Source organism: Dipodomys spectabilis, unplaced genomic scaffold (genome assembly GCF_019054845.1).
Source record: "Dipodomys spectabilis isolate Male_0828 unplaced genomic scaffold, ASM1905484v1 ptg000147l, whole genome shotgun sequence".
NCBI lineage: Eukaryota > Metazoa > Chordata > Mammalia > Rodentia > Heteromyidae > Dipodomys > Dipodomys spectabilis.
This window is the reverse complement of record NW_024870824.1, coordinates 16559266-16822312: the sequence shown is the minus strand read 5'-3', so window position 1 is coordinate 16822312 and position 263047 is coordinate 16559266. Positions and strand designations below refer to the sequence as shown.

The following is a 263047-nucleotide window of genomic DNA, read 5'->3' as shown; positions in this document are numbered from 1 at the left end:
GGCGCAATAGCCCGGCCCCGCCCGGGGCGCAGCTCGCCTTTCCGCTGAGCGGGTGCCGCGGCGCCGCCTCCCGCAACCCTTGTCCTGGGAGGCGGTGGGCGCTGTGGCCGGGGCCCGCGGGACCCCTGGCCTCTCGGTCCTCCGGCAGTTCCGTGGTGGCGTTCCGATAACAAGGGCGGGCTGAAGGGCCCCGCGCCAGCTCTCCGAGCCTCGTCGGCGTCCCGGCGCGCTCTTGTCTGCGCAGCCCGTGCCCGGCCCGCTGCCCGTGCCCGCTGCCCGCTCCCGGTCGCGGCCAGCCGCCTCCCACCGCCCCGGGAAGGGAGCGGCACTGAGCTCCTGAGTGTGGAGAGGACTGGATCGGAACGGTCACCGCTGTCACTTATCCCCCCACGACCTCCTTACGAACCTATCTCCAGTCCGCGTGCTTCTTTCCTCCCACCGTGTCGCCAGCCTCCCAGCCACCATAACTCCGGCCCCAACTCCACCCTCTCCACCTCCTTCCGGTCTCTCTGCAGTCTGTTTTCTACACAGCTTCCAGCTTCATCTTTCAGCACTGATGCTGCTTATCAAGTTGTCTGGGACTTCGAACACACCTCGAACTTTGGGCCTGGGCGTGTGGGCTCAGGTGGATCGCCTGCGAAGCCTGCGCGATCTGTCAGCTGTCAGCTCTGCGCCCCCGCACGAATGAACAATATACGTGTTTCAAACGTCTTAGTTTGATCCAGAGCCCTTCTTGGCTCTTCACTTTTCTTCCCAGCTCTCCTCTCTACTGATGGTTCTCAGAACAAGCTATAACATTCAAAGCCTTAGCCTTGTTTTGAGCTTCACAGGGGTTGAATCTTAGGCCTGCCACAAAGAAGAATTAATGCATGTAAAGTGCTTCATAAATTATTACAGAGTAAATTCTCAGGAGGTGCCCATCTTAGGTGGCATCACCATCCACTGCAGAGTTCAGTGCTTCAACCAGAAAAATGCTTTGACTCCTTCACCTCATATCCAACCTGTCAGCAAACTTAGAAAAAATACAGTCCCGACGGAACACTGTTCATCTGTGTGTGTGTGTGTGTGTGTGTGTGTGTGTGTGTGTGTGTTGGTACTCTGCCACTTGAGCTACAGCTCCACTTCTGGTGGTTCATTGGAGATAAAAGTCTCCCGGACTTCTCTGCCTTGCTGGCTTTCAATCTCGATTCTCCGTTCTCAGCCTTCTGAGTAACTAGGATTAGAGGTGTGAGGCACTACCACCCAGCTATCATTTCCTGTATTCTACCAGAATCTAGGCCGCCATGACATCTCATTTTCAGTCTTGTTGGTTTGTTTTTCTTTCTGTATATACACTCCCAACTCCAAAACTCCTGCTTTTTATCAGACACCTATTACACAGCCATCATCTCTTTCTCCTTCAGTAGCTTCCTGTTGCTCTCAAATTAATAAACTGTATAACACCTAGTAGGGTACCCTGCTTTGTTGTTGTTAGTCTGCATTTTATCTCCAGATTTGTGTCACCTTTAAAGAACTGGGCTTTGCCTATTGGTTCTCTACCATGAAACCAAAGGACTTTTGTCTAAAGTGGAAACCCAATCTTCCTCTAAAGCAGAAACCCTCAGAAGATTTATTGCACCTACCTCAAGATAGAATCTTAACTAGGCCTTTGTGATTTTGTCCCACTTTCTTCTCCAAAGTGTCTTTTTTTTTTGCCTGAACATGTCATTTTATTTTCTATAGTACCTCATTACTTTTATATGTATTTCCTTACATCTGATGAATTCCAATATATTTGGGGCCCAGCATAAACATAGCTTCATCTTTGAAATGCTCTACTCATCCATTCCTCATCCCAGATGATTATCCCCATTTGTATATTTCTGTATATTTCTGTCATCCCTTCTATCTGCTGTTAGAGTATTTCACATACTCTCTACCATTTGTCTTCCTGTCTCGCTAAGCTCCTCAGTGATAAGCCTGCACACCCTCTCTGTAAGATTGACATTGGACACAGTGTGTTATGAATAGGTGGATAGATGGGGTGATGGTGGTGATAAAAATTTGCCTTCAGGAAGGGGCAGTCACAGCATATTTTGTCCTTTGAGGACTCATGATAAAATGCCTAAACAGGCAAATTACTCAATTTCTGCTCTTGGATCTTGTTGTGTTTGACCAGCCTTAGCAGGGGAGGTTTTTGTTTTAAATTCTTAAAAGATCTAGGTTCACAGATGACATATTTCTCATACTTTATTCCTCGCTCTAAAAGCATTTGAAGCACCTATCGAGGTTCCAGTACTTCATTTTGAAAGGGAGGGTAGCAATCATCTGGTTCTGTGGTTTGCAAACATACAATGTAGCAGAACCACTTTTCAAAACTATGTATTTCTTTGTGGAGGGTTGCACAATGCATTTCACACCTATACTACCAGATAACTGGGAAATAAAGTCTGAGGTCAGCCTTCAAAAAAAAAAAAAAAGGCAAAAAGGGCAGTTCATATGTACTTGCCTACCAGTCATGAGGCTCTGAGTTCAAACCTCAGTATTGACAAAATATATGTCCTTACAGAGATTCTCATTCAGTATGTCCTAGGTCATGTCTAGATATGAGATTGTAATTTAGCCTCCTGGTTGAGTCTGACCTCTGTATTTTAACATGGGAAACAAGCACATAGGGAGTATATAATCTGCATACCACTTCTGCCATCATCTCTCACCCAAATCAGCAATAGTATCTAAATATCCTACTAGTAACTTTGCTACTTCAATCTATTTCTCATCAGAGTACTTTGTGTGTGTGCGCACTCGCATCACACACACTGGTCCTGGAGCTTGAACTTGGCCTGGGTGCTGTCTCTGAGCATCTTTTGCTCAAGGCTAGCATTCTACCACTTGAGCAACAGCTTTTTCTGAGTAGTTGTTTGGAGATAAGGGTCTCAAGGACTTCTCTGCCCAAGCTGGCAGCTTTCTGAGTAGCTAGGATTACAGACATGAGCCACCATGCAGAGCCACCAATCTGGCACTGGGCCAGAGTACTCGTTTTAAAATGCAAAACAAATTAAGCATGGTGATAAATATCCATAATCCCAGCATTTAAGAGTTGAAGCAGGAGGATCCAGTTCAAGATCAACCTGGTAAAACACATCTCAAAAGCAAAAAGAAAAAAAGAAAACAAATCTCCCTTAAAACCTGCCATGGATTTCTGTTGTACTCAGAATAAAATAGCAGCTCCTTACCACAGCATCTTTTAATAGTCTGGCTTCCACATTTGTTATCTACCTGGAGTTTTGCAAATCCTCCTCTTCCTCAATACCTTCAGCTCTTTCTTGCTTTTACTTTATGGCATTGCCTTACTCTTGCTCTTTATGGAGACATCACTTCAGTGTCATCTTCACAGTGAGCCTCCCCTGATAACCCTTGCTACATAGATTCCCCCTTCTCTTTTGCACTACTAGGGATTGAACACAGGGCCTCACACATAGCAAGCAAATGCTATGTCACTGAGCTATGTCTCCATCCCATTAAAAAATCTGAGACAAAGTCTGTTTCACTGACTTTCCCAGATAGGCCTTAAACTTGTGATCCTCCTGTTTGAGCCTCCTGAGTAGCTAGATTAAAGGCTTGTGCCCCTATGCTGAGCAGATAGTTCCCTTTTATTTCTTACCATAGTAACTTCTTTCCTTCATAGCACTTACCACACTCTGTAATTACCCTACTTGTCTCTTTACTTTCCCATCACATTTTTTTTTTGCGGTGGGGTGGGGGAGGGTCGTGGGGCCTGAACTCTGGGCCTGGGTGCTGTCCCTAAGCTCTTCAGCTCAAGGCTAGTACTCTACCATTTGAGCCACAGCGCCACTTCCGGCTTTTTTTCTTTTTGCTTATGTGGTGCTGGGGAATCGAACCCAGGGCCTCATGCATGCAAGGCAAGCGCTCTACCACTGAGCCACCTTCCCAGCCCCTCCCATCACATTTTATATCGCATAAGGGGAGAGACTGTGAGTTGGTTGTCATTATCCTTACTGTTTAGCACCTGTAAACATTCTTTAAATGAATGTATGGGAATTGAGGTTATGGTTCAAATGGTAGTGTTTGCCTAGAAATCTTGAGTCCCTCAGTCTAATATTGCCAAAAAAAACAAGGAGCTGGAGGCAAGCCTCAAATGGTAGAACACAAGCCATTAGAAAACACAAGCCAGAGAATGAAGCACTGAATCCAAGCCCTAGTACTGGTATAAAAAACAAACAAAAGCTCATTGAGTAATGATATGAGCAACAGCTTCCCATGAGTGAAAATCTTATCAGGCCAGATAATGAGAGTGCTTTGAAGATCTCATTTTGGTGGCCTGGAAGATATAGCATTATTCTGAATCAAAAAATTTAAATGACACAAACCTGAATCAGCCTCTTTATTTCTACAAACTGTATTGCTATTTGTGAAGCTCCTTAACTATTACTATTACTATTATTATAGTAAGCAATGCAGATGTTATTCCCATTTTTACTAACAGTCAAAAAGTTTAAGTAGGAAGTGGATATATGGCTCAAGTGTTAAGAGTGCCCACTGTAAGCAAAAAAATTGAGCAAGGGCATGAGGCCCTGAGTTCAAGACCCATACTGGGGCACACATGTGAGCACACAGGCACACACACATGCACGCACGTGCACACCAGTCCTGGGGCTTGAATGTGGGGTCTGGATGACTTTCTTACCTGAGCTGGCTTTGAACTGCAATCCTCAGATCTCAGCCTCCTGAGTAGAAAGGATTACAAGTATGAGCTACCAATGCTGGCTCCTAATAGGATTTTTAAGGATGTAAACCTATAGAACAAGCACAGTGGCTCATATCTATAATTCCAGCTTCTAGGGACATTGAGATAATAAGGATTACACTTTAAAGCCAGCCTAGGCAAAAACCTAGTAAGGACCCCATCTCTACAAAACTAGCCTGGCATGATGGTAACTAGACTGTAATCTGAGCTATAAAGGAAGCATAGGTAAGAGTAGGATCTCAGTTGGAAGCCAGCCCTTGTTAAAAATATAAGACCCTATCTGAAAAATAAAGCAAAGAAGGGCTGGAGTTATGGCTTAAGTGGTAGAGTATGTTCCTAGAAAAATGTGAGGCCTGGAGTTCAAAACTCAGTATTGCCTCCAAAATCTGAACTTGCATTTTAGTGAGTATTTATTATCTTTTTTTCCTGATAGGTGCTCCATTTTGTGTTCTCAGTTTTCCATACTGTGACAAAAGGTTGCCAGGAGAAACCAAGTCCTGTTAGTTGTTATATCATAGAGATGACAAAGAAGTATCAGCAATTCTCTCAGAAGGAGAAAATGAGAGTTGTAGAAGTAGTAGACTCAGACAGGAGGAAAGGAAATGTGGGAAAAAATAAGTATTAACTCTACCTTGAGTCTTATCAAGGACTATGTCAAACTTGACATAGAAAAAAATTGACATTGGAAAAAAAGGCCTAAAAAAAAAAACAATGGATAAAGATGAGGAGCACAGTCTAGGACAACAGTGATAAGGCTGAAGTTGTGTTATCTCAATAAGTCAATGCCAAAAACATTCTCATGACTAGTTCTGTCATTTGAGAAAAGGTGCTCAACGTGGCTAACATGCTTGGCTATAACAATTTTCAAGCAAAGGTGAGCTGGTTGCACAGATTTAGATAAGGCCACAGAATTGTTTTGAAAGCAATCAGTAGAGAGGATGGTGACAGGTTAATGAATGGTCTAGGGATAGAGAGGGTTAATGAGTAGCATACTGGGGAAATTCTAAACCGACTACTGACTAAAGCCTGAATGATACCTTTAGCGTTGATGAAATAGGCCATGTTTTCCAGTTGCTTCACCAGCACACAGTTGGTACTAAAGGGGACCATTGTAGAAAAGGCAAGAAAGCAAAGCAGTGGTTGACAGTCCTCTTTTGTTGCATTGTTTCAGGGACCGAAGAAAATGACACCATTGATTCTTGGTAAGTCACCCAGCCCATAGTATCCCAAGAATCTCCATTCTCTCCCATGCCAACCAGTGGGCATAAATGACCAGGGATCTGTTAATGAGTGGTTTTTACTAGTGGATGCCAAGATGGAGCAGGCAGATCGCTGATCCTCCTGCTTTGCTCACTTGGAAATCAAGTGTGGTGTCTGCCCTCGTAGTGTACTGATGTCCTGTCCTGCAGCCACTGATTTTTTTTTCTGTCCAGTCCTGGAACTTGAACTCAGGCTTGATCTTCTTTTGCTCAAGGCTGGTACTCTACCACCTGAGCCACAGCTCCACTTCTGGCCTTTTCTGTTTGTATGGTACTGAGGAATCAAAACCAGGGCTTCATGCACGATAAGCAAGCACTCTACCACTAAGCCAATGAATAATCCATGGTATGAAATGCTGTATGGGAGCCATTGCTTAAGGCTGGTCCTGCTCCACCTCAACAGCAGTATAGATCAAGGAAATGTGAGCATCAAAAGGTTCATGGTGGTCAGCCAAGCAGTCGCAGTGTTGGAAGGTTGGCAGAAGGCAGGCATCATCCTCATGGAATTTAATGGATTCTGATGCAGAAACAGCTGTCAAGTGAGCCCAACATTGCCTTTGAAAAGATGTGACACTTGGTGGCTATTACCACGTGTCCCAGATGAACTAAATTTCCAAGACTTGGTCACTGCAGGTGATTATCTCATCATCTCCCCAGAACCAATGGACACAGAGCCAATTAGGTGTGGTTGCTAGCAAAAATCTAGTGAAGCTGGGAATGAAGATGAAGAGAGAGCAGCTGGGGGTTTCTTTACCAAAACAGCTGGAAATCACCATCATAGACACCATCTCAGAAATTTAGTGCAGAAATTTAGTTCCCACTTCTGTAGGAATTCCAGATACTACTTTTGGACAGCGAAATGGCACAGATACATACATAATGACACAAAGTCTTACTGATCCCCAAAGTACAGATTTCCTCCAAACAAAATGTACTGCCTCTTTTATTTCAGAAAATATGGTTTACCTTCATCGAGATGGTGCCAAAAGTGAAGGAAGTTCCTGCTTCTACCAGGGCAAAGCCAAGGCAGAGACTTTAAAATCCAAGAAGCCAATGCTGAAAGGCATCCACAGCCACAAAAAGAAGATACACACATCTTCTACCTACTAGTGGCCCAAGATGCTGCAGTTCCAGAGACAGCACAATATCCTTAGAAAGTGAGCCAAGGAGAAACAAGCTTGACCACTGTGCTATCATCGGGTTTCCTTTGACCACTGAGTCAACCATGAAGAAGATAGAAGACAGCAATACACATATGTTCACTGTGAATGTCAAGGCCAGCAAGTAAGTATGCTATGAAGAAGTTCTCTGACATTGAGGTAGTCAAGGTCAATGCTCTGATCTGACTTGATGGCAAGAAGAAAGCCTATGTTTGAATGGCTCCTGATTATGATGCTTTAAGTTTTTGTTGCCAACATGCTGAGAAGGTGGCTCAGTGCTACAGTGCTTGCCTAGCATGCATGAAGCCCTCGTTTCCATTCCTCAGTACCATATAAACAGAAAAAGCCTGAAGTGAAGCTGTGGCTCAAGTGGTAGAGTACTAACCTTGAGCAAAAGCAGCTCAGAGACAGTGCTCAGGCCCTGAATTCAAGCCCCAGAACTGACAAAATAAAAATAAAAAAGGATATACATATATATGTAGATATATAGAAATATGTTGCCTACAAAACAGGAATTATTTAAACTGAGACCAGCTAGCTTATTCTAAATGTACATGTTTATTTCCACCATAAAAAGACAATATAGCTTATAAGAATAAATATTTCAGCCGGGTGCTGGTAGCTCACGCCTGTAATCCTAGCTACTCAGGAGGCTGAGATCTGAGGATCACGGTTCAAAGCCAGCCCGGGCAGGAGAGACTGTGAGACTCCTATCTCCAATAAACCACCAGAAAACCAGAAGTGGCGCTGAAGCTCAAGTGGTAGAGTGCTCGCCTTGAGCTGAAGAGCTGAGGGACAGCGCCCAGGCCCAGAGTTCAAGCCCCACGACCGACCAAAAAAAAAAAAAGAATAAATATCTCTTTAGATAAGATATTAAACCTATTTAACTAAAGAAGTATCATTATGACAATATTTCAATACATTGGGATTTTTTTTTAATTTCTTGAAAAGAATTTGACCAGTCTGTGTACTCTGATTTAGCCAGTTCTCTAACTGGTTTGCATATCAGGAACACTTAAGGATTTTTTAAATAATTCTAAAGCCCAGGCCACATTATTAGGCCATTTTCAGGTAATGGATCAGAGGCATTAGAAATCTGGAAGCTTACCAGATGATTCCAGTGTGTAGACAAGTTTGAAAACAAATGAATTAACCACAAGAATAATCACACTACGGACTTGGAACCAAATGCTACCTAATAAGTCTAACTAAGTGGTTTCCAAAGTTTAGTTCACATTAGAATCACATGGAAGGTTGTCAAAACCAAAGACTGCTAGGTCTCTCTCCTACCCTCAAGTTTCTGCTTAAGCTGCTTTCAGGGGGGAATCTAAGAATCTGCTTTTTTAAGTTCCCACTTGATGGTCCAGGTTACTTATTTTGAAAACTAGTGGTTGGTCTACATGGAGTCTAGCACTTCCTCTTGAACTGGTCATTTAAATACTATCCTTCACTATTTGTTTAAAAAATTAAAAAGAGCCCAAGTGCCAGTGGCTCACTCCTGTAATCCTAGCTATTCAGAAGGCTGAGATCTGAGGATTGCAGTGCAAAGCCAGCCGGACAGGAACGTCCATGAGACTCATCTCCAATAAACTACTCACAAATGCTGAAAGTGGCACTGTGGCTCAAGTGGTAGAGTACTATCCTTGAGCTGAAGAGTTCAGGGATAGTGCCCAGGCCCTGAGTTCAAGCCCCATGATGGACAAAACTAAACAAATAAATAAAAATAAAAAAGATATGCTCTTTTTACTCCTGAGTTATTGTCTTCTCCTCTCCACTGATTTGGTAACCTGTCTCAGCAATCCTTTTGAGTGCCCCAGCAGTTAGCCAAGTATTGGGCAGAGCTACCTGTGTCAGTGCCCAAGTAACCAATAGTAGCCATCTAGCCTATTAAAATACCTTGGAGTATCAGCGTACCATTTGAGGGACATGAAGTACAAGGAAAAAACACTAACGATGTGTGGATATAGTATGGGAAGGAGGGGATAATAACAGAAAAGTCCTGTTCCTCAGGATCATGGAAAACATACAGTCATGCATGTCTGGTACTTCCCAGCACACCTCTGTTGTGGATGATCCAGTTGTAACATGTGATCAATATGAGAACAAACTATATTTGCCACTCATTGCAATGGCTTCATAAACCATCTTTCCTCTTTGTGTTTGCTCTTTTTTTTTTTTTTTTTTTTGGGCGGGGGGTCCGGTTGTGGGGCCAGAACTCTGGGCCTGGGCGCTGTCCCTCAGCTCTTCAGCTCAAGGCTAGCGCTCTACCACTTGAGCCACAGTGCCACTTCCGGCTTTTTTCTTTTTGCTTATGTGGTGCTGAGGAATCGAACCCAGGGCCTCATGCATGCAAGGCAAGTGCTCTACCACTGAGCCACCTTCCCAGCCCTGTGTTTGCTCTTGACAGAAATTGCCTAGAATTGATTTTATGTTATTTAAAACTATACATTTATCATCAGATTTATATTAAAGTTTTTCTCTACAGAGAAAGTATACTTAATACCTTTAAAAATTCTAGTATCCCTTCTCAGATAAATATCAATTTCATTTTTAGAGGGTTCACACAGTATAACTCAGCATTGTGATGTAGTCTTTTCAACATGAACTCCTTCCCTTTCTGGGTAATTTGTGGAAATTTCAGAAACCCATAGCAATTCGCCTATGCAGTTAATTAGTTGGAACAGGTGTATATATATATATATATATATATATATATATATATATATATATATATATATACACATACACATACACATATATATCAGGTCATAGAAAGTATTGCTTATTCATCAAACAGAACAGTGTCACTGAAAAAGATACTTTGATTTTCTTAAAGCTAATTTTAGATATTGTTCCTTTTAACAAGCTGGTATGAGAATTTGAAATACACAGAGACATAGCTATCTGTATATGTATCTAAATATATAGGCATATATTTATATACCTATATATTTTATTTATATATAATCTATATATCTATCTATATAAAGATATAAATATAGGTATATCAATATATTTATATACTTTAAATCTACATACTTATTTTTATACGTCTCTATATAATTTACATTTAATCTATTTATATATCTGTATTTATTATCTACCTCTATAGATATATATATTTTTTTAATTTAAGATAGGATCTCATTATGTGGCACCACCTGGCTTTGAACATGCAATCTTGCTGCCTTCACTACCTGAGTGAAAAGATGACAAGTGTGAGCCTCCACATTAGAGGGGAGAGCAGGGTCACCTGTGTAAGACTTGTGGCGATATATCATTAGCTTCTCGGTTGCTCTTATTATCTTTTTGTGTCAGTATTACTGAAAATTTCAAATTCTTTCCTTCACCCTTCTCCTGCAGTCCATTGTACACTTTGGTAGGTCTGTTGGCATCATGCCATTTCCCGTACCAGTGCCTGTAGTGGCTCCTAAATACCTTTAAAAAAAAGACCTAGTTATTCAGCTGAGTTTTGGCACCCTCTATGTATTTCCAATTTGGTTGTTTAGAAAAATTTAGAGCAGCCGGGCACCAGTGGCCCACACCTGTAAGCCTAGCTACTCAGGAGGCTGAGATCTGAGGATCAGGGTTCAAAGCCAGCCCGGGCAAGAAAGTCTGTGAGACTCATCTCCAATAAAGCACTAGAAAAAAAAGAAGTGGCGCTGTGGCTCCAGTAGAGCGCTTGCCTTGAGCTGAAGAGCTGAGGGACAGCGCCCAGGCCCAGAGTTCAATCCCCACGACCCACCAAAAGATGGGTGCATGATGCTCCCTGAATAAGCCATCATTTCCTTTGCTCCACAATAATTTCTGCTTGAGTGTCTCTTAAAAAATTTTTTTACACTTAAACTACTGGGAATTTTTTAAGGAAAAGAAGTAGATTTAGATTACTTTCCAAATAAGAAATGCCAAGTACATTTTATTCCTAAAGAAATACTGAGAAATATAACCAATCATTAAATAGCTGCAATTGAATTATTTTATTCTAATATTTGAAAACTGGGTGTGGTGTAATTAACATTTCATAAAGAGAATAAATGAATACTTGGGGGACTGAGCAATTTATATTTGTAATTTACAGATTAAAGATCCCCCCTTGCTATTTGCTACTATGCGTGGTTATACTCATGAACCATTCATTGATAAGATGGAAATTCCCTTTACTGTCCCCATTAGACTAGACCAGTAATGTACATCTTTGCATCTGAATAGATTTCTACTATGATTGAAATGTAAGGTTCTAAGGTGGTTTTTATTTATTTATTTATTTTTAAAGGAGAAACACATGGGGAAAAAAAAACCAGAAGAACAGGAGGATTTGCTCAGGTCTTAGAGAAAGCAAAAGCAGTAAGAAAAACCAAACTAGCTACTCATAATTAACAGTGCTAGACCAGTCAGCTTGTGTGCCTTTGCCTGAATGCTTCACTCTACATCTTTTTTTAAAAAATAAGTTTATTAAGTGATTACATAAATTTCACAGATTTCACAGTATTGTGGGATAGTAATACTTAAAGTCACACATTTTCACCTTTACAAGGCAAATTGTCATTATGGTGGTCTATAAAGTTTGTGAATTCTCTAAACTTTGACAATACGACTACCTCTTCCAAATTGGGTGATATGTACATTTCTTTCTTCTTGCTTAGTGTCAGCTGTTCCCTCTTTCCCTCTCATTCCCTCCCTCCCATCACTGCCCTTGAGTTACTTAGTTCATTTTCATCAACACTCTACACCTTTTGCAAACTGCACTCCTCTTTTTCCAGACTTCCTTGAAGAGTTCTAGCATGTACTTGATCTTTTGAAGTAGTATATACTTTCTCTATATACTATAGCTCTCTAAACTGTAAGCTTCATAAGAGCAGGGACAAGTCATCTTTCCCAATTTACTTATGATACCTAGGTACCAAGCTGGATACAAATTAACATTGCACCTTGTGTATACATTGATACACATCAGAGCCACTTTTTTTTTTTTTTCTGGCACTCGAGTTTGACTTTAGATGCTTGTGCTTTCTCAGCTGGCTTGTTGGTACTCTACCATTTGAGCCATGCCTTTAGGTCTGCTTATTACTAGTTAATTACAGAGGGAGTCTCAGACATTTCTGCCTAGTTGAGTAGCTAGATTTTAGGTGTGAGCCACCTATACCTGGTTACAATCTTTATTTTTAAAGCAACAGCCTTGCTTTAAAAATATTTTCTGATTTTTACCAGAAAATGGTTTGGGGACTGTACTCTCCTTAAAATTCTTTGCGACTTGTTTTCTGTGAATATTATTTCAAATATAATTCCAATCAAGTTAAAGTTAGTCTTTGAAAATGAAGAGTTTTAAACATGGTGTTCAACCTGTGCTATTTTACCAAAAAACATTTTATTTATGCACACAGGACTTGAATCATGCTTTTATCTAAGTGCCTTATAGATAGGTGTCCAGTAAATATATCCTAAACTTTTTTTCTAATAACTGAAAAAAAGCTAACATTCTTGATCTATTTTACATGACTTATCTGGGAGATGAAAATCTTGTCCAAAAAAAGAAAGCTTTTATAGCTTATATTGGCATAGCTAAGCCTTTCATTAGGGTTTTGGATTTGGTACTTTAGTTTTAAATTAAAAGAGGTTGATAATACCTCTTTTCGTGCCTGCTTTCCTCACCAGCCCCTCTGTGGCTTCTACATACATTTCTGGTCATTCTAGCTCCATTTAGGGGCAACCCTATTTCTACTCCAGTTAATCTCCCTATGGCAACAAGCTAGGACTAAGTATCTAACTCGACTGTGCTCTCAAGGGAACTAAAAAATGTATGGATGGGCCAGGCACTGGTGGCTCACACCTGTAATCCTAGCTACTCAGGAGGCTGAGATCTGAGGATGATGGTTCAAAGCCAGCCCAGGCAGGAAAGTCTGTGAGACTCTTATCTCCAATAAACCACCAGAAAACCAGAAGTGGCACTGTGGCTCAAGTGGTAGAGTGCTGGCCGTGACCTGAAGAGCTGAGGGACAGCACCCAGATCCAGAGTTCAAGACCCACGACCAACCAAAAAAAAAAAAAAAGTACCTGGTACAGACCAAGCATTCTTTTTTGATTGTGGGGCTTGAATTCTGGGCCTGGGCGCTGTCCCTCAGCATTTCAGCTCAAGGTGAGCACACTACCACTTAAGCCACAGTGACACTTCTGGCTTTCTAGTGGTTTAGAGTTGGCTTTGAACTGTGATCCTCAGATCTCAGCCTCCTGAGTAGCTAGGATTACAGGCCTGAGCCACTGGCCCCTGGCTAGACCAAGTATTCTTTAAACATTATCTCGTGTCATTACTATCTATCCCTATTTGGAACGCACTCAGGGACCTACCTTACACTTACATTAAAATTCTGGGATTTAGTTCCAGATTGGTAACTCTAGGAGTTTGCTTTGTTCTGTTATTAAAAATGGCCCTTTCAGGGCTGGGAAGGTGGCTCAGTGGTAGAGTGCTTGCCTTGCATGCATGAGGCCCTGGGTTCGATTCCTCAGCACCACATAAGCAGAAAAAGCCAGAAGTGGTGCTGTGGCTCAAGTGGTAGTGTGCTAGTCTTGAGCTGAAGAGCTGAGGGACAGACAGTGCCCAGGCTCAGAGTTCAGGCCCCAGGACCAACCCTCCCCCCATACCCCCAAACGGCCCTTTCATTCAAAAGGATAGTATGATTTATTGATTACCTATTATTATATGCCCAGCACTGTTTGACTTATCATTCCATCTTTCTAAAAATATACAAAGTTCAAAGAACATAATACAAAATATGAAATGAGCTCAGGTAATTTCAAGGTTAGAGAGAGCAATTCATCAGGGCTGTATTATCTTTAAGTGGAATCTGGCAGCATATTTTGGCCACCAGAGGGCTCAGGTGGGCTATATAATGGGGATAGGTTAGCCAATGAAGAAATGTTAGGAGAGCCAATTGTAAATTTCTCTGATGTAGTAATGAGAATACAAGCACTGGGCGGGAAGAGAGAGGAAGGGAAGGAGGGAGGAAGGGAGAAAGGAACAAGGAAGGAAGGAAGGAAGGAAGGAAGGAAGGAAGGAAGGAAGGAAGGAAGGAAGGAAGGAAGGAAGGAAGGAAGGAAGGAGTCCTCGGGGTTGGAGGCATGGCTCAGTTGGTAGAGTACTAGGCCAATGAGAGAAAGAGTCAGATACCTAGTTTGAGTTTCAGTCTCAAACTACACACATACAAAAATACAAAGGCAAAATAGATCTAGGATATGGCACTGCTTCAAACAATTAATCTGGAACTGCATGGAGTAACCTAATAAACATCTTTTTCAAATATAGATGGATACCAAAGTGCCCATGTAATTGAATAAATATTCTCTTGAAATTAGAAAGTGTCAGAGCGATCATTATGCTGATATATCCATACTTGCAGTAGTAATTTATTGGACCCACGTTACAGCCACTGCTAGCAGAGGCTCAAAGGATGAAGTACATGACCCCACCCTCAAGCTCAGTTAGCAGAGATCGGTGAGGGAAGTTGAGCAATGTCACTTTAGTGAATATGTATAGACTGTCTAGGACTTTAGAACAGGAGCCCAAGAGGCTAAATGAGAGGAAAAGTATTCTGTAGATGACAAAACCTAGTCCTTCCTTCTTCAGATGGAAAACTGAGTCACCCAAAGAAAAGAATTGGTTTCTTAATGCTTTCCATCTAAGATGACAGATATTTTTGTTACAGTTGGGAAAAATGAGTAAATCCTTCTCCAAATGTGAAGCGATGCTAATCTATCCATCTATCTACCTTCTTGAGACAGGATCTTGCCATGTAGCCCAGATCGTCCTGCTTCAGCCTCTTGAGTGCTGGGATTACAGGCATGTACCACCACACCCAGCTGAGTTGTTATATTAAAACTCACTGGTGCCTATTTTTTTAAGTCAGAATCTCCTGTAAAAAATAATTCGGACATAATATTTTATTAAGAGTAACAATTTATTAGCAAATAAAATGAATTCAACAATACAGTATCTTACATAACATATTCTTCCAATGAAAAGGATATTAACCAATTTCTTCCCCTCCAATAAATTAGAATCTATCAGTTAACTCATCCATGTTACACAGACTTTAAGGCACTTTAAATAAAAAATACATAGTATAAAACATGTTCCCAAAAGTCATTGGCTTTGATGAAGGAAAAAAAGGCAGTGTATTTTTGGTAATTAGTCAAGAGTTGAGAATTTATTCATCCACCGGTCTCCCTGATGTCTTGATTTGTACACAAAGTTACAAAGAGGGAAAGGTAGGCTCTTTTGGTATGCTCATACTCATTTCTGAGGAAAAAATGATGTCATGGCAACATCATGACTCCAGTCACAATTCTCCAACTTCTTTGCATTCCAACTATTAGATCATTATAGGAATGGTGTATGCAACAGGAAGGAAAACCAGCCAAAATAAGTTTATGAAAGCTTTAAAGAATCATTCTGGCAGTGACTGCTGATGTGGCAAATTATAAACACAGTATCTTTAATAAAGGCATTTGGTATCCTTCACTATCCAGTCTTCCTCTGAGCTTAGTTTACCAAGTTAAAAAATTATATACATGCCAAAAAATTGACTTATTATAATGCTTTCTTTATTCTCTTAACTGTATTTAACACATTTACTTTAAATTTTCAGTTACAAAACATTCTTTTTTTAAAAAATAGTCTTTATCAGGATAAAAATTACCTTACAAAAATAAATCTTTTAAATTCTCTACCCCTAAGTCTGAAAACCTTAAAAATTTACTTTTACCAGAGTACGTAAATAATGTTTTACTTCCATACATAAGTTATAAGCCAACTCTTGTATTATTTTGCTCTGGCCCATTATAATTTTCATATAATAAGTACTCAAATTTATAATTCATGATTTTTTAAAATATAAAATAGTATGTGGAAGAGAAACTAGTCTGAAGCCTAAAGGCCTTCTAGATCTCTTTTCCTCTTTTCTGCAGTGTCATAAGCCTGGGTTTAAATAAGGTATTGCTAGACTAGGATTTGAGAGCAGAGAGCACAGAAAAAGAAAAATTGAAGTCTAAATCCTATTTGGATTTTTACCATTTTGCTGTGGAATCTTTCCTGAATAGACCAAGCAACAAGGTCTCTGGTTCTGGCCTGATCAAGCCTTGGTTGAACTGACATGGGCTCAGCACCCTCCCTAAGTGCTCATTATGTTGTTTACTGAATACTACAGAACCAGCACCTGTTTCCAGGTGATCAGAAGTGTGTGTGTGTGTGTTTCCAGGTGATCAGAAGTGTGTGTGTGTGTGTGTGTGTGTGTGTGTGTGTGTGTGTGTGTGTGTGATGTCTATAGGTGTCAAGATACTTCAGCTCATCTCCAAAAATATATAAAGGAATTTATAATGTTCACTAAGGATATCAATAGGGTACTGGGCACTGGTGACTTACACCTGTAATCCTAGCTACTCAGGAGGCTGAAATAAGGATCTCAGGTTAAAGCCAGCCCAGGCAGCAAAGTCCATGAGACTCTTTACCTCCAATAACTCCCCAAAAAAACAGAAGTGGCACTGTGTCTCAAAGTGAGAGAGCACTCACCTTGAGTGAAAAAAGCTCAGGGACAGCGCCCAAGCCCTACGACCACCACCACTACCAAAAACAGAAATTGAGAGGGGTCACATTGCTCCTGGGACCTCTGGTACTCAATATAAATTCCCAAGCAATGCATCCCCTCCCTTTTCTCTTTTTTACACAAGATCAAGGCAGCCCTGACCACACACTGAAACACCCCTGCAGAGAATCACTGTTCTTTTAAAATGCAGCCGTTAGTACTAGAACAATCTAATGAACTTATTATTTAAATCCTTAAGTCAAGACCACTTTAAGTTATTCACTTATGAAAAACTAGCTAGCCATCTGTCAGATGTCAAGGCACAGGGGGACACTACATCTACAGTCCAGGTTAGAGGGAGACATGGTGCACTCCAGAATAGGGGTTTGCCATAACCTGACCATGTGCTTCTGAGCATTCTGGAGCTTCTGTGAACCTGTGATGCTCCTCTTTTAGAAACAGCACTTTGCTCCCAGGCACGCTTCCAAGTCCTCATCCCTCTGTTACCTGGGGCTTGCCAGGGGCAGGACCCTATTCAGCTGGTTCCCATTCTCTCCCTTCATGGTAAGTGACAGGCATTTTAGTGTAACTTGTTTCCCTTGCACAATATGTCTCCTTGTGCACTGCACACTCTGCCCTTTGCTTGTGACAGTGCTCCAACCTACAAACTCATTTTGACTAAATGATAACCATTTAAAGCCAGTTAGAAATGTGCTAATAAGCAATGAGAAGATATTTTAGATATTCATGTTTGGAGTAGGCAGTACTGGTATTTTTCAATCAGTAAATGAAAACGTGTGTGTGTGTGTGTGTGTGTGTGTGTGTGTGTGTGTGTGTGTGTGTGAATTCCAGGTTTGATTCCTTTCAATGTAATCAAAAAAATTTAACAGTGGTGCACCAGTGGCTCATGCCTGTAATCCTAGTTACTCAGGAAGGCTGAGATCTGAGGATGGTACTTCAAGACTCGCCTGGACAGGAAAAGTCCATGAGACTCTCATCTTCAATTAACTACCAGAAAATTGTAGCTTAAAGGGACAGGGTGCTAGCCCTAAGCAAAAAAAAAAAAGCTCAAGGACAGCTCCCAGGCCCTGAGTTCAAGCCACAATCAACAACAACAACAACAACAACAATAAAATTAACAGTGTACAATATAGCCAGACCCTTCAACCCAAGCAGAGAGGATAAAAGATGAAAGGCAAATTCTGTTGAAATCTTAATGGCCTAATGCTATTAAAAGCAGAATCTTTTGTGTGGCAGCAACAGGTACAAACCAGAACTTAAGTCAAGTATTTGCTAATGGGATGTATAAGCTCCAGGAACTATGTAGACTGAAAAATGCTAGACAAAGTGCAAATTCTGCTCAGCCTTGTAAGGGTTTTACCAAGTGCTAACTGGACTAAGATTCTTGTCGGTGCAGGTGTTAGAGAATTACAGTTGTTTTAACATGTACTCATTACTTTTCACAGAGTATTATACATCTACAAGAGATTCAATTCAAATCTGGCTCAAGGAAAGGGTATGAGAAATTAAAAATAAATACTAAAATGTTCTAATCTTATAATTATAATTATTCACAAGGCTGTCAAGAAAGGGTAAATATTAGCAAAACAAAAACAATTGTAACCCCTCTGTACAGTATTTTCACAATAAAAAAAATCATCACAATCAGTACTGTCTGAAAGTAAATGATCTTACATTTCTAAAATTCTAGGCCTAAGTTCTAAAGGATGTAAAAATTGAGATTAGACCAGGTACATACCTGTAACCCCAGCACTCAGACGCTGAGGCAGAAATATTGAGAGTTCCAGGCCGGCTGGGACTTCACAGTGAAACTGTCTCAAAAGATCAACAACAAAACCCTTCAGGAGACTAAGATCTGAGGACTGCAGTTCAAAGCCAGCCCAGGCAAGGAAAGCTATGAAATGCTTATCTCCAATTAATCACCAAAAAAGCTGGAAGCAGAGCTGTGGCTCAAGTGGTAGAGTACTAGCCTAGGACAGCACCTAGGCCTCTGAGTTCAAGTACCAGTAGTGGCATAAAAAAAAAGAAAAGGAAAAAAGAAAAAAAATCCCTTGGGACAAACATTTAAATATTACATCTAACATATAATGACCTAGAAGACAGAAATCCAGATTTTTCTATCCAGAAACTGCTCTGTTGTGATACTGGAAAGGTATTTTCACTGGGTGTTGTGGTTTACATGTAGTTCCAACACTTGGAAAGATGAGGCAGCAGGACTGTGGGTTCAAGGTAAGACTGGGCTACAAGAGAGACCTTATTTCAAACAGGCAAAAAGTATTCTCCATGTAAACAAATGGGAGAGCTCTATCAAGAGAAAAGAAGCACTGGCTGAACAGTTATGGAGCTAACAAGAAAGCTAAACTTATATGAATATTTGTGTATGATGGGAACCCTACATAAGGGTGCATTTCTCATAAATACCTATAAGAACAGCTAAACTGATTGTGTACTTTGGCAAGACGTGGCTAAATAATATCACATAAAAACCCCCATCCTTAACTTTGGAGAATCTGCTTTTTCTTGCCTGCTAAGGCCCCAAACACTTAAATATCAGCTTTCAACATCAGATAGCTGTGCTTTTCCAAGGAAACTGTTCCTCAATTGGTTATCTGGAGCCAGCTAGCAAAATTAATATACCCTTAGAACTTGAGTTTCATGAATGTGATGCTTCTAAATCTGTCCTTATCATTTATTATACAGCAACAGGGTGAATGGCAAGCATCAGCATTAGAACATCTACAAATTAATTAATCATGTCACTGCACATTTCTGCACACCTTTTTTCCATGAACATCAACTTCTATGTAAGAAAATTGTCTGTCCCCAGCAGACCCTTGCCCTGGGGGGAAAGAGAAGGGAGGACCATAATTCTTTTTTCTTCTTTTTCTTTTTTTTTTTTTTTTGCCAGTCCTGGGGGTTTGACTTTGGGCCTGGGCACTGTCCCTGAGCTTCTTTTGCTCAAGGCTAGCACTCTACCACTTGAGTCACAGTGCCACTTCTGGCTTTTTGTGTTTATGTGGTACTGAGGAATTGAACCCAGGGCTTCATGCATGTAAGTCAAGCGCTCTACCACTAAGCTACATTCCCAGCCCAAGGACTGTAATTCTTAAGGGAACCGTCACTCATTCCTTTCTGAAATCTGTCTGTGACAGTGTATCACAAACTCATTTAAAATGCTGTAAGAAACTGCTGAATTAGTATACTATTTTGTATGGCATGTGGCTGATATAAAACAAACAAACACTAGTTTACAACAGATTCCATGGGAAAGCATACTAAGGTAACTGGAAGCCAAAACAGATCCATTTTTTCTAACCCTGCTTACCTATTTACCCTAGATATAATGGTGTGTCAGTTGTTCACAATGGGTGTTGTGTATGTCAGGGTGGCTGTCAGGATGTGCCAAACCTGCCATCAGATTCCTCATGAGACTTAAGGCAGGAGTTCCCTGCCTTAAGGGAAGGAGGGATAGTGCTTTCTCCTAAAAGCTAGAGATGCTACTTCTGTGTGGAGACAGAGAAACACGGCTAAGAATAAACTTGGCTGGTTGACCGCTGGCATGAAAAGCAGGCACAATTCCCCTGCCTTCTTCCCTCTTTCTCCACAGAGCCAAGCAAAGGTCTCAGCACTTCCAAGGCATACCTCAACTTCTCCCTTTTACCTCTAGAGGAGGAAGAGCCCAAATGTACAGTATTAAAGTAAGGTGGTTCAATTCAGTACACATAGACCACACCCAGAAATACCTCTTACTATATGAGAGCCTGAAACTACAGCATTCTTTTCTTTTTGATTCTGCCCACTTATCAGCTCTGCTTCATTTGAAAATGTAAGAACATTATCTTCAAAGGAAGAATTAATTTCAAGTGTGCAAGGATTTCCAGTTCCATAGTGGAAAATGTTGTGTACTGATACTTTATCTATTGGCTAGGCATTCTTTTTCCTTCCATCTATTTTATCTCCATCAGTCACTTATACCATTGAGAAGACAAACTCCTTTCTGGTTTTGAGATTCTACTGCAAATGCCACTGCTTTGTACACACTATAGAAAAGAAGGTTTTCTTCATCCTCTTTGAAATATTCTCCTCTGACCAGGGAATCTCTCACAGAAGGATTGCATTGAGCCAGCAGCACCTGGATGCCAATGGCTTCATAATCTCTGCGTACTTCTTTCAATGTTTGGATTCCTGCTGTATCTAGAAACTGTATTGCACTGCAGTCGATCACTATCGTGTGCAGCTCCACGGCGTCATGGGAAAGCTGCACTGAAACTTCATCCTGGATTCCACTTAAAGTCACCGTTTCCTCTTTGAGCTTTCTCTTTGCTGCCTTCTTCTGAGCTGCCTTTACTAAGACTGGGTTTAGTGTTTTTTTGTATAAAGCAGATTTAAAGGATTCTTTGTTTATGTAGTAGAGAGGGGCTATGAAGCGGAAAACTTTGATACCTGGTTTCGTCTGAAGGTTCTTGTAATCAGTCATGCATTCAAAGATTTCAGACTCTTCTACTAAGCCAAGCAATGAAATCTTTGGCTTCTGAGTGCGGAGGATGACACAAAACATAGAAAAACAAACCCCAATAAGCAAGCCTATTTCAGTGCTTATCAGAGCAGAGCACAGCATAGTAACAAACCATATAACTGTATCCATTTTGCTAACCCTCCACATCTTGGGCAGATCTCTGAATTTGCAAAGGGCTCCCCGGAGATTTACAATAGTGATCACCCCAAGCACACATTTCTGAAGGGAAAAGAATAAAGGAGCTATTACCAGAAGGACCAACAAAAGAACCAGGGCGGTCACCACAGCTGAAAGCTGGGTTTGGCAGCCTGTCGATTCCTTAACCAATGTTTTTGCAAGAGCAGCACTAGTAGTGATGCAGTGGAAGAAGGAAGGGATAATGTTGCAGAAGCCAATGGCATACATTTCCTGATTGGCTTTGACCGTGTAGCCATGCTTCTTGGCAAACATTTCAGAAAGGGATATAGTGATAGCAAAACCAATGATGGAAATGGCAATTGCATCAACAGCCACATTAGGAATTAGGTCCCAGTCTGGAGCTTTAGGTGGCATAAACCCAGTGGGAATATGTCCAGAGATACTAGAATTATAATTCTCATTTAATTTTCCAAAATGAGATGCTAATGTGGCTGCCACAACAACAATGAGTTCAGTGGGAATTGGTGCCTTGAGCTTGGACTTGAAGTGTTCATTGATTTCTTTGGTAGGCAAAAGGACCAAAAGACATAGAATGCTGGTGATGAGATCACAGAGATTGGTCTTAAGGATGTTTTTGAAGATATGTATCCAGGTGGTGATGAGTGAGCCCACGCCATTACTCCGAGGAAGGCTAAGACCAAGGAGATACTTGGCCTGAGAGGTAAGAATCGTGAAGGAGGCACCTGTGACAAATCCACTCAGCAAGGCATCTGAGAGGTAGACAGAGATAAAGCCCACTTGGAAGAAGCCCATAGCTACCTGCAAAGGAGGATACACAAGCATTAAATTTAAATGGAAAAGAGCTTCTAAATGCTCTATTATTCTGGCACTTCTTACAAGATGACAAACCACCAGATCATCAGAGCTAGAATAATGCAACCATACATCAAATATTTTCATTTTACAAGAACAGGAAACCTGCTCAATGTCACACTGTTATTCACTAGCTTAGCTGAGTCTAGAATTTAGGATTTCTACAATTTTACACAATGCTTCTTAAAATTTGTGGAAGGTTCAGATTTCTTCCAAAATGAAAATACTTAAGGTTCCACAAGAAAACTAAAAACTCAAATTAGAAAATTCTTCCAACTGAGAAACCACGTACAGGGAGGAGTGGCACAAACCTATAATCTCAGCTACTCAGGAGGCCATCAAGAGAATCATGGTTGGAAGCCAGTAAAAAAGTTAGTGAGATCTTCACCTTAACCAACAAGTTAGGTGTGGTACACCTATAATCCCAACTATGCAGGAGGTATGGGTAGGATGATTGTGGTATGAAGCAGCATTGGACAAAAATGCAAGACTCTGTCTGAAAAATAACTAAAGCAAACAGGCCCAGATATGTGGCTTAAGCAGAAGAGCACATGTCTAGCAAGCAGGAAGTCCTGAATTCAAAACCCCAATATGACATAAAGAAAGGAGAGAAAGAGGGGTGAGGGGAAGGAAGGAACAAAGGAAGGCAGCAGGCAGATACTAGTTTTCTCTGAGTTCTAAACCATTACTGTAAAAGTAAGTTGTTTTATTTTGTTGGCAATAATAGGTCTGAATTCAGAGTATTACACTAGATCAGCATGCCTGCTATGCTGGCACTCTACAATTGAAACACACCCCAGCAGCCCTACTTTTGTTGGTTATTTTGGAGATGAGGTCTCACGGATTTTTCTGTCCAGGCTAGTTTTGAACTGTCATCTTCCATATCTCAGCCTCTGAGTAATTAGGATTATAGGCATGAGCCACCAGCACTTGGCTAAAAAAAAGTTTTAATTTTACTTTATCTAATTAAACAAATTAAATTCTGACCAAAATGTAATCATACTTTCAAAGTCATTGCCCTTAAGAGAGTGAATGAGGTGAATATGATCAAAGTTCTTTAAAATTTACCTTAAAAATTACTAATTTCAGGAGGAGGGAAAGTGGGAGGAAAATGAGGGAAGGGATGATAAGTTTGATAAGACATGTACTCACTACCTTATGTACATAACTGTAACCCGTCAGCGCATCACCTTGACAACAAATTTTATAAATCACTAATTTCATGCAGTGCAATTGTTCTTATCAAGGGTATACGTGCCCATCTCATAGTCTTCCATGTTGACAGTAATACTGTAGTAGCCTTACAAATACACCTTTTAAATTTCTCTTTTGCTTTTCCTAGTTCCTCAGAAGTTCATTGCACATTTTTCTTTCTTGCTGAGGAATAAACTCATCTGTACATCCCCTTCCTTCTGATTCCCTGATCAATCACCCCATAATACAACTCTTTCCCTTCCTGGCTAGTTCCAGAAATGCTGTAACAGAGGTTTCATATTGGCCCTGACCACTGGATGCTAACAGGCAGTGCCAAGACAGGCAGATTAGTGAATTCTATGGGAGAACCAAGAAGAACTTCATTCCTAGTCCTCTCTTCTGGATGACAATATGAAGCAGCAGCCCTCAACTTCACCTTCCCTCCCCAACAGTCCCCACTTGTACCTCCCTCACTGGAGCAATCCTAAGGGAAGGTGGGGGGTATATAGAATCTGAAAACCTGTACTCCCTCCCTACCACCTTGCCATCTTGCCAGACTGCTCATGCTGACTCAGCCAATAACCAGACACACATCATCTCAAGCTAAGCCAATGTTTCCTGACATACTAAGTGAAGTTTACTTGGTATCTGAGGAGACTTTCTGGTCTGAAATTTTACAACCTGCCATCTGAAATTCACTGGTTAAGACAGACTAAGACAGGAAAGAAAGCCAGCCTTGCCCTACCTCACCTGTGGAGTCAAGGACTTGAATTTTGTCTCCACCATTCAAATATTCTGAGCACACAGCTATTAAACTGCTTTAATTGTTATGATACCTAAGAATCCCTTACAGATCAGAGATCTAATATAGAGTTTAATTTTTCCAGAAATATCCAATTGTTCCATCATTTCTTACCTGATAAACTCCAGCCAGAAAGGACACAGTGCTGCCAACTTTAATTGCATAGCAGCTCTTGTCACATATCCTGTCTGACATATTTATTAATGTGCTCGCATTGGAAATCACTCCAAAAGAAGGAGCAATACCTGCAGTAGGATAGCCAGCTTTGTGCAGTTCTCGGTCAACTACCTCACCAATCATAAGGCACAGTACTCCAAAAATGCCCACAGAGATGTGACGGGAGGTGCCGAATAGGAAATAAATAATGCTGGCAAAAAAAGAGGTGTATAGCCCAAAGATAGGCTCTTGGCCGGCTAAGAGGGAATAAGCAATGGACTGGGGCACCAGTAAGATGCCCACAATCAGGCCAGACATCACATCTCCTAAAATGTTTCTCTTGAGGTCATATTTTGGGAGCCACCGCAGAACGGGCAGAAAATCATAAATCATATTTTTGGCTTTCATTGGGCTACACTGGCAACTCTTCTGTAGCTTTTTGGTGATAAACTGTTTGATGCTAGTATTTGTTTTCTCTTGAGGCTCCAGATGGATCCCACGGTAAGATCTGCATTGATTGTCCGTCTCAAGTTGTTTGAAGTTAGTGCTTGTTTCTTTTTGGGTCTCCAGGGGGACCCTGGATGAAAAACTGTCCTTTTCTTCATCTGAGGCCCTCAGTGAAAGGTCATGTTGCTCCTCACTTTCTGAAGACATTTCTGGTGATAGATGGTTTAGCTTCCTGCCTCAGAGAAAACACAAAGTGTTAGCTTAAAAGCAATTCTCAGTGCTCACACATATGAACAGTCCTATTTGCAGTTTAAGGGGAATTTAGTTTGGGAATATATACATACATACATACACACATATATATATATATATATATATATATGTATGTATTTATATATCTTGCAGCTACTTTCTTCAATTGAGCCTCCTTTTTCTTAGTCAGGGGAGAAAGAGAACAGTACACAACTCTATACAGCTAAGTCAAAGAAAATCACGGGGTGACTTCCTAAGAGTGTAAACCACTAAGGTATCTTCTCCCGACTCCTGTCATGCTTCCTCCACCAAAGCTATCAGGACAGCTGGTCTCCTACTGTCCAAATATTATCAATGGTCTTCTTCCCATGGCTTTTTTTTTAAACCTCCCAGATCCACTGCCAAATAGGATCTAGTCTTAAACCTGCACCTCTACCTACCAGTCCCTGATAAAAAGGAAGATGACACATGACCTTTTTGAGGCAATTCACTAACTGGTGAAAATAAGTAGACAATAAATACTCGTAGAGCAAAGAAAAATGTTTTTAGCAATGTTTTAGCAGGGCAGAGTGCATTTGCATCTTTCAGCAGTAGTCCCTTGCTAAGCAGCCACGAGGAAAGAAGCTGCTAAGAGGTATTGAAGCTTACCAATTATCAAGAGCATGAGCATGGAAAGGTTGAAGGGGCAATGACTACTCCATGTGATGAAAAGCTTTGGTCCATTCCACTGGGTTTTAACATGGCAAGATCTTCCCTATGTCAGGTCCTACATGCATGCAAAGAGACACCTGACTATGCTAAATACACACTGTGAAACACAGGCTAAAGAGAGGAATAATAATAATAGAGGAATAATGTTCTGAACTTCCCTTTGGAGAATATCAAGGTGATGTTACATGTCTGAATCCTAAAGTACAAAACAAGTGCTGAAACTTACCTTTTGGAGCTATGGGAAAACAAAGACAAAAGTAACCAAAAAGGGAGAAGGAACCACAAAGTCTTACAAAAACAATCAAAGAGGAGGGAAAAAAAGCAGGTTGTTAGAATGTGAATTGTTAAGGAAACACTTCACAAATCAGGGTCTTTGTATAAGCTGTGAGCTTACTTACAATGGCCAGGCATCTCAGCCTATCAGAATTTTAAACACTTTTTTTTATCCTGGTAAAACTGGCACCTTTTCCAAGAAGCACTAAGCAGTCTCTCTAATCTAAATGAATCACTCCACTCTGCATCCCATGACTTTTGCATCTGCAATACCATACTAAATATACACTCTATTTCCTGTAAGAGCTGGAGTCCTTCAGCTTCTGTAGGAAAGGACATCTTGTTCATCAGTGTACTCATCAGCGAGCAGAACACAGTAACTCTGAGACAGCAGGTTTACAAAATATTTAACAAAAAAAATGAAACAAATTAGTGACAGTGTCCAGACAGACACAAAATAGAGAGAGGATTCAGGAAATTGTTTTGAAACTATATAAACATAGACCTTTGTGAGGTTCTAATAACCTAACACTGACATTCCACAATCCAAGATCCTATGTCCTGTTCAACCCCTGCTTTCACTATATTTAATGCTGGTATAATTTGTGGAGGGGAAGGGAAAAAACAAATCATTTAAATAGGGATACAGGTGGATCCATTGCAACAATAAAATGTACAAGTTGTTATGTGGAAAAACAAACTTTACAACTTTGGTGGGGGGGGAGGATCAGGTAGGGGGGTAGGGAGGTATGGGAAGGGATGGGAAGGGGAAACAAAGGAGGAGGCAACAATGCTTGATAAGAAATGTACTCGTTATCTTGCCCATGTAATTGTAGCCCCTCAGTACAGTATTCTCACAATAATAAAATAAATAAATAAGGTGTATTTATGTCAAACAACAACAATACAATTGTTATTTTAATGGTCTTGTGAAGATGAGAAGGAAAATAAAAGACTAGATTTAGATGACCACTGACCCTGAGCAAACAATCAGCCTGGTGGATGCACCAGCAGCTCTCCGTCCCTCAAGTGCAACTGTGGACTTTCTGCTCACTCCTGCTTCCTTGAGCTGGCTTGAGTTTACTTCTTACAGCCTATTTTGGAGCAGCTCTTGGTGATTTCCGGGTCAGGAGGTTTTTTCCAAGACTAAGATAAGAAAAAAAATTTAAAATGCTAATAGTGAAAAAAAATAACAGGCTAATTGTAAATCTGACAAAGGCAAAGAAAAATATCAATGAACTCAAAAGCCCATCAATAGATCTGAACTAAAAAGAAACAATTTAAATAATAAGAGCAAAAACCTCCAAACCAACACATTAAAAAAACCAAAAAACTATTTTTGTGCCAGTCCCGAGGCTTGAACTCAGGGTCTGGGCATTGTCCCTGAGCTTCTTAGGCTCAAGGCTCTATCATTTGAGCCACAGCTCCACTTCTGGTTTTTTGGTTTTGTTTTTTTTGTGTGTGTGATTAATTGGAGATAAAAGTCTCACAGACTTTCCTGCCCAGGCTGGTTGGAACCTAGATCCTCTGATCTTAGCCTCTTGAGTAGCTAGGATTACAGGCGTGAGCCACTGGTACTCAACACATCAAAATTTAACATATGCACACTTAGAATTCCTGAAGGAAGAAGAGCGAATGGGCAAAATGTTTGAATATTACAATCCAAACAAATCTCTGCCCCTGCATATATTCTAGCTGCTACAAACAACAGAGAGAAAATCCCAAAGACAAAGAAAAAAAAAGTCATTATTTATTATGAAACAGTCAAAAGCGATAGCCAATTTCTTGGGTAAAATGAAGGGGAAAAGATGGTAAAATCTTATCTTAAATACAAAAATAGAACTTTTAGTTATGGATGGCAGCCCATGCCTACAATCTTAGGTACTCAGGTGAAGACTGAGAGGATCTCAGTTTGAGGCCAGTCCAAGCAAAAAAGTTAGCAATCAATAAGTTACATATGGTAGTGCCAATCTGTGTGTCAGCTATGCCAAGTGGCTATAGTTTGGAGGCTTATGGTCTGAGGCTGGCTTTGGGCAAAACTGTGAGACTCACTTGGAAAATACTAAAGCAAAAAAAGGTCTGAAGGAATAGCTCAAGGGGTAGAGTGCTTGCCTAGTAAGGTCTAGGTCCCACGTTAAAACTCCAGTACTGCTCAAAGAAAAGAAAGGTAACTTTTAATGCAAAAGTCTAAATCTAGAAATAAAAACACTTTTATTTATGGAGAAATAAACTTTCTCAAGCCAGTTGCCAGCAGCCAATACCTGTAATCCTAGCTACTCAGGAGACTAAGATCTACAGGATCATGGTTTTAAAGTCATTTTTGGAAGAAAAAGTCTGCTAGACTCCATCTCTAATTACCTAGCAAAATGCCAGGCTGGAGATGTGGCTCAAGCAGTAGAATGCCAGCCATAAGGCAAGCAAGTCATCCAAGCACAAGGCTCTGAGTTCAACTCATTTCACCAGCCACTCCCTAAACTTATTTTTCTCAAACAAGAACAGTTTATTAACAGTAGATTAATATCATACTACTATATATCCATACATTTATACACACACACGTACATGCGCACACATACATTATAGGGAGATTTTTGAAAGAGACATTTGTTGCTTTATTAGAATGGTATTAGGTTTTAATTATACCAATATGGGTAAGAAAAGTATTATTTACTTTGTTTTTTAATAAAAAAATAGCACTTAATAATAGGTACCCCCTCAGAGCTGGGGACCAACCTTAGGATATTGCACTTGCCAAGCAAACGCTCTTCCACTGAACTAAATCCCCAACCCCCCATAAGTTTTTTTTTAAATGACACTTTTTTCCCTCAAAGTATAAAAAGTATGAAATATACATAATTGTACATTCAGAAGTATAAAATTCAAGAAGTATAGAACTGCCTACATACCAATAAACCCCATCAAATCTTGGTCTTATACAAACTGTCAGAGCAAAAACAGAACCCAAACCCTTTTCTTTTTGTTACAGAGGTTTTGAACATTCAACCTAAGGACAAAAAAATCTTTTGGTTCTCTTTAAGTCTTTATGTTGAAACTGTTATTAAAATGTTCCTTATAATCATGTTTGACCTTACTATCTCAGGTTAGGTTTAAAACCTCAAAAGCAGGGCTGGGAAGGTGGTTCAGTGGTAGATGCTTGCCTTGCATGCATGAGGCCCTGGGTTCGATTCCTCAGCACCACATAAGCAGAAAAAACCAGAAGTGGCGCTGTGGCTCAAGTGGTAGAGTGCTAGACTTGAGCTGAAGAGCTGAAAGACAGTGCCCAGGCCCAGAGTTCAAACCCGATGACCAAGAAAAAACCCCCAAAAACAAAACTTCAAAAGCAGTTTTCTAGACAAAAGAGGTAATCAGGAAGCTTTTCTTTTGCACCCATAAAACTAGGAAGCCAAATTTACAACATGACTTCAAACACTAGATTATGACAACAACTGCTAGATCCAATTTCTTCATAATCCTTATCACCTGAACACTTTGCAGAGCTCAGCTGTGGAAGCCAACATTGAGCCTCCAAACCAAACTGCTTGTAATAAATTGTATGTCAATCGGCTTTGGCTTTAGGTTACCACCACCCAAATCCTCACTTAATTTCACCCTGGCATCTACAGTTCTTTTCAAATCTCTACAAGTGATGTTAAAACATGGTTGAACCTCCAAGACAATGTAATTCTTGTGTATAAGACACCTGACATCATCTACTACAACTTCTGAAATAAGTTGTGACAAGTGCATATTAACAAACTCTGGATGAAAAGGATTTCAGGTCCAAGAATCTCTCATAACTACATCAAAGGAAAATTCTTCCTTTGAGATAATGTTGATTCAATGCTTTAATTCACTTTGACTCATTTTTGTCATTGCTGAATTTACTCTAGGCAGGCCTTACTGTAGCACTCTTTTACTGCCTTAGCAGTTTTTAGAGATTGTTCTTGAAGTATTTCTACTACTTAGCCTCTCAGTTGTTATTCAATAAACAGCATATCTCATCCTGTAACTGGAATGTGTTTAAAATAGCTACCAATCACCCTTCAACCAAAGGAATGTCATGAGTGGCAATGTCTCCACTTTAACCACCATGCCAGTCAGCAACTGTTTTATTTGTCTTAACATCCAAGATACAGTTAAAGCAAGAAAAGCCTATGTAGTGATATATAAGAGGGATGCAGAAGTACTCAAATATTATTTAAGCTGTCTATTCTGTTATCTGGAATAGTCAGTGGAGATCCAGTTAAGAGAATAATGAAGCTGGGTGTCGATGGCTCATATCTATAATCCTAGCTACTCAGAAGGCTGAGATACAAGGATCATGGTTTTAAGCCAGCTCCAGCAGGAAAGTACTTGAAACTCTTATCTCCAATCAAGCACCAAAAAGCCAGAACTGGAGCTGTGGCTCAAATGGTAGAGGTATCTGCCTTGAGAGAGAAAAAAAAAGCTAAAGTACAGAATCCAGTCTTGGATTTAAGCCCCAGTACTGGCACAAAAGAGGGGGGTTGGAGGGGCACAGAAAGAAAGCACAGAGAGAATATGATCTTCAGATTCTGCCTTTAATATTTAAAGATCATTTGTTTCATAAATCTTTATCAAGTCCAAATCTTGTACTAGACCATAACGGTTTGATTACTTTGCTGCACATGTAGGTTTTTCTATTGCTTCTCCCCCAATGGAGAAGTGTAGGTCATCAACCCTTCCATTGCCTGCCTCTGAGTTTGATTACTACTGTTGCTGACTCCCAAATAGTAATACAGCATGGGATGAACTGTGGTTCTGTGTTCCTAGCTTATCCTAGTTTTGTGTATGATACCAGCTGGCAGGAGTCCTGCCATCTTCCTTCTCACTACTGTGGCTACTGCCACTATCTCCTCCTTGCTGTCTGGGAGTTGGGCAGCAGGGGGCAGGGAGTAAGATGGTCACAGGTTGGGTCAGCAGTTACCATTTCTGCCACCAAGATGATGGCAGGCAAATTCCATATATAATCTGCAACAATATCACAAAGAAAAAGAGAGAGCTATAAAGTCTTACGTTAGATGTAAAACGTATGTTTGAAGGTGGGCTATGATAATAATGTTCATTGTAAGGGCTGGGGATGCAGATTAATGGTACAGCAGTTGTCTGGTATGCTTAATGCCCAGGGTTCCATCCCCAGTACTGAAACAATTACACTGTAAACTTCAGGGTAACCACAAAATTTTGAAGATATAAATAAATCAATAATGGAGATAAATGGCATGATAAAAACTCTCAACTATGGGGGCTGAGAATGTGGCTTAGTAGGAGAGTGCTTGCCTAGCATGCATGAAGCCCTGGGTTCAATTCCTCAGTACCACATAAACAGAAAAGGCCAGAAGTGGCTCTGTGGCTCAAGTGGTAGAGTGTTAACCTTGAGCAAAAAGAAGTTAAGGCCCTGAGTTCAAGTCCCAGGACTGGCCAAAAAAAAACCCCCAAAACAACAACAAAAATTCAACTCAAGAGAAGGCACAAAAACAAAACAAAATGAAATAAACTGAAAAAGCTGGCAAGTTAGCAGAATTTAATCCAATCATATAAATGATCACAATGTAAGCTGTCAAAATATGACAATTAAAAGACTGAAAATAAAGACAGTCTGAAACTATTTTGTTAAATGACAACTCCTCTGTACAGCTAAAGATCAAAAACAAAAAACAGGGTAAAGTTTTAAAAAATAAATAAAAAGACAGATTGGCCAGGTGCTTGTAGCTCACACTTGGAATCCTAGATACTCAGGAGGCTAAAATCTGAGGACTGTAGTTCAAAGCCAGCCCAGTCAGGAAAGTCCCTAAGACTCTTATCTCTAAAAAGCCTCAAGTGGAGCTGTGGCTTAGTCATAGAGCACTAGCCTTAAGCAAAAAGCTCAGGGTCAATGCCCAGCCCTTCAGTTCAAGCCCCTATAAGGGCACAAAAAAAAAAAAAAAAAAAAAGACTGTTCAACTGCTTAAATAAAATAAGACCCACTGAGGGTGGGTTGAGTGGCTCATCCAGTAGAGTTCCTGCTTAGTAAGTATAAGGCCCTGAGTTCAATCCTTAATATCTCAGAAAATAATAAAAGAAGATCCAAGTAAATGTAAATAAAACCCCACAAAACCAGAAAAAATGTACACATCTCACATACAAATACCATTTTTCACAATGACCAATGGTAGAAACAACCCAACAGTCCATCAATAGATAATCCTTTCAGACAAAAATATATTTTTTTATTTTTATGTATTTATTTTTATTTATTTTTTTTTGGGGGGGGGGGTCTGGTCGTAGGGCCTGAACTCTGGGCCTGGGCGCTTTCCCTCAGCTCTTCAGCTAAAGGCTAACACTCTACCACTTGAGCCATAGTGCCACTTCCAGTTTTTTTCTTTTTGCTTACGTGGTGCTGAGGAATCAAACCCAGGGGCTCATGCATGCAAGGCAAGCGCTCTACCACTGAGCCACCTTCCCAGCCCTATTTTTTGTTTTTTGTTTGGTTGGTCATGGGGCCTGAACTCTGGGTCTGGGCGCTATCCCTCAGCTCTTTAGCTCAAGGCTAACAATCTACCATTTGAGCCACAGCACACTTCCTGCTTTTTCTGCTTATGTGGTGCTAAGGAATCGAACCCAGAGCTTCATGCATGCAAGCACTCTACCACTGAACCATCTTCCCAGCCCACAAAATATATTTTCTGACCACAACAGAGTAGAAAATTCTCCAACAGAAAAATATCAGAAAATTTCCCAAATATTTGAGAAGTAATGTAATTCAATATAACTCAAGACTCAAAAACATCAAAAGGGACAGGAGTTTTATCTGCCATAGCCCAAAGAGGGAACAACCTAAAATGTTTTCAAGAGGTGAACAGATAAATAAATGGAACTATATTTACTTATGGATTACTGCTTGGCAACAGAAATGAATACATTATTAGGAATAATATAAATAGATTATTGACACAACATTGATAAACTCAAAATAACTATGTAGAGTGCAAGCTAGACACAAAAAGGAATATGTACTGTATGACTCCAGGTATATGAAATAACAAGAAAGGAAGATCAAAGGTTGCTTCAGAATAGGGAATGGAAAGGGAAGAGGATTAAACATAACAAAAGAGCATGAGAATTCTAGCAACAGTAAAATGGGTATACACACAAGCTTTATATAGACCACATGTAGTTTATTACATGACTACTGTAGATTACATGTACATTATTGTAGAAAACAGAAAGGTTTCTCTTTTCTATTTTAATACTGTTATTCTAAAATAAAACCTTGCTAAAACTTCCAAAAATGTTTTTTTTTTAAAGTATAGTGAAACAAAAATATGACCGCTTCAATGGATACATTTGATAGAATCTCTTTTCCTAAGAAGGTCTAGCCATTTAACACTAAGCTTGAAAGTGGGTGTGGTGGTACACATCTGTAACTCCAGCACTTAAAAGGTTGAAGCAGGAAGATCACAGCTCAAGGTTCAAGGTCAGCCTGAATTACAAAGACATTGTCTCAAAAAAAAAAAAAGGAAAAAAGGAAAAAAGAAAAAAGTTTCATATCCTGCTATATTATGTGTTTTATATATATATATATACACATATATATTTCTACATGCATTCTTAAGTAACCACTTTTAATATATAACAATCTAATACTACTTGCTGTGAGAGTCAAAAGAAAATCAACCTGGTTTTGGATCACAGGACTGTAGAGCTAGAGAAAGATCATGAAACACAACCCTCAATTCTGTTGGGTAAGGAATAAAATAGCAATTGAATCTAGAGCTGCAGCTAAGATCCAAATATCCTGACCCCTAACCTTTTCCCTCTAATAGCTAACTCAATTTCTCTATCAGCGTAATTAGGTATTACAGGATAATCCCAAACAGTCTAGAGGACTAAAGTTTGTGAAAGTGTTCTTCACATCAACTTAATACTAATGTGAAAACTAATACTAAGTCTCTCCTCTAAAATGGAAAAATCTAAACTAAGCTGGAATAGGCATGGACTACATAATTTAGCAATAACTTTCCAAGTACTGAGATTTGAAGCCAGCCTGGACAGGAAACTCTGATACTCTTTTTTTTTTTTTTTTTTTTAAACCAGGGCTGAAAACCGAACCCATGGCCTTGCGCGCGCCAGGCGGGCGCCCTTCCGCTGGGCTAAACCCCCAGCCCCCTACTCTGATACTCTTATCTGCAATGAACTTCCAAAAAGTTGGAAGCCTTGAGCATAAAGAGCTCAAGGACTGTACCTAGGCCCTAAGTTCAAGCTCCCCAAACCACACACACACAAAATCGACAGAATCTCTACAAATGAGCCACAACTGCCTCTTTGGTTTCCTCTCATGATCAGGGGGGTCGCACCACCAGTGGCCTTTGCTTCCATTGTGCTATACTCTTGTATTTCCTGCTACCTCTGGCTATCTTTAGGTACTGAGATAGAACCTGGGCCTTGAGTGTTAAGCACCTGCCCTAACACTGCGCCACACTGCCAATTCCTCTATCTTGGTTCATTTTTAATCCTGTAAGGCTTACTTCAATGTCACAGGGTAATGGGGAATTAAACTTCTTAGGATATACATCCCCAATATATTAAATATAACTATTTAGCAGTCAAGTTAACATGTCTCTACAGCACATTTATAGGCAGTCATCCTTATTTCTACATGACCTATATCACTTGACTCAACACCTCTCACTGGGTGTGTATAGTTCCACTTATTTTTACTGAAGTAACATTTATTTACTTGAAACATCTAAGTTTCAAGTAAATAAAATGAGAAGACACCCCTATTTTCCAATTATCACAATTAACGTTCATTTGTCTGTACTACAAAAGAACCACCATAAGGCTTTTTATCATTACATATTATCATTATATATCATATTATCACATACTGTTTCTAATATTAAATCCAATCTAAGATAAAAAGAATAGTATTATCCAAGAGGAAAATAATTTAATGTACATCTATGAGCACGTTGTTTCTTATACAGTAATTCTTGCAGACATCTTCTACTTTCCTCCTTAACAAATTGAAAATAGAGAATGAATTCCTATTTCCCAGTATGAGACAGAGCAGGTCTTAGCAACTTGCTCAACTGGTAGAACCAGACTTTAAAACCTCACCTTCCAATTTCCAAGTTTATTTTCTTTCTACAAAAACCACATTGCAGAGCTGGGAGTGTGGTTCAGTGGTAGGGTGCCTGGGTACCATGCACGAAGCCCTAGGTTCCATTCCTAAGAACCACATAAACAGAAAAAGGCGGAAATGGCACTGGCTCAAGTGGCAGAGCACTCACCTGAGCAAATAGAAGCTCAGGGACAGTGCCTGGGCACTGACTTCAAGCCCCAGGACTGGTAAAACAAACAAAAACAAACAAACCACATTGCAGCCACACATTGATCCTAGCTATTGAGAAGGCTGAGATCTGAACATTGCAGTTTGAAGCCAGCCTGAAACCAGTCAGGGCAGACAAATCCAAAAGAAACTCTTATCCCCAATTAGCAAAGAAAAGGAAGTAAGGGTGTGGCTCAAGTGGTACAGAACAAGTCAACAGTGGAAAAAGCCTAGCAAGTGCAAGGCCCAGAGTTGATGCACACACAAACAAGAAAAAACAAAGTCACACCGCTTCCAAATTAATTTCTCTGCAGATATGTTTTAGTAGCTAGTTCAAAGTACTAACTTTAAAAAACTACTTTAAAAAAAAAAAAAGCTTTCTAGCCGGGCACCAGTGGATCACTCCTGTAATCCTAGTTACTCAAGAGGCTAAGATCTGAGGATCGCGGTTCAAAGACAGACTGGGAAAGTCCATGAGACTCTTATCTCCAATGAACCACCAGAAAATGAGAAGTGACGCTGTGGCTCAAGTGGTAGATTAGTTGCCTTGAGCTGAAGAGCTCAGTGACAGTGCCCAGGCCCAGAGTTCAAGCCCCACAACTGACCAAAAAAAGCTTTCTTTGTGCAATACTTAGACTTAAGGGTCTTGACCAGCTGAGTAATACTTTCAGCCACTTTTGCTTTTAGGTTATTTTTCAGATAAGGTCTTTGCCTGGGGTAGCCTCAGAAGATGTTCTTCTTCTCTATGCTTCCTGGGTAGGTAGGATTGCAGGTATGAACTATAGTTGTTGAAAGTTTCATTAACTTTTTGGTCCAAGCTGACCTCAAACTAGGATCTTCCCCATCTCCCTTTCTTAAGTAGCTGGGATTACAAGTAAGTATAAGCCACCACACCCGGCCTCTTGGGTCTTTTTAGTCATTTTAATGAGTGAAAGTAACAAATTGCTTACAGTGGATTTGGCAAAAGACAAAGACTAATTTTGTGGGAAGTGTGTGTGTGTGTGGCTTATAGTGGGTTTGGCAAAAGACAAAGACTAATTTTGTGGGAAGTGTGTGTGTGTGTGTGTGTGTGTGTGTGTGTGTGTGTGTGTGTGTGTGTGTGTGTGTGTGTGTGTGTGTGTGTGTGTGTGTGTGTGTATAAAGTGGTAACAGCTTCCTTCTTTTTTCTGTTAGGAAAAATAATGCTTGGTAAGAATAATTAGAAGCTCTGACAAAAGTCAAGCAAAGCACGCAAGCTCTGGCTTCCCCATGCGTTCTTTCTCTAACTGGAATGCCTCCAGAACTATGTTCATGGCTTAAACCTTTCTCTTTTAGTCTTTGCAAATGCCACCTTATCAATCAGTTCCTTCCCAGACACAGTATCTAAAACAGCACCACTGCCATCTCCATGCCCACATCCTGTACCAACTGCTGCCCTGCACTCTTTTTTGCTTTTTTTTTTTGGGTCCGGTCATGGGGCCTGAACTGTGGGCCTGGGCACTGTCCCTCAGCTCTTCAGCTCAAGGCTAGCGCTCTACCACTTGAGCCACAGCGCCACTTCCGGCTTTTTTCTTTTTGCTTATGTGGTACTGAGGAATCAAACCTAGGGCCTCATGCATGCAAGGCAAGCGCTCTACCACTGAACCACCTTCCCAGCCCCTGCTCTGCACTCTTACCCCTTTCGTTTCCTTAATTTTCTCCATGACTCTTCTGCAGTTCACTTTTTAAATTTATTCATTCATTCATTCATTCAGTTGTAGAGCTTGAACTCTTGAACTCTGGGCCTGCGTGCTGTCTCTCTGCTCTTCAGCTGAAGATAAATGCTCTACCACTTGAGTCACAACGCCACTTCTGGTTTTCTGGTGGTTAATTGGAGATCAGCGTCTCACGGACTTTTCATGCCTGGGTTGGCTTTGACCCTCGATCCTCAGATCTCAGCCTCCTCAGTAGCTAGGATTACAGATGTGAGCCACTAGTGCCTGGCTCATTTTTTAAAATTTTATCTTCCTCCTAAGGGCAATGAACTGCTCTTTTGGTAGAAATTGTATCTGGGCTGCCTTGTTGGCTGGTACCTATTAAATGCTTCACAAATATTTGCTTGGTAAATGGATGAAACAGTTTAACAGGTCTGCAGAAAGGAAAAAGGGGTGTTACTTTTTCCATTCTCAATGGACTCACCAATTGTTTCCCTCTATTAACACTCTCCACACCAAAACCAAGCTGTGTCAAGAAATTACAACTTCACAAGCATCTATCTCGGCTTCCTCTCACTAAAAGTGTAATGCTTATTCTCAAAGCTTACCTCCATTAAGCACAATTTGGAGAACGTCAAAGCCCTGAATATGTTCATCTCTAGGTTTTCCTCTAGGAGGCAGCACATTATAATATTGCACAATGATTTTCAAATAAGAGCTATTAAAATGTGGATTCTTAGGCTTGCTCCAGCAAAGCCAAGGTTGAGATCCAAGTCTCTGCAAACAACTGATGTTGAACTAACAAGCTCAGGGCCACACTTACCAAATCACCAGGGTATGTTCTGCCAATCATATCAGATCTCTACTCAGATCCCAGTGAAAGTAGTGAAAACTACTTAGCATCACTGTCTGACCTGTGAAATGGGATCATTGCCAAGTAACTTGTAGGATTTGTTTTAAAGCTAACACAAAGTACCTAGCATAGTGCATGGCGCATAACTACTCAAGAAATGATAGCTATTAGTCTCTGATTCCTGAGTTTCTTGGGCCCTAAAAAGTAAACTGCTTTGACCCTCCATTTTTACTGATCCAATTTCCCTTCCTTCCCTCCCTCCTGATCCTTCCTTCCTTCCACTTTGTTTTTTTGCTTGGGCTGGCTTTGAATCTCAGTCCTCCTGATCTCAGCATCCTGAGTAGTTAGGATTACATGCATAAACCACTGGTACCCAGATCCAATTTCCAAAAATAAGAATTTCGGAACACAATACTAGGTATCATACTTGTTCAAGAGTTCATATAAAGAACCATAAGATTCAGTTGTGGTGACCCATGTCTATAATATTAAATAAGCAGGAAACAGAAGTAGGAGGAGCTCAGTTCAAGACCAATCTGGGTAAAATATGAAGGCACTTACTGAAAAATAAACTAAAGCAAAAAAAAAAATGTGGGGGCATGACTCAAGTTAACAAAGTGAGGTCCTGAGTTCAAAACGCAGTCTCACAAAACATCATCAACAACAAAAACATGGGGCTGGGGGGTGCCACTCAGAAGTGGAGCCCTTGCAGGGGCCTTGGCTTCAATCCCCAGCGTCCGCCCCATCTTCCAAACAGAGCCATAAAGTTGGTCGGTGCAGGTGGCTGATGCCTGTAATCCTAACTTAGGAGACTCAGATCTGAGGATTGTGGTTCAAAGCCAGTCAGGCAGGAAAACTCTCTGAGATTCTTACCTTCAATTAACCACACACACACACACACACACACACACACACACATAAACACACACGAAGAGCAATGGCTCAAGTGGTTGAGTGCTGGGCTTGAAAGAGGAGAAAAAAAAAAAAAAGCTCAGGGACAGTGCCCAGGCCCTGAACCCATATTAAAGTGGAGAGGAGAGAGGAAAGAAGAGGGAGAGAGGAGAAAGGAGAGGGAGGAGAGGGAAGAAGGGAGAGAGGAGAGGAAAGGCAGAGAAGGGGGGGGGGGAGAGGGGAGGGGTAGAGGGGGAAAGAGGAAGAAAAACGTTGGGGGAAGGTACTGGAATGGGTGCCAGAAAGGAGCCCAAGTTCTGAACCGTTAACTCCCTAATGGTCTCGAATCCGTGCAAGCAAGGAACCCAGCCTGATAAGTCAAGGAGTTGGGAAGAACTGGGTGCAAATGACTTGCTGTGTAATTTCAGGCGCGGCCCCGGCCCGTCTTCTGCTCCCTTCCACCCGCAAACAATTCCAACTTTGCTTTCCGCGTCAGGGAGCCATGCGCGCGCCTGACCACAAGGCTGACTTGAATACGCAGCACAGCCAGGCTCACCTCCTCCCCGGCCCAGGCCCAGGCGTGCCTCCCCGCTCCAGCTCCGGGGACCCGCGGGGACCGGGCGGGAACCGCACTGGCCAGGGCGCAAGCTGACATCCACCGGGCTCCGTGCGGGTCACCACCCCGGTCCCCGCCCACCCGGCGGTCGTTGTCCGCGGCTGCCAACCACCCGCCCTGCGCGCGCCAGGCTCCGGACAGCCGGCGCCGCCCGCCCCTGGTCCCCTCACCTCGGGGGTCGGGGCCGCGGAACAGCAGCCCGGGGCGCGTCCTCCACCACGGCGAAGAACCGGGATCAAAACGGCGCCCGCAGAGGTAGCCCGGCCCCTCTCCGGTCTCCCTTTAACTGGGCGGTCCCATTCCCCGCCCATGGCCCAGCCCCCGGAGGAGGCGGGACCCGGCCGGCCGGGTGCGGGACTGCGCCCGGGAGCAAGCCCGCCCAAAGGTGCGGAAGGACCCTCGGGCGCGTAGTGCAAACGCCCCAGCCCGTGGCCGTCACGTGGTCTTGCGGAGTGACATAGACGCCAGCCAATGAGTTGGCCGTACCCAGCGAGGGTGCAGGCTCCGCCCTCTGTCCTCTTTGCGATTGGCTGTCCTGTGCGAAGGAGCCACGCGGCCGGATTCTGCGGGCGGTTTTTCCTCCCGGGCTCTTCCTACCCCGGGACCTGATTCACCGGGTGATGGACCCTCGGATGGACGGTTTACCCGGCCTGGACCGTAGGCTGAGGGCTGAAGTGTCGACAGGGCTTGAGGCGCCGTGTCCGAGCACTGGGGTTTCCTCGGCGGGAAGGCAGGTTTAGGTCCTGCGGGGAAAGGGCTGCTTAGTTCGGACTCCGGCCCGGACCTCCGCGCGGAGCCCAGCGACCGGAAAGACCTTCTAAAAAGTGAACGGAAATGGAAGTGAGATCTGAAGTGGAACCCCAGTTCTGTGTGCAGCGCTCGGGGCCAGCCCGGAGCTGAGCCCCGGCCACCTGGGAAGCCAGCCAGGCCCATTCCACCCTAACACCCTGGGCTAATTGGTTTCCCCAGACCCATCACTAGCATCCTGCAGTCATTTGTTGAGTCTTCACTTTGAAGACTGAGCATGATTAATGACTTCCCTGTCCAGGAAACCTCTTCTTCACCAGAACTTGTATTCTTTTATGCTGATTCAGAGGCTTGAGCCCAACCAAGGCCTGGGCGCTGTCCCTCAGCTTTTGCTCGAGGTTGGCGCTCTACCACTCGAGCCACAGCTCCACTCCGGGCTCTTGGGTGAATCATTGGGGATGTGTCTTTCCTGCCTTGGGCAGGCTCTGCACCTTGATCTGCAGATCACAGCCTCCCGAGTATTTAGGATTACAGGGGAGAGCCACTGGCGTCCAGTTGGAACTCCCTTTCTTAACAAGACACGATTCATCCTCAGATTTCTGCCAGAGTTTCCAAAGACACAAGTCAGGGAAATCCCAACACCTGATTTCTGCTCATGTTGGGGTTCCTCCTCACGAATAGAGACAAATATTCCTCTACAAAGCAAAGCAATGGTCTCACTTTTCACACAGTGCCAGTTACTGGGGCTTGAATTCAGAGGTGGGCATTCTGTCCCTTATCTTGTCTAGCTTTCATTTGAGCCACATCTCCACTTCTGACTTTTTGGTGGTAAATTGTAGATAAGAAGCTCATGAGAGCCAGGTGCCAGTGGCTCACGTCTGTAATCCTAGCTACTCAGGAGGCTGAGATCTGAGGATTGCAGTTCAAAGCCAGCCCGGACAGGAAAGTCCGTGAAACTCCAATAAACACCACTAAACTTCCAATAAACTCCAATAAACCACCACAAAACCGGAAGTGGTGCTGTAGCTCAAGTGGTAGAGCCCTAGCCTTGAGCTGAAGAGCTGAGGAACAGTGCTCAGGCCCAGAGTTCAAACCCACGACCGACAAGAAAAAAGAAAAGAAAAAAAGATACTCATGGGCCTTGTAACTGCAGTCCTCAGATTTCAGCCTCCTGAGTAGTTGGGATCATAGGCATGAGTGGGTGGCTTGTCTTCAAAAGGGAGTTAGTACCTTGGCACCCAGAGTTCCTGCAGAGTTTAGTTCAACAATGGATAGAGCGTATTTTGTAAGTCTTTACAGATTAGCCAAGAAGCAGGATATCATCCACAGTTAACAATTTTTGACTGCTTCTCAAGTTCCTGCACAGAGCCCTTCAATCTGTTATTTAATCCTCATAGCTTTACAGATGATGCTATGTTGCAATTCTCCTTTTCACAGGAGAGAAAATGCGGTTTATAGATGTCTGGTGAGTTTTCAAGGTCCTTCTGTTAATAAATGACAATGTAATTTAAACTCAGTCATATCTGGCTGCAAAGCCCACTTCCTTAATTACTACATTCAAGGTGTTATTCAAATATTAAGAATCTATACCCTGCCCCTGAATAAAACAAACACCAGTAAAGTCTGGTCAGATTTAATGATTAGCATTGTCTTTCTTGTACCTCATACATAGCAATTGGAATTAGAGATGAAGAAATTAAGACTCAGGATATTGTTCCTCTCCAAGGCCCTGCAGCCAACAAGCCCTGGATGTTGAGGAGGGATGGGGATGAACTTCTAACTGGGAACTGTGAGATGCCCAAATGTAAGAACACTCAAGTAGGTCCCAGTGCCAGAGCAGGGTGCTAGAGAAGCCTTAGGTCAGTACCCTTCCAGTTTAGCATCCCCAACTCCTGTTTAGTGTTGCACCCCCCCCCCCCCCAGTCCCCAACACTTCCAGCAGTACCATGATCTGTTCCACGATGTGCAACAATCTAGGGAGGAAACAGATCACCAACTCTCTGCAGATGGAGAGCTGGCTAAAAATCTGCTTTTCTTGGATAATAGATCAGCAGCCTAGCCAGTCAACACCCAGATATGTTTGCTCCAATTGTCTAAGCCTGAGCAGTTTCCCAGGGTTCATAGGGGTTGCCAGCATCCTAAGGCACATATGTTCTAGCCATTATTCTATCCCAAACAGCTTTACCAAAGAGTAATCAATGTTTCTTTGCCGACGTTGTAGACCAGCAAAGACAGAAGCCATTCTGGGTTAGGGATCACATCAGGATTCATTTCAACACTTTATGACTACTCATTCTTCCCAAGTGGGACAAACCACTTTCTCTAGGCCCCAGTGGACTTTAGATTCCCACTATGTAATGGGCTAGTCCCAATTTGTTATTCAGAATTCATAACCACTGTTGTTAATGTTTTACATTTTAAAAAGTCTATTTCATTGATTTTGGAAATAACACAAACTGAAATGAATTAGATTAGAAGGACTGGGGCTAACATGCAAGAGGTCATAGATTCAATCTTCAGCAGACAGCACACACACACACACACACACACACACTGAATTTACAAGAAGTAAGTCTTAGGCATTCCTTTATACCCTATTCTTTCTTGCTGAAGGATGCCTTCCTAAAGGCAAACACAGCAGCTGTTTCCTGTGTTACTAACTGGCTCAACATCTGGGATACTGAACCAGAAAGCAGAGGCACCAATGACTGACCTAAACATCTTAACATCTTCCTCTGGCATCAGTATGTGCGCAGTGTTCTTAAATGTAGACATTTTCTTTATTCTGAATCATCAGTTCTCATTTGTGGCTACATATTAGAATATCTTGGGGAACTTTTAAAAGATACCAATGCTTGGGTCCCACCACTAAATATTATGATTTAATTGGTTTAGAGTGGATTCAGGTATTAATTTTTTTTACAGTGCTAGGAATCTAACCCAAGGCCTAACACATGTTGGCAAGCCTCTACCAGCCTATTCTGCTAATATTATAATGCATTCATGATCATAGGTATTTTCCCTCTATTCCTTGCCCCAATCCCTAGAGGGCCTTCATGATCCCTTTCAGGGATACTATATGGCAAGCAATCTCAAGTTACATGCCCCCATTGGTGTTGGATAAAATTCTTCAAGAGTGGGAGAGCCAAGTATCTAGGAAGAAAGGAGATGTTAGAGACCCTTCCCCAGGACTGCAACAGAAATTGGGCTTTTCTAGACCCTTGTATGAAAAGACTCTGGCCCTCTCCCTTCCTGGAGAGTCAGGAGGGACTTCTACATGGGTGATCTGAGTGGCTATTTGTACCCAGGGGGGTGGGGCCTGGGGATAGGAAGGCCTAAGACCTCCTAGGACCTCTTGAGTTGTGGCTGAGAGTAGAACGGCTGAGGGGAATAACTGAAAAAAGGCTTTTAGGGACTGGATTAAATTAGACCAGCAGGCTTTCCCATGACAACAGGGTAGACCATCAGCCATGAGAATCATTGGCATTGAAGGACTTTGGACCACATAAAATTTGATTTGGAGAAAGAAAAGAAATGTGACTCTTATACCAACAATGAAGAACAAATTGCTCTTATTACAAATATTTAGGTAGGAAAAATGATCTATTATTTGATGATGTGGCCATCACAAGACCCAGATCTGTCCTCTCAGGAATCTGGTCTAAGAATGGTGGGTGATGGCCACTCAAAATGAAACATGATCTTTATATTAAATATTAACTGTCCCATTACTTATTTTCTTTTTAACAATGTTTACTGTTATTATAAAGGTGATTACATAAATCAGGCCCATTATTTCTTTATTTAAACTGAGATTGCTGGAAGCCTCCATATCTTTCAAGATTAATAATAATCTTGTTCTATCTTTGCAGTCAAGTTTTTTGTTAAGAAGATAACAAAACAGTTAGACAAGTACAGTATACAAAGGTTGAACTCTACAAATGTTCATTAAACCAAACCAAAACAAATCAAAACAAAAAGCTGGCCTGGCACTGGTTGTTCACACTTATAATATCAGGACCAGCATGCACACAAGAAAAGCTGATTGTAGCAGCACTTAACTGTAATTCCTGTACTTGGAAACTGGAGGCAGGAGGATCATGAATTAGAGGCCACACTAGGCTACATAGTGATTTCCAAGTCAAGCTGAACTATATAGCAACAATGTGTTTCAAAAAAAGACAAAATAGTAGGTATATTTGTACTACTTTGGCTTTCTACTAAGTATCACTGACATCATTAGCTTACAAGTTATGGTTTAATATGTAAAATAATCACAGTTCTATTAATAAATATCAATGATACCCGTAATTTCCAAATGAGGAAATTGAGTCAGAGATTAAACAAGTAGCTCAAAATCAAGGTTTATAAACTGTAAGAATGGCATTCAAATTAGTCTCTCTCTGTTTTCCAGGACTATGTGTGCTGTCCTGCCTGTTATCTTTCTGCACTGTTGCCAAAAGATCTATATTTAAGTGTTGATTTCACCTGACTTCTTAGGGCTACCCTGTTAGGGTTTGGGTATGGTTTGAATGCGTCCCCTGAAATTTCTTGTCCTAGAAGCTTGGTCTCTAATGTGGTATGATTGAGGTGGCAGAACCTATAAGAGATAGGGCCTAGTGAAAGTGGTTAGGCCACTGGGGCACTGCCCTTAGAAGAGATTAATGAAGTTCTTGAGGTATCCTAAGACAGAAGATTATTACTACAACAGCCAGCCAGGCCCCTGAGTCTTTCTGGCTTCCTGTCTTGCTTTTGTTTTTCTCTCTCTCTTTCTTGTGTAACAGGGTAAGTTCCCACCATGAATGCCATTTATCATGACATCAAAACTAAAAGGGTACTAGTACCATGCTCTTGAATTTCTGGAACTATGAGGTAAATAAACCTCTTTTCATTGTAAGTGTTTCAGTTCAAGTATTTTGTTATAGCAACAGAAAGCAGGCCAAGACATATCCAAAGTTCCAGAGAGTTATGAGGATCATGGTTTGAAGCTAGCCTGGGCAGAAATGTGTAATGACTCTTATCTCCTAAGAACCAGCAAAAGTCCAGAAGTGGAGGTATGGCTTAAGTGGTAGAACACTAGCTTTGAGCAGAAAATCCAAGTGAGAATGCAAGGCCCTGAGTTCAAGCTCCATGATAGGTACCAATAAATAAATAAAGAATGAACACACAAACTAATAAATGCCAGTGTCTGAATCTTCTTCATCATGTTCCCCTTATATACCTTCAGTGGCCTGGAGTTTACAGCTTATAAGACAATTTAATCTTTTGTAGTCAAAATAGCTAGTCAGGCACCAGTGTCCCACAGCTATAATCTTAGCTACTTGGAGCTGGGCAATGGTGGTTCACACCTGTAATCCTAGCTGTTCAGGAGGCTGAGATTTGAGATCATGGTTCAAAGCCAGCCCAGGCAGAAAAGTCTGTGAGACATTTTCAATTAACTACCAGAGAACCCAAAGTGGTGCTGTGGCTCAAACTGGTAGAGTGCTAGCCTTGAGCAAAATTGCTCAGGGACAGGACCTAGCCCCATGACCAGCCACCCTCCCCCCCCCCAAAAAAAACCCAACACACACACACACACACACACACACACACACACACACACACACACACACACACACACAAACTTAGCTAGTTGGGAAGCTAAGAATAGAAGAATCGTGGTTCAAGTCTAGACTGAGCAAGGATTTTCCTCTACTGATACTGGGCATTATAGTATATAGCATTATCTGAAGCTATGTGGCTGAGACTGGATCCCAGTTCTAGGCCAGCCCAAGTTGAAAAGACAGAGAGACTTCATCTCTTTGAAAAGATACTGGATGTGGTTGTGCATACCTGTCATCTAGGTAGGACAGAAGCTGAAACCAAGTGGATCAAAGTTCAAGTGTAAGCCCCAGCAGGAAGTGAGACCCTATTTCAATAATAACTAATGCAAAAATATAAATAAGAGGAAGAAACCTTGAAAAGAAGTAACATGCAAAAATAGAATACCTGCCTAGCAAGTATGAGGCTCTGAATTTAAAAACTCAGTATCACAAAAAAACTCTACTAATAATGATCAAATACTAAAAGTGGACAGTATGAAGTTGCAGTTCATGTGGAATAAGCATTGTCATTGGCAATTTTTTCTTTTCGGTGATGGTACTAGAGATTGAACTCAGGGCCTGGGCATTGTACTTTAGCCTTTTACTCAAGGTTAATGCTTTACCACTTGAGCCACACATATCTATACTTCCAGCTTTTTAGTTGTTAGTTGAAGAAAAGAGTCTCATGTCCTCATTGGCTTTGAAATTCAGTCCTCAGATCTCAACCTCCCAATCAGCTAGGATTACAGGCATGAGCCACCAGTACCCAGCTATCATGGACACTTTTTGTATGATTTCATTTAATGTCCAGTAGGTGCACAGTTCTGCATTGTACACTGCATTACGCTCTTTTTTTTGGTCGGTATTGGGGCCTGAACTATGGTCCTGTGTGCTATCCCTAAGCTCTTCAGCTCAAGGCTAGTGCTCTACCACTTGAGCCACAGTGCCACTTCTTGATTTTTCTGCTTATATGGTGCTGAGGAATTGAACCCAGGGCCTCATGCATGCAAGGCAAACATTCTACCACTGACCCACCTTCCCAGCTCCTCCATTACCCTCTTTAATCACCACAATACAGTAATTTACAAATAAATAAAGTTAGGTCCAGGAAAGATTAAGGTACATATATAGCAGGTAACAACCCAGACTCAGTCCCTTGTCTTAACTATAAGTATACTGGAAAATAAAAGTATTATTATTATTCTCCATTTTTTGCAATGGGGAAACTGAGGCTCATAGGACACAAAGTCACCTGGATGGGAAGTGTGTGTGTGTGTGTGTGTGTGTGTGTGTGTGTGTGTGTGTGTGTGTGTGTGTGTGTGTGTGTGTGTGTGTGTGCTTGTCCTGAGGCATTGAATTTAGGGCCTGGATGCTGTCCCTGAGATTTTGCTCAAGGCAAAAAAAAAAAAAGCCACAGCTCCACTTCTGGCTTTTTGTGGTTAATAGGAGATAAGAGTCTCACAGACTTTCCTCCCTGGATTGGATTTGAATTGTAATCCTCAGACTTTTGCCTCCTAACAAACTAGGATTATGGGTGTGAGCCTCCAGTGCTTGGTTCCAATCTCTACTTTTTAAGTTTTCTAAGTATTCTCTTCCTCCTCCTCCTCTTCCTCCTCTTTTTTCTTTTTCTTGAGACAAAGTCTTTCTATGTAGTCCAGGCTACTCTTGAACTTGAAAATCCCCTTGTGTCCTGAGTGCTAGGATTTCAAATGTTTGTCACTGTGTCCAACATATTCTTTTTATAATAATCTAATCTCTGTCCTGTGAAGTAAGTCAGACCCAAAGAAACATAGGTTGCATGGTTTCTCTCATTTATTGTAACTAGAAAGTGCCTCTAAATCTACATGTAAGCACACTGGATGATAAAAAACAAAAAAGTATACTTAGACATGATAAATTATACAAGACTAGATATTCATACAGTGAGTTCAAAGGAACGTATTCTTAGGAGAGTATCACGAAAGTCCAATAGCTATAGACATATCATCCAATAAAATGGTGTTTATCAAAATGAACTCCAAGAAATGCAAACAAGAAATTTTGTTATTTTGCTTGTTGTTGTTTTGTTTTTCCCTTTGTTGTTATTTTGGATTTCTGTATCTTTTTTATTGTATGCAAGTTTATCTGTTTTGGGGAGGATAAAGGGGCACACAGAAATGGTGGGACAAAAGGTCAACAAATGCAGCAGTGATACTCACTAGATCTATGTTAAAATGATGTGGAGGAGGAGGGCTGGGAGGGAAAAACTGAGAGAAAATGAGGAAAGAGGTGACACTGTTCAAAAGGAAATGTACTCATTACCTGACTTATGTAACTGTAACTCCTCTATACATTACCTTTACCATAATAATAAGATAAAGTAAAACAAAAATGTAGGTGGTTGGGAGCTGGGAAGGTGGCTCAGTGGTAGAGCACTTGTCTTCCATGCCTGAGGCCCTGGGTTCGATTCCTCAGCACTACATAAGCAAAAAGAAAAAAGCCAGAAGTGGCACTGTGGCTCAAGTGGTAGAGCACTAGCCTTGAGCTGAAGAGCTGAGGGACAGTGCCCAGGCCCAGAGTTCAGGCCCCACGACCGGACCCCTCCCCCCCCAAAAATGTAGGTGGTTCACATCAAGAGCTCTAAGAGCCTGCAGCTGGCATCCTTGGCTCTGGCAGGGGCTTCATGTTAGATGGCATCACATGGAGAAAGCATGGGAAAGAGGATTCTGGGATACAGGACCTTCCAGGCTTGCAATCTCACAGAAACTCTTTAGTCCTGGAAGAGCTGTTTTCTCTGGAGGCAGCATTAATCCATTCCAGATGGTGGAGCCTAGGATCTCATTACCCCTTCACAAGACTGCACTTCAACCCCACCACATCAAAGCCTAAGCTTTTCAACAGTCTTGCCTTCCTAATCTTGGCATATTGAAAAGTGAGGCACAAGTAGACCCTTCTTCAAAACAGTTGCTAGTTTTCTTCATCAGAACCAAACTCAGTGGGCAAAATATGAAAAAGGACCTGTAACATTTCTGTTTTCTAGAATGAAATAGGCCTGGTGGCACATGTGAGCAATCTCATTTAATTGAAATGTTAAAGTCAGGAAGGTCACTTGAACTCAGGAGTTAGAGGCCAGCCTGGAAAAAGTGAGGCTCCCATTTTTAAAAAACAGAAAACAAAACAGTAATATAATGGCTATATTTTTACTTCTGTAGCCACAGAACCTGAGAAATTTCATTGAAAGGGAAGAAACCAATATTGTGGACATTCCAAGAAGGAGAGGTATTTAGTTAGAATCTATGATAATTATGTGGATCAGCCAGAGGTGGTAAAGAATATGGGAAGGCCCAATAAGAACAGATGCAAAATCCAAAAATGAAAAATATTGGAGTGGAAATTAGAATATGTATGTATAGGGAAATTGAGGAAAACAAATAATAAAAAGTAAAATAAAGGGGTAAAATTCTGGAGAGCTGTTAATATCAGTGTTTTTTTTTTAAAAAAAAATTCTTAATTTAAGACAGGCGCTGGTGGCTCACGCCTGTAATGCTAGCTACTCAAGAGGCTGAGATCTGAGGATCATAGTTCAAAGCCAATGCAGGCAGAAAAATTTGTGAGACTCTTATCTCCAATTGATCAAAGAAGAAACCAGAAGTGGTGCTGTGGCTCAAGTGGTAGAGTGTTAGCCTTGAGCAAAAGGAGTTTAGGGATACTGCCCAGGCCCAGAGTTTAAGGCCCAAGAATGGCAAAACCAAAACAAAACATAACAAAAAAAATTAATAGGCAACAGACTGGTGTTAAAAGATGGGGACAGGTGTTTTCATGTACTATGGTGTAGCCTTGGAGACAGAATTAGCAATTTATTAAAACCCTTAGGTTTTGAGCTTGGGATTTCATTTGTAGGTATTTTCACTAATAAGAGATATATGACACATATGATATATATCCATATATAAGTATACATCATATATCAATATAGTTATATATAATACATATATAGCTATATATGTATATACTGATATCAGTGATATATATCATAACATAATATATGACATATAATTATATTCTTATGATATATATCATATATCTCAGGGCCTCGCGATTTCAGTTCTCACTTAGCTTTATCATTCAGGGCTGGTGCTCTATCACTTGAGTCACACCTCCACTCCTGGCTTTTTGCTGGTTAATTTGCTGTAGCTCAAGACTATAATTCTAGCTATTCCTGAGGCTGAAATCTGAGGATCATGGTTTGAAGCCAGCATGGACAGAAAAGTCTGTGATACTCTTATTTCTAACAAAAAGCCAAAAGTGGAGCTGTGGCTCAAGTGGAAGTGTACTAGCATTGAGTGAAAAGTGTACTAGCATTGAGTGAAAAGAAATGACCAGGCCCAGAGTGCAAACCTGAGGACCAGAAAAAAAAGAGAGAGAGAGAGAAAAGGATAAATAAATTGTGTTTTATTTCTCCAGTAGAATACCACAGAACACTATACATAATAATATAGATGAATATCACAAAATAATGTTGACTTCAAAACCCTGCAAAACCAATCTGTGGTGTTAGATCATAATGTTCCCCACTGGGTATGTGTGAGGGAGTACCTTTGTACATAGTGCTGAATGGGTTCAGTGCCCCAAGAATTTATTATACTTTACAACAGAGGACAGAGTTGACTTCCTAATTAACTTTCTTTATGAAGTTCATAGTGCCAAGACCTGTTCATAATCAGGCATTCCCATAATGTTTACAAGGCAGAGATGCCAATGCTTACTGCATATAGAAGTCACAGAGGCTAATGGGGACTTCATCCTAATGGAAAAATGCTTATTCTACCTCCCCGGTGTGCAGGAGGGGTATTCAGTGAAGATTCTGATATTTTGGGACTCGGAGTTGATCACTGGTGGACCACTGCATGTATTTCCAATAGACACCCCCTGGAGGATGCAGGCTGGAGCCAGAAAAGTACATTAAAGCTCTAAGGGAAAGATCCAGAGGTTTAAGGTTAATAGATTTTAACAATAAGCAGTGTGAAAAGAATAGTGACTAAAATGTCAACTAGAAGCTATCTCTGAGAAGTCAGATTATGGGTGACTTTAATTGCCTTCACTGTGTTATTTTCTGTGAAGAACATGTGTTACTTTGGTAATAAAAGAACTCTGAAAGGTAGGTTGTTTTTTTATAAGTGTCCTAAGAATGCTAAAATTAGATAGTCCTTGAAAGCTAAAGCTGAGAGACACTTTTGTCTGGAAGTTATGAAATCTGAGCTAAGAGGTGCCAGGCCCATAATAAACACAGGGGGGAAAGGGTGGAGTGGTGGTTGATGGTGGAGCAAAATTGAAGGCTTTGGGGGAGGAGGTCAGTAGTTAGCAGTGGAAAGGAAGCTGGCTGGAATCTCTCAATTCCACCCATTCCTGCAAATACTATGGAAATATAGACAGAGTTGTTAGAGCTTCTGATTCACCAAACAAATCTCCTAATTAGTGTGGAACTTCAGTGCTCAGGTTCATGCAATGACCATAGAGGGCAGAAAGCATGCAGCTACTGGTAGTAGGTTGCTCCTGGGCTGCAGGTTGGACCCTCTGTTAGAGTGGTGTTTAAATCCACCTTCTATTCAGTGCAAAAGTCCCTTCTCAGGTCTCAGAGACCAAGGTGAAGAGGGGAGACTCACATTCTCCCATTGGGGGCCCAACTGCATCTGGCATGCCCTGATCCTCATAATCCTTGTTCTAGGGAAAATATTAATGACTTAATCTCCCTAGTTCACTCCTGCCCTGTACAGCCTTCTCACTGAGATTTACAGACAAGACCCAGAGAAGTCCAGATTGGAGCAGAGCATAAATTTGGACACAACCAGCTACAAACTGCCAAATTGCTCTTAGAAGGCTTCAGTCACAGCCCCTCCACGAAAGCATCCAGAAGGATTCCCAGCCATGGGTGAGGTGACAGCAGAAGAAGTAGAGAAATTCTTGGACTCACATATTGGCTTTGCCAAACAGTATTATAATCTCCGATACCGGGCCAAGGTCATCTCAGACCTTCTGGGGGCCAAGGAAGCAGCTGTGGACTTCAGCAACTACCACTCCCTGAGCAGTGTGGAGGAGAGTGAAATCATCTTTGATCTCCTGAGGGACTTCCAGGAGAATTTGCAGGCTGAGAAGTCCGCCTTCAATGTCATGAAGAAACTCTCCTTTCTCCTGCGGGCAGACCGTATGAGCCTGTTTATGTACAGGGCCCGCAATGGCACCGCAGAGCTAGCCACCCGGCTCTTCAATGTACACAAGGATGCTGTTCTTGAAGACTGTCTGGTGATGCCTGACTCAGAAATTGTCTTCCCTCTGGACATGGGTGTCGTGGGCCATGTCGCACATTCTAAAAAGATCGCCAATGTTCTCAACACTGAAGAGGTACTCTCTTTCCCACATAAGAAAGTGCAGTGAGGTGTTTTTCCCCTAGGTTCTGGGGTAAAAGTGTGCTGGGGAGCTGCTGTTCTTGACTGGTACTCTATCATTTGAGCCATGCATCCACGCTGGCATTTTGTTAGTTAATTGGAGATGACTCTCACACAGACTTTTCTGCCTGGATTGGCTTTCAATCAGGATCCACCAGGTCTTCTGAGTAGCTAACATTGCAGGGACAAGCCACTGGCATCTAGCTTATTTAGCCTACTTCCTTCCTTCCTTCCTTCCTTCCTTCCTTCCTTCCTTCCTTCCTTCCTTCCTTCCTTCCTTCCTTCCTTCCTTTTTCCCTCCCTCCCTCCCTCCCTCTCTCCCTCCCTCCCTCTCTCCCTCCCTCCTTCTCTCTCTCTCTCTCTCTTTCTCTCTTTCTTTCTTTCTTTCTTTCTTTTTGGGTCTGATCGTGGGGCCTGAACTCTGGGCCTGGGCGCTGTCCCTCAGCAATTCAGCTCAAGGCTAGTGCTCTACCACTTGAGCCACAGTGCCACTTCCAGTTTTTTTCTTTTTGCTTATGTGGTGCTGAGGAATCGAACCCAGGGCCTCATGCATGCAAGGCAAGCACCCTACCACTCTACCTTCCCAGCCCCTCTTCCTTCCTTCCTTCCTGCTTTCTTTCTGCCTTTCCTTTTGGTGTTGGTACTGGGTTGAACTCAGGGATGCTCTCCCTTGGCATTTTCACTCAAGACTGCACTCTAGAGCCACAGCTCTACTTCTAGTGTTGTTTTAGTGATTAATTGTAAATAAGCATCTCACAGACTTTTCTGCCCGGGCTGGCTTTAACCTCAGTCCTCAGATTTCAGCCTCCTCAGTAGCACAGATTACAAGCCACTGGCACCTGGCTTATTTATAACTTCGTATTTAGACAGAAAATTAAAACTAATAAGAGCTTAGAATTGTACAACGAACTATGTATTTTCCATCTAAATTCACCAATCCTTAGCATCTTGCCATTTCTATTTTCTTCATTTTTATGACCCCTTGAGATGAAGTTGCCATCACTGTGCCCTTTGGTCGCTAAGCATTTCACTCTATTTCTAGAACCAGACATTTCTTACATAGCCACAGTTTTGTGATCCAATTCAGCAGGTGTCACATTGATACAGCACTATCAATTAACAGCTCATGTTCAATGTTTGCCAGTTAGTTATCTCATCTGTACCTATGCCCTGTCTCTGTAGTCCACTAAAATCGAAAACAATTCCTTAGTGTCTCTGTCTCTCTCTCCCTTTTTTGCTTTTTTGGTGCTGGTCCTAGGGCTTGAACTTCAGGCCTGGAGCTTGTCCCTAAGCTTTTTTGGTCAAGGCAAGTGTTCTACCACTGAGCCACTGCTTTTCTAGTGGAGGTAAAAGTTTCTCAGACTCTCCTGCCCAGGCTGGATTTGAATTGCGGGCCTCAGATCCTGAGATCTCCTGTGTAGCTAGGATTACAGATGTGGGCCACCAGTACCTGGCTCCTCAGTCTGCCTTTGTTTTTATTGTTTCCTGTAAGGCTGACATATTAGAAGGATACTGAACAAATATGTATCAGTATCCCTCCATTTGGGCTTGGTAGGTGGTTCTTCACAGTTAAATTTTTCTTCGTGGTTTGCATTCATGTCTCAGTCCTAGAAATGCTAACATTAAACACTTGATTAAACATTTGTCACCTTACTTCGAAGAATCCAGCAGAGCGTGAGATTCTTTCAGCGGTTCTGGCAAAGATCACTTCCCCTTTCTAGACATTTAAAGACTGTAATACAAACTACAATGTAGTCCTCCATCTAGGCCAATTTCTACTCAACTTTCAAACCTTAGTTTAAAAGTCACTTCCTCATGGGTTGGGAAGGTGGCTCAGTAATAGAGCACTTGCCTTGTATGCATGAGGCCCTGGCTCAGCACCATATAAACAGAAAAAGCCAGAAGTGGTGCTGTGGCTCAACTGGTAGAACGCTAATCTTGAGCTGAAGAGCTGAGGGACAGCGCCCAGGCCCAGAGCTCAAGCCCCATGACCGACAAAAAAAAAAAAAAAGTCACTTCCTCAGAGAGGCAACATGTTATGGCTACCCCGACATTGTCCCCTTCATAAAACCATTGAGCAAAATAAGTCTTGGAGCCAAAGACTATTCTAATTCATCAAGCATTTATCCTAGGATCTAGCACAATGTCTGCCACAATGCAGGTGGTAATTAAACACAGCATAAAAAAGCCCCACAGTCAAGTAATTTTGCAATAGTTTCCTTAAACCTCTCTCTCATTCATAAGAATGTTTGTTTGTAATATCAGGGCCCACACAGATTTATTTTATGGCTGCACTGCCCAGTATAGGAGGCTATGTTCAGCCATTTTCAAGATCTGGCCCCTTGGCATTTTGTGGTTTTCCTCTAACCTTCTAACTTTTCAAATTAAGAATCTTAAGATTAAAAAGAGGTATTAGAGGGGGCTTCAGAGCAATCTTATCCAATTGCCTTATTTAATAGTTCAGGAACTAGATTCAGGAAATCTGGAGAAGGAGATTGCCCAATGCCAATGGATTTTAGGGCCAAGCTAAGACTTCACACCTGTAATTCAAATGAGGATTCAAACAAGACTAGGGCTCCTTGGAAACACACTAGGCAGACTCTTCTGTGGGGTTAGTCCTTCTCTGCTTTTCCCTTTTGACATCCAGGTCTGGAGGCAATGGCTCTCCACTCTAGGCTTTCAGAAGGACTTGTTCAACTAGTTGGGAGTCTCATTTCAATTTCATAGCAGTCATGTCATAACTCTTCTTATCTCTAAGCCATAGACATCTATAAGACATAGATGATGAAACTGAAACTCAGAAAGGTCAAATAACTTACTCAGGGTCACATATATGGAAAGTAGCAGAGAAGAAGTTTGAACCCAGGACTCTGAACTCGGGACCATGATCTTAACCCTCTATTGTCCTTCCTCCTTATCTACAAAGTGAGGGCATGTACTGAGTATCATTTAGTAAAAGTCATTTCTGTTTGAACAGCAGGCCTTAAGAACTTAGGCTTTGAGGTCAGATTTGGGTGGGAATTGTTACTTTCTAAGATTATGGCCTTGGTAAATCATTTAGCTGGTCTGTTTTATTTCCTAAGCTTATTTCCTTATTTCCTAAAAGAGTGATAATAGTAACTTCACAACATTATAAAACATTGAACAAGAGAATAATTTCTGATTTATGTTTTCCTCAACCATTGTAATGGCTCCCATTAGCAATTCCTAACCCTTATTGCTATTTTGTGATTGTTGTTATTGAGTCTTTTCTAAGTGAAAAATGTAGTATCAGATCTGTGTTAAATGTACTTTTGGGTATTTTTTGGTTTAGATTCTGCTTGTGGAAAAACAATGAGCAAAAGCTTTTATAGACTTGACATTATGGGATTGAGGATCTTAGGCAAGTCCTCTATTCTGAAAGATTCAAGCTAACAGTTTGCTGAGCCTCTCTGCTCACAGATGGCATTGATGCTTCCTGTTCAATTTCCACAGTTGGGTGAGGCAGCCACACCTCCTGACTTCCCTGGAAGCTTCAGTTGGGGGGCTGAAGGGGTGTAGGGGAGAGGCTCTTCCTGGCTGTGACTCAGTCAGGGAGGTGAAGTCATTGAAGGTTGTAAGCCCTGTGTATTTGGCATTTGCATGTTGTTTGCTCTGTCTTCCTGAAGAACTCTTAATTCTTGGCTGTAAGCAGGACACTCCCTGCTGATAAGCAGTAACTGGAAATTGCTGTTTGTCAATTATGTTGGACATTACCATAGAAGAAAGAAAGGGAGACTTGGACTGGAGTCTGAATTGTCCCTGAACTCACACTTAGTCATACTTTTAGCCATCAGTGCCTTCAAAACCCTGGGGAATGGTTACAATCACTGTACTGTTGAAATGTGAAATCGTAAACAGAATTTTCAGGGCCCATCTTTATAAATTCCTACCTAACCTTGGGGTCTCCTAAGAAGACTTGCAGTCAGGATTGCCAGATGAAATATGAGATGCCCGGCTAAGTTTAAACTTTAGATAAACAAAGGATAATATTGAACTTTAAAAAAAAGTCCTAGGATTGGAATACACACACACACACACACACACACACACACACACACACACACACACATATATATGTGTATATATATATATATATATATATATATATATATATATATGTTAAAAAATGTCCTGTGCAATATTTAGGGCATAGTTAAAGCTGAAAGAAGCATTTATTATTTACCTGAAATTCAAATTTAATTGTACATCCTATATTTTTCTTTTTGTTTGTTTTTGTTTTGAGACCCTACTTGATTTGTAGCCTAGGCTGGCCTTGAACTCAGGATTCTCCTGCCTCCTCTTGAGTTACAGTTATGAGCTGTGGCGGGACCTGCAACTGCTACTGTGCCTGGCTATATCCTGCATTTTCACTTATTAAATCAGGAACACCTACTTGTCATTTGAAATTTTCATGCATTTTAATCCTTAACCTTTTCTTCTGTACCTATCAGTCCTATTCACTACCTGTTCTTGGCACTAGTATCTGGGGCAGAGTGGGTACTTGTTGCAGGGGACTGAGTGAATGAACTAGTGACAGCCCTTCTCTAGAACCTTCAGTGGCCAACACATTCCCTTCTGCAGACTGAACAGGAGAGGACAGGCATTCTAGAGATTCTCCAGGCCAGTTTGCTCTATCATCCTTCCCTTCCAGAAGATCTGTGTCCCAAAGGGGACCAAAGGGGGAACTGAGACTGGTAAGATTTCACTGATGTACTGCGAAGCTTCTGAAGCCAGTCAGAAGACATGCTCCTCCTTCTCTGGGGCCCTGGTTATTGCCTCTTCCATGGGGATCTGATTCACATAATAGTGTAAATTGAGGGTTCGCATTTTACATGACACTCCACCAATTCTTTGAGAACCCAATAGAACACTTTCATGTTACTGGTCTGGGCATGTCCATTGTCTGATACACAGCCACAGATAAAATATTATAAATTAATGAATCAGTGAATAGACAAATACCTCAATGAATGAATGAATGAAGCTGTTGTACAAGTAAAATTTTCCAGGTTTAATAAAAGAAAATACAGGATGCAGCTGAATACAGGGCACAGTAGATGTGGTATATATAGTTCACGTCTGTAACTCAAGAGGCTGAGGCAGGAAGATTGTGAGTTCAAGACTAGACTAAGGGGCTGGGAAGATGGCTCAGTGGTAGAGCGCTTGCCTTGCATGCATGAGGCCCTGGGTTCGATTCCTCAGCACCACATAAGCAAAAAGAAAAAAGCCGGAAGTGGCGCTGTGGCTCAAGTGGTAGAGTGCTAGCCTTGAGCTGAAGAGCTGAGGGACAGCGCCCAGGCCCAGTGTTCAGGCCTCATGACCGGACCCCCCCCCCCCAAAAAACAAAAACAAAACAAAACAAAAAAAAGACTAGACTAAGTCACCTATGGAGAAGGGTCTCAACAGAAACAGAGACAAACAAAAAAGAAAAATACAGAATATCCAATTAAATTTGCCATTACCAGCAGGAAGTTGTCTACAAATGAGGAAGAAGACAGTTCTGTTCACATCAGCTCTGTTGATATATGTAAGTTGTCTGGCTCAGGGCCCAGTATGTCATTATTGTTCAATAAATAGTAGCTCTCATCTTGGGGTACAGTAGAGCTTGGCACTGTAAATGTTTGAAAAGAGGAACCACGCTATCAGGAATAGCAGGCAGTATTGCATGCACTTTAAATCTAACCTCCCAGACCCTGCTGGATGTGACCCTTGTCCCTCTTTCTCTGTGAGCTTCAGCTACACTGACCTTGCTGTTCTTCACATCTGCTAAATTCATTCCCACCTCCTCACCTTTGCTTCTTTGTGCCCTCTGCTAGGTATGTACTTCCCATTTCTAGCTCCTTTGCTTCCTTCTGCTCTTAGCTCTGCATTGTGGCCCAAGGGCAAAACTTCCTGACCACCATGACCTCCGTACTTTCTATGGCATTACTGTAGTAATTACAGCTACAGGGAGGATGCTTCCAGGTTTGCTTACATTCTTGCTGTCTCCCTCATTTGCATGTGAAGTGACCAGTAAGAAGTCCATGATAGCTCCCAGGTTCAGAACAGTCCCTAACACATAAGAGGCTCGCTAAATGTTACCTGAATGACTGACTTCAGTCTTTCCTTAGGTGGCCCTCTGAGTCTTGGGCTTTAAAGTTAATGGTTTGAGTAAGGAGTTCTATAGCTTCTACATCCCTCCCCCCTTTTTGTACCAGTACCAGGGCTTGAAGGCCGGTCTGTCCCTTAACTGGCACTCTATTATTTGAGCCACAGATTCACTTTTGGTTTTTTGGTGGTTAATTGGAGAGAAATGTCTCACATACTTTTTCTGCCCAGACTGGCTTCAAACCTCAATCATCAGGTCTCAGCCATTTGGTTAGTTCAGATTATAGGTGTGAGCCCCTAGCACCTGGTTTTTCTCTACTTCTGATCCTCTGAGATTCTATGCAGTGTGGTTCATTGCACTGAAAACACAGGGGTGAGAGAGACTCTGGGAGTATCAGGCCATCCTCAGTTGGATTGCTTATCTGGGAGTTCTGGATCTGAAAACTTAGTAAGAAAGAAGGTTCTGGTAGATTTAGAAATATCTGCCTCAGTGGTGGATAAGGCCAATTATTTGCTTGTTCTGATGGAAGTGAGCATTGAAGAAGGGAACTGACTGTATGAAATGAATCTGAGCATGCCCCACCCCAACCTGAGCTCAGGAACAGATCAGTGTCCTTAGAGAATGACACAGAAAACACTTCTTGCTTAATGCTTCTTTAGAGACTTTGCTTAATCCTTACATGTTAATTCCGGTAGAGAACAACAGGCTTCTCTAATTCCTTTACCCTTCACCTGGTTTGAAATAAGTTTCTTGACAACAGTGCTGTTGCCTCTTTACCGAATCCCCTGAACTGCAGAACATTACCTTTGAAATTTCTGAATTGTGGGAAAGACTCTGAAACCTCAGTTCTTTGACACATCCATTTTCAGAACAGTATATACAGTGTGCCTTCAGGCTGGCTTGTGTCCCAGCTGATGTGGGCAGTCAGCATACTTGCTGTGGTCCCCAGAAACAGAAAGGGAGATTCTTTGAATGTAGCATGACAATTGAGACTCTGTCTTCTCACTCAGAGTATCCTGACCTCCCAGGCTCCTTTTGGAGTTGAAAAAGAGAGTATGCTCCTTTGTATTGTCACATCTTTCAGCCAAACCTTTATGTCCTGAATCACTGTGGGTTTTGGTTTTTGTTTTTGCCAGGATGGGGGGGGGGGGGTAGGAAAAGGTTGAACTTAGGTCCTTGGCGCTGTCCCTTAGCATTTTGGCTCAAAGTTAGCACTCTACCATTTGAGCCATACCTCTACTCCTGGCTTTCTTGGTGGTTCATTGAAGGTAGAATCTCATGGACTTTCCTGCTCAGGCAGATCTCAGTCTCTTGAGTAGCCAGAGTATCTGGCATCTATGTTTATTTCTTTTGCATCTCTTCAAGGAAGGAAGGATTTACTTTGGTCCATGGTTTCAGAGGCTTTCCTACATGTTCACTTGGCTCCATGCTTCTGGGCAGTACATGAGGGCAGTAGGGCCTTGTATTCTATCTGGGTGCTCAAAGTATGGGAATGGGACCCACTTTCAGAGTGAATCGGCCCTTTCCAGTTAATCCTTATAGAACTACCTAGAGGTGTACTTTACCAATCTCTCTTCTGCATCTCAATCTAGTCAAGTAGAAAATCAAGATTAACCATCACAATTCCTGTTAATGATTGGTAGTGAATGCCTTTAATCCTAGCACTAGGGAGTCTGAGGCAGAAGGACAGAAAGTTTGAGAGTAGCCTGGACTATATAACAAAAACTAGCTTAAAAACCGGGGAAGAAAGTAAGTAAATAAGAAGGGAAGGAAGGAAGAGAGGAAGGAAAGAAGGAAAAGGAAAGAAGGGAGAGAAAAGAAAGGTAAGAGGAAAATAGCAGATCTTTTTTGCATGTGTGTTGGTCCTGCTCTGTCCCTGAGCTTTTAAGCTCAAGGCTAGCATGCTACCACTTGACCCACAGCTCCACTTCTGGCTTTTTGTGGTTAATTGGAGATAAAGGTCTCATAGACTTTCCTGCTCAAGCTGGCTTTAAATGGAAATTCTCAGATCTCAGCCTCTTGAGTAGCTAGGATTATAAGTGTGAGCCACTGGCACCCCGTTCTAATAGATCATTTTGTTCAATGACCAGGACCCTGGTCTCACTGTAGGCTTTTATGAGAGACAAAAGAGCTGAGAATAGGATTTACAGTCATACATTCCCAGGTGAAGTGGTTCAGACCTCGAGTACTAGTTGCCTATAATCTCAGAGGCACAGATAGGAAGACTGCTGTCTAGGCTGGCTCAAGCAAGAAGTATGAGATTCTATCTGAAAAGTAACTAAAGTCAAAAGGGCTGGAGTTTTAGCTCCAGTGGTAGAACACTTGTCTGGCAGGTGAAAGGCCCTGAGTTCAAACCCCAATATCACCAACTCTTCCTCTTTCTCTCTCTTACACACACACACACACACACACACACACACACACACACACACAATATTGACAATATTAACAATATTAACCTTGAGTTATAGTTCCTCCTTCTGTAAGATAGGCTATTGGTACATATCTCAGAGGTTCCTGGGAGGATTAATATGAAAGGAGGCAGGTAAAATGCCAAGCACAATGCCTGCTAGCAGCGATCATGATCACTCACACCAACTCCCTCTTATCTTTGGACTTCATTGTCACAAGCTCATCAAAGCCTACCAAACCTTCCTCTCCAGTCAATTCCACCCTCACCTCCCTGCTCCCTCTGTGACTCCCACAGCACTTTGCCTATCTCCTCTCTTCCACCGTTAGGGTTCCCTCAAAAGCCTTCTTCTTCCACTGGATTTTGGAGGCTTCCAAGAAAGAAATGATCTGTGGATGCCTTGCCCTTGGTGAAGATGAGAGAGAGAGAGAGAGAGAGAGAGAGAGAGAGAGAGAGAGAGAGAGAGAAAGGGGTCCCCATTTCCTGATGGGCAAGGGACTCTAGGCTAGTTAATTATCCTTGCTCTTCATTTGCCAACCCTTACTTGTTTCCGTCTCCCATCAGGATGACCATTTCTGTGACTTTGTGGACAACCTCACTGACTACCAGACCAAAAACATCTTGGCTTGCCCCATAATGAATGGGAAGGATGTGGTAGCTGTAATCATGGCTGTGAATAAAGTAGATGCGCCCCACTTCACAAAGGCTGATGAAGAGGTAAGATTGACTTAGAACCTGCTGAGGTGGTCTTGCTAACACATTCTCCTAACTTATGGAATCCCTCCAAACTTGCTATTTGGCCCATCTGTAAGGCAAAAGGCTCATCTGGGACTCTCTGAGGGAGGCAAGATAGGATAATTGTCCTGACATTGGGTTTTAGAGCCAGAAATGAAGGTACAACTTTTCAGGCTCTTACAATATCTTGCTGTTCGATTTCTCTGAATCTGTTTTCTTACCTTTATATTAAGGGTGACTTGATAATATCTGCCCAAGAGTTACTTGTGGTACTCACATACTATACATAACTGAATTGCCACAGGAACATTAAGTTCAGTAAATACTAGCTTTATTTTATTTTACTTTTTTCGTGGCAGTATTAGAGCTTGAACTCAGGCTTCAAGTGACACTTTGTTCAACTTTTTCTACTCATAACAGGTCCTCTACAAATTGAGCCACTCCTCTGATTCTGGTTTTTTGCTGGTTAATAGAAGATAAGAGTCTCATGGATTTGTCTGTCCAGGCTGCCTTTAAACTGAGATTCTCAGAACTCAGCCTCCTGGGTAGTCAGGATTATAGGCATGAGCCACTAGCCCCGACCTGCCCTTTTTTTTTTCTTAAAAAACATTAAAACATCCTGTTAATACATCACCATTCTAGATTCTGTGAGTTTCCATTCATAAGGCAACATTTTATGAGTTTATAGTTTCTGATTCCTCTACTCAAGCTGTCTCTGATGAAGCTTATGAAATATTCAGACATCTGCTGAGGGTAGAGTGGCTGGAGAAGAGAATTTTGATCAGCTTTCCCTGTGCGGTTTGATTTGTAGGTTCTTCTCAAGTACCTCAATTTTTTAAATCTAATCATGAAGGTCTTCCATCTGAGTTACCTGCACAACTGTGAAACTCGACGTGGCCAGGTAAGCATCTTAGCCCATGGGATGTCTTATTCTAGCTTGGCTGTGGGCAGGGCTGGCAGGATAGGTAGAAATGAAGGTGCCTGGGGACCACTGTCCAGTCACTGGCTAACATCCTCAGTCTTATAAGGTATTGGGTAAATGTTTATAATGCCATCCCGGGGGTCATATGCATATATTTTCAAATCAAACAGCTTGCATTCAAATTCCTGCTCATTAAGTAAGTCTTAGATCATGGGCACGTCAGGGAGTGTCTTCAGTTTTGGTCTTCCCATTTGACACAGGGGGAGAATTTATGGAACCATCAATAATACCAATAATAAATGAGATGATGTTTGTAGGGCAATTGGGTTCAATTATATTTGTTTTTTATGTTTTTTGTTGTGCTGGGGATCAAACCCAGGACCTTGTGTATGCTAGGCAAGAGGTTCTCTCCCCCCTGTGGAGGTCTCTTCTCCACTGAGCTACATCTCCAGTCCCTTGCTGTTATTGTAGTTATTCACTGTGTATGAGGTAAAAGAAGTGGAAAGAGTTGGACCCAATATAAACTGGCAAATTTTGCTGCCCCTTACTTAACTTCAGTTTCTCCAGCTATAAAATGGGTGTAATGTCAATCTGTTTCTCTGGATTGTGGCAACAATGAAGTGAAGTAAACTAGAGAACTTCATAGACCTATTGTTCTCTAGCTAAGGGAAGCACTCCTTTGTGCCTCAAAAACTCAGAATATGTTTTTGTATATCTTCAGATACTATTGTGGTCTGGGAGCAAAGTCTTTGAAGAGCTCACGGACATTGAGAGACAGTTCCACAAAGCCCTGTACACAGTCCGCGCCTTCCTCAACTGTGACAGATACTCCGTGGGTCTCTTAGACATGACCAAGCAGAAGGTGAGAAGACTTCAGGGCCAGACATTTCCAAGAGAAGGTTGAATAAACACTAACTGGATTGCAGAGTATGGTCACATTTTCATTTGCACAGGGAGGAGGCTGGATGAATTTGGAAAGTGGTGAATAGTTTTATACAGGACTTTAGTGGAAAGAAGCAAAGAAAAAGTCAATATAGGGCCTTGAGTGAGTAGAAACAACCCTAGTCATTTGGAAAAGAAAGCAGAATGAGGAGAAGGCTAGTGGTGAAGGTAGATTGTAAGTTTTTCCAGGCATTGATGGCTCATGCTTAAAATCCTAGTGGCTCAGAGGCTGAAATCCAAGATCATGATTTGAAGCCAGCCCAAGTAGAAAAGCTTGTGAGACTCATATTTCCAATTAACTAGCAAAAATGCAAACAAACAAAAAACTGAGGCAGAGGTATGGCTCATGGAGTAGAGTGCCAGCCTTGAGCAGATAAAGTTAAGGGAGAGTATCCAGGCCCTTAGTTCAAGCTCCATTACCTGCAAACACACAAAAACAAGGAGAAAAGAAAGAGAGAAAAAGAGGGAGAGGAAAGAAGGAAGGAAGGAAGGAAGGAAGGAAGGAAGGAAGGAAGGAAGGAAGGAAGGAAGGAAGGAAGGAAGGAAGGAAGGAAGGAAGGAAGGAAAAAATTTGGCAGTTCATTAGAATATTCTGAGAAGCTTACTAAAAAGTCCTGGGACACACTTTATGATAATCAGCATTTTTAAATTTAATGTTTTAGACACATTGCTCATGTCAGTATACATAGATTATATTTGATAAGCCCTTGTGTTGAAACATAATATAGGTACAGAAAGAAGCATTTCGTTTAGGTGCTTATTATAGTTATGTTACTTGAATTCAGAGAATTAACACAGAATGAATATTCCTGTGTGTCCATCAAAAGTCAGAAGCAGACCATTTCACCCTCTCCAGCAACCCCACAGCCTCTGTATGGAGGACAACCATCATCACACCTTTAGCACTGTGTTAGTTTTGCCTGTTTGGAGATGTATGTAAATAGACTCATACAACACACTCTCTATATCTAGCTTCTTTTACCCAGTATTTTGTTTGTAAGATTCATCTTCATTTCTCTATATGGTATTAGTTCATTTGGGTTTCATTCTTGTGAAGTGATCCACAATGAATTTATTAACTTCTACTGTTGATGGATATTTGAGTTTTCAGATTGGAACTGTTAGGAATATTGCTATTATGAAAAAATTTCAACATGTCTTTTACTATATACTTGTATCAATTTCTTTCTTTTTTCTTTTTCCTCTTTCCTTTCCTTCCTTCTTTCATTCTTTCTTTTCTGTTTATTGAAACAGGGTCTCCCTATGTAGTCCAGGCTGGTCTTGAACTTGTGATCTTCATACCTCCTTCCCAAGCACTGGGACTATGACTACATTACCATGTCCAGCAATTGCTCCTATTTCTGTAGGGTATTTCCTAGAAGTAAAAAATTTTGAACAATAGTTTTAGTAGTCCTTGTCCATCTGATTTGCAAAATTAATGGGCCATTTTACACTCCAACCAGCAATGTATAGGGGTTTCCTTACCAACATTTGGTATTGCTCTTTTCTGTGTGCCAATCCTGGGGCTTGAACTTCGGGCTCCATGCTGTCCCTGAGCTTTTGTGTTCAAGGCTGGTGGACTTTCAGCCACAGCACCATTTTCAGATTTTTGGTAGTTAACTGGAGATGAGACTCACAGATTTCCCTGCCTGGGCTGGCTTTGAACTGCAATCCTTAGATCTCAGCCTCCTAAGTAGCTAAGATAATAAGCATGAACCACCAGTACCCAGCTGGTATTGCTATTTTTATTAGCCTCTCCCATGCTGATAGGTATGTGGTGTTAACCCTTTTGTATTAGCATGACTGTACTTTTTTCGCCTGTTTATTGACCATTTGGATATCTTTTCTTGTGAAGTGATTGTCTAAATCCTCCTCCCTTTTTAAATCATATTATCTTCTTTTCTCTTAGTGATTTGTAGAGTACTTTACAAATTCTGGACCTAAGTCTTCTGTTGAAATTTCAGATATATACACTTCTCTCATTTTGTGTTTTTTTGTCTTAATGAAATAAAAGAACCTAATTTCTGAATTGTAATATAGGTACATTTATCCATTCTTTTTCATGGTGATTGGTTTTGTGCATGTGTGATGGTACTGGGGTTGAAGGACCTTGTGTTCCCACTTCACTTTTTCCATCATGACTGGTTCTCTATCACTTGAGCCGCACCTCCACTTCCAGCTTTTTGCTGGTTAACTGGAAGGAAGAATCTCTCAGATTTGTTTGCTGGGCTAACTTTAAGCCTTGATTCTCAGATCTCAGCTTCCTTACTAGCTAGGATTATAGGTATGAGCTTCTGGTGCCTAGCATTGGTTATTGATTTTTGTGTCCTATTTGAGAATTTTTTCCTAGTTCCAAGATGATAAAACTATTATTTACCTATACAAGTCTTATTGTAACTTGCAGGTATCTCTACAGTCTACCTAATTTTTTGTGTATACTGTGGCTAGGATAAATATTAACTTTTTCATGTAGATATCCAACCTTCCCAAAGCCTTTTGTTAAGAAGTCTATCCCTTCCCATTGTTTTATTGAAAAGACCTCCCTTTCTACCATTCCTTTATCATTAGTCAACTGTCAGTGGGTAGATTTCTAGATTCTCTACCTTACTCCATTGACATTTTTATCTTCTGCAATACCACATTCCCTTAATTTCAGCATGCTTATGATTTTGATATGCAATTGTGAAAAGACATTTAAGTATGTTGTTATATGTTCACATTTTCAGCACATTTTACATCTCTTAACCTCTTTCCCACATTTTCTATCTTTTCATATTTTCATGTTAAAATTTGTGTCTGTCTGCTCTACCTTCTATTAATAATCTGCTCTTCAATTATATCTAATTGGCAGTTAAAATATATACTGAATTCTTAATTTCATAATTTTTAATATAAAATTTATTTTATTTGCATCTATCTGTCTGTCTCTCTGTCTGTCTATCTACCCATCTACTTATTTTTATGGTGCTAGAGATTACATTCAGGTCCTCACACATACTAGGCACTCTGCCACTGAGCTATACCCAGACCCCCTATTTTGTATTAGATCTCTTGGGTATAATATAGTTAATGTAGAGGCTGTGTTCAAGAGCAATAATACCTATAGATGTCTTCTGTGGGCCTATTTCTATTAACTGTCTTCCCCCAAGATTTTTTAGTTAATTCTTTTCTTTCACATGTTTGGCTATATTTGCTTAAATATTACATATGTGGCTGGGCACTGGTGGTTCATACCTGGAATCCTAGCTACTTAGGAGATTGAGATCTGAGGATCACAGTTCAAAACCAGTCTGGGCAGGAAAGTCTATGAGACTCCTCTCTCCAGTTAATCACAGAAAAAGCTGAAAGTGGTGTTGTAGCTTGAGTGGTAGAGTGCTAGCCTTGAGCAAAAATGCTTAAGGATGGTGCCCAGGCCCAGAGTTCAAGGTCCAAGACCAGCATATGTGTATGAAAAATTCCTACAAAATGGATTGATTTTTCATTTACCTTTGGCATGCGGTTGTGATAACAATGAGCACCATAATCCAGTGAGGGATTGAGTTGATATGAACCTGTTCTTCAGTGTGTGTGTGTGTGTTTGTGTATGTATGTGTGTATGAAGGTGAGTCTACCTTTGGCTCACCTTTATTCCTAGGCTATAAATTTTTGCAGGGGGTGTGGATCCCAGTTTAGGGTGTTCAGAAGCTCCTTCTTCATTTACAGACCCTGAATTCCAATTTTGTCTTTCTTGCCAATGAGTCATCTGTGAACTTTGTTCAGCATCTTTGTGACTTAGTAAACTCTGTGGTATCAGAATGTGGGTCAAAAGGAATAGCTGAATCAGATATTAGGCTCACCGCAGGGAGGATCCCAGCTCACTCTATGATTCTAAGTCTTTATATAAGTCATAATATATGTACACACACATATGTACTCAGCTCAGATTTTATTATTATTTTACTGGGAAGATTGATCTGAAGTAATATACTTACCACCCTTTATATGGTAACAATAATTATATAATAATAATAATATATACTAATTATATATAATATAGAATACATATAATTATATATAATAATAATCATCATATAATAATAATAATCTACTTACCACTCTGTGGTTCATATGGATTAATTTGATTTTTGAATAAGTTGAATACATCAAAATTAAGTTATCCTTTCAACTATTGCTAGGCATTAATGTACATTTAAATATTTTCTCACTTAAAGACAACCCTGCACTCGTAATTTTGGAGTTGTTTATGCACTTAAGCAAAAAATATAGAATAGAGTTGCAAGAAGTAGAAACAAAAATATTTATAGAATAGATGTGGAATTATTCATTTGTATTTTGCTTTTTCCATATATACATTTTTTTCAAAATCTCCCTTTACAATTATTGAATTTTATATTCTTATTCATCTGGCATGAGTATTCTTTTCAAAATGCCTACCAATTTATAATATCATATCTATTTTTTCCTATCTGAATGGACAAAAAATAGTATTTTTCTTCCAGCTATTTTTTCACTTATTATTGCAACAATAAATACATTTGGTGAGTTTGTGATATAATTTTCTTCCTTCATGGATTGCAAATACATCACCTGTTGATTCTAAAAATCAAATAGTCAATTTCTTATATATTCATAGGAGTGCTATACTTTTTTTTTTTGTCTTTTGTTTTTTACCACAGTGACAAAATTCCTGAGCAAAACAAATTAAAGGAGGAAATATCTATTGTGGCTCAGTTTCAGAATTTTCAGCTCATCTTAGTCTGAGAGGATGGTGGAGCAGAGCAGCATGCTGCATGACAGCCGGAAACAGAGAAAGAATGACTAAACTAGCTGGCTTTCTCTTTTTCTTTTAGCCCTCCTGGTCTCCAGACTGTAGGCTGGCACTACCCACATTCAAGAGGAACAGGTCTTCCTCCCTTAGTTAATCCTCTTTGGAAACACCCTCAGATATACCCAGGGGTGTGCTCTACTAATCTTCTGGGTGCTTCTCAATCCAATCAAGTTGATAATCAAGATTCACTATGACCAGTGCTTTATGTACAATTTTATATGTAATAGAGATTATATGTCTACAAACACTTCTCCCTATTGTCGATTATATTTTAACTTTGTTTATGATATCTTTCATTATACAGGAAATTTAAAATCTTGCTTTATAGCTTCTGAGTTCTGGGTTTTATTTAGCTAAAACTTCCTTACTGCACATAGTATAAAGGTAATCTGAAAAAATCTCATATGGTCTCTTGATTAATACTATTTAATCTTTTACCCTCAAATGAAGTATATGTGTGATGTAAGAGTAAATCTTTTTCTTGATATTTCTATGAAGAAGTGTTCACTCTTTAGCTGCCATTCAGCAATGTCTTAATTTTGATAAGCCACTTTATAATACACCTCATTTCTGTATAGACAAGTATTTTTTCTAGTTTTTATCTTTACAATAGCTTCACTAGTAATTCTTGGACAGTAATTCTTGAGGACCTCTGATTCTAGTACAGTTATTTATTTGCTTGGTATACTGACTGGAGTCATAAATATCTAGCCAAATATTGCTAATTCCTGCAATATACCTTTGGCATTTCCCTCAGGAAATAGTAATGGATAACATCAGACAAATAACATATTCTTTTTTTATGTGCTTATATGGTAGCTTGAACTCAGGGCCTCAAGCTTGGACCTGGCACTCTACCACTTGGTTGACACTTCCAATTTGGCATTTTGTTAGTAATTTTGGAGATACAGTCTCATGAACTTTTCCTCCTGGCTTTAAATGGCAATCCTATGATCTTAGCCTCTAAGTAGCTAGGACTACAGGCATGAGCCTGGGTCACTCAAATGATTCCTTAATAATTTACTTTCATTTATCTTTTCTTTTCCCTCTCTTCCTCCTTTCCTTTCTTTCATCTTTCCTCTTTCCCCCTCTTTCTTTCATGTTCTATCTCCTGTTCCTTACACCCACCTTTCTAGATGGGTTCTCACTGTGTTGCCCAGACTGGTCTTGAACTCCTGAGCCCAAGTATTCCTCTTGCCTTAGCCTTCTGAATAGGTAGGACTATCAGTGGGCACCACTGCAGTGGATGTTTAATTTTCAGTATTGGAGGCTAAACCAAGGACTTCGTGCATACCAAGCACACACCTACCACTAAGCTGCATCTTGGGCACTATCTAAAGGATTTCCAAGTAAACAAAGACTTCCTTCCCAGGTGCTTAATTTGCAGGACTTACCCAGGCTCAGCTCGTACCACACTATCGTGTTTGACCTCTGCTCTCTCTCTCATAACTCGCTCACAAAAATGAAAACACTATTTTGACTTAGTCATCCCTAAGACTAGTAATTAGACAGTCTGAGCAATTAAAAGTAAGCTAGGCACTTCCAATCCCTAAGAACTAAGTATCTAAGTTTTTACCTAAGCTACTGACATTATGAAAAAAGTCATTTTAGTCCTTGAACTGTACACTTTAAGTGACTTAATTATATGACATTATTAACTATTTCCTGCTTACAAATAAAATACCTTAAGTTGGGAACTTTCCAAGAAAGCTTATTTTTTTATTTAGCTCCCAGTCTTGGAGACAGGAAGACCAAAATTGGGCATATCTACTCTGTTCCTAGTGAGGGCCTGGTGTGCTGCATCACAGCACTGGGGCTATGTGTGTGAACCGTCATACAGTAAGAGAGGAAGCCAGAGGGATTCAGGAAGGCAGAGGGATTCAGGAGCTAGGTTTGATCTCATTATAGCAACCTGCTGTCTCTCAGAACTAATGGGTGTCACCAAAAACCACATTAATCCCTTCCAAGGGCTATATCTTCAATGACCTAAAGACATCTCACTAGGGGCTGGGAAGGTAACTCAGTGGTAGAGCGCTTGCCTTGCATGCATGAGGTCCTGGGTTCGATTCCTCAGCACCACATAAGCAACAAGAAAAAAGCCGGAAGTGGCACTGTGGCTCAAGAGCGCTAGCCTTGAGCTGAAGAGCTGAGGGACAGTGCCCAGGCCCAGAGTTCAGGCCCACGACTGGACCCCCCTCCCAAAAAAAAGACTTCTCACTAGACCTCATCTCTTAAGGTTTCCACTACCTTTGCACTGCCATACTGGAGAGCAAACTTCCAGCACAGGAACTTTTGGGGTTCAGACTCCAACATATCCAAAGCATTGTGTATGATATGATACTTCTAGCTCATTAAAGCTATGAGGGGTGATGCCTAGTTCATTGGTGAAGTTTTTGCCTAGCATGCTTGAGTCTCTGGGTGTCATCCTCAGTATTGGGAACAAAAATAAAGGAAGAAAAAAGAGGGTAGAGAGGAGGGAGAGAACAGAAGTATGCTTCATTTTCTAACAAACCTCTGTGATGATTTCTCTTCTCTTTGGGACCGTCCTCAGATGCGCTCATGTGTTTGGCCACAGGATATACCAGCCAAATATAATTTGTTCTTCTGGACTCTTCTAGCATGTATTCTTTCCTTCCATTACCATTTTGCTTCTCAGTCCATCTACCTTACCACAGAACCTGCTTATCTTCTTCATAAGCCGGTGAAGTCTTCTTAGGGCTGGGGAGTAACAAGGCATACGAGGCTGTATAAGGCCCATGAAATAATTTGATTTGGTCCTGCTCAAGCTATCACTGGCAAGACTCAAAACTTAATACATCTAGGCCATGAATGCTATCATAAATATCTAAATTATCTTGATAGAAAAATGTCTTAGGCATCCACTGTGTCTTCTTTATCTGTGTTGTAGTGGCAAGCAGTTCAGTTTTCCCCAGAACTTCTTGTCAGTAATCAAGAAAAAGACATAACAGGAAAAATGGCCCAAGAGTGTGAATTTCCTGTCACTGCCTTCTGCATATCCTCTGGACGATGTCAGAATAAACAAACCATCATGAGAAAAAAGAAAAACAAGTTGGTGAGGGTTGGCATCCTCCCCACTATAACTCTGTTAGAAGCTGAATGAACAGTGAGGGGCCTGAAGGAAGGAGGTCTTACCAGCCAGGCCCAGACTTGGCCCATACACCTTGTGGCTCTGTTTTCAAAGGAAGCCAACCAATGGAGAAGTAGCCAAGAGCTATGTAGGGCCCCATGGCTTCTCCTCTAAGGCTACATGACAGTACAGATCCTTTTTTAGATCTCTCCTGTTTCTTTCATCTCTGTCTTGAGCCATGTTGAATGAAAACTTAAGACAAAATCAATTTAACAAAGCCTGGCTTGAGCACAGAATGACTCATCAATAAGGCAACATTCAAGACCAGAAAGATGTCTTTTCTAGTCTGAGCTAAGGAGTAAAGTACAGAAACAACTTGAGTGGCATTGAGGGGATCTGCTGTTTGGTTGAAACTCTATTTTGTTACCAAAAAAATATACCAGTAAGCCCACTTTACTTGTGGCTTTAGTACATGTAGTTTTGACTGGTCAAAAAATGAATAAAAGCACCAATAAAATTAATTAAAAATAAGCTGGGCACTGATGGCTCATGCCTGTAATCCTAGCTACTCAGGAGCCTGAGATCTGAGGATCATGGTTCAACACTAGCCTGGGCAAGAAAGTCCATGAGACTGTTATCTTAACTACCAGAAAACTGGAAGTGGTGCTGTGGCTCAAGTGGTAGAGTGTTAGCCTTGAGCTGAAGAGCTCAGGGACAGGGCCTAGGTCCAGAGTTCAAGTCCCATGACCAACAAAAAAAATCAAAATAAAATTCAAAATCAAAAAGATTTCAATTCATTTGTGTGCCTTCACAGCTCAGTCAATGTGAAGGTGCAGTCAGCTTATGTTGTCAGTTGTGCTAAACCCTTATGTGATCTGCTCTTTGTGTGTGTGTGTGTGTGTGTGTGTGAGAGAGAGAGAGAGAGAGAGAAAGAGAGAGAGAGAGAGAGAGAGTCCCGGTTCTCAGACTTGAACTCAGGGCCTGGACTCTATCCCTGAGCTTTTTTTGCTCAAGGCTAGCATTCTACCACTTGAACCACACCTCCACTTCCAGCTTTCTTTTGGTAGTTAATTGGAGGTAAGAGTCTCACAAACTTTCCTGTCTGCTCTAGCTTCCTGGTGATTCTCAGATCTTAGCTTTTAGAGTAGCTAGGATTACAGGCATGAGTCACTATCACCAGGCTACTGCTCTTAATACTGTGAAAATCTTCCTCCACAAAAGCAAATAGTGCCCTTTCAAGCAAGGTAAAAGGTAAGTGCTTAATTTAAATGATGAAAGTTTTAGATTTCTGCTAAAGCAGAAGTTGGACAGCATTAGGGGAAAAATTAATCTTGAGCATACATATTTTTCCCTCGGTGGTGGTCTCTTTGAGACCACATAACCAAGAATACTAAAAGTCTACTGTAACTCTTAAACTTTCTTTCTTTCTTCCTTCCTTCCTTCCTTCCTTCTTCCTTCCTTCCTCTCTTTCTTTCTTTCTGTGATGAACATAGAACCTAGGCCTTACACATGGAAGACAAGTGCTCTATTACTGAGTTACATTCCCAACCCAGGTGTTTGTTTATATACTAAATTAGGTTGCAGTTTGTTCATAAGACCTCAACTTGCTATACAGAAACTCAAATTATAGAGACAGCGTCAGGCTAATGGTCCCATGAGTATTGATTTAGTAGCTGCTTGAATTAGAGAAGTCAGCTTTTCTTATTGGACCTAGGTGACTGTTAGGTTTGAGACTGCTGTATCTTCTTTCATTCTAATTTGGGAAACAAATTTTTCCTGCTATCAAAAGCCATAAAGAATCTGTAATTAAATTACAATTTCATTCCAGTCACCTACAGTAAATGAGTTTTTAATGGTTTCATCATACTTGGTTAAAGAATGGAGTCACATGATTTTTTTACTTTTTTCTGTTTTCACTGATCACTTTATAAAGATAACTTTTCAATTCGTACCCCTATACATCTGTAACATCATTATCAATAAATTTGGCTTACCACATCATGTACTTACCATGTTTCCTTTCATGACCTTTAACACTGAGGGTACCCCAGCTCAACCTCCATGTTTTGGTTACTGGTTCATCAATATTTTACAGGATTGATGTGATTATCCTCTAATTCTAATGAGTCTCTGATCTTATATTCTTAGGTCTCAGTGAGCTTTTCTCACCTTCAAAATTCATTGAGAGGTGACTCATGGTTGAATTTCTTTTCTCAATCTCTTTTACTTTCAAAACATGTAATTCTATTTTTTTTTTTTCACATCTAGGAGTTTTTTGATGTGTGGCCAGTTCTGATGGGTGAGGCTCCTCCCTATTCTGGTCCCAGGACTCCAGATGGAAGGGTAAGTCTCTCTTTGACCTTTTCAATATGAATAAATGTTTAATGAAATTCAAGTGCAAGAAATAATAGGATCTTTCTTTCTTACATATGCATTAATCTTCTCTGTATTAGGTTTTTTTTTGAGATATAATAATTCATCACAATTGCCAAGGCCTATCATTTACAAAATGTTTTCAACATCTTGCTGGAGTTCATAGCAACCTGAAGAATAGACAAAGCAGAGAATATCCTCATTTCACATATGAATAAAGTTTCCAAGAAAGGTCAAAAACTCTGTGTAAGATTTATCCATCAAGAGGTGAAAACAATTTGAACTAAAAAGAACCATTATATTTAATTTAGAGTGCTCAACTAGTAACCAGGAAATCATTTCCAACCAACAGACATGCTTCTTTGACTGCATTAGTTTAATATTTTTGTTTGTACTCTTAAAAATGGAATTGTCAACTAACAATAAGTATTTGGATTCTGTTTATTTCAGAAAGATGGCAGGTCAATCAAAATTATACCTACTATTCAACAGGGCAAGTTGGATTGATGCTAAGGAACAGCTGTCCTTTCAGAACTCAGACAGAGCTCCTATCCACACATTCATGTCTCTATCTGGCTGTCTAGACATTTGAGTTTCTGACATCTGGTCTCATCTGGTGGTCTTATTGCAAAAATGAGGCAATTATTATTATTATTGTTATTATTAATTATTGCCTGTCCTGGGGCTTGAATTCAGGCCCAGGGCACTGTCCCTTAGCCTCTTTGTCCTCAAGGCTAGTGCTCTACCACTTGAGCCACAGTGCCAATAGTGAGTAGTTTATTGGAGATAAGAGTTTCAGACTTGAGCTGGGAAGGTAGCTCAATGGAAGAGCGCTTGCCTAGCATGCCTGAGCCCTGGGTTGGATTCCTCAGCACCACATAAGCAAACAGAAAAAAGCTGGAAGTGGTGCTGTGGCTCAAGTGGTAGAGCGCTAGCCTTGAGCTGAAGAGCTGAGGGACAGCACCCAGGCCCAGAGTTCAGGCCCCGTGACTGGACACCCCCCCCCACCACCAAAAAAAAAAAAAAGAGAGAGTTTCAGACTTTTCTGCCTGGGCTGACCTCAAACCACAATCCTCAGAGTACCTCAGCTTCCTGAGTAGCTAGGAGTATAGGTTGAGACATTAGCATTTATCCCCAATCACTTTTGAGAAGCTGAAATAATAGGTTTTAGATATGAATATGTTATACACAGATCTGGCACTCAAGTGTCCTGTGGAATCTGTCAAATAATGAACTGATCTTAGTTGAGGGAATCTAGCACAAGTAAGCAAGAGGGTCCTGCCCTGAATTTTAGTCTGACTCTTTCCTTGTAAGAATTGTCAGTATAAAATAGTATATCAGTTTCTTCTAGAGGCCTGATCCGACCCAGCCAACGCTAACCATGTTTCAAAGAAAGAGCTGTGTATGTAAGATATTAATTAGTCTTCACCCAAAATCTAGAAATTCAAAGTGAATACCTTGGTGAGTTTCCTCTACACATCAGAATAGTTCACACTTGGAATCTGTTCTGTCTGTTTGGTGTGCTTTATCCAAAATGGCTGTTGTAACTTATTGCCATCCAGTAGAGCCTGTAGAATGCCAAGTACATGCTCTACTACTGCACTCCAACTTCTAGCCTGACACTTTTTTTTTTGCCGGTTGTGGGGCTTGAACTCAGGGCTTGGGTGCTGTCCCTCAGCTCTTCAGCTCAAGGCTAGCGCTCTACCACTTGAGCCACAATGCCACTTCTGGCTTTTTCTGTTTGTGTGGTGCTGAGGAATCAAACTCAGAGACTCATGCATGCAAAGCAAGCACTTTACCACTGAGCCACCTTCCCAGCCCCAACGCATATTCTTTTTAAGGAGAGTTTTTTTTTTTTTTTAAAGTATAGCTTCTTTGTTTTTATGTTGTCTTGGTTGACATGCTCCCAGTGGATGAGACTCTTTTTGTAGTTCACATGTCAGTTGAGCCTGTATCTTCTGGAAAATTAAAAACGAAAGAACTGAAATAGAGTTGCCACTGCTCTCAGACATCACCAGCTCAATTCATTCCCATTTCCTTGACTTCTTTGACAGTCTGAAATCTGAGCTAAGCCCTTAGATCAGATGTCATCTCCAGCTATAGGAAAGCCAAAGAAATATCATACTATAATTACTATGGCTTTTCATCCACAAGTGCCCCAGTCATTGAGACTGAAGTGATTAGGACATTTTCTTATTGAGCATCAGGCCAAGAAGAGATGTCCATCCTTTGACCAGCTCAAGAAGTTTTGAGACTGGGAAGTGGCTTTAGTGTATATAGCTCATGTGGTAGAGTGCTTGAATATCAAAAGGGGGTGGTGAGGATGAGGAGGAAAGGAGGAAGAGGGGAGGAGGGGAAGGAGGAAGAGGAAGAGGGGAGGAGGCAGCAGTGGCGATTGGGTGCTAATGGCTCATCTCTGTAATCCTAGCTACTCAGAAGGCTGAGGTCTGAGGGTCAAGGTTCAAAGCCAGCCCAAGTAGGAAAGTCTGTGTGACTCTGATCTCCAAATAATCATTAAAAAGCCAGAAGTGGAGGTATGGCTCAATGGTAGAGTGCCAGCCTTGAGTAAAACAGCTAAGGAATAGCACCCGGAACATGAGTTCAAGCCCCATTACTGGTAGCAAAAGAGAAAGAAAGGAAAGAAAGAAAGAAAGAAAGAAAGAAAGAAAGAAAGAAAGAAAGAAAGAAAGAAAGAAAGAAGAAAGAAAGAGTGAGAGAAAGAAAGAGCGAAAGAAAGAGAGAAAGAAAGAAAGAGAGAGAGAAAGAAAGAAAGAAAGAAAGAGAGAGAGAAAGAGAGAAAGGAAAGGAAGGAAGGAAGGAAGGAAGGAAGTAGAGTAGGAAGCATAAGCAGTAGTTTGGCCGGCACACTCACAGTTAAGGTTTTCTTTTTGAGGCCTCACGTGATTGGACAGCAACACTTCTGGGAGCCTGGAGAAAGGAAGCTGGCATGGAGCCCTAGGTCAGAGCCTCCCAGGATTGGCAGAAGGGGAGTTGAGGAGAGAGTGGACAATCATAGTGTTCCTGACAGGAATGCAGAAATCTGGAAGATCAAGAACTCCTTGGCTTTTTTTCCTTTCCCCTTTCTCTTTTCTTTTCTTTTCTTTTTTTTCAGTATGGAGTTTGGACTCAGGTAAGCCTTTGTGCTTGCCAGGTTAGGAACTCTATAGCTTGAGCCAGGCAACTAGTCCTAAGAAGCTCCTTAAGAGCTTACAGGAGGCTGCAGCAAAGGCAGCTGCTTATCACTGACTTCCTATCAAAGACCTTTCCTATCTCATTAATGGAAAATGTGAGTCAATGAGCCTGAAACCTCACCTGACATTAAGTTGAGTAAACCACCTTTCCCTTCTGGGAGTCCTTAATTCTCTACACCCAGGACTCAAACTTTACTGGTTGTTTACTGGTGGAGCAACTGTATCAGAAGAAGGAAAGATCAACCTTGACTTTGAACCTTTCAAAGTAGTTAAACAGTCACTGTGCATGTATAACAGGAAGTTCCCTACAACACAACTTACAGCACAACTTTCAGATTCCAGTTTAAAATTGTTGTCAGTCTTAGGATTTTGAACTCAGGCAAGCACATGATAACTTGAGCCGCACCTCCAGCAGTCAGGCAGTGGCTTAGTGTAGCATGTGTGTACTTTTTGGCACATTCACAGGAAACAGGAGAAGTCCTGCACAAATCTAAAGAAACAGAGCAGCAGTAAGTATACCTCATGTTTTGCCCATTTAAGAATGAGAACATTACCTGGGTGCCAGTGGCTCAGTCCTAAGTATGAAGGAGGTAGAGATCAGAAGGACTGTAGATGAAGGCCAGCCCTGGCAAAAAGTTGGAGAGATAACATTTCAATCAATAAAAGCGAGGCATGGTGGTATGCACCTGCTATTTCAGCTATGAGGGAAGTTTAAATAGGATGACAGTTCAGGCCAGACAGGACATAGTAGAAGACCATATTTGAAAAATAACAAATACTAAAGAGACTGGGATGTGACTCAAGTAGTAGAGCACCTGCTCTGCAAGCACAAGTCCACAAATCAAACCTCAGTGTAGAAAAAGACTTTGGAAAGACCATGTAATTACGTTCAGTGAGCAGCAGAAACTACTGTATGGCTGATTTTTCTGGAGACAAAATGAATATGATTGGGTCTGTCTCAGGTAACTCAGCTGACTTTACAACCCAGGTCCTAGAGATCCCAGACATTTCCAAACAAATTTTGAGCTGTTTCTTGGAGATGGCCCTAGTGTTCAGAAGGGATAGAGTTTCAAAAGTTAGTTCCATTTGAATTATAAAGTGGCCTTGATATTTTGGTGGATATCCAGTATTCTACAGACCCCAAGAAATGAAGGGGATCATCTTCCTACTGGAGGAAAGTTCTACAATCTGAAGTTAAGGACCTTGATTTGCTTATTATGATATTTTTAGGTGCAGTAACCATAGGATCTGACAGTACATTGCTTAGAAACAACAAAGTTTTTTTTGTTTTGTTTTTTTGGGTCCAGTCGTGGGGCCTGAACTCTGGGCCTGGGCGCTGTCCCTCAGCTCTTTAGCTCAAGGCTAGTGCTCTTCCACTTGAGCCACAGCGCCACTTCCAGCTTTTTTCTGTTTGCTTATGCGGTGCTGAGGAATTGAACCCATGGCCTCATGCACACAAGGCAAGCGCTCTACCACTGATCCACCTTCCCAGCCTCAGAAACAACAAAGTTTCGTTAGTGTCCTTGGCTACTTTTAGCATCATATTTAATGCTTTCTCTAGAAAATCTAGAATCAAGATTATAATAGTTAAAAGATGAGTAGATGTTAAAGTTATAAAATAAACAAATAAAAACCTAGAATTAGCCATTTTGATATGTTCAAGGTTATAATCAAAAGTTTAAAATTCAGTTGGGCACCTGAAAAATTAAATTGGGCTCATACCTGTAATTTAGCTACTGAGATCTAAGGATCAAGATTTGAAGCCAACAGGTCAGAAAAGTCTGAGAGACTCTTGTTTTCAATAAGCCAGCAAAAATCTAGGCTGTAGCCGGGCGCTGGTGGCATATGCCTGTCATCCTAATTACTCAGGAAACTGAGATCAGAGATTAGAGTTTGAAGCCACCCTGGGCAGGAAAGTCCATGAGACTCTTATCTCCTACTAATTACCAAAAAGCCAGAAGTATTGCTGTGGCCCAAGTAGTAGAGCACTAGTCTTAAGCAAAATAGCTCAGGCTCTGAATTGAAAAATCTAGGCTGGAAGATGCCCCTCACTGGATGTATGGATCAAGAAAATAAGGTATACCTGCCCAATGGAAATTTACTTTCCACTAGAAAGAATGATATTACATCATTTGCAAAGGAATGAATGGTCCTGGAAAAAAAATAATGTTAAGTGAAGTTGGTCAGGTTCAGAGAGAGAAAAGACATATAGTCTCTCATATATGTGGAAGCTAGAACTAATTTATAAACATACAAGCAAACACAATGTGTACACAAATGTTTTAACTGAAATATGGTGTTTGTATGGTTGAATTTGATCGATGTAATTCTTTAGAAAGACTAAAACACAGCCCCCCAAACTGAAAACCAGAAAACTGGTACTTGAAAGGTGGGGGGATGGGTGTAGGGGTAATTAAAGGAAGGAGAGTAGATGAAGAGAGGAGGAAGAAGGAAAGCATGTAGTTATAATAGTCAATGCATATTCTATGAAATATTGAGGGGAGAGGTTAGGTTTGGAGGAAGAATGACATTGATCAAGATGCATTGTATTCATAAACTGATTTGTTGAACTCCGTTGTACAACTATTTAAAGATAATACATAACTGTAACCCCTCTGTACAGTATTTTTACAATAAAATATATACAAAATAAGATAATACAAATATAATTCTAAAAATCTGGGCTGGAAGCATAATCCAAATGGTAGAGCACTACCTTCAAGAGAAAAAGTTAAGAGCTCAAAGTCCTGAGTTCAAGCTCCAGGACCTACCTTTCTCTCTCTCTCTCTCTCTCTCTCTCTCTCTCTCTCTCTCTCTCTCTCTCTCTCTCTCTCTCTTTCTCTCTCTCTCACACACACACACACACACAAATGTAAAATAAATTGATATATCATATGATGGTGGAAACAGATTTAAGCAAGCTGTTGAGCTGATTACTGAAGTCCTTCCCAGCTTAATGTTTATTCAAGAGAAGAAATTAATAGATATTACTTTGATGAAATCAGACAGGACACAGGCAAGTACAGTTTAGGGATTGAAGCTATGCTAAAGGCTTGGCAATGGGAGCTATAGACTCTAATAGTCTAGGAAAATCTGGATATAAGGAGATATATTCTTCATTGCCAAAGGTACAGAAGAAGGAAAATTATCAAACTTCAGAACAAGCGAGGGCTAAATCTCATTTTACAAAGGTGAGAAACATGAGTTCATTGAGAACATGCCTCTGTTGAGATGGTTTGCTAACATCAATTTTTAAAAAAATTGGCGCGATGTCGAAAATTGTCACAGACAAGTCACAAGAAGGATCCTAGTTTATAAAAAAGATTTGGTAATATTGGAGGTATGTTGTGGTACCTTCTCCAAGGAGGAGGTAATCAATATTTTCCCTTGACTACAAGGTAGTCAACATGAGTCTGGCACAATGAGCCTTACCCTTCAACAATCTAGTCCTAGAAACACACCTGTGGTGGAGTCCAAGCAGAACCCTACCTTATAATGGAACATCTCTAGAACTTAACCCATGTGCACTGGACACTAGAAGGAAAAAGGCAAAACAAATTCAGTCCAACACTTTGTTTTGTCACAATGTCAGCCTATAACAGTATGCCTAAAAGTATTCCAGATGACTTGCTAGGCCTTGTGCTTGCTAGGCAGATAGTCTATAACTTTAGCCACACCCTTAGTCTTTTTGCTTTTAGTTATTTCTTAAATAGGATCTCATGTTTATGATCTCACCAGCCGGGACAACATTTAGTGTCCTATTTAAGGTTCATACATGTCCAAGGTGATAGATGTTTTCCACAATGCCCAGCTTTTGTTTTGTTTTGGGATGGGTTTTTTTTGTTTTTGTTTTCTGGTGGTTGTTGTTGAGATGGGGCCCTTTTGTCCAGGCTGACCTGGAATCCTAATCCAAATAAGCAGCTATAATGGTAACCTCTGTGTCTGCCTAATGTCCCAGTTTTTACTTTTACTTGCTGGAGAAATTGGTTCCTTGTAATTTATGAAAAAAAGGGGTGTGTGTGTGTGTGTGTGTGTGTGTGTGTGTGTGTGTGTGTGTGTGTGTGTCCGTGTGTGTGTCCTGTGTCTTGAACTCAGAGACTTGAAGCTGGTCCTGTGGCTTGAACCTAGAGCCTCATACTCTTGGTCTGGCTTTTCATTCAAGCTTGATGCTCTACCACTTATGCCATGCCTGACTTTTAGTTTCTTGCTGGTTATTTGGAGATAAGAATCTCTCAGATTTTTCTGTCTAGGCTGGCTTCAAACTAGGATCCTCAGATCTCAGTCTCCTGAGCAGTTAGGATTACAGGTGTAAGACATTGGTATCTGGCTAAAAAAAAAAAAAAGGACTTTTTAAGTCTTTGCACATAGAAGCCAAAGTGCTTTAACTGTGGTAAGTGCTCAAAAGTTAACAGTGATCACATTGTCTAAATGTGGAATCACATTTCATCTTTTCTTTCTCTAAATGTTTCCCCATATCATGAAGCAAACCCTTTCTTCTTTCAAGAGTAAGAGGCATGAGGAAGTGGCGCTGTGGCTCAAGTAGTAGAATGCTAGCCTTAAGCTGAAGAGCTGAGGGACAGAGCCCAGGCCCAGAGTTCAGGCCCCACGACCATCCATAAAAGAAAAAAAAAAGAGTAAGAGGCATGAGGTTGTGATGGAAAAACCCATGGTTCAGAAACAAAAGAGTTTGCTGTTGGTTGCTTGCTATCTTCAGCGTAAACTTAGTCAAGCCACCTCTTGGGTCTTTGGTTTTTCTCCCTCACTGAGTGTTGTCCATCGACAATGTCAATTCCAGGGCTCAGACACAGCCATGAGAAAAGCATACACAGACTTGAACAGAAGCCCAGACACAAACCCCAGTATTGGCCAGAGGCAGATCATCCAGAAAGAATGAGGGCATACTGGGAAGATGCCTGTGTTCTGTCATCTGCTCCACCAGCTCTTCCAGTGACATTGGGTCACCTCCAGACCCCTTCCCTTCCTTATCCCTTGTGCTGGGGCCAGCATGCTTGCCTCACAGGGCTGAGGCCACTGAAGCTTGTCTCACACCGACACAGAATAGATCCTCTAGCATCCCACCGTAACTTGCTGAATTGAGCCTTTACCTGTTCTATGGCATTTACTCTTCTCAATATGTTTATTAGACAGTTGAAGAAAGATTCTGAGGAGTCAAACCATTTGCATCAATTTAAGCCTAAGATACTTTTCCCTTTGGAGACTGCCTGACATCTTTGCTTCTCATGTGTCTTTTAGCTGTCTGACATGATCCTCACACTTCATCTTCCACATTCATACTAGCAATGCGGTTTTTGTTGGGATTTGACCAGTTCACCATCCCAAAGCTTAGGTCTAAATCTCCCTGGCTGCAACTGTGTCTCGTTTCATCTCCTCTTAAAAATAAGGTGTAGTATGTATGTGTATGTGTGCATGTGTGTGTATATGTTAACTATAAAGCTATATAGGGGAGCTGGGAAGGTGGCTCAGTGGTAGAGTGCTTGCCTTGCATGCCTGAGGCCCTGGGTTTGATTCCTCAGCACCACATAAGCTAAAAGAAAAAGTCGGAAGTGGTGCTGTGGCTCAAGTGGTAGAGCGCTAGCCTTGAGCTGAAGAGCTGAGGGATAGCGCCCAGGCCCAGAGTTCAGGCCCCATGACTGGACCACCCCCCCTAAAGCTATATAGGCTAGTTAGGCTTCATGAATAAAACCCTCTCATTTAAAAACGTCCATATTTCCAGCTAAACTGCTGTTTTTCACATGGGGTTTTTAAAGGCCCATGTGTTTGAGAGTAGCTGTTCACTGGGAGGTAAACAAAAGTGCCCTTGATGGCTCAGCTTTGATTTTGCAGAGTCTGGTGAGTTCATATTTGAATATAGCCTTGAGGATGGTTTAACTGAACTGCAGTGAGTAGAAAAGGCCCTCTTTACCTAAAACACACTGAGTTTTTTGTTGCCTTTTCTGAAAGCAAATTCATTTTCCTGGAAACTTTTCAAAGTCGCCGGTTTGTAACCTTTGTAAAGATTCATGGGTAGGGCAGCTTGCCAGGTGCCAGTGCCTTGGGCTTGCTGGAAGTACAGACTGCAAGCAGGCCAAGTCCCTACAGCCCTCAAGAAAAAGCACAAATGTGGTCAAGAAGATCTGGAACTCTATGTCCTCCTCAACCAGTGAAAATAACTTCAGAGCTACTTACAGGGGACAGCTTCACCATTTTTAAATGGTTTGTGTGAGGGGCGTAGAATGCTTGCCTGGCTTGTGTGAGGCTCTGGATTCCATCTCCAGGCACTATAAAAACAAATAAAAGGGCTGGGAAGGTGGCTCAAGTGGTAGAGCGCTAGCCTTGAGCTGAAGAGCTGAGGGACAGCGCCCAGGCCCAGAGTTCAGGCCCCACGACCGGACCCCCCCCCCCAAAATAAAAAAAACAAATAAAAAGTTGTAGAAAAAATTTTCATACTTATTGAAACTAACTACAAAGAGAAATGAAATATGAGAACTGGGAAAGATTTGCACCATATGATTCAAGTCTAATCAAGGCAGCTGGGTCATCAGCCCATTTTGCTGGGATGCTGGTGGATAATCAGACTCAGGAGACATATTCTACCACTCCTTCCCTCAACAAGCATGTGGTTCTCTTCTGTGCTTTCTTTCACTAACAGCTTACCTTGCCATGTTTTGTTCTCAGCATGCATGACACAGACATGTCATTGGAAAAATGCTAGGTATCCCCAGATTAGGCACACACATTCCCTGACTTGCACTTACATTTTACAACTTAATGATGATGGAAAATGATAGGCATTTGGTAGAAACTAGATACTTGTGAGTTTGGATCTTGTTTTGGGCTAGTGATGATACTATACTATACTCTTTCACAATACTATACTCTTTCACAAGCTTAGTCAGCCAATCACAAGGCTGGTCAGCCAATCACAAGGCTGGTCAGCCAATCACAAGGCTGGTCAACCAATCACAAAGCTGGTCAGCCAGTCACAAAGCTGGTCAGCCAATCACAAGGCTGGTCAGCCACAATGAGCTACAGCTCCCAGTCAGCCATGAGCTCATGATGGGAAACAGCCAACACTCCACAGCACACTGTGTGGCTCAGCTAGGTGCTCTGAGGTTAGATGTATTCAAGGTACTCTGACTCACAGTATTTTCAGCTGACAGTGGGTTTATTGGAATGTCATTCCTTTGAATAGTGAAGCATCCATACTTATTTAATCACCTTCCTAATGAAAGCCTTGGAGTTAATCTTAAGTCATTGTAAAAAAAAAAAAAAAGGTTTCAATCCAACATGTTTTGAGTACAGTGCCTTCATTGTTTGGGAGAGACTTTAGAAATGAGCCAGTCCAGTGTCCAGTTTTGTCCCTCACTAATTATCCTTTTTTGTTTTTTTGGTGCATGTCCTGGGGCTTAAACTCAGTGACCTTTTGTGCTCAAGGCTAGTCTCTACCACTTGAGCTATAGTAGCTCCATTCCTGGCTTTTTGGTGGTTAACTGGAGATAAAAGTCTCATGGACTTTCCTGTCAGGGCTGGCTCTGAACTGCAATCTACATATTTCAGTATCCTGACTAGCCGGAATTATAAGCATGAGCCACCAATGCCCAGCTAATCATATGTTTGAATCCTAGAGTTGGTAGCAGTCGCCTTGCCCATGAATTAATGGGGCAGAGCGGGAAGGAGGTCAAAAAGGGAGTGAGAGAGAACAAGAGAGTGGCAGGGTCTCTGTGCCCAGCTTGACTTCCAAGAGGGCAGTTTCATATGATTGGGCTCTTCTGGGAAAGGATGTTGACAGTACCAGTGACAAGCAAATAAATACACACCACTGATCTGATTTTGCAGCTGAGGAAACTGAGGTCCAGAGAGCAGACATACTATAACTAAGAATACAGGGCAAGTCTTTTTGCCTTATGCTAAGTCTTAGCTGCATTTATTCCATTATGCTATGGGGTCATTTAGCCTCCCATTGTGTGCTTCCGAGCGCTCTGCTCCCTTTGCAGCCCACACCACTGAGCAGTTCTAACTTTTGCCTTTGTTCAGCTGGATTTTGCCACCAGCAGTGTTCAGTCCCCACATGGTTGCTGGTGCTGTGCTTTGAGGAATGTGGCTTCTCCATGCTGAAGTTGGCACCATTGCCAATCACCTATCCACACACCCTTGATTAGACCAGTAATTCTTCTCTGTGGAAGTTGAGTGAGGAAACTTGGGGTGGAGCCCAGGTATCTGCATTTAACTTTCTCAGATAGTACTTCTCACATTGCCTATTATATAGAAAGAGTTTGGTTGGTTTAAAATTCCAATCCATTTTTGGTCTGATGCTTTTCAATATAACTGTATTGTTATGAAAATAAAAAAACTTGGGGCTGGGAAGGTGGCTCCGTGGTAGAGCGCTTGCCTTGCATGCATGAGGCCCTGGGTTCGATTCCTCAGCACCACATAAGCTGTGGCTCAAGTGGTAGAGCGGCTAACCTTGAGCTGAAGAGCTGAGGGACAGCACCCAGGCCCAGAGTTTAGACCCCACAACTGGACAAAAAAAAAACTTTATCAAAACAAGAACAGAAGTGTCCCGACCTGCAGGACTTCAACGAGGGCAATGAACCTAAACGAGAAGGAATGAAGGGACAAGAGACACGAAGAATGACAGCAAGACAGGGATTCTGATCAAGCTGCTGCTGCTAAATTTTATTTTTCACACAGCTGTATTTATATGCTTGGAATCCTTGGCCGTTAAGGAAGCTTCATTGGCCGAAGCAGCTGCAGGGTGTTTACTTAGGGCGTGGTAAAAAGGTGGGATTCTGTAAACTCAGCCTCAAGTTGTTCCAGTGAGATAGTTAAGCCTATTATGTTGAGAGACTCAACTTTTGGCTCCCTTTCTCTGAATTAGATTCCATAGATCTAATCAAACACAGTCAAATTGCTATAAAGGTTTCTAAGAGTGACTCCCAATTTCTGTCTTTACCTCATTATAGAATAGTAACAGCTATCTTGCAGAGCAGCACTGGCCCCTGGAATATACCCAGAATGGGCTTGTCTCAGATGATAACGATGCAGATGGGGTAACATGCTTTGAAGCTATTAACCTCAAGTGTCACAGCAGAGAGACTGAGCTGGGTTGAAGAGCCTGGCCCTGGTGTTGGCTCACTGTCTCACGCTAAATGAGTCTTTGCATTCTCCCTCCCTCCCTCCTTCCTTCTTTCCTTGTCTCCCTCCCTCTCTCCCTCTCTCTTGCTCTGAGGCTCAGTTATCCCTTTTGGAAATAGGTACTAACTTGCCCATCACTTTTGAACATACAACATCTGATAAGTTAATAGAATCTCCCCCAGAGAAGTAGGAAATGGAGTCACCTGCCCAAATCAAAATGCATGCTAGAAATGAATATAATCGCACAGATCTGCTTTTAGAGAATGAAGCAAGTTTCTAAGCAATGACACAGCAAAGAGAAATTTCTAGATGATAAGTTCGAAGGACAAGTGCCTTGACCATGGTCGTGGCCCTGAACTGAGAGCTAGCTGATTTGACCATGAAGCTAAAAAGATAGGAACCTCCTTTCCACTTTCCTCACTTTCTGAAGTCTAGCTGCAGTCTTTATCTCTTTCTTCTTGCATTCTACCTCCAGATCCTCTTAGAAAACATCAGATCTCAGCCCCAGATCTCAGCCCCTGGGTCCAGTGCATACTGAATCCTAAAGGTCCACACAGGATCCAGTACTAGAAGGCAGCACAGACCCAAGAGGGAGCTAGCTGGGCAAACTTGGTGCTTCCTGAAAACCACAGGGCCAGTGACAGTAATGAACATGATCTGAGAGTTAGATACTCCCATGTCTTAGACATATAATACATTTTATGTGCTCTTTTTCATGTAAAGAATAAAAGAAGGTATCTGAGCAACGATGGCTCATCCCTATAATCCTAACTATGTAGAAAATCTGAGAGCACAGGATCGAGGTTCAAAGCCAGGTCAGGAAAGTCCATGAGACTCTTCTCTCCAATTAACCAACAAAAATTCTGGAAGCAGAGCTGTGGCTTAAGTGGTAGAACACTAGTCTTGAGCATAAAAGCTCAGAGATAGAGCCTATGTTTCTTTGGGTCTTACTTCACTTAATGATTTTTTTCCAAGTCTTTCCATTTCCTTATAAAAGGGGCAATGTCATTCTTTCTGATAGAAGCATAACATTTCATTATGTATATGTACCATATTTTCTCGATCCATTCATCTACTGAGGGGCATCTGGGTTGGTTCCGTATCTTAGCTATGGTAAATAATGCTGCAATAAACATAGTTGTGCTGGTAGCTCTAGTGTGGCCTTGCTTGTGATAAATGCCCAGAAGTGGGATTGCTGGGTCATAGGGGAGCTCTATGTTTAGTCTTTTGAAGAACTTCCATACTGCTTTACAGAGTGGTTGAACCAGCTTACATTCCCACCAAGAGTGTAGGAGTGTTCCCTTTTGACCACATCCCCACCAGCAGCTTCAAGACATGGGAACATTAGGTCTCTTTTTGGTTGTTGACCTTGTTGTTGCCAATGTACTGTATCTAGTTCTTTCTTTTTATTTTGTTTCATTTTTCTTTTTCCATTGGTTCATCCCTGGCAATCACTGTCTTTGATTCTGGGACACTGAGTCTTGTATATGCATTTATCTAACTTGGGGAAGGGGAATAACAAAATGGGGAAACAAGGACAAACAAGGATGACTCATTGCAACAATACTCACAAAACTCTATGTTGGAAATGAAATTTACAACTTTGTGGGTGGGGGGAGTGGAGGAGAGAAGGGATAGTGGGAGAGAAACAAAGGAGTGGGTAACAATGTTCAACAAGAAATGTACTCATTACCTTACTCATGAAACTGTAACCCCTCTGTACAGCATTTTTACAATAAAATTTTTTTAAAGATACAAAACAATACAAAAAAAGCTCAGGGATAACATCCAATCTCTGAGTTCAAGTCTCCCCTACCCCCCTCAAATAAAAACAAAAGGAAACAAAAGGACCTGTTTCATGATCACATTCCTGTCTCTCACTCTTTAGAAATAATTTTCCTATCTCTTTTGCCAGGAAATCAACTTTTACAAGGTCATTGACTACATCCTGCATGGCAAAGAAGACATCAAAGTAATTCCGTAAGTTTTGCCTCAAAACATGCAGGATTACAGGCACATTATCTACATCCACTGGCTACTCATTCCAAGACTAATGCTAACCCAACGTGGCCATGCCCTTGGTTAGAGGCAGAGAGAGCCCTGCCTCAAACCAGGAGAGACTCATGCAGGGTGGGAAACAAGGCTCAGGAGGGGAATAGCCTTGACCAAAGCCACGGTACACTACTGAGTTGTGAATCAGGCACTCTGAGTTACACAGCCAGTGTTTACAAGCAGCCTCTCTGGATCTCACTCTCCAATCTATAGAATGAGACTAGGGAGATTAAATCTGGGCTTTTCAACAGTTTTCTGTGGTGCTATTTCTGGGGTCCAAGAAAGGGCAGAATAAAAGCAAGAAAGTGACTCAGACCATAGAGAAAGTTTATCATTTCGTATCCTCTTCACATATATCTGGGGCTCAGAGACCGTTCTAAGGACAGAACAAGCGTGGGCTTGAAATGTGTTGGTCAGCAGAAAAGAAAGCTTCATTACCTGTCTATGTGAATCCCTCCTTGAATCAAGAGACACACCCATGGCTGTCTTTCTTTACGTAATTGTGGACATTAGGAGCTGCTGTCACACTCTGTGGGAGAGCCACACCTTTGGTCTCTTGCCCCTGAGATCTTGCTCCAACCGAAGGCACTTACTGGATCCTGCTCTAATCCACCAACAGTTTATGAGAGAGGAAAGGCTTATTCAGCACAGACCATCAGACCAGATTCGAACACTCCTCTGTCCTTCACATAAACAAGTCTACAGTTATATCTTTTGCTAGTTAAGGATGAGATGGTGCTTCAATTCCCTCCATTCTCTACTCACATACAGATTATTTATTTATTTATGTATGTATTTAATTTGTTCAGTATTAGAATTGAAACCCAGGGTCTTGTGCTTGGTGGACAAGTGCCTCACCACTATAGCTATGTCTCCAACTCTTTTGATTCTTTTCTGAAGTTTATTATTTTATCTTCTCCCTCCTCCTTTCTCCTCTTCTTTTTCTGTTTCCTCTTTTTTTCTTCTTCTTCCCTTGTCAAATCCACATGCTCAACTATTCTGCTTCCTAGCCCCTTCTACAGACCCTCAAATTTGTTAAACCCATGAATTGTCTTCTAAATGATCAGAGTTCAATTTTCCCTGTGACTTTCTCACTGTCAAATATCACACCTTACTAACCTCGGATTACAGTCACCTTGCAACCTTCTACTGAGCCCTTGGCCTACATCATCTCTTTTGAAGTTTTTTTTTTTAAGGGCAGCATCCATTTCTATCACAGATTTTTTTAATCATCTAGGAGAGCCTACGTTGTTTTATTATAACCACTCCTTGAAGCCAAAGTGGTATGAACATCAAAGTTCTGTTGTAATATTCTAGTGTGCATCCTTTGCCAGTTACTGGGTGTGGTTGGGCTATAATTCATGGATTTTAGTCAGGCAGAGACCAAGGCAGATAAAGCAGCAGTCATTTTGAGCCTTATAAGATCGACTAATGCTGCCCAAGGGAAGAGAGCATATGAAAATCCACTCATTAGCTCTTAAAATGTCAGTCTAGGGACAGCACACCACTTCCACTTGCATTTCATTGGCCAACAACAGTCCTAGGGCCATTCTGTACTTTAAGTGGATAGGGAAAGTAACCCAACCATGTTCCAAGGAGGAGAGACAGATGGAATAACAGGAAACATCCCCAATGGTGGTCACAGTACATGCCATCTAAACCAAGAGAAGGGAAAATTGAATAGTAAATTAATGATTAATCAAACCAAAGGAAGACTAAATAAAAATTTAAAAGTGACTTAGAATGGATAAGGAAAACAGAAGAAAGCACACATTAAAATGGTATTTAAATCCAAATATACCAATAATTTCTTTAAATATTAATCAACTAGATATCCCAGGTAAATAACAAAGGTTGCTAAGCTAGATAAGAAATTTATTACATCAAATGGCTGTCAACGTGCAGAGTTTTCTACTTTTTGACATTTCTGGAATGCTACCATGTAATTGCCATCAGCCACACAGAAGTCATGGGCAATTATTGCCTCCCTGAGTGTGAACTAGATAATAACTATTTATATTGTAAATTTAGTTAAGCTAATGTTGAGTAACCATGCTGGCTACTATCCACATTCTTTAATTGAGATGTTCTATGATGTGGCATTAGAAGAAAAAGTTGTCTTGAATGGCACAAAAAGAGGAAAAGAAATGTGATATGGGATTAAAAATCTATATCAGAAAATTAAAAGAACATAGCTGATATGAACAAAGTAAAATTATAAGTGATTTTTTAAAAAAAGTTGCATTGCAGATAAATTGGCAGCATTTTATCTTTCTAGGTGACACACAAAATGGTTTACCAAAAATGATTATAGGCTGAGTGCTAGTGGCTCACACCCATAATCCTAGCTACTCAGAAGACTGAGATCTGAGGATCACAGTTCAAAAGCCAGCCCAGATAGGAAAGTCCATGAGACTCTTATCTGCAATTAACCACCAGAAGACCAAAAGTGGTGCTGTGGCTCAAGTGGTAGAGCACCAGCCTTGAGCTGAAGAGCTGAGGGACAGCACCCAGGCCCACAGTTCAAGCCCCATGACAAAAAAAAAAAGATTATAGGGCTGGGAACATGGCTTAGTGGTAGAGTGTTTGCCCTGGGTCCAAGTCCTTTGTACCACATATACAGAAAAAGCCAGAACTGGAGCTGTGGCTCAAGTGGTACAGTGCTAGCCTTGAGCAAAATCCTCAGGGACAGTACTCAGGCCCCAAATTCAAGTTCCATGACTGACTCATAGTACTACTACTACTACAATAATAATAATAATAATAATGTCAGCAAGTAAAACACACAATATAAAGGATTATAGAACTTTTATTTAGCTGGGTTTATTCCAGGAATGGAAGTTTGGTTTATGATTAGAAAAATTAAGCAAATATAACTTGTCATATTAAAAGGAACATGATCTGGGCATGGCAATACATACCTGTAATCCCAGCACTCTGGAAACAAAAAGTTCAAGGTGAGACTTAGCTACACAAAAAGATCCACTTTCAAAAACGATAAAATAAAATAAAGAGAAAAAGAAAAACAGCATAATTGTTCCCATAAAGGAGAACTTCCTTAATTTTCTAATGAGAACTTTAAAAATAAAAATATACCAAATAACTTTTTTTTGAGAATATATTACCCAGTACTGACAAATTGAAAATTTTGGCTTAAGCAATCCTATTACCTCAGATTCTTCAGTATTTATGCTGCAAGTGCAAACTGCACACCTGGTTTAACAAATAACATATGTAATGGGGAAATAACATATTTAGTGATGAGAGATTTCTCATTAAGATCAGAGACAAGACACTAATAATGACTATTGCCCTTTCTGCCAGCTGTACTGGAAGTCCTAATGAGAACAATAAGGCAAATCAAATTTTTTTTAAAAAAGATTCTAAACTGGCCAGGTGCCAGTGGCTCACACCTGTAATCCTCAACTATTCAGGATGCTGCGATCTGATGATTGAGGTTTGAAGCCAGCCCAGGCAGGACAATCTGTAAGACTCTTACCTCCAATTACCCACCAAAAAGCCAGAAGTGGAGCTGTGCCTCAAGTGATTAGCCTTGAGCAAAGGAGCTCAGGGACAGTGCCCAGGCCCTGAGTTCAAGCCCCAGGACCGGTACCAAAAAAAAAATGTTGCCAGGCATCGGTGACTCATGCCTGTCATCCTAGCTACTCAGAAGGCTGAGATCTGAGGATCTCAGTTCAAAGCAAGCTGGGGCAGGAAAGTCCGTGAGATTCTTTTCTCCAATTAACCACTAAAAAACTGGGAGTGGTGCTGTGGCTCAAGTGGTAGAACACTTGCCTTGAGCTGAAGAGCTCAGGGAATGGCCCAGCTCAGAGTTCAAGCCCCACAACTGACACCCCTTCCCCCCCAAAAAAAAGTCTAAGCTGGTTGTTTGTGGCTCACACCAATAAATCTACCTACTCACAAGGCTGAGCTCTAAGAATCTATATTCAAAGCCAGCCCAGATAGACAAATCCTTGATTATCATTCACTACCCAGAAAAAAGCCAGAAGTGGAGGAGTGTCTCAAATGGTAGAGGAGAAAGTCAAGCAAGAATTTTCAGGATCCAGTACCAATGCCCTCCTCCCCGCAAAGTCTAAAGCTCAGAAGAAATAAAACTCATCATGAATGGTGTTGTAAAAGGCAATACCTTGTGTGAGACAAGGTATTTACAACAAATCGAAAGAATATGAAGAATAGGTCAAACTCAAAAACCATGTAGTTGAAAAAGACATATATATTCATGGACATGGACATACATACATGTATACACGTGTATATCAATATACCTAAATGTACATATGCATATATATAAGCAAACATACTCATATATATTTATATACACATAGAACATGACTGTTTAGAGAAATGAAGGGAAGGAGGGAGGGGGAAAAGAATGGAGGGTAAATATTATTAAAATAATAGCAATGATATATGATATATGAAGATGGCATAAGGAATATCAGTGAAAGCTATAGATCAATATAGGGTTGGGGTTTAGGGAAAAAAAGCAATACAGAGGATTATTCTGATCAAAATGTAATATATTCACATCTAAAATGTCATGGTGAACCCCCTGGGTACAATTAATGCACACTAACAAAATAATGACAAGAAACTAACATAAACTTAGGATAGTGGTGGGTAGTAGTGAGAAGGAGGGCAAATGAGGAAGGTGAATGAGGATGAATGTGAAGTGGTTTATTTGCATGTATGAAAATAGAATGTTGAAGCCTGTTGTTTTAAGAAGGGGAAGGAGGTCAGTGAGAATGAAAGAAGGAGTGAGGTTGATTGGGATGCATTGTAAACACGTGTGGAAGTGTTATCATGAAATCTTTGTATGCTAGTAGAAACAAACTGAAAAGGGAATACATAAAGAAGTCTGAAAATAAAAAATATGAATACAGAAAAGCAGCTAGAAGATATGAGTATGAAGTTCACAAAAAAAGCAATCCAAATGACAAATACATTTATATAAGGCACTTCAATTCATTGACTTGGCAGAGAAATGCAAAAGCATATCACAATGAGGTATCATTAGATCCCATCAGAAGAGCTATAATTTAAGTTTATTGATAGAGATATGAGAAAAGGAAACTGTACCCTCCATCGATGAGAATACAAATTGGTATGATTGCTTTAGAAAGCAATTTAGACTTATCTTAAAGATCCAGCTGTCTTATGAGCCATCTACTCCTAGGAATATCTCATATGGAATTGAAAGTACCTATGTACCAGAGTGTTCACAGCAGCACAGTTGACATTAGCCCCAAACTGGAGGTGAGGATGGCGAATTACCCCAAGCATAAGTGGTACTACCATAAAACATGAGAAAACCAAGCCAATAAAATGAATGCATTGTGAAACATGAAAAAGCCAGACAAAATAAGATACATTGGATAATTTTATCTATTCTTTTTCATGTATGTGTGTCAATAATAAGGTTTGAGTTTGGTTGTTTCATTTTGTTTTTGTGTGTCAGTCCTGGAGCTTTAATTCAGGGCCTGGGCAATGTCCCTGAGCTTTTTCACTCAAAACTAGCTCTCTACCACTTGAGCCTTAGCACACTTCTGGCTTTTTTTTTTGATAGCTAATTGGAGTCTCATAGGCTTTCCTATCTAGACTGACTTCAAACCTCACCTTCCTGAGTAGCTGGGATAATAGGTATGAGCCACCAGGACCCAACTAGTACTGGGTCCAAGTTCTATCCCTTAGTGTTCACTCATGGTTGATGCTCTACCACTTGAATCACAGCTCCACTTCTGGCTTTTTGCTGGTTAACTAGAGATAAGGATCCTACTGACTTTTCTGTCCAGACTTGCTTTAAACCACGATCCTCTGATTTCAGCTTCCTGAGTAGCTAGGATTATAGGCATGAGCCACTGGCCCCTAACAATTCTATCTAAATGACATTACAAACCAGCCAAAATCAAATTAGAGAGTAAAGAAAAACAAGAATGTAATTGCCATGTTATAATAATACTTACCTTTGGGGTTAGGGAGAAGGCATGATTGGGAGGGGCAGGTCAGGGGCTCCCAAGGTACTGATAATGCTGATCTTGACGTGTGTGTGGTTTCATAAATGCTCATTTTCTTATGACTGATGGAGATTTTCATACATTTTGTGTATATCTTTTTTACAATAAACAAGCAAAAGAAAATGATGTGTCATTCAGGGACAGGACATGTTCTGAGACACATATTGTTAGGTAGTTTTGTCATTAGGAACATCATCAAGTGTACTTATACAAGCTAAGAATGTGATGCCATCACTCAGAGATATAATATTCCGGGACTACCTCAACCATAGACCCCCCCCCCGACCAAAACATGTAGCACATGACTATAATACCAAAAATATAATGCTATTGTTATATCATGTAATGAGTATGTGAAGTCCTTAGTGCTTATTACATGGTGGGAGCTTATGAGAGGGGGTTTTCCCATACAGTAAGAGTTCATATTATACTATACTAGAGTTCATTTTATATGGGGAAGCAATGCTGTCAGCTTTTTCTCAGTAGCCAGGAGTTATCAGTGGAATAGATGCTGACTTTTCTTGACTAGCCAGACTTTGTGGACAATCAGTGAAATATGATACCCATTCTTCTAAATTAACATTAAGGTGTGTGGCTGTCATTCTACTCTTGGGCATTTACTCAGATCATTACAAGTCAGGATAAGGTAAAGGCACTTGTACAACCACTGCTGCACTATTCACACTAGCCAAGTTTTGTCTGATATCCTACAGATGAATAAGCCAATAAAATATGGTATATATACATGCATACAACAATACATACATACATACATACATATATACATACATGCATGCATACAATGAAATTTTACTCATTCATTAGAAAGAATAACATTATGTCATTTGCAGGGAAAGGGATGGACCTACAACAAATCATGCTAAGTGTGGTAAGGCAAGCTCAGATAGACAAACAAGGCATGTTTTCTCTCATATATGGAAGCTAGATCAAAAATATAACTAGACACGAAGACCTATACAGGACGGTAGACATTCACACACAATCAGACTATAAAGGAGGACATCCTTAGAGGAGGAACCCAAAAATGTAAGTTCTCTGAACATTTAAAATGCTATTTATTGAGACAACCTCCAGGAAATGGAAATATAGGATTTTTGTTGTTATTATTGGTGGTGGTGGTGATGGTGGTGTTTGTTTTTGATTGAGGTTTTTTTCCCCTTCATCAGAGGGAATGACCCATGTAATTTGTGGGCAGGGATAAGAAGGGGAAAGTAAAAGAAGGAGTGACATTGTCCAAAAAAAAAGAAATGCATTCATTACCTGACTTATGAAATAGTAACCCCTCTGTACAACACCTTAACAATAACAATAAAATTAGATTTTAGGTGGGGGGACTGAGGAGGATGGAAAGAGGGAGAAAAATGAGGGAGGGGGTAACAAGTTAGACAAGAGATGTCTCACTACCTTACTTATGTACATCACCTTGACAATACAATTTAAATTTAAAAATATATTTAAAAACAGATGACTGGCTGGCATTTAGGGTTCACTCAGGTATAGGGAATGTAACTGGGTGCTGGGGACAGCCTAAGGTTGGAGTGGAACAAAGGCTTAGATTCAGCTTTTTAGTCCAACAGTACCTATATTGAAAGCCACACTTTGTCTTTGACTTTTACAGGAATCCACCTCCTGACCACTGGGCTTTAGTAAGCGGCCTCCCCTCTTATGTGGCCCAAAATGGCCTGGTAAGTGATGCAACTTGGAAGTAGGGGAGTGTGAATGGGGAGAATGAGAGCAAGTGTGAATTTCTAAAGACCATTCTCTTGATTTTTCAATTAACTTGACGGTTGGCCTAAAGTGATTAATGACTGACATTTGGGCAAATACGAAATGCAGAGAAATGATCCTCAAATGGAAAGGTACATCATCTCATTGGGGGCTAAAACTACTTACACAGGACTGTCATGACTGGCTGAGCCACCAGGCTTGTCAAAGACTCCATGCCAACCTCTCATTCCAGCTTAATTGCCATTTCCCAGCCAGCCCTCTCCCCTACATTTCCAACCATAGTTATGTAGCAGAGCTCTGATGCTTTACTTCTCATCATGCCACACCCACTTAGAGTCAAAAAATGGAGGGACATTGTTCTTTGTGCCTCAGGGTAGAATCATGTCTGTTAATGGCATGTTGTCTCCATATGTGAGCTTACTCACAGTACATCTTTCCCCAAGCGCACACTACACAGTGCTGGCCCTATAGTAACCTGTCTATTTATTAGGCGCTGTGATAAGCTCTGGAAATGGAATAAATAGATCAAATGTAATTTCTCTTCTGAAGCTTATAATCAAATGAGAAGGCATCTATATTGACAGATACTTACAAAGTGATAAGCCATCACACACACACACACACACACACACACACACACACACACACACACACACACAGTATTCTGACAATAAAGATAGAGTGTATCTAAACTAGCCTTCATTTCCCACAGTGTAATGGTCAGAGTTGAACTTTAAGATCAATAGATCTTAGGAAGGTGGAGGCAGGTCAGGAGATTCAGATGGAGGGAACAACATGGGTATTAGTAACTTTCCCTTCTAGAACAAATACCATAGAAAATCAGCTTACAGGTGAAGGTTTCTTCTTTTTTATTTTTACTCATTTTTAAATAAGTTTTTTATTGTGAAAATACTGTACAGAGGGGTTACAAGCACATGAGCAAGCTAATGAGTACATTTCTTATCAAGCATTGTTGCCTCCTCCTGTTTTTCCCCTACCATCCCTGCCCTCCCATCTCCACAACTACATCCCCCCTCCACCTAAATTGTAAAGTTCATTTTTTGACATAGCATCTTGTACATCTCATTGTTGCAATGGGTCAACCTGTATCCCTATTTAAACAATTTGTTTTTTCCCTTCTGCTCCCCATATATACACAATGGAATTCTATGCCTCCATCAGAAAGAATGACATTGCCCCATCTGTTAGGAATGGAAAGACCTGGGAAAAAATTATATTAAGTGAAGTAAGCCAGGTGCAAAGAAACATAGGTCCCATGGATTCCCTTATTTGCAATAACTAGTATATGTCTGAGTCAAGCAGAAAAGGTCAGATAAGATAATGTTAAGTGAAATGAACCCCAAGATAAGGGCACAAGTAGTTTTTTCTTTCTTGCTATTGTTTCTAATGTATTTATAAGGTACCAAGTGATTTTTGTTGTTGTTGTTGCTTTGTATGTCCCTCCCGCAAGGTGAAGGTTTCTTTTGGCTCAGTTTTGGAGGTTTTTAGGTCACATCATTTGGCCTCATCGCCTTGGGCCTGAAGTGAATATAGTACAATACACACGATAGAGCTAAGCTGCTTACCTCATGGTGGCCAGGAAATGAAAAAAGAGGAAGTTCCGGGGCTGGGAAGGTGGCTCAGTGGTAGAGTGCTTGCCTTGCATGCATGAGGCCCTGGGTTCGATTCCTCAGCACCACATAAGCAAAAAGAAAAAAAAAGCCGGAAGCGGCGCTGTGGCTCAAGTGGTAGAGTGCTAGCCTTGAGCTGAAGAGCTGAGGGACAGCGCCCAGGCCCAGAGTGCAGGCCCCACGACCGGACCCCAAAAAAAAAAAAGAGGAAGTTCCTTCAAGGAACTGTCTCAATGACTGGAAGTCTTACCAGTAGTCTCACCTTTTGAAGATTCTACCACCTCCCAGTGGAGGACCAAGACTGTAACACATGAGCCTTTGGGGATTACTCTATATGCAGCTACACAGCAATAGGCAGATAACACAGGAAGAGATCTGGAGCAGTGCTATGTGTGTATGTACTGTTGCTGGAATATTATGTTTGAGACAGAAGTAGAAGGAGCTTGAGAGGGAGGAAGCCAGATCATAGGAGGCCTTGATATCACATCAAGGGGCAAGGATTTCATCAATTGGTGACTATTTTTTGCTTTTTTTTCTTTCTTCTGGTCCTGGCGCTTGAACTCAGGGTCTGGGCATTGTCCCTGAGCTTTAATGCTCAAGGCTAGCATTCTACCACTTGATCTACAGTTCCACTTCCACTTTGCTTTTTGGTGGTTAATTGGAGATAAGAGTCTCACAGACTTTCCTGCCCTGACTGGCTTCAAACTGTGATCTCAGATCCTAAGTAGCTAGGATTACAGGCATGAGCCATGGGCACCCAGCTTAGGTGACTTTTTTAAGCAAGAGAATGGAATAGTCAATTTTCATTTTAGCAAGAGAATGTTGGCACCTCCATGGAACATATATCCAAAGGACTGGCGCTGGAGGGTGGGCAACAACCTGAAGTAGAAGTTAGAGGTTAAAAATATCAACATAGGGATGTCCTGTAAAGAATATTGTTGTTATTGCCAAGACTCAGTGAGTGCTTAGAGTGAGTCAGGTCCTAAATAAATGAACCCATTTTATACAACAACTCCAGCAGAGATGGGATTAAAAAGAAGAAGAAGAAAGCTATATCTGGTAAGATCTAATATTGAGAAGGGAAAGCTTGTAAGCCTTTGTGGTTGATTGTAAGCAGAATGGAAAGAGAAATCAAAGCTAATTTTCAGACCGGTAGATAATGCTGCCATAAGGTCTAAATATAAGATGATGAGGTCAGTTACAGACAAAGTGCTTTGGAGACACTCTTAGGAACAAATGTTTAGCAGGTAGATGGATGATTTGGATATTATAGAGAGAGTGGAGGGGTGGAGATGAAATGAGGAGGTCCTCAAGACCAGGTGGTACTTAAACCACGTGTGTTGATGTAATTACCCAGGAGCAGTACTCTGTGGTGCAAAATTGGAGGCTGCCAGGATTTCCAAAGCAGGTGGGGAAAGACGAGTGTGAAGAGAAATGGGAGAGTCTAGAATTGTTTGGAAATTTAGGAGAGAGTGGTGTCTTGGCAACCAAAGAAGCAGAGCAAATCAATAGAGAGAGATAAAATGTAGCATGATGATCTGGTTAGGCAGAATCTAAAAACTCCAGGGAATTGGCCATTAAGAGGGCTGGTAGCCCTAATGAAAGCTGATTTGGTAGCAAAGTGGAAACAGGAGCTAGCATGTAGTCCACGGAGAAGTGGCTGTGTAATGAGGAGGTAGAGAATGCAAGAGAGAAAGGAGAATGCCTACCTGGATTGTTACTATGGAGACCATATCAGGGAGAGGAAGAATTTCATTTGTAATGATGGGAGAGATTGGAGCATGCCCATAGGAAACAGCCAAAGGAGAGGCTGATGATCAAGAGGGAGCAATGGAAACTGGTGGACTTTGTTCATGCAGAGACCAGAAGGGCAATAGTGGTTAGTCACCCAATAGGAAGAGGGACAAACCACTCTCTGAGACAAATGTTGTCTGTGTTGACAGACCGGGCTGCTGCAAATGCATGTCCTGGCTTCTGGTGAACTGGAAGAAGGAGTCCTTTTCCAACAGAAGGAGCAAGGTTGCGGCCATGGCTCCGCAAGCAGAGCACACGTTGATTTCGGTTCCCAGCTGTCCCTCAGCCAGATGCTTTTCTGCAATACCTACACAAAGCCCAGCATGACCCTGTTGACAGGGCAATGAAATATCTCCCATGTGATCCTTTGATGATACAATTTTCAGGACAAGACTTCTAAATCTAGCAATAGAGAAACTGAGCTACAATACTTTTCATTTATTATTCTGCTTTGGGTTACATTTCAAGGGAAAACAATAAAAACAATACCCCTTCTCCCCCACTGAACCAAAATGTAATTGAGTCAAAGATGTTTACAGTACCATTATTTATCTCAGCTTTTTAAAACCAGATGATAGCAGGTCATGGTGATCCACACCTGTAATCCCAGGAGGCCAAGGCAGGAGAATCAGGAGTTCAATGCCAGCCTAGACAAAGTTAGCAAGAACCTATCTCAAAAACAAAAAGACTATGGATATGGCTCAAGTGGTAAAGCACTTGCCTAGCAAGAGAAAGGCTCTAGGTTCAATCCCCAGTTTAGTAAAGCTAACAGTGACCTGAACACCACCCAAATACTCCACAAATGAACATAATATTCATCTGTTAATAATGACAACTTGTGCGTTTAGCTTTTTCAAACCTTGGAGATGATTCAAGAGTATAACAAATGGAACCTTATAAGGTGTTTTTCCTATTCAGTAACCTCAGTTAATAGCCCCAAACCATTTCAAGAACATCTATCTGATGACAGGAATGTAAATGTCCTAGGCAAAAAACATGATGTTTCTCCAAATAGTCTGTGTGCTTCACTGGATGTACTATTAGGTCTAATCACAGCTCCATTATTTCTTTTTGTGGCATTCAGATTTGCAATATCATGAATGCGCCTGCGGAGGACTTTTTCGAATTTCAGGTGAGTCATTTTTTAATTTGTTCTCTTAGTCTTCTGACTTGATTCTTTCCCCCCCCAGAAAGAGCCTTAGAATACATGAGAATCCGCCTACTTTTCTGGGAAGCAGCCTAAAATAAAGTGAAAAGATGACTGGAGAAAAGCCATATAGCAGTGGGAATCGGGTGGGAGTGAATTGGGTGATTTCCAAGGCCCCTCTCCTTGCCTCCCGCCTTTGGAATATTGTTCATGCTGGTTCCTCTGCAATTATCATTTGCTGTCCAAATCCTCTGTCCTTCCATACTGACCGTAAATGCTACCCTTCCTATGAATTTTGTGATGATTTTCATGGCTGCCATCATTTTTGCTTGACAGCATTCCTCTGTGTTTATGGAGAGCATCTTGTGGGCCAGGCTTGGGCACAATCTTCAGTGACTTCAGTGACAGACAAGATAGATATGGTCTTGTTTCTACAGAGCTTATGAGACAGACATAAAGTGACGGTCAAGGAAAGAGCTGGGAATAGAGGAGGGGCTTGACTTGATGAAAGGAATCAAGAAATGTGTCTCAGAAAATTATATCTGGGAACCACTACCTCTCTAGGATGTGTCTGTGCATTACTGGACCCCAACATGTAGCACACTGCCTAACATATGCCAGCCCTGACATCTTAGGACTGAAAACCACAAGGCTACTTGTCTTAAAGAATGCCAGTCAGATGCACTGTTTGCTCCAGGGTTTTTTTTTCTTTTTCTTTCTTTCTTTCTTTTAAAAATTGGCCATGGAGCCTGAACTCTGGGCCTGGGCGCTGTCCCTGAGCTCTTCAGCTCAAGGCTACCACTTGAGCCAAGGTGCCACTTCTGGCTTTTCCTGCTTATGTGGTGCTGAGGAATCAAACCCAGGGCTTTATGCATGCAAGGCAAGCACTCTACCACTGAGCCACCTTCCTAGCCTCTACTCATGGTGTTTTTGAGTGGCCACGTCTATGAGCAAAGTCCACCAAATGCTATCCAGTTATTCCCTTCTTAGAGAATCAGGCAGGGTCCCAATCATAGTACAAAGTCTGTCACAGCTGCCTGTGCAGCCTGGAAGCAGAGGAACCCTGAGGTCTGATGCTTCTCTTGTAGAAAGAGCCTCTGGATGAGTCTGGATGGATGATTAAAAATGTCCTTTCCATGCCAATTGTGAACAAGAAGGAAGAAATTGTTGGGGTGGCCACGTTTTACAACCGTAAAGATGGGAAGCCCTTTGATGAAATGGATGAGACTCTCATGGAGGTATGGTATGCTGAGGCTGCTGTGGGGTTCAGAGGTCGCTAGCTTCCAGGCTTGGCTTTCAGAGCTGTGCAGTAGGACCCTGGGGTGCAAGTACCTAACCACCTGGAGGGATTGGAAGTCACTGTGCTGGCACAATCCTACACCAACCTCAACTCTTCTGTACTGTCAACTGTTATCAGAAAAACCCAATTCCATACTAGAATAGTAGAGCAAAGATTAATGTAACTCCTGCACAAAGATAACATGCAAATTTGAGAATTGTTCCATTTTTTAAATAGATAAAGTTGTTTCATGTAAAAAAAAAGTTTTTCTTTTCAGAGAAGTTTTAAGTTCCCAACAGAATTGCGCAGAAAATACAGAGTTCCTATATGCCTTCTTCCCTCAGCTGGGCAGAGGCTAGTTCCCCACGTAGGCTTTATTCAAAGTGTATTTATACCCACTACTCTATGTTCTCATTACCACCCTGCATGTTGGCACATAGCTTCTCAGACCATTTTATAGCTGGGAAAACAGAAGCCTTGAGAATCTTGCCCTAAGCTGGAGTCAGAACCAGACCTGAATGTTTTATCTCTGAATCTTCATTTCTTTCTTTTTTCCCTTTTCCTTTCTTTTCAGTCTTTGACTCAGTTTCTGGGCTGGTCCGTTTTAAATCCTGACACCTATGAGTCCATGAACAAACTTGAAAATAGGAAGGATATTTTCCAGGACATTGTAAAATATCATGTGAAGTGTGACAACGAAGAAATTCAGAAAATCCTGGTGCGTGACATTCTTTCCTGGCTCCTACTCTAGTACAAACTGTGCCTTCGCGATGCATCCAAAGCAAGGCAAGACATGAAGTAGATGAGGGCACAGGCTGGGGTGGGTCTTCTCAGTCACATCCTCCCGCCTAACACAGAGGTGGAGATCTTCACAGTTGAATAGATGGATGCATATGTGCCAGCGAGCAGTTAATAAAGACTGCCCTTTGTGGTCTTAGCACAGGTATCTTTTGCAAAATGACTTTGCTTTAGGGGTCTGGATCTGGCTTGAAAGGTCTTCACTTTTCACTATGCTTAGGGTTGACTTGATACTGAAGATAGTACCAGATAGTTGTACCCCTATTCAGGAAGCTCTATCCGGAAGACCACTGATCCATGATCCATGTCTCGGAGCCATGCTCCTGTGAGTCAAGAAGACCTAAGTAAGACAGAAGAGTTAGATGAGCAAAGGAGATTTCCAAGAGGAGTAGGCACTCTTCACATAGTTTCATCACTTTGCAATTTATATGTCAGGTTCACAGGACCTTGTGTTATGCTGATAAGCATTAGCCCAGGAAAGTAGGAAAGGCAATGAATTCTACCCTCATTATAGAAAGGAAGAAACAGAGGCTACCACAGGGGAAGGAACTTGCCCCCAAACCACCAAACTGGTGAATAGGTCTCAATCTTTATCAGGACAGTGAACCTCCTGCTTCACTAGATGGCAAGCGTGCCATCTTGAGAATCATCCAACAGAAGCTGATGATCCTATTATTAGGGATGCCATTGTAAGAAATCCTAGGTGAGGTGGGAAATTGGATTAAATACTTAAAAAAATATGGTAGAATCAGTGATTGATTGTTTCTGGGATCTTGGTTTTATTTACTTATTTCTGGTTTCAATTCCTTTCATTTCTTTTTCTTGCTTAATTGTTATGGCTAGAATTTCTAGCTCAATGGGATCTTGGTTTTAAAGAGACCAAGATCTTAGAAGCAAATTGAATTGTCCCATGGTTTTGGAAATGATATCCAGTTAAATTCCCAAGACTGCGTAATAGGCCTCACAGGTTGAAACTACACAGGCCCGTGTGCATCCAGAAGCCATTTCTTATGCATGGAAGATGCCACAAGTTTCATCATTTCCTCCCAATATCTACCTGGGTCAAAGAAGAAACTAACCTGTGTTGATGAATTGCCTCATGCTTTACTTGACTCAGTGGATAATTTCAGCCAAATGATGGATATGTGGTTCTTATGGAGGCCTAGCCTTAGTGAACCAGATTTTGCTCTGAATCATGAAATCAGGAACAAGTAACTGGGCCCATATTCTATACTTCTCCAGCACATGAGGAAATAGGCCCAGAGAAAAAAGGAACTTGCCTCAGATCACACAGTAAATGAGAGAAAAATCAGAGCCATAGCCAAAGGCTCATTTTTCCTAGTCAGTTATAATAAAATTATCAACAACAATGTCATCTGATTTTAGTGCTCCCTGTGTGCCAAGTATTGTGGCAATGCTTTACATGCATTATTTTAGTTGTATATATTTTGTTTAAAACAACTATGCAAGCTGTGTGTGATAGCACAGGCCTATGACCCAGCACAGGAGGCTGAGGCTGGAAGATTAATAGTCCAATACAATCTGGGCTACATAGAAATGCTGAGTCTATCCTAGAACTATGTAACCATACCCTGTCTCCAAAATAAAAACAAAAACATGCAGTTCAGTGGTGGAGTGCTTGCCTAGCATGTACAAGGCCCTGTCCACTGTCACACTGCGAAGAAAAAAAAATGTTGCATGATTAAGGTTAAGGACTTTTCTCATCCCTATTTTACAGATGAGAAAACGGAGGTTATAAAGTATTCTGTAAGCCGGGAGCCAGTGGCTCACACCTGTAATCCTAGCTACTCAGGAGGTTGAGATCAGAGGATCACGGTTCAAAGCCAGCTCAGGCAGGAAAGTCCGTGAAACTCTTTTTGTTTTGTTTTATTTTGGGTCCGGTCGTGGGCCTGAACTCTGAGCCTGGGCACTGCCCCTCAGCTCTTCAGCTCAAGTCTAGCGCTCTCCACTTGAGCCACAGCACCACTTCCGGCTTATGGGTGCTGAGGAATTGAACCCAGGGCCTCAAGCATGCAAGGCAAGTGCTTTACCACTGAGCCACCTTCCCAGCCCCAGTCCTTGAAACTCTTATCTCCAATAAACCACCAGAAAACTGGAAGCAGAGCTGTAGCTCAAGTGGTAGAGTGCTAGCCTTGAGCTGAAGAGCTGAGGGACAGCGCTCAGGCCCAGAGTTCAAGCTCCAAGACCAACAACAACAACAAAAAAGTATTCTGTAACCCTACTAGTACATAGGGAGCTCAGATTGGATGCAAGACCCTGGACCTGAAGCTCACTAATGAATGCTGAATGGCAGTATCGCTGATGGGTGGTTCCAATGCATAAATTTTGGAGGAAGCAGAAAAATAGAAATGGAGATGTGGAAATGTATTTAGTCTTCTGATATAATTTCCTGTGTCTTTGTCTCTGCTGTTTTGGCCACTGACAGAAAACCAGAGAGGTGTATGGCAAGGAGCCTTGGGATTGTGAAGAAGAGGAGCTGGCTGAGATTCTGGTGAGCTGAGATGAAGCACATTGGGTATGACGCAACACTTGTCCAAGCACTCCTGAGTGGGCATGTGATCTCTCTACAAAGTATAATCCACCCTCTGCTCTGCTTCTCTTCTCAGACTTGGGACAGGGCAGGGGGTGGGGGACCCAGAAACACTTCATCCCCTGGTTTCTTGTCTCCATCCTCTGTCTAGCAAGAAGAGCTGCCTGATGCAGAGAAATATGAAATTAATAAATTCCACTTCAGTGATTTGCCTCTCACAGAGCTGGAGCTGGTGAAATGTGGTATACAGATGTATTACGAGCTCCGAGTAGTAGAAAAATTCCATATTCCACAGGAGGTGAGATCAAACACCTTTCATTTCTCCTTTTCTTTTTCCTTTGTTTCTAAAAAAAAAGCAAACAAAAACAGCTCAGTCTAGAAAGGACCTTAAGAAGGGAGCACCCTTAGCATTTGGGGTTCAGATCTTGATGGACAGTTAAGTCATCTGTCAGAAGAGACACTTGTGTTTCTGAGCTGAGAGATACAGTGTGTTCTGAGGCTCTGAGTTCTGAGGGCTGTGAATAAATAGATGTATATATGGTGGAACATGTAGGCTAGTCCATTTAAACACAGCTCTTCCTCTTCAGAACTGCAAAAGAAGGTGCTGGTAGTGGGGGTGAAAAGAAATATGTGAGATGCTGTTCAAACCACCGGTTCTCTCTTACATATCTATACACTCACCCTTAAAGCTCTAATGAATCACAAACAACTCAGCCCTTTACGTGATGCTGATGGGCACTTAAGTTGGAGGCTCACAAAATTAAAACACCCTTTTGTTTTCTTGCCTATGAAGTTAGGTTAGCTTCTCTCTCGGGACAATCGATCTCTGGGCAATAAGCTTGGACTCATTAATGAGGCTCAGCTGGTGGGATAAGTGAAATGATTTGCACTCACATCTTGTTTCCCAACCACTGTAATTTCACAGTACTGAGCAGTTGGCAAAGCGTCTATTGCTAGGTCTTCCCCTCTGGTTGAGTGCTGGGGTTGGAGGGCCCGGGCACCTGGCCAGGCTCCTGCTGTCTCATTGATTGTGCATGTGTTTGCAGGCCCTGGTGCGGTTCATGTACTCCCTGAGCAAGGGCTACCGCAGGATCACCTACCACAACTGGCGCCATGGCTTCAACGTGGGGCAGACCATGTTCTCCTTGCTGGTGGTATGGAGGGCTGGTGATGGGGTCTGCCCTGGCTGTGGGCTGGAGCTATGTGGGACAATCACATGCAGACTCTCATGGCAGCTCTGCATTGCCATTTTTATTTATTGCCTTTTAAAAGTTGCAAAAGTGCTATTTGAAATCCTCTGGCATTACCAATGTCTGCTAATCACTAGCCAGGTGGAATCATAGATTCATAGCCAGGTGCCGGTGGCTCATGCCTGTAATCCTAGCTACTCAGGAGGCTGAGATCTGAGGATCATGGTTCCAAGCCATCTGGGGTAGGAAAAATCATTGAGACTCTTAAAATCATTGAGACTCTTATCTCCAATTAGCTTTCAAAAAAAAAAATCTGGAAGTGGTGCTGTGGCTCAAATGGACAGTACTAGCCTTGAGCAAAAGAAGCTCAGGGACAGCGCCCAGGCTCTGAGTTCAAGAACAAGAAAGGAAAAAAGGAAAGAAAGAAAGAGAGAGAGAGAGAGAAAGAAAGAGAGAGAGAGAGAGAGAGAGAGAGAAAGAAAGAAAGGAAGAAAGAAAGAAAGAAAGAAAGAAAGAAAGAAAGAAAGAAAGAAAGAAAGAAAGAAAGAAGGGAGGAAGGGAGGGAGAGAGGGAGGAAGGAAGGAAGGAAGGAAGGAAGGAAGGAAGGAAGGAAGGAAGGAAGGAAGGAAGGAAGGAAGGAAGGAAGGAAAAAAGAAAGAAATAGAAGAATAGAGAACATATAAAATAAAAAATGAAAGGAATTTGGACATGGTAGCACGTTTGTTATCTAGAGGCTGAGGCCGGAGATTGTGATTTGCAGACCAGCCTGGGATGCACAGTGAGACCCTGTCTCAAAAGCCAAAAACAAACCACCACCAACATATAAACAAACAAAAGAAACTACCACTAAAAGAAGTTGGTCTAGGGGCTGGGAAGGTGGCTCAGTGGTAGAGCGCTTGCCTTGCATGCATGAGGCCCTGGGTTCGATTCCTCAGCACCACATAAGCAAAAAGAAAAAAGCCAGAAGTGGCGCTGTGGCTCAAGTGGTAGAGCGCTAGCCTTGAGCTGAAGAGCTGAGGGACAGCGCCCAGGCTCAGAGTTCAGGCCCCACGACTGGACCCCCCCGCCAAAAAAAAAGAAGTTGGTCTAGTTACTTGGAGATAACTCTGGCACAAATTCTCTAAATTCTCTTTTCATACACATACAGCACACAGAGAAACAAACACATAATATATTTTATTATAACCAATAGAATACTATTCTGTACTTCTGGAAAACATAAATAATCAGTCTTTCATTTTATATTTTTGTATCAAGCACATTCTTTTATTATATAAGCACACAACAACTTTTTTTTTACTATACATAAACATATGAAAACCACTGGTATTCTATTCCTATAGTCTATATTTCTGTTTTTGTGCTGGTACTATGTTATTATTCCTATAGCTCTTTAGTATAATTTGAAGTCATGAATTGAAACTCTAGTATTGCTCTGGTTATACAGGGTTTTTTGTGCTTCTATACGAATGTTAGGATTTATGTTTCCTATTTCTGTGAAGAATGCCATTGTAATTTTGATGGAGATTGATAGAGATCACTTCAATAATATAACCATTTTTATAATATCAATTCTATTTTTCCATGAACATGGAACATTTTTACATCTTCTAATCTCTTCTTCAACTTCCTGTTTCAATATTTTGGGGTTTTATTGTACAGCTCTTTCATTTTTCTTGTTAAATTTATTCCTAGTAATTTTTTTCTTGAAGTTATTATGAACAGAATTGATTTCTTGATTTCTTTAGCATGCTCGTTATTGTTATATAAAAAAAAAAAGCTGTTGATTTTTCTACTTTGGTTTTATGTCCTGTTACTTTTCTGTAAGTATTTAAAGGTTTGTTTTTTTTTGGTGGAGCCTATGGGCCTTTTTAACAATAGAATCATATCATCTACCAGAAGGAATAGTTTGACTTCTTTCCTTCTGATTCATAACCCTTTCATCTTTTTCTCTTTCCTTGTTGCTCTGGCTAAGAATTAAGAAGTATATTGAGAGGAGAGTAGGCATCCTTGGCTTGTTCCTGATTTTAGAAAAAATCATTTTTCTCTATTTATTACCATGTTAGCTATAGGGTTTTTTTTTGTTTTTGTTTTTGTTTTTTTTTACCATAGTAAGGTATGTTCTTTACTATGTTAAAATATGTTCCTTCTATTCTTAGTTTCTTCAGGACTTTTATCATGAAAGGATGTTGGATTTTGTCAAGAGCTTTTTCTGTATCTATTGAAATGATCATGAGATTTTTTGGTCCTGTTTGTATTTATTACCGTATGATAGTCATGTGTGTGTGTTGCGGCATCCTTGCATCCCTGGAATGAAACAAACTTAATTACAACATATAATTTTTTTAATGTCAAATTTGTTCTTTCAGTATTTTTGTTGAGAATTTCTGCGGGTATGTTTGAAGAAAATGGTCTTATAATTTTCTTTTTGGTTATTATCTTATGCTTCTCTGACTTTGGTATTGCAGAATGAGTTTGGTGGTATCTTTCTCTTTCTATTACAAGGAAAAGTCTGAGGACCCTTGATATTAGTTTTTTAAAGGCCTAATAGAACCCAGCAGAGCAACATCCAGTCTTGAGCTTTTCTTTATAGGTAGGCTCTATTACTGATTCAATCTCCTTGCTTACCATAAAGCTGCAAAGTTGTTTATATTCTCTTGGGTCAGTGGTAGTATATCATATGTGTCTAGAAATTTGTCCATTCCTTCTAGATTTTCCAATTTATATGAATATAAGTTTTCAAAGTATTCCCTTATGATCTTATGAATTTCATTGGCGTTTGTTTTAATGTTACCTTTTTTCCAATGTCTAATTTTATTAATTTGGGCTTTTCCTTCTTTCTTTAGTTATATTGTTTAAGGGTTTGTCAATCTTGTTTATATTTTCAAAGAAGCAACCATTTGTTTTATTGATTTTTAGTATAGATTTTTTTAGTTTCCCTTTCAGTTATTTCTTTCCTGACATTTCTATTTACCTTCTAGTTTCCATCTTTTACTTTCTTTGTGCCAGTTCTGATACTTGAACTCAGAGCCTGGGCATTGCCCTTGAGCTTTATTCACTCAAGGCTGGCACTCTACCACTTCCGGCTTTTTGTTGGTTAATTGGAAACAAGAGTCTCAAAAACTTTACTGCCTGGGCTGCCTTCAGATCACAGCCTTCATTGCTCAGCCCCCAAGTAAGCCACAGTGCTGTTTAGTAGCTATTATTGTATTAGGTTTATTCCTGTTTTTCTAAGAACTTAAGAAATTTCATTAGTTTATTTATTTTAGGTTGCTTTGATTTTTTGATAGTCATAGCTCTACACTTTCCTCTTAGAACTGTCTTTAATATGTCTGATAGGTTGTAGTATGCTGTATTTTCATTTTTATTAGATTCTAGATATTTTTTAATTTCTTTACTGGCTTCTCCAATGACCCACTAATCATTCAAAAATATATCATGTAATCTCCATGTGTTTGCATAGTTTCTGTAGTTCCTCTTGCTATTAATGTCCAAATTTCTTCCATTATTATCTGGTAGATATAAGAAATTATTTAAGCTTTTTTTTTATTTGTTAAGACTTGCTTTGTAGCCTAAAGTGTGCCCTGTATGGATAAAATTCCATCAGCTGCTGAGAATTGTGTGTTATATGCAGTTGTTAAATGTACTACTTTGGAGAAAAGAGTTTGATTCCTCATGTCTGTAGTGCAGTTTAACTCTGAAATTTCTTTGTTGATTTTTTGCAGGTCTAAATGATCTATTTATGAGAGTGGAGTGTTAGAGCTACCCACTGCTGTATTATATCTGCACTTGTCTGTGTCTTTATGTTTATTAGCTATGTTTTACGAAACTAGGATCACCAATGTTTGGTGCTTACCAGTTTACAATTATATATCTACTTAATGCTTTCTTCCACTTATTAATACATAGTGATCTTCTCTATCTCTTCTAATTTTTGTTCGAAGAGTAGCTCTAAGCTACTCTTGCTTGCTCTCTGTTTCTACTTGCTTGGTATGTGTACAGGACATATACATATACATGTATATAATACACATACAATGCTCATACAATACATACACAGAGGCATACACACATATACATAAATATACATATACACATACACACATATGTACCTACACATACACACATATGCACACATATACTATACATACATATACACGTGTAGACATACACATACAAATATATATGTGTGTATATATATATATGTACATATCTGTCTGAGTCTTTGCCAGTGAGGTATGTCTTCTGTGGACAACAGATAGCAACATCTTGCTGTTCTTTTAATTGGCGAGTTAAGACCATTCCATTTAGAGAAATATTTGCTTATTCTAATAATTTTGGTGGCTTTTTTGTTTATTTGTTTGTTTTTCCTGGTTGAATTGAGTACTGTTGTTGGTTTTTTCTTTCCCCCTCATTCATCTTAGGAGTGTGCTAGTTTACTGAGTTAAATGTATTTGATTTTTTCTTAATTTTCTATTGTTCCTCTATTCCTCCCATACAATTTATTGTTTCTTGAAAACTCGAGTTTGTGAGAGCTGTATTTCTCCCTCACCTGTGTTCGGGATTCTTTTATTTATTTTCTGCAGTACTGGCTTACTGCTCATGAATTGATTTAGTCCATAGAAGCTATTTGTTTCTCTATTGATTTAAAAACATAACTTTGCTAGAAATAGTATAGACAGTTACTTACTCTTAGCACTTGAAATGCATCACAGCATGCTTTCCTGGCTTTGGGGGTTTCTGTTGAGAGATCTGATGATATTATCATGAATTTGCCTTTGTAAGTAAGTTGGCATTTTTTCTCTTGAAACTTCCAATACTCTCTTTGTTATATCATCTTGGCACTTTAACTATGCTGTGACGTGGAGAGGCTTTTTTTCTGATCATATTTCCTTGAGATTCTACATCCATGTCTTTCCCTAGACTAGATTTGAGGAATTTTCTTCTATAATTCCATTTAATAGACTTTATTTGACTTTTAATCTGTACCTCAATGTCTTCTCCTACTTCTATTTAGGTTTTGTCTCTTGGTCATAGTCCAACATTCTTGAAAATTTGGGTGAAGCTGGGCATTGGTGCTCACACCTGTAATCCTAGCTACACAGGAGGCTGAGATCTCAGGATCACAGTTCAAAGCCAGACCAGGCAGGAAATTCCATGAGACTCTTATCTCCAATAAACCACCAGAAAACCCAGAAGTGGCACTGTGGCTCAAGTGGTAGAGTGCTTGCCTTGAGCTGAAGAGCTGAGGGACAGCTCCTAGGCTCAGTGTTCAAGCCCTACAACCGACAAAAAAAAAAAAAAAGAAAGAAAAAAAGGGTGTGTGTGTGTAAAATGAAAAAGGGTGTGTGTGTGTAAAATGTTTTTTTCCCTGTGTCTGAATGTAGTAAATTCCTCAACTTTGTCTTCAATCCTTGATATTTGTTCTTCTGCTTGCTCTAATCTATTGATAATACTTTACATTGTGTTTTTGATTCATTGAGCTTTTCATTTCCATATTTTTATTTATCTGTTTGTTTCAGAACCCCAGTTTCCATGCTGAATTTCTCACCCATATTGCTGATATACTCAGTGAAGCATGGAATTGACCTTCTTCAGTTTTCTGTCTGCATGAAAAGTGATCACTTTAAAAGCCGTGTATTTGAATTATTTGATGACTTCAGACATTTCTTTATCTTTACGTTTTAGTATTGAGGAGTTATGAATTTGTGGAGGAATCACATTACCTTACTTTTTCATATGTTTTATTTTTCTAAGTTGTAATTTACTTATATTTTGGGATAGCTATCTCTTCTGATTTATTCACTGGTCTTAGTGATCAACCTTCTCTCGAGTATTCAATCCTAGTATCGGTTGGAGAGGAGGAAACAAATCACTGTAACAGCAACAACAATAGTCCTCATTATGCTAGATAGATAGACAGACAGTTGGACAGACAGTTGGACAGACAGACAGACAGACAGACAGACAGACAGACAGATAGCTAGCTAGCTAGCTAGATAGATAGATCTATTTATACATATATGCATATATATGGGTGAGCAGGTCAGGTTGGTCAGCTTCAGAGCTATGTTCACTTTAGACGCTTCCCTTCTTTGAGTATCTAATGCCACTGTTGCTCACAGAATTGCATCCTGTGAGCTGGATAGGTCCCCAGTTGCTTCAGAGAAACTCCCCCTATGTGTGCAGGGGGGACAAACGTACAAATGAACAAGCTATGAACTGAGATATGACCTGAAGGGGACCAAGGAAAGCCAGCATTCTGCCTGTAGGTCTGAGCCCCACCCAATACCTAATTACCCTGTGGGGAATGTGGAGGCTTAGAAACAGAGCAATCTGCCAGGCCTAGACATAGAACTCTCAGTCCCACTGGCAGCAAAACATGCATAGCAGGGAGTCAACTCCAAGCTTAAAAAAATCTGCCGGCAGTGGAGCTCACTGGACACTGATGAAAGTGAACTATACAACTCATGGGTGGAGATGGGAGGAAGGGACTTGGAGAGAGCGAGAGAACAGAAGACACTATACAAAAGGAAATGTACTTATTACCTGATTCATGTAACCCCTCTGTACGTACATCACCTCTATAATAACAATAGAGTAAACTAATTTTTAAAAAAATCTACTAGCTATCGGACTGGTCTTAGAGCATTTAGTCTGTAGATGACATTTTATGACATTAGATGACATTTTAAAACTAGATTTGTTGTTGCATGCACAGGTGTGAAATCCACAAGTGCGAAGGCTTGACTACATTAGATTTTTTGAATGTACAATAATTTCTTTATCCCACCACCTATTGTTGGGTATGGAGTACATTTTCAGTCTTCCACTATGTCAAAACCTGCTACGATATCCTCAAGTGGACACACTTTTGTATATCTGTGTCTATACTTTTGGCTCAGAGAGTTTTGAGTCCTTCACATTTCATTGAAATGCCTCCCCAGTGCAGCTCATGCCTCAAGCTCTGCTGTGGATCAGGTTTCTTGTCCTTATTCTTTTCCCTTCAGGGCTGGAAAGGTCAAGCCCAGGCAGATGCTGAGAGGCAGGACTTCTAGCCAGGGCCAAAAGAGATCACCACTTAGATTTAGTTTATTTCTTAGGGTCACAGAGTAGGCATCATTTTCTTCTTTCCCACCATCATTTTAACACTTAGTGGTAAAGTGTTTACCTAGCATGCATGAAGCCCTGGGTTCATTTCCTCAGTACCACATAAACAGAAAAAGCTGGAAGTGCTAGCCTTGAGCAAAAGAAGCTCAGGGACAGTGCCCAGGCTCTGAGGTCAAGCCCGAGGACTGGCAACAAAGCAAAACAAAACAAACAGACAAAAAACAATGTGTGGGAGTATTATAGAAAGATCTCTCTGCACTGTGCCTCAGCTGGTAGACCAGGTTTGGAAGATATGCTTTGCCAATCTGGCCATTTTTAAGATTCTTTCCAAATCCTGAAACCTAAAGTTTATCCATATTCAAAATCTTTTCAATCCTGATCATCGAGAGTGCCCTCTACCCCCAATGTGTAGATTGGAATACTGAATCCCCAAAGGGCAGAAGCCCAGCTAAGGTCACTTGGGAATAGGGTGACCAGCTGTCTGTTGGCCTGTGACTGTTCCAGTTCTAGTAGTAAAAGTTCCAGGGCCCCAGAAAACTCTCCAAATTGAGTAAGCCTCTAATTCCTCTATAGTACAAGAGTTAGTCCAGAGCACAGGTTCATAAATGCCAGGCTCTCTCCCTACAACTACCCTTCAACCCTGCTTCCACCCCTACAGAATAAGAATGACTTGAACTTCTGATTGCTCCTCCAGACCGGAAAATTGAAGCGATACTTCACTGACCTGGAGGCCTTGGCCATGGTCACTGCTGCCTTCTGTCATGACATTGACCACAGAGGCACCAACAACCTCTACCAGATGAAGTGAGTCTTCCCACTATTGTTCTCCAGCCTTCTCCCAGCCTCCATCCCCCAATCTTCTCCCAGTCTCCTTCCCCCGGCCTTCTCCTAGCCATGACACCCAGACTAGCCAAGGAAAAGTCTTGCTGTCCAGTTTCACTTCTCCCCTTAGCATTGGGTCTATGACGGTGGTAGATAGAATCATGACTTCCTGAAGAAATCCATACCTCAAATCCAGATACCTAGGGCTACATTGTCTGCTTTTCAAAATGATAGAATGACAGGGTTAATATTCAGCATGTGTAAGAAACTCAAATGTCTCCACAGTAAGAAAACAAATCGCCTAATCTAAAAGAAACTTTGCAGATGTGATTCAGTTAAAGAGCATGGGTGATAGGGATCATGCAGGTGGCTCCTTGTAGCACAGAGGGACCTAGTGAGAGGAAGTCCGGAGGTGAGAGAGAAGAGAGAAGGTTCTGCTTCTGCCTTTGAAGATGGAGGAAGGGCTCCAATCAAGAAACACAAATGGCCTCTAGAAGCTGGAAATAGCAAGGAAGAGGGCCTCTTCCTTACAGTCTCTAAAAGGAGGACACACTTTATAGTTCTGAACCCTAGGGATATAAGGCAATATATTGTATTGTTTTAAGAAATTAAGTCTGTGGCAATTATAGCAGTATAAAGAAATGAATAGATTAAACCCCTTCACGCTCCCCTTTCCCTATTCTACCTGCTGATATATTTAGGTCAAGGTATTAATAATGAATAACATTCATTAGTAATGGATAACCTTGTATTGATAGGCTCCCTATGTGGTGTGGTAGGTTGTATAGTGAGCAAAAAAGACAAATGTTTTGACCTCATACAACTCATATTCCAATCAGCCTCTGAAGGACAGTTCTTGGACTATGGCCTCACCACAACCTCATAACCTCTCTTTGGTCTGGGTAGGTCAGAAATAGAAGTTATCCCCATGTTACAGCTGGGAAAACTGAGACTCTGCTCAGGCCCCATGGCCTCTGGCCCGTAGGATGTGAATAAACTTAGAATTCGTGCTTCTCTGAGTCTTTTCTCTATTCTGAGGCTGCTCTAAGGCTGGAGATTATGTTTCAGTCTTATACTGTGGAATCTAAGCACTTGGCACAGTAGCACATAATCTGTGTTATTAACTTAAAAAAAGGAATACATCCATGACTTGTGGTAATTCAATGACATCCCTTAAGTCTTGAGCATGGAGGAGCAGGGGCTTGTTGATCTTTGAAGCATTACCCAGCACTGGGGTCCACAGATGGCTACAGGTGATCCATCCATCTCTAAAACTGCACCTGGCGGGGTCTGGCTTTTCCTGCCTAGGAGTTTACTATATCCAAGGTTCTCCAAGTCTAAGGCCGAGAGCCTCAGAACCAATTGTGGAGAAAGCAAAAGACATCATCAGAAACTCAGTGCCTAGGCCTCATTTCCCATCACCTCACTATGTGACCTGAGGTGAAAGCCTTCTCATTCCTGGACTTTAATTTCTGCCTGCAGAATTAGGATGAGGCAAGGCTGGATCACATGTCTTAATGCTCATCTTGGCACTATCCATTCATCCATGCTGATTCTCTCTCTCTCTCTCTCCATATCTCCCTTCTATTTTTCTCTGTTTCTCTCCCTCTGTTTCTGTTTCTCTCTCCCTCTCCCCCTCTCTCTGTCTCTGTCTGTCTCTCTTTGTCTCTCTGTCTCTGTCTCTCTCTGTCTCTCTGTCTCTCTCTCTCTCTCTCAGATCCCAAAATCCACTGGCCAAACTCCATGGATCCTCCATCTTGGAAAGACACCATTTGGAATTTGGCAAAACACTGCTGAGAGATGAGGTAAGACAAGGCCTATTTCATAAGAAGCCTGGATGTATCCAGGCAACCTTCTTTCCATTGACCTGGGCTTCCATTTTACCATCATCTAGGGCAGCCACTGTAGATGGGTGATTGTACTGCCAGCATTATTTCTCACATCTGTCCTCTGATTTTTTTTCCACTTTAGAGCCTGAATATCTTTCAAAACCTCAATCGCCGTCAGCATGAGCATGCAATCCACATGATGGACATTGCTATCATTGCCACTGACCTTGCTCTATATTTCAAGTTGGTATTTCATCTCATTTTCATAAGCAGAATAACAACAAGGATAAGAACAACAAATATCATAGTTCTGATGGTTGTTGTGTACCAGGCCCAACGCTACAGCCCTTCGCATTAGATGTTATTACTCCCATTCCATAAAGAAACCAATATCACAGTGCAAACTTTGGGCTAGGGCTTCACTCTCAGGCCATGATGATTTTAACCTTGTTTGATTGTTTTCGTTAACTAATTATGTTAGTTTAATAAGCCCTCACCTGAAACGTTAGCCATTGTTAGGAGCTCAGGTATTGCCTTGCTGCAATATGTGTTCCCCTAACAAACTGGCATGTTTTACAGGAAGAGAACCATGTTCCAGAAGATCGTGGACCAGTCAAAGACCTATGAGAGTGAACAGGAATGGACTCAGTACATGATGCTCGAGCAGACGCGGAAGGAAATCGTTATGTGAGTCGAAGCAGGGCTAAATCCTGACCCCTATCAGCCAAGGCAGAGGCGGGAGGCTGCACTGACAAGCTCTTGTTTGACAGTCATTATAAATAAAGCCCAAACCAAACCCAAGTTGCACGCATGCACACACACACACTTTTAATCTTTTTTAATCACTAAAACCATGACAATATATTATTGTTTAATGTCATTGTAATATTTTGTATTAGTACAATGTAATATACAAGAATTTCAATCAATCATAAAATTTAGAAATATAAAATTTAGAGTACAGTGGGTAAAGTGAGGTTTAACTTTCAAGTTTTTATTAAAACAAACATTATACTGTTGTATACTGAGTGATAGCTACATCACTTAAAATAGATAGACTTAACTTTTCCGTATTCCTTTATATATGGAAATATATAGTTGGTGTTCACAAGTTAGTTCTATGATGGAAATGACACTCATGGGGCATACAAAGCTGGCAATGGGTCTGTAATGAAACTCTCATTTACTTTCCTGGTAAGTCTTTGCGGTGAACTCAATGTGCTTCTGTGAATCACCTCAGTTGCTGAGGTGAGAAGTGTAAATGTGGGACTCTTCGAGAATGTGTAGCCCATTCTAAATGGTCCTGGCTTCTCTGTAATGGGCCCTGGGGGAGTCCATGGCCAAGATCAGGTTCTCCAGGAAAGATAAGGCCTGACTCAGTTCCCAAGGAAGCGTTTGATTGCTTGTTTGTCCTTCTGTGAGAATGGGATGCGATTAAATCACAAGTGTTGCAATTCTCTGCAAAAGAGAAGAGGTTCCAGCTGGGATGGGGCGGGGGGGGGGGTGGACAAATGGCCAGCTACTCCTCCTTCATCCCTGCAGCTGTCCAATCAGGCCTCCTGAGAAGTCCTCTGATCCTGGGGAGCATTGCAACCCGTTCTTACTGAGTCAGGGCACACTGGGGCTGGGGCTGCTCCCAAGCACATCAGAAGCTGCCCTTCTGGACATTTCAAAAGGACATAGCAGAATTAAATAGGTGGAAAGAACACACTGGTCTTGGATGAGGAGCCTTAAGATTAGAAAGTTATTTATCCTCCCATATTCATTATTCATTTAAATTAATTTCAAGAAAAATACCTACTTTATTTTGGGAGGAGTTAGGGGGCCAGTTCCAAAATTTTAATCAGAAATAAGTGTGCAAGGATAGCCAGGACATTCTGAAGTAGAGGCATAAAAAAACCCACAGTTTTGCCAAGTGCTGATGGCTCATGCCTCTACTACTACTCAGAGGAGGCTGAGATCTGAGGATCAGGGCTGGAAGCCAGCCAAGGCAAGAAAGTCCTGGAGACGCTTATCTCCAATTAACTACCAGAAAGCCGGAAGTGGTGCTATGGCTCAAGTGGCAGAGAGTTGGCGCTGAGCACAAAGAGGCTCAGGGACAGTGCCCAGACCCTGAGTTCAAGCCCCACAACTAAACTAAACTAAAATAAACACAGTTCAATCCCAGACCCAAATAAGTGGTATACTAGAGTTATGCATGTACTAAAAGTAGATTTTTACACCTGTAGGGAAAGGTATGTATTCATAAATGGTGTTAGAACAATAGGGTAGCCACAAAGTTAGATCCCTATCTAACTCTGTACACCCAAATAATTCCATATGAATCAAGATTTTTAAAATAGCGAGGTGGGAGGAAACAATGGTAGAATTTAAAGGAATAGTTTCATAATGACTTTTTCTATGTATAACTTTAAATTTATTATAAAAGAGGTAGCTAATGTTGGCTACATAAAAAGAATTTCAGTACAACATACAAATACATAAATTCAAAGTCAAAAGTTAGAATGAAGGTTCTGAAAAACGTTGTAACACTGTTGATAATGGTGCAAGAGTTAATATCCTCAGTGAAGTGCTAATAACAATTCAAGAAAAAGACCAACCTAATAGAAGATGTGGAAAAGCACAGACAGACATTTCCTAGGAAAGGAATTATAGTAGCATGAAAAAAAGATGACTTTACTAATATTAAGAGAACTACAAACTAGAATGACAATGAGATGTGACTTTTTTACCCTTCCTGGCAAAGGCAGGAAGAGTAAGACCAGAGTGAGGGAGACCCTTTCTTTTCTTTACTATCAAAACAAAAGGGAAAAAAGAAGAGGAAAAAGAAAAGGTAGAGCCAGGCACTGGTGGCTCACGCCTGTAATCCTAACTACTTAGGAGGCTGAGCTCTGAGGATCTCACTTGGAAGTCAGACTAGGCAAGAAAACCTATGAGGATTAATTAATCTCCAATTAACCAGCAAAAGGGTGGAAAGAGAACTGTGGCTCAAGTGGCAGAGAAGTAAACTTGAGCAACAAGTTCATGGACAGCACCCTGGCCCTGAGTTCCAGCAGGCTTATTTGAATTGAAAAATAATGTCAGCTACTTTCTGAGGGAAACAATCCTATTTGGGCTGTTCCTGCTGACAGTGAAGGCCTGGCATTTCCAGTGATTTTACACAGCAAACATTTACATAAATCAAATGAGTTAATCTGCAGCTTCAAAGTTTCAATGAACATGTAATTGAAACCCATTATCAGCTAAAAGCATTTTTACAAAACACACTGCAAAGATACATTAAATTAATAATGTTTTAATTTACCCATCATTCTCAGGATCTTGGGTTAACTTAAGTACTACATAGAAAATGTCAGAGGCGTAATTAATACTCATGTGACAAGTCTTGGTTAAATCTTAATGGTATGCTTCTTAGATGGGAAGAAGGGAAGCATTCTAGTGTTTGTTTTCAAAGAAATGGAAGGAGAATTGAATTGTCAGCTGAGAGATCATTCAGCATAACGATCACAGCATGCTTTTGAACAGTTAACTTGGAAGAATTTGACTAGTTGAGTGACACGGTTGTAATTCAACTCTTTCTGTTTTCAAGGTTTCTAAATACTTGCATTTATAAAAATGAAAGATGGGTATAAAATAAGTGCTGGTTCTAGTTTAACCTACCATGTAAAAAATTCACTCAGTAACTGATTTGTTTTCTCTTTGTGTGTGTGTGTGTGTGTGTGTGTGTGTGCACATGCGCACACGTGTGTGGTAGGACTGGATATTAAACTCAGGTCTTCAAGCTTGTTAGTCTGGCATCCTACCACTAGAGCTATGCTTCCAGCCCTCATTAACTAACCTTTCAAAAATAAAGATAAAGGGCTGGGATGTGGTTCAAGCGGTAGACATTTACCTTGCCAATGCAAGGTCCTGACTTCAAACCCTAGTACCACAGAAAATAAATGAATTTCAAAACTCAATTCACTTTGAGTATTTAATAAGTACTTGTAAAGGTAAGGGATATATTTTGTTGTTTAGGTTAATTGTATAATCATTTAATCCAAAAGAAAAAATATTCAACACTTGGAGACTTAGGATCAAAGGAGAAAATCTTATATTATTTCAGTTAATAAACAGTATGAACAGGTGGCCAATGAAAGACTTGGAAGCATGTATACCTACTTACACATATACAGATACATATACACATATGTACATGTACATACACCTAATGTTACAATAAAATTCTTAGGGGAAATCAAGTAGAAATACAAGTTTAAGGAGAAAACCTTATTCATAGGTCATAAATTTAGAGCTGATGGGCTGTTGATTGGTATGCATTTGTTATGCTCTTTAGATTCCTCTAGTTTTAAAGAATGAACAACTTATTTTAGTTTTGATAATTATGATTCACTGTACACTAGATCCTTCAAAAACATTTAGACCTTTACTGAAAGTTTAAGCTGTTATCTTAAGATTATCTTCTTATCCTAAAACTGCTGAATATGTGTTATTTGGCACCTCTTAATCTGTAGCCAGCATACAAAAAAATGTTCTTGGCACCGGTCCTTCCAATATCTTCCAGCTGTCATCTAGCCCTGGGGCTGGGAGTTGCTGGAAGTTCTCATAGGACACAGCCTTTCTTTTCCTGTCTACCTCAATAAAGGCTCAAAAGACCCTTTTTACTTCAGAGATCTGGTTTCTATAGAGTTTTGATTTAACATGAAGAAATCCAGCACTCCTTTCTGGGCTTTCACTAGAGTAGTTAGGCCTGTGAGCTTCCTGAGGTCAGAGGATCACACCTTATCCCTCAACTTGAGCCATGTCTTGAGTCAAATCACTTGTGTTAGATTCCTGCCCAGCTGTTTCTTGGGTCCCATACTTGGCTGTATTTGCTCTAGGGTCAGAATGTCATGCTGACTACAACAAGGCATGACTATTCACTCCTGGACATCTCTAAAGGCCATTTTTTTGCTTGTCGTCTTTTCTTTTCTTTCTTCCATTTTTCCTTTCTTCTTTCCTTCCCTCCCTTCATTCTCTCCCTTTGTTTTTTGGAGGGGGAAGTACTGAAGTCCAACTTCCATTCTTGCTAGTGGTCAAACCTGGAGTTGGAAGCACTCATGGACCCTCAGTATGAGTATGCCTGGATACAGTTTTCAATGATTGGGAAAAATAAACCAAAAGAAGAATATCATTTGATAACAAAGGAAAATGATCAGAAACGAAGACAGATAAGTTGTTATATGGAAGGCTGCTTTTCACTTACATTATGGACTCTTAGAACTTTTTCTTTCATGGTGCCCTCCTCCATAAAAGTTAACAAGTAAGCCAAGTGGTGTCTTGTACCTGTATTCCTAGCTACTCAGGAAGCTGAGATCAAAGGAGTGACCTCACTCCACCCAGGGAAGACAGATCCTTGAGACTCTTATCTCCAGTGAATCAGCAAAAAGCCAGAGAGCTTGAGAAAAAAGCCAAGTGAAAGTGTGAGGCCTGAGTTCAAGCTCCAGTACCAGCACAAACAAATGCGAAGAGGTATTGTGGAGCCTGGTATTCTGCTTAGTGGATAAGTCAGCCTCTGTTGCTTAGGGGGTACAATTGCCCTGGCATCACAGACTGAGCTGAATAGACACCACAGAGACCACAGGCCTGTAGAACCTACCATGTTTACAACCTGGCTCTTTGAGGAAAAGTATCCCAATTCTTGGTGTAGAATTTTACATAGAACAAAAATGAGAACACAGCTAGGCACTGATGGCTCATGCATATAATCCTAGATCCTCAGGAGGCTGATCGAATTCAAGTTCAGCTCAGGCAAGAAAGTCTGTGAAACTCTTATGTCCAGTAAACGAGCAAAAAGCCAAAAGTGGAGGTATGGCTCAAACGGTAGAGCCTCAACCTCAAGTGAAAAAGCTAAGCAAGATGTGAGGTCCTGAGTTCAGTCCCAGTGTGTGCCCTTGCATGCACATGCATGCACGCACACGTGCGCTCACACACACACACACACACACACACACACACACACACATACACACACAAATGGGAACCCAAGAGACACAATGACTTACCTAGTGAAACCCAGCAGGACTGACACCCAAACTACAGAATTCCCTCGGGCATACCCATCATGGTGGCCAGGCTCCCAGGTCAGGTCTGAGCCAGCATCCTGCGGGGCTTGGATGATGGAAACCAGAGGAAAAACTTTTGTTCTTGGGGATGAACCAAGGGCTCAGTTGACCTGAGCTAACCGAGCTCTCATCCCAAAGACCCTGGAGGGTGATCCAAGTAAGATGAGGACAAGTTGAAAACAATAGCTGCTCTGACAAAAATCATCCGTGTGCTTCTCTCAACCCCAAGAGGGTTTTATTATATCACATACCATATGAAATTGCTGAATTTCACCTCTCTTTGACCCACAAAACCAACATTTCGTAAGATCCAATCTAACAGAACTGTCTCATTTTACAAACAATCAGAAGCTGAAAGATGTATGTTGCTTTCTCTGGACAATAGTAAGTCAGGACAAGACAGAAGACCCTATTCAGTTGAGCTCTGTGATTCACAGCCTTGCATGGAATTGTATGCTCTTCTCCCATCAATCCCCAGTCCTTCCTCTTGGTGAGTTTCATCCATTGACAGGATGAGCTTTGAGTTTCTGAGCCCCCAGTGTCTCCCTGGCCTCCTCTTGCTCTCTTCTACATCATAATCTCACCCTTCTGTCCTCTTTGCCATCCCAATGCGATGTTTCCTCATCATCTGTCTTCTGCATGTTTCAGTTTTTGAATGTGGCAGGCGTTAGGGCTTCAGTGCCAGTGTTCTCACTGCCTGGATGTGTTTTCTTCTCTCTCTCATACATCTCTATTTTTTTTTTTATCAAGTTAATGGCTATGCATCCTATAGTTGTCAACTCAAAGGACACTTCCTCCCTGATTTCCTAATCCACCTTCTATTATCTCCATAAATGCAACTCCCTTTTCCCAGAGAAGTGTTTGCTCACACATTTATATTTGTGGTATAAATGTGCACATCCCCAGCATATCTTCACACTCACCAAGCGTGGCATCTGACATAGCTTTGTGTGCAAGCTGGATAGAGGGATCTTCTCTGCAATGTATTTCCTGGATAGTATCATTCCCAGCAGTCTCCACTGTTCCTCAGCATGGCATCCATTCTTCTGCCCCCTCTTGGAGTATGTTTTAGCTTAAGCTGCCTTAAAAAAATCTTGCCACCAAAGACAAGCATTGGTGACTCATGCCTGTAATCCCAGCTACTGAGGAGGCTGAGATCTGAGGGTCACAGCTTGAAGCCAGCCTGGGCAGGAAAGTCCATGAGACTCTTATCTCCAATAACCACCAGAAAAGTAGAAATGGTGCTGTGGCTCAAAGTGGTAGAGTGCAAAAAAGCTCAGGGACAGTGCCCAGGCCTTGAGTTCAAGCCCCATAACTGACAAAAAAAAAAAAGCCTACCAGGGGCTGGGAAGGTGGCTCAGTGGTAGAGCGCTTGCCTTGCATGCTCGAGGCCCTGGGTTCGATTCCTCAGCACCACATAAGAAAAAAGAAAAAAGCCGGAAGTGGCACTGTGGCTCAAGTGGTAGAGTGCTAGCCTTGAGCTGAAGAGCTGAGGGACAGCTCCCGGGCCCAGAGTTCAGGCCCCACAACCGGACCCCCCCCAAAAAATGCCTACCACTGAGCCAAGCGCCAGTGGTTTAAAATGACAATACTATACAATGACAATCCTAGCTACTTGAGAGGCTGAAAATGGAAGTATTCTAGTTCAAGGCTAACCCCAGCAGAAACACTCTCAAGACCCCCTCCCAACCTACAGAGGGTATGGTGGTACACACCTGTCACCCCAAGCTGTGTGGGTATGTGGAGCCTGAGATCGGGAGGACCTAAGGTCTAAATGAGAAAAGTCTAAAGACTCTGTCTCTACAGGGACACTCATCTGTGATCCCAGCAAGGACAAAAAGCCTGGGATTAAAGGGGAGCACCACCATGCCAAACATCAGTTTCACTTAAATCTCATCATACATTTGTAGGTCCCTCTCTCTGGTCTAGTTTTGTGCCTGAGGCTCTGAACTGGCTTATACATGTACACACACATACATGTACACACACATGTATACAAAATCTCCGTCCATAAAACATTTGGGTGTGTTTCCCCAATCTCTGGACATGTTTCCCATGTGACCTTCCAACCAAGGAAAACAAACACCCAGCTCTCCCTGGGAGCCACAGAGATGGACCGTGGCCCTTACTGGGAAGCCAGGGATGTATATGCTCACTGAGTATTTATTTGCCCAAAGCATTTGCTATCACACCACCCTTCACATCAAGCGTAAGGCTTTATATAAAGCTTTATATAGAGCTAAAGGAGCTACTATGAAACATATACATTCCTGAAACCTTATCTTCTTCAAAGGATTATATACTGTGTAAAGATTTATACCACTGAACATTTTATCTGAACTTGTTAATCTTCTGTGAGTGACCAGTTTATGTACAACTATATACCCTCTTATTTTATAATGATGAAATCATGCAAGCAGCAGATTAGGTTCTGAATCCCAGCATTCTCCAACTGCTCTGCTCCCCAGTGCCCACCCAGCTGTTTCCCCAAGCCAGATTTCCTCCACCTCCTAAACTCTCTTGGCTTAGCGATTGTTACTGGCCTGCCCTGCTGCTCAAACCCTAGGGCATCTACCAGGAAAGGCATCTACCCTCCTCCTGTCCCTCTGTGTTGGGAACCTTCCTGCGCATGCTCCCAGCCTGCTTTCTGCAGCACCGCTGTGAGGAGGGACTGCTCAGAACCTGTAGTCACCTTTCCTGTTTCTGCAGGTTCCTAGTGTTGGATTTGTCACATCACCCTGGATGACAGTCCCCAAATATACCTCTTAAACCCCCCAAGCTCCCTTTGCTAGCTCCAATTCTTTGTCATTGTCCCCAACCTTTCTTTTTTACCCTATACCTACCTGTGAGAGATACCCATCTTGGTTTCCTATCAGTGGAACTCCTTTGGAAGGTTTCTCTCTGAATCCTCTCTTCCTCCTCTCCCCCCCCCCCCCCTCCATTCTGTCCTCTGTCCTTCATCCACAGCCTCCTCATGCAGCCCAATCACACTGCTTATTACACCTTGTGTTTTCAACAAGGCCCAGGCCTCCATGGAGTAAATGAAGCTCTTTCAGAGGGAGTCAAAGATCTTTGTTATTGCCATGGTGTATGGCCCTCCAAGCACACTGTTTATCTGTAGAATCAGAAAAAGAAAATTTTCGGTGGATTAATTAGAGGAAAAGAAATGTCTAAAAAGGCTCTTCGGCAGTTGGGATAGAGGGCAATAGTGAGAGAAAGGTTGGGAGACATTGCTCTAAACTAGATCAGAGAGGAGGGACTGCAAGTATGTGATACAGTTTAAATGAAATGGATGGTTTGGTATGGTGAGTCTCTCTGGAATCCCAGTGGTATAGGTAGGGGGATCTTGGTCTGAGGTTGGCCTGCAGGCCAAAATCTGAGGCTCTATCCAAAAATAACTAAAGCCAAAAGGGCTGCCTAGCAAGTAGAAGGCCCTGAGTTCAAATCCCAGTACTACCAAAATGTACATGCATACATACATACATTACGTACATAAGTAAACTTAATTGATAATTATCACTTGATGCCTTGATCAGTGCCTGGAAGATAATAACTACCTGATGTGTGTTTATTGTATATATATACCAAGATGATTACATAATTCATTTACTCTCACACCCATTCTGAAGGAAGTACTGTTCCCATTGCAGTCAGAGAAAAGGAGATTTCCAGAGGATGGATTAGCGCCCAATTGAAAGAGGCAGGATTTAACTAACCTCTGACCTCAAACCCCACATACAATGGGGAAGTGAGCTCTTTCTTCACAATGGGATGAAGTCACCCCCTTATGGGGAAGAGAAAGGAGAGAGCCACAGAATTGACCGGTGTGTGTTGCTTTCAACATCCCTGGACTGAGAAAGGCCATTTCTGTGTCTCCAGGGCCATGATGATGACTGCCTGTGATCTCTCAGCCATCACCAAGCCCTGGGAGGTGCAGAGCAAGGTACGGACTCCTCCATGGCCAGGAGGAGGGGACCCCAGGACTGCCCAGGGCAGGTCATGAGGCCGGGACACTCTCCTTCTGTCCAGAGCCTGCCCCAACTGCAGGGACATGGAAATTCTTTGGTCTCTTCAGTGAGGAAGAATGGGGGTGGGTTTATCATTTTGACCGGCGGAAGGACTGGGACTGTGTGTTTATTTGGGGGTCTATCTGCTGCAGGTAGCTCTGCTGGTAGCTGCTGAATTCTGGGAGCAAGGCGACCTGGAACGCACAGTGCTGCAGCAGAATCCTATTGTGAGTTGACTGGGGGCAAAGAAGGGGGGTGCAGAAGGGGTAGGCAGGGGTTACCCTGGTCACAGCGGTGTGTGAACCTACTTACCATAAGGATGACTTCTCCCCTAGTGTAAAGACCAAACTTAACCTCATTCCTTAGGTGAGAGATGCAAATTTAGAGTTAGAAATAGCCAAGGTTAGAGATGCAACTTCTAAAGGCCCCCTCCCCTCTGGCCCTGCCCACCGGAGCTGGGAGGGGCAGCAGAGTGCTCGGACAGGACCTCCTAAGTGAGCTGGACCAGTGGGTCCCTGGGCTCTTAAGGATGCAGAGTTTGAGAGTAGACACTAAAAGTTAGGTTGCTCTTGTACTTCTGGAAGTTTCTTTATTTTTTATTATTTTTATTTTTGGACTGGTACTGGGGCTTGAACTCAGAGCCTGGGCATTATTCCTTAGCATTTTTGCTGAAGGCTGGCCCTCTACCACTTGAGCCACTTCTGGCTTTTTGGCAACTAATTGGAGATAAGAGTGTCATGGACTTTCCTGACTGGGCTGTCTTTGAACCTCAGTCCTCAGATCTCAGCCTCTTGAGTAGCAAGGATTACAGTCATGCACCACCACCTCCTGGGTAGAAGTTTATTTCAAGTGAAACCCCATCATTACCATTTCTTCTATTAATACTTTAGGCCATGTTTCTAAGAGACATATATCCATAATACAATAACCACAAACAAACATATAACCACAATACTATCATCATACTCAGAAAATTAGTGATGTTACTTTAATAGTTGAAAATTTAATAAATAGTTGAATATTTCATCAATAGTGATGTTACTTTAATTAATCCCCAGTCTGCTCATTGTCCCTGACAGAGGAGGATAAAGGACACACTGCCTCCAACAATTATGTCTGTTAATTAAGTCTCTTTGAATCAGTACAGCTCTCCAGGCCTTTTGTTTTGTTTTGTTTGGGGTGTGCCATTTATTTGTTGAAGACAGTGGGTCTTTTGTTGTGTAGAGCCTCCCACGTTCTTCTGTTCCCATAGTTCCTACAAATTGCACGTCAGATTTGGAAGCTTGGAATATTTACTTCTAATTTTTTCTTTCCCCTTTCCTTCCTTCCCTCTCTCCCCACACCCCCCCCCTTAGCAAGAATGTGATGGGACCCTCTTAATGCCCACTACAGTGAACTTTTTCTCTCCCTGACAGCCGATGATGGACAGAAACAAGGCAGATGAGCTCCCTAAACTGCAAGTTGGCTTCATTGACTTTGTCTGCACCTTTGTCTATAAGGTAGGCCCATGGCTTCCTCACTCCCAAAGAGATGCCCTTCATAAGCCGGGGTTCCCCAAGAAGCAACCTCGGCCCTAGACTCCAGCCACCACCTGGGCCCCAGGACAGGTGGCCCTGTCCAGGATGCCAGCCTCTGAAGAGACACCAGCCTGGCAGAAGGAGTAGGGAGAGGGGAGGGATGTGGACAACTCACAGGGGTCCAGCCTAAGCCAGTGGGGAAGAGCTTCCTCTAGGAAGTGAGGGGACAGGAGGGGAGAGGCTGGGAGAGAAAGGGAAGTGAGCGGAGAGGAAGTAAGGGCTCTGCCAGGGCCTCAGGGGAAGCAGGGAGGAGAGGAGGCCAAGCTCCACGTGAGGGGAGCAGCCCATGTGAAGCTGTGGGGAGCTGGGAGCTGAGACTTGGAGTTGTGGGGGCTCAGAAGAGTGGGGGGCAGAGGCTCTAAGCAGGAGATAAGGGAATTGTGTGGGTTGGAGGAAGCTCATTCCAGTGCCCAGCATTTCGGACTGGGCTGCACCTTGAACCTGGAGACTAGGGCATGGGACCCCTGCTATCTATCTGTCTGTCTGCCTGCCTGCCTGTCTATCATCTGTCTGTCTGTCACATTTCGATCATCTAACTATCATCTATCATCTACATACCTATCTATCATCTATCTATCTGTCATCTGTCCACTATCAATCTATCTTGTAGCTATCATCTGTCACTTATCACTTAACGATCTTTTGGGGCCACTAATTCTCTTGACATTGACCTACCATTTATCTATCAACAATCTACCCGGCTTCAGGAATTCTCCCGCTTCCATGAGGAGATCACCCCCATGCTGGATGGGATCACCAACAACCGCAAGGAGTGGAAGGCACTGGCGGATGAGTACGAGGCCAAGATGAAGGCGCTGGAGGAGGAGAAGCAGAAGAAGCAGGGGGCCCAGCTAGGTAGGCGGAGGGGGACCAAGCCCCATTCACACCCACCCACTGAGCACCCAGGGTGTCTGGGCCTGGAGCTGCGTCCCATTCTGTGAAGCAGGGTGCTGAGGCTGGCAGAGGAGACAGATAGGGCCCCGTCTCACAGCCAGACAGTGAGTGGCAGAGCCTGGTTCCCAGCTGAAGCTGAGGGAGGCAGCAGGCCACCGAACCAGTGATTCCCCCTGGACACAGCTCACTGATACTCAGGCTGCCCCACACGTGCATCCCTGGGCAGAGGAGGAAAACATGAATTCTCTCCTGAAAGGAAGCCATGATTGAAGCCTTCTGATTACTTGATTCCTGTCTCTATCACGAGCTTCTGCTTGTATGCCATCAATGACAGAGAGCCTACCCACACCACACCCTCATGCCACACCACTATTAGAAAGGTCTTCATGGCTGGGCATTGGTGGCTCACACCTATAACCCTAACTACTCAAAAGGCTGGGAAGTGAGGATTGTGGGTTGAAATCAACTCAGGTAGAAAAGTCTGCAAGATGCTGATCTCCTATTAACCAGAAAAAGGCCAGAAAGGAAGGTGTAGCTCAAATGGTAGAGCTCCATTGAGTGAAGAAGCCATTTGAAGTTGTGAGGCCCTCAGTTCAGGCCCCAATACTGGCACACAAGAAAAAAGGAAAAAAAAAAACCAGATTTTCCTTAAGCTTAAATTGCTTTACCTTGCACATTTCTCAGGCATGCCCCACATTGTCAGGTGCACATTTAGAACCACCTCACGCTGCCCAGAGCACAGCAGACATGGGCGTGGACATGGGAGTGTCCACACGAGAGCCACGTGAGAGGAGGGCGATGCGCAGAGGAGGCAGCAGAATAGGGCAGGGACCAGCAGCCCCGTCCTGCAGGAGCCAGGGGAAGAAATGGATTTGGCTGCTGCAGTCCTGCTCCAGCCCTGTGCCCTCCCAACCCATGCTTCCTTCAGTTGTTCTTTCCAGTTGCCTTTGTCTTCTGATCAGCAGCAAGTTTGCGCAAATTTGTGGCCCATGTTTCTTTTTCTTTTTTTTTTTTGGTCCGGTCATGGGGCCTGAACTCTGGGCCTGGGCACTGTCCCTCAGCTCTTCAGCTCAAGGCCAGCACTCTCCCACTTGAGCCTCAGCCCCACTTCCGGCTTTTTCTGCTTATGTGGTGCTGAGGAATTGAACCCAGGGCCTCAGGCATGCAAGGCAAGCGCTCTACCACTGAGCCACCTTCCCAGCCCCCCATGTTTCTTTTCTTAAATCTTTTACTCTTTTTTTTAAGTGGGGCTGAGAATTGAACCTAGGGTTTTGTACATGCTAGGCAAGAATTTTAACACTGAGCTACACCCTTAGATCCTGTGTGTGTGTGTGTGTGTGTGTGTGCGCGTGCGCACACACACGCGCGTGCGCATACATGCATGTCCACGTGTTCCAGTACTAGAACTTGGATTCAAGGCATGGTGCTCTCACAATTCCACTATGGCTTTTTGCTGGTTAATTAGAGATAAGAGTCTCAAATACTTTCCTACTTGGACTGGCTTCAAACCATGATCCTCAGTAGCTAAGCTTATAGGAATGAGCCATCAGTCTCTGACTGTCTGCATTTTTCTTTAAAATATGAGTTGGCTGTCCACATTTCAACACTGGACTTTTTTTTAATTTAAATATGCAGGTTCCTAGCTTTCCTCTTTTTTTTATTGTGAAAATACCGTACAGAGGGGTTACAATTACATGGGCAAGGTAACGAGTACATTTCTTATCAAACATTGTTGCCTCCTCTTTGTTTCCCCTTCCCATCCCTTCCCATCTCCCCCCACCCTCCCACCCCCACCTAGCTTTTCTCTTTCAGACTGGCCAGTCTTGTGTTTCTGAGTACCCAGTGACCAGAGCCTTCCTTGGATGGCACAAGGCCCTCTACCTTGTTATTGCTTGCCTCCACTCCCTGTGTCTTAACATCAGTGTCAGGGCTGGCTGCCATTTGTCATCCTGGGCTGCCACTTTTCTTAGAGAAGGGAGCCTCTAATTCTCCTAACGCCTGCTTTGCCTTCTGCATGGGTGGTTATTTGTTGGTCTCCACGAGCCTTTAAACTTGGCCCAAACCAGTCACAGGGGAGTGGACTGCAGCCTCTTACCAGCTATGTTGTCTTTCCTGTTTGATTGCAGCCACATCTGGAGACCAGCCCAGCGGGAATCCTGCGCCAGGGGGCGCTCCTGCATCCAAGTCCTGCTGTGTCCAGTGAGGCCGGGTGCTGCAGTCAGAGGGCAGCGCTGTGCGAGGGCACGTTGCTCAGACCAGCGGAGAAGCTCACACCTTCTCAAGAAGCAAAGGGCTCATCGCAGGAGTTAAGAACTGGTGGAGAATTAGCCAACATGTCTTTTAGTGATTATAACTTTCGGTTTTTAGACTTAAACGCAGTCTATTGAAGCTGAGAGCTGGTGGATCCTGCCTGTAATCCTAGTTACTCAGAAGGCTGAGATGTGAGGACTGAGGTTTGAAGCCAGCCCAGGCAGGAAAGTCAGACTAGAGGTAGGATTCAAGTATATGCTAGCTGACCAAGTGCAAAGACCTGAGTTCAAGCCCCCAAACTGTGACACACAAAATCTGCATCTTTAAAGGGAGTAGTGGGGCCTTCAGGCCCTTCTTCAATTGCAAGGTTCTTTTTGCATTTCCCACAGGGATCTACACCCATGAAGCGACTCAGGCAAGGTGGGAAGACCTGGCCATCTTGCTCAATATGAGACAACTGTCTGAGGCCATTCTAGTGCCATTGTAGGCCTCCTGTGGGGTCCTAGCCATATCAAGGCCCATGACATAGCTGCCCCTCATGTCCACTCCCACGAATTCTCCTGCTCTCCCCAAGTCTGTCCATCCTGCAGACAGAATCCGCTGGTGATGCTAGCCCAGAACCCACTTTCTCCATGGTCACAAATATGTCTTTAAGAGCTGGTTTGCCTGAATTTAGTCCTAACAAGTTTCCCACATTGAGTCTAGCAGTTATATTTCTGTTTTGCCCTTATATAGTACTGGGGATCCAACTCAGGGCCTTGAACTTGCTAGGCAAGTACTCTACTACTTAACTCACAACCCCAGCCTTTTGCTTTTAGTTTGCATATTAAATACAGTCTTGAGCTAACTTTGTCTGAGTTGGTCTTGAATCATGATTCTCCTACCTCTACCTCCTGAGTAGCTAGGAATACAGGCATGATGTTTCAGTCTTTGCCTGTTTGTTTTCTTTCAGTAAGATATAATATATATATCTATATGTATATATAGATATAAATATTTGAGTTTAAGCCCTGGTACTGATAACACACACACACACACACACACACATACACACACACACACATTTTTGTGATACTGGGGTTTGAACTCAGGGCCTCACACTTACTTGGCTTGCTTGCTCAGTTGGCACTCTACCACTTAAGCCATGTCTATCATTCTACCACTTGAGCCACAGTTCTACTTCCAGCTTTTTTTGTGCTTAATTGGAGATAAGAATTTCACAAACCTTCTTGCCCCTGGTGGCTTTGAACTATAATCCTCAGATCTCAATCTCTTGAGTAGCTAGGATTAGAAGCATGAGCCACCAGCACCTTGCTTTGCTGGTTATTTAAACATGGAATCTCACAGACTTTTCTACCTTGTATGGCTATGAACCTTGATACTCCAGATCTCAGCCTTCTAGGTAGCAAGGATTATAGGAGTGAGCTACTGGGTCCTGGTCCTACCTTTGTCTTTGAGATAAAGGCTTGCTAAAATTTTTCCTTGGGCTGGCCTTGAAACTGTCCTTTCTATCTCTGCCTCCAAAGTAGCTAGGATTACAGTGATGAGCCACCCAGACAAGCATTGGTCTCTTAAGCTAAAGCAAATTATGTGTAGTGGTTAGGTGGAAGGGCAGGGAGGAAAAATAAATGACACTGAGGAACACGCAGGCATTTGTGCTGGCGGTGCTGACTCTGTCACGACAGTTCTGAGTCCCTGGGACAGTTTCATTCTGCGCTGTTCTCCTTCCCAGTCTCTCAGTGAGGCCTCATGCCTGCTAGGCCTCTCACGCAGGACTACGGCCAGCACACAGGTGCCATTACCATTGCTCAAGTGTTTGCCGTGTCCCAGCTACTGTGTGTAATTTACTCCGTCCTTGCAGCGGACCTACAGGGTAGAAACCATGACTAGCCCACTAAGTCCATGATGAGGAGCAGACTTGGAGACATTATAACTCCCGCCCAGGACATCAGCCAGAAAGGGGTGGAACAAAGACCCAAAGCAAAGCCGCTTTTGACCACAAAGGACCTTGGGAGTGCATCTCAGCAAATCCACCTGTCTCCAAGTCAGGGGAGCCAGGAACTAAGGAGGCAGTGTCCCAAGATCACAGGAGACACACATGTGATGGGAGCTGAGTCTTAAACACAGGGCAGGGCTTGAGAGCTGCCAGTCCTTGTACTTGGGAATTCCTGGCCAATGGGCCAGGCGCTGGCTATGAACAGAGTGGTCCCAACTTCTGGAGCTTATTTTCTTTTTAACCAGTTAATACAGTAAGGGGTAATCTAGTGAGCCATCACACCGTCCCTCAGGATGCTCGCTCATGCCAGGGAGCTCTGCCCTGAAGTTCAAACACCTTCCTTATTCACTTTAATGGGAAAAGCAATCCATTTCCTTCCAACATATTACACCTAACTGCTGAGGATGTTTATGTATGTCATGACATCTTGCAAATAGTGTGCTGTAACAGAGGGGGAATGGGCTCTTGTTTGCAAGTTGTTCTGCCTGATGCTTTCATCTCCTGGGAGCTCATGGGTTTCTTGTGCAAGACTGCACTTGAAGATAAGGTTAAAGAGTTGGGGTGCAGCTCAAAAGTAGAGCACTTGTCTAACGTGCAAGGTACTAGGTGTGATCCCTGGTACTGCAAAATATGAAAAAATAAGCACACAAAAAAGCTTTAGAGCAAAATAAGGGTTAAACTTGTTTTAGCATGAGGAAATCTCCTCCTCTCTCTCTCTCTCTCTCTCTCTCTCTCTCTGTCTCTCACACACACACATATACACACACCCCTCTAAATCTTGGTAGAGGCTGTTTGTTTGTACCACCTATTGGCACTATGTCCACGTAGCACCCATATCAGATTTGCTGTCCATGGACCTTTGAATAGAAATAGTTGTGTCACTGTGAACTGAAACCTTCCTTTGTGTAAATATACCTTAGAGCACATTTATTTAGTGAGCCTGTGTGAAATAGCTGGTTCATCAAAACAAGGAAGTCTTTGTTCAGGAAATGGTAGAATTTTCTAAAGAGTCTTGGTCAGAAGGCACAAATGGATGACCTCTGGAGTGACTGGAGTGGTAGATAGCGCACCAGGCTAAGCAAGAGCAAGGCCGAGTTCAAATCCAGTACCGAGCAAATAAAAAAGAAGGCATTTTAGTGGAAGAGCTGTTATGCAAGGCAAGCCTGAAGAGTTACTATGAACTCTGAAAAGTGTGAAGGAAGAAGGAAGAGCCAACCAAGAGTTTTGGTGAGGTCAGGGCTAACCCTGAGTGAGTCTGGGTGTGGTTGTGCACACTTGTACACTCAGGACTTGAGAGGCAGAGGCAGAAGGATCTTGAGTTGGGATCAGACTGGATTAAGCAGTGAAATACTGTTTCAAACACAAACAAAAAGCCTGGCACTGGTGCAGAGATTCATGCCTGTAATCCTAGCTACTCAGGTGGCTGCGATCTAAGGATCCTAGTTGAAGCCATTTCCAGGCAGACAGATCTGAGAGACTAGCAAAACACTAGAAGCAGAGATGTGGTTCAAGTGGTAAAGCACTAGTGTTGGGCAGGAAAAGCTAAGTCAAAGTAAAGTATATGGTCCTGAGTTCATACACACACACACACACACACACACACACACACACACACACACACACACACACACACACACACACACACACACACACACACACACACACACACACACACACACACACACACCCTTGGCTGGGGTCTTCTCTGACAAAGCAACACTGGGGCTGGAGTCTCTTCTTCATTTTTGTAGCTAGAACACCCCTTGATGACTTCATAGGACCAATAAAGAAAGACACGTCTGGGCAGGGCTGGGGTGGCATTTTCTCTTTAATCTCCATAGTGTATTTGTTAGGTTTATTTATAAGCAGATCACTTCACTATTTACAGTACATGAGCATAGAGATTCTACAGTTTTTGTGATGTAAACAATGACCCCACAGTGGGAGCTTGAGAAGAGAAGCCAGTTCTGAAGTATTTACAGACGTTAAAATAGAACTTTATACTCACAGAATAACAAGACATAGAGCAATTTGGTTAAATCATCTATGAAACTATAGAATCTGACAATGTACAAATACAGGAAAACATTTTCTCATTTAGAAGGTAAGACAGACAAATCACATCAGAAATAAAATAGAGACGATGACAACCACAATAATTAAAAGCAAAGAAGGTTTCTTCCTTGCCTCTTACAGATAAATTATTCATATAAATAAGGACACAACCCAACAAAATGGAAAAAATATATAAAAATCCTCTACCAATTAAAAAAAATAGCAAAACTAAAAACTCGATTCTCAATCATTAGCAGTGTCCTTTAAAAAATTAAAATTTAGCGTTCTATTATAAATAACAAAGCAGATGTGTCCCTCTGTGTAGGTGAAATTCTTGCACCTTTCTCAAGAAATGCATCAATGTAATTACACACACACACACACACACACACACACACACACACACACGGCCTTTCACCCACTCACCCCAGGCTGTAGTTACCTTGTTGAACTTCCTAATAAATAATGCCCCTACAGCAGTAACCCCAGGGATGGCCACGCTTCTCAAGTGTAGCCATTCCCTCGTTTGACCCTGTCGCAGAGCCAGAGAAAGCCCTGACTCCCTATTGCTCAGAATTCTCTAGGCTGGATAGTCACATCAAGAGAAGAGGATTTTCAGTCCAAGATTTGGAAATGCTGGCAGGGATCACCTTGCCCAGTCAAGTAAGGCTAACTACAGACACCATCTCTGGAAAACCAGCACTGGGAGCAGGATCTCATATTGATTTCCACACTGGCAGCTGCCCCAGCCAAAGCTTACCACATGGCACTGGAGGTGAGGGGTGTGAGTGTGAATTCTGGAAGAGCTTGCCCTGAGCCGGACTTCTGCATGGTCATCCGTCCCAGAAACCACCTGGAAGTCCACATGGTCCACTGCCCTGTTCCACACACCCGCGATCACACTCCATGTGAGACTGCCAACCTGTTTCAATTGGAATCAGAATGTACCCCAGGAAACAAAGTTGGGAATCGTTTATGACTTTTTATTCCTAACACAAAAACATTGGACAAGATTTTTAAAAGTACAAAAAAAAAAAAAAAACCCAAACAAAAACTCAGAAAGATCCATTGGCTATTTGGGAGACCGTGTCAAAGGTCATGAGAGAGCCCTCCCTTCCCCATCCCCCATCCACACACACAACCTCTCTGTTCCGCAGCAGTAGAACGGGGGCCAGCTAGCAGAGGGTCACTGAGGGAGGCCCGCTGCCAGCGCTGACCGTAACTACAGGAGACCTCTCCTGTACACAGGGGCCACTCCCATCTGCTCTTCCCACAGGATAGCTAGTGCATTTCTTAGAGTGCATGAGTCTAGTGACTGCTTCTAGAATCTTCTAACCCTTTGGTGTTAGAGTGAGCTCTGAGCACACCCACAGTTCGTTCATGCCAGTGCATGTCATTCACAGATTAGTGCAGGTGGCAAGGTGGCAGGCCAAATGGCTGGATTTGTCCACCGTCTCCGTGGCTGGTGGATGCAGCCTTTGGCCACTAGATGGCGACCACATATAGATAAGGCAAAGTGTGCAGAGGTGGACACTGACCAATCCCCTCACAAGGACACAACACAAGGCCTGCAAAGCAGAAAAGGAGGCTTGTTAAGGCTTCCTTGGAGACTCCTTTGACTAAAGTACAGGATGGAGAGGCTCAAGTCACATGAACACCTCTTGGAGGCGCTGCCACACAGCACAGGAATTACCCGCCTACAAAACTATATTTTCCAGGCCCAGCATCTGGGCAGGTGGTGTCTTTTTGTATTCCTTCTGGACATGCCAGGCATTCTGAAGAAATTCTGAAAATCTGTCCCACAAAACGCGAAGGCCCCGCCACCACTGCTTTACCACTAAAGAAACAAGAAGCCAAAAGCCGCCCAAAACATATGCAGCGTGATCCGTGCCTCCTGCTGTCCCATATGCTTTACAGTCGCTTAAAGAAATGTGTGAAAGTGCCGGAGTTAAACCATTTGGGAACAAAAAGTGTATTGCTAGTATTGTCTGAGAACAAGACAGAGACAGCCAAGCGGTCACAACATTCAGATTAAACGCTGTTCAGTAGGGACGATGCCAAAACGAACATGAGATTGGAATATTGTCACCTCACCCAGCTGGATCCCCACGATAAACTATGGCTTGAATCTGTCCCAGCAAGCTGGCCTCCTCACATAAGCCAGCTCAGCCAGGACTATGTGGACTGACCCTGCGGCTGGCTGGTGACCTTGAAGAAAACCCTCCCTGTGAAGGGATGGAGCTTCATGAGGAGCAATGGGCCCCCTCTTCCAGTACAGGAATGCAGCTGTCACCCAGCTGTTGCAGTTGCTAGCTCGGCAAACTGGAGCCTAAGGTCACACCTCAAGGAAGAGACTGGAGTTTCTAGCTCCAAAATGGCTTAGCTGATTTAAATGATTTGCCCAACAAACCATTTCAATCAGCGGGGCTGATTTCAGCCTTTCTATAAACATAGTGTTAAGAGAGAAATCCATTATTCCAGCAGAGACAAAAAAGGTCCTGGCCCTAGGTGGGTTTCCTTCTCCTGTCTCATCCCCGCCCTCTTCCTGAGCCCCATGGCAGTCTCTGAGAACATTTCATGCAGCCTAAGGAGACAGGCATCTGCCACAGGAGAAACAGCCAGCCTACAGGGCGGGGCCTTTCTCAAAGTGCTATGATTGGCTAGTGCAAAGTTGCCTCAGCCTGAAATGGGCCCCAGGGGCTCCTCCCACCTCTATTTGCTGTAGGTCAACGGCATCACTGGGCATGTGGGTTACCAGCTCCCAGGCTCTCCCTTCCTTTACCCTGTACCTCCAGAATCTGCAAAACAACCCTGGAGTCCATCTCTAGAAGCAAGCCCCTTAGGGGCTCTAGGACCTGCTTTCCCATATTGCACTGGCATTTGAAGGCTTCCTCCTTTCCCTAGTGAGGGAGAGGTCCTTCTTCTTTGGCCAACAGAACTATTAGGTTCACTTGATTTGCTATTACACATTCCATTTCTCTCCTTAGTCACATCTCACCCTGGGATATGGTCTTCACTGAACTGGGGCAACTGCTGAATCTCAAATGTGAAGAATAATACCACAGTGTTGACCTCCGCCAGTCCGATCAATACATCCTCAGAGTTGATTCTCCAGGAGTTACAGAGGAGTACCCCATCTCTCAAGATGTGGGCTCAGCTGAGTGAAGTGAAACTGAGTGCAAGGCTTGGAATAGTCCACACAGGACTGGGCTGCCCACCAGCCAAGGCACACACACATATGTATGCATGCATGTATATATGTATGTATGTGTATACATGTGTATGTGTGAATGAGACATTGCCCTCAAAAAGCCCACAATCAAGGCTCTAGGCCAAAGACATCATGTGTGTGTGTGTGTGAGTGAGTGTGTGTATATATACGCACGTGTGCACACATGCACCTATCCTGGACTTGAACTCAGGACCTGGGTGCTGTTGCTTTGCTTTTTTGCTCAAGGCTAGTACTCTACCACTTGAGCCATATCTTCACATCTGGCTTTTTGTTGGTTAGTTAGAGATAAGAGTCTCATAGACTTTTCTGCCCGGCTGGCTTAAACTCATAATCTTCACATCTCAGCCTCCTGAGTAGCTAGAATTACAGGCATGAGCCACCAGTGCCTGGTGCATCTCTTTCGCGTCAGGATTGGGCAATGGCTCTGTGGCTGGGAGCGTTCCTCTCTTCCTCCACCTGTACCCGGAGCCCTGGTGCCTGTTCTGGCATGCTTCAAGATGGTCGGGCAGACGCAGACAGCAAGGGGTGCTTCTTGGCTCAAAGCACTTCTCTGGTTGGGGACACTAGGGTGGGGTCGGGCTTGGGGTTCTCGCTGCAGTCCATCCACTCATATTTCTTTACCTCTTTGATGCATTTTCCTTCAGTAGCCAGAGTCCCCAACAGCGGGGAGTCTGACTCAGCCTTGTACCGACTGAGGAAGGAGGTGGAAGAATGCCACTTAGCGGCTGGACCGGACATTTCTGGCAAACGCCAACATGGCACAGATACAGCGGCGAGCCCGCTCTGCCTGGCGGCAATCACTCGGTCTACAGGAAGCTGGATGGGGCCCACAGCATGGAGAGCCAACGCTAGGACAGCCAGGACAGCGCTACGAGGAGATGGTTGCCAAGGGCGTCTGCTCCCTCTGGGTTACCCCACCATGTGGTGGGGAAGAGACCCAGGTGGACCAGTCCACCTGAGGGGCCTGGGCATCTCCTGGTAACTGCCACACAGCACCGAGTGGGCTTCCAGATGGAGAGGGTCTGCTGGGTGGCTCAGCTTTAGAACTGGCAGGCTTTCTGCGCAGGATGGCAAACAGAGACCCAGCGGCTGCCCTTGATGCGCACCTGCTCCATCCTCTGCCTGGTGAGGCTCCTGCAGTGCTCAGGGCCAAGGCCTCAGAGACCTCGAGTGCCTGGGAAGGAACCGATAGGAAAGGGAAGAGGGAGAGACTCATCCTTCACTGGCAAGTTGGGCTGCTTGGCAGCCACCAGGCCAAGGCGGGGCCCCTGGCCTCATCCAATGGAAGAAGAGGAGGAGGGGCTTTGGGATCCTTTGGACAAGGGCTTCCATAGTCTGAGACCCAGGGAGGAAGAGGACTTAGCAAGATTACAAAATGCTCTCCCTGTCAGGATGGGTCAGAACTCCCCCAACTCTCAGACTCTGAATTGAGTTTCAGTTTCCTCCCTCCTGTAACCAGGTCTTAGTAAAGGCAGACGAATCTCAGTTCTCTTGTGTTCCATGACCATGGAACAGAACATGTGTCTACCATGTGCTGGGCAGTGAACAGCTATATGGGAATTCACAATGATTGAGTCTGTGCTGTGGAAGTCCCTCTTCTGGTCTATCCTAATAAGCCTGCCTTCCTCAGATGCGCTCCTAGCCCCTCACCCCTTATGGTTGTATGGGAAAGTAGGATTAGGAGTCTTGTGCCAAAGAATGACTGTAGGGACATTTTCTCTCATAGATCAGGACATGACAGTCAGAGACGGGGCAAAAGGAAACCTCGCTAACATATGGTTCTGTATGAGTGATAGAAATCTTCCAAAGATGAAACTGGGATATCAAATAGATTAAAGTGCAGTCAATTAATATTGACTTCCAAGAGCACTACGCTGAAGATTCCCACATGTCTAGGCTTCAAAAACAGTAGTTATGTCTGCCTCAGAAAAGAAGGTAGGAGCAGAGGCCAAGCATGCGCCACCTCATGCTCGATTCTGTCCCTCTGTTGTTGGAACCTGGCTAATTCTCCCCCTCAGCTCATTCCTTTTTGGGGAATTTAACTGATAACACTCAGGAGCTCAAACACCCTAGTTCTGCTAAACCTGTCTCCTTCTGGCCTTATCCAAGAGTGCAAAACATGCTCACTCCTCAAGACAAGATCATGGACTCTGTTTCCCTTCTGAGGTATTAGATAACCTTTTTAACAAAGTGAACTACCAAATCTCAAAGGACTAGACCTGGTATTAGCCAATAGACTAATTTAGCATGTTTAGTTTCTAATGAGTTAATTTTCATACTTTTTTTTTTTTCAAAAGCACCAGAACCTTTTAAAAAGGTTCTCCAAGACTCTAAGGTATACAAGGCATGGAGAAGCTACTGCTCTGGGCAAAGCAGAAGGGCTACACAGGCCCTGCAAGGCCTTCTGTCCCTTAGGAGCCCAAGACACCCATGAAACACCATGTAGGACCTGGCATGAACAGCAGTCAAGATCAAAGCTTCCCAAGACAAGCCGATTAGAATGCTCTCTCTGTGGCCGGTAAGAGACGGCCTGGCCTTACGCTTCCCAGCCTTGGACCTCCTCCTCTCCCTGGCCCTGCCCCACCAACATAAATTTACAGGCGAAGGAAAGGGAAAGACAGCTGGAGGGGCTGGTGTCTGTCCCCAAAGGATGAATGCTCCCAGACCACCTGACTGAACATGCCTCTTCAGTGTGCCTCTACGCCCTGAGGCAAGCCACAGAAACACACTGGATCAAAGTTAAGGGCCACCCAGCACATGCTAGGGCTTGAATTCACCTAAAATGCTTATGAGTCAACTGCTTATTAACTCCCACTGGAGCCCTTGGGCTTCTGATCTATTGCCCAACTTAGCCAAGCTCACCTGGACCACTCCCTGAGTTGTCCATCTTTACCCCAGCCACTGCAGCAAGAGGCACAAGCCTGGTGTGGATTGCTGCTCTACCTGCTCACAAAGCATGGGACCTTGAGCAAGACATGCCACCTCTCAGGGACCTGGGGGACAGGACTAATGCAGATCACCCCCCCCCCCCCGACCTTACAAGGCACTCGAGGCTCTGAGCACTTACAGGAGCACTAAGCATGAGCTGGGCAGGAGATGTAACTTGACCCAAACTTGCTCAAAATAAGAGACAAGGGCAGGGCTTGGAGAAGATGCCTAGAAAGCTCTCTCCACCATGCCTGGCTGTAGTTGTAGCCTCTGCTTCCTGGGGACCTGAACAGCAGCGACCCAGCATCTCCAGGGCAATCTGGCCAGGGGAGCGGCACAGCTCAGTAGCAAACACCTCATGACAGTGCACAGTTAAAAAAAAAAAAATTGAGGAAGCAATACAAGAACCCCAGGTACAGTGCATCTGAGCCGTAAATACATTATTTTAAGGATATACTTTTTTGTTCTTCCATTAAAAATGAGTTTATAGTCCTGATTCTATTCACAAAGAGCAAGTTCATCAGCACACACTACAGACAGATGCTACAGGGAACACAGGGCGAGTTCTACAAGAGGAAGTCAGTCGGGCAGGAGGGGCAGAGGGCGACTGAACCAGCACTTCGAGGCACACCCAGGACAGCCTACTGGAAGCGAGGTCACTAATGCGGCAGTAGAATGTCAACACCATGGAAACTCACAGACAGAAGCAGCTTTGTTCAATGTAAACATTGATTTTTTTTAAAGGAAAGAACAGCAGTTCCAAGTCTCGCTCGCTCGCTCGCTCTCATGTGTGTGCTCTCACGCTTGCTCGCTCACTCTCCTTCTCATATACTTATTTCTTTGAAAACGTAAACATATTGGAAGGGCCTTGTCTGAGGTATTGAGGTATTCCTCGAAGGTTAAGGCTGTTATCAATGCAGGCTCTGCTGGGCCTCTTTCAGTAAGCTGTCAAAATCCATGGCTTCATACTTGCTTTTCCCAGACGTGGGAAGGACCTCTTCTGAAGTGGGATCTGGGGGTCATCGAGAGAAGGGAGTAAGACACTTGACAGAGGCCAAGGAACTGATGCATCTTCCGGGAAGGGTGGGCCCCCTGGAGTGAGCGTGGCCCAGGAAGTCAGACGCTGGGGATGAGCCCCGAGCCTCCACTGCTGTCTTCCCAGTGACAAGATGACATCTCTGCTGTGCCACCAATGTCTCAAGGCTTCACGACCCTGTTTGTAAAGGGGGCTCTGAACTAGGGCACCTTCAAACTCTTTTCCGGCCAACATTCTAGAATTCTACTTCCTCTGATTCTTTCCACCATTAGTAACCCGTTGCTGAGTCACAAAAGGGACACTAACAAAACTGGAATCTCTGTTGTGTATAGACAGGGAAGCTGAATCCCATACAAAGAACTGGGAGCCACCTAGGTCTCTGATAGTCAGCCCTGTACCATGTAAAGTTGTACTTTACATAATTATTTCTTCATTGTACTTCCTTTTCTACACCAGCTTGCCCCTAAATGGCAAGGGCACGAGGGTGGTATTGTTACACTGTGGTCCATTAGTGGGCAGAGCTGCTGCCTGGGCAGAAGTCACCAAAGAATAAATGGTCCTTCAGGGACAGAGCATCAGAATAGCAGGATAGCCATGGTTCTGCTAGCTGTGAGCACAGGGCACCTGCTCAGGAGCATGAGGAGCCTGACATTCTGTCTTTGGTCCCAGGACACGGAAAAAAAGCAAGATGGTAGAGTTAGGCAATGTCTCTGTGGAATTCTATCGATCAGCTGGCACTCTGGCTTGGATGAGGGGCTCTGTATCCAAGAAGGGCTTTCAGATTGGGTAGCATTAAAGAAAGCTACTCTCCCTCATGCTCTGGGCTAATGGGGCCATGCGTGCTTACCATAGTCAGTGTATCTGGGCCAGCGGAAGTGCTGGAGTCCTCCATAGCTCAGCTGCAAGGAAGGCTCGTGGTGCTTCCTCAGTGTCCCACCATTCCTCAGAGAGAGTGCTGCGTGCTCAGAACACCGGTAGGTAATGAAGCCATGCTTCTCACCTCTGTGGGGAGAGGACAAGGGGGGAGGGGTGCTTCTAGACCAGCCTAGTAGATGTAAACTGCCAAAAGCCACCTCGATTCAGTACCCATGTCACATGCATCCTCCCCCAGAGATAAGCCATGAGGCCAAGCACAGTCCATTTAATGAGGGAAAGCAGAGGAGCCGATTTGCTCAGGGTCTGCCAGGTACTGGCCATTTCGCACTGTGCCACATCCTCTTCACAGGACCTTGTGATGTGGGCGCTGTCATATCTACCTCCCTGGGAGGAAACAGGTTTTGTGCAGCTCTGTGGAATGCAGGACCCCAGGTCTCCCCAATGCTAAAGTAAATGGTCCTAGTTTTTCCACATCCTTGCCAACATTCCTCCTCTTCTTCCTCCTCCTCTCTCCTCATCTCCCTCCTCTTCCTTCTTTTGGAAGTAAAAGGGTTTTGCAATTGCTAGGCAGGTACTCTATTACCTGAGAGAGGCCTCCAGCTATTTTATTTGCTTTCCTTGTTTGAATAAGATTTCAAATTTATGCCTGAGTGAACCTAGACCATGACCCTCCTATTTACACTTTCTGGAATGAGAGGTGCAAGCCAGGTTTTATTGGTTGAAATGAATTTTCATGGACTTTTTGACAGGATTGGTCTTGAACCATGATCCTCCCAATCTCAGCCTCTGAGTAGCTAGGATTACAACCTGGCCTGGCTTGTTTATTTCAATAGTAGCCATCGTCATAGGCAGGAAGTGTGTAAAGAGATTATTTTCTTGCTAAAGCTTTTTATTAAGTCAGAATTTTAAAACTCTAATACCTTAGTTTGCAGATGTACTGGAGATACTTTAGAAATATTTCAAAATTGGCAAAGCTTTGACATCTCAATTACATATTCACAGGTAACTAGTTTTTTGGCTTTTTTTTTTTTTCAGAGTCCCTGACAGATAAAACACCGCTTCTCTGTGTTCATCAGGAGAAAGCTAAGGTTGCCCAGTAGAATGGAGGCCTGAGCCTCAGACTGTGAGCTTCCTGGGGATGCAGCATGAGTGACAGCACAGACAGACCCGGATGCTAGTGGGTCTTCAAGCTGCCGAAGGCCAATCGCTGCCCTGTGTTGTCTCTGGCACAAAGGCCCTGAAGCGGATTTGGGGCTCCACTTATTGCTCTGCCATCAAGCCACTGCTCTGGTAACCTGTCTGACTCCCCCAAAGAGGAGAGCACTAGAAAGAGGAGAGAAGGAGCTACCTGTGAGCCTAGCTACTCAGGAGGCTGAGATCTGAAGACTGAGGTCTGAAACTAGCCTTGACAAGTCCGTGAGACTTGTCTCAACAATCAACCCACATAAAGCCAGAAGTGGAGGTGTGGCTCAAGTGGGAGAGCACCAGCCTTGAGCCAAGGGAGAGAGCCCAGGCCCTGAGTTCAAACCCTAGTATGGCCCAAAAGAAGAAAGAGAAGGGTGGAACCCTTGGGTAAAATGCACAGAATCGGCCAAGAATTCAGCACTATGTCTCTGACCATGGTCCTTGTCCTTGTCCCTGTCCTTGTCCTGGTCCTTGTCTTTGCTTTCTGGGTCTAAGCTCTCGATTGTGTTACATTTGTGCCATGCATCTCCTCAGGCCCTTTCTGCGTGCCCAGTCCTGAGTGGGCGCCTGCGTCCCTCCAGACCTCACTTACCTCTTACTTCTTGTCAGCACCTGGCACTCTACAATCTCTCCAAACACCTCAAAGCGCCTCTTCAGCTCTCTCGAACTCATATCGCTGGAGAGATTCCGAACGTATACCATGCGGCCTTCGCCCTGCTCGAGAGGGAACAGAGAGCGACCTGATCATTGCTCCCTGTCCACGCGAGAACGCCCATTGCTGTCAGGGTGCTGAGGGGAGCTGCGTTGGAGGAAGCGCGTGCGCACTGGTGGAGAGGAAGGGCTTCACCCCGAGAGGTGCCGGCCTGGCCCAGCGCTCCCGCACTTGGATTTCCAGTGGGCCTGCGAGCTGCAGAGTCGCACACTAGGTTACTGGAGGCTATCTTTGGGCGTGCCAGGACAATGAAGCAGAACCGTATCACAGGCACTGGCCAGGAAGCCACCTGCAGGAGCGCTCCGTGCTGCCGGTGGTGCCCAGGCAGCCTGGCAGTGCAGTGGAGCCCGTGTGGTTCAGACAGGTTTTCTCTGGAAAAGGCAGAGCCAGCATCTCCCGGGCCGGCCCAGCCCCGCATCACAGGGGACAGGAGGAAACCCAGGCCCAGGCTCCACGCGGGGCCACAGCATCGGTCACAGGGCTCTGCATCCCACGTCACCATCTCCTCTCAGCGTCCGAGTTTCGCCGGCCCTTTCCTGGGCTGGCTGCAATGCCCCGGGCGCTGGGAGTCCTTCTCCTCCGGTTGGGCCTAGGAATTGGGGGACGCCTCTTCCCCACCCCCTAAGGACCTCCTGCTCCTCCTGACAGTCCCAGCCACCTGCTTGCTCAGACATCTCAGCCCGGGCATCATTCGTGTCACCCTGCTTGGTGCAGGCCTCACTGCCACCGTGTCTTTGTGTGGAGTCGCGTGTCTTTCTCTCTTCTGCCTCAGTGGTGGGACTGGAGCCTCATCCATCTCGTCCGTCACCCCGTCACCCAACTGACAAATGACCGGCCACCCCGGGATCCAAGAAGCTGCTCTGTGCTCAGCCTGTGTGTAATTCTGGGGTTCACATCCCTCACGAGTCCCCTGTCCCTCAAAGCACCACATCCAATGGTTGCACATCATCTAATTGCTCTCTGTCCATTGTTCCTGCCTCCCTCCCTTCTTCCCGGAGGCTGGATGGAGCTGCCTGCTTGGCCTCGGCCGCAGGTCTGGCCATTGCTCCATGCTCAGCGGTGTGAGCAGCCCCGCAAGGCCGGGCGCTTCGGATGGACTCTGGGAGGGGAGCAGGGAGGGGGTCCGGGAAGATAGAAGGGGCTCCCGTGGTCTTTGAACCCTGACCAACTTGGGAAGGTCCTTAGGAAGCACAAACCCCCAACTGTGTCAGCTACCCATGAGGACGCTGGGCCCAAGGAAGCGAAGGCCCACCGAAGTCTCCCTGAAAGGGGCGGCGGGACTGGCTTGTGGCCGACTCGGCCTGTGTCTATTTCCCCCGCTATCACCATCTGCCTCTCTGCCTTCTCAAGGCACCTGAGCCGAGCCCTAAATTGATACCAACTGCATACTTCACGGCCATTCTACTGGCTGGGCTTCGCATGGCCTCGCCCTGGAGGGCTGCGGGTGGATCTTGGGGTTTTTTAAGGGGAGAAACACAGCGTGTCCCATGGGCAGACACCCCCTGCCCTCCAGCTCACCCCATGCACTCTGGACTCGGCCCCATCACTTACAATGGCCTTTTCCCGCCGCTTCGTGGCGTGACGGATGCTTGGCCTTCCATCCGAACAGGGCCCTCGGCTCTCACATCTGTTAGTGAACAAGCACAGCACAGACACTCAAGGGCTGTGGCAGAGCAGGTAAGGAGTCAGCCCCCCAAGACAAGGGCTTCTCTAGGGTAGAAGTACCCTGTCTCCCTCCTTCAGAGCCCAGATTCCCTTCAGCCATGGCAGCCCAGGGCTGCTAGGGACCTGACGCCAGGGACACTGCCTTCTGCCAGCGTTGGGTGCCCATTTTCTGCCTCTCCTGCCATTGGAGGCGGGGGAATTATGCTCCCCTCTTTTCCAAATGTGAGGTTCAGCTCAAGATAGATTTTTCCTAAAACTAGGAAGAGAACAAGTCAGTGCTAGAAGCGAGTCCTCCGCTCAGGATCCACTGGCTCACACTCTAGCCAGGGCCGGCTCTGCCCATCACAGCGCTGTGCCACCCGACCACTGTCCTGCTAAGCTCTGCAAAGCCGAGCCTCTCCCCTCCTCCGTGGGCCCACGCTTCATTCCACCCTCACTCCTCCAGCCCGAATCCTGGAGAAACACAGCTCAGAACCTCCCGGCACATGGGAGGCCGAGGCTGGAAGACTGCTAAACTGCACGCCAGCCTGGACTACAAAGCGAGCAACTTAAGTACAGGCACACAGGCCCTTAGAACTGAGCAGTCCATGTTCCATTCCTGGCTCTACCATGTCCCTGCTGGGCGGCCCTGGTCCAGGTCCATCAGCCCTCTCATCTGTCAAACAGGGGTCGTCACCCATGTCTCCTTCCGGGCTATCTGTGAGGCCTAAGCCAGAAAAATGCACATGAATGCCCAGCCTAAGATTCGTTCTGTCAGATGTTTGCTCTGTTTTTCTATTGAACCTTTCTGAGCCTCCACTTATTCATCTGTAAAATGGGATCAAGAGGCAGGTGAGTCTTGCAAATATGAATGTGAGGCTCAGATAGACTGATGGAAGGGGCACGTGGCATGGATGGTGACAGACTGACAGAAGGGATGTGTGGTGTGCATACATTAACATAGAATAGTACACGCTGGGCATGGGGGTGCATGACTGCGGTCCCAGGATTCAGAAGGAAGAGATCTTGAGATCTTGTCTCAAAATTAAATCAACTACTATAAAATAAAGGATTATCCTTTGTAACAGTGCTGGCCAACCTCTTTTGAGTGAGTGCTGGGAGAGGAAGGACCTTGAAGATGATGGAGAATTTGGTTTGTGCCGTTAAACCAGTCTCAAAGTACTTGTTGTTGATGCTAGACAGGGCAGTGTGGAGGAAACAGACCTGAGGAGGCTGAGTGGTTACCAGGTTGGTCAGATACCAAGCCTTGCCTACAGCTGAGCAGCCTTGGAGATAAGCAGCCCTCTGCTCCGTGAGCGCAAACAGCCAGGCCTGCATCCAGTCCACTCTCAAGAAGAGAAAAAGGAAGCCGGTGCTGGTATCTCAATGCCTGTAATCATAGCTGCGCAGGAAGCTGAGATCTGAGGATCACAGTTCAAAGCCAGCCTGGGCAGGAAAATCTATAAGAATTGTATCTCCAATAAACTTCTCAGTAAAAGCTGGAAGTGGACTTGTGGCTCAAGTGGTAGAACATTAGCCGCAGGGACAGAGTCCAGAGTTCAAGCCCCAGGACCAGCACTAATAACAATAACAACAACAGCAATAAAATTTAAAAAGGAAGAGCTAAAGAGTGAACAGGTGGAGTCCTGGGGAGTCTCAGTTCTTTAGAGGTTCATGTAAGAATGCAAACACACTCAAAGCTCAGGTTGGGTAGGAAGAAGAGGCCGGGATCTCCAGCGTGGACCATGGGGACCAGCTTCAACATCAGGAGAATGTCAGTAGTGTTCTGAGCCAATTTTCACACAGGACACTGTCTCGCGTGGAGCCTGTGTAGTTGATCCCAGCCAAGCAAGGCTAAAACTGAACCCTGACTGCAAAAGAGACCACAGGCAGTGCTACCTCCTGGGAAGGAAGCACAGAGCCAGAAAGAGAGACTCAGACAGGTCTGCCACCGGGGCTGTGACTGCAGCCCCCGCTTATTCAGAAGAAGGGCCGGCTGAGAAGTCGCTCTGAGGACAGAAGACTGAGGGCTTCTTCACAGTGGACTGTGGAGAGCCATGAACCTGCTGAACCTGATGCTCATGCACAACTTAATGGGGAGAGAAACTTGGCTCTCATGCGATCATCACGCTGTCAAGAGGCCTTGGTAAAGATGTGTGAATACAAAGCTGAATTTTCCTAAGAAACTCTGGTCTCAGATATGGAACTCCACCTTCCCCTTCCACAGAATCAGACATTCAGGATGGTCCGGGCTCAAACGGCTCTGCTCTGGACCCAAGAGCACCATCTAGTGGCCATCCAGGTGCAGCCCAGACCCAGGATATGGGAACCTGCACCCGCCCTTCTCCAGCCTTCCCTAGGAAGAGACCTCTGATCTGAGAGAAGCAACTGTGCCCTATAAAACCTGCCAAGCCTCTGTGCCTTCTGCCTGGCTGCGTGGCTGACTCTTGGACTGGCTCTCTCTCTCATGGTTCAGTGCACAAAGATGGGGAGAGTGAACATGGCAAATCGTTCCTCCGCTGGGCTGAGAGGCCCAGCTCACTGTCCAACACTACCAACACACAACTCAGCAGGACCCAGACACTGGAAGAAGCCCGATCATGGCCTTAACTGGGGTATTTTTTGCTACACACATTGGAATTGTGCTCATCCTTCTTTAACGTACTAATAGCATACACGTTTTAAGTATGTGGGTCTGCATGTTTGCACAAAAATCTATGCACTTGGTCAGAAGAAAAGTAGAAGACAGAGTAAGGGTCAAGTTTATTTGGGACAGAAAGCCACAAGTGACCAGGACGTTTTCTCCCTTTCCCTGCTGTTCCACATCAGACTCTGCTTGCCTCCAGGGCACCCCCAAGCTCGCCCATAACCTCCTCTGATCATAACCTGGACCCCGTCAGGGAAGGCAGCCCCCCGTTTCAGAGCAAGCTTTCAGGGCTCCTCTGGCATATGGTGGGTGCTCAGCTGTCCCTGCCCCTCCTGAGGCCATCCACTCATACCTGCCATTCCTTCGGGTGGCTGGTGACCAGGATCGGCAGGATGAGGAGCCGGAGCTCGAGCGGCTGCGGGAACAGGGCTTCCGGCTGGCTTTGCTGGGTGGGCTCTGGTAGGGGCAGTGGTCGGAGCAAGGGGGGCTGACCCCTGAGTCCTCTTCTTCATCGTCCTCCTCCTCCACGCCCTCATCCTCTTCCTCCTCCAGGAGGAGGCTGCTCTCACCACTGCTGCTGCTGCTGTCCTCAAAGACGGTGTCATACTCAGGGCTCTTGCATGAGGCCGGGTCGTCATCATCCAGGGCCATCTCCAGCAACCCAAAGTGCTTGGTGAGGCTGGCGCGGATCTCATGGTCTCTCAGCTGCATGCTATCCCTGGGTGGGGGGCCAGGATCACAGCTCCGGTCTTCCTCCCTCCTAGGGGGCTGTGGGTCAGCCTTTGGGGAGGTGCCCTGCTGGGGCCAGTCCTCCAGATGGGCCCCAGATGGCTCCCAGGACCTCAGCACCTTCCTCTGCAGGGCGCCCTCTGGCCTGAGCACCTGGCAGTAGTCATGGTCTCCAAAGGAGCAGGAGAAGGGGCGCTTCTGGCCAGCCTGGGAGATGGGCTGGGCCGGGGTGTGTTGCAGGTGAGACAGGAGCTCACTTCGCTCCAGTTGCCTCTTGGGCAGCCTCTGGGCAACCCCTGGGGAGGTTGTGAGCTGAAGAGCCTCAGGGGTGCTGGGGGATGCATCTTGGCCAGGGCTGTGCTTGATGTCTGGCTTGAAGGGGTCCTCCTCCGTGGGCTTGTACGGAGGTGTGGTAGGTGGGGTGAGTCCTGCCCAGAGAAGAGGAGAAACTTGTGAGCGGGAATACAGAGTCCACAAGGGATAAGTGGCTGGGGGCTACCACTCCTGCCACTACTGAGGCATAGCAGGCATCACTAATTGATCACCACACTGAGGCATGGCAGGCATCACTAACTGATTGCCACACTGCTGCCTGAGCCTGGACATAACTTGGGAATTCTCCAGTTCTTTGGAGCTGGCACATGATACACATTTAACATGTGTCTGTGGCTTGGTAATGGCAGCTAATGCATCCAAATCATCAGAGATATCTCTTGCTCTACCTCTAATCATTCAGAGCTCTGCCTCCAGTGTTGCCCAGCAATGACCAGGTAAAACCACCCACCTAGACTTGACCATTGCAGTGTTTTGGTTCTTGAGGGTTTTTTTTTTTCCTAGTCCTGGGCCTTGAACTCAGGGCCTGGGCCCTTCCTGTCCCTGAACTCTTTTACTCAAGGTTAATGCTCTACCACTTAAGCCACAGGTCCACTTCTGACTTTTTAGTGGTTAATTGGAGATAAGAGTCTCATACACTTTCCTGCCCAGGATGGCTTTGAACCATGATCCTTAGATATCAGCCTCCTGAGTAGCTAGAATTACAGGCATGAGTCACTGGTGCCTGGCTTCATAACAGTATTTCTAATACTCCTGCATCTGACCTTGGCCTCTATGTCTCCCATGCAACTTTCCCACAGCAACTTGTTAAGACCCATCTCTTACTCCCCAGGGTTAGCAAAGCCTCTAGGATGAGTAGACACTTGTGCATCTGGCCCTCAGGGCTGCTTTGCCTGATCTCTAGCCCCAGAGCCACATGGCTAGTGGCTTGGGCATCCTCTGTACTTCCATTCTCCACACCTTTAACTGTGCTGATTCTGTTGCCTAACATCTGATCTCCCTTCAAGCCTCACTTGCATTCTCCCTGTGGTGGTGTCCAGGCCACACTCCTATCCAGCTCTGACCCTCTTGTCCTTCCATAACTCTTGCTCATCCTGTGGAACAGGTGCACACCAAACAGTGCTCACCTAGCTGTGAGCTTGGAGAGCTGTTTGATCATCTCCCCACAAGACAATGGGCCTCAAAACCTTGCCAGCTCCCCAAGGGTACCCCACATGCCGACCCAGGCCCACCTGCGGTGCCACAGAGCTCCACTGTCAAGGTCTGCTCAAAGCTCTTCTTGCCAAGAGGGTCACTGGTGGGGGAGGGAGGACAGAAAGGAAAGAGGCCAGTTAGCAGCAAGTGTCCATCACCCCGAGCATTCATGGTGGGCCCTAGTTTTGCTGTAGTGGAGAGGGGATCTAGAGAGAATACTCTAGTGGAAAGCCCATCCTAGCTCTTAAGGCATTTTAAGCTGCATAGTTTTTGAGAGACATAGATGATGTTATTAGTCAGGAAACAAGTGTTCTAGGCCTCCGTATTTTATAGATGGACTACTACTCACTGAGGCCCAGAGTGGGTAAGGCATGTGCCTCAAGTCACATAACACTGTCAGTCCCCAGGTCTTAGGGCTTGACTTCCCCATCCTTCCCTGGGCCTACAAAGGCCTACTTCTAAAAAATGAACTCCCTGATAAGGAAGCCTAGCTCTTGAGGGCTCCAGAAGATACTCAGGACAGGGGCCTGGGAACAGGGCCAGGTTCAGGAGGCTGATGATCTTCCCTTCCCAACACATATCCAACAGGACAGAGTCTCACCAAACAATATGTTCTCAATATATTTCTAAAGATCTACCTTTGTGACAATGCCAGCATGAGGCACCTGGGAGAGTCTGAAAAGAAGACAAAAAAAAAAGAACAATAAGATTCCCCAACATGGCACAATGAGCAGGTGTCCCCTCTCTGGAAGAGACCTCAAACTTCTAGGGGTGCTGAGCACAGCTATTCTTTGGGCAGATGACACAAAAGCATTAGCTATTTTTAGGGAAAAGCAGGAAGAACTCAAACCCACCTCCTGGCCTGAGTATGTGCTGTACACCTGTAATCTCTGATATTTGGAAGGGACAGGAGAATCACAGTTGAAGGCCAGCCCAGGCAAAAGCACCAGACCCTAACTGAAAAACAAGCTACACACAAAAGGGCTGGGTGTGGGTCAAATGGACTCTTGAGTTCAATCCCCAGTACCAAAGAATAGAAAGGAAAAAAAAATCCACTGTCCAGGGCCTCAACTTGCAGAGCTCCTGGTTTGTAGTGCAAGTGGGCTGGAGCATGGGGATGAGGACGACCCCTGGTGGACAAACATTGTAGCACAGTGGCAAAGAGCTCTGACTCCCCAGGGCCACAGGACTCTGTGCTCTCCAGAGCCCTATAGGGGTCCATCACTAAGCAGCTCTGAGCCTCAATTTTTTTTTCCTTCTGTGGTTACTGGGGTTTGAACTCGGGACCTCACACTTGCTAGGCTGGTGATGTTCTACTAAGCCATGCCTCCAGCCCTTGTTTTTGCTCTGAATCTCTAAGGTAGGTCTTACTTTCTGCTTAGGTGCATAGCTGAACTGTGATCCATCAGTGTGTGTGTGTGTGTGTGTGTGTGTGTGTGTGCATGCAGCAGTTCTGGAGCTTGAACTTAGGGCCTGGGTGCTATTCTTGAGCTTTTTTGCTTGAGGCTAGCACTCTACCCCTTGACCCACATAGCTCCACTTCCAGCTTTTTGGTGGTTAACTGGAGATAACAGTTTCATGAACTGTCTTGGCTTTCAACCACTATCCTCAGATCATAGCCTCCTGAATAGATAGAATTACTGGCATGCACTACCTGTGCCCAGTGTGATCCATCTATTTTAGGTTACTTGTCATAGCCAGAATGACAGGCATATGCCACCACACCCAGATTCTCCCTTTGAGACCAAGTCTCACAGACTTTTCTGTCCCAGCTAACCTGGAACTGTGGTCCTTTAGATCTCAGCCTCCAACATGGCTAGGATGACAGTCATGTACCACCATGCCCAGTTCTAGGTTGAGAAGGGGACTTGAGTGCATACCCAGGCTGGCATTGAACCACAATCCTTCAGCCTCCCAAGTAGCTAAGATTACAGGTGTGAGCCATCTGCACTTGCTTGTTATTGTTTTTTGGTTTTCAGTTTTGTGGGGTTTTTTTGATCCAAGACCACAACTTGAACTCACGATCTGGCTAGTGCTCTACCACCTGAGCAATGCCTTCAACCCCTATTCTTGTTTTATGTTTTTTTGTTTTTTTTTTTAACATTCTTACTGTGTAGCCCAGGCTGGCCTTGAATTCCAGGTCCTCCTCCCTCAGCCCCCTGGGTTCTGGGACATGTGAGCACCACCACACCTGGTTTTGTTTACATTCTGATTGCCTGTCTCTTCCAGAAACATAAGCTCCACAGAAGCAGATCTCTTGTCCCTGGTTCATTACACAGTACCTCCCTCACACCTGATGAGCAACCTGTTTCCCAGATGATGTGTCCTAAAGTCCATTATACAGAAGGGACATGGAAAGCCAGAGATGGACAGGAACTTGGCCAGCCTCGCCCCACACATGGGACTAGGGACTGGAACACAGGGCTCCAGGTGCCCAGCACAGCAGGGCATGATACCCCTTCCCTTCCTGCTGTCACAGGTCCCAGGCTCTGACTACCTCTGGAAGGGAGCTGCAGGCAGCCGGGGTCATCATCCGGGTCCCCACACCCACTTTCACAGGGGCTCTCCAGGGCTGGGATCTGGGGGCCCTGGAGGCCCTGTTGATCTTGGCCACTGTCCTCATCGGCGAGGCTGCCCACGTCCTCCCCTGCGTGGTAAGTCCCAGGAGCCTGGCACAAGGAGGGCAGAGCATCTCGGGGCTCTGAAGGGACCAGCAGCTCATCAGTGAATGCCAGCCAGGGGCCGAGCTCGGGGTTCAGTCTTCGCGACCGCCGCACGGGACATATAGAGCTCTCCAACTTCCTCCCTAGCTTGGTCCAGGGCAGGCCTCGGCCCAGCCTCTTCCTGCCCCACTCCTCCTCCTCCTCCTCTTCTTTTTCTTCTTCCTCCTCCTCCTCATCTTCCTCATCTTCATCTTCTTCCTCCTGCTTCCTGGCAGACTGGCTGACATCACCTTTCACTTCCAGCCTCAGTGGGCGCAGGCTGGGTCTGGGCCCAGTGCTTTTGGGTGAAGCTGCAATCCTCACCTCTTCCACAGGGGATAGGTGAGCAGGGGACGCCTGGCTGTCTTTGGAGGCCCTGGGCCTCGGCCGGGATGTGAGGGAGGCGTAGACAGGAGTGGCCAGGCGGTAGGGTTTGCTGACATCACAGGACACATCCTGGGATAGCAGTTCCCTCAAGATGGAGAACTCTGCCCAGGAGGCTTTGGAGGGGTGCCGAGGCCCACGTGGGGCCTGCCTGGAGGGGCTGCTGCAGGGCTGAGTGGCCGGCTCTGCGGCCTGTGGGGGCAACTTCCTCTGGGGCAGGCAGTAGGTGTGCATGTAGCGGATGAGCTGTACCACTGCCTTCACGTCCTCCTGGGAACCCTGGGCCATGTGTGGAGTCAGAGAGTCTTGGGGAGAGGCTGCAGCAGGCCAGGGGATTGGACAGTCCTCCCCTGGCTCCTCATCCTCCTTGGCGAGACGTTGGGGACTCAGGCCTGGTGGCAGCTGCAGGCCCGTGCCCGGGACACGGGGGCAGGCTGGCACGGAGGTAAGGTGCTTATGTAGTTCTGTACAATTCCGGCTTTGGCACCGTGGCATGGGGACCTTCTTGTCCTGGGTGTTGTCCACCTAGAGAGGAAAAGGGACAAGAATGAGCAGGAGGGTCCCCCTCCCCCTCCCTCTAACACTGGCCCGCCCAGTGTGTTTTACCTGATTGCCAGGCTTCCTTTCACTTTGCCTAGCCTCTGGCTAAAAGCCTGCCAGCTGACCAGTTTCTCAGTGGGAAAGGTGAAGCTTGCCCCTCTCGGGGGTGGTGCATGGCCAATGGCTGCTCCAAGCACTCCTTCGGCGACAGGACCAGAGCATGGACTGTGCTGCCTGGGCTGGGTATGAGAAGGGGTCACCTAAATAGGGCCTTTGGGGATTCTTTGGGGATAATGGGTGTGTGCCAGAACTGGACTGAGGCATGCTTATAAATTTACCAAAATCACCGATTGTTTGTGGTGTTTTGGGTTTTGTTTTGTTTTGTTTTTGCAGGAGGTAGTCCTGGGGTTTGAACTCAGGACCTCATGTTTGCTAAGCAGCTATTCTTCCACTTGAACTACACCCCAGCCCTACTTTGCTCAAGTTATTTTTCATCTATGTTCTCTAGTTTGGGCCTGGGACTGGCTTTGGACTATAATCCTCCTACGTATGCCTCCCACAGAGCTGAGACTGCAGGAACTTGCCACTACATGTGAGATACAATCTCACTAACTTTTTGCCCAGCCTGGCCTGGAAAGCAATCAACCTCTTGATGTCTGCCCCCCAAATAGCTGGAATGGCAGGTGTAAACTACCATGCCTGGCCCTCAGAACCATACTTCTAAAATAGGTGGTGTTTGACCAGGTGTGGTAGCATGCGCTTATAGTCCCAACACTCAGGAGGCCAGAGGTTTGACCAGGAGTTCAAAGTTCAACGTCACCTGGGCAACATAAAAAGACTATCTAAAAATAGAAGAAAAAAAGCTTTTCCATTTTTCCCTACAATGCTTCTGTTATATTAAGCTAAAGCTTAAGAAAAAAAAAAAACCAAGAAAAATAAAATAAAATAAGGAAAAATTTAAAAAAGAAACCAATGGCTTTTTGATATATATATATATATACATATATATATACACATATACATATATATATATATATATATGGCATTCCACGTTGTTATTAGAAGAGGAAAGTTCAGTAGCTTCCCAGTACCTGAAAAACAAAGGGTGGGGGCAGGCTGCTTGGGAAGGTGTCTTGAGGACTTCTGCAATCTGGCCATTGGCATCTACCAGCTGGCACCTCTCTCAAGCCCGATCTGTCCCTCCTGGATCAGGCCACCCCCAGGGGGTGTTTTATTGCTTTTTACTGTTGTTGTTTTATGCCAGAACTTGGGCTTGAACTCAAGGTCTCTTGCTTTTGTTAGGCTTTTTCACTCAAGCCTGGCACACTACCACTTGAGCCACACTTCCAACTTTTTTTTGCTAGTTAATTGGGAATAAAAGTCTTACAAACTTTTCTGCCCAGGCTGGATTGAATCGGGCTCTTCAGACCTCAGTGTGAGCCCCCAGCACTCAGCTCTGCTGGGGTTTTCTAACCATGGCTAACAGTGTATTTCACTTCTCTAGGAAACCTCTTTGGCCACTGACTTGGATAGAATGGGATACAAGACGGGGCTCACTTGTTTCAGTCAGCCAAGACCAATAGGGAGAAGTACAGGGACATAGTCCACCCACCAAGGGAGCCGGGCCTGGGAGAGGCTCCCCTGGGAGGTCCTGTGTGGCTGTCCCCTGGAGAGGGGGGAGCAGGGCAGGATGGAAAGAGACGAATGCAGCTTGGAGGATCAGATACCCTGGGAAATCACCTGTTTAGCTCCACTCCTGTGGAAGACAGGCCCAGGTAGGAAAGGAGACTTGCCTCAACTCTGGATGTTGCAGAATTATAAACTGTCCTATGGCTCCCCAGAAAAGAACTTCAAAATCCCCAGACTTTATTTATGTGGCCTCCACAACCAGCAAGGATCCAGTTCCTGTCTGTCAACTGCCCCCTCCATTAGAACATGATCCCCAAGGCAGGCCACACTTTTTAACCAGTGTTAACATCTAACATGTCCCTGCTTTCAACCTGTGCTGAAGCACTGACATGTGAATAAATCCGGGGCTCTTTTGAAAACCCTAAATTAAGCAGGATCTGATGAGGTGGTGCCCAGGACACAGGCTCTGCAGGGATTGTGGTAGGAGCAAAGGGAGAAACTGAAGTGGGTTGTAGATTAAACACACTCCACTTAGCCAAAGCTGACAGCTGTGTCCCAGAGGCCACTGGGAGCCCAGGGCACACCTGGACATGTGCTGAAATACCTTGACACAAGGCCGCTGACGCCTGGACCTGAGGCTGGCTTGGCGCCAGGCAGTCCCCTCCTTCTGGGATTCAGAGGCTGGAGTTGAGGAGGAAGTGGCCAGGAGGAGCTTCTGCAGCTGGAAGAAGCAGAGGAAGAGAGGCTGGAGCCAAATGCAGTCAGCAACATGGTCAGCTGACCACACCAGGCCCAGGCCCGGGGACCATGAAGAGGCCATGGAATGCCTAGAATGATGCTACCAATATATTAAACACAGAAAGAAAACCATCTAACAACTTAAACACATACAATTATCCCACTTCCAGATAAGCTCTTTTCAGAGTAAAAAACCCAGCATAAGCCAGGCACTGGTGCTTCACACCTCTAATCCTAGCTACTCAGAAGGCTGAGATCTGAGGATTGTGGCTCAAAGCCAGTCTGGGCAGAAAAGTCCACTAAACTATTCAGAAAAAGTCAGAAGTGGCACTGTGGCTCAAGTGGTAGAGTGCTAGTCTTGAGCAAAAGAAGCTCAGGGACAGAGCCCAGGTAAGTTCAAGCCCCAGCTGGAAATACAAGTATGACTCAAGTAATAGAGCATCAGCCCTGAGTGAAAAAGTGCAGGGACAGCTCTCAGACCCTGAGTTCAAGCCACAGTACTGACACACACACACACACACACACACACACACACACACACACTCAGGTAATGTCTGTTCACTGTATTGTTACAAGATTCCTAGGGCATTCTGAATATACTTGTAGTAGACACATGTGTGTGCTTGTATGCGTGTGCACACGCGCGTGCGCGCGCGCACACACACACACACACAGGTTAAGGCACCAAAATGATTCTCTGATGTGGGATTCCAGCTGATTTTCCTTCTGATAATTCATATGGCCTTTTAAGATTTTATTTCTTAAGTGAATAACACTCATAAATGTTCAACATGTGTGTGTTAGACAAATGCTAAAAGGTGAACAATTAAAAGCAAGACTCCCCCTGCCTAAGGTCCCTTTCTCTCCCAAGGGGCAACTGCCATGATGGCAGGATGAGGAGAGCTTTAAGCACGCAATGCCCACGTGCATGCTACTTCCAACCCTCCCAGGGTGGCTTTTACCACCACAATTTCCTATCGAGCCTGTTCAGCCTCCCCAGCTTCTGGCCCCCTGTGGCAGGTGCATAGTACATGCAAGCTGAGAACAGAGGCAGAGCACATCTGAAGGTTCCACCATGGCCAAGGGGGAGACCCAGGGGAGAAGCACCAAGGATGTTCCTAGGACACAGTCCGCCCCCTCCATTCACCCAGCGGTGAGCACCAAAGTCCCAGGAGCCAGAGAAAAGGCCCCAACCCAACCTCTGAGGAACTCAATGGTCCTCATTATCTCAGCTAGACCCCAATAAGCACACCTGACTGGATAGGAAAGACCCTTGGGCTACAGGAATGACTTGGCTTGAGCTCAGCTTAGTCACACTCCCAGTGAGACCTGGGGCAAGCAATTTCCTTCTCTGGGCCTTGCTTTCTCCGCTAGCATAAAGAAAGATCAAGAGACCAGATGACACCATGGGTAAATTCTAAGATTCATGGCAAGACCTAAGCCTGTTTTCCTTCTCAAGACCTTTCCTAAGCTGTCAGTAGGATGAGAGGACAGGCAATGAGTCTGCTTCCCATCTAAATCAGGGCCTGAAATGCTCAGGAGAGGAATGGCGTGTGGGGTAAAGGCAGAGGCTTGGACTGGGAGGTAAATGACCATGACCAGGAGGGGTCGCTGTTCCCCTCTCCTAAGGTTTGGTCCGTCTGCAGAGGCCCAGGCAGAAATGGGAACTGAGAATTCTTGTTATGATACGAACGTCTGTACCTTAGCCAGCATGTACTGAGCAGATCTACGTGCCACGTACTGTTCTAAGTGCTCCCCAGATATTCCCTGCTGTAAGTCTCCTAACAGCCTTTGACCTAGCACCTTACCCAGCTGCCAGGGGTGGTGAAGCTGAGTCAGTGAGAGGCTGAAGGAAGGCAGGCACCTAAGTAACAGAGCTCCATTCAACCCCAAGTTATCAGGGTCCAGTCTGGAAGGAAGCAGGACCCCATCCACAAAAGCCACAAGGTAAGGCAGCACCTTGGGGGCTGGCGTATAGCAGGTGCTCAGTGAATGTTTCCTACTGCTTTGCAGATCTCAAAGGCAGTGGCAGAGAAAGCAAAGAACCCCAGACCACTAGTGAAAATACCTGCTTTCTAAACTTGGTTGGCATACTGACTTTCTGTGTGTCCAGAGGAGAGACCCTCTCTACCTGGGGCCTCGATTTCCTCAGAGTTAAGCTTGGTGATCACCAAAAGTTGACCCCTTCCCCTTCCTTCATACAGGGGTCTGAAATCAGGGCCACACACTGGTTAGTCAGGTTCTCTACAACTTGAGTCACATCTCCATCCCACCAAGGGCCTCTCCAGATCCCTCTCTATGACCTAAGGCCCTTCCTAAGACTGACAAGCTCTGATTTTCCAGCTGGGTCTCAGCAGTCCTGAGAGCTGTAGCCTTAAGCTGAGGAAATAGCCCAAGACATGCTGCACACCCCATAATACCTGGGACTTCAGTGAGCTGTACAAGGCAGACCCTTTGAAAGTCTGGTCAGAGCTGACATTGTTCTTCCACATGCACATTTGCACATGCTGCACATACACACTGAGCACTTGACCTGTGCCGGCCAGGGCGGTAAACCAGTTCAACCTCTCTAAAGGATAATCTGCAAGGACCTGAGTAAGATGACAAATCATGTCTCTGGAGACTGAGAAATCCCATTTCCAGGAATTTATTTACCTCTATGGGTCCAAGATCTTTGTGAGCAGAGGTGGTAGCATTGCTGATGACAGTAGATTAATGTAATGACAGTAGAATATGGCTAATTATATGACAACACATTCTTCCCTGGGAAATACTACACAGCCATTAAGAAGGACAGGGCAGGCCTCCACCCTTTCAGCTGGAAGAGTTTCCAGAGTTTAGTGAGAAAGCAAGAGGCAGAGCAGTCTATAACACAGACTTCTTTTGTAGAGAAGAAAAGTAGGAGGAGGAAGGAGGGAAGAAAGGAGGAGGAGGGAGAGGAGGAGGAGAAAGAGGAGGGAAAAGAAGGAGAAAAGAAAAAATAAGTGAGGAGAAAGTCCAATAACAAACCAGTAACCATGGCTACCCCTCAGATGGGAAAAATCAATTGGGAGAGAGCTAAGGTTTCCTTCTAACGGTCTCCATTTCCTGTTCAGATTTTTACTGCTTGTGGGTAATCATTGAGAAACTGTTCGCAAGGGTCTCACACAGGACTAAGATCAATCTTTTGAATTCCAATCTTGCAGAGGCTGGAGCTGACAGCTCTGCACACATCACCCTATAACCACACACCTGACCCCAGGCATCCACCACCATCTCAGTTAGAAATAGGTTCTCACCAGTGACAGCTCATCAACCTCAGACACTGGAGCCAAGAGCCTCTCCATGGCAGGACTGGGGGGCGTAGACAAGGGGCCAGGTGAAGCTGAGGTGCAGGAGGGTGTGTCCCCCTCCTCCAGGCCTGGGAAGGCAGCCAGCTCCACATCATCTTCAGGGATGTCGTCCAGGGTCTTGGTGAGTGCGGCCAGGAGGGCCTCATTCTCACTGTCAATCTGGCAGGAGGAGGCAGAGGGGGGAGAGGGTGAGTCACTTCTACGCCCAGAGGAGACCAGCTTTGCCCACCCCACTGAACCACAACCAGCCTCCTGCCCAAACTCCACTTGCTGTGTCCCGTCAGATCTTCTCAGCATTCCTAGGTTAGCAGATGCTCAGTCAATGTGTTGCCATCTTTAAAAACCACAGAATTTTATGAGCAGGCAGCAGGTGGTAAATGCAAGGTCCCTGTCCTGGAGTGCGAGCCTTGATTCTGCCTGTGGTCTGAAGTAGAAGGCTGTCCACCAAGGATACCTGCCTTCTTACCAGTGACAGACCTTTCTCCATCTTTGGAGACGCATCTCATTGCAGGCCCAGTCCCTTGGACCCTGGGGCACCGGGAAGGTGAAGGCTGGCCACCTTGAGACCCAAACAGGGCAATGATAACCACAGTAATGATAAAATGGCTTCTGTTTTCCTTCAGAGACCCCCCAGGGCTTTTTCTCCCAGATCAACCTGGCAGAGAAAAACAGGTACTACAGTCGGGAGTTCTGGAGCTGGAGCCGGGGTTGACTCACAAAGCCACACTTAACCCACTATGGGCAAATTAGTTTCTTCACCTGCCATGGGGGATGACAGGTAGACCCCATCCCCATGGGGCTCATGGTGAATAACTGGAAGAGTTACTAGAGGAAACTGGCCAACACGAAACTAGAACTCGTTATTAGTAACTGTAACCATGATTACACTAAAGTTCCAACAATGATGGACAACCTCCCACCCGCTCCTTTACTACATGGCTCTGAGCTCGGCTTTGTACTGGACAGTGGAGGATCCAGCACACTGAGACTCAGGGTCCCCCTCCCCATACCCCACCCCTTCTTCCAGAGCCTCCTCTCCAGGGAAGAGCACATCTTAGCAAGAGAGCAGCAAGTGTGTATGGGAGAGAGTACAGAAGGCTGGAGGAAAGGCAGAGGATGCTGGGATGGAGAAGAAGAACATGCTATTGATAGGCTCTGAGTAGGCTTAGTGTGCGCAAGCCCAGTCCCTAGGCTCCCAGGCCAGAAGGCAGGAACAGAGGCTGCCGCTCCTGAGTCAGTGATCTTGGTTCCTTGGCCTGTCCATGCAGAAGCACATGCTGTCACATGATGCCTTCCCGGCACACTTTCCCATCCATCCCAGGTCAGGCTGTTTATCCTTCTTCAGGAAGTTCATCTGAAATACACATCTCGTGATGACCTTTTGGCTGCACTAGATCTATTCCAAGCTTTGCAGCCAGAGCTGCAGCTAAGAAGCTCAGGGGCGGGGTGCACAGGGGTGGGGTGGTGGGGGGAGTCAGGCAGAGAACAAATGCCTTGTAATTTTTAGAACAGATCTAAGAATAAAAGTCAAAAGAAGATCTTGATTGGGTCTGCTTCAAGCCCTGAATCTGAGACCCCATGGGCACATTGTGGCACACAGACTCCAGTCCTAGACCAAGATTTGAACTTATTTGGTTATTCCCCCACTCCCAAGTCTCCCCCAAGCCTCAGGCCAGATTCCCAGTGCTGTCCCCACAACACTGTGTCTGGCTTGCTGGGGAGTTAAGATCTGGAAAGCTGGGAACTGAGGACCAGGTTTGAGGCTGATCACAATGGCTCTGCCACTGACAAAATGACTCTGGGAAAGTCATTTCCCTCTTCTGAGCCAGCTCCTTTTCCTGTCCAATGGGAAGACATGTTCTTGGAATCTCTCCTTCAGGGGTGATGGCTGGACTGGGCTCTAAGCCTGGGGTGTGGGAAGTGGCAGAGTTGCTACAAGAAGGAATGAATGAAGCAGAAAATGGACAGTGGTGGATGACCACTTCCATGTCTGGAAGGCTAGATTTTATGAAGAAGACATCCAGAAATGACATCATTAGTTTGGATTGGAGTAAGAATTCTCCTGGGACAGCAACAAATGGCCCAGAGATATGGTGAACTAATTCCCCATTTAGGGTCATGAGGTAACCAGGCATGTCAATCTTGTGGTATGTGTACTCCCATGGTGCTGACTGCCACTGGTCCCTTCGACACCAGCATCTTTCCTGACAGGGCTCCAACTCCCAACCAATCACAGCTGGGGCTCCTCAGGAAACCTATGGGCCACTCCTCCCATAGGAACGGGGATCAGCCCCAGGAAACAGACTGGCCAAGGTTGCGCAGGAAGCCGGGGCTGAGAAGGGGCAAGTGGGGTCAAGCCTGAAAAGAGGGACCTAGAAAGACAAGCCTGAAGGCCAAGCACTGGTAGCTCACACAGGTAATCCTAGCTACTCAAGAGGCTGAGATCTAGAGATTGGGGCTCTAAGCCAGCCTGGGTAGAAAAGTCTGAGAGATTCTTATTTCCAATGAACCACCAAAAAAGCTGGAAGGAGAGGTGTGGTTCTAATGGTAAAGGGCTAGTCTTGAATGAACAAGCTAAGAAACAGCACCTAGCCTCTGAGTTCAAACCCCACTACCAGTACAGAGGAAGGAAAGAAGGGAGGGAAATAGGAAGGAAGGAAGGAAGGAAGGAAGGAAGGAAGGAAGGAAGGAAGGAAGGAAGGAAGGAAGGTTAACTCTTGAGTTACTAACTTATGGAGTGCCAAGCATGGGGCTGAAATGAACACAAAAATGGCAGACACCTGAAGAAGCAGCCAGCAAGTGGGGGGGGGGGAGGAAACAAAGACTAATAAAGGGGTCTCCCCTCTCCCCTTTCCCCCAAGCTGCTCAGCCCTGGAATAGCCTGATGTGTAAGGCTGGAGCTGTGACTGGCTGGAAGAAAGGTCTCTGGGTCACCCATGGGCACCCTAAGACAGCACATCACAGGAAGCTGGCCACCCTTGCTCTTCCAGGGCCCATTAGCTCACTCCCCCTGCTCGGCTTAGAAACAGAGTGCAAATTAATGGAGAGCTAATCAGCTGAGGAAGGTATATTAATAGACTTAGCCCTACCCCCCAACCTTCCCGAGCGGATCACAAGCTGGAAGAAAAGGATCCTTCCAGAACTGAAGGCAAATGCTTCGTTTGGAGACCTGGGGTGGCTTAAAGAAAGACAAAGCAGCATCCAGGCTGCAGACAATCTCCCCAACCAAGAGATGCCACCACTGGGAAACCTGGGAAATTCAAATCCCTCCATGGAGGCCAGGAAACTCGGGAAATTCAAATCCCTCATTTCAGCAGGGAGAAGGCAGAGGGAGGCCAGGAAACTCGGGAAATTCAAATCCCTCATTTCAGCAGGGAGAAGGCCTATGATTTCTGAGCAAAGGCTCATGTCTGAAAGGATCCTCTCAGTTTCTCAACAGATAGAGAGCCAGTGACATTTCCTTCTTCCTTCCTTACATGGGGAAACTGAGACCCTGCCCAAAGGAATGGCCTATCCTAGGCAAAACACAGAGCAATCAATCCCCTGCTTAGTCTAGAAACATCTATTAAATGGGTGTTGTTCCCCAGCCCAAGGCCTCTGGAGCACCAAGAAATGGAAGGCAAAATGTCCCTGTCCCCAAAAGGCTGTCAACTCTCTAGCACTGCTAGCTTGTTCTCCATACTTCTAGCTCATCCCCACAACCATGGTGCCATTTAATGGCTCTGCCACAGTCAGCCATGCTTGAAGACACCTACTTGTCCTATGAGGAAGCTATCCCACATAGTGGCAGGAAGAGGATCAGAACCTATGGCTCCTGGGTCTCACCGGATGCTTGACAATGGGTCATGTCTGGCCCTTGGCAGGAAAGAAGATCTCACTACAATCAATCAGATCTTTCATTTGACCTGCAAGAACTGAAGGTCCATGACCATGTGTGGTGGCTCCCGAGGCTGAGGGGGGAGCTCACAGTCTAACACACACCAGTGGAACATGCTGAATCATCATGAGCATTGGGTGTGGAAGGTTTACTCGTTTAATGACAACTAGATCCTGACAGAGTGCTAGACACTGGGCAGAGCCGTGGGAACCAACAATGCATAGTGAGGACCCAGCTCAGAGCCTCCGATGGCTGGGGTTTGAGGAGTGGGAACAGGCTGGATCACATGATTTCAAAACAGGTGCATGTGGCAGCAGGTGAGGTGGACAGGCCACAGAGAAGGGAGGGCAGGGGGGCAGAACTCTGCCTACTGTGAGAACTGAGAGCCTGGGGCCATACCGAGGAGCCCAGGGTTTGACCCTTCTTTGTGTCCTAGCAGGACTGAAGCAGGAGGCTTCCTGGGCTCTGGCTAGGAGTGAGTATAGCCTGTTCATTTTAATGGATAGGGTTTCCAGAAAGCACCCAGACCTCTCTGTTTCTCTCTGTGTCTCTGTCTCTGTCTCTCTCTCTATATATATATATATGTATATCTCTCTTTTTCTCTCTCTCACTGTTTATCTTTCTGTGTATGTGTGTGTATATCTCTGTTTCTGTTTGTCTCTGTGTGTGTGTGCCAGTTCTAAGGCTTGAACTCAGGGCTTCACATTCTCAGTTGCTTTTTTGCTCAAGCCTGCTGCTCTGCTATTTGAGACACACCTCCACTTCTGCTTTGTTTTTCTTACTTGAAAATGCTAATACTAAAAATGCTCATGAAAATGCTCAAAAAATATGCTTGTTTTTTTGTTTGCTCGCTCTTCTAGTTAACTGGAGATAACTCAGATTTGTCTTCTCAGAGCTGGCTATGAGCTACAATCCTCAGATCTCAACTTAGAAATAGCTAGGACTTCAAGTGTGAGCCACCAGTGCCCACCACCAAACCACTCTTAAGCAATTAAGAGTGCAACCTGAAAGCAGTTTTAGGGAATTGTTCCCTAAGACAGACAGAACAACACAATGAAGGCATTGTTTCCATTACTCACATAAAAACATGGAGGTCTAGAGGCAACCAGAACCTGAACTCTGCCCCGCGGATTCCTTACTGGGATGGCAAAAGGATTCCGCATGAAAGTATAGGGCATGCACTCTTAGGTTGGAATCTTTGCCCTAGTCTTTCCTTTTTGTATGACCTTGGGACAGTTCCTTTAAGTTCTCTGGGCCTTACTTTCCTCATCTGTAAAATGATGATAACAGTCTTAGAAAAAATCAAAACTCTTTACCATGGTGCACAAGACTCTGTATGGTGAATCCTCCATCTACCTCCATGTACTTATCTCCTAACTCTTCTCCAGCCTTCGTATTTCACGCTCTGCATTGACTACTTCTGCCCCCAAATGCTTTGTCCCTGCCCTTCAAGCTCCTGGAGGCTGCCACCTCTCCGTCCTTCCACTAAAAACGCTCTTCTTTAGAGGAATCTTCCCTGATGCTACTCTGCCTTCCCAGCCCTCCTCTACCACAGGTAACTGCTGCTGGCTGACACTGCTGCTGATCTAGGGGTGTATCACCCTCCGGACTGGGAGTCCCCTGATAGACACAATGCCTAACCATGTAGCTCCATACACCTTTCCATCGGAGAACTATTTGAGATGTCTCCATGGCACAGAACACACCACACAGGCCTTGACAGCTATGGCTTCTACCTGTGACCTCTATGTGGGAGAAAATGTCAAGAAAAGAACAAAGCCAACAGCTCCACATCGCCCAGCTTCCACACAGCCAATCTCCAGGCCACACACCCACGCCCACACATGCAAATGCACGCAAGCTTGCTTTATTCCCAACCAAAACAGACAGCCAATGGTCCCACAAAGAGGTCTTCTTAAAGGTAATGTCCATCATCCTGCACCCAAGACTGTTTACCTGCAGTGCCTCTTGGCACTGGTTTTTACTGAAGAACCTCTAGCTCAACAGAAAAATGGGCATAAGGCATTTATAGATGAGAGGTGTTGAAGGAAATGAGGACTATACGTGAGCAGAGACAGCACTGCCACCGATCCAGTACTGGGTAACAGGAATGATCCCAGGGCTGCCCTCATTCCTGGCTCTGGAAGCAGCAGGCTGTGTGGAAATCAGGTAACTCACCAAGGTGCATGACTGCTCCAAGTTTGCTTTCCTTTTCCATCAAATGGGAAGATAAAGTTGGGCACCAGTGGCTACTCAGGAGACTAAGACTTGAGGATCTGAGTTTTGAAGCCAACCCAGACAGGAAAATCCATGAGACTCTCAGCTCTAATTAACCACCGAAAGTCCAAAATGGAGCTGTGCAGCTCAAGTGGGTAGAGTGCCAGCCTTGAGCAAAAAAAGCCAAGTGAGAAGATGAGGCCCTGAGTTCAAGACCCAGAACCAGCACACAAACAAAACCTAATAATAATAATAATATTAAAATAAATAATGGCTCTGCACAGCATGGATAAGGTGAGGATTCCATGACATAGTGTCTCTGTGGTCCCCAGTGAATCCTGGTTTAGCCTCGGAGGTACAGAATGGGCAGTTCATTCCAGCCCTTTCTTTCAGAGGTGACACCATGGGCCATGTGTGTGAGTAAGAGCCAGCCTGGGTGAGGCACAGATCCAGGACAGGGCAAGAATCCTGGTCCTAAGAGCATGGGTAAATGGGAGACTCCATATTGTGAGCCAGCACAAAAGGCAGAGGAACACGGCCTGGTGGGCAGAGCCTACCTGGAAGAGCTCACTGTCGTCAGGGTTGTACTGGTGAGGCTCAGTCTCAGAGTTCTCCGGGCTCCACTGCAGCTCCCCAAAGCAGGTAGCTGAGTCAAAGTCGGTGGCATCCAGCTGAGAGAGGTCAAGCTCAGGAAAGTCCGCGCAGAGGTGCTCCTCACCGGCTGTCTCACCCTGAGGAGACAAGAAAGAAGAAGGCTGGTTAGACATGAGCCCTTGCTAGGCCCAAATAGGGTCCTTCTCACTTGGGATGCTGCAAATCTGGACCCTTGGGCAATGCTTGATTTGGAGAAATGGCTAACAAACTGTGAAGATCTGCCCCACCTCTTGTAACCACTGAATCTACTGGCAGCTGAGCCAGGCCCTGACTATACATACCTCCCCTGCTCCTCTGAACTCCTATACACCCCTCATCGCCCAACCACCTGGTATCTTCTCCCTCTTAGTAAAACTGTTTGGTTGAAAATTTCATTAGAGTCCATAAATGGCATTCTTCCTTCACATTACTGTCCCCACCTTTAAGGAGATTTCTTAAAGCTAATGACTCTTCTATATTTATAATCAAACAAGATATCCCAATAACAATGGTTGACATGGTTGAGTGATTGTCAGGTTCTGGGGAAACATTTACCCATGTTCCCAGGGATCTTAGAGGGTTATTTGTGATGTTTAAATTCGGCGGAAATGCATAGATAAAAGGTAAATAAACATACGACACACCTGCATCACGAAAGTAGTAATGAAAAAGACCACCAAATTTATGATCATCCTCCCCACAATAAAACGCTGGGTTGTAGAATACTTCGTGAAGCATATAATCCCATTGTGTAGAGAAAAAATGGAAGGCCATAAGAGTCCTGCCTTTCCCTATGTAGGAAAATGCAAAGTCACAGGAAGAGATCCAGAGGGAAAGATGGCTGTATGCATGCCACAGCAACAAGAAAGGGGCAGCCCCAAGACCCCCAAACCCAAGTCACAATCGCCACTCATGAGCCCTGACACTGTGAGCAAGTCTCTTTCCCCCACTCAGAAACCCACATCTGTAAAATGGGGATGACAACAGTACTTGCCTCACAGAACAAAGAGCAAAGGACCAATGAAACAAGGAGAGGCCATCCGACGAGTTCTTCACAAAGGGCATCTCACAGCAGCGACAGTGAATGATGGTGGTTATAAAAATTAAAAACAAAACAAAACCCAGTAGCACTCACGGCCTCACAACAAAGAAAAGCAAACACTGCCGGGCATTGGTAGCTTAATCCTATACCCTCAGGAGGCTGAGATCTGAGGATCGAGGTCTGAAACAGGTAGGAAAGTCCATGAGATCCTTATTTTCAATTAACTACCAAAAAAGCCAAAAGTGGAGCTGTGGCTCAAGTGATAGAGCACTAGCCTTGGGCACAAAAGTTCAGGGACAGGGCCCAGGCCCTGAGTTCAAACCCCAGGACTGGCATGAAAAGAAAAGGTGGCATCAAAAGAAATAGATTTTGCACAGGCCCTTTCCTTAATTGTTCCCACTTACTAGACCTCATAAATTATGAATAAATGTATAATTAGCTCCACTTGACACAGGAAAAAAGCTTTTATCCAAATTTGGGTCAGATGTCTTAATTGGTGTTTTGCAAGAATCCTGTCTGCACGGGTGGCAAAAGGGTCAGGTCCTTGCATGTGGCTGTCCCCACAGAGTCTCAGACCAGGTAGCACTGTCTGGCAGGCCTAGCCCCAGGGGCACGTTTCCACCACCCAACCCTCCACCTGCCTGTTCTCTCTAATCCAGGAGCATTCAGTGCCCTAAATATTGAGCTCCAAGTTACTCTGAGCCAGACACAGTGCCAAGTGGTATGGCCAGGGATGAAAACAGACAGAAACACTGTCTTCTGGGAGCTCAGATGCAGGAGATGGCAGAGGATTTTTATACAAATCACCATGCAAACAAAGCAAGTCATGGTTCAGTTGCCTATGGTCAATTACAGTCTGAAAATAATTAATTGCAAAGTCCAGGAATAAGCCATTCCTAAGTTTTAACTTGCACTCCATTTTGATTAGCGTGATGAAAGTTTGTGTTGTCCTGCTAACTCACTAGGATGCCGGCGTATCCACCGTGTATATGCTACCTGTCCATTAGTCAGAGTAGCCCTGCTCCCTACAGGCGGACCATGGCTGCACAGCAACACTTATGTTCAGGTAAACCTTACATTACTCTCAGACAGACCCAAAATGGTGCCAAGGAGAAGCCACGAATGCTTCCTGTATGAGAAAAGTTGCACACCCTATGCTGAGGTTAGGATCTCAGGTAAGAACCCATCTTCTATCCAGGAATTTTTGAAGAAGGTAAAGAAAATTCAGTCAAACCACAAGAGTTAGTGTGACAATGTAATACGTGCCTCATGAGATGGAAACATATATACATATGCAGGGAAAATGCAATATCCATAAGATCTGGTAATATCCATGGTCTGGCATCCATTCACAGAGGGTCCTGGAACATATCCCCTGAGGTAAGAGAGACCACTGGGTAAAATTAACTCTCCAGAGAACAGCTGGATGCTTCTGAGCCTGACTGGGAGCTTAATGATGAGAGAGAATGGCACTGCCTGAAACTCTGGGTCCCCATGGTAACCCCAACCTGCTGGCCGCTGGCCAGCTGCCATCCATCCTAACTATCAATCAGCAGCCTTTAGCAACTACCACCACTGAGGGAACTGAGGTAGTTTCTCTCAGCTGCCCCTTAGAGCTTCTTTGCCTTTGTTTTCATATGGCAAGAGGGAAGTTTTTGCCAGTTCTAGATTGATAGACAGTTAACGTGCTTTTAGTGTTTAGCCATTACAAGTAAGTGTAACTTTTTTTTTTTTTTTGTCGGTCATGGGGTCTGAACTCTGGGCCTGGGCACTGTCCCTCAGCTCTTCAGCTCAAGGCTAACACTCTACCACTTGAGCCACAGTGCCACTTCTGTCTTTTTCTGATTATGTGGTGCTGAGGAATCAAACCCAGGGCCTCATGCATGCAAGGCAAGCACTGCACCACTGAGCCACCTTTTGCACATAACATTTATGTGCAAGTCTTTGTGTGGACACACGTCCTTACTCTCTGAGGCAAATACATAGGAATGAATGTGTATATGGTAAGGTGTATATGACTTAATAAAAGCTACAAACTGGGCCTAGCACTGGTAGCTCACACCTGTAATCCTAGCTACTCAGGAGGTTGAGATGGGAGAATCACAGTTCAAATGCATCCTAGGAAGATATATCTGAGAGATTCTTACCTCTAATTTTTCCTAAAGCCTAGATGTGGAGGTGTAATTCAAGTGGTAGAGCACCATCCTTAAGTGGACAAAGCTAAGCTAGAGGCTCTGAGTTCAAGCCCCAGTACTGGCATTAAAAAAAAAAAAAAAGCGACCAACTGTTTTCCAGAGTGGTTATGCCGTTGTATTGTCCCATTGGCTATGAGCGGGTCCAATTGTTTCATATCCTTGCCAACACTTGGTATTGTCAGTCATTTTAATTTAGCCATTTTGGTGTTCTTTCCATGCTACTATGCTGAGCCTCTGATACAAGCCTTGGCTCCCTCTTGGAGAAGAGAAGAGAGCCTATGGGCATTTCATTAGACTGGGTGACTGTGTGAAGGAGAGAATAACAACAGGGAGATTGGGCCCATCTCTCAGGAAAGGCGTCGTGGGGAGCAGAACTCTGAAACTGTGGAAGACAAGCCTTGCAGGTAGAGGTACAGCAAAGGCCCAGTGAGGCCCTAGCCTAGAGCTCAAGGTTCTGAGCAAGTTGCAGCTCCCAAGATGGTAACGGAGAAGCCCCATCAGGGAGGGACTATAAGGGATTGGGTTTTACTCCAGGTGTGATGGGGAGGAGCTGGCACAGAAGCTGGGAGTGAGATGGGGTAGGCTGCTGGAGCCATCCAGGAGAGCCGAGGTAATGTCTGCTATGTAGATTCAGAAGGAACTTGTTAAACATGTTCTCACAAATCCGTGGGTCAGACTCCTCTTGTCCTTAGGGAAAAGTAGAAACAACCAACAAAACTAAGAGTTACATCATTGAAGAAACAAATGACAAAAGATAAATGTCCAGCCTAGAGACACACATTTGGTTGCCATCTATGGAGGAAAGCCAAACAGAACCAGCAACGCCCCCAGAGCTAAGCCTTCACTGTGTCTCCAGTCCCTTTCTCTCCAGTTACTAAGAGCTGCCTCTTCCATTGGACCCGCCTTGTCTCTTAGAAACACCTTTAGAATCTGAGCTCATCAGGAGTCAGCAGCCCTGAGAGGTGGCTCAGGCAGTCAATGTCAGAGGCCCTTGGAAAAGCAGAAGAGGATGGGCTACAGCTCAGCTGTCAAGCATCTGCTTAGCATGCATGAGGCTATGGGAAAGGGGAAAAGCTGGGTGTGGTGGCTCAACCATGTACTACTAGCCACTCAGGAGTCACAGTCAGCCTGGACAAAAAAAAAAAAAAAGTGAGACCTCCCCATCTCCAAATGAAAAGCTAGGTAGCTGAGATGCCACACACCTGCAACCCACCTACAAAGAGACATAATGTAGGGAATCACTGTCCAGGCCTACCGAGCACAAAGAGCAACACCTTCCCTTGTAAACAAACATGTTACCCCTTCTACAAAAGACTCATGATATGGCTATTATGACTGCATATATTGATTCTCCATAGCAGCTTGACACACTCCAAGTATAGCTAGCACATCAACTAAAGAAACCTCAACTTCATGGTCTTGCCAATTAGGCTTAAGACCTCTCTACAGCTAAAACAATACAGCACTACATTAATGCTGACTTCTTGGCCTTTTCCATATTCAGGGGCTTTTGAAGGGGGGCCTCAGGTGACCCAGCTCCTAGGAAAAGGGCTGAATTGAAGCCTTCTATCCTGCCTGGCTGCCTGCCTTATAGACTCTACCAGTAGAGCTAGGAGACCACAATCCAAGACTAATAGCCATTGCTATTATGAGCAATTACTATACACCAAGGGCATACTCAGCAGTGCATGCATATTTCCCATTCAGTCCTAAAGCAACCCTGCTAGGTAGGCATTTTTGCTCCCCATGGTACTAGTCAGGAAACCCTGAGATGTTGCCATGGTGTTATTTTGTTAGTACTGGCAAAAAAGTGCTAGACGTAGGTGGTAAGCAACAAAAATGCATTATCTCCCAGATCTGGAGGCTGGAATCAGACCAAACTACAGGCAAAACTGTCTTCCTCTATGTGAGTAGTCTCTGCCCAGATTCCTCTTTTTTGTGTGCTACAGCAGGGGCTTGAACTCAGGGCTTGGGCACTGTCCTTGAGCTTCTTTTGCTCAAGGCTGGCAGTCTATCATTTGAGTCACAAATCCTCTTCCAGCTTGTTTATGTGTTTAATTGGAGATTAGACTCTCGTAAACTTTTCTGCCTGGGATGGCTTTGAACAATGCTACTCAGACCTCTGCCTCTTGAGTAGTTAGGATTACAGAGGTGAGCCACCAGCACCTTGCCCAAATTCCCTTTTGATGAGGACACCAGCCCTGTTATACCAGGGCTCCTCCTAAAGACCACATTTTAAGTTGATTTTATCTATGAACCATCTCCAATTAAAGTCACATTCTGACAATTTCCAGATGTCTTTTTTTTTTTGAGAATTCAATTCAACCCATAGTACCCAGGGTCCCAGAGGTGACACTCTAAGTCAAAACCCAAGTTTTTCTCTCCTTATAGAAACCCAATGCCACTGTCCGTCATCCTGTTTCTGAGAATGAGAATGTTCAAGACCATTATTCCCACTTACAGACAAGGAAACACCGCTTGGGACGAGGGTTGAGAACAGCCCAAGTCACGTGGCAAGTTCATGGCCTCGGAAGAGCAGATGTGGGGCAAAGCCAGGCCGCCTGTGTTTAGCCCCTGTGGGCATCTCTCCATGCAGCTGTACGCCCCTCCCCCGTTCCCCCACCACTTGGAGGTCCCCCTCTCTGGCTGCTGCACTATATGTGCCCCTTCCTCCAGCAACCACACCCACCCCTTTATCTAAAAGGGCTGTGGCTTCCTCAAGCCAGGAGATAAATGGCCCTAGAATGGGATGAATAGAGTTTCAGCAAGAGTTACATAAATGGTTTCATTGGAAGCCTGTGTATCTTGTTGGAAATTGATTCCTTGCTTAAGAAAGCATCTTCAGGAAAAATTGGTGGCTCTACTTTCCTGGCTGTGATCAGCAAATTATCTGCTCAGGGCTTAGCCCAGAGCAGATTCCCTGAACTCCTGAGTGGCTGGAACAGGAGGGACGCAGTGACAGCTTGGGTCACACTGCCCACTCCTCACTATACATCCTCCAGTGCAGACCCTTCCCTCTGGTTCTCCCTGCCCCATTGGGACAGAGAACTGAAAGCTGGACAGACCTTAGGGACCCTTCCTGATCGAGTCTTTCATACAATTCTGAACTAACCTGATTTCTGAGATCCACATAGGCTTTGGGGAAATATAAAGGCAGAACTCAGCATTTATTAATGAACTTCCAGAGGAGAGACAAAAATATAGAAAGAAGGACTATCCTGAGATGGAAAGAAGCCCAGCCTAGGTAGGCAAAAATGCAGGCCCCAGTTGGACCACTGACCTAGCCTTTGACTAGGTCAAAGACATTAACTTTCACCACCTTAGTATCTACAGGCAAAAAGGGAGGAGAGGAGAATCATATCTCCCAGACCTCTTAAAAGATAGAAAACCTGGCCAGAATCCAGGCACTGGTGGCTCATGCCTGTCATCCTAGCTACTCAGAAGACTGAGATCTGAGGATAAAGGTTCAAAGCCAGCCCAGGTAGGAAAGTGGGGTGGCAGATACACGAGGAGATGCCCATAGGGGCTGTTCACAGGCAGCTGGGGCACAGTACCTGGCTTTGCCCCAGTGAACCACCAGCAAACAAGAAGTGGAGCTGTGGCTCAAAGTGGTAGAGCACCAGCCTTGAGCAAAAAGAGCTCAGAGAGACAGTGCCCAGGCCTCAAGTTCAAGCCCAAAAAAAAAAAAAAAAAAAAAGTAGAAAACTTGGTGTGGCTGCCCAGTGTGTGTCACAGACTTCAAGAAGGTTGGTCACACATCACTACAGTTGAAAGTGCGTCCTCACACATTGGTTGGTTGAAATCGTAATCCCCAAAGTGGCACTTTAGGAGGCGGGGTCTGTGAAGGTCTTGAGTCATGAGGGTGGAGCACTTGTGCCTGGGCCTTGTTTTCCCCTTTCTTTCTTTCTTTTTTCCTTTTTCTTACCAGCACTGGGGTTTAACTGAGGGCTTCACACTTGCACAGCTTGCTTGCTTGGCTAGAGATCTACCATTTGAGCCACCCCTCCAGCCTGGATTTTTGCTAGTAATTTTAGAGCTAGATTCTTACAGAGTGTTCTGCCAGGGCTAGCTTCAAACCTCATTCCTTGGATCTCAACCTCCTGAATACCTAGGATTACATGAGTGAGCCACCAGTGCCCAGATGGAACTAGTTCTCTATGACACGAGCCTGAACAGCCATTACTGACTAGATCATCTAGACCAAGACCTTGTGCGTCTGCACGCCTTCTAGGATGTGAGAAAATACACACAATGTCCCTACCAAACCATTTCCTTTCTCAAATGTTTTGGAGTTTTTCCTTCTTTTGATAACTCCATTAATTGACCTGCTTCTTTCCCATTCACCTCTCTAGTAGGTGGGTATCCACTGCCATTCCTTCTGGAAGTCACACCTTCCCTACAAGCAGGTGATCAAGGAAAACACAGCCTGACCAGGTAGGTCAGAGTGAATGCTGGTAATTTGCTGGAGCATTTGGACAAGAGGGCTCAGCCAGTTGAATCTCATTCTAGCCAGGCTGGCTGTATCTTTGCCACTCCTTGTGAAGAGCCCACCTGAGGATGGAGCCTATAAGGGTGATACAAGCAATGGAGAAAGAGTCAGGAAAAAAAAATAATCTAAATACTTGGACCCAGCTGTGCCTGAAACCAGCTTCCCTGTGCTCTGCAGTTATGTGAGCAAATATGTCTGTTTTTAGATTACATGCCAGTTGGAGTTCCTATCACCTATCAATGAAAAAGTGACGATTATTTCATCCCTCTTACCCTAGGAAAAGTATCCAGCCTTCTCACTCTTGGAAATGAATACAAAACTTCTAAAGAAGCTTCTAGAAGAATAATAGGAAGAATAGTTGATTGGTTCAGACCATCAGAAAAACAGAGAGAGGCACAAACACAAAGTAAAGCACCAGGAAGAATCAGTAGGTAAAAATGGAGGGCCTCAAAGCCAAGAGCTGGTGGCTCACACTTGTAATCCTGGCTACTCAGAAGACTGAGATCTGAGGATTACAGTTTGAAGCCAGCCTGGTCAGGAAGTCCATGAAATTCCTATCTCCAATTAACCACCAGGAAACTGGGAGTGGCACTGTGGCTCAAAGTGGTAGACTGCCAGCCTTGAGCACAAAAGCTTAAGGGACAGCGTCCAAACCCTGAATTCAAGCCCCACAACCCTCTGTCTCTGTATCTGTCTCTCTGTCTGTCTGTCTCTGTCTGTCTTTGTCTCTCTGTCTCTGTCTCTGTCTCTGTCTCTCTCTCTCTCTCTCTCTCTCACACACACACATACACACACACACATACACACACGTACACACACACAAATGGAGGGCCTCAGAAACCAGCCCAAAAGACAACTCAAGAGGTTCACTGAATGCCAAACCCCTCAACCTGATTGGTTCTCCAGTCTCTGTCTTCATAGAAGTCTCTGCCCTCAGGCCAGCCGAGTGTAACCTCCAGGAGACAGCCAGGCTCCAACCCCAGCTAAGCAGGTACAGGGTCAGAGTTCGGCATCAGGAGATCCAAGGGGTAGTCAGCAGGCTGGTGTGAACAGGTCCTTCACACCAGAGAACAAGAGGGGTCCAGTGCTTAGAACTAGGCTACAAACTTGGGCTTGAGCCTACTAAGAAAAGCCCAGTTGCCTGGGCACTGGGGACAGCAACTGCATATAGGGTGTCAAGATGGAAATGCATATGATAGCCACTGCCCTGGGTGGACTTCTACCTCAGGATTCCAGACAAGACTCCACTAGGAACTTCTTGCTAGGCTAAGGTTTACTGCCAAACCTACCCAGGTTCTCTCAGGCCAACCAGCTTCCAAATGACCAACCAGCGGGACTGCTCCGGCCCAGTGCACAGACCTGTGGCATGCCATACCCAGTAGCCTAGCCGCTTGCTCCCACATTTGAATTATTTCAAGCCCTTGTTTCTTCCCCAACCTGTTTGTAACTATCATTACAAAATGACCTGGCAGCTCACGCCTATAATCCTAGCTACTCAGGAGGCTGAGATACGAGAATCACAATATGAGACCAGCTTGAGCAATCTCCAATTAACTGGCAAAAATCCAGAAATGGAGCTATGGCTTAAGTGGTAGAATGTCAGCCTTGAGAGAAAAAGCCAAACATGAGTTCCCAAAGAAGGGCACTGGTGGCTTACATCTATAATTCTAGCTACTTAGAAGACTGAGATCTGAGAATTGCAGTTCAAAGCCAGCCTGGGCAGAGTCTGTGAGACTCTTATCTCCAGTTAACCAGCAAAAAGCCAGAAGTGGACCAATGACTCAGGTGGTAAAGCACCAGCTTTGATCAGGGGGAAAAAACAGCAACAAAAACCAAGGGCAGTGCCCAGGCCTAAAGAAGATAAGGCCCTGACTTCAAGTCTCAGTACTGGCACAAACAAAAACTAATTAAATAGCTTATAATCAGAAATTACAAGTAGTATAAAAGTCGGTAAAAACTAAGTTGCTGGCTGCTGACATATCCAATAAACATGAGTTGTTCCAAACAAACAAACAACTGTTGTCAAGTTTTGTGTAGAAGAGATCAGGGTAAAAGACTGGGAGACAGTGGCAGGAATCTGGAGCATTCTGTCACTGGATTGCTTTGACAAGAGTGTAAGTTCTTAACCTAACTGTACGAATCTCCAGGACTAGACAATGGAGCACTGGCCCTGGGAACGTGGTGTGGGCAGGAATGAGTGGGAATGCCAATCCCATAGTCCTAGAGCAGAAGACTAGCAACAGTGAAGACATAGGTCACATGGGATAATATTGGGCTTATGTTTCATGACTTATAAGGCACTTATCTGATCTTTTCCGAGGAATTCCCATCCCCAGCCTCCCCCTCACCGCCCACCTCCCAGCTACAGTTCCCACAGTACAGGAAATCAGGCCTCACGTGGGGCTGGGAACACAGCAGGAGTTTGGGCACTGGAACAGTCTGTTGTCACATTTCGTTTTGCAGATGATGAAACTGAGACTCAGAGAGAGAGGAAACAAGGGGAGTCACCTAAAAATCCACAAAGCCAACTCCTGGCCGGGTCATGACCCCTGGCAGGGTTAGGATCGCCAGTGCCATGGTCATGGTCCAAAACTCTTCAAGAAGACAGACCACTTCCTCAACAGCTGGGGCCTGTACCCCCAACCATCTCTTGTTAAAAAAACTAAGGAAAAAAGCCAGGCACTGGTGGCTCACACCTGTAATACTAGCTACAGGAAGCTACAATCTGAGGATTGCAGCAGTTCGAAGCCAGACTGGTCAGAAAAAAATCTGTGAGACTATTATCTCTAAAGCCAAAAGTGACACCGAGCTGTGGCTTAAGTGGTAAAGTGCTTTCCTTAAGCAAAAAAACTAAGGGACAACACCCAGGCCCCTGAGTTCAAGCCCCAGTACTAGGTAGTGTGTGTGCATGCACACACACACACACACACACACACACACACACACACACACACACACACACACACACACACACACACACACACAGAGCAAGACAGAAAAGCAGCCTCCCTGGGAAGATGATATCTAGCTTAGTATCTCCTTTCCTATTTCCAGTAGCCTCAAAGTAGCTCCTTTTCCCCCAGAGATCTGGGATTATCTGGGGGAGGGGCAGGTCTGATGACCTGGCACACAGTCTACACAGCTCAGAGTCCAACACCCTAGTCCAGCTCTTAGATCTCAGTCAGAAGAGGCCCATTGCCACACGTGACAGCCAGGACCCTGGCCCCTGCCAGGGATCACCTGGTAACAGGGCACAAAGTTTCCCAGGCCAAGGAAGGTAGCATTTGTTTTTAAACAATACAAGCTGGAGTATATTTTGTGACCCAAGTACAAGGTGTTTGGGGCAGTGTGCCACACACATCGCATGTGCCCACACTTGTAGGCAGTCTTAGGAACTTAAGCTCAAGAGCCTCTTGAATTGAGAGTTAAGCGTGGAAGGAAGAGCGGTAGCTACAGGTGATGAGCAGTTATCCGTGGTCCTCAGGCCTGGCCAGGCTCCGAGCAGACACGTATAGATACTCCCTCACCTTTGCGCCTCTCCAGAGACTCACCTGCCAGGGCCAGAGAGCTCCGGTTTCCACCCTAGGGCTGCTGGGCTGGCATTGCCTCAGCTACCCACAATGCTTCCTCCCAACCCCATCCTAGATTAAGTGTCCCTTCCCACAAGGACCCTCTTGACCACTGTGTCCTGGGGAGACCATGGGACTCTGGCCTGGCCATGCCATTCTAGAATCCTCTCAATTAACACTTTCATTTTATGATATCCCCTAACCCTAGGCTTTTAAATTGTAGTAAAAAAAATACGTAACATGAAAATCACTACTTTCTTTACTTACTATTGCATTGGGGATTGAATCTAGGGCCTTGAGTTTGTTCAAGCCACACCAACGCACTTGTTTCATTTATTTATTTTAAATTTGTTTTGCTAGTGTTGGGGATTGTGCTCTTGCTTGGCATTTTCACTCCAAGTTGGTGTTCTACCACTTACGTCACACCTCCATTTCTGGCTTCTTTTTTTGATGGTTAATTGGAATGGACTTTCCTGACTAGGCTGACTTCAAAACTCAATTTTCAGATCTCAGCCTCATGCATAGCTAGGATTATAGGCATAAGAAGCTACCAACACCCAACTTTACTTTGTTTTTGAAATAGAGTCTTGATAACTTTGCCTGGGCTGGGCTTGAACTCGGGATTGCAGGTATAAATGCTGCATAGCTCAGTGACAGTAGGTAAATCTACATGGTAATTCCATTGTCACCACCATCTACCTCTCCCTGTTTTTATCTACTAGCTTATTGTTGCTTCCTTGACTCAGCAGCAAATGAGTGAGCAGAGGACATGACTGTCTTGAGCCCTGCTCTAAGCCCTGTACCTAGCACAATGCCTGTCACATAGTAGATGCTCAATAAAATTGTATTTGGTAAACCCAATGAGGGCACTGCACAAAAGAAAAAGAACCCAGCAGCCCAAACCAGGTTAAACTGCCTAGTGGCCTCAGTTACCACACAAGAATTCTACATTTTGTCAAACTCCACGGGACAAAAGTGCTGAACGTTCCTTTTCTTTCCTGGTGCTAGGTCAGGAATGAAGACATGATCACACAAGCCAGCTGACCTCAACACACACTTCAGCACACCAGCTCTGCTCATCGCAACATTTATCAGTTGTGAAGGGCAGGCCTGAAAATAGACAGTGAAGATCAAATGCCACTCTCAGAGTGGTTCAAAGGCCTTGGGAAGGCCGGGGGACAGGGACAGGATTGTCTTCTGTAGCAGAGATATACAAGGAATGGAAAATGGACTCACAGCTGAAAATAGGGTGCTTTGATACCAAAAAAAAACCTCTCAGTAATCAAGGTAGACCACATTTTAAATGCAATATCATAGATAGATAGATAGATAGTTAGATAGACAGACAGACAGACAGATAGCAGACAGACTGACCGACCACTAGTGGTTCACACCTATATTATAATATCTCAGGAGACTGAGATCCAGAGGATCGTGCTTCAAGGCCTATCTGTGCAGAAAAGTCCAGTAGACTCCATCTCCAAAATAACCAGCAAAAAGTGGGACTGGAGGCGTGGCTCAAGTGAGAGAGAGAGGCTTCCCAGCAAGCACAAGGTCCTGAGTTCAAACCCTAGTACAAGGGAGTGAAAACACCCACAATGATTAGCAAAAGCCCAAAGTTCTACATAAAGGTGAGGTCAGTAGTCCTGATTTTCCTTATATAACAGGGTCTAGTGCATGGATCTCAGACAGTTCCTGATTTGAGTTTAAATTTGTTATTTTGCTCAGCATATGTGCTTTGTACCAATGACTATTTCATTGAATTCAGATATGGTTTTGATTATTACATTTTTTGACACTCCCTTAAGTTTGGTGCCAGAGCCCATGCCTCCATTGCCCCGCCCAGCCAGAATGAGAGGTGACATGAGGTGCCATACACTCAGGGGTGAAAAATGGAGCTATACCCAGCTCATGTTGCTTGGTGGTAACGGTCTTATTATCTCTCCAGAGGGGCAATGCCCCTTCCCCACACTCATCATACCCGGCAAGCGCTTCACTACTCTGCCATGTGTCACAGGGCTTCCTTAAAATCTGAGTATGCCATAAGGCATGGGTTTCAAAATCAGCCACTATCTTGTGTTAGCTGGATGGAAAAGTTCCTGATTTAACTAGGTTGAAGTGACTCACACTCATAATCCTGGCTACACAAGGGATTCGGTTCAAGGCCACCAGTGGCATAAACTTAGCAGCATCCTATCTTAACAAACAGGCAAGGCATAGTGCTCAGGAATTCTAGTTTCAGCTATATAGGAGGCAGAAGTAGGAGTGTTACTGTCAGGGAACGAAGGAAGGAAGGAAGGAAGAAAGGAAGGAAGGAAGGAAGGAGGGAAGGAGGGAGGGAGGGAGGGAGGGAGGGAGGGGAAGAAAAGTACCTGGTTTTGGATAATGGGAGACTTTTGGAAATGAGCCTGTGGATGGTTGTAAGGCATGGTAAACATACTTAAAGCCACTGCTTTGTAGTAAATTTTATGTTACTGATATTTTATCACAATAAAACAAAATATGTATTAAAAAGTCAAAGAGTTCCAAAAAGCCAGCCCTGCAGTGCCCATGTTCCCTAGTTCTGTCCCTGAGTCAGTGCCCCAGCTGGCAGGAGGGCGCCAGAGCTGGGCCAGGGCTCTGCTGAAAAGCCCTTTGCCTGTTAACGTGGCTATAAATAACCCAGAAAGCAGCAGAAAGGGGTCCTGGCAAGAGAGTGAAGGTCAGGCAGCCCCTTTGTAGCATCTGAGGAAATGTCACACTCAACAGGCGAGAGCTCACATCTTCAGCCCGGACGCACCAGGGCCCTGGGCAACCCCTGGGTGGCCAGCTCCTGTGGCTCTCTGCTGGGTACCTGAGGAGCTCCTCTTCCCAGAGGGCCAGGGTCTTGGCAGGTGGGGCCAGGCTAGCATTCCACACCAGTCTGGGCCTGTCAGCCAACACTGGCCAATCTACCCAGGGTAGGGTGACTCAGCTCCACCCACCACGGCCCCTGCTGCTGCACTGCACAGTGTGGGAGCTGGAGGGCTGAGCCCATCTGGTCCTGTGGCTCCCACACTGGGCTCCCTGGGGAAACCCCCTGCCTGTTCTCACCCCACAGGCCCTCCAAAGCCCTGGGCTTTGGAAGAGGGATTCCGAGGGAGTTAATTAGGTTTCTCAGGTTTTATTCACCAAGAGCCTTACAGGTAGCATCCCATCCTCCTCCTATTTAACCTCAGTAAATTCAATCCCATGTGCCTGGAAAAAAAAAAAAAAAGCCAAAAACCACATTTCTGGAAGAGAAGGTGTGGCTCAAGTGGTAGGGTGCCACCCTTGAGTGAAAAAAACAAACAAGAGGCTGGGTGCTGGTGGCTCATGCCTGTTCATCTTAGCTACTCCAGAGGCTGAGATTTGAGGATATGTATTCGAGTCCGGCTTGGGCTGGCAAGTCCATAAGACTCTTATCTCCAACTAAACAGCAAAAAGCCAAAAGTGGAACTGTAGCATAAGTGGTAGAGCACCAGCTTTGAGGTTAACAAAAAAAGAGCAAGTGTCAATACTGTGTTCTAGTACTGGTGCGCACACACACATACACACACACACACACACACACACACACACACACACAGAGAGACGGCAGCTCTACAGGCCCTGCAAGGCCTAGCCTGGCTCTCCCACCATCTATTTACCAGACCCTCTCCCCCAACCCCTATGGCAGGAAGTGGCCTCTGCTCCCCTCAGCACAGCCCTGGAAGCTTGGGATCTCCACACGGGTCCCACACCCCAACTCAACCACTCTCTGAGAACCAGACCACTGTGCCTTAGCCACACCAGTCTGTGCGGTGCCTCTGCCTCACTGATGCCTCAGCCTCCTTCACCAGCTCTAGAGGGGCGGGGCTTCCACATTTATTCTCCACAGAAAGCCTGCCTTCTCCTGGCCTGGCTTCCAGATGATGAGAAATCCAGACCCTCAGGCTTCCTGATGAAGTTGGTGGGAAAAGAGGTTTTCTCTGACACCCCTTCTCTGGCCCCCTCCCCCTGGCCCTTCTTGGTCATGTGGCCAGCAAAAGCCAGAGGCCAGGGAAATGGCCCGGCAGGCTCCCAGCACCCACAGCCTTTCAACCAGCCAGTGTCACCTGCCTTCTGCAGAGGACATGTTCCCAATGAAGCAGGCCCTGCTGGCAGAATCCAACACTTGTGTCGGAGCGGTCCACAGCTTTCTTAAGTAGGAGGCAGGTATCTGGGGATGGGGATGACATTGCCACAGGTCCCCACCAAGCTTAGGTCAACTACCCAAACTAAGAAAGTTAAAAACAAAAACAAAAACTGGGCACTGGGTGGCTCACACCTGTAATCTTCGCTACTCAAGAGGCTGAGATCTGAAGACGGAGGTTCAAAGCCAGCCAGGGCAAAAAAAAAAATCTGAGATGTTTATCTCCAATTAACCACCAAAAAACCAGAAGTGGTCTTGTGGCTCAAAGCGGTAGAAGACTAGCCTTGAGCAAAAAAGCTCAGGGACAGTGTCCAGGCTCCAAGTTCAAACCCCATGACTGACAAAAAAAAGAAGAAAGAAGAAGAAAAAAGAAGAGAAGAGGAAGAAGAGGAGGGGGAAGAGGAAGAAGAGGAGGAGGAGGGAATCCAATGACAGGCCCTGCCTTGTGCATATAACTATAGGGCTAAGCTCCTTCTACCCACATGCTAGGCTTGGGGGTTCAGAGCTTGTAAAAACCCTATGCACTCAAATCTCCCATTTTCCCCTTCTAACTGGACACAGGTTAGGCTACTTCTCCAGTGGGAAAGCCTGCCAGGGAAGTGAATTGCCTGAAGTTACACTGCAAGATAAAGAGAAGAGGCACTGGACACAAATGGCTCGCTCCTGTAATCCTAACTACTCAGGAGTCTGAGATCTGCATGAGGATCCCTGTTCAAAGCCAGCCAACTCATGAGACTCTCACATCTCCAATTAGCTAGCAAAAAGTTTAGAGTGGGAGAGTGGCTAAAGTGGCAGAACACCAGCTTAGAGCAAAAAAGTTAAGGGACAGTACCCAGGCCTCGAGATCAAGCACACGCCCCCAAGGGAGAAGCTTAGCCTTCAACTCCTAGTTGAAACTTCAACAGAACACCTTATGGGTGGGGGGTACAACCATAGATTCTCTGGACTAAAGGCATTGAATTGAGTGAGTTCCTCTAACTTTGAGCCTCCCTTCCCAGGATTCCAAGTGGTGTCCCTGGACAATTGCTACTTTCTTTCCCAAGAGGTCAGAAGGAAGGAGGTCTCCACTTCCACCCCCGGGAGTCGAAGAAAAGCCCCGAGGGGTTAAGTGGGGACTGCAAGATTGGGGGCTAGGTAAGAGCCGAGGGGAAGAAGAGGGGAGGAAGTCAAAAGGAAAAAGAAAAACAAGCCGAATTCCAGAGACTCCAAAGTTCTGCCCACAAGCTAAACCAAGAGCTGCTGAGACCGGAGCTGTGTCCCCTCAGGCCACATGTGACGTCTATGCAGCCGGCCTGGATCTCCGCCAGCTCGGTGGCCAGTGTAGACAAAACACTTGGGCCACTGGCTGTGGGCCACACCGTGGAAGGTCAAAGCGGACTGCATTACTATGCAGGGGATGGTCAGTCATAGGAGCTAGACACTAGAAGCTGAGCTGGGTAAATCTGGCCAAACGATTTAACCTCTCCAGGAAAACGAAGCAATCACAATAGCTCCATCCTGGTTCTTGAGAAGGGTTTCATGAGAAGAGCTTTGAAGAATGTCTGGTGCAGACAGTGCTCAAAAGACAATGGCCTATAGTGAGATGACCTCACAGTCCTGCAGCAACTACTGGAGCAGCAGCAGCCTCTCTGGGGCTCTGAGCCACTCTGTAGCTTCAAAGGCACACAGACATCACAGCCTCACACCTCAAGACAACATGGCCTTGATGTCTCATCTGGACATCAGACCCCACTGACCCCTCTCCTTCCTCCCAGAAGCCCCTGAAGGGTCTGGTTCCTGCCTACTTACCAGTACCATTTCCCCCTCTCCCTCCGCAATGAAGCCTTCTACAACTTCCTCTTTCCCAGTCATGGGCCGGGCTTCCTTCCCACATTGAGCTGTCCCAGGTGCAGTTTCCACGCCATATACACCCTTCCTGCCCAGATGCTTTGCCTAGTTGGATCCCACTTGTTACCATGCCTTTATTTCCTGGGGAAGATTTCTTTGAGCCCATATTTCTTCATGAGAAGTCCTACCGTATACTCCCACCACCGTCTAGAGTTCCAGAATTTTCTAGAACTTACCAGCTCCAGAATTTTTCTAGAACTTACCAGCGGGAAATTAAACATTTGTTTGCATGTGTCTTATTGATGCCTGCTACTGCATCCCTGGTGCCTAGGATCTAGAAACTTAATGCTCAGCAATCCCTTGGAGAGTGAATAAATGCTCCGGAGCTGGTTGTTTCTAGGCCCTCCTCTCTTGTCCTACAGAGCTGGGCTTCCCCGCTCAGCCTGTCCTCTGGCCTGCTCACAGCCTTCATCTGTAACCATAGGCCCGGCGCCAGAGATCCGAATGTTTCTAGATCTGATTTTCTTGAAAGCAGCCTTGGGCCCCGGCCCAGGGAGCCGTGTGCACTGTCCACAATGGTAAACACTGATGAAGCTGTCTGGGCCAGCGAAGGGAAGATGAGGAAATGCCAAGATTTAAAAGCATCCGGAACTCATTTGCTTATTGTTCTTCTTTCACTTCCAGGCTATTTTGAGCTCCGGATCGATTGGCTGGACCTCCTCCTTCCAGCTCTCACTCCTCAAACACCCAGCATGCACCTGGGCCTGCCGGTTAGGGGTCAGCTCCCCCACCCCAACCATCAGTCCCAGGACACCAACCACAAGAAGAGGTGTTGGTCACGTGGACCAGGTGCCTCTGTGAGGAGTGAGCGTTTCCATCAAAAAGTCCCCAGAACCCTCCAAGGGAGGTATGCCTATGGGAGACTGAAACCCAGACAGGACAAGAAGCTTGTTCAGAGACAAGCAGCCTGATCATGCAATGCCAAAACTGGGACTCCATCCCAAATCTTCCCAATCCAAAGGTCGGGATCCTGGACACCCGGCAAGATGGCTCCTCTCGGTCACCTGTCAAAGCCCCCTGCACACTGTGGGCTTTGTTCTTGTGGAACTCTGGGTGACACAGTCAATGATCCCCAGGGCCCTCAACCCAGTGAAGGAAGATCGCTCAGCTCTGTGTACCTAGCTGTTGCACCACGGTCTGAGTTGCTTTTTGGTTTTTTGTTTTTATTGTAAGGGTGATGTACAGAGGGGTTGCAATTACACAGGCAATGAGTACATTTCTTGTTGAACAGTGTTACCCCCTCCCTTGTTGAATCCCACTTTCCCTCCCTCCTGACTCCCTTTCCCCCAAAGTTGCAAAGTTCATTTCCAACATAGTGTCTTGTGAGTATCACTGTTGCATTGGTTTGTCCTTTGTCTCACCATTTTGTGATTTCCCTTCCCATCCCCAAACGATGGTGTCTGAGTTGTAAGTGGGACCTTGTGTGTGTTCTTCAAGTCAGGGTGGCTGAGTTGGTCTCACAGTCCCGGCTGGTGGCTAGAGAGATACAGGACAAATGAGGAGTTTGAGGAAATAGGAATAAGGAGCTGCTCAGGGTCAGGAAAAGGCTGGAATATTCTGCTTACTGTCCTTTACTACTGGGCTTTATCCTATTCACGTTTCAACCATCCTTAAAAACTTAGTTTCGAGGGCTGGGAAGGTAGCTCAGTGGTAGAGGCAATGAGGCCCTGGGTTTGATTCCTCAGTACCACATGAGCATAAAAAGCTGGAAATGGTGCTGTGGCTCAACTGGTAGAGTGCTAGCCTTGAGCTGAAGAACTGAGGGACAGCGCCCAGGCCCAGGCCCCATGACCGACCACCACCAACAACAACGACGACAACAACAAAACTCAATTTTGAGCCAGGCGCTAGTGGCTCACACCTGTAATCCTAGCTACTCAGGAGGCTGAGATTTGAGATCTGAGGAAAACAGTTCAAAGCCAACTCGTGCAGACAAGTCCCCATGAGACTCTTATCTCTAATTAATCACTCAAAAACTGGAAGTGGAGATGTGGCTCAAAGTGGTAGAGCACTAGCCTTGAACAAAAAGACCTTAGGGACAATGCCCAGCTCTGAGTTCAAGTTTCAAGACAGGAAAAACAAACAAACAAAAACCACCTCCATTTCTTTTTTTGAAATTTTTTTAGTATAAAAGTGATAGAGGTGATAAGTCAGGTAAAGAGTATATTGCTTTTTGGACAATGTCACCCCTTCCCTCTCTCTCTTCCAGTTTAAAAACCTGATTACTATGGGCTGGGAAGGCGGCTCAGTGGTAGAGAGCTTGCCTTGCAGGCCTGAGGCCCTGGGTTCAATTCCTCAGCACCACATAAGCAAAAAGAAAAAAAAAGCCGGAAGTGGCGCTGTGGCTCAAGTGGTAGAGCGCTAGCCTTGAGCTGAATTGCTGAGGGACAGCAACCAGGCCCAGAGTTCAGGCCCCACGACTGGACCCAAAACAAAACAAAACAAAAACCTGACTACTAAACCCTATGGAGTGGCCCTCACTGGCTGTCCCTCCTCTCATACACCCTGGACCCTCAGGCCACTTCACCCAGGCCCTCTGCATATCTCCACACCACAGCCTTCAGTGAAGCCAGGTGCTGGTAGCTTACATCTGTAATCCTAGCTACTCAGCAGGCTGATATCTGAGGATTGAGGCTCGAAGCCAGCTAGGGAAGACCAATCTAAGAGATTCTTACCTTCAATTAACCAGCAAAGAGCCAGGCTAATGGCATGGCTCAAGTGGTAGACAGCCAGCCATAAGTCTCTGAGTTAAAGTCCTGAGTTCAAGTTCTAATAGCAGAAAAAAATATTAGAGTCCTCAGTAAGGCTAACGGCCTAGGGCCTGATTCAGGGTCAGCCTCTGCACTAACAGTGGATGGGCTGGGGTGGGGAGGGGTCGGCTGGGGGATAGGAACCTAGATGCTAGGGCATAAATTGCTCCACGCCTCCATGGAAGAAATTGGAGACTAAAATGGAGCTTGTGAGTGGGAGGGAGGGCCAGGCAGAGACTCAGAAGTGAAGTCCACTGCTGGCAGCTGGCCCAGGGCTCATCTGCAGCTGATGCCAGCAGACAGTCCATTTGGGCCCTTAAGGTCACCAAACCTTGATGAGGTTCTGCTTATTAAATAGAGAGGTGCATAGAATAAATGGAGTCACTGCCTCTTATACTGGGGCAAGTAGGGACGGACAGACAGGTGAGACACAGGGCATCTCCCCCCTCCCCCCAACACATACTGCTGACCTAGACCAGTCAGAATGGTGGCTGGGCTGGCCACACTTGGCTCCCTGTGTCCCTTGCCATTCAAGTAATCGAGTAAAGGCAGGCAGACACGCTAAGTCCCTCTTACAGGTAAGAAAACTGAGTCACACAGAGGAAAGCAATGTGCTCAAGCTAGAAACACTGAAGTCGTCGCAGTAGAAACTAAGATCTTCTGGCTCTCTGAGGCACATTTTGCTGAGGAAAAAACCCAAACTGGACCTCCATTACTGGGCTGGGTGACCACTAGCTGGCCAGCAATGGCCCTGGGTCTCCATGTTTTCACTGGCACTGTGGGCTGCCAGCTCATGAACAGTACCAGAATCAGCCAGGATGGACTGGGCCAGGCTGGGCCATTTTTTTTCTGTGTCTGATTCCACACCCACGGGGGGCCAGAAAACACTCACAATTTCATTTACCCCCAAGGTCTGCCAGGTTGAAGATTACTTACCCAGTAAGAACAATGTTCCTCTACTGTATGTCAAGGAAAATAATGCAAACAGTGCGTCCTTTATACATATAGCTTTGTCCTACTGGGTAGGCCAGGTTGGCCTCATACTCCAGATCCTCCTGCCTCCATATATAGAGTTCTGAGATTATAGGAAGGTGCATCACAGCCAGTAAGCACTTCTTTTCTCAGAAAAAAAAAATATATATATATATATATATATAGAGAGAGAGAGAGAGAGAGAGGTAGTGTGGACTCTTATCAAACTAGTCATAGGTTTAGCTGATTCAGCTTGGAAATCAATGGTTTACTTGTTTAGAACATTGACTTTGGAATCAGAAAGATTTGAACTTAACTATTCAGGATCAAGACACTGAACTTCAGCTATTCAGGATCAAGACACTGAATTTCAGCCAGACTTCGTGGTTCACAACTATAACCCTAGATACGTGAAAGGCTGACATTGAGAAGATCTCAGTTCAAGACCAGCACAGGCAAGTTTGAGAGACCCTCATCTCACCCAATAAAAAGCTGAGCATGTGTGTCCCTGGCATCCCCAGCTAAGGCAAAAAGTAAAACCATACATTTAAGAAAAGAAAAAAATGCAGCAGTGAAGGAAGGGAGAGGGAGGGAAAGGATATGGTCAGTGGGAAAACGTTTTTACTTCCAGATTTTTGCTGGTTCCTTGGAGATATGAGTGCCTGGATTGGCCTTGAACCACAATATTCAGACCTCAGCCTCCTGAGTAGATAGGTTTATAGGAGTAGGTCACCAGTGTGTGGTGGTCTTGACTATTTTTGGAACCATGGGTCCCTCTACAATAGGGGTGGAAGACATCTGGCATGTGATCACATGAGGGCCACATATCACTGTGTATACCACTGGACACACAAAGCTCCTCATTGGCTGCCCAAGGCCTGTCTGCTTGTATTGATCACGCTGTATGGTTGGTAATGATGTTATAAATATCCAAATGGCTGTTGCAAATATCCAAATGGCCTCTATCAATGTGGTAAAGCCTATTATCAACTCAGAATGCCTGTGAATGCCTTAAAAAAAAAAAATAAAGTGATGCCAGGCCCAGTAGCTCATGCCTATAATCCCATTACTCAAGAGACAGAGATTGGAAGGGTTGCAGTTCTTAAGGCCAGCCAGGCAGGCAAAAAATGAGTAAGACTTTCTCTCTAAACATCCAGCCAGCCCAGCAGCATAAATCTATATCCCAGCCACCTGGGAGGAGGCTTGGTTAGGAGGATTGCTGTCCTAGGCCGGCCAAGACAAAAGCAAGACCCTAAGAAATAGCTAAACCAAAGAAAAGAGCTGGAGGTGTGGCTCAAGTGGTAGAGCCCTCCGTGCCTGCTCAGCTTGGACCTCATCTTCAGACCAGCTAGCCCAGGCTCTGTCCCCTGCCCCCCAGCACAGCTCAGGGTTCCACTGGGGGCAATGGAGAGGTCCCCAGGGGAGCATTTCCAGCTGCTCAGGGGCCCCAGGGGCTCAGGGGAAGATGTGGGTCACTCAAGAGTGTCAGGAGGGTGGAGGGTGGGGGAGGTCTTGATGCTAATCCAGGAGCTTAGGGCTGCAAGAGGGCTAAGCCTCTGTCACACTGCACACGGGCTGTGTCAGCACAGGGTAACGGTGGCCTTCCAGCCAAAGGGGACCCTTCACCCCAGGGAGCGGGGAGTGGGGAGAAGGGGTGCCGCATCACAGTCTCAAGTTTTTCCACACAGCCAGTTTCAACTACTGGTAAAGCCATCTCCAGCCCCAGACCCCTCCCTCCCTGAGCTGTAGCCCCTCTGCCAGCCATGTCCCTGCTCTCCTCTCCAACTCTATGGTCTCTGCATCTTGTGAAGACTCAGAACAGACACTCAAGTGGCCTAACACTCCACACAGCCACTGTACCTCAATCTGATCCTCTCACATTGCCTACAGTCATCTCTAAAATATATAAACTCCAACTTTGTCACTCTCTGTTCAGAACAACATGAAAGACTGTCCTAGTGCACTTAAGAGTCCCCTCTCGGGGCTGGAAAGGTGGCTCAGTGGCAGAGTGCTTGCCTTGCGTGATTGAGGCCCTGGGTTCAATTCCTCAGCACCACATAAGCAGAAAAGGCCAGAAGTGGTGCTATGGCTCAATAGTAGAGCGCTAGCCTTGAGCTGAAGAGCTGAGGGACAGCGCCCAGGCCCAGAGTTCAGGCCCCACGACTGACCAAAAAAAAAGAGTCCTCTCTCAATTTTCTCAGACTCACCACACATACCCCAGGCATTCTGGCATGCTCTTCACCGGAGCTCAGTAATTGGCTACTACCCCAGGGCCTTTGCACAAGCCCTCTTCACATGGCTGACTCCTTTCTGATGTTTAGATCAAATGTCACCCCTTCCAAGAAGTCCTTCTTGACCATTCACTCTGAGGCAGCCACTCCCCTCCCCCCCCCCTTCACACTCTCCATCTCATAATTATGCCTCCATAGCTTACATCACTGTTGAAAATGATATTGTTCATTCTGTCCACACATGTGTTCTTTTCCCTCTCCCACCAGAGTGGAATCCCTCGATTCTGTCTTGCTTTCCAGTTTCCTCCTTGGCACACAGTAGGCCCTCTGTAGATTTTACTGAGTAAGCTTATTCTGTGTAAGAAAAGGAGCTGTGCTTCTACTATGCATTATGTCACCTGACCCCTCACTGGGCTTCATTCCCATTTTACAGGAGGAAAATGGGGGGGGGGGCAAGCTGAGGTGCCAGCACCCCACAAGACTGACATCCTGCTGGAACCTGGACAGGCAGAAGGGCACTGGCAAGGCAGCAGGGCTGGGCCCCCACCTGAGTGTAGGTTTGCATGCATGTCCTGGAACGGGCCCTGGCTTCCTTCTCCTCCAGGGCCTTTCCTGGGTCTCTCATCTCCAGCTCCGGTTTCCAGAGCTGGGAGCAGCCTCTCTCTGCATGGGAAACTCCCCAGGGAGCCCTTCAAGCAGTAGGGTTGCCAGTGACCCTGTCTCTCTACCACCCTACCTCCAGCATAGATCCCTGCTTAGGGACTGTCTCTAGCCCACAGAGATCGGCCACCAGGCCTTGAAGCACACAGTTACATCTAAGAGCAGAATCACTCAGCTCAGGGGAACAGCAACGCCTGGTCTGGGGATAAAGTTACTGGCTTCCAGAAGACCAGAATGCTGGATGAGATGCTTGGGGAAGTGGGTTGTGATCCGCCTTCCCACAATCCCCTGTGACCTGAGAGCCCAGCATGCGAGGATCTTTAAGAAAACAAGAGGACGCTCTAACCAACTGACTTCCTTCTGTTTCCCACTGGTGATTGATCTTCAACCACTTCTCTCCTCTGGCAGGACACCATCTCCTCTGAGTCAAGGCTCCACCTGGGAGGCAGAGGCTGTGCCCAGGCTTGCTCACAGCACAGCTGTCTCCACCTGTTTGAGGAAGGGACAAGTGAGGGGAACCACCTGATGGGCTCTGAGGCTGGCATCACTGTCCTCTTACCCACCCAGCCCTGACATCGTCAACAAAGTTCTTCTGTGAGGCTTCACACAGAGACATATGGAAGACACCCATGGTGAAGTCGCATTTCTCCCACACACAGAGGAAACAATGCTAGGCCAAGCTCACACCTGTTATCCTAGCTATTCAGGAAGCTGAGATCTGAGGATGGTGGTTCGAAGCCATCCTGAGCAGAGAAAGCTTTTATACTTTTATCTCCGAGTAACCAACAAAAAGCTAGAAGTGGAGGGGTGGCTCAAGTGGCAGAGCACCAGCCTTGAGTGCAAAAGCCATTTGAGGGCATGAGTCCCTGAGTTCAAGCCCTAGTACTGGCACAAGAAAAAGGAGAAGCCAATGATTTCCTCCTTGCTGGGATATCTTTGAAGCTGGCACTACCCACTATAAAATAGATCCTGCACTAAAGAATAATTTAATGAATTGGTGAATTAGACCGCAAGTCTGTGTTCATTTTGGTTGCATGCTTCACCAGAATATTCTCACAGTAATCCACAGGTAGAAATTACTAGGATCCTACTTTGCACATGGGAAAACTCCGGCAACCAAAGTTTATAGTCATGAGGTAAAAGTTAACTGGGCACTGGTAGCTCACACCTATAATCTTAGTTACTCAGGAAGCTGAAAGCTGAGAATAAAGGGTAAAGCCAACTCAGGCAGAAAAATCCAAGAAATTCCACCTCAAAAACAACCAGCAAAAAGAAAGGCTGGAACCCGGATGCCAATAGTTGTTCACACATGTAATCCTAGCTACTCAGGAGGCTGAAATCTGAGGATCAAAGTTCAGGCAGAAAAGTCTGTGGCACTCTTATCTCCAGTTACTATCCCAAATTCCAGAAGCTGTGACTCAAGTGGTAGAATGCTAGCCTTGATCAAAATAGTTCAGAGTCAGCATGCAGGCCCTGAGTTCAAGTCCCAGGACCTATAGAAGAAAAGGCTGGAGGAATGGCTCGTGGTAAAGCACCAGCTGCAAGTAAGTAATCCAAATGAAAATGTGAGGTTCTGATTTCAAGCCCCAATACCAGCAAGAAAAAAAGATAAATTAAATTAAATTAAATAATAGGATTGAAAAAAAAAAACAAGCCAGGAGCAGGTGGCTCATGTCTATAATCCTAACTAAGCAGGAGGCTGAGATCTGAGCATTGCAGTTCAAAGGCACATTGGGCAGGAAAGTCCATGAGATTCTTATCTTAACTACCAAAAAAACGGAAGTGGCGCTGTGGCTCAAAGTGGTAGAACACTCATCTTGGACTGAAGAACTCAGGGACAGCACTCAGGCCCAGAGTTCAAGCCCCATGACTGACCAAAAAAAAAAAAAAAAAAGCAAAAGCAAAAGTAGTCCAGCCAGATTTCATATTCCAGCTCTCTGTGTTAGCATCTGTATAAAATTCCTCCCCTCAGGAGTGATTTTTTTTATGGTCCCAAAAGGCCTGAGAAATCATCAATACTTAATGAGACAGACGTGTGTTTCTCATATGTGCTTGTTGGTAGCAAGTCTGCCTATATTGATAATTTTGTATGGCTTTAATGATGTTATAAATATCCAAATGGCCTGCAGCAGAGAAAATGTTCCCCACCTCTGCAATGAAAAAGAATTTGAACCCTGTTTCCATACGGGTTCTCTCCTTCCTCCGCCACACCTTAACCCCCAAAGGGAAAGGAATCCAATCCAGGGAATCCAACCCCATCTTGCCCCTTGAGAGCTGCCCTGTGGAAAGGAAGTAAGGACTCCACAGATCATAGTCTCCCATGGGGGGAGCCTAGAAGAACCTGGTTACTGAGCAGGATGTCTATAAATCTGTTTGCCAGTTCCCATTTTACAACCTCATGTCCTACGCGGCCCACCCTCTACTCCAAACAACATGTCTCCACGCTGCCAGCCTGCTCAGGCTCCTGAGGCTGGTCACGATGTTCTCCGCAAAGTGTCAACACCCTCTCTTTCAAGGCTTCTCCAGGGAGCACAGCATCACTTCCCAATGGGGGTGCCTTAGATGTGGCCAGGGATGTATGGTGTGTGCCCTCAGGGTCCCTGGATTAAGCAACAGCACCTTGGCTTATGTTCAGTGAGCAAGTCAAGTTTTTATAGCTGTCTCTTTCTCTCTCTCTCTCTCTCTATATATATACATAAAACGACCATAAGGCACCAGGATATGGTACTCATTATCGCAGATCATAAAACATTATAGAAAGTAGGGAGAAGTACTGCTGGATACCAGGCCATGGGTCTTCACGCCACACTCTGTTTCATAGAGCGGGAACAAGGTATCCCATCAGAGACTCTCCTCAGTGTTAATATTCTCCACCACCCATTCAGTAGACATTGACTTTTGTTCCAAAAGACCAGGCCTCTCCAAACCAGGAAAGCACAGCGTCACAGCCCCAGGGGGAGCAGACAGGAATGGTGGGCTCCCCAGCTTCTCTCTAAGTAAGCCTGCAGGCCTCCAGGCAGGGGTATCTCTAGAAATACACAGACCTTATAGGGTCTTTCAGCTACCCAAGACAAGAAAGTCAAGCAAAAGAAAAAACAGAAAAAAAGAAAAACAAAACAAAGAGAATCCAAGGGATTTGTGGTTTTGTTTATTTTGAGGCAAGCTCGAGCTATGTATGCAAGGCTGGCCTCCAACTTGCAATCCTCCTGCCTGAACTTCCAGAGTTCTGGATGATAGGCATGTATCACCATACCCAGTATGATTATTCTTAAGGAGAGACTCCATATTCCTCCAGGTTGGTCTCTAGTCACATGCTGCAGTCTTTCTGGGAAGTCTTTAAACATCTGTGTGCTGGGCCCTCCCACAGATGTCCTGATGCCATTTTGGGGAAGAGCCAGGTTCCCAAGAGGTGAAATAACTATGGGTATACTCTCTCCAAGTCCCCAGGGCCCACAGTCAGTAATATTTTATCCCCACCATGGACAGACCCCACTGTGCAGCTGGTCTCTTGAGATTCCCCCTTCCCCAAGCAGAAGGTAATGCTCTCACAATGGAGGGGGGCAGGGGGAGAGAATGAGATGTCTGGAAGGGAGGGATGTCACTCCCTTCCCGCCTTATTTCATTAGAACTACAAACTCGGGCATGCACTCTAGCCTGAGCAACCTCTCTCACTTGCTCTTTGTGTTGTCATTTAAGCAGCAGAGGCCTCCAGAAAGCAGCTGCAGACTAGCTTGCTCTGGATTGAGCTGGTTTGGGGCTGATGCAGCAGGGATGGAAGGCAGCAAGGACTGGGAGTTAGGATCCAGAGCTTTGCCATCAAGGAAGGCAGATGGAGGTGAGCAGGGTGAGGGCAGAGATACCCGAAGGGGTTAAGTAAGGAGCCCCAAACTCAGGGGTGGGAGAGCAGTGGCAGCCACCCATCCTGGGGAAGAAAATCTGCTCACAGCTGACCAGGGTATCATTACAAATGCCACAGAAAGGCCCTGAGAAGAGCAGCCTGGTCAGCAGGTCACAGGGCTTGCTACTGCCACTGTCACTGTCCACCCACTGTGCCACCAAGCCTATCTCCTACATTATCTCATTCATTTTCCACAACAACTCTACCCAGAAGGTACAATTATCATCTCTGTTTACAGATGAGGAAACTGAGGCTCAGAGGTATTGGGTAACTTGGCCAAGAGGATCCAACTAGGAAGTGGAAGAGCCAGGAGGTTAAACAGGCAGTCTGAGGGTGGACAAATCCTTAGCAATGATTTGAGCACCTTACTCCCTTCCTTTATCTTCCAGAAGATCTGGGAGAGGCATCATTGAGCCCTACAAAGACAGACACATTTCACCTTTGTAGGTGTCAGCGAGGGACTGCGTTTGTGAGGCATTTCCTGAACTAGAGAGGTGCTGCTTTGGGGGATCCCTTCCAGATGCCTGGTCCCTGCATCAGCAGTTAAGAAGCACTGCATCAAAAGCACAGCCAAGCTGCATGGAGTTGAAGCTTGCTCCCCAAGTATGTGATCTGGAGCATGTGAGTTGACATTTGTGTACAAGTGTCATTCCTATAAACCAAGAATAACAGTAGGAAACCACTCTATACGGTTGTTTTGTAGATTAAGTGAGGATATAAACAAAGCAGTTAGAAATGTGCCTGACACATAAAAAGTCTCATTTAAGTGCCTGCTGCTATTTTAAGCATAACAAAACGATTTTATATTTATTACTTCACTCATTCTTCCTAACAGCCCTGCTTAAGTTCCTAGGCCTGGATGGCTTGTCCCTTGCAGATGAGCACATGAGCTTCCCCAAGAAAAATGGCATCTCCAAGAGCATACTCCAAGCAATAGAAGTCTCTGATGCTCAAGCCACTTCCCAAGCAAGTCTGTCTTGCATTTTGTCTCTGTTTTGAGCCCTTGGGTCATTTTTCTACTGATTCACGTCAGAGCTGGGGGGGGAAAGACATGAATGGCTACTATGCAACAAACACACATCAGTTTCAACAGTCTTGCCTGTGGCAGACATTACTAATCAATCACAGGCCTCTTTCTGGCTAAGCCATAGCACAGCTTTGATCTCTCTAACAGGTAATTGATTGCCCACAGATGACCAGACCCAATGTCTCCACTGTCTCCAATGTCTCTACCCAAACTCAGGTTATTCTAAATCTAGTTACAACCAGGAGATGGAAAGCTCATAGGCCAACCTATGTCTCCCTACACATGTCAACCTTCCTGACAGATCTCATAAGTTATAAGTGTCCCTATGGACAAAACACGACCATAGCAGCATCCATCTTTCCCTATGTCCAGCAAGCTATGACACAGAGGTCTCGCTCAGTGCAGCTTCGCAGGCTCACTGTCATCACTACCAAATTACACCAGCAGATCTTCTCAGCATCCTACATCAGCAAGTCTCCTCTGCGTGACTGAAGACACTGACAGAATGTGTGGGAAGTGATGTGTTACTAATCACAGTTGAAATCCTTCCTCAGCTGCAGAATGGTTTGATATTTCATACAGAAAGAAGTGAGCCCAAAAGGGTTCAAACCGTGGCTCCTATCCTTGGGTGTCTTCCTGTGAAGAAGGACATCAGCTGCGGGCACACTGAGCCAGGCATGGCCCAAGCCATGGACAGCTAACCTCACAAAAGAGGGGGAAAGATAGCAGATCATGCTATTCTCTGGCCCTAGCTAGTGACAACCTAGGTTGAGATGCTACCAGTACTCCCAATCCCAGCCCCAGCCCCAGCCCAAAGATACATCTGGCACCCTCAAGAGATTAGAAAGGAGTGGTCTTGCCTTTGTGTATGAAAGGGTGCTGAGATCTTAGGGAGGCTGACTCAAAGGCAAGACCAACTGCAAAGCAGGCTCTTTGTAAACACTTGGTGCCACAGATGAAGGAGAGCACAGAATTCTTCCTAATGATGGAAATTTATGAGCTGCTTGGTTCCACCATTGGAGTGGAAGGGCAGTATATATTATGTGCTTACCAAGTGCAGGGCACTGGAGTGACTCATTGGATTTTCTCAGCTGCTGAGAAGAAGAAATTACTAGAAACCAAGGCTCAGAGAGGCCTCAAGACCATCTACAGGATGAATGATGGAAGCATGACTCCAAACCAATATGGCTGCCACAAAGGCCATTCTGTCCGGCTCTTCACTTCTTTCCTATGCTGCGTCTAGGACTAGTAGAGCTTTTACCTGAGAACATCCGGGCCCAAGCCTGCATCAGGTGAAGACTGAGGGGTTAAAGGGAAGTGGTCACAAAAGAAGAGGCCTGCCTGGGACTTGGGATTCCTACGGTCCTCAGCAAGGCTAGGGCTTCCGGATGGTGAAGCCCTAGCTATCATATGGAAAAGCTTCTTGTCATTAGTGGCCCAGGCCACCCGAAGAGAGTCTACAAAGAGCCACCGTTTAGATGCTAACTGTATCAGACACGCCCCTTGTGCTGCACAGAGTACAATAGTGCTACAAAGATGGAGTCTCCCGATCCGATCAGGTGAGGGAGGCCCAGCGAACCTAGCAATTTGAAGAAAGAGAAGAACTAGCTACTTAGAAGGCTGAGATCTGAGGATCATAGTGCAAAGTCAGAAGTAGAACTATGGTTCAAGTGATAGAGCACTAGCTTTGGGCAAAAAAAAAAAAGCTAAGGTACAGTACACAGGCCCTGAGTTCAAGCCCAGTACTGGCTATACATATATATATATAGAGAGAGAGAGAGAGAGAGAGACAGACAGACAGACAGACAGACAGAGACAGAGACAGAGAGACAGAGAAACAGAGAGAGAGAGGCCAATGGTGGCAATTGAGCATGACATTATAATATATTTAATACTACTGAAAAATACCTAAGAGGGTAAATCTTGTATTCTGTATTTTTTTTTTCCAAAATAAAGCACCAACTGAAAAAAATACAGAAGAAAAGTGAAACAGTAAGCAAGAAGTAGGTGCTGGGCCCAGTTCTAGAAGTGAGGGGTGCTCTGGGTACCAGCAGTAGGAGGCAGCCAAGGAACTAATGTTAACAGACTGACCTGGAGAGCCAAGAAACAAAAGGCCAAGCCAGGCACTGGTGGCTCATGCCTATAATCCTAGCTACTCAGGAAGCTGAGATCTGAGGATCGAGGTTCAAAGCCAGCACGGGCAGAAAATCCATGAAACTCTTATCTCCAATGAACCACCAGAAAACTGGAAGTGGCGCTGTGGCTCAAGTAGTAGAGCTCTCACCTTGAGCTGAAGAGCTGAGGAACAGCGCCCAGGCCCAGAGTTCAAGCCCCACAACCGACCAAGAGAGAGAGAGAGAGAGAGAAAGAAGAGAAAAATTCCACAGCCTCAGCTGAGTTCTAATAGAGCAAAATAAGACAAATGGGCTGGATAGAGACACAACTAATCTCTTTGGTGGCTGCATGTACCATAGGAGAGTAAATAATTAGCCTCTGGGGTGCTGAGTGTGGCAGGAGAGAGACAGATGTGTCACTGGCTGAGAATGGTCTAAGTGGGCCAGTGGTCTCTCTTGGAACCCAGGACTGCTGGTCCCACTCCTGGGTCCCCTGCCCTAGGTGCCCTGACCTTCTGTCACTCTGCAGGCTTAGGACCACTGGCTGGGCAACTCACTGGCTGCCCTTTCTTTCCTTCCTCCCATGAGCCCCCCCCCCCACCTCTGTCCCAGTGGATACTTGGCAGCCCCCCAGAGGCCTGCTGGGAGTCAGGAGGGAATGCTAAACATCTGACCAGAGCCCAGCCCAGCACTGTGAGTTCACATTAGGGCACCTGCTAATGTGCAGAACCCTAGGGCCAGCAGCCTTACGATTGGCTGGCAGAGCAAAGCACCCAGACATCCCCAGTACCCAGGGCCACATGACCCCAAATCCTAGCTATAAATAGAGGAGAACCTGTCAGCCCCTCTGCCCACACCAGCTCCCCACCTTCTTGGCCAAGAATAAAAGGGCGTCTTGAAACAGTGTAGAGGCCTAGCTCCCAAGCTCAGCTGCTCTGAGCCCTAGACTTCTGCTGAGCTCTGGGAAAATACTCCATTCTCTACAATTCTAGGGATCTGTCAGCTGCGCAGGCCCTGCTCAGCCTACTGTTTTGCTTCTTCCCCTCATAACTAACCTACTTCTAGCCCCTAGATTTCTGAGTCATTTGGACTTCACTTTCATGGGCTGTCACCACCAAAGCATTCATTAGAAGCCCAGTGCTTGGGGAGATAAGGGTGTATATATGTGTACATATGTTCCTGGACTGGAGATGTTGGCCTTTGCTAAATAATAATAGTAGTCATAATAATAATATAGCTTTTTTTTCTTTTTGCCAGTAATAGGGCTTGAACTCAGGGCCTCAAGTTAGCTTGATCAACCTGCTTGCTCACAGATGGCACTCTACCACTTGAGTCACACCTCCAGTTCAGCATTTTGCTGTTTAACTGAAGATGGAATCTCCTTGACTTTTTTGCCCTGGCTGACTTCAAACCTGGATTCTCCAAGTCTTAATCTGCTGCATAATCAGGATTACAGGTGTGAGCCATATACACATAGACAATCATAGCTTCTCAAGGTTATATAGTAAATGATCAGCCAAGCTGCTAAGTTCCAATTGCAGCCTACATAGAGACATAATGCTTTTGCTTGTTATATGTTAATGGACCAGAGTTGTTTTTTATTTCTCTTTTCTTTTAATTTTCCTCTTTCCCCTTATCAGGCTTAGCCCACGACCATCTCCACCAAGAAGCCACTCCAGGCTTATTTAATGTAGTTCATAGCTGGCCCAAACCCCACTCACTTGCCCTACCAACACACACACACACACACACACACACACACACACACACCCTTTAATGTCCTGAGTCACTTGCTGGGCACTGACCAAGAATGGCATTAATGATTATTTTCCTTTATTTAGGAACAGCAAATAGAATCTATCTCATAGATCAAGTCCTACCAATTAGTATATATCCAGTCTAGCAGGAGCATGCAGTTATGTATTGGCAATGTCTGCACAGGTCAGGGGATGTACTCATACAGGACCGTCTGTCCTCTGCATTAGTTTTTCTTATTGTTTTGTCTTGTTTCTTGGGGAGGAAAAGTGCTGGGGATCCTTGCACATACTAGGTAGGTAAGTGTGTGTGTGTGTGTGTGTGTGTGTGTGTGTGTGTGTGTGTGTGTGTGTGCATGCCAGGCTTGAATTCAGGGTGTGGGCACTGACCCTTAGCTTTTTTGTTCAAGTTTGGTGCTCTATCACTTGAGCCACAAATTCATGTCTAGCTTTTCTCCTTCCCAAGCTGCTTTGAACCCCAGTCCTCAGATCTCAGCCTCCTGAGTAGCTAAGATAACAGGTGTGAGCCACCAGCATCCAGCTCAACTTTTGGTTTGTGAGACAAGATACCCCTATGTAGCCTAGAAAACTCTCATTCTTCCTATCTTGTCTCCCAAGTGTTGAGATTACAGGCATGTACAACCACAGTGGGTCCTGACTTGAAGAATTTATCTTCCACTTGCTCTTGCTGCCGCCAAGACTAAATTCCTTCAAGTAAATACAGCTCAATCAGCTAGAACTGTGAGAGTAGGGATGGCCCTGCCCACTACCCACTGGGAAGCACGGAGGCAGGGAGACAACTTAGGGGAGACAATGATTCCCCCCACATGCTTAAGGGATTGTGACCCACAAAGAACTCTGACAAAATCACCTCCACTCATCTGAACAATGAGCCACAGAGACCAACAGGCATTCTGTCTCCTTCCCACAGGAGGAAACTGAGGCATGTGGAGTTAAGTGACTGTCCCAAGGTTACTTGGCAAACCTGGGCCTGAACCCAAAGCACAGAATGGCCATCATCTGGAACCAGCAGGAAGCATCGAGTTGGGTGTCTTAAAGGACAAAGGACAACCAACCTATCAGGTGACCACCCCACGTGGCTTCTCTAACCTCCCCTGGCAGAAAACGCTCTATCATTCTAGGCGGGTGGGTGGCTGATTCCAGCCAGGGCGGGTCTGGCCATGTGGAAAGCTCTTAGCTCACACCAGAACCTCTCCTCTCACCCTCTCCTCACAAGAGCACCTCCCTCACCCTCGAGGATCAACAGACAGAAATCGTGCCCTCCTTGGAAACCTGTATCCACTGGGCCATACACATCTGTACACTTCTTCCACTTGGATGAAGGCCTGCTTGAGAGGCACAGTTTGCCCTTTATTCGTGTTTCCCAAAGTGAAGCCGCTTGCTCTGGTGATAGAATCATCCCCTCCCTAGTTCGAAGCCCCAGACTTCTATTAATGTCGCCTAATGTTACAAGTAGCAACACTGGAGGGACTTGACACGCTTCACATGCCCCTCACACCTACCCTTCGCACACAGAATCACTCTTCTGCCAAAGGTCTATCAACCCCGGAAAAGAAAAAGAACACATCATGGAAGCAAGAAGGGCCTTAGAGATCCTACTTCAAACTCTCACTGTATAGATAAGGAAAGGACAGCTGGGAAAAGAGAAGGCCCTGGCTCAGGCTCAAAGGCAAGACGGTGGAGAGCCAAAGCACAAGGAGCATCTTCCTTCAAGTCTAAAACTCTGCTAGGTAATGTTTGACTTGAAAGCCTACACCTGATTCAAGGTCAAGAGAGCCAAGGATGGGTCACTTGAGGACTGGTAGCCAGTTAGAGGAATATAAACCTCACAGGCCTGGGCCTCAGACATGCCTGCATGGCTCATGGTGCATTAAAAGCTGGGCTTTGGTATGTGGGCTCCTGCTGCTCTATCCTTACGTTGCCCAGCTCTCCCATACATGCCCCTAAATTCTGCAGTGAAAACAGGCTTGGCATGCAGGCTCCTAGAAGTTCACCCCAGGTTCCTGTCCTTCCACCCTGCCAGGGATGAAAGCCCTTTCACCCAGATGGCTCAGCTGCTGTGGGTGGGGGCAATGCTGGCTGCAAACACAGAGCGTGTTAGGAAACACCACCGGGAGACCAAGGGATGTGGCCCAGCCAAGCCCCTGGAAAGGCTCTTCCTCCTCCTTCACCACACATTACAGGAAAGCAGCAAGAGCCCTGGTCCACCCAGGACAGAGAACCCAGGACACGAGTGCCCACATTGTTTCTCAGGACCCTTCTCTGGCTTCCTCCCCTACACAGCTCTTCTTTCCTCTGTGCTCCTTCAAGTGTTCTTCCCTGCCAAAAGGGCTCAAAAGTCACTCCTAGAACAAGTTCTTCCTGAGGCTCTTTACCCTCTACCGGTTCGTGCTTCCTTCATCATTACACCACAGCGTGGATGGCACCTCGTCCTCAGTGTCTGCCATACAGCCTCCTGCCGGTGGCTCACTTCTGTAATCCTACTCAGGAGGCTGAATTCAAAGCCAGCCGTGGCAGAAAAAGCTGTGAGACTGATCTCCACTTAGCCAGCCAAAAGCCAGAAGTGGGGACGTGACTCAAGGTGTAGAGCTCTAGCTCTAGCTTCAAGCAAAAAAATAAGTGAGAACCAAGTCGCCGAGTTCAAGCCCCAGTAAGTGAATAATGGTAAGTAATAAAACAAAAACCTCTCAAAGGCACAAATGTGGCAGTAGTGTCTGAGATGGGGATCAAAACTTGACCTTGAGGACAATAAAGGCAGCCCCCCCCACACACACACACACATGTTGCTTTCCAGTCACTGAGAACATGCCAGGCATAGAGCATGCATTCATGTTCATTCAGCACTTCCTAGGGGCTGCACTCAGATTTGGAGCCTAGCTGTCATCAGATAGACCCATCCTGTCCTGAGAAGTCTGCGCTTTATCTGAAGACACGATGCAAACCCAGGAAGACCTTCTACAGAGGGGCAGGGGAGGCCTGGCTCCTTCACATGGTCTCCTTCAGAAACTACATTTTGTTGGGAGAAACTGTTGTCTGGGACACCCACTCCCCTAAAAATTGACTTAAGGTTAAAATTCCCTGGCAAACACAGGAGGTAGACCCAGGTTATCACCCTGGAGGAATATTTCTGGAACCTTCTGGCTAATTCCTCCCCACTGAATCCTGGAAACTGAAGGAGGGATGTTTCATGATCAAACAGTCTGTCAAACTTCTCATTTTTTTTTTTTAACAAGGAAAGCTCAGGTGCAAGATTTTATCTGGGCTGTATATCACCTATAAATAATAACAACTGCAAATTTTTTAAATTATCTAGGGACAGGGGGGGGGATCTTCCCCCTGGGGTCACCCACTGCAGCCAGGCAGTAGCAGATGGCAACCCTCTGTCCTGGAACAGGAAGGAAGAGGGAAGACCTGTAGGAGGGACAGGTCCTACTCTGTGAGAGCTCACACAGCTGAGACTGAGGCCATAGGAGAGGAGGAGATTATGGCTTGTATAGCCTAAGGCAGCCCTTGTGACAGAGGTGCCCAAAGATCACAGCAGCATTGTGAGCTAGTGACAGACTCTGTGACAGGATGTGTGCAGGAAGGCAGGGAAGGCAGCACTCCTGGGGCAGTCTCCAGGACACAATCTTGAATGAGTATTGGAGAGCCTGAGAGCCTGCCTCCAGCTCTGGGCCCCTCTGGATACGGGAGGCAGAAAGCCAAGTCAGGGCAACTCATCCATCTCATTCCTCTTGCCAAGTTACAGGTTGGGGGCAAAAGACAGACAGACAAAAGCCTTCTGGCCTGGAACCCAGCCCTCCTTCCCTCTTGATTCATGGGGCCACCTCTTAGCTGTGTCCCATACAAACAAGAAGACCAGCTGATAGCTGCCTGTGCATGCAGCAGCCAGAAGAGCTCTGTGTGTGTGTGTGTGTGTGTGTGTGTGTGTGTGTGTGTGTGTGTGTGCTTTAAAAACAGGCCTTCAAATTCCCTACTTCCCAGTGTTTCCGTCTTGGGAAGCTAGAAGCCCTGGGGAGGAGGATAGCCCATGTGGTTCTCAAGGGGAGAGAGGACCAAAGAAGGCAAGAAATTAAGATGGAGGGGGAGGGAACACGGCCCCACCGCTTCCCAGAGACCCAGGCTGTAAAAGGAGAGAAGAGGCCTCTGATCCACGGGACAAAAAGCAGCCACTTAACTCTTCCCTCCCAGCCCAGCAGCCCAGCGTGGGTGGACAGAGGAATTTCCCAACACATTCTGGGCTCAGAGCCAGCAGCCCCCTCCCACTCCAGGCTGCCACAACCAGCCAGGTCTTACTACACAGGGGCAGCCACTGGTGGTAAGGTAGGAGAGGGAGCTTTTGGGAGGCGAATGGGGTGTTGGAGGCAGCCTAGGAGACAGGGAATGCAGGCTATCAGGGCCCATGTTTCTGAACCTCTCTCTGAAGAGCAGTCAGACTCCACCATGTGTGAAAGTCAGTAGGCCCAGCACCCCTCCACGCATGTGTGTATGTGTTTCAGATAGCTGAGAAAACTACTCTAAAGCCAGAAGTGCTCAATAAACAGAACATGAAATAAGCCACGCAACTGCCTCTAGTAACTGAGAAGACCTGGTGGCGGGCAGGCAGCTCCGAGGAGTGTGCGCGCACATGTGTGCTTAGTGCCAGCCCCCCACATGACCTTGTCCTGTCCACCGCCACTACACTGCCAAAAGGAAGAGGTGAGCCAGCTATTTCCACCGTCAACTGAGAACCACCCACTCTATCCTGTTGGAATTGCCTGAAGCCTCAGAGCAAGCTAAGGGTAGTGGAAGATTCGAACCCAGGATGACACTGATGTTCAGCCCCTCCGTTACTCAAAATGAAGCCTTGGGTGAGCCACACCCCTGAAGGTATTCATGGTAACCTTTCTACAGCTACCAGCAGCAGCCCACCCACTTCTTCCTAAGCTAGCACCCACCTCACCCACAATCCCAAGATTTCCTGGGGTCAACAGATGCCCACCATATGAGGTATCACTCCCAGAAGTGTTCACCTTGGCTTTATGATATAACTCAAGAGCTTGGGAAGCTAAATATCCTGAAATAGTCCCATACAGTGAAAAATGGCCCAGAGAAGAAAAGGAATTTTCTTGTGGTCACACTGCAGGCAGATAACAGAACAGAACATATAACATACAACAGAACAGAACAGAACAGAAATGAGGCTAAGTGCTTTCTACGCCTAGTGCAGTACTCCTTCATCATCTTCTCCACCTACATTCTGATACTTTTTCTGATGCTTATTAAAAAGGGCCCAAAAGAATCATGCCATGAGGAAGATAAGAAGGATGGGAGAAGGGGGAGTTAGAGTAAAACAGCAAAGAAAGCAGGTGGTGGGAAGGAGGGGGAGTTGTCTGTGCCGATGAGAACCACCAGGGGGCAGCACTGGCCTCAGACAGCTTGGTTGTGTTGGAAGCCCATAGATAGGCCTGAGAGGGGAGATGGAAGAATTATATTAAATACTGATTTCTGTCTCTCTTAATCTACTTTCCTTATACACAGTCAACTTCACTGAATACCATACCTCCCTCCAGTGTTTCTTGGGAGGGAGGTATGGGGAGAAGGGGGAGAGGGTAAAGTGGAAAAGACCTCAGGATGGCTGCAGATAAGAAAAATCAGAGAGGAAGTGGTGCTGTGGCTCAAGTGGTAGAGTGCTTACCTGGAGCTGAGAGCTGAGGGACAGCGCTCAGGCCCAGAGTTCAAGCCCCATGACTGACAAAAAGAAAAAAAAGAGAAAAAGAAAAGAAAAGCCAGAGATTCAGAGCCCCCATGTTTCTTATAGCAAAGAAAGTGGAGTGGTTGCCACTAGTTGAAGTCATTAACACAGGCATGCCAGCTGCCCACTCAGCACCCTTCCTAGAGCTCCTAGAAACTGTTTCTTCAAGTGCCACCCAACTGGGAAGATGGCCTGAAGTCTTTCAGAAGATTCTGGGGCCCATCCATGTCCTGGGTAAAACTGTGGCAGTTGATTATTTCTGCCTGCCACCGGTGCTGAAAGCATGTTTGAGCCACTGTGCCATCATCCCTGCCCTTTACCCCATCCATGAAGCCACTGACAGCCTTACTACACTTTCCAAGCAGGCAGGACACAGAAGACTGGGTCCCTCTGAAAGGAAGGAAATTGAAGGGAAATGGTACAAGGTCTCAGTTGTCTCTGTTTAAGATAGGGGGGGGAGCAAAAACTTGGGGATCCCTCTTTCCTCCCATGACTCTGAAGTGCATGCTCAGAACTGTAATAAATCTGAGAAGGGTGAGAATTCATCTCTAGGGACCACTGCCCCACCACCCTATACCCTTTCCACACACTGCCAAGGGAGGGAGGCAATTGTATCTATACCTGTCTCCCTCCTCTCAGAAGGTGGGAACACGTCACTAAGCGGAGTCCCAGGTAAGCCCATCTAGACTTGGCTAAGCCTAAACAGGGGTAGAGCCTAGCCACCAAGCACCTAGCTCCCAAACCAGCCGAACCTTGTCTCCGTTACTCCCCTGCAAGGGTCCTGGAGAACGCCAGCTATTCCCTGAGAAGGCCAACAGGACCATCCTGCAAATACCATGTCTGTGGTCAAGGCCAGGGACAGAGGCAGAGGAGGGGCTGATCTCCTGCTCCATCGCCAGATCTCATCAGGGCAGAGACCTCTGTCATGTTCATCCCTGAACACGGTCCAGAGGAGCCCACCTTTTAAGACGTGTGGCCTGCATGCTGAATGAACCAATGAAAGGATATAAAAACTGGGAGTCAGAAATCATGCCAGCCTCCCCCTACTTTCCCTCCAATGCCTGAACAGGTTAACTGAGGCCAGGAAAGCAGGAGTAGCCAGAACCTGTATGCCAGGACCCTGGGAAATGGTCTCACCAGCCCCAATTATAGATACGGGATTGCCTGTGTACATATAGCAAGCAGCATCCAGGACAGACCCTGAGGCTGAGGGCCAGAGCTCCACCAGGTTCTCTGCCTGGTGAGTGCATGGACTTCCACCTAGGGCCCAGATGCCATGTCATCATGGCCTCTCCCGGAAGGACATTCAGGTTAACACTGAGAAGGGGACTAGGAAAAGCACACTGGCTGATTGCTGTATTCAAGGCTAAAATGCAACAAGATGGGGTGTGCAGCCTACCACAGAGCCTGATGCCAAAAAACAGGAAGGGATAGCAGCTCACCAGTTCTTAGAAGGGTCGTATCCTCCCTCCCCCACCCCCGCCTCATCCCAGGCTGGGCAATCAGGGCTCATACTCAGTGTCCAAACCCCAAGGCCTCTCCCTGTTCCTCTAAGGCTGTCTCTTACACACCCTCCAGGTCCAGCTAAGACCATCCTCCAGTCATTTTGGTCCTCCCTGGGCTCTGCCTCCCACCACCATACTTGCTAGATTCAGGATGCACCCACTGTGCAATTGTACACTGATACTCAGTTATTGTCTGTCTCCATCACCCCACCCCTCTCCCAGAAAGCCCAGATGCTGCTTGTCTGTTCACTCCAAGCTGGGAAATGGTGGCCACTCAAAAACTGTCTCACCAAGAAGGAAATAGGTCCACCGGGGAGACAAAATACACTGAAGACCAGGAGTGCGTGGTCCCTACAGTAGGGGCCAACATAAACTCAAATGCGCAGAGAGAGCACTCTGGATTGCAGCAGGCTGGGAAGAAGGAATCAGGGAAGGTTTTCTGAAAGAGGGGTCAGGCTTTGAAGGGTGACTGAGTTCAGCACTTATTTGAAGAGAGTAGAACTTCACAAAGTAAAATGGAGTTGCTTTTTATGGGAGAACAGCCAGACAGGGACTAAGCTGAAACACAACCTCCAGGACTAGAGTTTACCTTCTCCCATCCCTGCCCACCAGCCAGCAGGGGCCAAAGGTATCTTCTCTCCTATGGGTGGCAATGGCCAAGGAAGGTCAGCTGGCAGGGTCACACACCCCAGCACAGAGGCCAACTGGAAGCCAGGAGCACCTGGCTGCCTCACTCAGTCTTGGAAACGTTGGTGCGTAGGTGTCCTCGGCTGCACAAGCTACCACCACAGTGATCCCACAGTGATCCACAGTGATCCCACTGTGGTATACAGTCAGCCTATGTGGTCACCCCAAGTCCCAAGGTATAAGCGAGAAATGACAAGTCTGGACACAGCTGGCACAGTGGCAAGACAAAATCAGTGGCAGGATGACGTCTTCCATCCTGCTCCTAGGACCATCTCCTCAATACCAGCACAACCAGATTCATTGCCTGCACCCCAGACATTCTCATGTCTGCCCACTGACAAAAGGGCGCTGTCACACTGAACACCAGTACCACCAACCCCACCGCCACACAAGCACCCCAGTTATCAGTCACAGTAATGCCAGCCACAGCCCTCACTCAAGTACCTCCATACCAGAGACAGGGACTTCCAAGAAAAAACTGAAAGAAGCCGTGGTAGTGGCCTGATCCAACAAGGTCACAGGCATGCACAGAGCAGTGGCCAGGTGAGCTCATGGGGTAAGGTGGTCTTCTCCACATCAACAAGAGAGCTCCAGAGGAAGCCAGCCTATGAAGCCTGGCAGGGAAGCCCAAGAAGCATTCAGGCTACTGTCATGGCCAGATAAATCTGACATACCAAGAAGGGAGTCTGGCTGCATTGTTAGCAAGCCACGACACCTAACACATCACAGTACCATTTCACCTACACCTACCACCAATATGCCATCAGCATCCTATCCCTGCCACACACCAAAGCAATACGTCATGCACAACCATCAACCCAACAATCTCACAGCACAAGTCCTCAGTGACCCAGACACTAGCATGGCTCCTAGAGCTGCTTGTATACGGTACATGAGACAGCCTGTCCAGGACTGGGAGGTACCTTGACTGGTGACATACACACACACACACACACACACACACACACACACACACACACACATGGTGTAGGCCATCACTGTCATACTGTCATTAACCAGCCAGGTTCTCTTTTCTAACAGTTCTAAGAGTTCTGCCATCATGTCTGTACTGGGTCTGCTGGGACATCATGGCAACTACAGGAGCAGCACCCTACATGCATGTACATGAGGCTCACACGCAGGCTGGAGGCGTCCCTTGTACATTTCCTTTCCCTGTCCCCATAAACCAGTCGTCCAATGCCTTGAACTTAGAGACAGAGATGAAGAGATGGTGAACCTTTAAGCTCCAGGGACCTACTTTCATCCAAAGCAGGACCTTCACATGAACCACAGTGTGCCTGCCGTGACAGCTGTATGTCACACTGAGCTACTTTGGTGTCATTCATGGTGTCTTATGCTGTTCCAATTAAACCCTGGTTTCACCACAATATTCTCTCAGTCTTGCTCAACACACTATCCCCATTTAACAGATGAAAAACCAAGTCTGAGAAGTAACTTGCCCAATATCAAAGATCTGTCTTGATGCTTTGCTTGGTTCTCCTGTTTTCCCCTAGATTCTTTTTAATTCATTCATTCATTTATTATTTCATGTACATGTCAATGCCAGGAATTGAACCCAGGTCTTATGTGTGGTAGGCAACTTCCCTTAGCTTGTGTGAGGGAAGAGATAGCTTCTATTTCTCAGTACTTCAAGGGGCTACTGGACAACAGAAATGTGGGTCCTTGAAAGAAAAATTCTCCTCTCTCTGTCTGTCTCTCTGTGTCTCTCTGCCTATGTCTGTCTGTCTCTCTCTCTCTCTCTCTTTCTCTCTTTCTCACTCACACACACACACACAAATACACACCACACACACACACACACACACACACACACACACATACATACACACAGGACCAGCACTGAACAGCAGACAGGCTTTAAGACCAACATGGCCCTTGAAGGAGGTTAAGGGGCAGCTCAGAAGACAATCGGACAAACAGATTGTCAAAGAGCTGAAGGCACTGTGGAAATCAGGCAGTCTCCTATCACAGCAAGTGGAATAATGTCCTCCAAAGAAGTCCCTGTTCTAGTCCCTCAGACCTGAGCGTGTTACCTTGCCAGGCAAAAGGGACTTTGAATCTGGAAACAGGAAAGTTATCCTGGGCTATCTGGTGAGTGTTTATAAGAGGAGGGACAGGGTATGGGGAAGGGATATAACCATGGGTATACGTCAGAGCCATGTGACTATGAGCCAAGACATGCAGGCAATCCTTAGGAGCAGGAAAGGGCAAGGAAATGGACTTCTAGACCCTGCAGAAAGGAATGCAGTCCCATGGACATCTTCGTTTAGCATGCTGGATCCCAGTTTTGGACTTCTGACCTCCAAAACTACAATAATAAACTCAGGTTAAGCCATTAAGTTTCTAAGGATTTGTTATAGCAGCAACAGGAAGCTAATACTACTCTTGCCTGTTCAATGGTTAACTGCAACAGTGAAATCTCAGGGAGCAGAATGACACGGCTGGGTCCTTCAACTGTGGAGAAAGATCAAAGGAAAGGGAAGGCTTATTCCCCCACCCTAAAGGGAAGAGAAAATAGAGTGTCAAGTGAAATAGTTCCATTTCTTTTCAGGAGATTGAGATCTGATTACTCCAGTTCAAAGCCAGCCCAGGCAGACAAAATCCAAGAGACTCTTAACTCCAATTAACTAGCAAAAATCTGGAAGTGGAGTGTGGCTCAAGTGGTAGAGTACCACCCTTTGAGAGAAAAAGCTTAGAACAGAGCACAAAGCACTGAGTTCAAGATCCATTACTAGTACATAAATAAAAATGAAAAGGCAGGGAAGAGGAGGGGAAAGAGGAAAAAGGAAAGAGGAAGGGGGAGGGAGAGGGAAGAGGAGAGGGAAAGGGAGGAAGAGAGGGAGGTTCAGCTGCTGTTGGCAGCTAGCTACTCAGGAGACTGAGATTTGAGGACTGGGGTTCAAAGCCAGCCCAGGCAAGAAAGTCCATGAGACCCTTACCTCCAATTAGCCATTAACAAGCCAGAAGTAAAGCTGTAGCTCAGTGGTAGAGCACTAGCGTGGACCTAGCTCAGGGACAAGCACCCATGCCCTAAGTTCAAGGCCAGTACTGACACAGAGAAAGACAGAGACGGAGACAGAGAGAAATAGACCCACCCCTGAGTCACACAGCTGACTAGACTCAGTCAGCATATTTAAGGCAGCCATGAGAGGATTTCCACTATGGAGAGAAAGTTAAGCCAAGAGATCTGTGAATTTACAATTCAGGAAGAATCTAGAGTTCTAGAATTCTGTTACAGTTGGAAAGAAGCTACAGCATCCCCCTTCCAAGAGCTGACTCTATGGACAACAGACCCAGTCCTGTGAGCACATCTTGCTGCACTTCCTCAAGGCTTCCTGTGTCTCCATGACACAGAAGAAAAGCCAGGGAGAAGATTTCCCCGGGGAACCCTGAATAAACTCTCATTTCTAAATCATTCTTTTATAGCAAATCATCTTTCTAGTCTGCCTCACTTAGAAGCCAAAAAACAAGAATGCTGACACATGAATGTCCACATGGGCTGTGGTACCTCCCTGCACAAAACCCCACAGGTCCTAGAGTTCACATCCTTGAATGGAACCTCCAACCCACACCCTTCCATCCCAGAGAAGCCAGTGCGGGAAATGGTAGAGATGACCAGCTTCCCAGAAAAAAAAAAAAAAAAGCCCACTATTCCCTAATTCCCCACAAGCTTCTTCTCCTGGAGTGGGGACACTTTTGCCAGGGGTCAGGGAGCTACTAGAACAGCTGTGTCCCTACAGGGGAGGGGGTGTAGGTCTCATCGCCATGAACAGCTACACCAGATATGTACCATCAGCCAGACCAACTGAAAGCTGATACCACACCTGATCAATCAAGATTAGGCTGAAACAATGAAATCTCGGGAAACAGGAGGACATGGTATGGTGCTTCAACTATGGAGAAAGACCAAAGGAGAAAGAAGGCTCTTTTTCCTACTCATACCCCTGCCCTCCTCACCACTCCACCCCAACCCCAGGCTGGCTCTAGACCCAGGACCTCCAACTGTACACAGGATTCAAGCCTCTCTCGAGTTACTCGGGGAACATCTGTCTTAAAGAGATCATGTGACTTTCATCAGCCCACATTTGCATTGGGTGGGACTCAGTGGAATCCAGTGGGAGAACTACTATGCTCTGCAAAAGACACAGCAAGCCCTGATGGCAGAAATTAAGAGTACAGCCCAGTGAATACTTTTGGACCTAAGATCAGGGCAAAGCTTTGGCCTGCTTTGGTTGAGTTGGTTTAGTTACTAGGTTGAGTCACACTACCTGGTCCAAATTCCAGCTTAGCAATATACTAGTATGCATTGTGAGGGAAGACGTTACTCAGTTTCTTCTGAGCTTTAGTTTTCCTTTTGAAATATGGTCCCCTGAATATATGAATGGAATTCAAAGAACAGATGCAAATTGCTGATCAAATTGTTTGCTTACAGAAAGTGCTTAGTGAGACCTATGAATATACAGATTTGTTCATCCTCGTCAGACCTAGTATTCTGTGCTTAACCCAGCAGATATTTAGCCTGTCTCTCCTGGTAACCCTGTGACCACATAACTTCTTTTTTTTTTTTCTTCTGATAGCCCTTCTTTCAGACCACTCCATCATTTTATTTTAAAAAGATGGAGCCAGGCACTAGTGGTTCACACCTGTAATCCTAGTTATTCAGTAGGCTAAGCTCTGAGGGTCATGGTTCTAAGCAGCCTGGACAGGAAAATCCATGAGACTCTAATTGCCAATAACCACCAAAAAGCTGGAAGTGAAGCTGTAACTCAAGTAGTAGAGCTTTGCCTTGACCAAAAAAAAAAAAAAGCTCAGAGGCACACCCAGATAAGTTCAAGCCCCAGGAACAGCATACACACAAAAAATAATAAAATAAAGGTAATTAATAGTAAATTTTTTAAAAAAGAAGCATGGCACCAAAACTACAATAAATAAATAAAATTTTAAGAACCCCTGAACTTGCAATTTGGGTAATCTGCCACAGGTGGCAGACTTCTTAATGGTCCAGTCAGCAGCAAAGTCTAAGCCTGGTTTCAGAAACAGACATGCTTGTGGCATACATCCATTAAAAAAAAAGCTCTATTGAAAGAGTGTCCTTAAATCAAATAACTACTATGAATAAGGTATTGTCAAGTGCCTTGAATACTAAATGCAAATGTACTATGTGATTTTTTTATTTCTTTTGTATGTTCTTCCCCCTATGGTGTATCCCCTGTTGTCACTGTACTTGATTTTGGTACCCTATATCTTGTATATACATTTGTCTAATTTGGGGAGGGAAAGAGGAATAACAAAATGCTGAAACAAGGACACAGGATGACCCATTGCAACAATGATACCCACAAGGCACATATTAGAAATGAACTTTACAACTTTGGCAGGGTGGGAGGAGTGAGGGAGATGGGGGAGGGAAGGAATAGTGGGAGAAAAAAAAGGAGGGGGGTAACAATGCTCAACACGAAATGTACTCATTATCCTACTCATGTAACTGTAACCCCTCTGTACAGCTTCTTCACAACAAAATAAAATAAATGCTAAATGCACTTAAATAAGTATATTAGCCCTTTTAACTCAATCATAAAGCCAAAGATTGTGTTCCCTCCCCCCATTTTGGAAATGTCTCAGTAGGGTGGTGAAAGACACACCTTGTAGGTCATCACAGGTCCCAAGCAGCTCCCACAGGGCTAGGAATGGCCTCTTTGGACCAACGGTAGAGATAGCTAGCTGTTCATCCATAGGAGATGCCTAAGACAGTTGTTCATCTCTCCACAGCTCCTGCAAGAAAGTCCACTCTAGGAAGGAAACAGGATGTTGGGTGTTTGGGCTATATGCTCTGCTCTCAGAGAGCTGCCTGGTAGGTTCAAGAAGTTAAGGGCCGGGATGTAGCTTATGCCTGTAGTCTTGTAGCTGCTCAGGAGGTTAAGATCTGGGGATCGCAATTTGGGAAGGAAAGTCCATGAGACACTTATCTCCAATTAACTACCAAATGAGCCAGAAGTGGAGCTGTGGCTCAACTGGTAGAGTGCTAGCCTTGAACAAAAAAAGATCAGGGACAGCTCCCAGGCCCTGAGTTCAATCCCCAGGACCAGCTCCCCTGCCACCCCCAATAAAAAGGAAAGAAAAGAAAAATAGAATTTATCAATCACCAATCTAGCCAGTTCTCAAGTACTAGTGTCATGTCAACTTCCTAGCAGTTACCTATCTTTCTTTACTCTCCTCCACAATTGCTCACTAAATAGGTCTATGTCGTCATCTTCTTCCTCCTCCTCTTCTGCTCCTCCCTTTTTCTCCCTCCTCCTCCTCCCCCTCCCCTTTCCCTCCCCTTCCCTTTCTTCTCCTTCTCCTCCTTCTCCTTCTTTTGCAAGTTCTGGGGCCTGGGCACTGTCCCAGAGATCCTGAGTGCCTTTTGTTCATGGCTAGCTCTCTACTACTAGAGCCACGGCACTACTTCCAGTTTTTTTTTTTTTAATTAGTGATAAGAGTCTCAGGGACTTTCCTGTCTGGGCTGGCTTCAAACCAAGATCCTCAGATCTCAGCCTCCTGAGTAATAGGATTACAGGCATGAGCCCAGTGCCTGGCTAAATATGTCTTTAAATTCACTCATTTTTTCCCTTAGACTTGTCCTTAACAAAAGGTTAGCTAGATATTACTACCTTATATTTCCTCCTAGGGACATTTAAATAAACACTTAGCTATCTAAGCAAAATAACTTGATTCACTTGCCATTCCAAATCACCAAGCAGAGTCACCCAGACTACACTGAATGAACCCAGCCAATGCACTGACCCTGGCCTAGCTACCTGCCTTTGTAAGCCTCGGAGTCCTCCTCTGTAACACCCTAAAACCGTAGCATCACGTGGTCTTTCACCACAGCATAGGTCCCTGGCCACAGCCCACCTCAGCCTCAGGACGGTGCTGCCTTCCGGGCTGGGTGAGGGGCTCTCCTAGGCCCTAATACCTGAGTTCTCCAGATTCTTCAGCGGCCCTACCTACCACACACCCTCCAAGCTCAGGCAGGGCTCCCTCACCTGTGCTGTCAAGAGCCACTTTCTCTTCCCATAAAGGAAGGTAGAGAAAGACAGTTGCTGTAGGCCTATACAGGCTTTAAGAATCTGTGCTTTTTTTTTTTTTATTTTGCTTTGGCATTCCTACATGAAGACCACCCATACTATCTTCAGACTCTCCCACCAGAGGGCCAGGATCCAAAAACATGCACACACACACATACACACACACACACACACACACACACACACACACACCTTAAAGCCTGAAGCCACAACCTCAGAAGCCTTCCAGTACTCTGGTGTGTGCATTCCATTCAGCCACACCCAGAAAGGAGCAGCTTAGAACTCCAAAAAGTGCTTAAAATACTCTTCCTCCCCCCAGAACTCCAACCTTCTCACCAACATCCTCCAAGGAGGGAAGGGAGGGAGGGGAGGGGAGAGAGAGAGAGGAAGAAGAGAGAGAGGGAAGGAAGGAAGGAAGGAAGGGAGGAAGGGAGGAAGGGAGGGAGGAAGGAGGAAAGAAGGGAGAGAAGAAGGAAGGAAGGAAAGAGAGACCAAGTCTTTGATGTCATTCATTTCAACTGAAGAAGCAAGCTTGAATGTGAGAACGGAGGGCCAAGTCTAGCCCAAGCAGAAAAAATAAGAGACTCTCATCTCCAATTAACCAGCCAAAACCAGAAGTGAAAAAGAAAAGAAAAGAAAAGAAAAGGAACCAACTCTAGACAGATGATAGAGCACCAGCCAATGAGCAAAGGCATCAGCTACTGAGTTCAAGTCCCAGTCTTGAACAAGAAAGAAGCTGGTGCCGATGGCTCACATCTGTAATCCTAGCTACTCAGGAGGCTGAGATCTGAGGATCTTGGTTCAAAGCCAGCCCAGGCAGGAAAGTCCATGAGACTCTTACCTCCAATAAACTATTAGAAAACCGGAAGTGGAGCTGTGGCTCAAGTGGTAGAGCGCTCGCCTTGATCTGAAGAGCTGAGGGACAGAAGCCAGGCCCAGAGTTCAAGCCCCACGATGACGACGACAAAATAAAAAAGGAAAGGAAGGAAGGAAGGAAGGAAGACAGGCAGGCAGGCAGGCAGGCCAAAAGTAGAGCTGTATGTGGCTCAAGTGATAGAGCTCCAGTTTTGAGAGAAAAGTCCTGAGTTCAAGCCCCATTACAGGCACCTACAGTCTGACAAGTTAATGTCACAGGTTGTTTGAGTCAGTGAGATCAGGCAGTGTTTGAATGTATCTGGTCTATTCCACTTAGCATAATATCCTCTAGTCCCACCCATTCCCCTACAAATGACAGGATCTTGTTCTTCTTTATAGCTGAATAATACTCCATTGTGTATATTTACCACATTTCCTTTTTTCATCCATTGATGAACACAAAGGCTATTTGTAAATCTTGGCTACTGTGACTAGGGCTGTAATGACCTCAGGAGTATAGCTACTGTATTTCTTTAAATGATTTCATTTCCTTTGGCTATTTATCCAGAGAGCAGATGGTGGTGACCAGGAGTGGGGGCAGGGTAAATGGGGAGAGTCTGGATCAAAGGATACAAAATTTCAATTAGGCAGAAGAAATATGCTAAACTAAAGGAAGCCCTCTAATTGGAGCCAACAATGATGTGCACCTGAAATTTACTATGAGGGGACAACTTAATTGTTCTCAACAACCATAAATAACTGTTGAGGGAATGTATATGTTAATTGGCTTGATGGTCTTTCCCAATACATACAAACATCAAAAAGGCATATTTTAAGCCTTCAGTATCTACAATGCTTACTTCAACCTCAATATAGCTACATAAATAAAATAAAATAAGGGACAGGATTAAGCCAGTCCACTCTTCCAGACCCACAAATCCTTTACCTTTCCTTTAAGGATAAACAAGCTATTCTTAAATACCAAATGGTCCAAGTCAAATGGATTCTGTTCCACATTGTGACCAATTGTAAAAGAACAACTCTAGTTCAGTCCCTAAACTCCCAAGGGCAGCCATGTCCAAACCCTGGTCCCCCTGGGCAGCAGGTTAGTGGGACAAGGGGTCCTATTTGTATAGTATCTGAGCTCTATGGAGTTCTTCAATGTTTGTAATTTGCTAGTCCACTGTGGTCTGCTTGCTCCTGGCTGTGTCCAGGTGCCCAGCTCAGACCTGTGGTTCATGCTGACAGAATGAACCTGTGATCAGTCTTGCTGTTGGCCTGGCTCAGATAGCATTTCCCATGTTGTGTGGGACATTTTTCACAGCTCCTTTCCTCATGTCTATCCCCTCTCCAAAGCTCTTTGCTTCCAATGGACATTCCAATTCACCTAAAAAAGACAAAAGGAAATGTACTTTGTTCAATTTGCAGCTACCCGGCTAACAAATTGACCAATAGTTGGCATGCCATAGCGCAACCTGGACTCTCGAAGCCTCAATATTAAGAGCAGGTGTGGGTGGTCTCTGGCCTGGGGGCATTCTTGGTGACTAAGGATCCGCCCCAACTCCAAGCCTAGCAGCAATCCCACGTGGCTTCTGGAAGCCTGCCCAGGGCCGGATGTGGGTCATTCTAAAGCAAATCCTCTCTTTCTTGTGTTTGTAAGGAGAGGAGAGGGACTGGAGGAGGTTCATTTTAGTAAAGCACCAGCCCACCCCACCCAGGGCTCAGCCCAACCTTCATTTGTATGCTGTTCCAGTCTAATTCTGCAGGTGACTGAACCCCCAGCCTCCCGCTTTGGCTACCAAATAGGAAATGGTAGCACTCCTCTGAGCCCCTCATCTCCAGGCACCAGGCTAACTTCCCCCCCACTCATTTCCCCCTTTTGTGGCAAACCCAAGCTAATTCCTCCCCTAAGGTCATGAAGAAAAGAGGCTCACTAGAGGAAGGAAGGACCACCCACAAAACAATCTCAAGTTGCCTTTTATATAAAGAATCCCACTTTGCTATGATCCAAATGACATTTATAATTTTAAGGCTTTTTTTTTTTTTTTTTTTGCTAGTTAATTGGAAATAAGAGTCTCATAGACTTTTCTGCCCAGGGTGACTTTAAACCTGGATCCTCGAATCTCAGCCTCCTGAGTAGCTAGGATTATAGATGTGAACCAACACCCAGCTACAAGCTAATATTTGTAAAAAGAAACACTGCACTTGAGAAGAAAGACATGTTCCTTGTGGTCACTGCTCAATAGTAAAATGACGGGTGGGTCTTATTTCCTTTGGAAGGGTTTATCTGTACTTCTTTAATTTTCTTCAACAAAGATCTAGTTCCCTTTTCATAAAATTGCTAAACTGTTTTGTTTAAAATTTCACAAACAAAAGCAGGAAAAGACACAAACCATGGGAGATGTGAAATATAAAATTAATATTTGTTTAGAATTTGAACAATGTATAATTATTAAATATTTGCTGCTGAATTAAAAACAAAACAGGATCTAACCACACAGTAGAGAAGAAAGACTCCAAGGAGCCTGGAAGGAAGGCCCTAGAATGTAGACAGAGGTTTACATATTCCATTTGAACCTTGTGGTGATTAACTCCTAAAAAAGCACATCCTAAGTAACCCCTATTCCTGAGAGAGGACACCTACCCAGGCACCTGGTACAGAGATGGCATGTCAGTTCTGATCTGCCAATCAGGTCTCAGGATGTGTCTTGGAAGTATGTCCACAGCGGGACCTGAATTACAGCATCAGTGATGGATACAACCCAAATTCTAACAAGCGTGCATTTCACTGACTGCTTCTTTCTCTTCCCAGTAGCTTCTTAAATTCTAAGCAGACAGGACTTGTCTGCCCCCCACAAATAGAGAGCCCCATTTCAACTGTGACACATTAATTTTTGTTAAATAAATGACAGAACAAAAGTATGTATAATGGAATAGGTAAAAGAAAAGTAACTGAGTAAGTGGATCTCCAACAAAGTGAGTACCTGGACTTAGCAAATGGCAGGGTTAGTCCATCTAGACTCTACCCATAAGTTGGCTGAGTGACTTTTAATCATACCTCCACATCTCAGTATCACAGGCCTGTCCACAGTACCATTCAGCACTACCACAGATAGGAATAGGGGTGGAGGGGGTGGGGGCGAGAATTTGGAGGGTCATAAGGGGAGACAAACAAAAGGGTAACTACTGCTCTGGTTTTGAGTAGAAGAGATTAATCCAGGCCAAAAAATAACACTCATCTGCCCACCTGGCCTTTTTTCTAGCACTCATACTCGGGATTTCAAGCAGCACCCCTCAGCATCCAAGGACCATACCGGTCCATTCTTCCCCAGCTCTGTGGCCAGCAGTCTCATTCCCTGCTCTTGGCCTAGCCCCTCAATCTAGTTGTGCTGGTTTCTCTGCATGGTGGCCCAGTCTGGGACCCAGCTATTCCTGCCACAGAACCTCCTTTTTATTAAGCAACCCAATTAGCCTCTCTGACCTCCACTCTCTGCAGCTCCCCAAGCAGCCAGGCGTTAAATCGCAGACCCAAGAGTGGAAATTGACTTTGTGTCTACGGTGACTGTGGACGCTGACACCATTAGACGGAGGGCCAGCAAAGAAGCCTTCATCCATCAGGACTGCGTGCCAGGGCCACTCTGAATCCAGAAAGCCTCCCTTACAGATGCCATGTGAGATTTACTCATTTTAAATAAATACTGTAGCTCAAGCAGTGGCCTAAAGTGAATTTATCCACCCACCTCAGGCCAGACACGGCCCTCTGCTCAGGCAGGACCTGCACAGACCTATATATAGCAGCTGCACATCACCTTCTCTCCATACCAGTGATCCTTCTCCATGGCCTTGAAAGGAGGTGTACTTTGTGAAAAATGGCAATGCTAAAGCTCATGTCCTTTACCTTGTTTCTCAGTGTCTCAACCACTTTGCACCAGAAAGTTGCTTCCATTCTGATTTCTCAGCCTTTGGCATGAGTGTCATCTTTGGGAGGCATCGGGACCCTCCTTTCCGGGGCAAATGCATCCCTCCTATCCCTTCATATTACCTCTGTCACTCTTTTTGTCTGACTCTCTTTGTCAGCTCAAGGACAGTCAATTGCTGTATCCCCAGGTATGAGCACATAGATTGTTGGCACATAGGAAGTAAGCCTTAGCCATGGTTTAGATTAGAAGGGAGTTTCTCTTGGTCAAACATTAATAATCAGGAAAACCCAGGCCAGAAGCCAGATCTAACCACCAACAGGGTTACAGCACAATCAAGAGACTGCTCTGCTTTACAGGCCAGCCAAGTAATGGCCCCGACCCTCATAGAAGGGAGGTAGGTTAAATTTCCTAAGGTCAAACAAAAAAGGTTACATTTCCTCTCACAGGAACTGATCTGCCTAGGCTCTAAGTCTAGAAAAAAATCCCCAGGACATGTGTGCTATATAGCTTCCAGGCCGGAGTCAGACAAGATTTTGGTCCCTAAGCCCAGTGACCCTGCCTTTCTGTCAAATCCTCACCATCTCTATCAATGCAGTATTTTTTTAAATACTGCATTTATTGCCAGAAGCTGGTGACTCATGCCTGTAATCCTAGCTACTCAGGACACTGAGATCTAAAGATCACAGTGCAGAAACATTCTGGGCAGGAAGTCCATGAGACTCATATCTCCAATAAAGCACACACACACACACACACACACACACACACACACATACACACATACACACACACACAAAAGCTGACAGCTATGAGCTATGGCTCATGTGGCAGAATGTTAGCCTTGAGTGAAAAATGAACTAATTTTTAAGTGCCTAAATAAAGAAATAAATAAAATTTATTAAGTATCTCCTATGTAGTAAATACTCTGTCATAAATCCACCGGTTCCTCAGAGAGAACTTTCAGAACAGTGAAGTAACAGACCCAAATTCACACAATCAGCAAAGCAGGGACTACAGAGCCCAGGCCTGGAATCCTGATTATATGGTTGACAGGCCTTTTGCCAAATCAAGCTGTAATATTGTCACCAACTACCAAACCTCCACCATATGCCTGATAGACAGGGCTCTCCACTGCAGCCTCAGGGCTGGTCTTCGTGGTGGTTATGAAGCCTGTGTGCTCCATAGAGAGGGCCACCATGTCCCAAAGAGGGTAAGTTCCTCCAAGGGCCTGCAAGCCAACATAGGCACTTTCCAGCTCTGAAGGTTGAGCCAGGAAAAGGAAAAACAGAATAGAAAACTGTGATACACAGAGAGTTGAAATGATTTAGTCACATACATGGGGTAGATGACAGAAACAGGGTTAGGCCCCCAACCCTGGCCCAGTGGGCTTTCTCCTCCAAACCAAGCTGCCAGAGGAAGAGAAGAACCCAAGAAGTACTCAGGGAAAACCAAACTCACCCACAAAAATGAGTAAGAAAAAACAACAATTTCAGAGGCAGTTCAGAGAAAAGAAAACACAAGTGAATCTTAACCATGTGAGAAAGACTGCAAATTAAAACGCCCAAGAGACACCAGATTAACAAAGATCAAAAAGTTTTAATAACATAATGTGTTGGTGCAGGTGTGAAGAAACAATTGCTTCTCATTCATTTCAGTGGGAACATAAGTAGAAGTTTGTGAAGAATGTAGCAATATTCAAAACGTTAAATGTATACAACTTTGAACCTAGCAATTCCCCTCTGAGGTCTACACATGCATACAAAATAAATCTTCTACAAAAGATACTGCAAGCCAGCATCACTAAATTAAGAATAACCCAAATGCCCACTAGAGAATTCAACAACCTCTGACCAAGCCAAATTTAAATTTTTTTAAAAAAAGGAGTAATCCTTACATTTTGCTCTGAAAGGATCTTTTAAAAACACTAAGTGGGGGGGGGGGGGAGGCTGGGAAGGGAGGTGAAGGGTAAACAAAGGAGGAGGCTGCAATGCTTGGCAAGAAATGTACGCATTATCCTGCCCATGTAATTGTAACCCCTCTGTACAGTATGTTCACAAATAAAATTAAATTAAAAAAAAAAAACCACTAAGTGGGCCGGGCGCCAGTGGCTCACACCTGTAATCCTAACTACTCAGGAGGCTGAGATCTGAGGATCATGGTTCAAAGCCAGCCTGGGCAGGAAAGTCCATGAGACTCTTATCTCCAATAAACCACTAGAAAACTGGAAGTGGCGCTGTGGCTCAAGCGGTAGAGCGCTCGCCTTGAGCTGAAGAGCACAGGGAAAGCGCCCAAGCCCAGAGTTCAAGCCCCACGACCGACAAAAAAAAAACAAAAAACACTAAGTGGAAGCCTGGTGTCAGTGGCTCCATCTGTAATACCAGCTTCTCAAACTGAAGCAGTGACTGCCACATACATAGAAAAAGAAAGAGGAGGGGCTGGGAAGGTGGCTCAGTGGTAGAGCACTTGCCTTGCATGCCTGAGGCCCTGGGTTCGATTCCTCAGCACCACATAAGCAGAAAAAAAATAAAAAAAGAAAAAGAAAGGGGACTGGGTGCTAGTGGCTCACAGTTGTAATCTTAGCTACTCAGGAGACCAAGATCTGAGGATCTCAATTCAAAGCCTGCCAGTGTAGAAAAGTCTCTTGAGACTCTTATCTCCAAAACGTCTGAAGTGGAGGTGTAGATCAAGTGGTAGAGTGCCAGCCTTGAACAAAAAAAAATCTAAGGGAAAGCATCCTGGCCCTGAGTTCAAGCCCCCTTACCAGCATACACACACAGAAGGAAAACAAGTTTCAGGGATACAGGGATGAAGGTAGACTGCCTACCTAGCAAGATTGAGAAACTGAGGTCAAGCCCCTACTTTCAAAAATAAAAGCAAGTTGTACAACAATGTTCTTAGATTGCTACTATCTGTGTTTTTAAAAAATGGAGGCAGGAAGTCAGAGCATCTATCTGCTGGCTACAGCTGTCTTTGAAAAAAGTATCTTAGAAATTGGTACAGAACTCCTCTGGGGATAGAAATACAAGAACAGGAACATAAGGAATGACTTCCATTTATAACCTTTATACTTTCTAAACTAGAACCTTTGATTTTCAAAACAAATACAAAAGCAAGTCTATTTGTTTCTTTCCCACTGAGCCTTGTTGTGTGCTGAAACCAATATGAAGATTAGCTGGTACTTAAGGGGAGGGGTCCTTCTCCTCATGACCTTCACCAATCTCTTCCCCTTGGGTCCCCTCCAATTGCAGCCTGAATCACACAGTGGATCAGTTAACACTTAAAACAGCCCTCTGAGTAATAGATGCTAAATCAGGAAACCTGGGTTTATATGCCTTCCCTACCACCAAAGGTGTTTCTCCTGGCCTGTACACCTGAAGAAATATATGTTAGGTCCTCAAGCTCAGCAGGAGGGGGGAGAATGGCTAGTGGTCACAAGTCTTTGGAAGGGACCAGATAGTGTAGAAGTAAGGTATTGTCTGAGTTATAACAGGCAGTAGCTGTGGTGTATCCAGGCTGGCAAAGTCAAGCCTTGTTTCTCATTATGACTCCTCACTGGAATGAGTGTTCAGGCCTATTATGACTGCATTTTCATGGCAATTACAGGGGTTTTCCCCACTTTATGAAGGAGGAGACAGGCTCAGGAGGCCACACAATGGGCAATAGTTAACCTTCATCCATAATCTGGAGCTTGATTTCTGAGGGTGACAGCCAAAAGCAGCCTACAAATGAGCCGAGGAGACAAGACCAGAGCACTCAAGAAGAAAGTTTGGCTAGGAGTGGAGCCAAGATCCAATGTTATTTTTGTTGTTGTTGTTGGCTGTGAGGCTCGAACTCTGGGCCTGAGCGCTGTCCCTCAGCTCCTCAACTCAAGGCTAACGCTCTACCACTTGAGCCATAGTGCCACTTCCAGTTTTCTAGTGTAGAGGGCTCATGGACTTTCCTGCCCAGGCTGGATTTGAACCGCAATCCTCAGATCTCAGCCTCCTGAGTAGCTAGGATTACAGGCGTGAGCCACTGGCGCCCAGTTCTACTTTTCTCTTTTCTTTTCTTTTCTTGAACTCTGGGCCTGGGCGTTGTCCCTCAGCTCTTCAGCTCAAAGTGAACACTCTACCACTTGAGCCACAGCACCAGTTTTGGTTTTCTGAGTGGTTTATTGGAGCTAAGAGTCTCACAGAGTTTCTTGGCTGGGCTGGCTTTGAACCGCCATCCTCAGATCTCAGCCTCCTGAGTAGCTAGGATTACAGGCGTGAGCTACTGGCACTCGGACAATTCTTTTTGTTTTGTTTTGTTTGGGTCCAGTCGTGGGGCCTGTCAGGGGCCTGAACTCTGGGCCTGGGCACTGTCCCTCAGCACTTCAGCTCAAGGCTAGCGCTCTACCACTTGAGCCATAGCGCCACTTCAGTTTTTTTCTTTTTGCTTATGTGGTACAGGGGAATCGAACCCAGGGCCTCAGGCATGCAGGGCAAGCACTCTACCACTGAGCTACTTTCCCAGCCCTTCTTTTCTTTTTTTAAACACTACTAAGAACTTAAGGCCCTTGGTTCAATCTTCAGCACCAAAAAATAAAACTAAACAATTCATAGAAAAAGAAAAGTGATGATCATATAACCAGATAAAAAGCATGTAAACACCAAATGGCTAAGAGTGACTGTTTCCTAGGGAGAAAAAATTGTTGGGTAGGGATAGTATTGTTTCCTCCAACAAGAAACTAATTTTGTTTTTCTTCAGAGAATGGAACTTGAACTCAGGGCCTCATGCTCATTGGGTAGATGCTCTATTACTTGAGCCATGTCCCCAACCTTAGAAAATAAATACTACTTTACATGATTTTACATGCTAATTTTAAGAAAGTGGAGATGTGGCCTGAAGTGGTGGAATGCCAACCTTGAGTGAAAAAGCTAAGGGTCAGTGCCCAAACCCTGAGTTCAAGCCCTAGTGTCATCATAAAAAACAGATAAGGAAATAAACAGATAAACAAATGCTAATCTTCTGTTTATGTGGTGCTGAGGAATCAAACCCAAGACCTCAAGCACGCAAGGCAAGCACTCTACCACTGAGCCACCTTCCCAGCCACAAATGCTAATCTTAATACACACATATATTATATGGTATATTGCAAATAAATAAAATATAGTACATAAAATAAAATGAAAAAAATGTAATAAATAAAATTAAACAATAAAATAAAATGGATCGATGGCAAAAAGTTGATCCTGAGGAGAGGGAAGAGATAGCAGGAGAAAAACAAAGGAGTGGGTAGCAATGCTCAACAAGAAATGTACTAATTACCTTACTCATATAACCTCTCTGTACAGCATCTTTACAATTAAATTAAATTTAAAAAAAAAGTTGATCCTGCCAGAGCACCTAACAAACAACGGCACAATTACACAAATGTCTAAGTTTAGCAGTCTACAAATTTTAAGTTTTAAAGTTCATAATTTACAAAATGGCTTCCATTATTCATTCTGTGCATCTCAGAGGATAGCCTCCCTGGACATAGGCAGACCCCACCTTCCAGGCCCAAACCGGGCCAGGTCACCCACCCACCCACACATCCATGTATCTTGCTCTGGGTGCACTTGGATCTACTCATCAGCCTCAGTCACCTAACCCATAGGCTGCACAATCTAGTAGCTATCAGGGACCAGAGGGAGTTGGGTGTCTCTGGTGTTGAATTACCTTTGGCCACATAGTATATAGTAAGTGTGGTCACTCTTTCCACTTGGTGTGACCTTTCTTTAAATAACTACAGACCTCATCACTGAGTGGGCAGCAGCTGTGTAGGAAGGACACTAGAGCTGGGGAGCCAAGCACATCGTGAGCCTCACAATGTACCCATAGCCAGGTCTTCAGAACCCTAGGATGCTTGAAAATTCACTAATCCTTTCCTTTCCCTATTAAAACATTTCAATTAAACAGAAATTAAAGCTTTATAGATTTAAGAAAATACATTCAAATGGGCAAACCTGTACTGTGGGAAGAAAACTATATATACAATCTGTCAGTGGTAGATTTTGAATTACTTGTTCCTTTAAAAAAAAAAATTGACCCACAGTTCCCAATTTTCACCCAATCTTGCCACCCCAATTAATGACTTATCCAATGTTCCATGACTCACTAGGGAGGTTGGAATTGGGGATTCTCTTGCCTGGAGTTCCTCCTTTGCCTTCCCCTCCTTCCAGCCCACTCTTTAAGGCACATGATCCCATGACAAATTTCTTCCAACTTGCAGTTCAAAGAGAAGTCAGCACCTGTTGCCAGGAAAAGGGGGGGTACAATCTGGGGGCGTTAGCACCTGCAACTGACAGCACACTAGTTGGGGGAAAAAGACATCTATCTAAGATGGGCCTCTTCCCCAGCTACGTTTGTGCCCAGGAAGTCATCTTCTCGCTCCACATCCAATACTTGCAGTCTCTGCTCCATTCAGGATTTACCAAAGAAAAAAACCCCCTCAGCTCATAATCCAAAGCTTGTGACTTTAGAACAACTCCAATACTGGAAGGTAAATAATTAGATGTTGGATGGTAGCAATGGGAGAACTCGGCCTAGAAAGAGGCCAAGATTTATCCAAGGTCACTCTTTAAAAAGAGACATCCCAGGTGTCCCAGATGCCCAGACACAATGTTCCCACTCTGCCATACTATAATCTCTTACCAGCTGCCACACTCTCTACAAAAGGTTTTCTCTTCCTTCATTGACAGCTAAAGAAAAAACAATGGAAGTTATATTTTTTCTGGGGGAGTTTCACAGTTGCAACTGTTACACAACCACACAATGGGAGGATGTTGTAACTTCAAAAAGACAGGGAATCATTGCTCCAATAAGAATTCAAGATAATCTGGGAACTGAGTCTAGACAAGACCCAGACAAGAAGGGCTGGCTGAGAGGCCCCTTTCAAAATCCATCCCTTCTCCACCTGACAGATAGGGTGGTAGGTGTCACAAGTCCATTTCAGTCATGTTCCTGAAACAGTGACCTTATGGGGTAGTTCATTTCAAGGTTCCTGGACCTTCATCTGTACAATGGAAATGAAGCCTTCCAGCCATGTAAACTGAGGATATGGAAATGCTGAGTGAATTTCATAGTGATATGCTACAAGATCTAACAGATGAGTTATCATTACTATGGTGATAATTACCATCTTCTTTAAATTTATTGAGGGTTTACGCCATAAAGCAAATAACCTTCCTCACCTCCGATGCCTGGTGGGCGGAGGCCATGATAGAGATAACTGCTCTATTGGACAGGATTCCAGAGGAGTACTCGTGGCCCAGGCTTCCTGTCAATCCTTGGGCAAATCCCCAGATGACTTCTGCTCAATGCCTGGGGCATGGGGATGAGCTGTGCAGACCACAGTGAACGACACTCATTCCTCCCTGCCTATGAAGCTTGGGAAATCTGCATCAACCTCAGAGTCCTCCACCTACTGCATCGCCCCCAAACTCTCTCTCTTTCTCCTGAGCGGCCTGAGGCTGCTTGCTGGACCTGCTCGTGATTCTTACAGTTAGTTCGTCCTACCTACTCTTCACTGTCATGGGAATCCTCCGGACTCAAATCCTCCATTCCTATCTCCCACCACACACCATCTGTTGCTCATTCACCAGCCACACTACATGCTGAGGACAGGCTGCCCTCTGCCTAGTAGTCCCTCCTGTCATGTCAGCCAGCTCCTGATCATCCTTCAACACCCTTCTGCTCCGAAAGCTCTCTGCATACTCTCTGCACAGGACGGTCAACAGTCTGCAGATGGATTTCCAGGCAGGGAGCCCTGTAATCTGTAATCCTAGCTTTTCATACACAGGAAGGAATTGCTACATAGATAGAAAAGGAAAAAGGGCTGGGTACTGGTAGCTCATGCCTAAAATCCTAGCTTCTCAGGAAATAGATCTGAGGATTACAGTTCAAGCCAGCCTGGTCTAGAAAGTCTGTGAGAATCTTATCTCCAATTAAACACCAAATAGCCAAAGTGGAGCTCTGGCTAGAGAGCCAGCCTTGAGCAGAAAGGCTAAGGGCCAATGCCCAGGCCCTGAGTTCAAACCCCAGTGATACCAGTATACACACACACACACACACACACACACACACACACACACACACACACACACACGTGCGTGCGCATGCAAAATAAAGACAGAAAGAGAAAAGAAGGGAACTATTAAATCATTGTCCAGAGTCTACTGGCTTCCTTCATCAAGCTTTCATCAGCCCATTCATTCAGTCTCTGGTAAATGTGATTATTCAAGATAATAAGTAACAACCCCAGAACACGTGCTAAGACCTTCAGTTTCTGCCTGTCTTTCAAACCACCCATTGAGATACATACTGTTATCCCATTTTACAAATAAGGACACTGAGGCCTCACAGAGAAAGCAACAAGCCCTAACTAAGTAACTTAGCTGCTAAATGATAGGCTTTGGTCTCACCCAACACAGAGCCCTGTTCTCAGCCAGTTCTAGTCAGCCTCTCACTGACCCTACATGCCTAGAACCCCAGCTCATCAGCAGGAACTAGCGGGGATCACCCTACCTCAGCATGCCTCCTCTGAAACTCTTGACAGCTTATCTGAACAAGGAGAGCTTTTGTCTTCTGGAGTGAAGAATTTGTTTTTTATTTTGTTTTGTTTTGTTCTGAGGAGGGGGGGGTGTTCTGGTACTGAGACTTGAACTCAGGGCCTGGGTACTGTCCCTCAGCTCTTTTGCTCAAGGCTAGTGCTCTTACCACTTGAGCCACAGCTCCTCTTCCAGCTTTTTGGTGGTTAATTGGAGATAAGAGTCTCACAGACTTTCCAGCCTGGACTGTGTTTGAACCTCCATCCTCAGATCTCAGGCCTCTTTCTTTTTCTATGTGGCAGTTGTTCCCTTTGTAGGATAAACTGGATTTACAAATGTGAGAAAGCTTTGCTCCTGGATTAAAGGCATGAGCCACCAGTGCCTGGCACTCTCTCACTCTCTCGCTTGTCTCTGCCCCTGTAGCCCACCTGCTTCCCCTCAGCCTTACCGACCAATCCAACTACCATTCTAAATCTACTCCGGCCTCAACCCAAGACATCCTGTTGGTTCTCTAGGCTCTCTGGGTGCAATGTGTGGCCCACAGCCAATCTCACAACCAGCCCAGGGGCAGTGGGACAACAGGCTCTGGGGGGGGCAGTTACCACATTCCTGTTGGGGGATGGACCAGCAAGTATGGGCCAAAAAACCTTTCCTTCAGCCACTAGGACAAAGAGCAAGTACTAGAGAGGGTTGGTGCCTAGGGCTCCGCAGAGCAGGTACAGGGCCACGCCCACAGGACAGGAATTAAAGGTTGCCTCACCCCAGGGAGAAAGTGGCAGAAGGTCATTGGGGCACTGGGGCATGACTTCTGGGGCAAGGCATTGGTCATCCAAGCCAGCTTGGCACCCAGGGGCCTCTCTGTGTAGCTGGGTCAACAAAGGAACTATACCCAAACACCTCAACCCTGAGCTTCAGAGCCCTCCTTGAAAGAGGGACATTGGGAGGCTGAATGAGCTCAGCATGGGGGCCAATGCGGTGCAGCTTCAGAGCTGCCCACAACTCATTCATTCAACGAATATTCAGAAATGCCCCAGATCAAACTCAAAGATTAACTCAAAATGGGTCAGAGTCCTAAACTACAAAATGCTTCAGAGAAAACAGAGACAAAAGCTTTGTGATACTGTGTTTAATCAGGATTTCTTAGGTATAATACCAAACGCAGGAAATAAGACAAATGCACTTCATGAAAATTTTTAAATTTTATGAACCAAAAGACACTGTAGATAGAATTAAAAGGCAATCCATCAAATAGGAGAAAATATTTGCAAATCATGTGACTGATAAGGATTGCTATCAATCACACACAAAGGCCTGACACAAGTGCTCACGCTTGTGATCCCAGCTACTCAGGAGACTGTGAACTGAGGACTGCGGTTCAAAGTTAGTCGGGGTAGCAAAGTCTGAGAGACTCTTCTCTCCAATTAACCACCAGAAAACCGGAAGTGGCACTGCAGCTCAAAGTGGTAGAATGCTGCTAGCCTTGAGCTAAAGAGCTCAGGGACAGTGCCCAGGCCCAGAGCTTAAGCCCCATGACTGACAAAACACACACACACACATACACACACACACACAAAGAACTAGAGAAGTTAAGCACTGGTGGCTCAAGCCTGGGTCCTAGCTACTCAGGATTCTGAGATCTGAGGATTGCAGTTCGAGGTCAGCCCAGGCAGAAAAGTCTATAAGCTTTTTATTTCCAATTAACTAGGAAAAACTCAAAAGTGAAGGTGTGACTCAAATGAAAGAACACCAGTCTTAAGAAAAAAAGCCAAGCAAGAGCATGAAGCCCTGAGTTCATGCCCCAGTATTGGCACCAAAAAAAAAAAAAAGAATATATGCTGGGCACCAGTGATAACTCATGTCTGTAAGCCTCACTTAGATCTGAGGATCAAGGTTCAAAGCCAGCCCAGGCAAGGAAGTCCTTAAGACTTTTATCTCCAACTAACTGGGGGAGGGGGGGAGCCAGAAGTAGAGCTGTGGCTCAAGTGGTAAAGAGCTAGCCTAGAGCAGGGACAGCACCCAGGCCCAGAGTTCAAGCACCATAACCCACATTAAAAACAAACAAACAAACAAACAAAAAAAACAGAATTAACAGTAGCAAAATCCCAAACAACCTGATTCTAAATGTTCAAAACACTTAATAGCTTATTTCTTCAAGGAAGATATGCAAATGAAAAATAAGCATATGAAAATATGCTTAATCAAGAGGGAAATACAAACCAAAACTACAGTAAGATAGCCATTAGAATGGCTACTATCAAAACCTGAAACTAAAATTTGCTGGCTAGCTTGTGGGAAAACTAGTAGTCTTCTGTTCCTTTGGTGGGAATGCAAACTGGTGCAGCTGCCACAGGAAAAAGGTATGGTTGTGCCTCGAAACCTAAAAATAGAATTGCCATAGGATCCAGCAGTTCTATTTCTGCATGTATCTGAAAGCAAAGTCTCAAAGTAGGTATCTTCATAACCATGTTTGTGACACCATAACTCATAACAGCTCTACTGTGGAAACAGCCCAAGAATCCGTCATCAAATGAACTGAGAAACAAAATATGGGTAGATGCCTACAACAAAATATTATTCTGCCTTAAAAAGGAAACAAATTCTGACATATGCTACCTCGTGGATGAACCTTAAGGACATTATCCTAAGTGAAACAAGTCAGTTTGAAAAGGAAAAAAGACAGCCAAGTGCTAGTGGCTCATATCTGTAATCCTAGCTACTCAGGAGGCTAAAACCTAAGGACAGAGGTCTGAAGTTAACCCGGGCATACAAACCTATGAGATTCTTACCTCCAATTAACCAAGCAAAAGCCCAAAGTAGAGGCACTGTCTCAAATGGTAGAGGGCCAGCTGTGAGCAAGCAAGCCAAGCAAGAGAGTGTGAAGCTGAGTTCAAGTCCCAGTACTGGTATGCAGAAAGAAAGAAAGAGAAGAATGAAGGGGGGGGGGGGGGTAGAGGGGGTAGAGAACAAATACTGTATGATTCTACTTAGTCAATCACAGACAGAAAGGAGAATGGATAGGATTAGGAGAGGGATTGACAATAAATGGGGAATTATTGTTAGGTGGGAACAAACCTAAAATTTTGTAAGATGAAAAGAGTTATGGGGGTAAAAAAAGAAAGAACCCTTGGGGTTGGATGTGTGGCTAAGAGGGTAGAACAGTAACAACCAATAAGCAAAAGATAACAAGTTCCAGTCCCAGTCTCAGACAAAAAAAAAAGAGTTATGAAGGACTGGGGGTGTGGCTCAAGTGGCAGAGTGCCTGTCTGGCAAGCACAAGGCCCTGAGTTCAAAACCCAGCACTGATTTTAACAAAATTGCTAGGCATTGGTGGCTCACACTTATAATCCTAGCTACTCAGACAGCTGAGATCCAGATGGTCATGGTTTGAAGCCAGGCTGGACAGAGAAATCTGTAAGACTCCATCTCCAAAATGACCAGAAAAAAAGCCAGGCTGGAGGCATGGCTCAAGTAATAAGAGTGCCAGCCAAGTGAGCAAATGAAGTAAGTACAAGGCCCTGAGTTTAAACCCTGGCCCTAGGAAAAAATCAAAAAAGTAAAAATATTTGAGGCCAATGGTAGTAATTGAGCACAACATTGTGAATATATTTAATGCTACTGAAAAATAGCTAAGATGGTAAATTTTGTATTCTGTGTGTTTTTCCATAATAAAGCACCAATTGAAAAAAATACAGAAGTGAAACAGTAAGCAAGAATCAGGTGCTGGGCCCGAGTCTAGAACTGAGGGGTGCTCTGGGTAACAGCAGTAGGAGGCAGCCAAGGAACTAATGTTAACAGACTGTCCTAGAGATCCATGTTAAAGAAACAAAAGGCCAAGCCAGGCACTGGTGGCTCATGCCTGTAAACCTAGCTACTCAGGAGGCTGAGATCTGAGGATCATGGGTTTGAAGAAGCCAGCCTGGGTAGGAAACCCCATGAGACTCTTATCTCCAATAAGTGCCAGAAGTAGTGCTGTGGCTCAAGTGGTAGAGTGCTTGCCTTGAGCACAAAGAGGCTCAGGGACAAGCCTGAGTGCCCAGGCCTAGAGTTCAAGCCCCAGGGCTGGCAAAATAAAAGAAAATAAAGTAAGAGGCTGGTCTTGGGTAGACAGTAAGGTGAACAGGAGGGTCAGAGAAGGCTTCACTGAGGAAGATGACACCTAAGGACCTACAGAAGGCCCAAAAATATTTCAGGAAAAAAAAAATCCCAGGCAGAGGGAAAAGCAAGCACATCTCAGGACAGCAGCTAAGACTTCTCTCAATCACGAGCCCACTGGACCCTCACAGCACATGCGTATGCAGCCAGGGGGACAGTCAATGGGCACCACAAGTGGACTCCACTTCACTGCTGCCCCTAAGCCACTGTAAAGCCCGAGATTATATGACCCACACCCTTTGGTCTCTAAGGGTCCCGAAAAATCAAATGAACACTGGTTTGAGGATCTGCAGATGTCAGGCATTCTCTCTGGCTCTTTCTTCCCTTCCTCCTTCCTACCCACTCATTTTTTGTTGTTCTTATTATAAAAGTGATGCACAGAGGGGTTACTGTGTCAGCGGTCAGGTAATGAGTACATTTCTTTTTGGGCAATGTCACCTCTTCTTCGCTCTCTCTCTAATCCTGACCCCTGTCACACATGTTGCCCCATTCATGGGTGTGTGGCTGAGAATCGAGGAAGGTGGACTTGAGATGAAGACAAATATTAGAAAACCTGTTAGTTGCAACCCCACCCCCACCCCGGACTTCACTTCTCTATCTGTAAAACAGGAATGCTCTCCTCTTGCCTACTACATAGGATTTTACAAAGGTCAAATAGAAATGTCAAAAAGGAAAGCCACCTGCTTTTCCTCAGGTACTATATGCGGGCACTTTCTGAGGCAAGCACCAGCTACTCAGGAGGCTGAGATAGGAAGACTATGCTTCAAAACTATCTTTGGCAGAAAAATCTCCAACTAACTACCAGAAACTGGAAGTGGAAGCATTACTCAAGTGGTAGAGTGCCAGTCTTGAGCAAAAAAACTAAGTAAGAGTATGAGACCCTAAGTTCAAACCCCAGAATCAGCGCACACACACACACACACACACACACACACACACACACACACACACACACACACACACACAAAGGCTTTTTCTGTTAATTGCCTAGTCATTAATAAACTAAATGCTATCCTGTGCTCCAAAATCAGGTAGAAAAGACAAACTATGGAAAGAACCAACCGTTAAGCAGTATTGTCAGACACTCCACAAATAGTATCTGACTTTAGGACATTAAAGCAAGCTTTTTAAGACACAGAAGCTTGAGAGCCAGTGCACAAAGCTTCTCATTCAAGAGGCCTGGGGCAATGCCAGATGTGTAATTATGAATGTTTTCACTCCATTGTTGATTCTGGTGTGCTCTCATGGCTGAGAACTACTGATTAGCTCTCCCAAGCCTGGAAGGAAAGTCCTATCATTACTCTCATTTGGGAACTGGCTAACTACAGCACAGAGTAGCTATCTAATTCCTTAAATCACACAGCTAAAAAAAATCATAAAGCTGAGGTTTGACCTAGACAGTTTGACTCTGAGGACCAGGCTCCACAATTCACTACACACTTTACCCTGGTCTTGTTCCAATCAGCTTTTTGCACTGCCCCCAGCAGCCTTGGGGAGCTGGAAGACAATATCTCACTCCAGACTGTATTAAGTTTGAAAGAAAGGTTTATGCCTCGTCTAAGTCCCTATTCATCTGGCATCATCAAGGAATAATGTGTGCTTATAATAAGCAAAGTTTATAAGTAACTTAGAAGGCTAAGACTTCTTTATGCTTTTTTAGATGGCAATAGCAAAGTGTACTTCACATTTCTTTACTTCTCAGAGAATACTAAATGGCATATACCTTTCCTCAGCAATGGTATACTGCATGACCAATTCGTTTTGCCCTTTCTTGTTACTGAATCCTGACTGTATAACACAGTCAGGAGCAGAGGGGTGTGTTAGCTCTCTTGCTCCCTTACTAAATAGTCCCATGTTGGCATGGATGCTGCTGTTTGCTTCTGCCACTGATAAAACCCCACTACTCACCCGAGGTCTACCCAGAAACACACCGATGGAACAGATTTACTGCCTATCATGAGTGTGGGGATAGGATGGCCAGGCCTGTTCAAACCATGTGAACATTAGAGCAAAATGGCCCTATGTGTGAAAGGTATGGAATGGATTATGAAAGGGAATTCCCAGCAAGAAAAGAGTAATATAACCTGGAATTAATATAAAAGCTGTGGCCACTGCTCCCCAAGTCCTCCCATGCCCTTTCACTTCTTTGGACCCCTGTTGTTCTGCCTGAGTGGAGACCAGCCTTGTGTTCCTCTGGAATAATCAGTTGGGCAATGTGCAATGAGGCCCCATGGAAGGAGCTGGTTTCAGTCTCCCTGGAGGGGAAGGACATTGGACAGTATTGAAGATTCCTGAAACTCTGAGCCCCTCCCCACTGGGAACAGAATGCTGTCCTGGGCAATGTGCTGGGTTCCTAACATGGTTTAACCTTCCACCAAGAACCACCCCCTCGGAGGTGTGTTCTGATAGGGAGCTGAGGAGGCGTCACCAAATGCTTTTGATTCCCCTGTGTACAAGGCTTATCTCAGGGACAAGGGCAGAGCCCCTGGTGCGATGGGAACAATATTTTCACGTTCTCCCCAGCATAGCTCCAAGCCCAGAGAAGGAGCCTCTGGAGCCAGGTGAATGTCAAGTACACCTTCTGAAAAATCAGCACTTCTTCACTCATAAAGGGTTTATTGGGGGGCCTGTAGTGTGCCTGACACCATGCAGGCAGAGGGAGATTTGATGATGGGCTGGCTTTACACATCCTTTTCCCCTGGAGAATTCCAGTCCTGACAAGATGGAGAAGAAACTATGGAAGAGGAAATACACAAAGTAAGATCACAACAAGTGGAGGACAATTGTGCATTGGTTAATAAACCTTAAGGTTAAGAACAGACTTGGCACACAAGCAGGCCCTGAAGAAAAGGACATTTTTCCTTATACAACTCATCTCCCAAATCTTCTACACCCCTGTTTCATCTGGGGAATCCTCTCCCATGTAGTTCATTTATCCTAAGCCCTACCATGGAGGCAGGTCTGGCCTCCCCGGTGCCCTGGCTATGCCACTAATGCCCTGTCAGCCCATTTCAGGGGCTTCTGTGTACCTCATTAGATTAGCCACACTGAGGTGGTCAGGACCCTGTGCTTTGAGGCTGGCAGGACTAGGTTCACATCCCAGCCCTGTGGCTGCCTTCCCAGGTGGCTTGGAGAAAGTAATTGTGATTCCCTAAGTCCGCCTTCTCATTTATCAGGGTACCAACCTCACTGGCAGACCGAGGATTAGACAAGTCTAATCCATCTGAAGGTTCTAGCCTAAGGCCTGACACATAACAAGCAACCTCTAAATGGTAGTGATTTTGCATGATTACTGTTAATAATGATAATGATGGCCATGATGGCGAAATCTTTGGCTGATGCCTCACTACCTGCCAAGTCAAACTCCTCACCAGGACATTAAACCTATCCTCATAAAACAGTTTCCCTGTCTGTGTCTGTGTGTTCTGAGGTGGCTAAAGGGTGGATATAAATTCACCAGGGCAGGACTGGAGGTTCAGCTCAGTGTAGAAAGCCTGCTTAGAGTACTCTATTCCTAGCATCACAAAAATGAAAAAGAAAACTCACACCTATAATCCTAGCTACTCAGGAGCCTGAGATCTGGGAATCACGGCTCAAAGCCAGCCTAGACAGACAATTCCAAGAGCCCCTTATCTCCAGTTAACTACCAAAAACATAAAGTAGAGCTGTGGCTTATGTGGTAGAGCACTAGCTTTGGGCAAAAAAAGCTGAGGGACAGCACCTAGGCCCTGAGTTCAAGCCCCAGTACCAGCACTCCCCCCAAAAAGAAACAAAACCTCACCAGTGTAACAAGGAACACAAAAGGCTAGGGATGCAGTTAACAGACTGGATCACAGCAAAGGGAGCACTTCTAAGAGAGGGATTTGAGAAAGTGGCACTTGAGCTGGGCCTTGAAAGATGTGTCTGGAGATGAAACATAAAGGTATAAGCATATATATAAAGATATAAACATATAAAGTGTATAAAGGGAGGCATACACTTCTTGAGAGGAGCCCCTGGGAGCCAGGGGTCATGGCTCACGCCTGTCATCCTAGCTACTCAGGAGGCTGAGATCTGAGGATCACAGTTCAAAGCCAGCCTGGGCAAGCAAAGTCTGTGAGAGTCATCTTCAATAAACCACCAGAAAAACTGGTAGTGGTGCTATGGCTCAAGTGGTAGAGCACTAGCCTTGAGCTGAAGAACTGAGGGACAGCACCCAGGCCCAGAGTTCAAGCCCCATGACCAACAGAAAAAAAAAAAAAAAAAAGAGGAGCCCCCTAGGTCCCACGAGAAAAGGAACAGCAAAACTATTCCAAATGCTGCTCAGCTTCAATCTACCCAATTGTGAGGACTGCTCCATGGGGTTCCTTGGAGAATTTAGCACAGGAGCTAGGAGAGCCATTTTCTGGAAAGTCCTATTTGCTACTGCTGCTTCTTTGCTTCTTTTTCTTCATCCTCCCTCTCCCCCTTCTTCTGGCTGATAGTTTCTCCTCCTTCTCCTTGGCCTCTTTATTTATTTATTTATTTATTTGCCACTCCTGGTACCTGAACTCTCAGAGTCTGGGTGCTATCACTCAGCTTCATTTTGCTTAAGGCTAGTACTCTACCACTTGAGCCATAGCTCCACTTTTTGGTAGTTTAGTGGAGATAAGAGTCTCACTAACTTTTCTGACTGACCTGATTTCAAACCTCAATCCTCAGATTTTAGCCTCCTGAGTGGTAAAGATTACGGGCATGAGCCCCAGGGTACCCAACCTCTTCTTCTTCTTGAAAGGGCTGGTTGTTCCTCTTCCTCCTCTTCCTCTGTTATTTTTCCCCAAGTACTAGGACTGAAACTCAGAACCTCAAGCTCTTGTTAGTTCTGATGTTGTTTTAAAGTCAAGGCTGGTGCTATAACACTTGAGCCACCCTTCCACTTCTAGCTTCTTGTTGGTTCATTGGATAAGAGCCTCTCAGTTTGTCTGGCTGGATGGTTTTGGACAATGATGCTCAGATCTCATCTTCCTGAGAAGCTAGAATTGCAGGCATAAGCCCCTAGCAGCTAGCAAGGGCTGGTTTCTTAGAGAAGGCTCACTAGCAACTGTGACTCCCTCCGCATAGCTGCTGAAAGATTTGGCTGAAGATGAAGGAGGCTGGGAACACCTAGTGCCTGGATTCACATTAAGAATATCATGCTGTTCTGCCTTTGCTGCAGCAGGCACACCGTGGCCTACACGGTCACACACACAGTACTTGACAGATAGATGGATGGGTGGATGGATGGGCATTTGAGTTCTGGAATGCCTTACCCATGAGTCTGTTTCTCCTGGTTATACAGGATGTGCTGCAGATGTATTAAGCCCTGCTGTGCCTGAGCTGGCTAGCAGCATGAAAGCCAGGTCAGCCTCAGAGCCCAAGAGCCAGGGCAGAACCCTCCCCAGTGTTCTGGGTCCCACACTTCCCTGCAAAGAGCTTGAGACCAGAAATAAAGGCGCAAGCAGCCCCGTTGCCAAGGATGTTTGCCATGGCAACATCAGGGAGCGACTCGTGGGCCGGCTGCTGCAACTGCAATCACAAGGAAGGAAATACGGCTGCAGACCTGCCGAAGAGCAGCCATCTCGGCCAACAGCTGAGTGCCCAGATAGTAGGTCCCAGACAGTGGAGTCCTCTGCTAGCAGGCACATGGCAACCAAGGGTCTCAGCTGTCCCAGCTGAGTCACCTGATATATCCTCACATCTGTTTCCAGGTTGTTTCTTTAGTTCAAGGTAAGATATGAAGCAAGATGGTACTCCCTATAGTACTCCCAATACCCAGAAAACTCAAGTTGATATTTGTGTCTTATGTTTTATACCACTGTCATTGTCATCTTTGAAGTGACTGCCATTTGCTGAACAGTGTTACAAGCCTGCAGTTACCTTAAGTCATCCTACAAGAATATAAGTTCCTGCCTGGGAATGTGACTTAGTGGTAGAATGTTCGCCTAACATTCATGAAGCCCTGGGATCAATTCCTCAGTACCACATAAACAGAAAAGGCCAGAAGTGGTATTGTGGCTCAAGTGGTAGAGTGCTAATCTTGAGCAACAGAAGCTCAGCAACAGTGCCCAGGCCCTGAGTTCAAGCCCCAAGACTAGGGGGGAAAAAAAAGAATATAAGTTCCCAATTTGACATATGCAACATGGTCAGAGAGATGAAGACTCTTACTCAAGGTCACACAGCTAGTAAATGGTACAGCCCTGATTTTAAAACTTTAGGCAGTTAAAGCTCCAAAGCCCAGACTTAGTTCTTGGCTACTACCTCCTAATTCTCCACCTCTTTTCAAGTGGGATCTAGCTGGATTTGTTTGTGTGCAAGTCAGTTTTGCTATTGCTACTAAGGCAAGATGGGATTCTTTAGCAGCCACTGTCTCAGGCAAGGCAGGATTGTAGACCTAGACCTCGGGGCCTGCATTTATCTTTTCTTAATACTCAGGACCACTATCAATTGAACCTCAACTAATCTGCACTAAAACCCTTTGGGTAGCATTGGGGGACTAGGGAGGAGAAGAGCTTTTGAATTCATGGTCTCTGGTCTTGTTTTTACCCAGAAACTGGCCTGCATTTCAATCCTCCTACCTATGCCTTCCTAAGTAACTAGAATGATAGGCGCATGCCACCATGCTCAGCTTGTTAGGATCAGGTCTCACTAACTTCTTGCCAAGACTCACTTCCCACAGTGATTCTCCGGATCTCTACTTTCCATGTAGTTGGGATCACAGGTGTAAGCCACTAGGCCAGTCCACAACCCTGTAAAGTTCGTGCTATTTTCAGCCTCACTTGGGAAAAGAAAAGGCCAAGGCACCAGAAGCTCTTGCCCAAGCACTAAGACTTATCCCCAGGGAGCCCAACCCTAGACTCAGAGCCCTCACACTCACCTAAACAATTAGAGCAAATGTTTATTTTCCTAGTAAAACCCCCCAGCAGTAATTACAGGCCTTTGGGGATAATTAATCAATGGCTTTCCCCTCCCATTTGTAAAGTCTCCACGGTCTCCTACTCTAGACTCAGATAGCAACTCTTACTGTCCTGAGGAAGGAGCCAGACAGGAAAAGAACCTGAGAGTTAAGCTGTCACCATGAGCTTGCAGGCCCTGTGCCCAGCTCCACCTGTGATCTTAGGACAGCCTCTCCTCTGAGCTCTGTGAAGCAGGCTACAGAACACCATCCACATCCCCACTTACCTCCCTCACTGCATGGTCCTGGGTTGAGAGTCAACTACAAGAAACACATCCAGGGTCCCTGGAGACCTGCCCTAGTTCCAACGGCCACCCAAAGCCCAGGCTTTGCAGGCACCAGTGTTTCTCAAAGGACACCCACCCTGACCTCTCTCAGAGCCAACACACACACACACACACACACACACACGAAGTCTGGTGCTAGACAAGTGTTGGCCAGGGAATCAGGTGCCTGGGCCTCTCTGTTACCTCACACACTCTCTTCTGGGAAAGGTGGGTGGGTCTATAAGGGCCTACTGGGTCTAACATGACACCAGGTGGGGTTCAAATCCTGGGTTAACTATTCATGAGCTATTATACTTCAAACAACGGATCCACTTTTTTTGTACCTCAATTTGAGAACAGGCCCAACGTTCCTAAGTCACTGGGAATAACCCATGCCACAGCCTCAAGTCTCTTCAGAGAGACACATGACATACTCAGGCACAATGTAGTGTGTGGTGGATAGAGTAAGAGGGGCCACACATTGGTAATGGTGGCATCTGGCGATGGAAGCTTGGGGGCTTACTATGAACTATTGTTCAAACATTTTTGAACACTTTACAGGCATTGTCTCAACTAGTCTTCATCCAATGTAATCAGGATACACTGGTCTGGGAAGAAAACTTTCTCACTCACCCTTCCAGAGCCTTCAGTCTAGGTTCAGCACAAAAAGATGTCCAGATAACCATGGGTGGTAAAAGGCATTCCTGTACTTGGGTGTAAGAAGAATAGGCCAGGTTCCAGTGGCTCATGCTTATAATCCTAGCCACTCAAGAGGCAAAGATATGAGGATCATGGGTTAAAGCCAGCTGAGGCAGGAAAGTCTGTAAGATTCTCATCTCCAATTAATAAGCAAAAAGCTGAAAGTCGAAGTATGGCTTGAATGATAAAAGGCCAGCCTTGAACAAAAAAGCTAAAGGACAGCACCCAAGCCCCAAGTTTAAGCTTCAGAACTGATATACACATACACAGATACATACATGCACACACACGCACGCGCACACACACATACACACACAGAAGCAGGATGGCTGGCTTATGGGCTTTCATTCAAGATTTAAGTTCATTAAGATGATGGAGAGGAGGACACCAGAGGCCATTCCATTCATTCCACAGCCCTTTCTACTCAACCCTTTCCCAAGCACTCTTGAACTGCAGATACAAAATGAGAAATAGTACACACCCTGAAGAAGTTTAGAGGGTGAGTATTTAGGTTCATTTAATGAGGATGAAAACATCTCATCTCCTGTGAACCAGATACTTGGCTATTCTCAGTAGAGAAAAAAAAAAGCCGGTGGCTCATGCTACCCAGGAGGCTGAGATCTGAGGACTGTGGTTCAAAGCCAGCCCAGGAAAGAAAGTCCATGAGACTCTTATCTCCAATAAACCACCAGAAAACCAGAAGTGGTACTATGGCTCAAGTGGTAGAGCACTTGCCTTGAGCTGAAGAGCTCAGGGACAGTACACAGGCCCAGAGTTCAAGCCCCATGACTGAGAAAAAAAAGAAAAGAATAGGAGAATCAAATAAACAAAAATCCTTGCCCTCATGGGGCTTAATATTTTGGAGTGATCTTCTAAGTGACATTTAACATAACCTAAATGAGAACAGATATATAAATCCATATTGTCATTTGGTTTGCATCCACTCCTCACAAACACTAGGTCAGAAGAGGGAGAAGAGAAGTCACTCCAACCCAAATGATTCTTCACCAACCCAGTGTTTACAGGACACGTCTGGGGAACTTGGCTACCTTGTACATTCTCTTCTGAATAATTTCATCTGGGTTCCAACCACTCATAAATATGTTTCATGTGTGTGTGTGTGTGTACATGATTACACAGACTGGGGGTATGGATCAAGTTGTAAGTGTAGTTTGCCTCACAAGACCCTAAATTTAATCCTCAGTACTGCCACAGGAGTGGGTACAGGAGTTAGTTCTAGATTTAATTCTATCATCCTAAAGTGCTCCAAAGAGAGGGTTCCAAGTTTTATAGGCAGCAGGTCAATGCTCATTTTACATAGAGTGTATTATCCCCATTTCACAGATTAAGAAACTGAAGCTTAGCTGGGTACCAGTGGCTCATGCCTATAATCTTACCTACTCAAAAGGCTGAGATCTGAGGATTCAGGTTCAGAGCTAGCCTCGGCAACAAAATTTATGAGATATTTAGTTCCAAAAAAGCCAGAAGTAGCCAGGCGTCAGTGGCTCATAACTGTAATCCTAGCTACTCAGGAGGCTGAGATCTAAGGATCGCAGTTCAAAGCCAGCCCTGGCATAAAAGTCAGTGAGACTCTTACCTCCAGTAAAACTCCAGAAAACCAGAAGTGGCGCTGTGTCTCAAGTGATCGAGCACTCGCCTTGAGCTGAAGAGTTGAGGGACAGCACCCAGACCCAGAGCTCAAGCCCCATGACCAACAAAAATTTAAAAAGCCAGAAGTAGAGCTCTGGCCCAAGTGGTAGAGTGCTAGCCTAGCCTTGAGCAAAAAAAAGAGACAGCGCCCAGGGCCTGAGTTCAAGCCCCAGGACTGGCACAATTAAAAAAATAAAATAACACATGAGGCTTAGGCTTTACATTTCTGTCTTCTCTCTTCTCAACATGCCTTTGGTGGCTCAGATTACCAGGAAAACAGCTTCTTGCTTTCAGGAAGCTTACAGTAGGGGCACACCATCCACTAACCCTAGCTCTTCAGTGAGCACTCAAACAAACCATAGAATTGTAAAATAGCACCTACACTGTACAGAACCTTTGAACATAGAGAAAGCTGGCAGAGTGCACAGGATCCTGCGGGTGCTATATAAATGTCGTGGTGATGGAAATGAAGAAGACAGCTGTTAGCGCTGCAGTGCTCCTGTCGTGACCTCACTTCCAAGCCTAAGGCCCCATTTGTGAGGCTGCTTCTGACTCAGGCCAGTACTCCAGCTATTATTTCAGGGAGGAAAGGAAGAGAGTGACTCATGGCAGCCTAGTAGAGCTCTTGGCTGGCCCCTACCAGCTGGAGAGAAGAGGCCCCAAGGCAAAGGGAAATCTGAGCCCACAGGGCCCAGCTGCTGGGCCTGTGCTTTTCATAGGCATCTTGATCATTAGCACTAGCCAAGCAGCCTGGGGAAAGTAAAGCCTAGGGCCTCTGGGGATCATGTCCCCAACTGAACTCAGGTGAAGAAGTTACTCCCCTGGTCTCATGCAGGTGAAAAGTGGGCAAATGTTTGCTACCAGGGCTATACTTCAACCTGCTCCAGCATAGGCGAGAACTCTGGCCTGTTTCAATGACACCCAGACCTCCCATGGGTGCCTCAGGACTTCAAGTCATTTACCCATTTCCATGTGGTGCTCAGTTCCAGCTTTACAATAAGGAGGCCAGATACTAGTTGCAAAAATGGTCAAGTGCACAAACGTGGCATCGCATGGAACAGAACACAAGCAGCCACAGTCCCCTGAGGGGCCAAGTTCAATATCACAATCAAAGAAATACACATTCAAATAATCCAGATGACAAATTTATTGATGAACAAACAAAAAGGTAAAAAAAACACAAGTTATCTGGATATGGGAAACCAGTTGTTCACACACAATGACAGTGAGTGTGTAAATCAGTAGTCTTTCTAGAAGGCCGTTCCAGAAATGTGTTGACCAAATGCCTGCACAGATCCTTTGATGGAGCAATTTCACTTCTAGGAATTTCAATGAAGGAAAGAACAAATATGCATTTCAGCATTGCATATGATAACAAAAAAATGCAAACAACTTAAATGAGTAACAGGAGACTGGATAAATAGATAAATACATGCTGGTTCAACATTCAATGAGATACTACATAACCATTAAGATAGTACGATACAGAGTAGAATATTTACTGATGGGAGAGATATTCATGACATACTGTCTGGAGGACCAAACTAAAGCAGGTTACAAAGATTTCAAATCACAGCTTAGTATACAAAGAAAAGAAATGAACTATATGAATAGGAAAGACAAAAGTCTTGAAATATATATATATATATATATGAAAACAGTGCCTATCCTAAAAATACTACATATTTCAAACTTTTCCTTAATGCTTGGCTATATTTGCAAACAATTTTGTGATTAGTTTAAAATAAGAATTAGGACTAGGTGATTTATAAAGTTCCTTCCATCACTGACATCTTGGGCATATTTGTCTAATATCTCAAGTGCCCAAGTGACTTCATACAAGCAGAATTTACTGGGGGCTTACCAATGCCTTGGGAGCATCAGCTTTTTCCCCACAGCTGCAACCCTCTGCATTCCTCTCTTCACAGTTGCTGCCCAGCTGTCCCCCCTGCCAGCCTGGGAGCTTCTGCTTGGCAAGGCCCAGCCGTACCCCTGTCTGTAGTTCATGTGCCCAGCCAAGAGCTGAGCAAAAGAACAGGCTTCCACACAGACATGTGGGCACAAAGATGTAGATATAATTCTAGCTTCCAGAATCTTATGGACACAGGACTCACTAAAAGTGCTTAGTTGTTTAACAGGCTATGAAAATCAGGAGACAAAGCAGGGCAAGCCAAGCAGGAAGGCCTACTTGAAGAGAAAGCCATGCAGGACGGGTGGGCAAAGAAAGGCCCATCACTTAAGCAAAGGTGAAAATTGCCCAAAGTCCTTTGGAGTACATGATTTAAACCTTTCCAAGAAACTTTCACAATCCCAATTCCACTAAATTTTCTGCCCTTCGGCCCTAGTGACTAGAAGTTAAGTCTCCTAAACACAGTTCTTTCACTAACAACGTGTTAGTCACCAAAGACAACAAAATCTTTTGGACAGAGACAGTCTATTTTCCCACCAGCGACCTCCCAATGGGAGGGATGGAGGAAGGAAGGGTCACAGGAGGGCTGTGGGGAAGAAGGGACTGCAGGAACAGATATATCACATGCAAACACAGCTCACCCCACACTTGGGCTTCCGAGGCACCACCAGCCCCTATTTGACAGATGGAGGAAGCAGGTTCCAGGAGTTAAAATGGCTTGCGGCAGGCTCACTCAGCTAGCGGGTGGGGAAAGCGACTCCACTCAGGCCTTCTGACTCCAAGTCCAGTGCTATTTCGAGGTAACACACAGGACCTGGAGTCAGGAGCCCTGGGTGGCTCTGTTACCCCCTGGCTGAGTGATCCTGCACAAGCCGATCACCCCTGGAAGCCTCTGGCTCCAACTGTAAAATGAGGAGGCACGAGATGGCCCGCCCAGGTCCTTTTTGGGCTCCGCTCTCAAAGCCTTCTAGGGGTGGCTACAAAGCTCGGCCTATCAATTACATTTCCCAAGTTGGGCTTTCAAAGATCACCAGGAGAGCTTCCGCCTGTCACGTGGTTAGGTTAAGGGGAAAAAAAAGCAAACGTCCCAGATTAACTTTCACTACACAGCTTCTCCTGACACCTGATTACCCAATTGTCTAGTTTGCCTGGGTGAAATTGCCCCCGCGTAGCAGGCTAAGCTGGCGGCTCAAAGGACAAATAATTCATTACTGGTGGATCAAACAGTGTCCAAAAGAGACAATTCTCGATAGAAGCATTTCTGAACGGCTCTCCCTGGCTATTTCTGGCCTCCCATGCAGGCGACCCCAGGCCACAAAAAAAGTGCAAGAAGGGGAGGGGGGGCACTGTCTTCCCAGGAGCCACTCTACCCTTCCCTCCCCAGCCCAGTCCCCCGGTCCCCAGGCGCTGCGCCCTGGCGTACCGGGGCGGGGACCTTCCCTGGGCGCTGACACCCGCGCCGGGCGTGTGACGGAGCCCGGCGACCTCGGCGGGAGCTCCACCGCAGTTTCGTCAGAGGTAAAGGTACGCGCCCGGCGCGCGCGGCGTGTGCACACGCCGACACCCGCGCGCGCAGCCCCGCAGCCCGCTCGTCCCACAGTGCCCCCCGCATGAAGACGCACGATCCCCAGCCACCGGCTCCTCGGGCCTCGGCTGCGAGACCCTTGGAGCGCGCCCACCCCGCCCGCCCGCCACCGACCGCACGGCCCCGCGGCTCCCCGACGCAGAGGCGTCCGCAGTGGGTTCGGGGCGGCCGACTCCCGCGCGGGGCGGGCTTCCTCTCCGCGACACACCGCTACGCCGTGCCGTCCCGGCCGCCAGCCCTGAAGTCACCACCCGGAGTCTTCCCAGAGCTGCGCGGGAGGCTCGGGGCGGCGGCGTCCCCGGGCGAGCCGCGTCGCGCCGCAAGGAGTCGGCGTGCAAGCCTCTCCCCGCCCACCCGGTCTCATGACAGCTGCCGCCGCCCGGAGACGGGCAGGTCGAACGCGGAGCAAAGTTTCCCTCTCCCCTCCCACTCCCGGCCCCTCCGCCTCCCCCTCCCGCCCAGCGTTATGCAAAACGGGCCGGCACCCGCACTCCCAGTCCCCGTACCGGTCGGCCCCCAGCACGCCCCGTGGGGTTCCGCCCCGCGACTCCAGTCCGCACCCCGCCGCGGCCCCGCACCCGCGGTCTCCCCCTAGGCTCCGCCGCGTCCGCAGCCGGCCGGTGCCTCGCAGCCGGACGCTCGGAGCGAAAGCTCATAACTCCAGGGCCAAACTTTATGCTCGCAACAGGCGCAGGGTGGGGGAGATGGGGAGCGGGAGGGGGCGCACGCCCGAGGCAGGCGTTCCCCGTTAGGGCTCGTCCCGGCAGCACCCCCCTCCGGGTCTCCGAGCGACCGGTTTCCTCGCCCTCGCCTCCGTCCCCCGGCACACCAGAGCCACCTCTCCGGTCACGCGCGTGCGGCCGGCCGGGCTCCCGGCTCGGCCCGACCCCGGACGCCGCCTAGCCTTCCCTTCCCCCCGCGTCGTGGAGCGCGCGCCGGGGCCGCGCGCCGCAGGGGGACCCGGGCACCCCCGGATCGTCCTTCCGTCCCCAGCCTGCCTCGCTTTCCCCCAGGGGAGCTCCTCGGGAGAGCGAAACCAGGAAGGCGCTGCCTCCGCCGGGGACGTCCACGTGCCCCGCAAACCCCTCCGCCCCTAGCGGGCCGCTGGCTGGAAACTCGGGGCTGCGGGTGCCGGTGGGGAGCTGCGGGGGGCGACAGCATCGTATTGGGGGGGGTCACGGTTGGGGGGGCGAGGAGACTCCGGGCATGGGAGGCAGGCGCCGGTCCCGCGGCCACAAGTCCACGTGAAAGTACGGCAGCAAGTGCCCGGCGCTGAGGGCGCGCCTACAGCACCCAGGGCCAGCCTGAGGGCCCCCCACTCCTCGGCGCCGCTCCGTCGCCCCCAAAACAAGCGCGGCACCCCCAGCTCTGCCCGCGGGGGCAGCGCCGACTTCAGGTGGCCGCGGCTAGACCCTGCCCGGCGGCGCGGTGTCTCCAGGGCTGCGGCCGCGCTCCGGGGACCTCCGGCTCCCTCGCCCCGTCTCGGGGCGCAGCGCCAGGCACGCGTCAGGGGGGGCTCTGCAGCCTGGAACCCCGATCTCCCCCGCGTGCCCACCGCGGCGTCCCAACCTCCGCAACTGCGGCTGCAGCTCGGCAGCTCAGCCATCTCGGCACGCTGGCCCCGGGCCCGCGGCCCCGACCGGCCGTACCTGCGTGTCTGCCAGATAGTTGAGGAAGAAGGAGGAGAGCTCCTCGTCCAGCAGCGCGCCGCAGTCGTTCCCCGCCATCTTCCAGCCGCGGCTGCAGCGTGCGGCGGAGTCAGCGCCGAGCCGGCCCGGGGGAGGGAGCGAGCGAGCGGGGAGGGAGGAGGGAGGAGGCGGCGGGGCCCGCGGGAGGCGGGAGGCGGGGGGCGGAGCTCGAGCCCCCGGCTGCCGCAGGGCCGCGGGCTGCGGGGGCGGGGCCGCGCGGAGCCCGCACCAGCCTGGGGTCGCACCCCCCCCTCTTTCCCGCACCCGCGTGTGGCGCCGCGACCCCGTCCCGTGCCCCCCCCTCCCGGCGGGGAGGAAGGCGGCGGCAGCCAGGTGGCAGTGCCCCAGCTCGCCCCAGCCGGGTGTCTGCGCAGCAATGCGGGCAGCCCCCCGCCAGCTGCCCCAGCGAATCACGTTGCGTTAGCGCTGGGCGGGCCCTGCCAGACAACCTGCTCTACACAGCCAGGGAAACTGAGGCGCGGGCAGGCGTGAAACCTCTTTCGAAACCACGGTGGCGCTTCGATAGCTCTGGAGCCCTGACGTTCTCCACCCAGGCTGCCGGGCGGAGAAGGAGGAGAAGCGCACAGCTCCCAGGCAAGGAAGTCGGGGACCGCTACTCGGAGGCGGTGGCGTTCTTCTTCTTCTGGGAGATGCGTTGACCCGTATTCTGCTAAAGCGGGGCCGGATCTTCCTCTCCCAGCGCCTCCCAATAACCTCCGCCGGAAAAACGGCAACGAGTTTCTTACCGTGGCCCACGATGTGAGCTGGCTGTGATACTGTCAGTCTCCCCAGTTCCACTGGCTCCCCACTAGCCAGCACCCCTTCACCCAACAATGGCATCCTGGGGTGTCCTCCCCCCCCACTCTTCCGAGGACCAACCCAGTGCTGTCCCCCCACCCCGCCGCATGGGCTTCTCCCCCCCCCCCCGCCCCCCAGCTCTGCAGGCCTTGCCTTTAAAAACCGGGTCAGCTGCTATCTTTCACTGGCTTCAGGGAAGATTTGAGCCTCACTCTCTCACCAGTGCCTAACGCCTCCAAACACTGGGCTCGAATCTGCTTTTGCACGTGTTGTTTCCCGGGTCATGATAGTTGCTTACTAAAGCACGCATTAACGGGACGAAGTGGAGAGTTTTTCATCCCCCCAACCCCCACCCCGCTACCACACAGAATGTCCAGAAGAGGAAGCTGACCGGGAAGGGTGCAGACCAGGTGAGCGCCTGAACCAGAACCAGAGCTCTATCTCTGGAATCAACCTTGATCTGTCAGCATCCGCCCCGCTTGTTTGCCAGGTTGGAGACTAGGGTGTGCCTGGATAGAGGCAAGAAGGCGGGAAGATTTAGGGCTGCTTTATTGGACGTGCCAGCCTCCCGCCCTCCTCCTGCCCACACTCAGGAGGGCTGCCCCTTCCCTGCCAAGGCTGTCAGAGGAGGAAACAGTCCCCAGCACCTGCTCAAACTTGAGCAGCAAGGCAAGAGCTTCCTTCTCCAGCCTGAGCTTCCCAGAACCGCAGGGTGTGATTTCACTCTTTGGGCTCACTGCCAGCACGCTTTTAAGGAACGATTCATGCCAAAGAGAGCTACACGTGGTCTGAGAGCACTGGACTGGGAGTCAGGCATCCCGGGTTCTGGTCCAGGATTGAGTGACTTCAGAAGTCAACCTTACCAACCTGGTTTTGGACCCCAGCAAGTTATTTCATCCCAAGCTTGGTTTCCTCATCTAGACAAATGGGGATAGTGAAAATACTTATTTTCTAGGGAGGTTACGGTGACTGAAGAGATTTTTTTTAAGTGCCTGGTACAGTGGCTGGCTTCACGGGGAGAAAAAGCTAAGCTTGCTGCTTCTTGGTTTCCCCACTTGTAAAAAACTGGGAGAAAATTGTGTGTGTGTGTGTCCCTTAAATGCCCAGGCAACCAACCATTACTTACCTTCCTTCCAGCTCTTACAGGCTGCTGGCAGGCCTATACTGGACTCCTTACATATAGATTTTTACATGGTTCAAATTAGCTTTTAGTAACTATTTGTTACTATTTTTTTAAGGTCAATGGCTTGATGCCAGTGACTCACATGACTACTCTGGAGGCTGGGATCTGTTAGGATCTCAGTTCAAAGCCAACCCAGGCAGACAAATCCAGGAGGCCGTTACCTCCAATCAAACAGAAAAGTACCAGGAATGGAGGTGTGGCACAAGTGGATACAGTGCCAGCTTTGAGGCAAACAAGAGCACAAGGCCCTTAGTTCAAGCTCTAGTACTGGTGTGCACGCCTTCCCCCCCCCCCCCCCAGCTCAAGGGTATGTGGCTCAAGTGATAGATTGTCTGCTTAGCAAGTGCCAAGCCCTAACATCAAACCCCAGTACTGTCAAGAAGAGCAATAGTAAGAGTTATTTACTCAACTTCTCTGAGACTCAGTTTGCCCCCTCTGTAAAAGAAGGCAAGCAGGGGTGCTGCTTCTCAAAGGAACTTGTAAGGATCAAATGAAACAATTTTTGGAAAGTAAGTTGCTTGGCCTATGCCTGGCAGGTGGAAAGTACCTGTCATCACCACTACCACCACCACCATCATCATCATCATCATCATCATCATCATCATCATCAGCTTTATTCTAGCATGAAGGACTAGAATACTCCCAGGGCTCCATTTTTCTGCTGCTGCTGGATACCAGAGTCCTGTGGGACAGATTCCAAGCTCTCCCTATTCAGTTTGGCCCCTGACTGGTGCTAATGCTTTCTAGCCTAGAGACCACATCTGTGAAGTTACAGAGCTCAAGTGTTGTTGTTCATTGCCTAGTCAAGGAGAGTGTTAAACAAATCTGCTCTGCCCACTCAACTTCCTCTCAGGGCCATCTTTGCTGCCTGTGTTCCCCACAAATATACTTTTTCAAAGGCAGGTGACTTGCCTGTATTCCTAGATGCTCGGGAAGTTGTGATCTGGAGGATCACAATTTGAAGCCAGCTAGGGAAGAAGAGTCCTCAAGACTTTATCTCCAATTAACCAGCAAAATACTGGGCTGGAAGCATGGCTCAAGTGGGAGGGTGCCAGCAATGAATAAGCAAGCCAAACAATAGAAAGCTCTGGTACCAATGAAACAAAACAATGTAGAAAAGCCATCCATTTCCCAGTAATCTCTACAGCCTCAGAACAGGCTTCTGACTGGAAGAAAATAGCTGAGAGAGCCCCTTATCCAAGCTACCTGGTTTCTTTTCCAAAGTATCCTGTCCCAGGAATTATTTCATTACAGGCCAGTCCTGGTCTCTAGCCCATCACCCTATCTAGTCCTTGCAGGTATGGAGTCCTTTGAGATTAAAAGCCTTCAAACTCTGTAATCCTAGTCCTCAGAAGACTGAAGCCGGGGATCTGGAGATTGAGACCAGCCAGGGCTACACGTAAAAACATGTCAAAGCAAATAGACAAACCTTCAGAAATCTAAAGTGCTAGCTGATCCTGTGCCCTCCTTCCTTCTTTGCCCATGCTCCTACATGGGCAATGAAAAAGCCAGAGGCTGGTAAAACCAGAGTTCCCTTCCCCCTTCCCCCTGGCAGTTTTCTAGGTCTCAGTCGAAACCTCCCAGCGGAGTGTGTGCCAGACACCTGAGCTTGTGTCGGCTCTAATCCTTTCAACAGCCCTCAGTAGGGTGAATCATGATGGCCATTTATGATGGAGGAAACTAGAGCTTAAGAGGGGTTAAAGTGATTAGCTCTAGACCCAGAAGCTAGAGACCCAGAAGCTAGAGAGTCTGAAGCACCCCTGAGCTAACCACCCAGAGGAAGCTGGAACAGTGGCACATTTCTTAGTTTATGACTTCCAGGCGAAGGGCAATAATACTGCCAAACTTGGACTACATGTGGCTCTGCTGTTACCTTCTTTGCTTTTTTATTGGCCTCGCCTCCCAGGAGAGTAGTGAAAGTAAGCCCTGTGCCCATCCAGCCCAAAGTCCACAGCTCTCCCCGTGCCACGGAAATGGCTTCAGTAAAATGAACCTGCAGTATTTGACTGGAATATTTTAGTCCCTCCCGACAAATGCTCAAAAGTGAAAACATCAGCATTTCTCCCTTCCGATAATAGAAATATGCTTGGTTCAGACACTGCGGCTGTAGTTCTCAAACTCTGGACTACATGACAGTGGCCTGAGATTTCTGGCCATGCTAGCCAGGATTTCAATTCAGTCATTCTGGTGCAGTCCCAGACATAATGGGCTCCTCCAGGTGGCTTTACTGCAGAAGACTACCTGGCAATCAACAGATGTTGAAGCAGCACCTACTCCATGATAGATACATCAATGAACTCAGCATCCACCATCCCTGCCCACTTTCTAGTCAATGCAACTGCTTAGGAAATTTGTTGAATGAGGAAGGGAAGACCAATAGTCTTGACAGTCACTGAGATTTCCTGCCAGCCACCCATGACTGTGTGATGCAATGACCCAGGCCAGGGGACCAAATGCTCATCTATGTTCTGGTTATGTCCAAGAGACAAGAGCTCAGGCCGAGCATCTGCTGTATATTGTTCCTTCTGAAATCCACCTCCATCTTCTGAGGAGTGACAGAACTTTAGAATTCTCAAGAGATAAGAGAAAGCATGCTACCACTGGCTTCATTGTACAGGTAGAGGAATGTGACCTTAGTCACACAGTCTAGACTGTCAAAATCAAGACTAGAAGTCAGGACTCCAGCTTATGTGTGTAACACTCTGGATTTCATTCTCTGCAGGTGTGATGGAATCTATTTTTGCTCCAGTACTGAGGCTTAAACCCAGGACCTTGCACTCTTGCTTGGCTTTTTTTTTTTTTTTCTCAAGGCTGGTGTTCTAACATGTTAACCACACCTTCACTTCCAGTTTTTTGCTGGTTAATTGGAGATAAGACTCTTTCAGATTTGTCTGCTTGGGCTGGCTTTGAACTGTGATCCCCAGATCTCAGCCTCCAAGTAGCTAGAATTACAGGCTACCCGTGAAGCACTTTCGGAAACATATCTCCCAAATGGCCTCAGAATTGAGAATGGAGAACTTTATCATTTAAAAACCTTCAGAAGCAAGTCATTTGTGTTCATCACCACTCCCTCCTTGAAGAGGGACAAGCTGTGAATCCATTGGTGCATTTGGGGAAGCACTTAGCAGATCACTTTCTCTTTCATAAGCTACAAGTGATTAAAATGGCCTCCAGATCAGCAGGCCGGGCAGCACTTGAGTCAGCTCTTAGTGCTTCTCACTTCTGCAGGGGTGGGCTCTCCTGCATCCTCCCTCTTCAGCCTCACAGATGTCCCCGTAAAGCCTGTAACACAGCCAGGTGGGTTAGAAATGTGCCTTTTTTCTTACCTGATTACAGAAGAATCCTAGACAGAGCCTTTCTTATGCCTGTTTATTAGATGTAGAAATGAAGGCCCAAAGATGTGAGTTCATTTTCATTTTTCTTCTTTTATGGCTGTGTAATTTCTACTTAAAAATTGGCGCCAGTAGCTCACACCTATAATCCTAGCTACTCAGGAGGCTGAGATCTGAGAATCATGGTTCAAAGCTAGCCTGGGCAGATAAGTCTATGAGACTCTTATCTCCAATAAAACTGCCAGAAAACCAGAAGTGGCGCTGTGGCTCAAGTGGTAGAGTGCTTGTCTTGAGCTGAAGAGCTCAGGGACAGTGTCCAGGCCCAGATTTTAAGTCCCATGACTGACCAAAAAAAAAAAAAAAAAGACTGTCACTTGACATTAAAGAGCAATATAGCTTCCATTTGGTTTACCGTAAACTCAGCCTTGTAGAACTATCAAATCAGACAAGCAGATGGAAATACTTGCATATTCTGTCACTGGCTGTCTTGGGGATTTTGGGGGAGAAAAGAAAGAAAGCTAGAGAGTTTTTATTGTTGTTTTTGTTCTGTTCATTTTTCCTTGCTGTTTTTGGCCATTCTGGGGTTTGAGCTCAGAGCCTCAAACTTGCTAGACTAGCACTCTGCCACTGAGCCATATCTTTAACCCTGACCCAGAGTTTTGTGTAGATAAGTTCACTTCACACAAGATTTAGTACTTTACACTCATTATTCTGTATCAACAATAGTGATTGTTTTCTTTTTCCTTTTTTGATGCTGGTATTGGCTCAGGGCCTCACACTTTCACTTGGCTTTTTGTTCAAGTCTGGTGCTCTATCACTTGAGCTACACTACTCCACTTCCAGCCTTTTGCTAGTAAATTGGAGATATGACTATCTCAGCTTTGTCTGCTAGGGCTGGCGTGGAACCTCAGCTTCTGCAGGAATTTAGCATAAGAATAATTTATCTTAAGAATCAAATTCAACAAATGGGAAAACTACAGCATGATGTTTACATATGCTTTGATTCCACAAACATTTCATTACATGTGCACATAGAATGAGCACAATGATAGCATTCTTTCACAAAATTCATAGCTCCAGGCTTCCCATACAGGGGAGAAGAGTCCCCATGCAGTTTAGAAGGTACACCATGTTCTCCAATGGAAATAGAGGAGTTGAGGGACGTTAGGACAACTCCCTTCTCTACTCTGAGACTCCAATTGTACTTGCACAACAATGGGCTTGAACTGGACCAGTCATCCCATACCTGCTATTGATGGCCGTCTCCCCAGGGCCTCTGCCCTGACTGAGATATGCTCTGATTCCCTCCAGTTTGCAGGAGAAGTCATCTGGGCCACACATAGTTTGGCAGCAAAGGGAGCTGAAGTCAGGCTGGAGGGAAGAATCCAGGTCAGTAGGCCACCCCAGGAGTGTTTTATATGAGGAGGAATCTCCTCAGTTCTTAGAGCAGCTAGAAGGACTGGGGAAAACAGAGGACAGCTAGAAGAAGAACCTTGCCTCATAGGGTGTCTCAGCATCACCTGAGCAGGGCATCCTGTACCGGAGTCCTGGGTGCAGCACAGCATCATGGATACAGCCTCCCAAAGAGTCCTGACAGTCAGGAAAAACAAATGAAAAGGATGTGTTCACCCTTGTGCTGGAGTTGCTTTACTAATTTTAAATTATAAAAGACACAATGATGTATAATTCTTTTATCCTTATACTAGAGAGAGAGAAAAAAAGAGTCTCTCTCTCTCTCTCTTTGTGTGTGTGTGTGTGTGTGAGAGAGAGAGAGAGAGAGAGAGATGCCAGTGGCTCATATCAGTCACCTATAATACTAGCTGCTCAGGAGGTTGAGATCTGAGGATCGAAGTTTAAAGACAGCCTGGGAAGTCAGGCCTCAAGAGATTCTTATCTCCAATAAACCAGCAAAAAGCTGGAAATGGCCAGGCGCAGGCGGCTCATGCCTGCAATCCTAACTACTAAGGAGGCTGAGCTATGAGGATCACAGTTCAAAGCCAGCTCAGGCAAGAAAGTCCATGAGACTTTTTTGGTTTTTGTCAGTCATGGGTCTTGAACTCTGGGCCTGGGCACTGTCCCTGAGCAATTTAGCTCAAGGCTAGTGCTCTACCACTTGAGCCACAGCACCACTTCTGGTTTTCTGGTGGTTTATTGGAGATAAGAGTCCTTGAGCTGAAGAGCTCAGGACCACCATCACCACCACCAAAAAAAAAAAAAAAAGCATTGAAAATGCAGTTCTAGATCAAATGGTAGAGGGGGCCAACCATGAACAAAAAAGCCCACCCATGAGCAAAAAAGCCCAATGAGCCATAGTTTAAGGACCCGAGTTCAAGTTCCAGGGCCAGCACAAAAAACAAAATTACAGAGAAAGGATAAGTTTCTATATTGGCTTTCCCAACAGAGGAGCCCGCTATCAGGGATTCATAAGAGACCTCAGGCCTTTCTTCTTCTAAATGGTCATCTATGTTTATTGAGAAACTCATGGTTTGGCCTTTATAAAATTAGAATTGTGCTGTAATTGCTATTTTGAAATTTCCTTTTTAGTGTATCTTTGTATTATTTCTCATTTTCTTAATTGAAATTAAATATATTTTCTAACTGAAACATAAAAACTTGTATATATTAGTGGTACAGTATGTGATAGTTTGATACAGGAAAACATTGTGTAACATTTATATCAGGCCGACACTAGTTATTTCTTCAAATGTTTATCATTCTGTATGTTGAAAACATTCAGAATTCTTTCTTCTAACTTCTGGTACCTGTTCCTTTATTTTATTTTATTTTTTCCAGTCATGGGGCTTGACTCTGGGCCTGGGCACTATCCCTCAGCTCTTCAGCTCAAGGCTAGTGCTCTACCACTTGAGCCAGTGCCACTTCCAGCTTTTTCTGTTTATGCGGTGATGAGGAATCGAACCCAGGGCCTCATGCATGCAAGGCAAGCACTCTATCACTGAGCCACCTTCCCAGCCCTATTACTTTATTTATTCCCCCTCTCTGTGTGTACTAGAGGTGATATTCTATTTCCAAAAGAAAGTCTAGATGTTCCCTTCTGTTTTGTTTTCTCTCTTTTTTATTAGCTTTTATTAATTGTTCACGGGGGTTTCATGATCTGTTTCCTTGCATATAATGTTCTTTGGTCAAATTCCTCCCCCTCCAGTCAGGTGTCAGTGACTCACACCTGTAATCCTAATTACTCAGGAGGCTGAGATCTGAGAATTGTGGTTTGAAGCCAGCCCAGTCAGGGAAGTCTATGAGACTCTTATCTCTAATTAACCAAGAAGCCAAAAGTGGAGCTGTGCCTCAAGTGCTAAAGCATGAGCCTTAAATGCTAAAACTAAGAAACCAGGCCCAGGTCCTGAGTTCAAGCTACAGTACCAGCACAAACAAACGTCCCCCCTCCCATCCTACCTGAAACTGTTCTTTCAGTTGCTCCATCATTTTGCATATGAGTGTATATTAGAGACTTACTTTATAACTTGTGATTCTAGACTTGTACTTCAAGACTACTTTCTCTAGCTCACTACGCAGTCCTAGTTATTCACTAAAGACTATGCAACGCTTAATAAGAAAATAATGACAATAGATGACTGAGTTCCTTCTGTCATACAACCAGCAAAACTCTGTAAATTGCTTTATTTTGACCCTTCATCTTTTAGGATACAATCCAGCCAGATCTGCATGTGTGAACTCATTGAGTAACATTAATCATATTGTTACACTGTTGGAAATTCATTCATCATTCCTTCCTAAACAGCCCACTTGGTGCCAGGCACTCTGCTAAGCTCCGTGGGACTATATTAGTTCCGACTCCTTTGGTTGCAATGAACAGAAAACCCCACCCAGATTGGCTCCAACTGACAACATATTGGTTTACACAATGAACACATTCAAGGGAGGAGTGTTGTCAGGAGGTATGGATGTTCATTTCTTAACTCTGATTTCCTCTCAGTCTACTTACTCCAAGGCAGGTTCTCTATTGGTGACTTTGACGTGGTGTGTCAGGCCTGTCTTCTCCTCAGGGCCAAAAGAAGGAAGTCTCTTAGTGGCCCAGTAAAAGTCCGAGGTTCACTATGATTACATCCATTTGGTACAGAGGCTCATGGCTTAGCCAGCCCTTGCTCTGATTGACCAGTATTGGATTACACACCTACTTCTTAATCTGGGAGTTAAGTAGTTTCATATAAACTGCCCCAAACCAGATTTCTTAATAACAATGAATTTGGATGGGCAAAAAATAAATTATATCTCTCCTTTCCAATCTCAAATTGAAACTTAACATTTTCTTCTATTATAAATGTAGGGACTGGGGATGTGGCTTAGTGGTAGAGTGCTTGCCTAGCATGCATGAAGCCCTGGATTTGATTCTTCAGTACCATATAAACAACAACAACAACAAAATGCTGAAAGTGGCACTGTGGCTCAAGTAGTATAGTGCTAACCTTGAGCAAAAAGAAGCTCAAGGACAGTATTCAGGCCCTTAGTTCAAGCCCCAGGACTGGCAAAAAAAAAAAAAAAAAAATGTAATCAGAGTGGGCACCAGTGGCTCACATCCATGATCTTAGTTACTTAGGAGGCTAAGAACTGAAAATCATGGTTTAAAGCCAGCCCAGTCAGGAAAGTCTGAGCACCCAAAAGCTAGAAGTAGAGCTGAGGCTCAAATGGTAGAAAAAATTAAGAGACAGCACCCAGGTCCTGAGTTCAAGCCCTGGTACCAGCACCAATAAATAAATAAATAAGTCACAGCCGGGCGCCAGTGGCTCATGCCTGTAATCCTAGCTACTAAGGAGGCTGAGATCTTAGGATCGCAGTTCAAAGCCAGCACTGGCAGGAAAGTCGGTGAGACTCTTATCTCCAATAAAAACCACTCAGAAAACCAGAAGTGGCACTATGACTCAAGTAGTAGAGCGCTAGCCTTGAGCTGAAGAGCTGAGGGACAGTGCCCAGGCCCAGAGTTTAAGCCCCATGACCAACAAAAAAATTAAAGTCACCAACAAATCATATGTTCAGATGACAGATTTATTATTTCAGTAATTTGTTAACTCTTTCACCATAATTTTACTTGATTTGGTCTGTGTATAGTATATATTATATATTTGTAAACATCAGGACTTGAGGTATGGTTCAAGGGATAGAGTACCTGTCTATCAAATGCAAAAACCTTAAGTTCAAAACAGAGTAGTGCATACAAGTGAGCACGCATGCGCACATGCAGACACACACACACACACACACACACACACACACACACACAATCAGAATAAGGATCTATAGACTTCCAGAGGATCCATGGCACATAAAAAGCCCTATATGTAATTTGGAAGAGAGTTATCTTCCCAAAGAGAAAGTGCAGAAGGAAGAGGAAGAGCTTCTGGGGTTCATTAGAGAAGGTGGAGAGGGGGCCATCAAGCCTTCCCTTTACTCTGGCTCAACTGCGAAGCTCCTGGAGATGTCCTCTTGATTTTGCCTCTGTCTGGCGACTAAGATCCAAGAGGCCTGGGACTCACCACAGAAGAGACATTATTACAACAAAAAGGTTTAGATACCAGGCACTGTTGGCTCACATCTGCAATCTTAGCTATTCAGGAGGCTGAGATCTAAGGATCAAGGTTCAAAGCCAGCCAGAACAGAAAAGTCCTGAGACACCATCTCCAGTTAACCAGTAAAATGCTGGACTAGCAGTGTGACTCCAGTGGTAGAGCACCAACTGTGAGCAAGCAAACTGAGCAAGAGTACAAGGCCTTGAGTTCAAGACTGGACATAAACACACACACACACACACACACACACACCACAAAGTTTAGAGCAATAAATGAGAGAACTCAGATATATACAACAGCTCTAAAAAGCACAAACTATTGACCTGACTCACACACACACACACACACACACACACACACACACACACACACACCACAAAGTTTAGAGCAATAAATGAGAGAACTCAGATATATACAACAGTTCTAGAAAGCACAAACTTTTGACCTGACTCAACAGAACTTCTTCATAGACTTGGAATAAGAGCATAGAGTAGAAGTCAAAAAAATCTTTCTACAATGAAAAGCCAAGCCCCAGCTAGCTTCACTGGTGAATTCTAGGAAACATAAAAAGAAAAAAAAAACTCATACCAATTCTCTCTAACCTCTTCCAAAAATAAAAGAGAGATACTTTCTATTTCGTACTCTAAGATCAGCATTAATCTGATACCAAAACTAGACCAAGATATCAGAAGAAAAGAAAAACATAAATCAATAACTCAGTAATAGTTAAGCTAAATCAGGAACCATGAGGACTTAAATACCATGATAAATATAGAGAGAGAGAAAGCTATAGATAGATAGATAGATAGATAGATAGATAGATAGATAGATAGATATCTGTATCTATAGATATATCTTTAGATATATATCTGGTTTTCAAAAGATTCTAATCATCAAGAGCAATAAAAGATAATGAAGAGACATTAAATTTCAGCATACAAGTACAGTGGGACTATTTTGGGGGAAATGTGCAAAGACAATTCATAAGAATTTTTTTGTTCCATAAAGCAGGATTAAGAGTACTTATCTGCCCTACATCTTTGATTTGCAGTTATTTTGAGGATCATTTGAGATAAAGGATGTGAGAGTCTTTTGAAACCCTCGAGGAAGATAATTACTGTCAGGGCTCTTCACAGTTTATAGAATTCAACCTCACTCAAGAACTCCATTCTGTTTCCTGAGATGAATGATCTTCTGCCTCATGACCTTTGTAGCTGCTGTTCCCTTGGCCTGGAACACTCTTCTCTCAGCCCATCCTGCTGCAGCCTGCTCACCCCTTCTTTCTCAGTTCACATCTCATCTCCTCAGAGAAGCACTCTTTGACTACCTGATATAAATTAAACCTCTGAAATCATTTTGCTTCTTACTTGTTCAGCAAACAAAAACAGGGGGAGCAGTAAGCAGTATTCCCTCCTGCAGTATTCCCAGAACACAAGACAGTTCCCAGCACATGGAAGATGCTGTTAACACCAGCTTCTGGTGTGGTAGCACACAGTGATAATTCTACCACTTAGAAAGCTGACATAGGATTACCTCAAACTCAAGGCCCACCTGAGCTACGTAGCAAGATCCGATCTCAGAAAACCAAGGGCAAGACACATATACACACATTAATTGCTCACACCTGTAATCCTAGCTACTCAGGAGGCTAAGATCTAGGATCGTGTTTTAAAGCTAGCAGGGGCAGAAATGAGATTAAACTCCAACTAACCAGCAAAAAGCCAGAAGAGGAGGTATGGCTCAAGTGGTAAAGTGCTATCCTTAAGTGAAAAAGCTAAGCAATAGCACAAGATGCTGAGTTCAAGCTCTTATACTGTCACAAAAAAAAGGAAGTGGGCTGGGAATATGGCTTAGTGGTAGAGTGCTTGCCTAGCATACACGAAGCTCTGGGTTCGATTCCTCAGTACCACATCAACAGAAAAAGCTAGAAGTGGCATTGTGGCTCAAGTGGTAGAGTGCTAGCCTCGAGCAAAAAGAAGCTCAAGGACAGTGCCCAGACTCTGAGTTAAAGCCCTAGGATTGGCAAAAAAAAAGGAGGGGGGCAGGAGAGGGAAGGAAGGAAGGAAGGGAAGAGAAGGGAAGGGAGGCAAAGAAAGAAAGGAGGAAAGAAAAAGAAAGAGAGAGAGAGAGGGAGAGGGAGGGAGGGAGGAAGCAAGGAAGGAAGGAAAGAAGGCAGGAAGGAAGGAAGGAAGGAAGGAAGGAAGGAAGGAAGGAAGGAAGGAAGGAAGGAAGGAAGGAAGGAAGGAAAGAGAAGGGAAGAAAGAAGGAAAAATAAGGAAGGAAAAATAAGGAAGGAAAGAGTCATGCACAGAGAAAGAATCGTGCTCAGCTAGGTCTATTGTAGAGGTGAAGAAGCTGAGACTCTGGGAGGAGAAATGACTCCCAATTCCTGCGGCTACTGGGTGGTCGTATAATTTCTATGTGAATTGCAAGGATTTTGCTCATGACATTGTAAACAGGACAGAACATAGAATGCCAGAATAAGCAGGAGCAGCATGCAGACTCAAGGCTGTATCTCAGAGGGAGGGTTAAACATGACAAGTCTAAGCCATATTCTTTCTACTACATCCCAAGTTCTGTGAAAAGTCCAATTCAGCACATTGCTTTCCCCACGTGCCCTGATCCACAGGGAGCTCTGTCCTGTGTATCTCAGGAGCAGCTGATCTTCACAATTCTGCTGACTTTATTGTTACCCACGAGTCCTGGGAATTCTCCTAGCAGGACCTAAGGCTTCCTATGCCAAAGGAAGATGCAGTAACAGAAAGCAAAATTAAACCTGAATCTCCTTTGTAAGGAGGAAGAAACAGGTGAGAAAAAGACTTAAGCAATGCACAGTGCTTAAAGGAAAGCTCATGGGCTCACTCTGCTAGGCAGATTTAGATTTATCTCAGCCTACAGCCCAGCAATGTCTCTGTGCCCTGTTCTTGGAAATTTTCACTAAAAATGATTGACAGCAAGACCAAATCTAGGCCAAAATTCTTGGAGGTGGAATGGGTATGGTCCTGCATTTGGAGCCTAGAGTCAGGGAGTCAGGCAGGCTCTGTTGAAAGCCTGAGTCTGTGACTATAAAAACAACAGCCAGCCCTGTGACTTCTGCCTATAATACTAGCTACTCAGGAGGCTAGGATCGGAGAATCTTTGTTCACAGTTAGCGAGGACAGGAAAATCGAAGAGACGCATTTCTAACTAAATAGCAAAAAACTGGAAGTGATAGACAAGCTTTAGCAAAAAAGCTCAGGGACAAAGCCCTGAGCCCTTGAGTTCAAGTCCCAGTGCTGGCATACACACACACACACACACACACACACACACACACACACACACACACACATACACACACACACACACACACACACACACACACACACACACACACACACACACCCAGCATCAGTGGCTCATGCCTATAATTCTAGCTACTTAGGAAGCTGAGATGTGAGACTTGCAATTTGAAGCCAACCCAGGCAGGAAAATCTGTGAGACTCTTATCTCCAAATAACCACCAAAAAGCTGAAAGTAGAGCTGTGGTTCAAATGGTAGAGTACCAGCCTTGAGCAAAAAAGCTCAGGGACAGTGCCTAGGCTCTGAGTTCAAGCCACAGGACCAATACCAAAAAGGAAAAGGAAAAGAAAAAGAAAGAAAGATGTAGGGATATAACTTCAGCAAGACCCAAGCAATTTCCAGTTCCCCTGATGAGGCCCAGCCCTCCAACCACAGTGTAGTGATCCTGCTCATTACAGCTCCTTCCTGCTCAATATATCCTGCCCACTTGCAGTCCTGAGCAAATGAGCAGTAGTTGTGGCTTTTAAGCTACTTTGTTGGGGTGTGGGGGGCAATAAATAGATAACTGAGGAACTGGCTATATGCATTTTGGCAAGTTATGAAAATAACCCAGACCTCAGTTACTTCATCTATAAAATGGGATAATTTTAGCACTTATCTCATAGGTATTGTAATGGCGCTCAAAGGCCGCACAATAGATGTTTAGTGGACTTAGTGGCTTATGAATAAAAACATACTCAGCTCTCTCTCTCTTCAGGTTCTTCACCCACAGATTCAACCTACCACAGGTTCAAACAGTGACAGATTAAAATAAGGCAGAAAAAAATCATGTCTATATTAAACATGTACAGACTGTCTTCTTTTAATACAATATAATAACTGTTTATATAGTATTTGCATTGCACTGGGTATAAGTAATCTCAGTGTGGCTTAAAGTAGGTGCAGGATGTGTATAGGCTGTATGCAAATACCATGCATATATGCAAAGGTAGATTTCCTCAGTGGGGTCCTGGACCTATCTTTGAGTCCAAACTGTGCTATCAAAAAAGAAAAGAAAGAAAGCATACAGTTCATGAGCAATTTAATTTATTAAATAATTTGAAGTAGAAATTAAATAATGAAGCTGTTTCATAAAAAGAGGAACACAAAGAGTCATTCTATTCTAACAGTGTTAAGGAAACAAAAACAGAAACAAAAAACTCAGCATAAATGTTGGAAAGCAGTGTGGAGAGAAAAACTCAATGTGTTTAAAGGTATATTTTATTATATACTTATATAATATGTTTTATTATATATTAAATACTTGTATAAATACATTTTATTATACATAAATATATATATATTTTGGTCCGTCTTGGGGCCTAAACTCAGGGCCTGGGTGCTGTCCCTAAACTCTTTCTCCCAAGGCTAAGTCTGTACCACTTTGAGCCACAGATCCACTTCTGATTTTCTGGTGTCTAATTGGAGATAAGAGTCTCCAATTTGA

At 44.8% G+C, this 263047-nt stretch overlaps 3 protein-coding genes across 4 annotated transcripts; 1 reads left to right on the top strand and 2 right to left on the bottom strand.

Moving 5' to 3' along the window:
* Positions 1 to 19850: 19850 nt before the first annotated feature.
* On the bottom strand, positions 19851 to 27136 carry Slc26a2 (solute carrier family 26 member 2). Its single transcript, XM_042692084.1, has 3 exons — positions 27099 to 27136; positions 24397 to 25117; positions 19851 to 22232 (listed from the first exon to the last, which is right to left on the bottom strand). The coding sequence occupies exons 2-3, from the start codon at positions 25090 to 25092 to the stop codon at positions 20721 to 20723; spliced, it is 2208 nt and encodes a 735-aa protein (XP_042548018.1). The 5' UTR covers positions 25093 to 25117; positions 27099 to 27136; the 3' UTR covers positions 19851 to 20720.
* Positions 27137 to 51579: 24443 nt separating this feature from the next.
* On the top strand, positions 51580 to 130741 carry Pde6a (phosphodiesterase 6A). The gene is made up of 22 exons (XM_042692089.1): positions 51580 to 52192; positions 61320 to 61472; positions 62302 to 62391; positions 63134 to 63274; positions 73539 to 73613; positions 87885 to 87949; positions 95696 to 95762; positions 100315 to 100362; positions 101466 to 101615; positions 102231 to 102374; positions 104901 to 104966; positions 105157 to 105303; positions 106052 to 106159; positions 114000 to 114109; positions 115845 to 115932; positions 116099 to 116199; positions 116536 to 116643; positions 125940 to 126003; positions 126220 to 126294; positions 127483 to 127566; positions 128352 to 128499; positions 130665 to 130741. The coding sequence occupies exons 1-22, from the start codon at positions 51719 to 51721 to the stop codon at positions 130739 to 130741; spliced, it is 2583 nt and encodes an 860-aa protein (XP_042548023.1). The 5' UTR covers positions 51580 to 51718.
* A 10365-nt stretch (positions 130742 to 141106) lies between these two features.
* On the bottom strand, positions 141107 to 247488 carry Ppargc1b (PPARG coactivator 1 beta). Of its 2 annotated transcripts, XM_042692232.1 has the most exons (12): positions 247388 to 247488; positions 167332 to 167505; positions 160627 to 160839; positions 157215 to 157331; positions 153853 to 154966; positions 151994 to 152030; positions 151394 to 151455; positions 149452 to 150256; positions 146360 to 146435; positions 144689 to 144810; positions 142883 to 143037; positions 141107 to 142011 (listed from the first exon to the last, which is right to left on the bottom strand). In XM_042692232.1, the coding sequence occupies exons 1-12, from the start codon at positions 247463 to 247465 to the stop codon at positions 141911 to 141913; spliced, it is 3054 nt and encodes a 1017-aa protein (XP_042548166.1). In that variant the 5' UTR covers positions 247466 to 247488; the 3' UTR covers positions 141107 to 141910. The 2 variants fall into 2 exon arrangements, with proteins under 2 accessions (XP_042548166.1, XP_042548167.1); XM_042692233.1 differs by lacking the exon at positions 157215 to 157331.
* Between the last annotated feature and the right edge of the window lie 15559 nt (positions 247489 to 263047).

What these genes read in the sequence shown, in the direction of transcription:
- Slc26a2 (XM_042692084.1), bottom strand. Translation starts at nt 25,092, where the DNA reads ATGTCTTCAGAAAGTGAGGAGCAACATGACCTTTCACTGAGGGCCTCA. An exon ending in TTCTGGCTGGAGTTTATCAG is followed by an intron (nt 22,233 to 24,396) that starts GTAAGAAATGAT and finishes CCTCCTTTGCAG; the next exon opens with GTAGCTATGGGCTTCTTCCA.
- Pde6a (XM_042692089.1), top strand. Translation starts at nt 51,719, where the DNA reads ATGGGTGAGGTGACAGCAGAAGAAGTAGAGAAATTCTTGGACTCACAT. An exon ending in AAGAAATTCAGAAAATCCTG is followed by an intron (nt 102,375 to 104,900) that starts GTGCGTGACATT and finishes GGCCACTGACAG; the next exon opens with AAAACCAGAGAGGTGTATGG. An exon ending in AATTCCATATTCCACAGGAG is followed by an intron (nt 105,304 to 106,051) that starts GTGAGATCAAAC and finishes ATGTGTTTGCAG; the next exon opens with GCCCTGGTGCGGTTCATGTA.
- Ppargc1b (XM_042692232.1), bottom strand. Translation starts at nt 247,465, where the DNA reads ATGGCGGGGAACGACTGCGGCGCGCTGCTGGACGAGGAGCTCTCCTCC. An exon ending in ACTATCTGGCAGACACGCAG is followed by an intron (nt 167,506 to 247,387) that starts GTACGGCCGGTC and finishes TTGTCTCCTCAG; the next exon opens with GGTGAGACAGCCGGTGAGGA. An exon ending in GCCCAGATACACTGACTATG is followed by an intron (nt 142,012 to 142,882) that starts GTAAGCACGCAT and finishes GATGACCCCCAG; the next exon opens with ATCCCACTTCAGAAGAGGTC.